General features: G+C 41.1%; 7 protein-coding genes across 11 annotated transcripts; 4 read left to right on the top strand and 3 right to left on the bottom strand.

Moving 5' to 3' along the window:
• The first annotated feature begins 49,377 nt into the window (after positions 1 to 49,377).
• Positions 49,378 to 65,432, top strand: IVNS1ABP (influenza virus NS1A binding protein). Its single transcript, XM_088524478.1, has 15 exons — positions 49,378 to 49,508; positions 55,151 to 55,394; positions 56,459 to 56,573; positions 56,908 to 57,077; positions 57,155 to 57,230; positions 57,899 to 58,072; positions 58,522 to 58,647; positions 60,046 to 60,153; positions 62,205 to 62,331; positions 62,522 to 62,746; positions 62,896 to 63,017; positions 63,202 to 63,328; positions 63,426 to 63,557; positions 63,705 to 63,878; positions 64,319 to 65,432. The coding sequence occupies exons 3-15, from the start codon at positions 56,463 to 56,465 to the stop codon at positions 64,570 to 64,572; spliced, it is 1,926 nt and encodes a 641-aa protein (XP_088380604.1). The 5' UTR covers positions 49,378 to 49,508; positions 55,151 to 55,394; positions 56,459 to 56,462; the 3' UTR covers positions 64,573 to 65,432.
• A 1,358-nt stretch (positions 65,433 to 66,790) lies between these two features.
• Positions 66,791 to 90,233, bottom strand: SWT1 (SWT1 RNA endoribonuclease homolog). Its single transcript, XM_088524511.1, has 18 exons — positions 90,164 to 90,233; positions 86,965 to 87,023; positions 84,548 to 85,289; positions 83,489 to 83,554; positions 83,309 to 83,365; positions 82,517 to 82,646; positions 82,292 to 82,393; positions 81,532 to 81,720; positions 80,845 to 80,938; positions 79,611 to 79,747; positions 78,749 to 78,897; positions 77,348 to 77,486; positions 76,162 to 76,313; positions 75,140 to 75,348; positions 74,806 to 74,934; positions 68,562 to 68,628; positions 68,186 to 68,250; positions 66,791 to 67,239 (listed from the first exon to the last, which is right to left on the bottom strand). The coding sequence occupies exons 1-18, from the start codon at positions 90,227 to 90,229 to the stop codon at positions 67,134 to 67,136; spliced, it is 2,658 nt and encodes an 885-aa protein (XP_088380637.1). The 5' UTR covers positions 90,230 to 90,233; the 3' UTR covers positions 66,791 to 67,133.
• Positions 90,234 to 91,114: 881 nt separating this feature from the next.
• Positions 91,115 to 109,821, top strand: TRMT1L (tRNA methyltransferase 1L). Of its 3 annotated transcripts, none has more exons than XM_088524470.1 (16): positions 91,115 to 91,224; positions 93,585 to 93,737; positions 94,767 to 94,829; positions 96,556 to 96,669; positions 97,892 to 97,956; positions 98,465 to 98,594; positions 100,739 to 100,862; positions 102,089 to 102,168; positions 102,951 to 103,197; positions 104,154 to 104,366; positions 105,409 to 105,599; positions 106,720 to 106,798; positions 107,157 to 107,323; positions 107,962 to 108,030; positions 108,398 to 108,524; positions 108,634 to 109,821. In XM_088524470.1, the coding sequence occupies exons 1-16, from the start codon at positions 91,119 to 91,121 to the stop codon at positions 108,944 to 108,946; spliced, it is 2,241 nt and encodes a 746-aa protein (XP_088380596.1). In that variant the 5' UTR covers positions 91,115 to 91,118; the 3' UTR covers positions 108,947 to 109,821. The 3 variants fall into 3 exon arrangements, with proteins under 3 accessions (XP_088380596.1, XP_088380595.1, XP_088380597.1); XM_088524469.1 differs by having other exon boundaries at positions 94,767 to 94,877; XM_088524471.1 differs by lacking the exons at positions 91,115 to 91,224; positions 97,892 to 97,956 and having other exon boundaries at positions 93,664 to 93,737.
• Positions 109,822 to 116,032: 6,211 nt separating this feature from the next.
• Positions 116,033 to 120,702, bottom strand: RNF2 (ring finger protein 2). Its single transcript, XM_010213372.2, has 6 exons — positions 120,614 to 120,702; positions 120,295 to 120,455; positions 119,352 to 119,567; positions 118,735 to 119,007; positions 117,458 to 117,629; positions 116,033 to 116,488 (listed from the first exon to the last, which is right to left on the bottom strand). Exons 1-6 carry the CDS (start codon positions 120,698 to 120,700, stop codon positions 116,387 to 116,389), a joined length of 1,011 nt encoding a protein of 336 aa, XP_010211674.1. The 5' UTR covers positions 120,701 to 120,702; the 3' UTR covers positions 116,033 to 116,386.
• A 26,717-nt stretch (positions 120,703 to 147,419) lies between these two features.
• NIBAN1 (niban apoptosis regulator 1) lies at positions 147,420 to 195,200 on the top strand. Its single transcript, XM_088524434.1, has 14 exons — positions 147,420 to 147,533; positions 166,809 to 166,939; positions 168,402 to 168,533; positions 169,220 to 169,334; positions 170,679 to 170,846; positions 182,945 to 183,060; positions 185,991 to 186,095; positions 186,188 to 186,350; positions 187,321 to 187,508; positions 187,756 to 187,917; positions 190,359 to 190,469; positions 191,094 to 191,201; positions 192,590 to 192,701; positions 193,320 to 195,200. The coding sequence occupies exons 1-14, from the start codon at positions 147,479 to 147,481 to the stop codon at positions 195,011 to 195,013; spliced, it is 3,360 nt and encodes a 1,119-aa protein (XP_088380560.1). The 5' UTR covers positions 147,420 to 147,478; the 3' UTR covers positions 195,014 to 195,200.
• Positions 195,201 to 197,389: 2,189 nt separating this feature from the next.
• EDEM3 (ER degradation enhancing alpha-mannosidase like protein 3) lies at positions 197,390 to 223,728 on the top strand. Of its 3 annotated transcripts, none has more exons than XM_010213387.2 (21): positions 197,390 to 197,665; positions 199,435 to 199,480; positions 202,094 to 202,194; positions 204,638 to 204,677; positions 206,143 to 206,255; positions 206,960 to 207,113; positions 208,242 to 208,376; positions 210,143 to 210,248; positions 210,794 to 210,891; positions 212,167 to 212,292; positions 212,857 to 212,940; positions 214,108 to 214,191; positions 214,746 to 214,870; positions 215,368 to 215,533; positions 217,699 to 217,853; positions 218,622 to 218,775; positions 219,831 to 220,025; positions 220,670 to 220,835; positions 221,385 to 221,570; positions 222,494 to 222,541; positions 223,006 to 223,728. In XM_010213387.2, the coding sequence occupies exons 1-21, from the start codon at positions 197,505 to 197,507 to the stop codon at positions 223,410 to 223,412; spliced, it is 2,850 nt and encodes a 949-aa protein (XP_010211689.2). In that variant the 5' UTR covers positions 197,390 to 197,504; the 3' UTR covers positions 223,413 to 223,728. The 3 variants fall into 3 exon arrangements, with proteins under 3 accessions (XP_010211689.2, XP_088380587.1, XP_088380588.1); XM_088524461.1 differs by having other exon boundaries at positions 197,391 to 197,665; positions 222,494 to 222,508; XM_088524462.1 differs by lacking the exon at positions 222,494 to 222,541 and having other exon boundaries at positions 197,391 to 197,665.
• Positions 223,729 to 229,099: 5,371 nt separating this feature from the next.
• CUNH1orf21 (chromosome unknown C1orf21 homolog) lies at positions 229,100 to 266,864 on the bottom strand. Its single transcript, XM_088524574.1, has 5 exons — positions 266,674 to 266,864; positions 253,408 to 253,502; positions 231,903 to 231,979; positions 230,978 to 231,038; positions 229,100 to 229,359 (listed from the first exon to the last, which is right to left on the bottom strand). Exons 1-5 carry the CDS (start codon positions 266,765 to 266,767, stop codon positions 229,321 to 229,323), a joined length of 366 nt encoding a protein of 121 aa, XP_088380700.1. The 5' UTR covers positions 266,768 to 266,864; the 3' UTR covers positions 229,100 to 229,320.
• Positions 266,865 to 268,018: the final 1,154 nt, after the last annotated feature.

The following is a 268,018-nucleotide window of genomic DNA, read 5'->3' as shown; positions in this document are numbered from 1 at the left end:
GAGCCTGGTGAGCTGTGAGTACATAGAAATGAACAATTCTTATCTGTAGCAAGAGAAGAAAGAAAATTCTCTGTCACCTGCTCCTTGTTCAACTTCGTACTGAAGACAAGTATGAGTGTCCTTCAGTTTCAACAGCTGACATACTCATTTATTTTATCTTTAGACAGCAATAGTCTAGACAGTCATAGGAACCCAAGTCCTCATTTAGATTAATTCTATCGGCAAGAGATCCCCATGTTCTGAGACCCTTCTCTTCTCTTCCAGCCTACCAGCAGCAGCATTCGTAAAACTCTACGTACCACCAAGGTACAGCAACAGATTTACTTATTTCCACTTACATAATGCACTTCAAATACTATTGGAAACTGTTTATAGGGCCAATCATCAAATTTTGTAAATACATGTGTGACCAAACCTTTCCTTTTTCCCCCAGTTACATTAGTTGGTCTGTTAAGGAATTTTGAATATATCTTTACACCTTGTTTGCTTGTCCCCCAGGTATGACAGCCCTACCACTAAATGATGAGCACTGACAGATACTGCAGAAAAAGGTGGTGCTCCCCATTCCTTTTGCTGTGCCCTCTCTTCCCTGGTGCTGTCCAAGGCCCCAGCCTCACCCCCTGCATCTCCCAGACCCGAGATCACTCTTCACCGACAGGAATTCCTGGTCGTGTCCCCGTCTAGCGTTGCTTTGGAAAGGAACAACATTTATAGTTCTCGTAAGTCAAGATTTTATATGCTAGCCCTGCTAGATTTAATAATTTCTTGAGACGATTGATAGAAACAACACACTATTTATAGGAAAATGCTTACAGATTTTTTTTACCAGGCTCTCATGCATAGTCTTTGTTTTACCTCCTTATTTGTTACCCTGGTGGAACTACAACCCCTTGCTCTAAATTATCCACTCATATCTATTCAGATGCAGCACTGAATTTCCAGGCAGAATTTCCAGGCACTGAATTTCCACTGACAGACTGTCTGTCAGTGCCAAAGCAATTTAAGGGCATTTATTGCCGTTTGGAATATTTTTACTTCAAAAGAAAGGATTAATGAAGATTATGAAAATGATCCTGAATTTCTGCCTTTCCACAAGCCTGTTGTCCCCACAGATGTCAACACAACTTGTTAAACTATGTATTAACTGTACTGTGGCACAGACACCTTCAGTGCAACACAGCACAGGCAATACTGTCTCCCAGACGTGCATATTCCTTCTGATTGAAACCTTTTGGTGCAGCAGCTCTCTAGCCTGTGGCGCTCGGGCCCTCTCTACCGGAAAGCTCCAGCACAGTTTGAGGTGACACAAGGTCCCCCAGCCTCACTCCAGACTCAGTGTTTGTCAACTGCAACATGTAGTGCAACTACTAGCACTAACCCTGCACCAGCTGAAGAAACATTGGCTTGCAAAGGCTTTATTCACTCCTCATCCCTCTCTCCTGAGCTGAAGATCAACCATGAATCCACTAGGTTATGATAGCTTATGATATGACTTAGAAAATTATTTGCAACTAGTTGTTATTTTTAGATCAGACGTAAATAGAGCAAGTGCAATTCTAAATTCTAAACAGATATCACTGAAGAGAGAAATTTTGGCTCTATTTTGTTCCACTTCAAAACAACTTCTTAAGTCCTAATTCTTTTTGCTGCATTTCCAAATACAGCAGACAACTTTAAAAATAATTTAATTTGCTGGTATCTATTTTGGGGTGATTTTCAATGGCAAAATAACTTTCAAAGACCACTAATATTTTGCCCATGTTTGGTAAATGTTTCTTCTTTTGTCTATCTGGTTTTGAGCAATATTTTTAGGAGGATTTGTATACAGCACATTACTGATAGGGACAGTTACAAAAGTACTCTTGCTGCCAGAGACAAAAGACAAATATCTTGGTGTAACTTAGTTGACTGTATAGCTTGCATGACACCCCAAAGTGTTCCAGCGTGGCTAGTTGCTTGCTTAACTACAGCAAAGCAAAACTCTGATTACATGCAGAGCAGAGACAGCTCAGCCACCCAGCACTTCTTGGAAGGGCTCTGCACCAGCCTGAGGGACTCAGAACTTGACACTGCCTCCATAATCGCACAATCATTAATTTGATACGGGCTCTAATTTCTGGTAAAGAAGAGACTGAGAAAGTGACTTCTGGCCTATGCTGAGCTGAATTAAAATATCTCTGTTATTATTTGTGGGGTGAAGATAGTTTTGTTTGTGCATGCATGAATATAGCTGTTAAACATCACAGACTTCTTTCCACATACTGTATCTTTATATTTTTATCTTGAAGCATTTTAACACAAGAGAAGTGGCAGAGCTTCCTACAGGGGAGACAAAAGCCACATCCTTCCCACGGACGTGTTGTTGTTGTCATTTCGGTCTGACGTCAAACATCCTGGATCCTGCACCGTGACCAGGGGCTTCTGTAATTCATATCATCATGATGGCTTTCACCTTACAGGATTCGTAGTCGGATTTACAGGATCCAAGAATGAAGTGTTGCGAGGCAAGGGGGAAGACAACCCTATCCAAAAATAACTGAGAAGTAGCAGGAGATGTCAAGGCTTTGCTGATTCTGCAAGAAGGCATGACATTTCCCTCTCCTGCTATTTAAATACTCAAAAAATACTTGTGGAGAATAATACTAAGAGCTAAAAGTAAGACTATTAGGGCAACTAGAACATGCTGACAGCCTTCACTGATCTAATACTGTCTTAAAAAGTGGTGTTGGAATAAGAATGTGCAAACCATATATTGCAAAGACAGCATCTGCAACTTTTCACTCAAGCTTCAAAATATCTCTTTGCTTCAAATCAACATGTGGCTCCTCTTATTATTTGTGAATATTTAGGCAAAGCAGCTGGTATTAGCACACACTTGGGGAACGGCTGCTTCTCAGGGAGGTGTTGGCATATTTCCATTTTGTTTTGAGGAGGTTGATGGTTTGGGACAGGATTGAAACACTCCAAAGGCAATATAAACATTTATTTTCTTTCAAATTATCCTCAGAGAAAAATAACAGTTTGTCTTCTGCACAAATTTGAAAGTTACAGCTTTGCTTCTGCCAGCATTTTCATCCATGACTTGCCCAAAGCACAGTACAGTTCCACAATCCTCCAGGTCCAGGTCACCACCTCAAAGCAACATGAAATTGCTCTGTAGACAGGCACTGTCTAAGGGAATATATACAGGTAATACAGGGGGACAATTAATGTTATAGAAACAGTCCACAGAGTCTCAAGATCCGTTTTAAGAAGTACAAAAATGCTTCATAATATTTTGTCATTGACTTAATAGGCAAAGCTTTACTGTGCTTTAACTGCGCAGTTCCCAGGTTTCTACACAGGGCTCCCCAGGAACATGGTGCAAAAGAGAAGCAGGGATGAAGTATTCTAAGCTCTCTCCCAAAATAAAGGGAAATGCATTATTAGAAGCTATACTAAATAGCCTAAGTCCATCAAACATACACATCCAAGGCAAGTTCATCCTTCACCCCAAGTAAATTATACCCCAAACCCTGAAAACTGGGACCGAAAAAAAAACACACCGTAGCCCAGTAAGAGTGTACAGATTGACCTCAAGAGAAAATGAGCTGGGAAAGCCCAGTACCCTAACTTAAACTAGCTCCTTCCTTTCTGTTAAAATCCTCTACTGTTAGCACTATGCTAACGAAAACCTTTTCAGTTATCTGAGCAAATCTCCTAATTTGCTATTAAGCCACCGAAAGGAGTGAATTAGACCATTGGGGCATTTCTTACTTTAACTGATGTTCAAGCTAATAACTCAGGCAGGGACCCATTACTTCATAGGTGGGTGGAGGATGGCTGTAGGTCATCAGAAAGCCAAACATGCTGCAAGGAGCGATGGCTCTTCTGAGACACTGAGGACCTACACCCTGCCCTCCTCCCACTGACATCACGGCAGTGGGCAACGGCTCCAAGCAGTGGCTCAAGCCATCATTACTCAGCCCTTGACGCACAAAACCTCCCAAGACAGTGACAGAACATACTGAATTTCTCCAGAGAAAATGTAGAAGAAACCAATACCTCCCAAGGTTTATGTATTTATGGACAATTTTACCATTAAAATATTACTTTGTAAAGCAATCAGGCTGTTTACACAAGCACTAAATTCCTTATCAAAACATGTCAGCAGCATAACATGGCTGAACTACACCAAAGTACTTTAATTAGAAGAGTTTGAGAGAAGCAGCCTTTCACACCGTGATGAGGCAGCTCTGAAGCCCTCAGTGCTGGCCACAGTATTTACCACGTTTGTCTCTCACACTTTCAGACAAGGTTTTGGAAAAAGGTGAGCACAGCCTTGCATCCCTAGAAAATAAAGAGTTAACAATCATTTCCAACATACTTAGTAAATATTATTCCGAGCACAGTGAAGTCTTCTGTCTGCAATTTGGAAGATCAGGCCTGATGCAAAATAGGAAGAAACAAAGGAAACCATAACCACACACAAACAACCTCAGAGTCCTCCTCCTTCCTTACACAGGGCTTTGTTTTTCCCCTCTCAGCTGTCTGGATGCTCTGGGGGGTCAGAAAATCAGCTATTCATCATCTGAGTGCGCAGGCAGCTGAATGCCAAGGAACTTGCCACTAATGTCTGCAAGAGGAAGCAGTAAGCACTATTTTCACACTGAGTTTCACAACCTGCAAGAAGTCAGCTCCTGAGAGCCTGAAAAGCTCTAGATTTGGTCCTACTGGTGTTAGCAGATAAACTCCAAGCGACTTCAGTAGGGAAAGGCTGTACTGGTAAGGCTTTATATTCTCTGCAGTCTTTAATTGTATGAGGTATGTTTTGTTGCAGCCCAAGCATCTTGTTCCTCAGCAGAAAATGGGCATGAATGTTTCAATGGACGCAGGGCCACGGCCAGAGCAGAGTGCAGAAAGCCAAGGATAACAAAGAGGATTTTAGGTAAAGAAATTGGCAGAGCCAGATTCAGCGGTACTATGATCTGAGACAGGAAAACAGGAGTCCACAAGGTGATCTGTGCAGCCACGACCGCAGCGCATGCGACCTGCCGTACACGTACTACATCCAACCAACATGAGCTGTAGTTAGTCTTTGCTCTTACTACCCTGGCATACAGCGAACGCTTGTTTCAGAAAAATGAGGGGTAGCAGGGTATTTCAAAGTCCTTTAATAAGGGGAAACAATATAAGCAGAGACTATGGTAAATTTAGGACAAACCAGCTCTCTGTTGCAAAGTATTTCAAGCTTTACTACTACCATGTGCTACTTCTGTCCTACGCGTACCATAGGTGCAAGACACTTCTAAATTCCTTTACAGCAGCAGCTAGCTGAAATAAGTGACATAAAACCCTACAAGTCCATAGGAGTCCATCTGGGAACTTGAAGCTTGCAGATGAGCTGGGGATATGAACCCAAATGTGTGTATACAACACAGCATGTCACCTATACACGTGTGCAGGGAGGTTGGACTAGATGATCTCTAGAGGTCCCTTCCAACCTTAAGCATTCTATGATGATGATGATGATACACGTTTGTGTACTTAGCCTGGCAATCCATTGGCAGTGCGTATGTGAGAGAGGCAGAGTGCTGGGGGAGAAGAAAAGATTGAGAAGTAGGTGAAGCCTTGCTCAACAGGGATGCAAATAACAGGGATGCCAGCAGTATGACCTTGAGATAGTGGCTCAACAGTGTGTTGTGGATCTGTGGGACCAGATAAAAGAATAAACAAGGAAATTCCCATAAGCACTCTGCGAAATGGGACTTATATACACCTGGGTGCAACATTGTCTGTTCATAAGGATGTATATGACTAGATCACAACCTTTCTTCACCCCAAACAATCTGTATGGAGCCTAATCTGTCTATGTCGGTCCAAGGGTTAAGAAGACATCAGCTGTATCAGTTACGCTTATACAACATGAAACATTTTAACCACCACTCCAGTTTCACTGAAATGGGTAGAAGGAGGCAGCTGACCCTTCAGAGCCTTGTGTTTGAGTTGCTCTCAGAAAATCCCAGCATCCTAAAACACTAAGCAGTTTATATACACGTAAATAAGCAATTATTGCAGGAAAACACACAGCAGGCAGCTAAGTAAAGGTTCCATTTCATCAACATGAAGAGACTCCCAAACTCTACCTAATTCTTTACGTAGGAAATGTAATGGGCCTGTTATGTCACTGCAGGGGCTGGACACACACCTCAATAAACAGCAAGTCCTCTGATGATTCAGCAATTTCTCTCAGGATGCCTAGAAACATCCCAGCCTACTATGGATCGATATTATTTAATTTTGCACCAGAACGATGGCAGACCGGGTTGGCTGATGGCAGCTGATGATCCAAACAGGTTCTTCCCTATGCAGTGCATGTTCTTGCATTGACTAAATGCAGTGAGGGAACGACTCAGGTCGTTTCAACCCCCGACCTTTTCCTTGCTAACCTGGAGTTGTTTATGTATCAAAAGGTAGAAGGCACTAAGTGCATTCAACCATACAGAGCTGAACTGCCTGCAGCAAAAATACAAAAGATTGGATATGTTTTTTTTTTTTTTGTAGCATAATCATTCTGTCACGTATAATGGATGCACAAGCATAGCTTGGGCTTTTGAAAGCCAAAAGCAAAGCTTTACTTTATTCCTGTAAATCTCTCGGGCTTCAAACTGAAGCATTCTCTCATGTCAGCAGCACAATGCTTAGCAATGAAATTCCACGGCCCACATAGGACTTTGAGGCCTTGATTAAACTTTAAAAATAGCTTGTTGCTAATAATTTTGTTATTTTGGTGGTGTGAGATACAAGAGCCTTCCTAGCTCTGCAACCCCCTGAGGCTGTGAGAATGAGGGGGCCAAACAACAGACAACCCCAAATTATTTCTGTCAGATGCATTTAAGGTTAGTGAGTTTGGGAGGTCAGAGTGGCAGAGGCTAAGGGATGGGGGGAGAGCTCCAGGCAATACCTGCATGGGGAAAAGTCTGGTTTATACATGCTCCATCCTCAGGGCATTACAGCAGGTGTGTGGCTCATTCCTCTTTAGAGAATATCCAGAAATGCTACTGGCTTTGCTGTACAGAGAAGGTCTAACACAGGTGGGAAAGGTTTCAGACTTCTCCTATCCTTTTCAGGTGCCACAGCTGCTGAATCACAAAAAAAAAAAAAAAAAAAAAACCCTAAAAATTAAAACCGTACTTGCTTAGCAAGGAATGAGCCACATTATGTAAATTTTGATGCCAGTTAGGGACGTCTGGCCTCCTCCAAGGCACTCAATACATTACTCCCATGTGATTCATCACAAAAGGAGGAGTCCAGCCACAACACTCACCCAAATTTTTGGTTTTTGAAGTAGCAAGCACTGGTTCTGACAGCACTTGTCCGAAGTTGGAAGGGTGCCCTCTGTGCCCCGATTGCCTTCCTAAAGACAAAAGCCCTCCGAGCAAACAGGAACAGCAGGGAGAAATTCCAGTAGCCCGGCCACTGCAAGCTCATCCGGAAGAGGGAGTGCAGAGCATTTGCTCACACACAGGAGCACTTTGCTGCACTGCTCTGCAGGCCCCAGCGCAGCGTGGGCGCTGCGCGGCCGGGCGTCCCCGTCTCCACAGAGCCCCCGCACCGCTCCGCGCAGGGCGTCTGCGCCTTCACGCTGTCTTGATGGCTGTTTTTTAATTCAAACATACTCTTTTTTTGCTTTTTGGCAAGCTTCTTTTACTCATGGGACTGTTAGTCACAGTTATTTTCCCAGGCTGCAGTTCCAATAAGCTTGGTTCCAAGTCCCTTTCTGTTGTCCTTGGTCCCTGATTTGATGAGTAACTCATAAGAAATGCTGCAGGATGCAAATTCAGAATTAACTGCTCAGAGGTATTCAAGAGTGAAGCTTATAAATTTACTTTCTGGGAGCAACAGCATTTTCCAAGTAGAAATTCCTCTTGTGTTTATCAGATTTTATAGCAACAGACCAAACCAGTACCTACACAACATTGTAGATGTCCTTGATGGTTAAAAACACAAGCAACCACAGGAGCAAAGCCACGGGCACACTCCAGCACATACAGTTACTAACTGCTTAGATTATGAAAAGGCAGTCAGAAAAGGTCAGGTATATTAAAAGAATTTGATTTAAATGAACAATTTTGATATTTTTTTCTTAAGGTTTGCCCTAATCTTACCTTTCTACTTGCATATCGCCTCCTTCCTCCTCAACACATTCTAAATAACCTACTGAACAGTATCCTTTCCATATCAAACTTAAACTCTGACCTTGATTTGACTTTTTTTTTAATTTTATTTTTGGTCCTTCATTATTAAAAAAAAAAAAAAAGCAGTGACATCCACATCAAAAGAAAGATGAAAAATCTGCATTCACTGAGTTTAGCTCTCAATAATAGCATTAAAAGTAATAACAGGATTCTTAAGAATGAATGATTGCCTGGTTTTATGTGCCTTTCTTACCTAATTTTTCTCACTTTCTTTTCCTGCCATCTTTTTGCAGAGTAACATGTGCTTAGTATTTTGTTGACTTTCCACGTTCATTTAAAATGAATTTCAAGGTCATTGTAGCTACAACAGCTACAATTGTTACAGTCTTTCAAGAATAAGTAACTTCCACAGCAGTGAAGTGAATAAGATTTTGTAAAGGAAAAAAACAGAGGGAAGCTCCTTGTTCGTGCTGGCTTATTGAGCAATTTCCAAAAATAAAATAAAAGAATCACTGCTGTAATATAAGTTATCAGTACAAGGTACTGCTTTATGTTGCTCAGGTTCCTCCCTCTCTCTCTCTTCAGAAGAACCAAAGTAACAGCTAGAGGTAACATTCCTGCTTATCTTAGTAAGCTATATAAGTGAGAAAGTCACCTTTGATAACTTGCAATTTATAAACATGGGTTCAGCTCTGTGACCAGGCCCTGCAAAGTTTACAGCTCAGGGCCAGGCTGGGTTCACATGAACTCTGAGCACACTGAGAGGCTAAAGGTGCCCTGGGACCGACACGCTGGCAGGAGCTGCAGCACAGGCACCGCGCCAGCTCTCGCAGCACGAGCGCAGGCTGCACAGCAGATCAATCCCAATCTGGGCATGTTTCTTGGCCGCTGCAAAGTCATTCTGAAGGACGAAGCCACACAATGATTTGCACCACAATGCTTGGCAAAGACAGTAGCTTATGCTTGATAGCTCTTAAAGATCAATAAACCACTTAATTATCTGCATTCAAACATACAGTAGAGTCATCTGCAGTAGCATTCGACTGATCAGTTTTGTCAACTGAATCAACCCCTTGCTGTGCTTGCAATGGAAGGGGATGGAAGATCAAAGCCTTGCTGCTAGCAAAGGCTGAAAAACACATCTCTGCTTATATATATTGTTTATTCAAGCCACAGCAGGGAATGCCACTTAGTGACAGTGTAGTTTGAAAAACTAGTATCAATGAAAACAGTTATGGAAAGTAGGAGATGATGATAAAACTAGAACTCAGTGCCAGTGTGCTGAAAGGCTAGTATAGAATTACCCTCACCTAACTTCAATTTCTTCAAATCTTTTCCAATTTCCCATGAGGGGAAAAAAAAAAAAAAAAAAAAAAAAAACACACTTTGTTCTTGTTTACCAAATTTCTGAACTGAAGAGTGTAAAGAACAAGCTGCACAATATCTCCTTGTTACAAAGCAGCTAGGCATTAAGCTTAGCTTAGGAGCTGAAGCTCCCTTCTACAGTTATTAGTCTCCTGAATTGTTCAAAGCATCTAACTTGGAGACTTCTCCCTCCATTAATCCTAATGGGTGTCTTGTTTCCTAGATTACAGCAATACTTTCCACAAATACTTACAAAATAGTTTTCCAAAACACCAATCAATTCTGACCTCCTTTAATTTCCCTCCTCCCGGAGACTCTGACTAGTAATTTCACTCAGGAACCTGGAAGATTGGGCAGTGATAAGTAACACACTCATTTCTAACATAGGTTTTAAGAGAAGTCTGGAAAACTACAGACTAGCAAATCTGACATGCGGATTGAGCAAATTAAGTTGATCTATAACAAATAACAGAATTAATGGATGCTTGGAAAAACATGATACATTGGAGAAGAATCAAAAGCTTTTGGTTTTAGGACTAGGATCGTTTATAGTATGTGAAGTCTGACAGAAGTCAATGGGAGGGCAGATCTCTTGTGGGCACATTGCTCTTCCACACCTCTCCTCAGCTGTGGGTGGTGGGGATTGCTAACAGACAGATTTTGTGTAGCATCTAAATGCAAGCCCCACGTAAAAAGAATTTCACAGCAACACTCTCCTGAAGTGACCAAAGCATAAATCACTATGACTAGACTGAAATAAAACCTGCTTTCTTCTTCTCCCCTTCTCCCCTGGCTTATCCTGGCAGTGTTGCAGGCATTGGCTTCAATGTTTGACTTTGGTAGCTTTGCGGTGACCATGAACCAGCACCATTCAGTGAATCACGCTTCTCCAGTTGCTTTCAAGCACTCATGTGTGTGTGCAGGGTTGTTTTCCTATTTTTTAAGAAAGGGACTAAGCTCCTTCATCAGTATTGGCACATCCATTCTGTCTCACAGCATTGCTTAAAACAAGTTCCTTGTTTTTTGTGGTGTTCAGGGCAGCCAGATGCACTTAATATGAAAAACGTTGGCCCTTGAATTTACTCTGGTTTGAGGGCTTGACTTTATTCCCCACAATTTGTATAGCAAAACAACAGGCCTTTTTTGCCCTTTATCCTAGATGTGCTTATCTAAGAGACACGTTCAAGATTAACTCTTACTGTTGCTCTTTAAAGTATCCATCAGGATGATTACAGCAGCAGAGAGCTGCTCCCAGGACTAAGACATGGCTGGAAACAGGAATGTTCAACAGTTGTATTAAAAATAACCTGGCAGTTTAGTAAAGCCCTAAGCTGATGTAGAATCGCTTTCATAAATCAAACTAGAAGACAAATTACACTTAACCAACTCCCACTTTGTAGCCTGTAGATTCAAAATTCAGAGCAAACAGTTCATGAGAATAGGTCAATTTATAACTTTTCTATGTTAACAGGTCTCATGTTAAATCACTTTTGTGTATTCTGTCTAGTCACACTTCAGTTCATTTTACATAGATGAACTGCAGTTAGTTAATGCTGGGGGAAGGTATAAACTCGCTCAACACAAGAGCATTATTGCTACATCCAGGATGTGGAGAGCACCTAGCTCCTTTTATAGCATCTGTGTGTAAACAGTTTTATTGGCTGTTGCAATCACATAGAATTAAAACACCCTGTATATTTTTGTGTGACTCCTCTATATCTCATCTTCTGCTTGGAACAAAAGGGGTGTGGGAAGAGTGGGGAAGTTACTCCTGACATTAAAAGAAAGCAAGGGACTAATTAGAGTACAAACCTACAAACCTTTAGTCATGTGAGTAATCCTTCCTCCTGCAAATCATTTTAGTGACATCACTAACACTCCTCCTGTGAGGAGGGATTACTTATATGACCAGGAGCTTGCAGGATTAGGTCCAAGCATTATTCCACAAAGTCTTCGCATGTCTCCAAGATTATCTTAATTTTGCTCTTTGTAAAGTGCTCATTCAACTGAAATTCACTCTGATAAATTTAACTTCTCCTCTGAGTTTTCTGTTATCTTTCTAATGATTTCTAATTATTTTCTTGCAGTCAGTGATGTGCACAGCGACCTGAATTAATATTGCAACATAAAGTAAATCTGTTGCTAGAATGGCTTACACCAAACTCCTGACCTAAGATTGTTCTTGTTTTATGATTAAAAGTATCACAGCTTATATACTTCCTCTCACTGACTTCAAAGCCAGTATATCTGTTTCCCCTGCATCATCTGGCCTTCAGAAGTCTTTAAGGCTGTTAGCAGAAAAATAACAAAAGGTCTCCTTTTCCCATATCATTTCCATCATCCTACGCCCTTATAGGACAGAAAAGTGCATTTCTAGTGCAACTGCACTTAACACACTTCACTAATGTATCATCATAACAAAGTTACCTTGATACTTCCTCTGAATTTTTACCCTTGATTTCATCTTGCACTATTTTATTGTGAATTATATAGCAGTATATTTAGCAGCTTCCTACTAGGATATTAGCCCAACAGTGCATCATATGACTTTTATTATGTGCAATGGAAAAATGAAATAGTTGTCTTTTAATTTACAAATTCTCTTCTTTGACACTTGTTGAAATGTTGGCCCTTAACATTGCATGTATTAAATTATTCATCTACCAGAACACTAACAGAGAGCAAACGATATCAAAGTGTTACACTGTAGCACCTTGAACCCTCTCTCCTAAGCACTAAAAGGGAGCTGGGAGCTGCTGGACACCTCCTTTTGCTCTGTCTTCTCCTCTGGCCCTAGGCATTAGACACTGTGTGTTCAGTGCCTCTGTTGAGCAGAGTCAGGTGCCCCTTCACAGGAAATGGGAGGATTGCTAGGTCTTCTCTCCTGGTGTACTCAGTTCACCACCTCCAAATTTAGGATGTTGGAGAGAAACTGAAAGTTCATGTTAATGAAAACGGGCCTATGTGCTCCCAGAGCCCATATAAAGCAGGAACTGAGAGCTTCTCTGATGGATCCTCCAGCCTATATCTTACATGGCCTCACAACAGAGAAAGCAGCAGAAGGTGGGCTTTTATGGTGTTTTGCTTTAAACACAATACAAAGAAAAGCCCCATCCAGCATCTCTTACCAAGTCACTCCTGATCTCTGTTGCTCTCCATGGCTACATAAAAGTGTTGACCAAGCTCAAATGAGACTTTCCACAACCCTGCTTTCCAGTATATCACTGGCTACAGCTCTTGCACAGGTAAGGCTTGTGATAGACAGAAACTCGGATCAAACCATCAAATGTTGATCTGGACCCCGGATTTACATTGGGAGATAGTCACTTATTCGTCACCCTTAACATATGAACCAATGACCCCATATATCAATATCTCTAACGTTTATTTTGGTTTTAGTAGTTGGTTAAATCAAAAGAGCTATTCCAGTCACAAGGCAATCTTGCAAATTATTAACATTGCAATCTGTAATGAAATAAATCATCAACCGCAAATAACAAGCTCTTACCTGGGCAAAAACAATCTCAGTAAATACCCCAGCTATAAACATGAAGATATCTATTTTAAATGGAAGTTCCTTGTATTTCCCACTAGTGGAATGATTTCTCAGAAAGATCATCAGTAGTCCATTTTCTAGCCCACATCTTTCCAAGATTCTTTAAATTGCAAACAGCCACTTTGCAGGGAGGGAGGGGATAGCAGAATAGAAGAGCAGGGCAACTATCCCAAAATCTGCAATACTTATACCACATTGGGTCAATAAAATTCATGGCAAATTGATCACAGTGTTCTTCCCTTCCTCCCTCAATAATACTGTTTGAATGCAGTTAAAGTGGTTCAGAGAAACTGGCCATAAATGCTTTACCTGGAGCTGTGCTTCAGCTGAACTATTATTTACAACCACACCGTGGTTTATCAGTGGAGTAGCCCCATGAGAGCTGCATTGCACTGTTCTAAAGGAAAGCAACTGAAAATATTTTCCTTCTGGGAACACCACTGATTTATACCAATCTAACAAACACTGCCCTGAGAAAGAGTGTTCACTGTATTACAAACACAATAAATTAAGGTTGGCTGTTTGGAATTCTAGTTTAATTTAGTTCACACAAATAAATCTGCAAATGTTTCATTTGTGTGAACTCAGACTATTTGTTCCTTCACTGAGTACATGAATGCAACAAAACCTAAAGCTCCTCACATGCTTATGTTTCTTTGTATTTCCCTTTCAGAGATAGCAAAGGGTCTGAGTTGCCCTCTGGAGAACGAGATCTGAACTCCCCCAAGGAGCAAGAATGTCCAGTGCAGGGCTTTCGAGGTCTCCTTCCTCCCATCGCCCAGCTCACTGCTGCCACACAAATACCAGGAAGTTAAGGATCCAATTCAAGTCAGTAGTACTTTTGTTACTAAGATCAGGTCTCCCTGAATTACGACAGAGTCTTTCTTCCTTTTAATATAAATACAATTTGTGTTAACTTATTTTTACAACAGTGCATTTCCCCTCCCTGAAAATTCTCTGGGTTATTTTTCTCCCTATATGGATACACTTCCTGACACTGAACGCCCTGTGTCTTTCTGCCTTAGGTGGCTTTACACCCAGCCTCTATAATATATTGTGCCTTTGACAAAAGTGTCTTTTTTTCCAACTGCAGTCTCAGTCACCTCCTTGGGAGTGCTCAAAGTACAACCAAGACTCGGTTTACATATTACCAGGTCACTCCAGAACAAGGTCAGTGAGCCATGGCAGTGTTTCACGTGAAACTGAGCCAATCTCATACGCTGCCAACAGCCGATCACATTCCAAAACATCCTCAGCATGATGGCAGCTACCTTGTCTTGCTGAGCGTGGCCCAGTCCCTCTCCGGACACCGTGAGCGGCTGTAAGCAGCTGTGTCCCATGATGGTGTCTGGATCCAGGCTGAATCCAGCTATCGGCCAAGGGCTGGCCTCAGCACAGAGCTCTTGGCCAAGAATTTGCTATGGATGCAGGTGTGTCTGCAGCTCAGTTCCCCCAGAACAGGAGCTCAAGCATCTCTCCAGCAGTCATGCACACAAAGCCTCCAGAAGGACATGTAGCTCCCTTCGGCACTTGGCAGCCTGTTTAATACCAGTGTGAACTGGTGTCTTCGACCTCAACTGCCCTTCCACTGCACGCTCTCAGCAGAGATGGAACTGAGGCACATGCCATACATGTAACACTGTCAGCGGAGAGTGATCCTGACTTCCTACCATCCTGATATTTAGGAATCAGCACGGAAAGGCAGTCAGGGTGTTGCGTGGAATAGAAGGAAACAAGACAGAGGACATGCCAGGCAGCAGTGACACCCAACACTGTGTCCCAGGCAGGGAGCGGGGAATTTCCATGACATTGGAATTTGCTCCCTTTGGCAGCCTCAGAGCCAGAACTGGGCAGTCTCCAGGGCACAGTGTGCACTTCCAGACACACCACTTTGTCCTTTGGTGGTTGTGTTTTGTGGAAAAATTAAAGGTCAGGCATACCAAAACCATTCAGGAAGAACTGATCAAAACATCTATGTATTATAGAAAGAAGTGTTGTTAAGATAAGTGAGTGATACAAGCATAAGCAGATAGATCTACACAAAGATAAGGGAAAACATGAGCAGCCTCTGCAAAGCAAATCAAAAGTTTGCTCTTTCTGCAGATAGAAGATTATCCCATAGCACTTAGAATATTTGTCTTAAATATAGACTGGGCAGAAATGTTTTATATTGCTTATTAGAAGCATTTCCCCAACACGCTAGGAGGTTTGCTTTACAAAAAGCTTATGTAAGGCAGCTCATCAGGCAGCTTGCTGTTAGCACCTGCAGAGCACATAGGGCAGCCTAATAAATGGCAAAAATCCAGAGGACTAAAAAAAAAAAGTGTCTTTTTCAACATTAATGGATTTGTTACCTAACACCACTTGTTTTGTAAACAACAGATAAACAGCACCAACAGTTGTGTGGAGTCACTATGGGAATGCACTATTTCTGGTATCACTCTCAAGGTTGCACAGATCGTTCCAGCAGCTTCACACTTAACCTGCCTCCTTGGGCTAACATTGTCTTAATGTTTTTAATCACCTGTAATATTTGTTTTAACGACCCATATCCTGAGGTCAACCTGGTCACAAAATAAACAAGTTCATAAAACTACTGGGAAATAGGATGTGTTAGTTCAAAGACAGGATTTCTATTTTACCCAGCTGCAGGTCGTGTGGCTGCCTTCCAGAGAGCAATGGTTGCGTCTTGTTTACATGAAGCTGGGCAGATAACCCACTCCTCCCACAGACATTTTTAAAGTCTGCTATCATGAGGGCTACCAGCCTGGGGAAAACTGGAGCCAGGCAGGCAAAACCTGTCATCTGGAAAGGTCATATCACTGCAGTCAGGATGGCAGCAGAGAGACCTGCCTTTTCTACGCCTGCTTGGTTTTCAGTTTCGAAAGGGAGGGAAAGCACCCTCACGAGTGGATCTGGCACATTCCAAATTCTCAAACCCTCATATTTTCTTTGAAACGTTTATAACAGACTGGGAGCACAAATTTTGGTTGCTTTGTCCCAGCAGTGTGTAGAACCACCGTGCACTTACAACCTCTGTGCAGTCTCTGACTCACTTCCATCCAGAATATGGGTTTCCTGACTTATTTTATACAAAACAGCAGATTGGGCCTGCGATAAAATACAATATATGCTTTTGCTTGCAGAGATATGGGCTGTTCACCCAAGTTTGCTAAAACAGGATTTGATCCTGCATGATGAGCAAATACGTCACTGCTTTTGAGTGCAGCATCCAAAGCTGGATCCTGCTCTCTAGTCAAGGTCTTCCAAAGGCTGGGTAAAGCAGACAGATTATTACATTTTTTTTTCTTTTTTTTTCCTCAAATAACATTTTCCATTTCACACTCTAGTGCAAAATTTACTTTTTTTGCAATCATATGGAATCACTGATCAACTCTGACTTTGCATTCTGCATTCCTTGTACTTTTCTCAATTCCTTTGCTGCACAACAGCTTCCTCGGTGGATGCTGTCAAAGTGATGGACTGCAAACTAGCAAAAAGTTGAGAGCTCTAAGTCAGAAATCCCTATCTCTCCTTTTCCCAGGGAAGGCCAGGTGACATGGGTACTTGCAACTTTAGTCAGAGGTAAAGCTCTAATATCTTGCAGACTTGACCAAAATTGTTGCCTTCTGGATAACTGTGGGCAGGAGGAGTTTGCTGTTTTATACAAGTGGATTCATCATTGCTGCATGGAACTGAGAAATAACGATGTTGCTCAGAAGGATTAACATAAAAAAACACCAAGATGCACATTCGTCGCATTTTCCCATGTCTGACATTTCCTACAACCAGCTACACAGAACGGACTAACCGTGGCCTTTTCTGAATCAAAGCACCACGTTGCTTGTCAAGGCACTGGCTTCCATCAGGGTGACATCTCGCTGCAGCTCACCAGCCCTGCATTCAGGAAGACCTTTGAACAGCTCGAACATCCTTTGATCTTTAAGTCCTGGCAAAACAGCTGCGTCATCAGGGTCAGGCAAGGTGATCTGAATCTTTAGATCTATTACCTTGCTGTTGTTTCAAAGAGTATTTGCTTTGGAAGCTCCTTAGGAGGCACTGAGCTGCCTTGCCTGACCCATTTCCTTCCTTTAGCCAGGTCTTCAGCATGAAAGGGAACACACATCAGTATTTTTTTTTCTTTTATTTCTATTTTTCCTTCTTTGTTTCTTCTCTCTTCCTTCCTCACACACACATTTCTCCAGCCTGCCGACAACAGCTACTAAGCCTAGTACATTAAACATTCAATTATTCAGCCTTACATACCATGCACCTGCGCAGAAAGCAAGCATTCTGCTTTCAGTCATGCCAAAAACTCAATGCTTTAAAAGCCTACTGGCTTTTCTGGCAAATTCTCTAGCCCCATTAAAGATGCTGTTCATTTAAAACCAGGCAAACTCACAGAAATTAGCATGGCATCCCCACTGCCCACCCCCTGAGCACCAGACTGTCACTCAGTGCCGTTTCCGCTTAGAACCTATATACCTTATTAAGGGCATTTGTGACATGTGACTGCACAGGAGACTGATCTTATCCCTACCTATAGAAAGTTGAAATGTACAGCATATGCACTTCCACATTGCCCTTTTACCATACTTTTTCAGCTAAAAGAGCGAATTGGATGCTGTCAGCTCGAAGAGACTAATGATTTGTCAGTGAGAAGACTAAAAGGAGCAGTAAGAGAGGGGGAGAAGGAAGGCTGGAAGATGGGCAGCTTTCTAGTAATCCACTGCTGAGCGCCACCAGGCCAACATCTAAGCCACAGAAAGCCACTACTGACCTAGGAGGTATAAACCTCAGATTAAGGAATCCATAGGGATCTCTCCAGCTTTCAAAGCAGAGGGAAAAAATACTCACAGGAAAGTTTCTCAGGGTTCTCCAGCTGAAAATTTTCTAACAGGAAAGCACGCCTCCAGGCATTTTGAAATATGCCAAGTTTTGTCAAATAAGATTTTAGTCAAAAAAAAAAAAGAAAGAAAGAGTTGCAGATTCTGGCTTAAGTCTTTTTGCCCTGAAGTATTAGTGTCAGTTTTTTTTTTTTTTTTTTTAATCTGGAAATGTAATGACATTGAAAGGAGAAAATAAGAGACTTCAACATTATCTTGCAAACCACAGCAAAAAAAAAAAAAAAAAAAAAAAAAAAGAGGCAGTGGGAAGGGAGGAAAGGCTGCAAAAGAACTAATAATAATAATAATAATAAAAAAACCTCAGAGGGCAATTTAGAAAATGAACACATCCAATTCACTTTCAAACAGTTGATTTATCATAAAAATTCCAATAGGAAAGTCCAAGTTTCCACCAGGAATTCTCCATCCATACCTCTGCAGAAGAGAACTGATTTTTCACTGACTTGCAATTGTAAAGCCCCAAAAGGCTATTGCCTTAGTCTCAGCTCACTTTATTAGACACATTAGTCTCCTTATTTACTCCCAATTAGTTTTCAACATATGTCAACAAATATTTCAGGTAAAAGTTCAAATTTGGTTTCTTCTAAGAGTCCAAATTCTGAGTCACTGCTGCTTACCAGTCTTCCATTACACTATCTTAAATGAACAGGAAACAAACAGAAGCACCATTAACTTTCTTCATCTTTTTCTGTTACAAGAAACCATACCACATAGCATACAGAAAATAGTCCAGGAAAGTGATCCAATTCATTTTAACTGAAAAAAGTTAGTGGCTTTGGTTCAGACAGCACTCGAAAAAACTGAAGGAGAGGTGGGAGAGCAGTTTAGAAGCACAGATCAGCTGCACTATATAACAAAATCCTTCTCCAAATCTCTCCTTTCTACATATTGGATCCTATTTTAATGATGTCATTTTGGAACAGGCTTTAAAAAAAATAAACAACAACTAAGAACAGAAGCTGTTCTAGAGCTTTGAAACAAAAATGAGGCATCAATAAAAATAAACTAACTCCAAGATGATCATAAAGGAGGAGCTTCCCTTCAACCAGGTCAGCGAGACCTCATCAATGGGATTTTAAGCGGTGAACTGCTGCCAGCAGCTCCACTGCTTCAGCAGGAACCATCACATCAGCTTGGGACATTTCACTCATTTACCATTAAACGAACAGGAGATCTGATACTAGCAACAAATTAAAGCTGTTTTCCAAAGACGTACTTTTAAGTATGAAAGCCAATCTGCTGACCAGGATATATATGTGTGTTTGGGTGTATGTGTACACACATCCAACGGCTTTGTGTATATGTGTATACTGCATATGTGCTGAATTTATACACAGACCTTGTTTATATACACAAAGCCTCTCTGTATATATACACAAATTCTCTCTATCTAAAAAAAAAAAAAGGGGGGGGGGGTGTTTCTATATAAAAAATCTTACATATACATAAATATATATATGTATATGTACATAAAGAAAGAAGCACTCTTAGTAGGTTCCTGCTTAGGTGAAACAGAACTGATGCTCCGGTGTGTACATCCAGATTCCATGAGGACACAGTCCTTGTGCACAGTCTCCAGAAGATACCTTCCCCTGCACTAAGTGGTTTCCACAAAGCAAGTTACTTGACTCACTCTGAGCAAATTTTCCATCTGGGTAAGTCCTAAGTCTCAATATGCTTGGTCTTCCTACATGGGTAGTTTTATTGAGGTTTAAAAAGATAATCAACATCTTTTAATTTTGCTAGAGCAATTTTTCCTTTTAATTTGATGAAGCCATTTTCTAAGCATGACAGTTTCCACTTCCTTCTCTGTGTTGCCTTGGAAACACAGGCAAAGATTACCTTTCTTAGCCAGGACATTAATTTTCTCTCCCTTATATATTTATCACAGCACGGTTGAGGTTGGATGGGACCTCTAAAGATCATCTAGTCCAACCTCCCTGCTCCAGCAGGGACACCTAGTTTAACCAGAGCTGCAAGACTTACGCTCCAGAGTTTGCTTTGGCACCATCACAATAATTGACATCAACAGATGCTAGTGGCTTGAATCTCTCATTTCTGTTATCCATGACTGAAATCCAGAAAAGACCAATTTATACATCCAAAGCAAATGAACAAAGACCTAACACATGAAATCCATTTGTTAATGACACAGACTATATTTCTATTTGCAACAGAGAATGAAAGAGCTGAAAAAAGTCAAAAATCACCTGCTTGATAAGCATGACAGAGCAACAACCTCAGGCTCCTTCCATAAGGCCGAGGTTTCAGAAACCACATCTGTGTTATCTGACTTCTGTGGCCTAAAGTGGATTTGCCAGCTATAGAGATGAAAAAAAAAAAAAAAAAAAAAGAGCTACAGAGGTAAAAAGTTACTGAATGAGATAAGCACCTACCTCAGGTCCCAGTAAGCCAGCACAAACAAGATCAGAATTTATACCTCAGCCCAAGGAGATCCAATGTCCTTGAAGGCAATAGAGTTAACCAAGAATTTGCACTGAAGTCAAATTTGTCCTAAAGACCGTGTCTTTAGTTTAATGGATAGTACTTAGACTTGTAATGAACACAAAATCCACTTACTAAAGTTCCACTTTAAAAATCTAAGAACTAGATCTGAAAATAAAATGAGGTATTAGAGAAACAGCTGAGCTGTAGTAATCCAGCATGCACCAGGACGCAGAGGCAAAAGGTGAATGTATTGCTACTGATTGAGGGGGAGGAGCAGAAAAACAAGCACTTACATCAAGACCTGGATGTAATTTATGCCTGATAAGGGACACATGAGAAAACTGGGAGAAACAGGCAAACACTCCTGCAAATCTAGCCCTACAGTCCCAACATAAAAACAAATAAGCAAAAAAAAAAAAGACAAAAACCAAAACCCAAAAACAAAAACAGACTTTTAAGTACAGCAATAATAATCTATCTCATTTTAAAGAGATATATAAAATGCATCTATTTTTAGGTCACCTTCTTAATTTGTAGCTGGTGTTTAAGTGTAATGGCACACAAGGCAACAAGGCTGCATTTCCAGCAAACAGGACTTTAATTGTCCAAACAAGTTTCCTGTGAATGGAATCTGGTACTTTACTCTGTGCAATAATCTTAATACAGGGTGATGTTCACACACAAGGTACAACGAGCGTGGTACAGTTACTGACACAACAGCGTCCTCCAAGCTCTGCGATGCCTCAGGAAATACAAGCAAAATGCCAATGCATTTCTATTGATTTATGGAGAGCAGTAGCAAACTGGCATTGACAACTAGAGCCAAATTTATCCTCCATCTAGCAAGGGACCAATGGGAAAAGTAAGAGAGGTAGAGCAACAGAAAGTCAATCTTAATTAACTTTTATTGACCCTGTTGTATAAACAGAACAGGTCAAAGTTAGAGTAGAGCCCTAGCCACATGCTTTTCTCTCTCAAATTTCTAAAATATGTTCTCAACTCTGTCAAATTTCACAGCTGTCTGAGGATGAACAGTACCAAGAATATTGTGCCATAATTTCATGTGCAGCGTAGTGCAGAGCCAAGCTTAGCATACTTCAAACATACAGCAACTTCCCAATTTAGATGAATAATAGTCCATGCATAGGAACAAGCATCTTTGGGGAGAGAAAAATTACAAATACATAGTCAAGTCTCAGGAGAAGATTTTTCATCAACTTCCACAATACCTTCAAATGGAAAGTCTAACTTTTACCATTTACTCCCTTATTACACTCATCAAAGCTATAGCCCATCGCCAATATTGCTATCAATAAAAGGCATTTCTTTGTCCTTCTGTAAGGCATAAGAGCTATTTACTTCAATTGAGACTAGCAAAAAAAAAATATATAGTACCTTGTTTACGAATGGTAGGATCAAAAAAGCAATGGAAGATTCAAAGACAGGTATCAGTGAAAAGGCAGATGTGGAAGTACTTGCTACTCTAGATAGTGATTTTAATAGTTATTCAAAATGAAACCATAGTGTGTAAGCCAGCAAGTGGAGCTTGGCAGTGTCATTGCCAGTACCTTACAGACCAAGAAGAATCACTCACGACCAGCTGCAGCCAGTGTGTTGATGAAACCGGGCAAGACTCCCGATGGGGTACCCTGAAAGAGTTAAACAGTGTTGCTCACTATCTCCCGCTGGGAAGGAAATGCACACAGGAACACCTAATTCACCTGTGGAATTTATTTGCTCAACCTAGTTTGAAATTTGAACTAGTATAAGGGCAAACTACTTTGAATCACCTAATGTAAATATGGAAGAGGTTTAACTGGGCAATTCTAGCAGGAGGGAGAAGCAAAGAGCCTGGGTTTTACCCTTGTGGAGAACAAAGTATTTTCCTTCCTTAGCATGCATTTCAAAGAGGATTGTCTTAAGATTTATGCCCATGGTTTTATATTCAGTACAGCAGGACATGAAATCTGTGTGTATATAAAACTTCGCATTATTACACCCTGCCAGAAAATAATACTTATATTTATTGCGATAGGTTTTCTACTCTATTTGTATGTATGCTGTAGAACTAGATGTACTCATTAGAGACCATTTAAAAGCATATCACTTTCCATTAAATTCTTTAACTGCTTTGCTTATCACAAAAGTTTCTGTTGTTTCTCATCCTTTTTAATTTCTTGAGAACTTTTTCATGATCATATTTTAATAGAGGCCAACAAAGTGTGAAGACTTCAAAGATTTTCCAAGCATTGGGTTATTTACATCCTTAAGAACACTGTGCTCCAGACAGTGAAATTAATTTTTGTGGCTTGCCCTTAATTTTTTTCCAGCTTCAAGAGATTTTGCTGGTGAGTTCAACAGAAAAAAAATATCAAGCTGCTAAAGAACAATGTACCACAAGATTTGTAGAATAATCCTTACATCTGATTTACAGTAGAGTTTCAGGGGATTAGATTGTTTGGGGTAAAAGAATTTACACAAAGAATAAAGAAAAAATGCCAAAAATAGAGATGTTCTTACCAGACAAGAAGCCTAGATAGATAACTTAATAACAGATAGCAAGGAGACATCTTAGAGGACTACAAAATCTTAAATATCCTGCAGGAGGTCAATCGGAATCAACTGTCCAACTTGTGCACTAGTTCTTGCATTGGAAGAGAACGAGAAGTTGGCAGGATTTGATCCAGAACGAATGAAATTTTTTGGTTCTTTGGTCAGTTGCTTTTCAAACTAACATAAAATTTCTACATCTACAGCTTCCTTTACGGAAAAGCTGGTCTATCACACACTGCGCAAACAAACACAAACTCCATTTGTTTTTGAGTAAAACTGCAACCAAGAAGCTCAAATGGAAGTTGCTCTATACATTATTTACCCTTTCATGAACATTTTACATTTTTAATAAGCAGAAAGCTTAATTGATATCACAAAGTAAGCAAGTGGGTAAGTGCACTGGGGATTACAAAACTGACCAAATCCATCAGCCTCAGGAATTCCTTAACTTGAAAATATATGGAGTTTGAGAGCACATGGAGGTGGAAAGGAAGCAGGGAGGAGGGGAAGGTTACACCTACCCTATTTTTACTTTTCTAGGGCATCCACTTCTGGTCAATGTTGGAGACAAAGTACCAGGCCAGATAAATCATTGGTTTGAACCAGTATATAAATTATTACAATGGCTAAAAACATAACAAAATTTTAAAAGCTTTAACCCAGCAACAAAGTAACTATATGTTATTTACATTTGTCTTGTGATTAGAGCTCTATATTATTAGCAATTATTGGTTGATGAACAATTATTGATTATGAATTTTACTGTTCAGTTTACGTTCTTTTTCAAGATGCTTTTTTAAGATGCCTTTTCATGACTCAGTTTTCCAGGGTATTTTTTTCCTTTGGGGACTCCTCCAAGTCCTGCCCTGATGAGTCATTCCCATTACTTACTCTATCTGTTTTGTGAGAATAACTGACCAGAATGATAGATTTTCACCAAGATTAAAATAAAAGGGGTCAGACAGCTTCATCTTTCATATTTTAATACGTTTAGACAAGTTACTGATAAACTGATATAAAAAAAAAAGGCAAACCAAGTTATTCCAGGTTTTGGGATATGTTCAGTATTCTGACATACAGAAGTTGTTAAGAGATTTCTTACTACCTATCTTGGATTAGATAGAGGCCATTCTCAGAAACAAATGATTGTACTGTGAAAAATCTGATAAACACACACAGTTGCTGATGTTTTATATTGCCAAGGAATCAAAAGAACCCTTTACCTTCATTATCCCCAGCAAGATCTGACATTGGTAAAAAGACTTTCATCTTTGCTAATATTTTGATTCCTTTAATCCTCCCAGCTTTTATCAGGATCCAAAATTCTTGACTTACCTTTATTTTGGGTTACTCAACTGAGTGAAGACAATCTTCTAAATAATCTGAGAAAATCTGGGGAAGGGATGAAACTTTTTAGTTCCCAGGACTATTCAGAAGCTAAGGTTTGGCTCAAGAACAACCCTAGTATCTCCCAGGGTTTTTAAATAAAGTCTCTTCCACTGTAGTCCCCTAGGGTAGCTACATATGCTATAAGCATGTTGACTTTTACTGCCTCTAGCCCTGCACAAAACAGATTCATTGCAAGTACAAGAGAAGCATTACAGACCATAGGGCTCTCTTGTTTTGAATGCATGAATTCTTGGGGCAAAAATCCACAGAGTACAAATTTGAAGAGGGATGTGGACAAAAGCTTCAGTTTTTTTTCTATCTGAAAATCAAGTACATTTTGCTGGGTTCTTGTTTTTGCAAAGGCACTCACTACATTCGTCTATATGCCAATCTGCTACAAGTCCTTTCACATAGCAATATTTAGGGAGCTGCAGGATGAAAAATTCTTCATAGACAAACAAGCTCTCTATAATGAGGAAGCTAGTAAAACCTTGCAGCAGAACACCAACAAGCTGCATAAATATTTTTATATCTTAAATGAGATAATAAACAAAAAGATTTCTTCCTTTAAAAAGGGAAGCAACAGATCAGAATGGAAGAAAAATACAATTACCAAACTCATTTTGGAAACTTCCTGAGAGACGCACGCGGAGTTACTACCAATAGTAGATGCCAGTTACCAGTATATACAGCCCAAGTGTAGCAGCATGTATCTTGCAGAACAGAACCACTAAATCAAATTCTTAGAAGGTTTATCAGATTCCTCAATTTACAAGGAGACTAAAGCAAGTGAAACAAGCTTACGCCCATTGTAAGCAAGACATTTTTAATAGAAACATCAGTGAAGTGACATCGCAGAAGGGAGACTTAATCAGCAAATCCAGTTTACGTTGTCTGATCTTCCCCAGAGACAAACACTCTTAATCCCAGGACAGGTAACCTCAAAGCAGTTTATGAGGGTAATCACTTGTTTTTGTAGGCCAGTCGGCCTCTACTAGCTGCAAGATTTGTGACCCTGCACTTATCCGTATATTTGGGTCACTTGCATTTTGTCTTTGCGATTACATGCACTTGATTTATTGAAAGGGCTGGCAAGAACAGCAAGGGGGAAAGAGACTTACCCGTAAAGATTAGTTGAAAATGTCTCCAGTAATAAAGCAATATACTAATATACTTAGGCAGTAGAAAACACATTAGCAAGAAAATGTATGATATAATGATTTTTCACTGAGGGTGTGGTTTTAGTATTTTTCCTACAAAAGATGTGCATTCATATCATAAATTTAAAATATGCCAATTTTCCTGAGCTGGAAATACAATACCTTGCCACAATAATAAATTGCATTATTGTGATCAAGCCTGTCCCTTGCTGCAGTTAGACACCTAGGAGATACACTGTTCTCAAAAGTCTGTGGAGAGGTTTATTTTACCCTTGACGACTCAGACAGTATTTCCTTTTAGACCTGACACACTTTTCTTTCTACCAGTTGGTTTGCAAGTCCCTGATTTAGCTGAGAAGGATTTAACCAGCTTGAATTAATCCTTACAGTTGTCATGAGCTAAGTGTTAATACTCTGGCACTCATCTAGTCCCCCAGGATTTTTTCCCTTCTCCCTCTCTGCTCTGTCTTTGGGAAGAAGAGGGAGGAGAAAGTTTGTAACGATGAGCTGATAGAGAACAAGGAAACACAGGGCTCTGCCTCAGCCACAAGGATAACAGCACTGGCCAAGCACATTTATATGGTAAATGACTGAGAAAGATCTTTTCTTAACACTCAATTTAAGAGACCATATATGAAGCAGAAGCGAACACATGTGTAAAATTTTGCATGCTTAGTTTGTCACTTTTTAGTGCCCACAGACTGTTTTCTTTCTTTCACGTAGTCCCAGACTTCATTTCCTTTTAATACATTTCCTCTTCAACTTTCAAAAGTACAATCTCCTTGGAGACAGCTTTAGCTCTTTTGCCTTTGAATTTATCATTCTCATTGTATTTCTGCATTATAACACCAATGCACCTCCATGCCCTCTGTGCATCAACAGCAACTCCTGGAATGTGGGTCATTAGCACATCACTAATCTCTGGAAACTAATTATAAGGCTCATGCCCAATTCACGGTGACCTTTCATACATGTGATTTCCAATTAAAGTAAACAATTGACAGACTCTCACTTTACATTTCCCACCAGCCCTTAGAGGGAAACACACCAGCAGGAAGGCAGGATTACTAGGTGCTCCAGGAAATATGTGCATTATCTAGCAGTTATTATATAGGAGATAGGGTCTTTGTCAGTTATGTACTAATAGAAACCAATATAAAAAAGGGAGAGGAGAGGGGAGGAGAGGGGAGGAAGAGAGAATCAAAAGTCTCTCTGCTTCTGGTGGAGCTCCTCCATGACAAACCTTGCCTCCTGGAAACATTTTAGCTCCTTTTGCAGAGTGCAATGTTGCTGTTACAGAGAACGGAACCTGGGGAGCATGTATAGAGAGGCAACATGACTTTACATGGGCAAAACTCCTGCTGTATTTGGAGGAAAGCTACAGAACAGAGAAATTATTTGGACTATCATGTTGCTATCAGAAGCCATTTTCTGCAGTAGTGATTTTAAACACAGTAGCATCAGAGCTGTTTGTGACAATAGTTTTTGGGGCGACATTTTTTTAAATGGGTTTTTGACTGACAGGTTTATAGTCTTCCCTGGGAGACAGCAACCAAACAACGGCAGACCTGCCAGCTTTAGCCAAGTAAATATGAAGTAACTCATCAGAATTTAGATGGTGATCTCACATCCATTACACTTACTGACCTAATCACAAGTATGAAATGAACTACAAGTGTTTGCAGGATGAAATTCAAATAAATATTTCCAGATACTCGGTGAGCAAATTCAGAAGCGATCTTGACTGCCTTTTTTCTTTCCTAGAGAAAAAGTCCGCCTCAGTCATGGATAAAATTCTAAAAGATTTACTCAGATTTCCAATTTTATCTTTGCTGCCATTTTTTAATATACTTTTCACATTAGAATTTAGGGAACATAACCAAAGTGCTTTTACAACAGGAGAAAAATACTTACGCTCTTTTCCTCCAATGTTTTCAAGAATAAATTAAGGAATTTTTGCTCAACCTTTTTAGAATCATTCATCTTCAAGCAGAGCCAGTTTATGCAAGACAGCTCTGCTAGAAGATGAAAAGGATATGCAAATACAAAAAGAGAGGAAGGTTTAGTATAATACAACAGACATCCATTTTAACAGCACCCAAAAGCATGTTGTGCACTTTCAGTTCAGACGACTTTTCTCCTGGTGCTCTATTCCAAGCAATTCCTTAGGACATGAAGATTCCCACTTGATCTTGTTTAGATCAAGACCAGTTTTGGTAGGTTTTGGACCAGGCAGTAACTGTTAAGGCTGGAAGCTACCATTTCTCAAGTCCCTTATCCTTAATCACACAAGAGAAGGTTTAATCAAATTCAGGAATTGCCTCTCCCCTTGCTGCCAGCCAGTGCTTGTGAGCAGAAACACACCCAGTACTTTCTAAAGACCTGACTCAGCAAAGCTCTTTGGTGTGACTGTTTTCCACTGCAGAGGTTATGGCAACATGATTACTCACATGCTTACAGGTACTGTGTCAGGATGAGAATTAAAGGCAGATTTGCATTTGGATTCCCTGGACACAAATTCTCCATTTGCAGACATCACCCTTCTACTCCTGCTGTCACTTCCTCCTCCCTAAAAGCAGAGAATTAAATTGAGAAATTAGATTTCAGTTTGGATTCTGCTTGACCCCCAGACTTTATTGCCCCAGTGTCCGTGAAGCACGCTAAGCCCATAAATAATAACTGGACAGTAGACCAGGGCATTGCAAAAATTACATGAATTCACACTCTGTCAAAATTATGCTTATCAATTCTGTAGAAAGCCTGAACCAAACAGCTTGATCCTTGGCAGCAATATCTTTATTTGATAAAACAGTCTTTATGTAGTGACTGATGTATGGTGATCTAACATTTAGCACTTGCTTTTCCATTACTCTCTCTGGAGGTTGAATAGATTTACTTTAATTATGTACAGTACACTTACTTGCAAATGTTTTCAGAGTTATTATGATGATTCTCATCCCCTAAAGACTGTTAATTAAAAAAAAAAACTTCTCATTAACATTGTGAGGGTTTTTTTTGGCATCATGTCACGACTACCACTGCTATTACTCAGGACATCTTGTGTAAACTTGTGTCCCAGTTAATAAGATAGTGACGTCTTGTCAAGAGGGCCAACTTAAACATTTTAGGCATTCTTCAGTCTGTTTAAGCCCTGACATGTACACCTGCTCATATTAAATACCAGTACTGTTAGGGTCTTTTATTTGAAGTAAATACGTATGTATTATATTTTAAACAAGCATGCAGATTTGGTTGGAACATGTAGTAACTGAGATTCCTGATCTTGTTTAAACTTGTAAGAATCACTATTTTCCAACACTCTGGTTTAATGATTGCATTTATGAATCTTTTCCCTTTGGTTCTCTACTTAAAATGATTCAAAACAGGGTGAGTGCACCACACTAGTGGGTGCACGTTGACCCACACACTATATCATCATCTGTGGAAAGATGCAAGAAAGGGAACCAAAGAGTACAGGCAGGGCTGCATGAAAGGAAGAAAGCTCCCAGGAGCAAGAGGACATCCCCTGTGCTGCCACCTCCACCCCACCCAGGTGCTCAGTGAAAGAAAACAGAGAGAGGTCTCACATCATGGAGCCATCTGGTTCCTGCAGGGGGACAGAGCACAGAACAGCAGTGGATGTCTCTGTGCTGGGAAGCAAGAGAGATCCACTCAGCTGCCCCTCATAGGAGCAAGAGCTGGAGAATGTGTGCGCCAGTGGACATCTCTGCTAGACCTACCAACCTGAGCTTTACATGCTGATTTAAGCAACACTAGCATAGAGCAAAACAGAAACTCTGCACTGTGCTGGCATGTAACTTACCCTCTGTCTGAAAAATCCCTGTGCCTGCACTAGCTGAAAGAGCTCGAGGACTCAACAAATCCAGTGTGATTTAGATGCTACTTTCCTAGACCTCTGTCCTTTCTTTCCCCTCAAGTGGCTTGAATTACTCACACAACTAGTCGTGATTTCTTTTCACCTGGAGAAGGTAAGATTAATCAGCTACCCCAAGATCAGAGTTACTCAGAGAATAACCAGAAAGATCTTTGGCCAAAACATTCCTAAGTAAATTAAAATGTATAGTTATTCTATATCTAGCTGCAGGCACTAACTGTAAATTGCAAATTTATTCTGGTTAAATGTAACCATGCCAGGTACCCTGTCAAGTTAAGCCTTCTATGCGTATGGTTTGCTTACAGAAATGTAGACCTCTGCTTTCAAAGGAAATAGCTCTAGGCAGCATCACATGTTATAACCTCCATATGGTGGTAGTTATAAAACCCTTTTCTTAGACGTATCCAGGAAAACTCAGAGTTGCTGTCAAGGCTGTCATAACAGTCTGCTTTATCTCCTTAGTGGATGAGCAGACTGAAATAGCCTCTTTCTCACAGAATGCTAATATAGTTCTGTTTCTATATATAAGCCATGAGTTAATGCAAATCTACTGATAAAACCAGTACCACAATAGCTTCTGTGGACTACTTAGTGATTCTTTTTCTCCTTTAGAAAATGTATTTAGGGTATTTCACATTTTAAAACTTTTTAAAATGAAAACAACTTTGCTTTATGAAAACAGTATTTTAAATGCATTCCAACATTTCCTAATTTGACAGGTATCTTAGAAAATAGATATGAATGCAACAATGCTAATTTCCTATTTTTGAGCTGGATCTTTTAGCTGCAGAAGCGACTCTAATGTTATACGCAAGTATTAATTTACCAAATTTCTGTTTCTCAAGATCTTGCCCAAATCAACTGCAAGCTTTGCTGACAATGACAATTGTTAATTCTCTCTGGCTAGAATTTAAACTAGGCACCAACTTTCCGAAGACTGCATGCCGCTGACAGCCCCTTCCTGTCCTCTGCAGCTTTGCCTGAAGCTTTAGTAAATCTTGCTTTCAGGCACATATTCTAACCGCTGTTCATAGCTGATGGTATGCCAGTGCTCCTCTGCTCACCTATTCCCATTTCTCCAAACAAATCTTTTTGCAGATGAATAAGTTTTTAGTAAGCTGAAAGAGTTTCTTATGGTAAGATTGCAGTTGTATTTCTTCAACTTAGTATACTGGCAGGTTCTAACTGCTCCTCACTGTGTGCTGCAGTTTCAAGATCTGATACAAATTCCGGCAACAACGGACCACACCTTTGCATGGAAAGTTTCTAAGGTGTGGTAACTATTACTGCGTCCTCTGCTGTAGTGATAAGCAAATAGGTAAAGTGTAGCTGGATCGGAAAGGGCTATTACACAATGTACCTGATGTGAGCTCCAATTACCTAGTAATGCAATGTGGGTTTTTTTTTTTGTTTTCTTAAGTTTCTTTTTGAGCATGTTAAATCAACATAGGCTTAAATATGAAAAGTCTTTTAACACTATTCATCAACCATTTTCCAATTCTCAGTAATTAGTAAATGTTTGTCGATGTATGCCAGAACTAGATCAGAACAAAAGCACAAGCAGCACTGCCTAAGACCAATGGGGGGTTATGGTGTCTTGTTTATTTACCTTGACAACTAGATTACGGTGTACCTTTCTTTCTGAAATTGCAGGGGGCCATTTTTGTTTTGTTTTGTTTTTTAGTTTTCCCTAAATGCTACTATCACACTTGTAGGCACTCTTGCTGACACTCACCTTTACGTCAGCTCTGTGTAGTCTGCATAGCAAAGCCTTTGACAGCGAGAGATCTGAAGCAGGTCCTGAAATGAAGGTGGGAGTGAACATTTCAGTGTTTGATCTGGTATAGCTGTTCTTGGATTCACCTTTATTACATAGGTGCTGACTGCCTAGAAAGCACTTTTAAATTTCATAATTTTAGTGCTGGTTAGTTCTGATCTTTTGCTTTTAATGTTGCTGTTACCTCCTTTCACAGAGTCAAAGCTATCTATAAAATCATTTATTAAAAGAATGTGCTGTAGAAGTACAAAATAGCTCTTCACAAAATTGGTAGATATGTTCAGACAATGATTTTTCCAGCTTTAAGAAATGGCAGGCATTTATTTGGTCTGTTCGAGAACTAGAAACATAGTGACATTGTCACTATGGAAGGGCAGTTTTAAAAGGTGTCACAGAAACTGAGGCTGAGCCAACCAGAAAAGTGCAAGATGTTCCCTTTCCTGAAAGCATTGAGTACAATAAAGATGAAGAACAGGTCTTGCAGCACAGTGTTTATTTTTTCACTGTTATTTGAGACTGCAATGTCTGTATGTTGGAAATGGTAAGAGAATCTAAGTCAGTTCCAAAATCTCATTTCATAGCTCCTGAACAGTCTTGTTTAACCCTATGTCCAAACCCTTCATTATTCAAGCAGATACGCCTACAATTTTCACCTCTTTGCTTTATCTATGAAGGTGTGTTTGAAAACATTTCTCTCTTACCATTCAAGCAGGTGTTATGACTTACACCTTGTTTTTTTAAATAAACTCCTATAGCCTCCTACAAGAGATCCATTCTTCTTCAGCACACAGTCTCTGCTGCATTTTTTTTTTTTAACAGGAGGCATCACATCAGGTACTGAACATGTTGACATTTCTTTACCTGCATAAGAGAGGCAGCAAAGAAAGTTACACCAAAACTGTCTGTCAGCCACAACCCTGATGTAAAAAGCTGGTTGACAGGCCATGGAGAAAGGAAGAATAATCTTCAAACTTCTTCAGTCCTTGGCCTTTTTGCAGAAACTTCGAGTAACAGAAGCACCTGTCCCTAAGTAATCAAACTGAAACCACATTTCCACTTGGCCAAATGAAATGGTGAAAAATTTTAACACTTGTCAAACTTGATGTGAACTGTTAATTTTATAGATAAAAGTAATAATATCTACCCATAATTCTTTAACATTGGGCAATACATTCTTAACTACTGAACGGCATCACATCAATGACTCTTGTACATTTCTGCTTATAGTACTAGTATGTACTAGTACAGATTGATGACCTCAGTAACCAAATACTCTTTTGCAAGCCAATGTGATAGAAATCTTCCATAATATGGTGTGAGAGCTTCCAGAACTTCTACAAAAACATCTTTCAAACGAAAAACATTACCTTACTTCAGGACAAAAAAATACTTAATTGGCAGCTAGTAGTGAAACAGATTTACATTACATATTTTTCTACCCAAAAGCATTCTTAAAATTTTGTCACTAGATAAAAGTCTTAACCTAAATAAACATTTAGCTTAAAATAAATGTCAAACTTCTTCGTCCAGTCATATTTCATATCCTCTGGAAAATATTTTTCTATTGAACACCTTTCTGAATTGCTTTTGCTCTGCTTCACTCTTCTTAAACAGTTTCTAAAGGGATGTCCCAGGACACAAGCTTGCTAGTAAGTATGTTGTAATGAACAAACAAAATGCTAAACTTATAAACTTATAACCAGAAAGAGACAATGCTAATCGCAGCTGTTATCTTAATGCAAACATTCCATCTAGCTTGCCTAAGAACGATGAGCTCAGTAACACGTCAGCGCAGAGATCTATGTGGGAGGCAAACACATATTCTATTTCCCTGCTCTTTATCTTGTGGTGAAGCCACTTATCCAGTCTTCTGTATAAAATACGGGATATCAAAATTGCTCTAAGTTTGCCACATACAGAGGCTGTTTTGAAACACAAACTCACCAAAACCCACTAGATTCTGGGAATGAAAAGGTAATAGTAATAAGGCAGAAAAGATTTTCTGGTAGACACACTCAAGTTTCTGAAAGTTCATCAGAATGAGACAGCTTCTGCTTTACTAAAGCTTTGACTAATGCTTCTATAACCCAAGCTATGTTCTACTATTGTGTTTGTCTTGGCATCGAACCCCTTCAGATTTTCACATGTCTATTTAGATACAAAGTTCTTTTTTTTCCCCTAAGCCTAACCATAACCCTAACCCTAAACGCTAAAACCTAACCCTAAACCTAACCCTAACCCGAACCCTAACACCCAACCCTAACCCTAAACCTAAACCCTAAAGCCTAACCCTAACCGTAACCCCAACCCCCTAACCCTAACCCTAACAGCCTAACTCTAACCCCCTAACCCTAACCCTAACCATCCAATTCTAACCCTAACCCTAAACCCTAACCCTAACCATATCCCTAAAACCTAACCCTAACCTTAAACTTAAACCCTAACCCTAAACCCGAAACCCTAACCCTAAATAACCCTAACACTAACCCCCTAACCCTAAAACAAGCCGAACCCTAACCCTAACTATAAACCCTAACTCTAACCCTAAACCCAAATCATAAACCCTAAACCCGAACCTAAAAGCATAACCCTAACCTTAATTAACCTAACCCTAACTCTAACCCTAAATCCTAACCCCTTATCCTAACCCTAACCCTAACCCAACCCTAACCCTAACCCTAACCCTACCCCTACCCCTAAACCTAACCCTATCCTAACCCTAACCCCTAACCCTAAACCTAAACCTAACCCCCTAACCCTAACCTCACTCTAACCCTAAACCCTAACCATAACCCTAACCCCTAAACCCTAACCCCTAACCCTAACATAACCCTAACTGTAAATAACCCTAACTCTAACCCTAAACCCTAACCCTAAACCCTAACCCTAAACCCTAACCCTAACCCTAAACCCTAACCCTAACCCCTAACCCTAACCTAACCCTAACGTTAACCCCTAAACCCTAAACCCTCACCCTACTTCTACAAAGTTCTTTTTTAAAATCTTCACCGTTTCTGTGTGCCTGCCTGTATGTAGAATGTGTACATGAAAATACAAGGGCAGCTTGTACTTTGGAGGGCAGCTTTCCTACAAAAAATCTGCAATTCTCAATACCTCTTCCTCTGCAGAGTGAGTGCTACATTATGTAGCCCCACACTGGAAGTAGGTAGGAAAAGCAAAACCCAGAAAACCCTAGATTATTTTCTTATATATTTGCTGTGCATAGATTGTGTCTCATGTACAACTGAGCTCCTGTATAGCGCTGAGACCACCAGCCACTGTGCATCCAGTTTTGGTCAGTATCTGAGGTCTGTTAGTATGACTTATTTACTTTCCTGGTTTATGTGCTAAAACTAAGGCCAGGGGCTGCTTTGCACTTCAAAGAGAATAATTGTTGTCCTTCTTTAAACAACCTTTTTTTAGCTAAAGACAGGTTTTGTATTGGGATGCATTAATATTTAAAACTAGCATCATCTTTTGTCAAGGACTTTACCAAATTATTAAAACAGGGATCCAGCTCAACTGGTCAAGTCTCTTAATATCTGTCCCATATGTCAGCATTGATACAAGAATATCAGCACTTGCCTTCTTCATACAAAGATAGGACTTGGCTTCCTAGCTGTGTCGGGGCATGCATCCTGCAATGTAAGGAAGGTTTTGGTGCTTGTTTGGACCCACACATTATTCTCCAGCATGATCAGTGCGAGTGTCTCACTTTCTGAAGTGTGACTGGTGTGTCTAGTGTGATATTTTAAGCCTTTACAGTTTTTTTTTTTTTTTCATTTTTATATTCATTCTCAGGAATCATTTGCACAAGCCTTTACAAGCATTATTTTTCAGGGAAGGAGGTCTGCTTATTTACTCTCAGATTTCTTATGGACTCATGGACCTTTCCCACCTTGCCAGTTACATCCAAATTCCATTCCTAATTTCAAGCTTAAGCAGAACCAACTAATTGCTGAGAGACTTCATGTACACAGAGCTACTAATTGTAATTAAAGTATAATACACTAGAAGGCTGGCAGAGATTAAATTTTGTTATCTGGTTTTGATCCTCCAACATGGACCATGATTGAAATCTTTATTTCCTATCACATGCTTTCTCCCTACTTTCCTTCGGACAGCCTTGAAAGACAGCAGTTCTAATCTACAAGTCCTATTACATTTTCATAAATGTTAAACTCTGATGGTGCTTTGCTACCACCCTGTACTTTATGTCCTCTTTTACCTTGGGCTGATTTCCCTCAATAAACATTCATGAAAATGCAACCAAAGTTAATTGACACAATTTTTCCTTTTCTATTTTGAGTGGAGTTGTTCTTGGTTTTACTTAGTTTGAAAGCACATGCTAGGAATCAGTCCTCTTTGAAAGGAACATCTGCCCTGTTTACTTATTCTGCCTGAGAAATAAAGTTCTCTCTTAATCGTAGCATTTCTGTGACAATCTCCTCCAGATGTCTACAGGCATTTGACCAGTCACATTCATACTGAAAGAGGGTGTTATTTTCTCGTGGAAAATCTTGATCAAAATGAAAGCTGTTGTCACTCTTAATAAACAGGAAATATTCCTTCCCTTTCACAGAATCATGTAACCTCTCACTGAAAAGATGCATCCAGGAAGATATGTTTTCTAACTCTTTTTGTAACCAGAAATAATCCATTAGTTTGTGAAAGTTACTTCAGAGATTGAATTTCTTCTCTAAGAGACATGGTATTAAAAGCCTCATCAAGCTTGCTAGTGCTCCCTGCTTCCTCATCAGAGTTCCTAGCAGTGATAAATCTCTAATCCAACTCCACCAAATATTTTATTTTGCTACCATCTTCACTCTCTTAAGCATAACAGCACCAATTGCTACATTCCTGAAGATTTTACACTTTTTCTGATTGAGACTACACAATAGGAACAGAGTCAGAATATATAAATGCATTTTTGTAATGTTTGTCTCTGTTGAAAACGGATTTTTTTTGAATGCTTTCCTCAAATATACCTCCACCTTACATATTATTTCCTTGCCCAGAATCCTCCAAGACTTAGCATGTCAGCATCGGTTTATACAAAGGCAACCTCCAGTATCAAAATGTAAAGCTTGCAAGGTTTGAAATTTCACACCAAAAACATTAAACATATGAATGTGTAACTTTCTTAGTATAAGTTAAAAAGCATCACTATTATACTAAGAATTCCCAAATGTTTTCGACTCCATTCTTTTTCAAGGGAAACTTGTCATGAAGAACATTTGCATGCTCTATTTTCTGTAATTTTAGCTGGATTCACTCAGAGGTAAGCCTACAAGGCCAGTGTTACTGAGCACCCCCAAGAATGGGAACTGAGCTGGCTAGGCCATGTTCAGATATGCTGTAATTAGATCAATAGAAATATGCATATAAAGATGCACACAGATAACAGTCCATATAGACATACTTGCCATCTCGATTTGGAAGTGAAATGTGTGGGCAGCATTTGTGCAGTAAAGCTGCATTATGCAGAGTTAAAAACTCCCACATTATAAAGCACGTACACAGAAGGAAGTACAAACTCCAGCTTTATCTTTGGAGGGTATATATTTGCAGGTGAGCAGATGGGAAGCAGGGATTCCCTAAATCGTGGGGCTGATGCAAAGATGAAATGGAAGTGGTGAATTACTCATTTGCGGGGAATCCATCTATGTCAGACTGGGGTGTAGAGCATCACTCTAAGAGGAGGTGACTGACAGAGATCCGCTCCCGTCAGGATCTCCATCCCACTGTCCTTGGATGAGAAACCAACAGGCTCTGATACTCTCCTGGAGCCAGCTATGTTCAAGGACTCACAGTATCTCTGTATCACATAAATGAATGTAAAATAGGAAATTACCTGCTTAGGTACCCTCTGGCTCTCTCCTATTAGAATTGATATTTAGGGGTGAGGAATCTTTCTCTACCTGGTGGAATGAGGATTACTGTTACCTGTTGAGAGATACAAAACATGTAAAATGTAACAGCCTAATTCAAAACCTCTTGAAGTTACTAGAATGATTCCCATCATTCTAATCCCAAGGGAATTTTGCTCAGCCTTAGGGGACCATATTTTCCACAAATATTGCTCTGCCTAATGGGATTTTCAAAACTACCTTAGTAGACTAGGTATCTAGTTGTCCTAAGATTTAGATACATTAATTGCTTTCCACTATATTTTCTTCTGAAAATGTGATGACTAAGTGACAGCTGCGTTATATACAAAGATCGTTGCAAATCTGACTCTTAGCAATAGGGAGCACATGGCCTGTCAGTAACCAAATTCAAGAGTACTAACTCTGTGGGCTGGTTGCAATGCTGCTTTTGGAAACTCACTCAGCCAGCATTGACAACTAATGAAATTTCACTTAATGAGTATGCCTGAGTGATGTGAATAAAGATAACTAAATAAAGATGTTCAAAATTATTTCTTGACCATGCAATTGAATTTTTTGAAAAAAAAATAGAATCATTTTTGTAACTATACTCTGCAAAAAAAATAAATACACTTTGGATTTTTAATTTTATCTCCTCAGGACTTTTTGCCTTTTTCCATGGTGGCTAAAAACTTCCTGTGAGTCATATTTATTTCCTTTTCATTCTAAAAAAAAAGTTTTCCTTTTTAAAGCTCTGTTTCCTATACTACTCCCTATTTTTCCTCACGGAAATTTTTACTAAGAAAAAAAAAGAGGAGTACACTTGGTTAGGGTAAGGGATACCACTTTATTTAACTTGGCCTCCCTATGGACCTCCATATTTGTTTATGATTTTCAAGGTTTCCAATTTCATCCAGGCAGAAAATGGTTGCCAAGCAGCCAGACTGCTCTTTAAAAGGCAGCCACAGGGCCTGATCCTGCAGTGACTCGTACACGTGGTTGTATGCACGGTTGTGCCCAAGGAAGGTAAAGAAGAGAGTTTATGTATACCTCCCAGGGGTGCACTAATATATATCCCTGCATATTTGTATATGTGTGCACAAGGGTGTACATTTATATACTTAGTGAGAAAGAAAGGCAAGAATTGTGTCTGTGTTCCTATATGCATTTCTGTCTGCAAAGGTACCATGAGACTTAAAACACAGTATCTGTCATATTAAATTAATTAATAATTGCCTAACCTGTGACGATGGTGTGATTCAGATCCACTGACTTTTGCCTTAGAGCAATCCATCACAAAAACTTTGCATTAGTTTTTTCTAGCAGCTTTACAAGCTTCTTGCCAAACTTCAAACACGAAAGAGAAAGGCTTTGAAGCAAACTGGATGGAGAGGTTTATAATATATACAGGAGCGATCAAGTAATGCCTCAGCCTTTCTTGTGCTGTCATGTCTCTGGAATTATTTTTACTAAAAATGACTCATTTGTTGAAATGTATGCAAGCGTGTGAAATGCATAAATAGGTTAAAAAAAAAAGAAGATTTGACTCATTAATCCTTTACTCATTTTTAAGAATTGAGATCGAACACAGCAGTCAGACGGATGAATTCTGCATTCTGAGCTTGTAAAACAGACCAAAAGCTTTAGAGGAAATCTGTACAAACACGTGGATTAATTTTAGATATCCAAATAATGTGACTTCAGTAAATCCAATCTAAACAGACTCAAAGCCATCATTCCTGTTTGGTATCTAGAACTGGTGTGATTTCATCCTCAAGAGCACTTTAAATACTTCAGCACTCTCTCACTAGTGTCCTTGAGAAGCGAGTTGAATGTCTGGGTGCTGTATGGCACATGGGAAGCCAGTCAAGGCAGTACAAGGTCTTTTTAAGAAATATAACAGGGAGTTTAGATTGGGGAGAGGTGTCAGAAATTCCTTGCTTCGCAAGTCTGGTGGCAAATAGGCTGCTCTGGTATCAAAGTATTTTGGCCCCCACTTTTTAACCACTCTGATGCCTAATTTCATCAGATAAAGTCTAGATTGTCTGGTTATTAAAATAACTTTAGCAGCCACTCAGCTATTGGGTTTCATCACTGCTTAAACAAGACACTTCCAGTACTTTTATCTGACTTTGAGCTGTATGTAATCATATATAATACCATTCCCATATTCTATAACCCTCTGTAAATGGCATTTTGGCAGCATATGACAATTTAAGGTTTTAGCTGAATTTCCAGTACTTCAGAAAATTTACTTCTGTTTCTCTTTGCTGTTGAAAAGCAAAAGTAATTTGAACTATATTTTTAAAAAGACAGTGGGAAGTTAAAAGGAGAAGTCACACACACATGACTCATAGTCCTGGAAACAGCTGTATTGCTTCTGGTGACTAAGAGCTGTTTTCATGCATTATGTAACTTTGGGAAAATCAATATGCACCAAATTTACCACAACAGAAAAGAATTTCACCCAAATACTAAAAAAAAAAAAAAAAAAAAAAAAAAAACCACTATGTAAGCTATCTTCTATCTTTATAAGGAGATTCTTGTCTTTGTCAATCAAAAAACTCACTGTCATTTCCACTACTGCTTGTAGTGGATTGGGTCAGTTAGGAAGACCACAAATATGGCTCAAAATTAATCACCACTAAATGCTCTGAGTGCTGAACAACATACGGACCATGTTGTTCAATAAAAAAATGCCCGAAGTCCAAGCTGTCCATAGCCTAACTGTACGCACTTTCATGAGAGAGAAAAAGGGCTCTATGGCAATCATCAGGCAGATATATCTGATACCAAAGGTGCTTGGATCATGAAAGAGTAACCTCTTCATCACTGCGTATTTCAAATGGTTATTTTTGTGCATGGCTATATTTTGTTTCTCAAGAGCCACAACAACTTAGTGTGTTGTTTTCATTCTTACAGTACTTTGTTAGAGTGCTGCAAATACTGACACCAGTACACTGTGGATAAACATTATATGATAAAACCTCTTGAAATACATACAAATATCAGAATTCTGGAATACTTTAAATTAGTCAGCAATTTAGCAGTGTTGCAGGCAGAAGAAATTCCACCGAATTCAGCAGATATTTCACTGCAGTGAAGATCTGATTCAGCAACAGGGTGCAAGTAAGCAAAGGCTGATAGACTAGGTTCACTACTTACGCAGGCCGTAGGAATTTTTAATTAAAAAAAAAAATACAGTGGACTCTCGTTCCAAAGAGCCAAGCGGATCCTAAAGTAAAACAGGGTTAGGGCTGACAAAGCCCAATTCATGGGGGAGAGAATACATTTGTAAAAGATGATGTCAGGTGAATTGAGTGTGCACGTGCAAAACAGTAGGAAAAAATATACAGTAGAAGCTAGATTTAGAGGAAAATAGTCCCAAATTGTTTAATATCTCTCCCCATTCTGTTTTTTTTTTTTTTTTTTTTTTTAATTCTGAAATCCTGGAAGGCTTGGGAGTGTTTCCTTCTTTTATTCCCTCCACAAAATTTTTCACCATGACCCTGCTCTTAGCTTTTCTTTCATCAAATACAGTTTCAAATGGATCCAGCTTTCATTTACAGATTTGAAATGTGTTTTCCTTATACATTGTGGCTGCAATTTTATAAATGGTTAGGCCACTTCCTCTTTCCTACCAAACACATCTTTTTCTGGTTGTCTTTTATAAATAAAAGAGAAATATAAGGAAGCCTGCAAAAGGGGCACAACAGCAAAGCACTGGGATTATTATCTTATATTAAGAGTCTGTAATTTATCACTTTTTTTTGCCAAATCAAATAAAACTAGTCAATGAAAATGACTGAAGAAAAGACATTCAAAAAAGAGACCACAAATGAACAAGAGAAAACACAAGAGGCAAAACTGAGTAGATGAAAACAGATTATCAGTTAGCCTATCCAGGAGAAAAGCAAGATATAATTCTCGGTTTCTTTTTAGAAATTTCTGCCCCAGTAATATGAAATGAAAATGTTTCTGTGGGCTGACATAAAATGGACATCTATCTTGCTTGCTATGGCGAACACCAGAATTCACAAAAGCTGAATACATACCATATATTTTGGTGTGGCTATATCCTTTGTTTGGTCTGTGTATAATGTCTGAACACTGCTAGTAGGAAAATACTAACAACTTTATCTCTTTTCCTAAATACTTATCTTTTGTTTTCTATTGTTAAGACATTTTTGTGATAATTAAAAATGTAAAACTATAAATAATTTGTATTGTATTTACTTGAGAAATTTTGTTCAAATCAATGCACGAGACTGATTAGATGACAAAGTCTATGATTTCAATGAATTATCAATGGTCAGTTATTTTTCCCACAGAATTCAAAGGTTAACATGCTTTAAATTACAATAGGAGTAGTAACTCGACGTTGATTAGGAGGGATAGCTAAAAAGCTGTGAAGCTGGAACAAAGTACACACAGATATCACACATCAGTAATCATCTTGGCACCATAAACATTTACATACCAGCGTGTTACAAATTCTTGGTCTTAGACATGATAATAACATAACTGACTCCTTAATGCGAGGGACAGAATATGGTATTTTATCTTAATGAAAAATGAATTAATTCTTTAACTTCTGCTAAGCACCCTGATATGTTGATATATAAGACATAAAAGTAGCAATATGTAAGGCACATACAATATGCCTTAAATATTGTACATAATATATACTTAAATATGTACATGTTATTTGTGTGTAATTTATATACATATGTGTATATATATATACACATAAAGAAATAATCTTATAATGGAATTTTTGGTCCTCAGGAGAGGAGGTGTATGTGACACTGAATGCACACTGCCTGTTCTTAATGCATTTTGCTCCTTCCCATTAGCAGGCATCATACTGGAATTTTAAATCTCTGCAGCCTTTTTGTCTCTCCTCAAGGCTGTGTTGTAATTCAAATTCTTGAAGGGACACTGCGGACACAGTGCGGAAAAAGTGTTTTTTCTCTCTCTCTCTCTCTTTTTTCCTCCAAAAATACCCCTTTAGAGTTTCTCCTTGTGCTTCTCTACCTCCTGTAAGCCTTTCAATGCTGGTACTATTTATACCTGCAAGACTATCTTCAGAATGAATGGTATTTTGATTAAGTAAATTTTTAGTGACTGCATTACAAGGCAATGGGAACCTAAGGATGCTTATTTGCATGAATTGATTCTTGATAAAATGAATGTGTGGGCAAACTAACTTTAAAATAAGAGCGCTTTGTTCCTGTTTACTTACATATAAATTTAATATTCTCATTAAGGAGAAGTTTGCAAATATGGTGTCCCTATATTTTAATAGTGATAATTTCCTTAAGTATAAACAGGTCACACTACTGGCATTAAACACGAACATCTCTCATTAAAACTTAGAGAGTTTTGCTCATGTTGGCCTTGCAGTGAGAAGCTACCAGATGAATACAAGAACTCAAAGCTGGGAACATTGACCTGCTCAGTTTTCAAAAGAAGTATGCAGAGGGGCTTCTGCTGCCTATTATCCTTTTAGCCTAACCTTTACAGAAAATCCCACTGCAATAAGGAATATAATAAAGTTCTTATAGCCTAAGCTATTCCTTACACAGCCCCTATATTCCCCATGGCGAACCCTAGGCTCTTCAAGGCTCAAATAAATGGAGCAAGTTGCTAAAGACACAGATAGCTACCACCTCTGTAGAGCAGAGAACATCCAGGCAGCAAATACACAGCTCCCCCACAGGTCTCGGGAGACAACAGTATGGGATGCCAATATGGGATATACCTTCACAGGGCATAAAGAATGTTCTACATCTGTTTGCTGTTTTCTTTTTCGGTTGAAGAGAAGTTAAACATAGAGTTTTTGTGGATAAAACATATAAGTACAATCAAAGTGACTTTAGAAATAATGTATATGCATATGTAAAAATTGTATATGTAGAGCGTAGCTTTTACATGAATTCTCTTCTCATTATGCTCTACAACCTAGCATAAGTTAAAAAGAAAAAGAAGTGAGTTTGTTTCTTGAAAAAGAAGCATCAAAATAGTAACTTTGCACTTGCTAATTCGAATCTCAGGTCATTGTTAATAACATTTTATTCAGCTCACAGTAGGACAGGATGTTTCTCTTTTACTTTCCTTAAAATGCAGGTAAATCACTACTTGATCATTCCCACACTTGAAAGCCTTCCGGTTATTTTAAAAATTAATCTGACTCCGAGATGGCAATGACAGATAGCACATTCCTCACAGTCATGGGAATGAAAACGGCCTGTCTCCGAGTCTAGTCCTCGGTGAAGATGTGATCTCCCAGTCTGTGAGGATGGCACTGTGCCTACTACCAAAGCTGCATTCCAGTGTTTCTAAATACAGACTTCACTCGAAGGCCAGATTAGGAATGTGAAAGCCCACAGAGCTGCAAGTGACACACAGAATCTAGCTGCAGCACGATAACAGGATTCACACTGATCCCTTGGCACAAGGGGCAGCCTCTGGGATTTTCATATTTTACTGCCTTTTGCCATGGTGATCCCACACTGAGATAACTTTTCCTTTGGGCAGACAGAGTCTGGTGTTTGTTTTTAATTTTTTCCCTGGAGATTTCTAAATTATGTCATTCTTAATACTGGAAGAAACATCCTCATAACTAAAGATTTTTAAAGATAGTTGGGACCATAAATGAAGTGTAGACTAAGGGAAAGAAAGAAAGAAAGAGAGAGAGAGAGAGAGAGAGAGAAAGAGAGAGAGAGAGAAAGAGAGAGAAAGAGAGAGAGAGAAAGAGAGAGAGAGAGAGAGAGAAAGGGAGGGAGAGAAAGGGAGGGAGAGAAAGGGAGGGAGAGAAAGGGAGGGAGAGGGAGTTACCAGACTACAATACAGCAAAAATAAGTATTCTGCAATAGGGACATAGGACATACAGTACAAAGCTTTTGCTTGCATTCCCAGTGAGAAGCTGGCAGAAAGCTTAGGGGCCATAAGGCAAGGAATTTAAGAGCAAACTGTTTTACAGTCTTTTACTGTAGCACTCAGAACATGCTGTCTGAGCCAAAGAAACTACTGTCCTTATGGAAATGAGAAATGCGGGCAGGTGTGTGGCACAAGTAATCTTTTTTTATAACAAACAGCTACAATATAGTTGCAGACATCACCACCCATAAGACAGAAATTAATGTAACTTGAAAGCATAGTAGACTTTTTTTTAAGAAGGTTTCCAATCCAAAATCAACAAAGACAGAATTCCCAATGCCACAGGAAAGACAGAAGTTACAGATTTTTTAAAGGCTGATTATTGATTCAACCTCTGAGCATAGTCCAAAACTATAAAATATTCAAAAAATAAAAAAGCACTAAAAGACACAGAAGGCCAAACTTTAAGCAAGTCTCCCTAACATATCCCAGTGCATTTCCTGGGGAATCAGATGTGTATTTCTGCTTTTGATTTGTTTGCTCAGAGACCAATGAGAGGAGAGCTATTATTGCTTTGTGATACAATTACATAGTTTATATACGCACATCGATTCTACCCCTGGATCAAATACTTTGGCAAGTACAACTGGCAAAGGTCAGGTAAAACTGACCTGTGACATAGACAAGGTGGTATCCTCATACACAAAACTGATTTGTCAATAATCATCTAATGAAAATTGCCTCAGAAGAGTTATAATTTTTCAAAACCTATTTGCAGATGGATCCTTCCATGACACTCCATCCTAAAAGCTGTGTTTCTGAGATCAAACCTCTGAATGATCCGTTAAGGACTAGTAGGTTGGTGAAGGCCTTTTTTTCTTTTTTTTTTTTTATGACATGAGCTATTGGCCATGTCTCAGAGTCCTTTTCATGTTGCCTATGGACTTAATCCAATGTAATTAATTAAAAAGACCTCTGTTAATTTTATGGGAGCTAGGTAAGACATAATTTATAACCTTGATATTGGAGATAGTCTCTGATTTTCCTCCAGCACAAAACTACCTGAAATTAAGAAAGGTCATCGTGGAGGAAGAACAACATATCTTGAAATTGAGAAGGAAAGTTGTTTACACAGCTTAAGAGAAACACTAAAAACTTTACAGAGAAATGACTTTTAAAAGCTGAATAGCATTCACTCAACTTGTCTATTAAAAGTGGGCTTTTTGATATTATTCTACATTATGTCTAAATTTCCTGTAATTTTTGCTCCTAAGTGAAGACTTCATTCATGATTATTATCGCTCTGCCTAACAACAGACATAGGAAAGGCAAACTGACCTCCTTGTTATCAGACTCCCTGACCACAAATGATGTGCCAGAATTTACAGCAGTCTGGCCAGAACAGATCATTAATTCCGACGCAGCTTCTACACTCCAAACACCATTAGAAAGGTCATGTCTAAGGACTAGAGAGCCAAGACATGAAAAAATATGTTCGACAGTGATCTCTGCAGCCTCAATGAACAATCAAGGTCTTTCCAAAATGTAATAAGGGAAAGTTATGGCATAAGTAAATTGGTATATATGATAATTAGGGAGGACAGAGGTGACCTTCTGCTGCAATACATATATAATATACATATATAAATATAAAAACACATATACATAAATATACATGCATGTGTATGTGGCTTTACTAAACATTATTTAATTTCACAGAAGATTCCATTAATTCATACAAGTTCCTGTTTAAAAGAAAAATTAACCTATATACTATGGACCAGTTCCTTAACTGCTGGCATCATTAGCCAAGTTATGCTAATACGCATCAGATGAGAAAACCTAAGTGTACCTAACTACATTTAAAGATATACTGTAAAATGCCTTACCTGAAAACAGATCTTGCTCTTACTTCTAGGACTAATCTTCATTTTCTCTTTCTTCTTCCTTTTTTTTTTCTTTATTTCTGGGGGGAGAGGGTATGTAAAAAAATCTTCCAGATCATTCTAAAATTAAAAAAAGATATACCCTTCATGACTAAGCTTCTAATTTATTTTATGTGTTGCCATAACATTAAGCCAACATTAAGCCAAACCTAACAAATTCAGCTTTTCCTTTAGACATTGGATGTCTAGCTTGACTTCTGGAGTCACTTAGACTGAGACTGGGACCAGAATAGCCACTTATTATGGCCATGTTATGCCTTATCATCAAAGTAGGAAAGGGCAGTCTGGGATCGCCATACATTTCCACCACTGCACACGTACAATCTGTCTGACGTAGGCGTAACAAGTCATCTGCAAGAAAAGTGAGGAAGCTTTACACCTTTTCCGAATTAACATGCCTCCATCAAAATGCCTGTTTCTGTATTCTCCTTCAAAATAGATCTCAACAATGCTGATATCTGGCCACATAGTAGCAAATCACAGATAACAGGTTTCAGAGTTTTCAAATGCCACCAGAGATATAGACAGAGAGATAATAAAGGTGACAAGCAAGTCTGCAAGTAAATGAGAATTCACTTCCTCCTAAGCACAACTATTGTCACCAACTCAGCCAACGGCCTGTGAACAGCTCCTCTTACTTAAAACTGTCTGCCCAAGCAATTGAAATGAGAAACACTTTAACAGCTCATCTTGAACTAAAAACAGAGGGTGCATGCCTAAGCTGTAAGGATCTCATCTACTGATATTGGTCCATATTTGGAGACAAAGTTTGTAACCATGTCAATCTCAAATATCTTCGCCATGTTAACCCTTCATTCTGTACAGATAGCGGTAAACTGAGCGCTGTGTTGGCTTTTTTTTTTTGAGGGGGGGTCACTAGTTTTGAAAATTTACAAGCATTTCAAGTACATATTTCACAGCATAGAGAACATGCTATGAAGAATTAGTGGGCAAAATTATAATTCCTTCCTCCTACGAATTAATTAAAATATCACATCAGAATTACCATTCATCTATTAGAAAGACTGTCTTCCACGATTCCATATTTTGAGACCCAAGGTATACAGAACATGCAGACCCTCCATGGGTATAACTTTAACTTACTAAATTTTACAAAAAAGGGAGGATTTTAGAGTAGTTGCTGTTATGATATTAGTCAGTGGGTGTGGCCAGAGAACTCAAACATCATTCTTCGTGGTGGGAGACTGTATTTGTTTGAACTTTCCTTGTGACTTAAAAATACCAGCACAGAGATGCACTGTTGTAAAATAAGGGAAGTAACTAAGGGAATGGTGCAGTTTCTATCTTCATCTGGTCATTCAAGTTGTTATGGTATTTGTGTAAAGCTGATGATGACTTCAAGATGAGCTTTTGGCAAAGTCATCAGTGAACCTAACTGAAGTTTGCATGTGTAATGTTAATTCTACTGCTGGATAATTTTATGTGCAAGAAAAAAAGCTCTCTCAAACAATTCCATGCAATCACAAAGCAAGAAATGGAGACCAAAAAAAAAAAAAAGAGATGATACCTGAGCCCTGAGTCTAGCCACTACTTACAAGGGTACAAATACAGCCTCTTGTCATTACGATCTGCATGAAAAGAACTTGAAATACCCAACTGTTAGCTTCATGCTGTAAAGAAGATGCTATACTTGCTCTTTGATATTAATAGTGGTAGCTGATAATGAAAATTAATGGTGATTCATAAAGACACAGCCTTTCCTAAGAATACCGTAACAGCAGCTTGCATAATCCTAAGATTTCCTTAATTAACATTCCCCAGAACTGTTTTATTTGATCATAATACTTGTCTCCTGTCTTCACCTCCCTCCCAGCTTTACCACAAGTACTTTTGATTAGCATCTTCTAATAAGCTTCATTCAAAAAGAAAGCAAAGAGGAGGAAGATAGGCACTGAGGTGTGGCTGGTAATTTAAAAAATGAAAGGAGCAGGGAATGGAAACAAGAGAGAGGTAAGAAGTCAAGACAGTGATGTTTGCTGCAGGCAAAAGACACGCTGAAAACAGGACAGATCATCGCATGGGTTTTTGATTATTTTACAGGTCTTGAGAAAGAGCAAGGGATCTGCAGATCTGAGAAATGCACCTACAGCTTAATGACTTTGCATATGTCTGATTAGGTATGACAATTATTTTTCAGTATTAAAGTGCTGCCTTCTTGTCACCTCATAACAATTAAAATTTGGAGTTCTGAAATAGAAAGAACAAGAATCTTGAAGAATGCTAGAGAAATGGCTAAATATTATAATTTATATCCTAAAGACTTGGCAACTGAAGCTACATCTGATATAACCTCCTACAGACTTCCCAGTTTATGACCACGGCAGCCTCAGAATCATGAAAAAGCGCAGGGAAAACAGCACAGGCCAGAGTAAAATGTCAGGGTCACTCGTAAAGCAGTGATAAAGTCAGGAAATAAGCAGGGGATCTCTGACTTTATCCAACTACATGTTTTATTTATTATTATATCACAGCAGCACTCAGGGCCCCAGCCGTGAATCAGCGGCCCATTACACTATCTCATATGCAAACACATAATAAGCACACAAGACTTCAAACATCCCCCATTTATCAGCGGCACTGCTTTAAAACTGCTCTGCCTACCAAGATATGATTTGCAGTGAGAAGTGTGGCGGGTATTTCTTACTCAGATGGGCAGATCCATTTACCAGAGGATTCCGTGATGCTGAATGCAGAGGAGGCCACTCCTGTTCACATGGCACAGGCTGCCACGGGGGATTTGCAGCATGGGAAAGAGCTTGTTTTTTGTTAAACTCGAACAAATCTTTGCACAAATACATGGTATCTTGCACTACAGACCTGAAGGAGACGTGACTGCAGAGAAAACAAAAGAAAGAAAAAAAGAAAAAAACGGAGTTAGAAAAGGAGGGGGGTGGGGGGAGAAGGGAGGAAGCTTGCAGTCGAGAACTACTAATTAGGTGCTTAAAGGCTACCCGTCATGGAAGTACTAGCTCCCCTCAGCCTTTTCAAGCCTTTTTGTACTCGTTCCTCAGACGCCCCTCCTCTCACACGAAGGCGCTGACCGTTAGTAACGGCCGTTTCTAGCCCGCGCGCGCGCGCGCGCCCCCCTCAGGCCGCCATGTTTCCGCTTTCCTCATGCGTCGGGGCACCACCGCCCCGCCGCGGCGGCCATCACAGGCCGCTGGGCCGCGCCTGCCTCCTCTTCCCCTCCTCTTCCTCCGCCCCACAGCACCTTCCTCTGAGGCGCCGGAGCGGGTGCGGCCGCACTACCTCCTCGCGGCGGAGCGATCGCGGCAGGCTCGCCCGCCCGCGGCGGAGCGATACGGGGCGGAGCGCCGTGTCCTGCCGGGTGCTGCTGCGTCGCCTCTGCTGCCGCGTTCTGCTGCTGCTGCCGCTCCCGGGCGGCGTGTGAGGGCCCCGCGCCGCGCCTCTCCCCCCGCGTGCCCCGCTCCTTGTCTCTCTCCTTTCCCTCTCCGCTCCTCTCTGTGCGCCCGCCCACCCGGGCCTGCGATCTCGCACCGGCCTCGCCTGCAGCCTGGACGCCCGCAATATGAACGGCATCGTCTGCGCTGAGAGGCACCAGGTACGGACCCCCGTCGGGGCGCCCCGCGCCCGCGGCTCTTTGCTCCGCTCTGCCGTCCTGACCCCGCGGGCGGGCAGCGCTGTGCGAGCGCCCGCAGGGAGCGGCGCCCTGGGCCAAGGTCACGCTTCGCGCGCTCGCCCTGCTCCGCGCCGCCGCCGCGGGAAGGGAGGGCGAGCGGGGGCGGCCGCCGCCGTCCTCCGCTGGGGCGAAGAGAGAGAAAACCCGGCGGTTTGGGCGCGTAACGTGCGCCGGACACCGGCAGCGGAGGGCTGGAGCAAGGGGAATCCAGTATCGCTCGCCCCTTAATTACAGGAATCCATCGAGAGAAGACTCCTCTCCTTTCCTTCCCCTGCAGGGCAGGATGCATGCGGGCGTCCTGTCCCTTCTCCTCTGCCATGTCTCTGCAAAGTCACAAATCAAACAGCATGCAGCGATACCATGCTGAGGTCGCTTCAATCTTAGGAGGTTTTTTAGTGATGGTTGTTTGTTTTGTAGCCACAAAATGAGCACAGGATATAACAGTTCAGGAGTATTTTCCAATTCGAAAAGGGGACTTAAGCTGCTCTAAATCTAGTTTTGTTTGCTGCGCTTGAGCTTTTGAGGAGTATTTAGAGGGCGGGGGGCAAAACCAAGAACTTCTCAGGTGGAAAAAAAAATCGTTTTGATGGTTATCTGATGAACTTTCAAAGGGCTGTGGGATGTGTGTTAGCAGGAAGAGGAAACCCATGTGAAGGGACAAGAGCTCATTTGAAAAATGAAAATACACACTAGGAAGCTAGTGTGTTACAGCTGTGATAGTTTCCAATGCTAGAAGGTTACCACTTGGGCTGCTTCTAGTATTTTTTTTTAATCCTGCAAATATAAATGTGTGTTTTAAGAGAACGCTGTATGCTTGCTCTTTTTGGAGGATAGTCCAAATAATACATTTTCTTGATCTAAATGTGAAAGATTTCAGAAAAAAATAGTGTAGCACTTTTCTCTCCCTTGAGACTTGGCCACTGATAGCAAAGATCCCCTCCTCCCCGTTACTTTGGGGCTGGGGAGGAGAACGTGGATAAAGTAGTTTAGCACTGGAATAGCCATTTCATTAAAAAGTCTCACCAGTCAGACCAAACCTTTAGGGGAAAATACCTGAAATATAAATGTACAAAACAAGATTCTTGCAAATTCTATTAGTCTTTGTTTTAAATCATCAATGTAATGAAGCCGAGCCTGAGCTGTGGTATGCAGTATTGTTTAGTTCATAATATTCTGCCTGAGTAAAAAATTAAGGCATGAACTAAAATCATGCATTTTTGCCGTAAATCAATGTGAATTCATGAAGGGAAATATTTGAGGATTCCTCGTTTTTTATTATGATGCAAGTAGCAGTGTACAAGTAGCCCTCAGTCTGACCTACATTTCTTGTGACGTAGCTGCCACTGCTGCTGCTCTCGAGTGTTTCTCGGGCAGCTGCGGTGTTAAATTACTTTTTTTTTTTTTTTCCCCTCATGTCAACAAATGTTCTTCAAGTGTCAATCGTCATAATCAACAAGTATCAGTCTTTAAATGGAAAGATTAAAAAAGCACTTTCTTGAATGTAATGATTCAATACTGACTTTGAGATAATACTTTAATTTGATAAAAAGCAGCTCTTGCAAAGTGGTCACTAAGGAGTTTTTTTTTTTTTTTTTTTGTGAAATACAACACATGAAAAGCACCAATGGAGTATAATAAGGATGAGAATCTCTGGTTAGGAGGAAGTGTAAGTAGATCCTATCTGCCTTGTTAGGAAATAGGGATATTGTCTTCAACCTCAACACTTGCCCTGGGACCTGTCATCTCAGTACCTCATCTGAGACTACAACTTGTACCATATTATATATAAAGCCATTCCTGGATTTGTAGTGGAGAGTCCTAGATGATGATAACTGTGAAGTTCTTGGGGAAATGCAGCAGTAATCATAATTCACCATTTTTTCAAATGTCGGAGTGCTTTCTACAGTGAAATACTGTTAAAAAGAAATGGGAAGGAGGATCTGAAATTCTGAATACAATTAACAATTTAAATGATAATAATGTTATTACTTTGCTTGTGTAACTGCACAGTTTGGTGGTATTTACATCTGTAAGTTATGTTTAAGGAGGATGAGAAGACTTAGTGTTACAGTGAGTCTTTTTAAGAGCTTCTTTGAATATATTTAAACTGAACTGGAAAAATAAATATAGAAGGGGGTAATTTTGCCTTTGGACGTCAGTTACTTGCAGCAAATCTGTGTTGCTTAGTGTGTGTCATACATGGGTTCTTTCTTGATTTGCTGACACGTATAAGAAATGAAAAATTCCAGTATGTACACATCAGTGTTTAAGAAAATTTACAGGCATTTGGGCTAAAGAGCTGCTTTTGTGCTCTAATCTAACACCTGGGCAATAATTCTACTGCTGGCATTCTTCTGCTTGGCTGCAGCAGTAGTGCAGAATGACCACGTGAGTGTTTTATGGCTTCTGTCCTATCTGAATCTCATGCTGCATTATACCTAGCACCGTGGAGTCTTGATTAAACGGGGTGCCCTGTTTAATATTAAGATAAAATGCAAACCCTGAGTTTATGTATAAATTCTATGCTTTTGTTTCATGTTAAAAAGAAGGACAGGAAATAGGCCTGCTCTCAAGTAAAAAATGTCCTAAATGAAATTTGCTGTTCAGGTTCTGCAAAGTTAATTATGTAGGTTTGAATAGCTGTGTTTTGGTGATGTTTGAAAAGTAATAATTTCAGAAGCATCAGACTTCATATTTAGCTTAGTTATCTGAAATCATGTTTAGTCAAAAAATTATGGATTGCTGTAAAACTGCTGTCAATTCTTGATGAAGTGTGCTAGAAGAAAACAGTAAAAATCAAGTAAAAATGGTTAGTGAAAGTTATTTATGTTTTAGAAGGACAGTTCTAGAAAGGAATTTGCAAACCCTGTTTATAGCTGCTAATAGAGAATATGCAGTGGTTCTTGGGTGTTCAATGAACTTTGACCAGTTACCCTAGTGGTAATATACCAAGGCAAAAAGCATGCGCAGTATTGAATATGCTTATATCATTTAGTGCCCTTTTTGAATACTGTTAGGTGCAAAAGCCAATATTAGCTATTCATACCAAGCAATGTTGAAATGTTATAGAAATAACATCGAGGTTCACATTCCTGCATATTCAGATTGGGCAATAATATTAGATTCCTGAATACAGAATACACACAGACACACACATATATATGCTGCAACATATGTAATGTATATTTTTTGAGTTCATGTACAAAGGAAGACTTAAAAGGGAAATCTGTTTCAATGCAGAATTGTTTTTGATGGCCTTTATAGGCTTTGAAGGTCATATGTCCATTGGGCAAACTGCAACACTAGAGATGAAATAAATTTCTTTTGTGATGGTAGAATGTGCAAAACATGCCCAGAGGAATAAAGTGGTTGAGGGTGATCCTGGAATGTAATTGAAATTATTTGGATAATTGTCATATAATTTGAAATCTCTCAATAGCCTCATATGGCTATTTAACATAGGAATGGCTGTTGAACAGAGAAATGTACCATGAACAGACTAAGTAGCTTGTTTCTCTGGATGATACAGCAGTAAACTTTTAATTGGTATGGACCTCAGTAAACAACAGCAAAACCTCCTCTGAGAGACTGGAAAATCAAGAGTGAGTTGGTGCTGAATAGGAAGCAAGTGATAGCCAGCTTGGCTTGAACTCTTTGCAGGATTAGATCTGGTCATATATAGATTATGTCGTGAAGCTCCTGGAATTAAGAATTTCTCTCCCTTTTCTTTTTAAATATCTTTTATACTTGGCATTTGACTAACTAAATCTTGACATATCTGAATGATACGGAATAGACCTGTAATACAAACAAGAGTTTTAACATCTGAAATTATAGTTTAGAAAATCAAAAGTGTTAAACAATTTTCTTGTTTCTTTCTGGGTAGTACTGAAGAAATACAATGCTTTTAAAATTGATTCATTGCAGCATTTGTGTTGAAATAATATCCCCCTATCTTTGAAAAATAGGTTGTTTCAAATGAATTGAATCTTTGAGGAGAGCCGAGGCATTGGACAGCTTGCTTCTGTTTTCAAGAAGTGAAACATTCTGTTTGCTTTAGAAATGGAAAAAGCTAGAGCAGTTGAACCAAGGAGGGGGGGAAGTGATGACTTCCAGATACTTACATAATATTTGGTAAATAGATCTCAGTTTCATAATTTGCCTTTAGGGTTATAAAAAGAAATGTATGGAAACTTTCTTTTTAAAAAGTATGTGGACATTAAAGTTGTAGTCTGCAGGATAGTGTTTCAGTAGTATTTGCTGCGCTAGGGATATTATTTTACAAGTCGATACCACTGCTTGCTCGAGGGTGGCTGTTTTCCTCCTTTATATGTATGCGTTCATACTAATTCTAGTAGCCAAATTTAAAATTTAACAATTCTTTCTATCTGAATCTACCTGATTTTTCTATCTACTGATTTTAATATAGTCTTAGAGATTTAAGTTCTTAATGGAGGAAAAAAAAAAAAAAAAAAAAGGTGCTACCTGGGAGACCATGTTTTCAAATGATGCCCTCTACTGCTCTTGAGAATTAATGTCTTCTGTCTGTTCAGCTGATGTATTTGGAGACTGCACCAGCTTCAATTCCTGACCAAACTATTGTTAAGTGCTGGCCAGGCATTAAGATAGTGGGACTGTCTTCATACAACATGGATGACTTCTAATTTTTGCTGAGGAGAAATGAGCTGTACCTCATCTTAGGAAACCTGATTCCCAATGTGGCATTTAATGTGCAGATACAAATATAGTTGTGGAGCTCCAAAGGAAGCACAGGGGATGAGATGGGCAGTGCTTTCCTGAGATGGGATCAGGGTTAGAAAGGCTCCAGAGTGCGTGTTCACAGCCTGCTCCCTCCCCGCTGCTCCTGCCCTTTCCTGCCCTTCTCCTCCCCTCTGGGAAAGCCCAGCAAAAGCACTCACTTGGGGAAGGATTTGGAATCAACAGATCAACCACAGCTCCAAGTACCGCTTCAATAGCGCCCCCAAAATTCTGTTTGCAGGGTATTAGAGACTTTGCTTTTTTTTTTTTTTTTTTCTGTAAAGCTGCATTAGAAATTAGTAGTTTCTAACTATTTTTTTCATTTTTTAAGTACTTAAGACAGGAGAAATGCCTGGTCATTTCAGACATCCTTAATCAGCCCATTTTAGGCACTATCAGGAAAAGAAAGATACAAGTGCAGTGAAAAGCAAAAGGTATGAGGTATATAGATTTTTTTTTTAACTTGGTAGCTTTTGTGGCGTTACTTTGAAAATATCCACTTGTGTAAATAGGTGTTAATGGTCGAGATAAGGGAAGTGCTGAAGGTTAGAGTTGATAGGAATTGTCAAAAATAGGATTTTTCTGTTTTAACTTTTTTCTCTAAATATCTGCTTAGCAACTATCTCGTCTCTCTGAGTCTCAAAAATGATTTGTTTACATGTAACAATTTGTCTCTGTCAGTATGGAAGAACCTATTTCATTTGTTTGTGACAGAAACATGTTTAAGAGACTATTAAAGTTCCATTTGAAATACGCATGGTACGCGTATTTTTTATCTTTACTTAATAATTTATCTTTTATTACAGATTATGATGCATGATTACCACAGAAGAAATTCATGTCTATAGCTCTTAAGGACTTTCACTACATCATCTTCAAGCCTGATAGTTTTGGAATCCATATAGCAGCTGCAAAGACACGTCTGCCTGCGTTTCAGCCAACATCTTCGCTGTCAGAAGATACTGACACTGACGTGCTCTGTCTTAACAAAGTGATACCATTGGATTATTTTAAGATCTTCCAGTTATAAATTTACGGTAATACATTTAGGTAAGTTAATACTACTATCAGCTGTGTATGTGATAGGGAATAGTTTTGTTCAAATTCTGGTTCAAATTCACATGGTTTTATTTTGAAATGCAAGTGAACATGTGTGCAAACTAAAACATTTGTAAGTGACCATTTTAGTATCAAATGCTTTCTGTAGCAAGTCAAAATAAGTGGATTAAAGCTAGAACTATCTTGTATAGGGCCTGCTCTTTTTTTTGTGCACACATTCTCTATTTATTTTTATTAATTCTGGGCTATCTTTAGAATTTTTCAAGTGGAAATGTAAATCATTGCTGCACATATTCGAGGTCTATCACCTAGTCTTTCTTGTAAAATTGTCAAGAAATGAGGTGGTATGTTTGTATATAGGTAAGATTTTTCAGATGAAGTTTTTGTTAACTTCATGATGACAAAGTATATGCTGAGAACACATTTCACTTGCAGTTTGTTGATACTATGCTCTTTAAATATTTTAGAGTAGCTAAAAACCGTGAGTTAACCATTATTCTGACAGTTAAATGGATGAACAGTTGTCTTATATTTTCATAGCTGCTATTCTACTTTCCTTGACATTTTAAACTCTCAATTTTTACAATACTCAACATAGCTGTTTTCTTAGATCCATGCAAAAAATGAAATTGGACACTATGACAAACTCACTGTTGAGTGAGCAAAAAAGTGATGAATCTATTAAATCTGGTCTTTTATGAAGGAGAATAAAGCATTTTATGTAATCTGTGATTCCCAGCTTGTTCCCATGAGGCTAGCATATGTTCAGCAACTAGTTTGTATTTGGGACTTTCCAATGCGATGCGGACACATTAAAAGTTATGACCTGCCTCATTCTTTTAATGCAGGTTTCTGTCAATGCAGGATTGTTGTCAACAGTCCTCATCAGGAGTAGTGCCTGTTTAGACTTTTCTTAAACAGTTATGTTTTATTTGAAAAAGTTCTTAAGAATGTTTTTTGTTTGAGAAAGATGTTATTAATAGTACTTTTATATTGGAGCAAAATGTATCTGTAAACTTTACCTCTTTTTTTCTTTTTTTTTCCCAAATGAACAGCAAAATGATTCCTAATGGATATTTGATGTTTGAAGATGAAAATTTCATTGAATCATCTGTTGCCAAATTAAACGCCTTACGTAAAAGTGGTCAGTTCTGTGATGTTAGACTCCAGGTAATTCTTTTCTTTCTAAATGTAACAGCTGAATGGCTTTTCTTCCTTATGCTATGTTTTTGTATTGATTGAGACATGAGATTTTTAGAACCCATTTTTTTTCTGGAGGATACATTAAAATATATATGTGTGTGTGTATTTATAATATGTTGCTTTGATCAGAGAAGTGAAACCATTGTATTTTTTCAGCTATCTGAAGTAAACTGAAGATAGTATTGAGCATTGATTCTAAATGCCTGCAACATTCACATAGGGTATGCCTTTATACTGCTATGATAGTGTATGTTATAAAATTCTTACTGTCCTGTGGGTTTCTGATGTGTTTTATACATAGGTATGTGGACATGAGATGCTGGCACACAGAGCTGTGCTAGCTTGCTGTAGTCCCTACCTGTTTGAAATCTTCAATAGTGATAGTGATTCTCATGGGATTTCTCATGTTAAGTTCGATGATCTCAATCCAGAAGCTGTTGAAGTTTTATTGAATTATGCCTATACTGCTCAGTAAGTATTTTTCTGAGAATCAAATACAGTAAATATGAATTAAAAATCAAAATAACTAAGTGCATTTTCCTCAATAGGTTAAAAGCTGATAAAGAATTAGTGAAAGATGTATACTCTGCAGCAAAGAAGTTGAAGATGGAGAGAGTTAAGCAGGTACAACTTTCAATCTTCCTGAGACCTGTTCTCCATTCACAGAGCAGATGGGCTATGTTTTTGATGTTTAATTGGAAAAAGTTGATTATTCTGTCAAAAGAGGTTAGCAATTGATAAGCATTCTTAGCTGTTCAGTGGCATAGTATTGATTTGAATGATGGCAGTATGTAATCTTCTCCTATGTTACCTTTCTGTTGAAAAGCTCACTGATGTTTTTTGTTTATGCACCAGTATAAACAAAATTTGTTTGCTCATAACTGGTTATGTAACCAGTCAAGTTCATGCAAGAGACTGGTGTGCTTGGTTCTTGTGGAGGGCATAATTAGACCTGTTAAGTCTGTGTCTGTTGTATATGAAAAATGAATAATCCACATGCTGTCAACCATATCCTCTTGTTACAAGTGGGATACCTTTAACGAGGTATCTTCTCTTAAATACAGAAAACTTCTTTGAATCAGTTTTGGAAAGAAAAGCATGGAGTGTATGTGTGTATGTGTATATATATAAAATGTAGTTACTGTGTGTATATTTTCTTTCAACTTATGTCTGTTCTTATGGCAGATAACTGCTGTTTGTATGACAAACTACGACAAATGCTGGATCGGTAATTTATACAGGTAAAGTTCTTGCCCACTTGTAAGTTACAGTGCAGCCGTCTTTCCTGACAGGTTTGTGGTGACTACTTGCTCTCCAAGATGGATATTCAGAGCTGCATCTCTTACCGAAACTTTGCAAGCTCTATGGGAGACTCTCGTCTGTTGAGCAAGATTGATGGCTACATTCAGGAACATCTCTTACATATTTCAGAACAGGAGGAATTTCTCAAACTTCCACGGTTAAAGGTAAGTTTTAAGTCTGTAGGCTTATTTCTGGCACATGATTCTGCTGGAGGGAAGGAAATTAAAAATTATATTTCTATATAACAACCCAAGGAATCATGACACTATTACAGCTTAGAAAAATATCATGTGTTTTGAGTTACAATAACAACATGGGCATTCTTGGTTTGCTTAATATTCTTGCTACCATAAACCTTAGCTGTGGAGGACACATATTGTCCATCCTTTCTTAGGAAGTATAAAATGTAACTGCAATTGTATATAAACATGTTGTCTAGTTGCTGCAGCATAGGCTGAAAGTCCCTAGTAGTTTTCCAGCTCTGCAATAAAGTGAGAGTATTCTGTTAATGAGTAATGCTCACTCTGTAAAATACAGTATGCTAAAATTATAAGGGGAAAATCTATGCAGTAAATTATTCAGTAATTCACTTCCTTTCATCTTATAATTCAAGCTTGAAGTAATGCTTGAAGACAATGTTGGCCTACCCAGCAATGGCAAATTATACACAAAGGTAATCAACTGGGTACAGCGCAGCATCTGGGAGAACGGAGACAGCCTGGAAGATCTGATGGAAGAGGTTAGTCTTCAAGAAAATGGGATTAAGCACCTTAAATCAATATGAAGGATGATTTCCCCCCCCCCCTTTTTTTTCCTTTTTTTTTCATGTTTTTCCCCACTTTTTTAACTATGACCCTAAAGAATTTAAATTTTACTGTAGGTACCCCTAAGCTGAGAAACTGGGGGGGTATTCAGGTGAGCTGAATGAACTGTTCAGTCTGGTCTTCTGCTTTCCTTTTTTGCTCACTGTTCGCTGTTTAGTAACTTCAAAGCGGCATGTATCTTGCTCTAGAATTGGGGAGGTGGTACTGAAACTTGCTGTAGAATCTTGATGTTTTCCTTTGCAGGCTTTGCTTGTAAATGAGAAGTAGGTAAAAGCTTCTAATGGTTGTTCCTCCCCATTGATTTATCTCCCCATAGGTTTATTAACAAAACTAGGATACCAAGGCTGAAGAACCAAGAAGAAACCTCAAGTGTATTGACACGTACAGAAGCAGCAGTCCTGCCCCAGTGCTCCTAAGAAAATCCGCTGTGGGCAGAGAACGATGATGATGATTTAATGGTGTTTACTTACTCCTTTACAGGATATACTATTTTAAAAGTTGTGTGTTGTTAAATGACTTTTTATTCATGAATACTCTTAATAGATGTAGCCTGGGCAGTTTTTAATGGAAAAAAATAGTGGGGAATCTAAATTTTTAATTGGCTGGAAAAAAAGTGGACTTCATTTAAAAAAAAAAAAAATCCATGAAACATCACTTTTTTTTTTCCCCTGTTGGTTGTAACAGGCATGATAGGTCTTCAAAATGCTTTTATATAAGCAAAAGTAATTTGATACTGTCATGTATTTTCATGTGTTGGAATAACTTTTTTAAAAAATTTAGATTTACGATAGGGAAATCCAGATGCATTTCATTGAAATGCTTGCATCTGATGTCTAGTCACCGACAACAGTTTCTCCAGACTTTAAATTTGTGTTGCCTTCCCTCATGTCCATACATACCTTTCTTTTAGAGTCCACTGTTGGCCTTTTTTTTTTTTTTTTTTTTGGATCAAGATAAATACATGTATCTTTCAAAGCTGAAAACTTATTTGCGGGGATAGCAAAAATGATTGCATGAGATGATGAATGTTTGTAATTCTGCAAATTAATGTACATTTTGCCTGTCTAATGTTTCTGTGCTGGAAAAACAGTAGAAGTCCTTGGAAAACGAAGATTTCTTTCAAGCTGAGAAAGCAAGGAGCCTTCATCCAGTGTTTGAAGATTGCCACCATGACATCTGCTTCCTTTTAGTTTTGTCATTCTGCTAGATTGAGATGACGAGAAGTATGCAGGCGCCTGCCTTTTATAATCTGCCTGTAGCTGAGTAGCACTGGAGACGGTAGCCACATGGGTATTCTGTTGTTGTTTTTGCAGGTTCAAACGCTGTACTACTCAGCTGATCACAAGCTGCTTGATGGAAATCTGCTAGATGGACAGGCTGAGGTGTATGGCAGTGATGATGACCACATTCAGTTTGTGCAGGTACCAATTGCAGACAGTCTGAGGTAACCTCAGGGAGAGCGGAGCAGTTTTACAGCTCATGTAGCTTTTGTGTCTTGCAGCAAGTAGAGAGTAGCTTTAATGGTGAAATATGTTTTTCTCAAAACCACTGGAGGCAATGATTTGGTTTTTGTCTCTGGTTGGTTCAGCAGACAGAAAGTGCTTTTGAAACAGAGCGCTTCAGACTTCAAATTAAATCTTAGGCTGTCAGAGGAAAGAGAAGGTGGTGAAGCAATCAGCTATAGCAAGAGCTTATGTAGCTCAGTAGAGTTGTATAGGAAATCATACTTAAAGCGATTGAAGAGAGTCATGGACTGTTTGGCTGGCAGTATGCCCATTTATGTAAATGGTTTATGCAGTTAAAATTTTGTCATAGAAAAACATTCCTAGGCACAAGATAAGTTCTAATCCTTTAGATTCCCGCATGCATCCCTCTTATTAAGACATTGCCAGTGTGTGAGACTTTAAAAAGCAACAGTAGATAATTGCTGGCTTAGAGGTAGCTGATGCTTCGACTGTTTACAAATTACTGCTTTTGGAGATGACTTTGGGGGTCGGGCACTCCAGCTGCTACAATACTGCTTCTCAGCTCCTGCAAAACAAAGCTTAGCACAACTGAGGCTGTCTACGAAACAAAGAAGAAACAAGGGCTAGTGGATCTAAATTACCAGTTGCTCTCTACAAACTTATGTTGTGAGCTAAAAGCAAATGTATGTTAATGTTTTAACTGATAACAGAGGAATGTGCAAGGTATGAAACCACGTTTCCTTAAGTTTTTTTCTTTTTAAAGTAAATTATTTATGTAAAATACTTTCCCATCTCCCGTCTAGGAGTATGGATTTTAGATGTGAAAAGAAGAGCCAGCTCATCTTCTGCTTGTCTTAAATACTTATAATAAACTTTTACAGATGTTGTAAGTTTGGATGCTATTCATTGTAACTCTTACAAGCTGAGAGATGGGCTTTCAAAAAAAATATTTTCAGAAAGGAGAAGAAAGGAGATCAGGAGTTCTCTTTTTTTTTTTTTTTTCTCCCCCTCTTCTTTATCCTTTCTGGTAAAAAGAATTAATTACCAATTTTGGAAACCTGCATCCAAATTTTGGAAACCTTCTCCAGTCATGAGAATTACTAAAAGCCTATAGGTAGTGGCCTGGAAAAAGTGTATTTTTTTTTTTTTTGAAATTGAGTCTATCAAAGCAATTTAAGAGTAGGAGAATATGCTGTAAATTGGGTGAAGATTTAGAAATAACAAAAACCTACCCACAGGTAGATAGTTCAGAGGTTCAGAATGATAGAACAGAGTGTCAAATTGTTGTGGCATGTCAAATGGTTATAAATAACCATATATGGAGAAGTGCTAGCTATATGGAAGTTGTATGGCAGTTTCTTAAAAAATTATGTGCACTTTATGGAATCTAGTTCTTACGATATTAAAAAAAAAACAGGATTTTTACTTCTGCTCTTTTAAATTAGCAAAATAGTGTAAGCTGCAATATAAATTAAACTGAAGAGGAAAGAAATCAGAGATCTCCTGTTGATTGGAAGTATCAAGGGACAAGAAATGGTTAATCTGAGCACAGAGAGGAACTGAGGCAAAAATAATTTGTCTTTAAGGGATGAAGAGAGTAGTTAATTCACTTGCAAGTAGCATTAGGTAAATGAGTTCCAGAGGCAGAGCTTGCAAGTTAGGCTTCTAGTTTGTAAATCATTTTTATCTAAATTGGCGCAGGCTTTTTCTTGCATCTAAAATTCTAATAATAATGCATACTTGACTTCTCCAGGAATTGAAAATTATTTCTAGTCAGAGCATAGCAGCACAGAAGCAGTGATAATAGGCTGAAATGAGTACCAAAACAGGATGTTCTTGGCCACTGTTGAGTAGGTCAGTAAGATGTTCTGTTTTATTTTAGGTGTGCTAAGAATGATGCTCTGCAGGGGTGGTAGTTACTGTTTTCTTGAAAACACCACAGAAGTGAAGGTAGAAGAAGGTGTAGTCTCTGGCTAGGTTTCTGTAGCTGCCTTTTGATTTTGCAGAAAAAGCCACCACGTGAGAATGATCACAAGCAGATAAGTAGCAGCTCCTCTGGAAGTCTTTCTCCAAATGCTACTGTTCAGAGTCCTAAACATGAATGGAAAATCATTGCTTCAGAGAAAACATCAAGTGAGTATCTGATTTTTTTTTTTTTTTGTCTAAGATATTTAATATTGTGTATTTACCACCCCATATACACTAGGGATCCCCTTTAGCATCTGTAAGAAATCTCTAGGATCTTAAGCATCTCTAAGAAGTGCCTGGGTGATATTCACTTTAAAGCATTATTATACGTTGTTACCTTTTCTCCTGACTACAGGTAATACCTACCTGTGTCTCGCTGTTCTGGATGGGGTGCTGTGTGTGATATTCCTGCACGGCCGCAGCAGCCCTCAGAGCTCGCCCTCGAGCACACCGCGCCTGCTGAAGAGCCTGAGCTTCGAGCTGCAGCCGAGCGATGTGATAGAGAAGCCCATGTCTCCTATGCAATACGCCCGGTCGGGACTGGGGACAGCTGAGCTTAATGGCAAGCTAATAGCTGCAGGTAAAAGAAAGAGTTCTTTAAAACCACTTGCTCGGTTGGTTCTCTATAAACAGCATTTTCACTATGTAGACAGAGTCAGTGTTCTTTAACTTCCAAGCAGTTGTTCTTTGGAGATTCGATATCGTCTGACCTTTTGCTTCTGGCTTTAGGCGGGTATAACAGAGAGGAGTGTTTGCGCACTGTGGAGTGCTACGATCCACAAAAGGACTCTTGGACTTTCATCGCACCCATGAGAACACCAAGAGCTCGATTCCAGATGGCAGTTCTTATGGTATGTGGTGGGTGGAGATGTGAAAATGTTCAGTTATGTAAATCCATTAAGTAGGTGGGACAAATGTGGCAAACTTAATAAGAATAGTAACAGAAGGTGCTTTATTGTAGTAAAGTTAATAAAGTGATAATGAGTTGAATTGCTTTTTAATATGTGGAACAGATGCTTATTTCTTGTATTTTAGGGTCAGCTCTATGTTGTGGGTGGGTCAAATGGTCACTCTGATGACTTGAGCTGTGGAGAAATGTATGAGCCAGAAATAGATGACTGGACTCCTGTTCCAGAACTCAGGACCAATCGCTGCAATGCAGGTAATGGATCTGCAGCTGATTGTCTATCTGTCCATCCTTGCCTCTTACTTAACTTACAAGCTTACTTTTTTTTTTTTTTTTTTATTTGTGTGAACAGGCGTATGTGCCCTGAAGGGAAAGCTATACATTGTTGGTGGTTCAGATCCTTATGGTCAAAAGGGACTTAAGAATTGTGATGTGTTTGATCCAGTAACAAAATCTTGGACAAGCTGTGCCCCTCTTAATATCCGTGAGTTTGTTGTGCAGTTTAAGGAGGTGGGGAAGAGGGACTGTTGCAAAACTGCAGGTCACTTGATGAAATTTTTAAGCTTCAGCCGATGCATGGTTAGCGTGGGCCTACAGTGGCTGGCGCCAACTCACGGCTTTTGCTTTGTAGGGAGACATCAGTCTGCAGTGTGTGAGCTTGGTGGGTATTTGTACATAATTGGAGGAGCAGAGTCGTGGAACTGCCTGAACAGCGTGGAGCGCTACAATCCGGAGAACAACACGTGGACGCTGATCGCTCCCATGAACGTGGCCAGGCGGGGAGCTGGCGTGGCGGTGCATGACGGTAGGCGTTGCGCTCCCACGCAGCCTCTTGTGCTCCATGAATTTTGACACATTAAGCTCCAGTGCGAGCAGATGTAACACTTGCCAGGGAGGAAATGATTCGGGAAGAAACTGGCCCTTCAACAAAGTTAAAAACTGTAACCAGAGAATTGAGAACTTGATTTTGAGGTATTTCTTTTCAAAAGCTTCACTGTGCAGTTTCTGCTTGTGCAGAATCTGAACCTGGCTGAAATTATTGCTGAGTAGGTGCAACAGTTGTAATAATTAAGAGAAGCAAACAGGTTCCTGCTGCAACTTCAGAACCTGAATCCAGCAAAGATTTATCATTGGAAATCTTAAATTCACTTGTTTTGGCTTAGTTTGCCACTTTGAAGATGCTGTGTATTTGGTGATTTGCTTGGTGCCTGGCAGTTAAGCAGCCCTTTTATTTCCTTTTGCTAGAGAAACTCTTTGTTGGTGGAGGCTTCGATGGCTCTCACGCAGTGAGCTGCGTGGAGATGTACGACCCTGCTAAAAACGAATGGAAAATGATGGCCAGCATGACTACACCCCGCAGCAACGCAGGCATCACCACTGTGGCCAACACCATCTACGCCGTGGGCGGCTTTGACGGCAATGAATTCCTAAACACCCTGGAAGTCTACAACCTGGAATCAAATGAATGGAGCCCCTATACAAAAATTTTAAAGTTTTAAGTGATTTAAGTTCCCTTTTCAAACTAACAGGCTTAGTGATGTAATGGTGTTTTAAGTAGAGGTACACTTGTGAATAGGGTGGAGGAGGGCCTAGATGTTGCCAACGGCAACACAGAGCTTTTGCATATTGCATATTAACATGCTGTACATACTTGTTTTGGAGAGAATATGAAGATGAAGGGTTTTTGTGTATTTTAGAACTCTGTTTTAGATTTTCCTTTTTAAAAAGATTTTGAAGATATTGCAAGAGAAAATAGACTGGGCATATCATTTCAGGAGCTTCCCCCAGTGTTTGTTTTGCCACTTTGCACATTAAATGACTTTTTTTTTTTCTCCTCTGTAGAATGTGTCTAGGGGGCAGGAAGTGTAAGGGTTTTTTTGGGGGGGTAGTTAGTTGTTTCATCAGGCCTTGTTTTTCTTCAGTAACTGGAACAATCTGTAACAACAAGCCTTATTTAAATAGATACAATGGCTATTTTTTTTATTAAAAATGCTGACATGCCTGCCAATACCTAATCTTTTATGATTGCCTTTTTATAACAGTTTTTATATACTCAGCAGAGTATTCTGTCTGTTGAAATGAAAATGGCAGATAAAGGGTTATTGAAGCAAAGAGACAATCTTGGAGTTCAGAGACTTAATTTACCACTGTACATGAGCTTCTAAGCTTTTGCCTCTGCTACAATATTGTAAGTTAATACGCAGAACTTTCAGTAGATTTGAATGGAGTTTCTGAACATAACATAGCTGTGACTTTTTAGTATTGAAAAATTATTTCGTCTCCAACTCTTTTTTCAGATGCAGGGGGTACTTTAGGTACAGCAGTTTTATTATGATGGTTGAGCTAACATTTATAAAACCAGAACTAAAGTGTGGGGGGGTGTTTTCCTCATGTTTTTAAAACTATTTCCTGTTGCAAAGAAAAGGTATTCATCTGATTAGTAATGGTGTTAGGTTTATTACAAGCTGAAACTGTGCTAGAATACAAATGACTTGATTTTGTATGTGCTCATAGTACTATGTTTTAGTTCACTTTCTCTATTCACATGGAAACAATGTTGGGTAGGATGACTTGGTGTCTAATGTGTAGTGCTGCACATCTAACTCCCAGTGCCAAAACTAGCACTTATTGCTTGCTGCTGCTGCAAACACATTAAAGGTACCTTTTGGGAAATCCTTGCACCACAGGATTGCTGTAAATGATGTTTGTGTCCTTTCTTTAGGGGGAGAATTTACACAAAAGAAAGTTTGCCACCCTAGAAACGAAATCTCACATTCAGACAGTTAGACACACAGGCCAGCATGTATTCAAGGGACCATAAACATCTAGAATCAACTATTTATTATAACAATAAGTTAGTTTTTTTAACAATCAAGACTTTACAAATACATTCAAAAGTTTAATATTAAAAATAAACATCTAGAACTGTACCAGTTCTTTCTGTACAAATACAAACATACATCAAAGAGGTAGCTTCAAAGGCCCCAGCAGCCCTGAAAATGGCTTTTAGAAAGTCTCCTCAACTTAAATCTACTTTGGAAGAACAGGTAAGGTTTCAGCTAGAGCTGTCACCTGAAGAGTTGTGACAAGGCAAGGCCTGGATTATAACCTACAGAGGCCAAAACCCCCAAAAAGTTGCCTTTACAGGAGAACCGAAGAGAAGGAGGAGGGATTTTCCAGGAGTTTTTCTAAAAAAAAATCCTACTGTACGAGGGCTACTACAATTAAGAGGATACTTTAATGAAGGAAAAAATAGTGTTTTCCTCCAAACTTAGTAAAATTGTAATTAATTAATTACAAGTCTAATATAATTTCACTGTTGTCACTGGCTTGAAGCCTTCTTTTCCCCCATAAGATACTAGATATTTTAGGCATGTTGACAAAAGCATTAAAAATAGGTCCAGGATAAATATTGTCATGACTTAAAAAAATCCATTTCCTTTTTCCATGTTGCATCTTCTCTTAAGCCTTGTATTGTTGTAGAACGTGGGGCAAGAGCCCTGTTCCACCTTTGTTCAAACGCTTCCCTTCTACACAGTAAACATCAGAGGGATCTGACGTACGAGGCAGCCACTCTCTGTTGTCTGGTCAGCGCGCTACCTCCCACAACACATTTTGTTCCTCACCTTCCCCCACTTTCGTTCATCTATTTAATCTGCCAAAAAACAACTCCCTCACACTTGTTTTTCTATACAAACATGAGCAACAGATCTAACCTCTCAAGAACAGATAACATTAACTCTTTTGGAGCTTAGAACTGATGTTTTAAGCTCACCATCGTTGTGGATACTGAGCTTCTGCAGTATCCAGCTACAGCCCCTCTGAAGACAGAAAATTCTACTAAGCTGCAGTTCTTAGCAGGAATTCTGTCTTTTAAGGATTTCTATGTGTAATTTTTTTTTTTAATTTTAACAAATATAAAACAGCACCATCACGTAAAAAAGGCAGATTTTTGGCTCCTCTGATACCTTTGCCCCTTCCCTACCGCAAGAGTTATACTTAGTTTGGACAAAGAAAGTGAAGGGGGTGAGCACCGCAGCTCCAAACCTTGCCTGAAGCATCACAGCCAGCCCCTGTTCTTTGCTTCCATGTGAACGGACGCACTGCACTGCTTAATAGTGTGTTCCAGCTGAGCCAACTGGCAACATCCAACTGAGAGCCTTTCTCTAGGGAAGAAAAGATAGATTGTCAAGAAGCAAGAAACTACCTTCTATGGCACAATGTCTAGTTAAAATTGACATGACATGTTTGAGAGGAATGTGGGAAAGAACATTAAGGGCAGTGCGCTCCTTTGGCAGGTTATCTCAAGGTAAGTGCACTAGGTCACAAAGGACAGTGCAAAAATAACATACAGCTTTTAAGTGTGCTGCTCAGGGCTCCAAACAAAACATTTCCTTAGTTTAGGCAAGGTTCAAGACTTGTAAAGCAGAGCCTGAATAATTCTTCCTATCACTTGGCCTTTACATCAAACGGTCATTTAGAAAAGAGTATCAACTGTCACATGTTCCTCACCATGGAAAACCCCAAGGCCTTAGAAACTACTGAGTGCATGACTTGTATTCAGGCCATGACAACTATAGTGCCCTCTCTGAAGCTCGTTTGCAATCTGGTAATGCTACGGAATAATTTTCCAACTCACATTAAAATAATTTGTAAGACTTTTACACATCTAGTGGAACTATTCTTCTTACCTTGGTAAGATATATCTAGTTTATATCCACAAAACAGGAACATTAAAGAAAATATTTACCTGCCTTTTGTATCCGTTTAAGATTTAACTGTAAAAATGTAAAAAAAGCCTCCTAAATCAAAACAGTAATTGGAAACTTAAGTTTGAGGTGCTTCTTTTTTTTCTGATTATACTTCATAGCTTAACTACATACGACGACTTTGGACAGTGCTGTTTTCATGGATAGGGAATTTAGTCACATAGTCAGGCCTCCAGAATCGCAGGTTGAGTTGAAAGAGTGATTCCATGTAGTGCAGAAACAGTGGCAATATTTTTTTTAAAGCAAACAAACAAACAAAAAAAACTTACAATACTTTGGTTAATGCAGTACATGCTACAGTTTTTTTCTCGAAACCCATCCAGTATGGTCATAATTGGCTTACCTATATGTTTCTTGTGAAACACAGTCATAAAGCTCCTCAGCAGTAAATTTTATACTGCTATTTATCTAAAACAAAGAAAAAATGGTTAACACACTAATTTACCAAGTAAAATATACTAATTAAAATCATACAGCTCATACAGCACAGTGTGTTATCTAACAATCTCAAGGTTTAGACTATGGAATAAGCAGGTCATGCTACATGGTATAAAACACAATACAAATTCAGCACTCTCCTGTATATATTGAAAATGCAGTTACCACTCCAACTTCATTTTTAAACAACTTTTGGATAAATGTGTTTTTTCACTATGTCTGATGTCTAATAAGTAAGATCAAATCCTGTATCTGATAAAACATTAAAGAAAAATTAATACCTCATTGCTTATGAGGAAGTTATAGAGGGTCCAAATATCTTGAAAAGTACTGTTGGGGCTCAGAATTCTGCGGGAGAAGAATAAAAAAGATACAGTTTAAAAACTCTTTTTAAGGACTCTATGAAAGAGTTAAAAAAAAGTCAGAAATGCATCATGAAAAGAAAACTAATTGCTTTTTTTTTTTGAAAAAAAGGAAATTGTCATCTTAGAAGAATTTTCCATCCAACCCTTTCCATTCCCCCCAAAAGAATTAAATGAGCTTATCCTGTCTAGGAGAGCATTCTACAAAAGTTTTTCCTAATTAAAAATTCAACTGATGTTTTTACAAGCTATTTCTCTACATAGGCAGGAAGAAAACCACCGATAACAGAACACTTTTTGTTTCACAGAGCAAAGGCTCTTGTCTTAATGTGGAGCAGAAGAAAACCGACACCCCAAGCAAAACTTTCCCACACTAGTTGGAGCTGCACTTCATTTCCTCCAGTATTTTTACATACAGCTTGAATTTTACTTTCTAACATCATGTTTTTGCTACTTCTAATAAAACCCAGACAATTACACACACAATATTGAGAACTGAAAGGAGGATTTAGCAGCTGAAGAGAGGTGACTGTGTGAAAAACCAAGTTTCATGTGCAATACTGATATTTCCTTCAGCCATAGACAGTACATGGCAGCCAGAAACAGCGCAGTCTCTCCCAAAATCTAGTCGTCGTTCGACGTGCTGCAAACAGAGATACCTACCACAAAATAAAGTGCTCGCGTTGGTCTCTCCTTACAACACTGTGAGGTTATGAGATATACAAGCCCTTTTCCATAAATCCCCCAAATGTTCCAATAAGGAAACAAGTCTCTCTCTCTCTCTCTCTCACAAAAAAAAAAAAAAAAAAATCTTTCTAGTTAAACTGATAAAATCCACCTCTATCTCAGTGCAACCTTCTGTGTATTCACTAGTGGGGAAAAAAGTGAGAATTACATAATAATAAAGACCACATAACACATAAAATATTTTAAGAAAATCTGATAAAATTCTGCCTATATTAAGTTTTGAGTATTTAAATAGAAAAAGAAAATGACTCAATTCTAGAAAAAAAAAAAAGAAATCTGGAAGCTCTATTGGCTTTCCTATGGTAAAGTATCCAAATTCTTTTCTCCCTTCCCCCACCTTGTAATTGTGATCCCTTATAAATGAAGTAATTAGGAAACGAACGAACGAACGAAAGAAAACCACATCACCAATCAAAACAGAAAAATCTTAAGTTAAAAAAGGCAACATACTTTAAATCAGTGGGAAGACGATGATAAATCTTAAAATATAACGCAATTACCAAGTTGGATGCTTTCATTCCTATGTAAAATCAAGTAAAAATGAAAGTGTAGCAGCTAACACAGATTAATCACATACTCTTTCTCCCTTCCTAAGATGATATACCCTGTTTTTTTGTTTTTCCTTTTTCAAAGTAAAAACGCAAGCTCACTCAGCCAAGGAGGAGCCATCAGGAGAAGCGACCGGCTCAGTCTCCCAGAGCTGCCTCGAGGGTGCCGGCTGCGGCCTGGCTCGGGGCGCTCCCGTCGCCCCCACGAACGCGTGCAGCCCGTTCCGCAGAGCTCCTCGCAGATGCTGCGGGGGCTGGCAGCACCAGTGCGAGCCCCACCACCAGGTACACGCAGCCACCGGCTCGCAGCTTTAGCTACCCGTCATCGCGGACGGCAGCGAGAAACTCACATAGCAAAGCCTGGGAACTGCTGATTTCCATCTTGAGGCAGTTTGTACTATTCTGCCGTCTGTTTTACACTAAAAGGAGCAAAACTTTTGTCTTTAGCAGTTATTTCCGCAAAACAGAACACAGTATAAAACACACGGAAGACAGAACATTACTCATAATTTGACCTGAGCATCACTATATGCTGCCATGCAATGTGGTGGGGCAAAACACACTCAAGAGGCTTTTCCTGCAGCGGCAGGAGATGCAGCGGGCAGGCTGAGGGACATGCTCGTCACCCCGTCAATCCACCACCATCCCCGAATCCTGACACTGATCAGGATGCTCCAGACTGCAGAGCAGTTTCACTGGAGTTTCCCAGATGAGGCACTGAACAAGGCAACTCTAATTACTCCTCACACTGTTCTTCTGTGAGGACATCAGACTGGAAAGCATCCTTACTTTTGTACAGGTGACCAAAGCACATCAGCAAGCTGCTAACACCACCGCCTTGGCCCACTCTCAGCTGCTAGATCCCAGGCAGGTGTAGAAACTGTCTGGGCTTCCAGTGCTTTGGAAATTTGAAGTAAGACGTGTAAATAAGCATGTAAGTTATTTAACATTTAATTCTGTAACCTATTTTATGCAGGGGGACAGGATAGCCATAATGATAATTTCTGAGGTCTAAGATTTGGCTAAATGTGTTACAGTGTCTTCAAGTAAAAGATGCTTGTTGTTTTCAATGAACAAACATTGTTACATGAAGTGCTCAAAAGAATCTGATGAGAGAAGAACTTACATATTAACTTCCCCCACAAATTCTTACCAGGTCAGCATTCACTACAAAAGAGTTTTTGTTTTCAACTAAATATGAACTGCAGTACAAGTTCCAATCTTGAAATACTTCTTACTTTTCCCCCCTCACAAAAGTTGTCAGCAGGGCAATGATTTCACACTGCTGTCAACTGCTTTTAACAGTTCCATTCATGTCCTGTAACCACTATTCTACCCTGAGAGAATATTTAAGAGGGTAAAGAGAATTTCCAGGGTATTGCCAGAAATACGAAAATGTTCGCAAGCACATTTATTCTTAATTCATGTTCTCCTTTTCAAAGTCTTTCTATGGAAGAAGATTCCTCAGGTACAGAAGCAGCTCTGCAAAGCAACTGCTCAGTCAGTAACACGTGAAGCAAACAGGCTCTTATGTAAAAGTATGGAGCCTGTGTTATGCACTTGCCATCTTTTAATTACTCCAAACTTCATGCTTTGAGCAGGTGGTGGCAAAGGTGCTGGGTGACCTAAGGGTTGGATTGCTGCTAAAACGCAACTTGTTCTGGGCTCAAACTATGAACCAGACTACGGTTCTGTGCAATGTACTGAACAGGCTACTCTGCAGAACAGCATCTTTTAGTAGGGAGTGGGCGATCTAGTTTCCACACCGCAACCAAACAGAGGTTAAGCCTCTCTTAGGGGAGAGGAGAGAAAGAAAAGAAGCAGGCTGTAAAATTCTTACTAGGACCAAGAAAATAAACAAGTCTTTATGGCTACTGAGATGTAAAGAGTCATGCTCCCTTGGTTATTTCCACGCTGGAGGCTAAGAGCTTTTCCAGGTCCCACCCAGGATCCGAGCCCTTCTGCCTCATTAGCCGTAGGACTTCGCCAGCACTCAACATTTATTCACCTGACAGCATCAAAAGAGAGACAGAGCCAGTGCGGACAGAGAGCAGGGTAAGACAACCAACAACGGAGGAAGACAGGAAATGGCCTGAGACACTTTTCATTGCTTGTGGATAGAGAACTGGGAAACAAGCAAAGCCTGTTCATAAAAGAATCAGAAATTTAACAAATAGACAAGAAAAAGTAACCTGGCACTGAAAGTAGGTCAGCCTGCCAACCCCTCACGAACACTAAACACTGGCCAACAACATGTAAAGTAGATGGCTACCAAGTCCCACGAGAATACACAGCAATCTCTCATAAATCCAGCCAAATCGCTGTAACTCAGAACTACATACTGAGCCATTCCTCTCTACACCTTCTCTGTAATAGCCTGTGGCATAAAACTGATGAAACTGTCATAAACCATTAACCAATTTGACAAATCCATGAGCTTAATCAGGACATATGATTTAATTGCATGCAAGACAATCCACTAAGAACACTGATTAACCTTAAACTCAAAAGATCAGAGGGGAAAAAAAGTTTAGAAATAGAAAATAAAACCTACATGAAGCTTAAAATCTTGATAACTTCATTACACTGTGCTGGAATGAGGGACTTGGGCAAGTGCTTTTATAATGATAAACACATGCTGGACTTTTGTCCACTGGGAAATTACAAGTTTTTTTTTTCCTAAAATAAGAAGTTAAGGTCATGCTTGCTTCTTTAGAAAAGTACTTTTGATGCCAGATCCTAGTGCCACTTTGGCGAGATGCCCATTTTGCAGCTTTACAGGATCAAAAAGGATCACAGCTTTTACAAGATTAATTCATTTACTTCTATGGAGTCCTAAGAACTTCACTGCTTTTTCGGCTGGATTAAAGGCAATGAGGCTTAAGCAACAACATTACCACTGCCTCCCACCATGTTAAGCATTGGTCAATTGCAACTCTATTTGACAGAGGGAGATATTAAAATACTGTGGTTTCTTATAGCTGCCATTAGAACAGGCAGCAGGGAAACGAGCACATGCAGACCCAGTAGCCTTCAGCCAAATTCATCTGAACTAGCACAATACACTGAATCCACATACAAAAAAAAAAAAAAAAGAAGAGACGCTTTGATCAGATATTTCACATTTTCAGCTATATCGGACACGATGATTCAACTACAAGAGTCTTTAAAAAAGATGAGCTTTAGAGATATTACCACTGGTGCAAGGTTATTTTTTCTCAGTAACTGCAGGGACATTTTCGTGTTAGTGCTGACCTCTTAAGAGAGGAAAATTTCCTCCTACAGTCCCTCTCTCCAAGATGCCTCTTCAGACCTTCATCTGCCTCTAATCCAGTTCTGAGCTGTGCTCATTTGACCATGCATCGTCACACTCCAAACGAGATTAGGAGTCAGAGGTTAAAAAACCTCCTCTTCCTCACCCGCAAGGCTGAGCTTGGCCGATTACGCAAATTCTGCTATCCATTATAAATAATACACAAGCACAGCATTTCTGAATTTATTAATATAATATTAATACATTTCTGAATTTAAAATGTTTGTACAGTCTGCCACTAGCTCAGTGCTCTCCCAGCAATAGCATTAGAAATTTATTAAGTCCAAATTCCATTTAAATATAGTATTAGATAAGCAGGGCTTTAGGTTACCTACCTATAGGTAGGTACAGGTATATAACATAGAAGTATTTTACACCTCGCCACATATGATCCTAAGTGCATAGAAGCATTTAATGGTACTTGCTGTAAATTGTGAGCTATGGTATAGAAACAAAATATTTTTACTAGTAAATAGGAACAAAACAACTTTTCTTAGCATACTAATAAAAAAAGCATCAGATTGAAATAACTATATGAATTCACCAATAATCAGGCTTTTTTTCTTTTCTATTTTTTTTTATTCCCTACCTAAAAGTAACTTAAGCAGGAAACACAAAGGCAGTAAATTTCTCTCCAATTAAAATTCTCTGAGGGTGCATAGGAACTCTTAAACCATAATTTACACTCAGGCAAAATTTCTGGCTTACATAAATCCCTACAGATAAATTAAAGGCTGCTAATGAAGCTTTCTTATTCTTTTAGAACTAGCCTTAGAAAGGCTAATTCTAACATTCCCATCAATTTATTAAGGGAAATATTTAAGAGCAACAAGACAAAAGAAATATATTTCAGAAGGGATCACAAAAAGCTGCAAGTACAATAAGTACAATTTTCTACTAGCTTGGGCGTACACCTCAATATGAACATATGCATGAACAAAATTGCTCTACCTTTACTTATTTGCCTCATTAGTAAAATACCTTGTTACAGTTCCAAATATACACAAATACAAGTGCAAACCATCACTGAAAGCCCTCACAAATATTATCCAATCCATAATTACTTTAAAATGTTTTAGTTGTATAAAACAGTTCATATAGATCACACCACTTCGGTATACCTTAAGGAGGCTGATAAATTTTCCAAAGCAGTTAATGCAAGCAAAGCAGTCAAATCACAATGATTTATAAATAAATAAATACAGCTCTTGGCTGGTTTTGGAAAATTACTCAGGAGTTTCCAATTCCTTTGAATATCTACGTTCAGAGTTAAAATGAAAGATTATAAATTCAGGTCCCAGAATTTCTTGCTCCATGATGCCCCCTACTGCAAATCTGCAGGACAAATTTAGGGCAAACATTTCTAAACGAAACTTTTAAAGAAAATCACTCAGAGAAAATCCTAGATAACTATTCCATTGCAGTGGTTTTTTTGTTTGTTTGTTTGTTTTAACTGAAGATTACATAACTAATCATTCAGAATAGATTACAGTTTGGCATCAAAAATATAGCTTTTAAGTGATTTTTATGACTTATGAATAGTTTAAGGACTTGCCTACGAATTCCTTCAAGGATATCATTCACAGCTGCTATCAGTTTTTGCAAGCCTAAAAAAGCTTCTTCAAATGAAGACTTCGAAGTCACAGCTATCGTGTTGGGGTCCAACTTCTGGAAAATTTCAACACTAATATTGGAAAGAAACAATGAAAAATCTTAATCACAATCTTAATTACTAATAGCTTCTTGCCAATAGCTTATTCTCCAGAATAAGGAGAAAAAAAAAAAAAACAACAAAGCAAAACAAAACACCCTAACACTTTCCAAAGTACATTTGCTGCAAAATAATATGAGGTTATGTAAAAATTGTGAATTTATTTAGCACACTGTACCTGTACAAGTTTATTGTATTCCATACACCTTCCAAGACTGACCAGATTTCCTGATATCTGTTTTCTTGAGCCATGTGAATACTTGAATGCAACTTTTTTTCTTCACAATTTTGCAGACTTGGTGTCATTGCTTCCATTTTTTCACATATAGCATTTTCTGAAAGAACCATGGTGTCTTCTGACAAATCTTGTCCACTGCCTGATTTTACCTTATGAAACAGTTTAGTAAACAATGTTTTCAGTTTTTAATCTAAGAAAAGTTGAAAACTTTAAAATGTTGTTTTTCTTTTCCCATTTAAACAATGCTCATAAAGCAAGGCAGATCTCTTGTAGCCATAACCATATTTATTACTGCCCATTTTTCTTAAGCATCTCTCAATCTTTCACCAAATCTTTCTTTTGTAAATATTAGAATTTCTGCAGATAGTAAACTGAGGCAAAGGGAAAGTTTTAGAGGAATAGTAAGCTGGTAAGAACTCTCGTTTTTCATACCATTATGTATGGAATTAGGAAATAACACAATCCAAGACACTGAAATTTCTTTCACAGCATCTCAGAGCCAAGCAGAAGCACACTTTTCAGAACACAGAACACCAGCACACTTGAAACTAAATATCGTGAAGCACATAATATACCCAAGTCTTTCCTTCATATAGAATACAGCTAGCAAGACAATAAAAGCTGAAATAATATACCTAGAAACAATGATATGAGAACAATGGAACACATAGCAGCAGAAAACTAGCATCCAACATTTTTCCTGAAAACAGCTAAACAATATTCTTCAACCACAATGTTGACACTATTTATGTGAGGAGAAAAAAAAAAAAAAAAAAAAAGACTAGCAAGTACTCTAATAAAGACTTTACTACAGGAAAAAAAATTAGCACCTATTCATTCTGAAAACACTTTCTCAACAGCACTTCTACGGGGAAAAATAGATATCTAAGGCAAGCTTTTAAATGGAACATGGAGCAACTTTAAGAACACGCTAGGAGAATACCTACTGAAGCTCCCCTTACCTCTATAAGTGTTTGGTGGAGCTTAGTGACTTCAGCGTAAGCCCGAGGAAGCACACCATTGTAATCTGACCTTGAACTGAAAGCATGCAGCAGCTTTTTGGATTCCTGGAGCAACATACCAGCTGTCGAGGAGTCAGCTGTTTGAGTTGGTACTTTAATGTTAAGAGGAAGGTGGGAAATAAAAAAAAATGTGGTGTTTGGAGTTATCAATCTTAGGAGGAAAATTTAATACTCAAATATGTAAATTAACCAAAGAATATAAGAAGTCTGGAAAATGATACAAAAACATTAGGTGAAAGAGGCTGCAGAGAAATATTAACAACACTGTGTAGGTTTAAGACTTGTACTTTTTAATCGAGTAGCCCCAACTCATCCTAGACTTGCCAAGAAGCTCAACAGACCTATCTAGCATATTGCTGCAGAACAAATATCCCCAAACAGCTATATTTGCTAAAATCTTTAACTCCGAACAAATGAAAGTTTTGCCTCTTCTTTTGGAAAGTAAACTTGCCTGGTCACATCCACCATATTAGACAGACTTTGCTTCTCCCCAATTTATTAGGCAAATGCAGGTCAATAGATGAACTCCATAACCAAATCTAATTTGATAGCAAAGGAGGGAGAAAGATTTACCTTTTAAAAATAGTTCAGAGACTTTGATGACAATTATTAACTGTTTACGAAAACATTCTTCATTTGATTTGTGCAGGTACATAAAAATATGTTAAATAAATTCTTAAATGCCTAAATATCCACACATTAGATTTTAGTGTTTTTTGAAAAAAAGAAGTAGAAAAACGCAGAAGAAAAAAAGAAGAGAGAAATACATTTCAGAACCAACTTACTTTTCTCTCTCTCTCCTCCCCTTTTTTTTTTTTAAACAGTTATTCACTGTTCAATTTCAGTTCACTCCTGACTCTACACACAAAAGCAGTATTGAGATTTTTTCACCCATCTGGGTGAGAAGTTGTGGATACATATGAAAATAGGTAATAGGTCCAATATATGGCTCCATTTGGATAATCTTAAATTAAATAAAATAAAATAAAACAGAAGAGGATGGAATATAATACTATTTAAAGACACAAAGCATGTGCCTTTTCACAGTGTCTACTTCTGTAACTCTGACTACAAAAGACAGAATGAGTTTATTGGCCAGTGTACAAACATTCTCTGAGAATCTTACCTGTACATAAGTGTTTATAGAGATATTCAACAGTTGCAAGTAAACTCCTTGGCACAACATGACCAAAAACAGCCACCCAGTGTTTTTTATAACACTGCAGCAAGTTTGCTAATGTCCATGGTGGCTTCAGATAAAGTATCTGTAAAACAGTATGTTTAAAATTTGAAGCTGATTTTTATATACACTTATACATTGATATATTATATACAATATATACATATACATTTCACACCTGTTCTTTAATGTCTGTTATCATTTGTGCTTGCTAAAATAGTATTCCAAAGGTTCCTCAGAAATAAGATTTACCTAACTTTAACAAGTCTGTCTATTAAAAAAAAAAGATTCAGCAGCAGCATGGGTTACACAGATATGTTCACTTAGAAGTATGTGCTATACTAGAGTAATTCTTACTATCCTCATGACTTTTGGGTTTCTCTTTTCTCAAGTAGTACAAATGTACTTGAGTAATCTCTCGAAGCAGATTTATTACTCAACACACAAGAACTAGAGTAACAATAAATATGCCTTTGATTAGTATTACTTAAAAAAGCAAAAGCAACCTTATTTTGCATAGCTCTGACTCTACATAAAGTAATATATAAAAACACAATTTAATATTTTCCCAAAATTTGTGAAGATGTTAACCAGAACCAAGACAATGAAAAGTGCCAAAAAGTTAACACCTAATCAAAGCTTTGTCTTGTGACAAAGGAATCATTCTACTCAAGTGAGGAGTAGTAGAGCAGGACTTGAGGGTTGCTCTTTTTTTTTGGAGCCGGTAGGGATGGAGGGGAAATTTCACTGTAATTTCACAAAAGTGATCATTTTCCAAGTTAACCTTGCATATGAAATCATACAGCAATAATCTTCACTGAGAGGCAAAGACATAAATTATAGAACACCCTCAAAATCCCTTTGGTTCAAATCAAAGTACAGGAAAAAGTAAGCTATTTCTAACCTTTTCCACAAATTTCCCTGAACAGTTTAAGAAGATAAATTCTCATTATCTTGTCACTTTACATGAAAATGATAACTGCTTCATAACAAAACATTCTTAAATACAGCTAAGTAATAGCAAAATGTTTCGAGTTCTCCAAAATTTAAGTGTTTTAAGCCTCTTAGAAAAGTACATGTCTAAATGCAATGTAATTAATACAGAGAGTTCTGAAACATTCACTCCTGCCACTCCTGGAATTTCTATTACTGCATTACTAAAACACTGCACAATCATTACTGGTCAAATCGTATAATCTTGTTATAAAAGCAAAACACTGTATTATGTTCGTGATCTAAATAACTATACTGTTTGGTTTTAGCAAAAGTATTAACACCATAAAGACACCAAAGTGACTTAAACATCTTAACATTTGAAATATCGAACAAGACAACATAAAAAACCACCTCCATCCACAGGTTTCCAAATGCAATTTTCATTTCAGTCTCCAAAATACAAGATAAAGCTTCTCCTAAGTTCTTTTCAAGGTGTAGAAGTATAGTCGGGAATTGAGCAGTAAGATGAGCATCTCCTCCTGTTTTCAGGAATTCTGTATCTGTCAAATCAGTGACAATAAAAAGCATTTATTGAAACTGCTCTGCATCCAATTTATGTTGACAGTACACTAATTACTTGTTATAAATGAAAGTAAAAGGAAAGACAGACTGCCTTTCTACATTAGGTTACAACGCAGACATTTTCAAGTACTTCTACTTACACACACTAGCACCATTTTTAATTATGAGCTGCTAACCAAAAGGATCCAATTCCCCCAGAACATTTTTTATTTGTGATCTTACTCCACATTTATTCTTTTCCTTTAAATAACTCCTACACAACCAGAGGGATTATTAGCAAGTATAATAAAATCATTTCTTACACCTATTTAATACAAACAATTGTATTTGCATATCTAGAAACATGATCAGGCAACACAAAAATCTCTGGATTTTTGGAAAAACTGGAAAAGTGGAAAAAACTCTTTTCAGTCCAAAGATGTTGACGACACATTTTAAACAGTGATATAAATACAGAAATTGATGTTGTGTTCTTCTGTAAATAAAAATATGTAATATTGAAATGTCCTGAAATTTAAGAGACACTTAATAAACATCTCAATCTTTCAGAAGATTGCTCCAAACACAATGACAGCCAAGATTCAAAGTATATGAAAAGGGAGCTAATAGTGGAGACTATTCTCTCTCCCCTACACTGACTGCTATGCATAACTGCTGACTTTTGAAACATGTGCCCATTAAACAAACTTACCACATTCGGATTGCTGTAGATCGACACAACTCTGCCGTTTGTTTACGTTCAGATTCCGTAGAGCAATAACCAAGTCTGCTTTGCAGAATGCGTTTACCTCACTCACAATGGCTTTATTGCATAAATTCTTATCATCCCTACAAGAGAATTAACTTTTGACATAAAACTGACATGGTTACATACTAAATATTTAAGTTACATATTAAGTAATACACTGAAAAAATTGCCTTCAGTAAGCTTATTTTGTGAGCTTCACGATATGCAAAGTTTTCCTTCTCAAGCAATTAGAAACAGTTCAAAAAATGGACTAGAAAATTACCCAAAGCAGCTATGATGTCTAATTGCTGTGATCTTAGGATGCAAGCAAGGTCATGTTGGCAAGTAACATTTTATTGGATGGATATTACAAAACCTAGTTTTACAAACCTATTTTTACAGTCCAACAGGCCAAATCCTCACAAATTCTGCTCTGAGTAGTAGAACTACTACAGATGCACAGTACAAAGTTGGACTCTTAATACTGTCTCCAAATTTCAGATGCTTGCGTTGATGTAGGAAGGACACTTCATTCAGATAAAGAACACTTAAGTCACCACCTGCTCTATTTTCAGAGAAATCTAAAACCATCATGGACAACCAAACTCATGCTGTGATTGTGATACCCCCTTACTGAAGTAATACTGGAAACTTTTTTTTTAATAAAAGCTGCTCACAGTCAGGGAGTATTGCCTTTTTAAAACTAGCTTCACGTGCCTTGTATCAAAACAAGAATCAACTTTCAGAAGCCAAGTCTCACAGAACAAGAGCAGAGGTAAATCTATATTCACCTTCCCTCCTCCTAAGATTAACACTCATCAATGTTTTTCTCTCCTTCAAAGAGGTGGGCAGAAATCAAATATCTAATTGGGTGTCAGTCACTAATACAACTACTTTTTCAACTTCATAACTCAAAGATATTTTTAATAAGAAATTGGAATAAAATCCCAGAGAGTATGCTTTAAAAGTTTTATAATTCAAGCCTAAATAAAATTAATTCTGTTCCAGGTGCACAGGAAGGTGAGAAAGTCTACAATTTTTATAGTTGATTACGACCTTCCTGCTCTAAGTTTTAAGAGCTCTCAAAAAGCTTATTTTGAAAGCAGCTCTTCACTTTAAGACAAGATTTGAAAATGTCATATTTATCAGGAGACCTCCTTATACCTCATGACAGACCTAGAAACACACAAGAACTCACGTGCAAAGTATGACAACAGCTTGAGGAAAGAGGTTCTGATACTGCAGACAACATTGTAAAACACGATCATCATTGTTCTCGTCACTCAGGCCATCTGCAAGTTTAGTTAAGACAGTGCTGACATGTTCAGAAGTAACCCAGCATATGAAATACTTCAGTGCAGTCATAGTACTGTCTTTAGATGTAACGCTCCTCAAACAAGGAGAGAGAGCGTAATCTGAGCACAAATCTGAGCTTTGAAGTATTAAGTACTACTCTACAGAGAAATGACGTTATTTTGCTGGAAAATTTTTGGTGAGCCATATATGAATTTTGGAGAATGTTCCGCTTTTGACCCAAAAGTCAAAAAGCAAAGATGTACAATATATCCTTAGCTTGTAGATGGAGACGACGTAATCAAATGAATCTAGACTAAGTCATTCCCTACATAACAACTTAGTAAGACACAGCTCAAACTGAGAAACAATTAATTAAACAACAGTGGACAAAGGACTAATCTGAAGGAGGCGTTTGCACACTAAAGCCACAGTTATGCACTGAAGCCTGCTGTAGGCTATTAGCCAGCTTTAAGAAGCGAACTGCAAAGTCAGTGACCAGTGTATCAAACTCAAACATAGTATTAAAGCTTGCACTAAGTGAGCTGCAAGGATGAGAATACCCAAAGCACATTGACTGTGCATATCTTACATATTTTTTGAGAAGCAAGCTGCATGGATTGCCCCCACAGCTTTGAATCTTGGTTTTTAAGACACATGTAGATGAAATGGACTGCAGGGATAGCTTTGTCCCGAACGTGCTGCAACATTTTCCCCTTCTTTAAGTTGTCTAATTCTTGTAGTACAACCCATGGAATTATCAATGCAAGTCTCCCAACACCTGGTGTGGAAAAAAAAAAAAGAGAGAGAGAGGAAAAAAAAAAGAACTGAGTGAACTAGTGCTCATAACATTTAATTAGCACAATTAGCATTCAAGTCTAGTATCATATACACCAACACCCATCCGCTTTACAGTAAACTAGCCTAAGAGAGACAGCAGCTCCCAGTTTACATACTACAACAACACAGAAAAACACAATTTGATACACACTTGAAAACTACTGGGACCTTTGTTAAGGTTATACTCGTTAGCTGAAAATATCAAAGCACCACAAATATTCAGACAGATTCCATGTATGGCTACCATCAACCAACACACATGATCCTAATCCTGCCAAAAGCAATTATCTAAAAATTTTGTAACATATCAAAAACAAGCATGAACACCACCAGGGTCTACACTCAGAATTCCAGAGAAATCGCTCCCACATCTTAAATTCTGTGAGCTTTATCAAGAGACAAAGAAAGCAGTGACTGACAGCCTATCAGTTTTTAGGTGCTTTGTGATTTCAGAAAGTCCTTAGAATCACCCATTCTACAAATTTCCTATTGCTCACCATGTATTCACATACCTGGTATAGTTTCAGATTTCAGGGACCTGACGAAGTCAAGGTGACTAATCATTATATTTGTGTCAATCACCACTAGTATGTTTAGACCAGAAACAGAAGACGCTGGAGATTAGGGGGGAAAAAAAAAAAAAGTGAAAAACAAGAATTGTGTACTGCCTGTTCAGATCACTACCTGATTGTAATGACTACTTAAACAGGTACCAAGAGTCTCAGATCAAAACATACCAGCAGAAATACTTAAATCCTGTTCTGGGAGATCTATTTCCATACTTGTAAGCTCTCCACAAGCCTGTACAACAGGCAATGCCATCCTTTTTTCAAGACGAGCAACATGCAAATCTTCTACTATCTGCATCTACAGCAGAAAAAAAAAGTACAAAATTAATTATATACAAGCAATCTCCTTAAAAGAGCATCTGAATAAGAGTCTTTTTTCCATTAATAGTGTGTTAAAACTTACTAAATGAAACTGTGACAATTATTCATTTTAGAAATAAAGCATGAAAAACATTAACTTAGTATAGCAGACAAAGTCATGAGAATCTGCTACACAACCTCCACTATAAGAAGTCAAAAAAGTGAAGGTCCAAAATATGGAAAGGTTTGTGACCTTTCTGCCTAATATCCCAAAACTTTGTTCTATTTTTTGCTACATAGACCAAAAATATCCTGCCAAATATACCTTACATAATACAGCTCTCTCTCGCTATTGGAGGAAAAAAAAAAGGAAAAAAAAAAAAAACCACAGAGGTTGGAATATGACATAGGCAGAGTATACAAACAACAATGAAGGGCACTTCCTTTGCAGAGGATAAGAAAAAGGCAAACTTTCCATTTCAGAAAGTTTCCGATTATCATTATCATTTTCGCATTTGAAAAACAATTCACACTCTTAGAAGTACAGATAACAAACCAATGATATGGAATACTAGGAAAGGGCATGAAATTGGGTAACAGGCACTCAATGCCATAAATTTTGTATATAACTTCGAAGTGCTAAGTTAGAGCATTACTAACCTCTTGATCTGATTCTGGGCTCTGATTGCCTTGGTGGGATGGAAAAACTTCAAAGATCTGTAGAAAAAAATAAAATACTGCAGCAACAATACAAACTGTCAAGGACTGATAAAACAAATGATCCCCATGTTAATAATGCGAGAATATAGCTGCTTAGTGTAAAACAAGTACTTCACCAACCTTTTGGGGAGACTTTGCGTTCTCACTATCCTGCTGGGAATCAGATGTGCTTGGGACCTCAAAAGTCTAAAAACAGAAATAGCACTAAGAATTTCCTAGAGTGCTTGTTAGAAAGCACTGAATATTTGCAAAGAAAACGAATAGGTTACATATTTCTGCTATTCATGATGAAGCAATATGACTAGTAATTTTATCTCTAGAGTATCATTAAAAAACAGCTTAGAAGGCAGGGTTTCTTTTAAAAAAAAATAGACAGTGTTTTACCCAGTAAGCTTATTTTTCCCATCTCTTAAGAGCTTTTGAAAATTGACTTTCAAACTAGTGTCCTTAAGACAATTATTTAAAGCTATTATTAAGTATCCAAAGGGCTTCTGAAAAGATCCTTTAAAGTCTGTATTCAACTTTTAGTAATTAAGTCCTTTTTCTGTGTATGCACAGAATGATCATACTTCATAACCCAAACAGAAATTTCTACAGCCGAGCAAGTTGAAAACAAATTAACAAACAAAAAAGAGCAGAAAAGCAACAACACTCAAAATAAAATCTGTACGTAAATACAGTTGCACAGCCAAATAAAAGTTAGGATTCACACACATACTAATCACATCTAACTGGGAATCATTCCTTCAGTCCTAGATTTACAATAGCAAGTTCTGCTGGCCTCACTATGCTGGTAAAAGAGCACCTGTTTTGCTGAAAGTGTTTTTTTGGGGTCAGTTTACACACTTAAAAAAAAAGTTATATGATGGCCATAATGGCGTATGCACACACACTCACAAATCTGTTGACTTATACCAAAACTGAAATACTCCACACCTCCAGCATTAATCTATGTAAGCATATGTGTAAACTTGTGATATGCAAGACCAGTATTTTTCTCAGTGGTGTACACCAAAGCAGAGAAGCATATTAATGTGGTTTAGGTTAGGATCAGAAAAGTCCTCCATTTGAGCTCTGAAAGAAGACACAAACAAAAATTTACACAAAAACAGACTGCCATAAAGAAACTAGCCTGAAGCAAGCATCTGCATAATACTAGAATAATCAGGTTCTTGTTACCCGCTTAAAACGTAAAGCTGCAGCTTCGAAGCACCCTCCTTCAGTCCCCCTATTAGTATCAGCTTTATCAGAATCAGCATTCACTTTTTTCCAGTGCCATTGTTTCGGTGTTTCAGTTGAACAGTAAGATGGTGTGTGTTTGGTAGTATGTTTGTTTTTCCTAGAAAACGCCTCATATTCTTCTTCATCCTCTTCACCACAAGTCCTAGATAACATACGTGATTTTTTAGCGGAAAACGTATCATCATTTACAGTCTCTGTAGAGGTGATAGCTGTCTTTTTTTGAGTTCTGACATCTTCACTCGATTTTTTGGAACCATTCAATGCTCTGCATGGCACATGTGAATTGCATGTAGCAGACTTAAACTTCTCCAGCATGGTTTGTTCAGCTTTTAGTTTGCAGAATTGATCTCTCTCTCTCTTTTTCTTCATCACCTTGTCTTTCTGGAGTGCAAAACTATGCAAGAGCCTTTTTCCTTCTGCTCCATCAAAACGATTACCTTTGTTATGATTTTCCCTACCAGTAGATACCACATCAGTGGTGCTAGTACTTTTCCCACATTTAACCTCTTTAGGCTTAAACTGTATAACTATTTTCTTTCGCTTCTCAATTTGGATTGAAGAACTGTCTGTGGTTTTGCTTCTGTTTGGAGATTTCCCTTGAGACCATCTATCAGCATCATGAGAAACATTAGAACTTTGGTCATTTATCTTCTCTTGCACGCCTTTCTCTATTTTGAGCCTATAAAATGTCACATAAAAAAGGAAATGTTATATACACATAGGACAATTAACCAGATAATGAAACAGAACTTGAAAAACGACCTGCACTTGATTTGGCCACTCCCAGCTATGCATTTATGAGTACTGATTTGGAACATCCTAAACTCATACACTAGATTATTTTTGTGGTAACATCTGTCCTTTAAGATAGTCAGATACGCTATTCTTAGTGTTTACAGTCTTACTAGCTGTAACACTATTTTTACTTCAATATACCAGCTTGAAAAAAAAAAAAGCTTTTTTTTCTAAACTTTACTAGCTTTTGGCTTGAGAGGTCCCTGACTACAGTCTTAATACAGTCTAAATTCCATCTTAATGCACAGGTAAGCTTTAAGAGCAATTACATGCTCTTAAATTACAATTACAATTACATGTAAAAATGTACATGTAAATTACATGTAAAAATTTACATTAAATGTAAATTACCATTTACATTTGCCACACCACTGAAATTCAAGTAAGCAAATGTTGGGTCTTGACTGAACATCACCAAACACTGAAAGACTTTCAAATGATAGAGAATAAATAGACTATGGAACTTGGAAAAGTAACTACTGGGGGGAATACAGCAACATTGAGGGGCTGGACTAGATGACCTCTAGAGGACCCTTCCAACCTTAAGCATTCTATGATTCTATGAACATTCTGCAAAACTGATAAATGATGTGAGAAGTTGTGAATAACTATTCCAAACAAAACTGGAACTATTTCCTACAAGAGAAAATAAAGTACTTAATCATATACTAAATGTAACATACTTGAAAAAAGATTCTCCCCTGCTCTATCAACATTACCAAAAATGCTGGGCAGGTAAAAGTCATTTAACAAATTTTCATGACAGGTAATAACTTAAATGCACCTCTGTCTTTGGAAACCAAACGGGTTACAGGAAGGCAGACAAGTTTGCAACAGGAAAAAACATTTTGTACTTGTTTCATACATTCCTTCCCGTACAATTATTTCATTACCTGTCACTAACACCCTGCAACTAAATATCCTGTGATTTACAACCCAATGATGCAGAGAGACTGCTCTGAGATCTTGCCCTGATAAAGAAGCACTCCAAGGATCTACTACCTCAGGACTCATGAGAACATTTTTAATTTATATCATTAAGCTTTCAAACTCTGTTTACATTTTCTACATTTAAGATGAAAAGATGCTATTTTACAACTACTTTAATCAGCAGGAAAAATCAAGGATCTAGGGATTACAGAAGTTGATTAAAGGTACTGACTTCGCTGCAGAACTATTCTCCAAGCTACACTGAAGATTTTTTTCTTTTCTTGATAACAGACTATGCACAATATGCAACACAGGACATTGTAGTGCTCAAGTTATATAAGTTTTTTTTTTTTTTTAATGATAGCAATGCTGGTTGTCACTCGTACATTATCTGAAATGCAGTAACATAGAGTCAGAAAAGTTTTAGGATTCTATTTTTTCAACCACTATAACAAATTGATCTGCCTAAACAAAAGCTATTCGTTAGTGAAATACAAACACATCATCTGTTAAAGGACTGTATTTTATTTGTCGAACAAATCAAGCAAAATTCTTACAGTCAACCACCTAGTCACTTACTACCTATTTAATGGTCATCTGTTACATTTAAGAACAAAGCAAGAGTTTACCTCTGAAATTCTGTTTCTCTTTTCATAGCAGAATTATAAGATCTTGTGTATTCAGAGTTCTGAAAGAAGAGAAAAACCCCAAGAGCTTGTATAGTAAACTGCAATAAAATAAAATCTTGGTAAGATGAAACAAGCTGTTGTCTCTCACTGGATTCACTGTTGAAGCGGCCCGGCCTGAACGACACGCCCGAGTCAGGGTTGACTTGAACAGCCTTTATAGCAGTACATAAAACTTGCTCTCAGAACTGCCGCGCTAACTTGCATGCAGGCTTACTAAACTGTATCTTTTACCAGCCATGGTGACCTTGCTTATGCTAACTTATACTGTAGGCTATTGTGCAATGTGTTAATTTTGCAAAGAACCCTCTCCTCCGGGGCCTGGAGTCTGGCCAGGTCCCAGTCCTGGATGATCGGGGAGTATGATGTACCAGATGTCACTGCTCACAAAGAAAATGCACGTCATTATGCTTCTCTGATTTGGGTCTATAAAAGCTGGACCCTCTTGCTGCAACTTTGGAGACCTCACTTACGGGTGGACACACCCTGTAAGACCTCCCAACTGCCAGGAAGGTTCTCCAAATCCTTGCTGCAACAGGGATCACGGATCTGGATGATAGTAACATATTTAGGCAATTGGTGATGTATCTTTTTCTTAATCACTATTCTCTTTCTCATATAGTAATGGTTAGGTGCATTACTTTGCTTATTTTCTCTGATGCTAAAACCAAGAGCGCAGTAAGCTTATTTTCAGTTAAATGTATGATTTCATTTCTGTATTGCTTTAATATTAAAACAAGACTGTTCTTTCCATTGGTGCCTGTGTCCTTTCTATTGTCCCCATCAACTGGCAAAATAACTATGAGTAAGTCAACCTTTGAAAACAGTAGCTGCATACCTCACTATAATTCTGTAGTTAAATTTTATTATATCTAAGAAGCACAAGAGGGAAAAATAACCATGGCATATAGACCTGGATTATAAATAGAAAAAGCTTGAATGATTAACCACATTTAAGATTCTGCATGTGTTTCATATATTCAAGGAATTAACATGTATGTACAATACACATTTTTATATATCTATAAAAAATATACCTGGCAACGGTCCCACCGAGCACCAAAGAGCAGATACTTCCATGGGAGGTTTATGCAGATGAAATGTATATTAATTCTGACCAGATTTGCTAATCAGGGGCATCAGTGTGAAATCACAGTGAAACAGGCCTGGTTAAGAATAAGGATAGTCTTAACACTGCCTAGCATATCTGCATTGAAAGCTGAGTCACATTAGAAAGCAATTAATTAAAAACAAAAGGGTTGCAGAAATCTCTAAGGTCTTAACAAAACTAAAGAACTTCTAACCACGTTGCTTCTTTTACAACAGCACAAACAGAACCTTAATGCAAGAGGCTGTTTGAGGCTGCTGAAGTTTGTCATGCAACTTGTTGAAGGAAGGGCTGCACAATTCAATAATTTAAATCAAATTACGAAGCAAATTTTACTCTTTTATTTACAACATGTAATTATATGGCAATTAGTGAACTACGCATTCAGAATCAGCACCAGCAGTACAACAGATAAGCCACAATATGGGGCAATTATAAAATGTTTAATAAACACTTGATACCAAAAAGTTCTTAACTCAGACAAGTAAATGACACATGCTGCACACTCTCCTTCACAGGCAGTGTAGGTAACAAGCACACATCCCCTCATTTGGGAGGACTTGCTCCCCTTGTTGCATGCAAATGTCCTGCTGGAGAAACAGGTGCTCAAGCCTTGCATACAGTTTTCTAACACACACTGGTGACAAAGTTCCCCATGACACCATGTAGGCACCGGCCCATTCCTACTGCAGCCGGCACCGTCAGGCTGCTGGCTGGAGCACAAGCTCATGACAGGGCCTGACAAGGGAGGGCACCAGGTCCGACTTGGAAGGAGGCTGTGATGCTCATGGGATGATCAAGCCCAATTAACTGCTACTACTGTCTAACCATAAAAACCTCTCCTTAGAAAACTATAATTTTTTGTGCTGTTTTTATACTTCTTTTCAAGCTAGCCCCTTCTTTTTCTCAGAATAAGCAACTGTTATCGCTACCTCCCTCCTTGTGTTATCAGCTCTTGGGTAATCACCATCTCAGAATGGACTGTTTCAGGTATTCTTTTCACATGCAGAGTTTACACTCACGTGCCTAACATACCACTCGCTGTTTTCCAGATCACGCTGCCAGCCAAAGGGTGGCTGTGCAGACTCTCCTTGCACAGGAGAGCTTTGCTGACCGCTGTTCCAGTTAATATTGTGATGAATGGAGTTTGGAGTTGTAACTACTAAGATGTAGTTACGAATATTTGTACATTTCTATATGAGTGAAAGGTTTGTAAAACAATAAACTCCTCAAGCTCACATAGAGACACTTACAAGCATTTTCCTGAGGCATCCCCATAAGATAATTAAAAACTCTCTCATTTTATATATACCTTACAAAAAGGAGGGAAAATCCAGCAAACCAAAACGGAGGTTTTTAAAAATTAATCATCAGCTAGCTATATAGTACACTACTGATAGGAAGTAACTTTCCAGAAGGGTATATAAACAATAAAAATAACCACTAGAATGGGAAAATGTTTTGGTAATATGCCAAACCAAAAAGATTACCACTCCGGTTGAACCTGCATTTTACATGAGATTCAGTAGAATTTTACTCACTACACATGGACCATACAGGAATATACTAAGAATCTACACCAATTTTGGTCACTGACTTACAGTGCATCGGTTAAGACAAAGTATTTCCTTGAAAACCAATTGCTAAAACACTGTGAAGTGCAATATGTGTTTAATTAAAATGTAACATGATTCAAGACAAACAGTAATCCAGGAATACAATAGTGCTTTTGCTAACATTTTTGAGCTTGTTTTTCTGGTCAAGAAAGATACTTAAAAGGAAAAAAAAAAAAAACAGCAATCATTTCTGATACCCATATCCTCCAGGAGAAAAACAAAACAAAACAAAATAAATAAGTTGGTCATCTGGCAGGATCTTTTAGCAATCTGATGATTCTAATCCTCTTGCTGTCTTTAATGAACCCACATTTCATTTCAAAATTTGATTCATCTTTCTATCATGAGGCTGATAAATAATTATCCTTTCAAATGTGGGATTTTATTCATTTTATAAAAATAATATAGCTCTTCCTACTTTATCATCCCGACCATCCAGACTATCCTCCTTTCTGCTTAATTTCTTCAGTTTCTTTTTAGACATTTCCAAACCTAGGAAAAAATAAGTGTTATCGTTATTATTTTACATTTCAAAACCATTTCCAACTGTATTTATATCTGGCCTAAAATTAACTTTTAAACAGCATTAAGAAAGCAAAACAGAACACATTCTTAGTCTTCTCTTTCACCAGGGACTTGAACACCACTGGGCGTTCACATTTTACTAACAGATGAACGTCATGGAAGAAAATACAGCATTTTATCCTCCTACTCCAGGCACGCATTTTGAGTCAGCAAATACACAGGACAAACAGCCCTTAATGAAGTGTCACCTAAATATGCAGTTTAAAGCCATTCTAACTATATGACTCGTATCTCAGGTTCATCCCCCCCGCCCCACTCCCCAGCTTGCGCAGGACAAGTTCACGCCATCGCTCCGTGAAACTACCACACGCAGCTGCGAGGCCCCCCAGACTGAGAGGGCGATACGCAAGTTCACGCAGGCTGGGGAAATGGGCTCGGCCGGCACCAGGAAGGCTCCTTAAGCCGCTCTTCAACACGGCCGAGTCGAGCAGCCCCAAGAGAGACTGCGACGCACTCAGCAAAGGGGCGAGGGCTCCGCTCGCCCCCCGCTGCCTCCCGCCCGTCTCACGCGCCCGCGCAGCGCCCGCACCTGCCCCGCCGCCGCCGGCCGGCACCTCCCCGCGCAGGGCACGCCGGGCCGGGCCCCGCGGAGCCCGAGCGCTCCGAGGCACCCTGGGAGTCGTAGGCGCTTCCCCCGCCGCCCCTGCGGGACGCACCGGGCCCCGAGGCGCCGCCATCGCCGCAGCTTTCCAGTGTCTCCGCCCGCCCTTCCCAGAGAGCCGCCTCCTCCCTGCTGGAGAGGGGAAGAGGCGCGCGGGGTTCGTCCTACTCCTCCGCGGAAGGGAAAGATGGCAGCGGAGGAGGCCGCGGAGGCCGCGCGAGCCCGGCTGCAGGGGGAGCCGGACGAGGAGGAGGAAGAGGGCGCCGCGGAGGGCGCCGAGGCGGCAGCGCTCAGTAAGGGCCGCGATCGCTGGCGCAGAGCGAGCGGGAGCCGTTGGGGCTCGGGGTTCCGTTGGGGCTCGGGGTGGGGCACGCGGGAGCCGTTGGGCCGTGCGGCAGCTCCCTGACAGGGGCAGGCGCCACCTTTCTGCCCCCGGCGGGGCTCTGCGAGGCCGCGCTCGGCCCGTTCTTCCCCGCCGGGCTGCGGGGTGCAGCCCCCTGCGCAGAACTCGCGCCGCGCTTTATTCCGTGCATTTTTAATTCCTCTGCCGCCTGAAGGAGGGTGCTGCAACGCGGGCTCTTTTGTTCGCGCGGGCGGAGGTGGTGGCACTTCTGCGGTCTCGTCCCCGCGCGATCCGCAGCGCTTTCTGCCTGTATTTTGAAGGGGAACGCTCCGGTACCTGTGCCGCAGAGCCGCCCGTGGCGCCGCTGCCGGTCCTCGCAGTTGCTTTCGTACAGCTCGAATGAGCTTAACAGTTTTGACTGAAATAAGCAGTGTGGTTTGGGCTCTCGGACCTTAGTTTATCACATTTGCACCAAATTCATGATTCCTGATAGGAATCGTTCAGCCCTGCTTCAGTAACAAATGACACTGTGCTTGGCTGGGCCTGCCGTGAGCTTTTGTTGTGAGCTTTGGTGTGAGCTTTTAGCCTGCTTTAAGCAGTGTTTTTGTGTCTGTGTATATGTATATACGTATACGTGTAAAATATGTATGACCACATATAAATTCCCACAATTTTATATATAGAAGCAATATATATATGTATGCATGTGTCTCCCCACATACACACACATCCTCCTTTTCTAACTATTCCAAATTGTGTATTTATTATTAGGGCTCTGACAGCTACTTTGGTTTCAGGTCACTGTTATGATCTCACTATGCATTTTTCTAAAAAGAAGTATGTTGCCAGTTTTCACACAGCACACCTAATCCTATTCACCCTCTTCTTACAGATTTTTTACGAAACAAACAAAAAACCCTAATGTTTTTGACATTCTTTGTTTCCTTTCCTCTTTTTATGAATAAATAAGGTAAGAACTTTTCACCAGACATCTTGAACGTATTAATTGAGAAACAGGCAAGAAATAGAAGTGTCTCAGGTGAATTTTCAGGTAAAAATAGGTCCATGAGAAATATATCACTCTTATGAATAGCATGCTGGTCTTGAGTTAGAATAATTTCCATTCTTCAAAATCCCAAACCCAGGAGAATCTAAGAACTGCTGTAAGATCCATTCAGCCCTTATCCTGTCTGTCTTCGGTTGTGGCCAAAAGTAAATAGGTGGGGAAGATCATGAAGACATACATCCCCAGAAATACCTTTATAGCTCATGGGGTTTTTTTGAGCCAAAGAAATTAAATACTATTTTTGTATTTAAAAGCTCTTAGTGGATTTCTCTTTTCCATAGAACTGTTGTTTTAGCCTCTATAGTCTACCAGCACCTCTAGCAGCCTGTGACAGGGGATTCTGTACCTTAACAGCAGGGAGTGTTGGCAGTTTTGTTCTGTTTTGAATTTCTAGCTAATACATTCATGTGATATGTCCCGTTTTTGTTTTTTTTTATTATTATTTTATTTTTAAGTGAAATAGAAATGGAACCGTTAACTTTGATGCATTCTGATGCATTCTGTGCATTAAGGACTGGGGAGTGAGGAATAATTTTGTTCATGATGCAGAATGACCATGGATTTCTGCATTGTTTCTTAAGACTGCTTAAGAAACGCTGTTTGTGGGGAGAGGGACAGACCCCTACTGAGGATATTTCTGTTGCTTCCATAAAACTGTGTTTTAAAACCTCAAGATCTTATTCCTGACTGATGATACTCAGCTCAGAGCCCACCCACTTATAGCTGAAATAATCTTATTGCCCATTCACTCAGCTTCTGAAGATGTTTTTGAAATTTTTCATTAAGCCCATAAATACTTAAGTCATTAGCAAGCGCTATCCCCCTCTTCACTTGTCTTTCCTTCCAGGTTGTTCAGGCTATTCATAACTAGTTCTGAACTTCTGTTTTTTGTTAGGCACTAGTATATTGTTAAATGTATTTGGACTTCTTGTCTGCTTTCTGTCATTGGTGCTACATTTTGCCTGTGAATAACAAGTAAATATTATTCTGCTAATGCTAACACATTTGATAATACAGATGGATGAATAGTTCTTTCTCTCTAGGATAGCACTGCTTCACAGTGGTTTTCAAGGATGAGTAATATTTGGTATGAAATTGTTCTTTGACATATTGATGAAACATTTTTTCTCCTTCAAATTGTTGTAGCCCATTTTACTTGTTAAATCACCAAATTATTGAAAACAAATGAACATACTTGTATAATGTATTTACTAATCAACATAATTCTTACATAATTTTTTAAGATGGTGTAGTTGTCTCTGAAAAAGTGGGAAGCAACAAACTGGACGTGGAAGTTACCGAGTCAGAAGCTGAAACCAAGAGAAAAGGAGCAGAGCAGGAATCCATAAGAGAATCCGATAGTAACATTTTGGATGTATCATCTGATTCTCCAAGAGGTTTGCTAATAAACCATAAGAGTCTTTCTGTCGTTGTATGTAGAAAATATTTTCTTTAGATGTTAGAAACATGTCTTTTAAATGAGATGCTATTTTCCCTTTGCTAGCATCCTAGAAATCACTTTGGAACCTCCCCAAAATACAGTGACAGTAAAGAATTTATGTTGGATGAGGTGTGATATGTATCAAATGCTAATGTTGAAAAGTACTGCTCCTGTGAACCTTCTGAGGTAGAAGAGTGTGTCTGGACAGAAAAAGTCTATTGCAATGAGTGCAAACATTGGGAGAGAAGAATTCTCTTTAACACCAGTTTTAAAATTTCTGTATCTTGAACACATAGGTCGACTGATTTCTTAGTTTCATGTAAGAAAATATGATGACTACTGTTAAAAATATTTAAAATCCTTACAGAAGCAGTATTGCTATTAATTGGGATATTCTGTGTATCAGACTCAGTAACAGATTTGCTGGATAAGATCTCTTGTTTTCTAGAAAATTCTACACTATTCTCACAGACTGGGTTGAAAATTTGGAAGGGAATTTTGAGGCTATTAAACACTTAGGCAAGAAAAAAAAAATAGAAGAGCAGGATGTGTCCTGGCTATACGTTGAATAATTGCTGCAGTTCTAGCTGCTATTTTAGTTTTGCTGAAGAGTTCATGGGATGCTGTTATACTGTTTTATTCATGTTTGCATTAAATAAGAATGCCAGGCAGTAAAATGAAGAGTAAATAGTATGCAACTTCCTCTTTCCAGTTTATTTTTTCAAGTGAAAAGTTTTCCAATCTGAAAAACTGAACGTATATCGGAATTAAAAAGGAAGTAGAAATATTGGAATCTCTTAAGGAACCAATTGGGGATTAATTTTGCAAGTCATTCCATCTACCACATTTATGTTGGAAGTTAAACAATACAAACTGGTATGAATCTTAGATTTAAAATGATTGATAGAAAAATAGCAGTAAGCTAAAATATATATATATTTTTTGAACTAAGTATGTTTAACTTCTAAATATCTCTGATTTTTAGAGAAACATATTTCAATTCAAAGACAACTTGCCGATCTAGAGAAACTAGCTGATCTGAATGAAGGTGAGTTTACCTTGGGAGTATCCCAGAACACAGCTCTTCATGTTACAGGTATTTATATTCTTTCTTGTTCATTATTTTCAAAATACTACATTTTTTTTTCTTTATTTTTTTGGTGATAACTAGGGGTTTCATAAAGAATAATTTTATCATTTTGTTCCATTATTTATCAGATGTACTTTAGGAATTCCTCGTTTGTTTGTTTGTTTTTGTTTTTGTTTGTTTTTTCTCTTTTCAAAAATGTATGGAAAAGCATTATAGCATTTCTGATGTGCAATGTGCATGAATGGGGGAATGTTGATTCTAGCTATATGTCAACAGTTTAATCTCAGTTTATTTTACTTCTATGTCATGGTAATAGGGAAGCTAATCGTTTTTGTTGTCTTTATTGGGAATAACATACATTTTTTTTCTAACCTCGATTTAAACAAAAATATCCTCTGTTCTGATTGTTTTCCTTTTTCACAGTTTATGACACGGTTATATAGTGGAGGATCATGCAAAATGTTTTCTTTACAACCGTTAATTTTTCTCTGATATGTATATATTTAGTGTTGATAAAATCACATAGTTTAACTGACCTTGCGACTGTAACTAGCTTTTATTCATGGATAAAGAAATATGTAAGAACCAGGATGCCCAGGCGCTGGGTCACACAGATGTTGTGCCTTAATCACCTGGAGTGGCCACTGCTGAGGATAAAAGTTTACCTCTATCTCTGTTTAGTGTTATAAATAGCAAGTACATCAAGAATAAAACTTACACAGAGGGTTGTATGTTCCATGCTAAATGATGAGATGAGAGAGGGAGAGATCTGAAAATATAGTACTGGTTTTATTGTATTGCGAGTTGCCTGTGTTATGTGTGTTGTTTCAGTATTCATCCCGTATGATTCAAACACGTGCAAGTCTTTCCACTCAGTTATACCCAAGAGATTGTTTGGCATCCAGCACTATAAGACCCAGCAGCAGATGTGTTCCTGCTCTCATCTATAATTCCTGTGAGCAGCTGTACAACATATGTCTCCCAGTGGTTAGATTTTATTTAGGATAATAATTAATATGCTTCAGATACCTTTGAGGCAAAAAATTCTTGACTTTTTTTTTATGGCTCAGATAGGATTTCCCGAGAGGGAAAATTATTTTTTAGCAGATAGTTTTCCACCCCAAATTAAAAAGAGCCTAGGTGTTTGTTTTATCTAAAAGTCGTTTGGTGATTGAGGAGAAGGAGAAAGAAAAAGTCTATTTTTCTAACATCTTCATGTTTCTTGTTTTTTGAAAAGTTGTAATTCTCTATATTTTTTTCCATAAAGTTCTGTTCTGCAGTACTCTTCAAAAGTTGTATTTATATCACTCTAGTAAGACATTAAAAAACAATTCTAAGGGTTTTAGAAATACCCTTTGTGTATCTTGTGGAGTGGAAAGGACAGATAATCCGATTTATTTCAACCTTGTGGACATCTGCAATAAAATATGGCCTGGGGAATTCATCTTATTTTTTCTTTTCTTTGGATGCAGCCTTGTGCAATGTGCATTAGTTGATCCTGCTTGGGCAGGGAGGAGGGAGGTTGGTGCCTCCCTACCTCAGCTGTTCTGTGATTCTGCGATTCTCAAATACGCATTTAACTCTAGTTGATGACAAATACACATAACTGCATATATTTCTCTTACCATGCCTGCTTACTGCATCTTCTGTATTTCTCATATTTTTTGTTTGCTTGTTTTTTCAGCTGAAAAGAAGCCCTGTCCGTTGTGTCCTGAGGAGAAATTCAAAGCTTGTTATAATCATAAACTTCATCGCCACCTGCAGAATTTGCACTGGAAAATTTCTGTTGAATTTGAAGGTAAAGGCACTCATATTTGAATAGTAAGTACAATATGAAATCGTGGAATGTAGGGCAATATTCTGTGTTTTTGTCTTTAAAATTCTTGTTGATATAAGTGTGTTTCCTGCATCTTGATACCAACTCTGAACTAGAACCATATTTTGGCAAAATGAATTTTGGCCTGGGATATAAAGTATAAATGTAGAGTAAGTATGTATTTTTCTGAATGCCAAAATAGTTCCATTTTTTTCTGTTCCAACATTTCTTCATTTAAAAAGAAAAAAAAAAGTTTATTGGCATATCATGAAAATGGATTATGAAATAAAAAATATTTATATGATGAAAGTTAATAAAGTTCTGATTCTATTATTCACAGTTTTTCTTTCTTTTTTTTTTTTTCCTGGAGACAGCATCCATTATTTAATATCAGTATTTAGTGGCCTTGTCTTTTATGTAACCTAACAATAGGATTGGCTTGTAAGATATATGCATATATATAAAGTCTGAGCACTTAAATAAGGAAGAGAATGAGCAGCACATTTTTTTTTTAGTAAAAAAGTGTGTATAGATTTATAGGAAATAAAATGATGAACCGGATGATGGGAAATATTAAAATTAAAAAATCATCTGTTGGAATTTTGGTTTTGCATGTATTACCATGAGGTTCTCCCCCTGCTCTGCCACTTAAAAATATGGGGAAGAAACACAGGAGTCTTCACACAAGTCAGGTATAAGTCCTTCAGTAAAGTTTTCGTAAGTTCTTACAACCTACGTTCAAAAGTCATATAGTGTACAGGACCTTGGGGCTTGCTAGAGATGTGCAGCCTGTAGGAAGGTAGTACACTTACTGAAATGTGACATGGGCTCCTGAAACCTTTTAAGACTTTTAAGCCTGTCTTATCTTTCTCCAATACCTGGATTAACAGGTATTACGTAAATGTTTGAAGTACTAGCTACGGTCCAGTACACCTCATTTTAGTGCTGAATTGCCTGCACGTGTTTTTTGAGCTGTTTGAAAATTCCTAATCTAAATTTAAATGAGAAAATTTCTCTGTGCAAAAAAGATGAATGTATCGGAACATTAGTAAAGTTTCCTGTGTTGTGGCAATAATTGAAAGCCCTTTTGAGACCTTGCTATAAAGGCAACTAAAGAAAATTGTAAATCAAAGAGTTTGTGGTTCAAGACATACGTGTGCTGTTTGATTTACTGCGATGGGACAACAGCTGGTTTGTTTTCCAGGGTACAGGATGTGCATCTGTCACTTACCTTGTCGTTTGGTAAAGCCAAATGTCGTTGGAGACCAGGTAAAAAATGCTGAATCACAGAAATATTTGTTACCCCACAACATTGGGGGAACTGGTACTTCAGTCTCAAAATATGTCTTCTCATCCAATGTGGCATACCAAAAGCTTGTTGGTCCAAATACGAGTTTTTAATGTAATCCTTTGATGGGTAGTTGCATGTAGTTGTATATCTGTATATCTTGTGGCTGTCTGCTTAGATTGTGTAAATCAGGCTCAGTTTGAAGGAACCAGCAATGCTGTGTGGAAGAGATCAAGACAGGTGAGGAAATGGATGGTTCTCGGTTCATTTCCTGCATGCTGAGTATGTGGAGCATGAGCAGACAGCTGCATCAGTAGTAGTGACAGAGGATTAGTGGCAAGATAGCTGTGCTCTGCTGTGTGAATGTTTACAGTTTCTGTGGCAGTAGATTCAGAAATTTTTTTGTATGCACATATAACTGCTTAAAATCTATGTTCAGATATAATTCTACTTTAATATAGTCTAAAACTACACTATTGTATTTTACAGACATTTTCAAAGATGGGAGCGCACTACCATTGCATTATCTGTTCAGCAACTATCACACGAAGAACTGACATGATAGGGCATATTAATCGTCATGTGAATAAAGGAGAAACTGAATCAAGATTTATCACAGGTAGGTTCTATAAAACATTGAATTTTCATTCTAATAGTGCATGGAATGACTGCGATATATGGGTGAGATAAACATGAGATGAATGTTTACAATTACTACTGAGAAATTTACCCATAGCTTTTCAGATTTTTTTCTCAAATGTGTAAGACTTGTGATTTACTCTCTGCATTGACCAATTAGCCTGAAAAATAATGTTGGTTTTTTTCACAGATAGCTTAATTTTAAAAATGTAACCTTCTGTCTTTCCAAAGGAATGGAAAGCATGGTGTCCATAAACCAAAAGCTTTATACAGAGCATTTCATGCCTCTGTATATTTGCGTTTGTCTGCCCTTAGATCAGTTTGGAGTACATCTCTATGAAGTATGTAAATACTCTACTTTTTATGCCAGCCCCATCAGTGCAGATTCATAAAACAAGATGGCTTTCTTTAGTCCTGGAGAATCATAAACATGTCATTTGTTCTTTAGTAAATTATAATCCCTTTTCCCATTCTCAAGAATAATACCTTGTTTTAAAATGTGGATAAACTAGACTGGAAGGCCAAAAATAAAACATATTTTACTTTGCAAGTTGCTTAAGCTTATTCATTTAAAATGTGCAAGTTTGCTGCTCTGCTTGTCTCCTTTACTCTCTCCATTCTCTGTCTATCAACAGAATGCACATTACTGATCAGCCGGTATGCAAGAGTTGAGGTTTTTTGCTAGAAAATAATTTTTTTTGTCTCTGCCTCTATGAAAAATGGTTTATGTTCTAGGTACAATATAGTAAAGATGGCACTGGAAGCCGTAGTAGCTTAATGGATCAGTTGCATGTCTAGGAAGCCATAGTAGTAAATGTTTTCATACCTTTTAAGTTGAATATTGGAGATAGAAAGTACAGTATGTGATATAAAGTATTTTAATCTGTGTAACTTCCCCTCTAAGCTCTTAGTACAAGCTGGCTCATTTGTCACTTCTTATATAAAGCAGTTGCTTGGGGTTATATATCTTCCTAGAGAGGAAGGGAAATTCGCAGATCATTTATGTAATATTTAGGATCCACTTGAGCAAAACGTAGCCTGTAACCATGGAGCAAATCCTTTGATGGGTAGTTGCATGTAGTTGTATATCTGTATATCTTGTGGCTGTCTGCTTAGATTGTGTAAATCAGGCTCAGTTTGAAGGAACCAGCAATGCTGTGTGGAAGAGATCAAGACAGGTGAGGAAATGGATGGTTCTCGGTTAGAACTGTGCGCTGAGCTAGAGATGCCCTGTCTGCATATTTGAAAGCACTGCAGGGTAAGCAGGCTGTGCAGGGAAGGGTGGCTAGTTGAGGGCTAACAGAAATTTCCTGGCCATCTTGTGGAAATTGTTAGACTGGGTGCAAATTGCCTGGGGAATGACAGCATCTGTTCACAGCTGCCAAATCAAGGAAGGATGATTTGCTACAGAGTAGTTTATACAAAGCCTAAGTGCTTAAATTGTCACTGTGCTTGTGCTGTATACCCACATTTCCTGAAGCTGTTTGTTTTTTGAGGCATTTTTTTGCAGTTTATGTTCAGATAATGAACATAACCTGTGCTAATAGGTTTTTCATTATTTAGCAAAGCATTGTGTTTAGACATGCAAAACAAATGTTTGTCTGTATTTAGATTCTATCATATGTTGTACATAACTGAGGAGCAGACCATTTCTTCAGTACCCTTCGTCTAGAAGAACAGTAGTTCATGTCGAGGACAGAAGACCAGGTTCCTTTTCCTCGGCTAGAAATGGCTTCTCAAATGCTGGCGTGACCTGAGCCTCCCTGGGAATTTTTGTTTTATCAAAAGGTGTCTGGGTTAAGCCTCTGGTTCAGGAGCTTCTTTTTTAAAATTGAATGGATAAGAGAGTCAACTAAGAAACAAATTTGATGCTTTATGGAAGAAAATAATGGTAAAACTTGATCCCATGCCGCACCTGTATGAAAAGAAGATAATTTGTTGTCTCTTTTTCACTTAATTGGTTAATTGGTTCATGTCTGCTGGTTGGATTACTGCATAACACCTGTGAAACCAGAGCTCTTGCTATATGGGAGCACATCTTCAGTTTCAATTATTTAATGTGCTGATGTTTATTTAAATTCTCCTTAGTTTCTTCTTTCTTCCCCTGCAATTACTTTCTTTTAGCCCCTGCTCCCAAGTCTTCTCATGAAGTGCTGAAAGAGTCGGATGCAGATGTGCAAGTGCATCCCAACTACTCCACACCTCAGAAAACCGATTCGTATTTCAATCCTAAAATGAAACTCAACAGGTGAGAGAACAGGGACTGGGAGGATGCACCAGAGGGATGGTGAGTTTGTAGTGAGAAACACTTGTGCTTTGAAAAATAGCCCCAGAAACCTCTTTTTCTTAGAGTCAGAAGATCAGTAGTCAAGTAAAAAAACCAAGATCACTGTTATAAGAGAGTTCCATTTGAATGTGCTCTTGTTTTTCTGCTTAGATAATTTCTTTTGGAAAAGTTTCCCATCAGACAACTGTCTTCCTTAGGAATAATGTTTAAAACCAAGAACATTATGTGGGGAAATATTGTCGTCTGAAGCAATTAAGTAGTTTTATCTAACGAATAGTACACAAATAAGAACAAGATCTGAAAAGAGGAGCACATTTGAACACTTAACGTTGTGCGCAGTTCAGATGTTTTTCTGTGAACCTCCACAAAGTGTTATAGCTGGGCACTGCATCCTCTCCTTCAGATGAACTGCAGCATTCATATACATGGTTGTCATCTCCTAAAACATTTTTATACAGGCCTTTTTCTCATGATGGGTCAGATTCTCTCAAGTTGCTTCTCATACTTACATGGAAATAGATGAAGGAAGAAACACTATCTCTTTTAGGAGAGTCATAAATTGTGTGTAAACCGCAAGTGCAAACATTGCCCCGAAGTATGGGCTGAGGTGCTTACCCTTCATGTCGTCAGGGCCTTTGCTGTCAGTACGTGAGCTCCCAGATTTATAGTTAGCTCAGGCAGGCCCACGAAAGCCAAGACCTGCCTGAGAAACACCCTTGCAGCCATTGCTATGGCTCTGCCTGTGAGAGCAAGGCCTGCTCCTTGAAACAGCAGAGTTCAGTTGCTCTCTCCCTTAGGAGATCCTTTTCTGCACAGAACCATAAATAGGATAATACCACATTGTGCTGGGAAAGGAAGAAAAGCACTCTTTATTTTAGAGTGCTAATCACTTTTTCCAGTATTTGATTAACTAGTTAGTTGATTCAGGATCTTACGTTTTCAAATATTCTACTCTGACTGTGATGGTGTTTGAAACAGCATCATATCAAAAGTAAACCTAACTGTTGGAATTCAAGGGTGGTTGGGGGTTTTGATTTACAATTATTATATTTAATGGATTTTAGCTAAACATTGTAATAATATCTTCAAGAGAAATAAAATATCTTCAAGAGAAACAAGAAAGGGGTGGAAAAAAAAGAGAAAAAAAATATGCTCTTTTATTTATAATCCTATCTTTTATTTTCTAGGCAATTGATATTCTGTGCACTGGCTGTTCTGTGTGAGGAAAGGAAACCAATTGAATGTTTGGATGCATTTGGTGCCACTGGTAAATTGAAATTCTTTATTCTGTAGCTAGTATTCAATAGTATGAGATTGCAAAAATCAGTACCAACTAGCAGACACAGCATATTCAAAAAAAAATAAGGTGAGGTACCACATGATTTTCTTTCTTAGATAGGCAGTCAAAAAAAAAACAGCCTTTAAGAGCTTGGAATTTGGCCACTTACTTGAAAAGACCATAAATAAAAACTACAAAAATCAAAGTTTAATGGTCACCTTAGATACTCTTCACATTATTGCATGTGAAAAGCCATGGGTCTGGATCTTTCTAAACTTGCAGCAAGTTCCCAGATCGCTTGTGACTTCATGGATGTGAAATGTGGCTGTATGAGTTATAAAACGCTGATGAATCCAAGCTTTCTTTCACAGGAGCATCTCTAATCAGTTACATGAAGTTCATGTTCAGAATTTTTGTAAAGTACTTCTGTGTGTGCCCATTAACTGTCTGGAGAGAAAAAAAAAAGTCTGAAGAGATGGGAACTGTTGGCTTTTTTAGCACCATCTAAACCTGAGATCATAGTTGAGATACTGAGAGTAGTCTCTCTTCAGTAGAGGCTGCCTGAAAAATCTTCACAGTATTTATTTTTATGTTTGAGGTTTTACTATAGTCTGTCACAGGAGTTTGTCCACTACACTGCAGTGTTAAAGCAAGTCAAGAGTTATTTTTGTTTGCTTGTTTGTTTTTTTTCCCTCAACAAAGTGAGCAGACCAGAAACCAAGCCATATTCTATCATGGGATTACTATTCTGACTGTCATCTTCCTTGTAGGTATAATGGGATTACAATGGGCAAAGCATCTCAGAAGTTCTGTGAAAGTTACTATTAATGATTGTAATGAAAATTCTGTGATGATGATTCGGGAAAATTGCCATTTAAACAAGATGAAAGTGATACCGAAAACTAAGGAGGACGACACTGATGAGGCTATAGAAGATGGAGAAGAAAATATTGGCACCATTGAGGTGACAAAAATGGATGCTAATGTTATAATGCATTTAAGATCATTCGATTTTATGTAAGTGTTGAGCATTTCTGTTGAAATTGTTTTTGTTTGTTTGTTTATTTTGTTTGTTTTTTTGATGATGATTATGACTACCTCCCCTAATGACTAGGGAAGAGAGAATGAAAGAAGTAGCCAAAATTTACCTGCTTGTCCTAAATGTAATAGTATTGTGCCAGAAGAGGTCTGAAAAGGGAACATGGATGTTTTAGAAATAATCACTGGGAAGATATTTAGGCTTTCTGACATCCCAAAAGGAGTATAAATGCACGTGGAAAATGATAAGCCAAACTATTTTTTGTGCAATTCATTGAAGTTGTTTTTTTAAAAAAAAAAAAAAAGGAAAAGAAAAAAAAAAGAAAAAAAGACTGTCAACTTTCTAATTATTTTTTCCTACAACTTTTAATTAGATTAAAATTCATACCTGTGCATGCATATGGTTGGGACTTCATGTTTATTCGATGATTTATTTTAAGCCATTTTGAAGCATATTCATTTACAGGTAAGGTAGCCTGCTACTTTAAAATTGGGTTTATAGATGTATATTTTCAAATCTTATACACACCTAGAAAGAAGTGACTGGATTTCTTTTATTGGCTAATGTCATGATTTGGGCAAATTAAGCAGCAGGGATGCAGACTGAAAATCACGCTGATCAGTACATCAACTGGAATTGGCATAAATTTGAAAATAGTTTTGTTCTTGCACATTTCTCTCTCCTTTGAGGATAAAGATAACTATCAGGGCAATGTTCTTTTAACAATGAATTGCATCAACATGCATTTTCCAATACGATGCTGCCTTGACACTTTTCAGCTTGGCACTGGGCATTTTATCCTTCAGTAATTTAAATCCTTTTTGTTTGTTTGTTTGTTTTAAATATTGGCATAGATAATGTTTTTTAAATAGTGGGGTCCTCAGATTAAAAACTCGGTTGCATCTCTAGATACAGTGTGGGACTTATTTTTTAGACACTTGGACCCCTTTGGAACTTCTGTGAATTACCTGGATGCTGCCTTTAGAAATGTAAGAAATCTCGGGATTGTGTCGTTGACCTCCACAGACATCAGTTCTCTGTATGCAAAGGCCCAGCACGTTGCCCTGCGTCATTATGGATGCAATATTGTCAGAACAGAGTACTACAAGGAGCTGGCAGCCAGAATAGTAATTGCTGCTGTGGCAAGGTACTGTCGTAATGAATCAACTCAAATTCTGGTGGAAAATTACTAATGCAAAACTTAAACTGCTGCTGTAGCCTGCTGCTGTGCATGTTCAGTTTCCAGAATTCCTTAATTCTAAAAGCCAGACTTTTCCACACAATCTTCATGTGTCTTATTTTATGTTGCTTTAGGACAGTGTTAACTTTAAACTAAGCTAGGTAAAAATGCTTACTAAGATGTGTTGCGTTTTGTATTGGGATCAAATTTTGGGAGTAATATGCAAATTAATTTTGGGGAGTCATATACAAAGAAATATCCAGACTTGTATGTCTGAAAATATTTTATTCCTGTGTCACTTTATCGTCATTATGGTGCTGATGAACTTTGTAAAAGTTCCCCCCTGCTTGAGGGACTTGTAACTGGGCATTCATTTAGATTTGTTGTAACGGAAACTGCTCTTCACTTTAAATACTTAAGCTTGAGGTTTAAATGTAACTGGGCTAAGTAATTTTACAGAAGGAGTTTTATAGTTTTTTAAAAAATTTAAGAGTTCAACACAGTGCCTCCAATATCAAATTGTAAAATGAGTCAGTTGCATACAGATATCTTCAGTCAGTAACTGAAGACTGAAAAAGATACAGGTGAGAGGTTGAGACTGCTGGTTGGGAGAGAGCAGGGGAGAAAATTGAGTGTGCAGAGGTCCTGAGCTTACCAGTGTGAAAATACTGACCTGAAACGTTTAGATTTTTCTGGGCCATCTCCTTGCATATCTTAGGTTGTTTCTTGCAAAATATTGCCAAATATGGCTGTGCTATCTCTCTTAACATAACTTTCCTGTGAAATATATCATGACCTGCAATGTTACTGAATTTCTTCTTAGCTGTTTTAAGCGAAGTTTTAGTTGCCTTCTGGGTTGTGTGTTTCTGGAACCGCTCCTATATTCTCATAGTCCTCAACAGCTGAAGATTTACCATCATCTCAAGAATCTTTCAGTAGGTTGAAGTGTCCATGGAAATGTTAGTCTGCTGAATTCAGTAGAAATGTCTTTTCTTTCTCTCTTTCATAGAGCTGCAGCTCGTTGTAACAAAGGTATTGAAGTTTTACTGGCAGTAGCTCTAGAACATTTTGTTCTAGTAGTAGTCAGAGTTTTGAGGGGACCATCTCCTGCAGACGATTCAGCAAAGAAAATCAAGTATCTCATCCATTGCCAGTGGTGTGAAGAGAGAGTTTTTCAGGGAGGGAGTAACATGGTAGAAGGTAAATTGATTTTTCCCTTGTACTTTCTAGAGAGTCTGATTTATATACATGTGTTCTTAGACTTTTTTAGACTGTGTTTCCATTTAATGCAATAGGAAGTGGTGCAGATATCTGTAATATAAGAAACTCTGTTTTAAGATAAAGGATTAGATTAGCTGTCCAAGTGGATTCCACCATAAATGGATGATCTGTTCAGGAGCTATTTCTGTATGCCCATTAGTAGTGGCTGTTGAAGCTGCCTAGATGCGTGATGCGCCCTTGGAGCCATCCTTTGCATAAAGGGCATCGAGAGCATCCTCCACTCAGTGGCAGCTTCCTAGACCTAGGTGTCAGATGGTTATTCTAGAGACCTTTCTCGTAGGTGTTTGTTGTGGAATATAGTTCTGTTTTGTGAACTCATGAAAGTGCTGCAGCACATGTTTTCTTAAATCAAATTTATAACTCATGCCGTGCTTGTGAGAACTGTTGAGCTCCCTTTTCCACTTGGTACTAATAATTTCAGGTTTTTGTAGTACTCACTTTTATACACCTGTGCTCTTCCATAATCTTCCTGACTTCTCTGTGCAAGTTAAACCTAATACATTCACTCCATTGGTAAAAGCTACTTAAAACAGTCCAGAAGAGTAAACAAGAACCATGAGAACTTAATTAGTAAATGAATTATTTACTTCCTGCCTTGCATGCTTGCAAGTGAACTGACTTGGGGCTTAGGAGATCTGCATCTGGGCTGTATTTTGTGTCTGTAACTGGGTGATGCTTTCTATATTTTCCTTTTTTTATTAGCATCTGTTATATACTGGAGGTGTACATGCATAGTTATAGGAAGACTGCGAATCTCCCTGTTACTTTAAATCTGACAAGATACATAAAAAGTGATGTGGCTAGCTGTGCTTTTTGTTTAATGTCAATTTAACAATGATAGGAGACTTTAATCACTAAATTGTCATAAGCACTGCTTGACAGAATGAAGATGGGAGACACATTTTTGATGCCGCTTGCCCTTCTAAATACCTCAATTTAAAGTGAGCTACTATTTCACATCTATATTATCTTTTTTTTAATGAAGTAAGCATTACAAACTGTGTTTCAGAATAACTTCAATCCTGTTTTTCTGTTGCAGAAAACCCTTACCAGCAGCTGCCTTGTGACTGTCACGGCAGTATGCCTGGGAAGACGGCGGTAGTCCTCGGACCTCTCTGGTACGTGCACAGCACAACAGAGAACCACTGAGTGAGGCAGAGCAGAAGGGATAATAATAATTCAGATGATAAAATGTAAATATTCAGATAATAAAAATGTAAATCTGCTGAATATTTTAACTCTGCAAAGTGTAGCAACTGGGAGGAAATCCAGAAACTTTTAAGGAATACCTTCCTAAATTCATACCGCTGTCAGAAACAGAGCAATCATTTATCTTCATGTTACAGACACATCCAGCCTGATTAAACAGTTGTGTGCAGTGTAATCTGATTGCCAGTCCTCTTGTGTGAGAGATTATAAAGTAACTTTTAATTAAGAAGTACTGAGTTTTCACCATTCTTTTATATTGCATATAAGGTCAGGAGCTCTCTTTAACACTGGATTTCTCAGAAGGATGCTGCTTGAGTCTGTTCAGTATGGTTTAGAGGAAACTCAGCCCCTTCTGAAGACGTTAATTTGTGAAGCGGAGTGTACAACTTCAAAGCAGTTTTCTATCCACGTTTCTGCTGATGAAAACAAACAAGGTAGGACAATGGCAAGCTGTTCACAAAAAAAAAAAAAAAGAATAGCTTTGTAGTGATTTAGGAAGGTACTTGTCCCTACTAACTTAGTGCCAACAACAGCAGTGTGTACTTACAAAAGGCAAGAAAATCTTTGTTGCTTTGTATGCAGAATGTGTCAGACAGCCCTGGATGCTGTAAATACATTAGGGCCTGTGAGAGGCAGGCAGAGTGCTAGATTTAAATGTCTTTAATGAGCTCTTAAACTAAATAAAAAGAATGCAGACACGTGACTGCCATGAAAATCCTGCAGTCACCAAACTGGCTGGAAATAAAAATGTTTGTTAGTTCTGCGGTGCACCCTGGTCTTCACCTGAGAGCCCCTGCTGTTAGGAAGAGAGGACTACAGCTGTCAGGCTGTGTTTTTCCTAAGAAACTGTAAATCAGTGTTCCAAAAGGAATGGCTTTAGTAAAACGAAATAGAGCCTAAACTTACCTTCATCTAGGTAAAAAAATGAAGTAATATTTTGAGTATTTCCTGTAGATTAAAATTAGTGAGTAAGTGGAACTTACCGATGCCTCTCAGTACACTACTTTAGAGCTTTGTTTGTCACTTTACTGTGCTACAATAAACTTAATCGTGACTTCTGATTGCATTGTAGAAGAGTGTGGAGTATATATCAAAACACCAGATACGCAACTTGGTACAGCAGAATCCTACCTGGTACAGAGTAAGTAGGTTGCTTTTGGTGCAACTTCGGCACATTCATGTTTAACTATTGCATAGTTCACTTTTTTTTTTATATCCTTCCATGCACATATACACATATTTAATAACACTTGTACTCGAGAGTTATTTTCCCATTGAGTATTGTTTTCACTGCATCTTCATGGTGCCTGTGAAAGGCAACAAACCAGTACTTCATGAAGCGTACTTGGCTTCAGTTGTACTGTGAGTGGTTGGTTAATTACTTTCAGGCTAGATTTTAAGTCTGCAAAATTTACCTTATGAAAGCAGATTGAAAGGTGTAGTTGCTGCATGCCTTGTTGTTGTGTATTCTAAGCTTACTGGTTTCATTGCTATTCTTTGTGGTCCAGGAAAAAGAAAAAGTAATGAAGCTATTCGAAATGCAACAAAACGACCAAAATTTGAGAACAGTGCTGAGCACCCTGCGTTTTACTACAATATCCATAGACACAGTATTAAAGGAATGAACATGCCAAAGTAAGGTGTTTATTATAATCCCTCTCTTAACACTACTGTGATGATTCCTCTGTAACTTGCCTTGAATCAGGCTTAGCAGCAGTAACACTTTTTTAAATGGCTTTTGCAGGTTAAATAAGTTCTTAAGCTATCTGTCTGAGGCTGGATACAGAGTAAGTAGAACCCATTTTGATCCGATGGGAGTTCGCACTAACGCGCCCTTGGCACAATTTAAGACTATCCTCGTGAAGTACAGCAGTCCCACGTACACTGGGGGACAGGCAGAAGGCACGGTTCATCTCACTGAAGATCTCCAGGTAGGAGACCATGTTCAAGCTGCTGTAGATGACAAAGCAGGAGATGGTGAGATTCTGGAGGATGATAAATCTGGAGTTACTGCCAGGATCACAGAAGACTGCTCTACTCCTTGTGCAGCTGAGTAATGAAAGACACTGTCTTGAAATCAGGATTTTGAAGACTTAAAACTATACCTGTTGAAGTAAGCCAGTACTTCTTACAGAACTGAGTTTGGAAAATCTGATTTGCCTGCTATTTTATTTGTGAAGATGTTTTAGAATTGCATAGCAGAGCTTGCCACTGATCATAGTGCATGTGGTTGAAGTACCTTTACTGTGGGGAAGTCTCAGTGCAGTTATTGCTTTTATGCTTACACCCATTTTTACACTGTGGCAGTGTGACTACCCTCACATCTTTGAAAAGCTGTATTCAGATTGCTAGCACCTAATCCAGAATCGTGAGCAGGGCCAAAATGCTTAAGTATTTCCAAACAAAAGCTTGATATAAAAATGGACCTTAATGCCTAAACTTTGACTGATTAGAACTTGACTGGTTAGAGAGTTCATGTTAAGGTGATAAAATGTCACAAGAAAAAACGTGGCCTGAAGGTAAGCAAGCTAGAAAGTGCTGGTCGGGTGCACTCACAGTCCAGATAGTGCATTTAATTTGGTAATCCATTCTGGTTTTATAGTTCTGCCTCGGTGCAAAGGCCTAACACAAGTGCGAAGCGAAAGTTGCAAAACTGTTCCTTAAACTTCAGTTCTTCACCAAGCTGTAGTGCAGTATGTTTAGGCAGGCTAGGTAGCTGTTAGTTCAGAGATGAAACCTGGTTGTTGCTGGCAAAAAGGCACAGTGATGAGACACCTCAAGCTTAAGTTCTAGGTGAAATTTTGCAATTAGTTTGACAGTAATATATATATATTTTTAAAAAACAATCTCTTCTGTGAATGAGCAAAGATACTGTGTGTTGGTAGTCACTTTTGGTTTCCTTAAATACATGGCAGTATTCCAGCCAAATAAGCTAGACTTTGTCCTTTTTTCTCCCTCTCAAACCTTTGTTTGGACATCTATATATTTCATTTGAAGTGGAAACTATTACAAATGGAACTAAAGGAACAGGTGTGGGTTTTCACAGGTTTGGTATTCACAGATTGGTGAATTGACATTCACCTGTCACAGGACTGTTACTTTTCTTAGAAGAATTTGAGGTGTTCTTATCATCTCTGAAGCTTTACAACAAGAATATCACTACTTTTCTCTTAACTCAAAACTGAGTCCCAAACAGAAGTAGTGTGGCAACTTGCAGTGGTCTGACTTAAAGTGATAGAAAATAGCGAAACTTTCATAATACAATCCCATTTGTGCAAAACTTCTTCATAAATTCCTATCAGGCCAAAATTAAGCTACTGCATTTTATACCATCTTAAATTCATGACTGCTTTTGTAATGAGTTATTTTCATTTGTCCTCAGGGGAGAGAAAAAAAAAAAAAAAAAGACCGCTAAAGAAGTAATAGCTCCATTAGTGATACAGTAACAAACTAAACTAAATTCCTGTCAAAAATGTACAGAAAACATGACCCTCATGGGGGGCGAGGGGGAATATTCCCCCATTGTTCTGAATTAAGTAAATATTCTTTAAGTGGAGAGGGCAATTAGAAGAATTTACTTCTAGCTAAGAAAGCTGTTCCCTTGAGCAACATTAACATAAATAGGATAGTCATAAAACCAGTTAACTGGAGCAAAAGGGATAGCTATAATTACGATAAAGTAAGTTGAAAATCAAGCTTAACTGAACTCATTTTGGGGAGGTATTTGTGATTGTGTTAACAGTTCCTCCGAAATAACAGAAGCAAGTGTGCATCTTCTCCAAGTCAAAGCAAGAACTATTGCTCAGTATCCTTAAGTGTACATAAGGAGCTGCAGAGAAAGGCTCCAGGCTTGTCCCTCAGGTTAGGCTTTTCTGCATTCCCTGATTTTTTTCTTTGTCGAATGTGCAGAAGAGGCTCTAAACTGGGACAAGGTTTGTCCCTTGTCCTCACTGACAAGAAAGAGAGGAGTTGGGGCCAAGACAGCTTGGAATCCTCTTTCTGTGGAGTAGTGGGAGCCCTGCCCACCACGTCAGTCCTGCAGCAGTCAGCTAACAGAACACCAGCGTTCACTGAAGGCTCTCACGGGGCAGCTTCTCCTTTGTATTTTTTGATTCTGTCAGAAAATAGTTGTCCTGTTGTATGGTGCCGAGAAAGCTTTTAGGGAACTTTACCTCTGCTAGAGTACATCTCAAGCACGTCACCTTTAGCACAGCACTGCACAACTTCCTAGTCACCACAGCATGACTCAAAGCTGCCCTGATACACTTGGAAATTGAGTTGCCCTGAAATCCATATTGCCATTGCAGGAGTACCTAAATCATGGTGGCAATATAGGTGTTGATTTCTGCATTTCTGCTTATTCTTGAACCTTGAATGCAAGTAGAAAATCTCTTTTTTTGATAATTGCTCTAAAGGTTCTTCAATCATGCTGAAAAAATATTTTTTAATTAGAATTTTAGGAATAGATGTAAAATGTAAACTGATAGGTTTTTTTAAAACCATTAGGCACCCAAATTCTGAGTGGTTCTCTGAAAGATCCAAACAAATAAAAATTCTGTTGTCTTTACATTTCTGAAGGTCTTCAAAAAGCTTCCTTGTAGGATCTACTAATCAAAGCCAGCTTCTAGCTCCAGTGGAAAACAGTTGATATCAGAACGTAATTGGGGAAAAATATAGAGATCAATTTTTAGCTGATTTAAAAAAAAAAGAAAAATCTTATTCAAAATTAATTCCAGAGTGCTAAACAAAGTTAAGTATTTCATCTGTTTCAGTTCAACAAGCTGTAGTGGTTTTGAAAGCCTGGTGCAAATGCGTGGAGAGTGGAGGAGAGCTATGTGGAGCAGAACGGGAAGGTCCACTCAGCTGGATACTAAAATACCTGCTGCCATTTAGTTCTATACATTAAAACCTTTTTGTGTGTGTTTGGCATATAGTCTAGCGTATATTCAACGGTGTCATCCTTACGGAATTTCTTCTTTACCCTCTTGCCAGGTGTTTGAGAAATTCCACTGAATATGCCATGATAGAACAGAAAGTTAAAAGTTCTGCATCTCTGAGCTAAAACTGCCTCTTAAATGAAGATTTATGTAGAGAAGGATGTACAGAAATACAGTAGAGTTTTTTTGGTTTTTGTTTTTTTTTCCCTCTTAGGAGATCAGAATGGATTACTTACCAGACCCTTAAGGTACTGATTTCAGAGATACATTATCAGCTGATCAGCATTCTGGAAAATGAGCAGCTGAGGATGATGGTAAATAAAGTTTCAGCAATTATTTAGTTACTGGTGTAGCTAATGAATGGTTATGAAGGGCACTTCTGATGCTTACACCCACCTGCCCCCTGAAAGCTATGGCAGAGGTGCCCCTTTCTGAGGTGCTATGTTGGGTGCTGGCACAGGAGGGAAGCAGGATGCGAGGAGAATTTTGGTTTAAGAGTGGACTGCACTGCCCCAAAGTGAGAACCACTCATAGCGGAGTAATAATCCCAAGTTAAGTCAGAGAAAGCAGTGGTTAGGAGAGCAAAAGGAAGTTTGCATAGAACTAAAATACAGCTGCTTGTAATAAGCCTGTGAATATTCAATATCACGGTTCACGTTGTATCATTTGTGACTAGTGCTGTATTACTGCTCCTCGCTCTTTTGAAATAAGAAACTTTATTTTGAAAATGGTTACCTTTGGGTCAAATCAGTCTGTCTAGCCTGCTACTGCCACTGATTCTATGTTTTTTTTTTTTTTTTCTTCATGACTGAAAAACTCCTTGAGAACTGAAGTGTGATGCTTGTGTTAACTCTTAAGGATAATGCAAGCTTCACAGTGTGCTCACAGGCTTATATCTGCTTGGACCTCTGAGTCCCAAGCAACTTAAATTATTCCTTTAAGGCACTGGTTTTAAATCCTCCTAGTAGATAAGTTATTCCAACCTACCTTAAAAACCAAACTTACAAGATTGTGATTCCCTAAAGCAGAAACAACACTGTTCCCAAGGGGAAGGGATTTACATCAGCTACAGGAATAAATATTTAAGCAAGATTAAGCCACAAGAAATAATGCAAAACCTCAGCTGAAGAAGCCTTTCCACAAGCATGACAAATCTTCATCTCCACCTAAGCAGGACTAAGCAGGGGATTCCACAGCCAAAACTGGGCTTGCTTTAAGTTTTTATCCCCAAATCCGTGCTCACAAGCGCTGGAAGAGCACACGGTTGTGGAGGGGAGGCCTCGTAAATGCATTCTGAAACACCATCTCCCAGGAGGGGTTTTGCTTTTTCCTCCGTGACAAACTCGAGGGTGACATGACTGTGGGAGCGAGCGTAACGGCAGCTCGTGGTGGGGTTGCAGGAGTGGAGAAAGGCAGCAGCAGCAGCGCAGGAGCAGGGCCGGCAGGAGAAGAGCTGCATGTGAACAGCCCGGTTCTGCAGTCACTCGAGCCAGGTTAGTGCTTCACCGCTGTCAGAGCAGGGGTGAGCCCTTCTCTTCTCTGTGTTCCCCAGGCCAGGGTTCAGGTGACTCCAGGCTTTCTAACACGGTCTCGGAGCAGACAGGGATTCATTTTGACTGAAATTGTGGGCAACTTTTACAGGAATTAAAGCAGTTGGAAAAACAGTCTGAATACAGTCACGAGGCCTGAACACAGCCAGAAAAGGACCTTTCCCTTCTTTCCACAGCTAGAGGGAGGTTACACAGTATGTAACAAGAAACCACTCTTCTAGCGGGCATAAGCATCCTACCTTTAATCCTTTTAGTCTATGACAAATGTGGCATTTTAGTTTTATTATTTAATTACTGTTACAATTGGAGAAGGAAGTAAAAATGAACAGAACATTTCAGAAATGAACAGGATCCGAGTCTGACGAATTTGCTATAGTTACACCTCACATTTTTGAGCCTTCTGTTTGTTGAAGTTGCTCAATAACGCAACTAAACACATTGGAAGTTGCTGTTTTTAACCTACATGGAGTGCTGTGAAAAATCCTTCACTGCCTTTCTCAGATTCCAGGATCAAACGCAGAGCAGCAGCTCCCGTGCCCGGGCACGGCCGTCCCTGGAAGAGCCGTTACCTCCTGCTCGCCCCATGCGCAGGCCCAAAGGGCTGTCGGGGCCGCTCGCCTCCCCTCTAGGGAGGCACAGACAAGGGAGGTGGCCCCCAACACTCAACCTGTACAGAAACCTCTGAATGGTTTCCTTGATGAATTGGAGAGAACACACAACTAGGGTTTCCAATAGTTTGTTGGTAACATTTTTATTTTTATTGTCCATGAAAAGCTGTGTGGCTTCAGTTGGATACAGCTATTAGACTTACCCGTACCTAACACACACAGCATACTTTAAAAATAACATGGTTTAAAATGGATGAAATAGTAATTTTGAAAACAAAATAGTTTATAGCACTAAAGAGTCACAGTGCAATCAATGGTTTAATCCAACAACTACATTTATATATAATATTTAAAGAACATAAATATTCATTAAATTCACTACCACATGAAAATAAGAGCTTCACATTCTCCCACACTTTTTAAAGAACAGAGGACAAAGTGACAGACAGTTCCTAGACAGACTGCTCCGCTTCACAAATACCTCTCTTGCTTAAGGGATTGGACATTACCTTAGCTATCACCATGGGAATGTATGCTGCAACTAATCTAGACGTTTCCCCATAAATTTTAAAGCATTTATAATCACAACACCCCTTCCCACCCACTCCCAGATTATATTTAGTGAACATGCACTAATAGTCTATACAATGCAACATTTCACCAGAAAGTAATGAATAAACTAATGAAAAACTGCTCCCCCTCCCCTTTGTGTTGTTGTCTTTCAGTTTCATGGCACAATTCCAAAAGCCAAGTGTTAAGAAGGTTTTCAAAGAAGCCTGTCTCATTTTTATATAGGGATAAAAATTGATGGGGGAACATCAGTCAAAATGGACAGGTATTTACAAGTGCTGGACTTGATGGACAGCGGTCATGGAAGGGAAGGCTCCTTCCCAAGAAAATTCCCAAGAGTCTGAATATTCGCATAGCACCTGTCGAAACCTTGGTCTAACTGCAGGGAAAACAGTGAAGGAGCAATACTCTGCGGTTGAAAGGTTATTACTTCTCACCTATTACATCAAACTTTTTTTGCTCCTAGCTTCAGCTGCAAAGAGCCGCAGGTCATCAGTCATCAGCAGAGGGAATCTCCCGGTGCCTGTTTCCCTTAAGACAGAATGCTAATAGGTGGAGCAACCCCCATTCCGTGAAAGCAAGGTCCAGGGCGAGGGAAGAGGAGTTTAACATGCACACAAACAACAGCTACGGGACTGCACACAGTGGCCTACTGCCAAGTTTAAAAACTTCAACCAAATTTAAGACACTAAATGGTAAACGTTGTCAAGTACTAAAATTTTCTTTCAAAGTGCTAAACCACATTTGTTAAAGCTATGGCAAAAACAAAACAAAACAGAAAACTTAGAGCAGCTTGTGGTTGAAGTGCTCCCTACTCAACCTGAAGCCCAGTTAAGCTCTCAGTTAGGGTGGCACAAATTCTGTAAGTCAAAAGTATTTGCACATTTTAATACATCACTGTGTTGGAATTGACAGCATTTGCTTTAAAAAGTTTCCAAAACAGTGCTTCACAGAAAGTTCTGATACATTCACAATAAAAGTCTCTGCTATGACAGGGAACATAGGAGAACTGTAAACTATCAGAAGACTTTACTCAGTGCTTATGAGGACAGGATAACTCTGCAAGGGGGGGCCAAATCAGGAATTGCAGCGTACACTAAGATTGGGATATTTTACAGGGGGGCAGGTCCTTTTGGGGATGGGGAGTGCTTTAACTGAATTATTTCTTAAAAAAAAAAAATAGCAAACAAACCATGAACCACCTTACACAGAAGTATTAAGCCCAGTAAGCAGCATGGTTTAAAGTGTCTGTTTTCTCACTATAGCCATATTTGTTCACAACAGAATGACTGAATAATAAATCCCTTTTTTTTTTTCCTCGAGGGAGTCAGATTACCTCTATCTGCAAGACTATCAGAAATCAATTCTCTACCATCTTTTATATGGATAACCATTAGCAAATTACAACATTTAACACATTCCTTGGCATATGTTACTATTGAATAGACTTCATCAGCCATTCAATGCTCAGTACTTCACAGAGGCTACTATAATTGTGTCAAATGTATTAGAAATCCAGATTTACCTGGACTAAATTAAGACATTCCAAACTGGAACACTTGTTCAGTTATCATGCATTGGGAACAAAAGAGCATGGCAAGCAATGGAATGTACTGGAGAAGGTCATTGAGTCTCCTAGGGAAAAACAAAACTAAAACAAAGTCTAAATTAAATACAACCAGAATACTGTCTAATCATATTAACAGGTAAACTGAGAGAACCCGAAGACATCACACGTACTGTCCATGAAAATAATGGTGGTGCCTTCTCTGAATATTAAAGAAACCATAATTATAAAAAGAGTTAGTCCCCAGTCAGTGTTCCTGCACAGCTTATTTATGCTCCTTGGTTGGTGCATAGTACAGTTCCATGGGTTTATTCACTTTCCAGTACTTCTCACTGACCAGTTCCAAGGAAAATGAGCCATTTAGTACCTAGAAAAGAACACCAAAACAGAAGTGAAGAATCTTAACACCTTGCACACACAGTAGCAACGGGTACATGAGTTGGAGCAATGCATAGACTGAATAATAAAAAAAAGTCACTAATGGTAGCTAGGAAGTGCTGTTAGCTAATGACTTGTCAAAAAACAGTAACACAAGCTACTCTGAACTCCTACCAAACTCGCTAAAATGTAAAGTAAATTGGGTGAAAATCAGGTTTTTTTTCTTCCGCCTGAAGAATAAAGTGAGAGGGAGACATCTGTTTACCACAGAAGCATCTGCTTTTCCTTAAGGGCAATCAGTAGCCATGCTTGAAACTGCAAAGATTGTTGCTATGAAGGACCTAAGCATCTAGTTGCAGCGGAGTGTCCATTGCTACTTCCCCACCCAGCTCTGAGCTCAATCTCATTGAGAGAGTGTCACATCACTTTATCTGTTCTAAATATATATTGTATATACACTAAATAGATAATATATCCTGCCCTAAATATATATGCACAGCAGCTGTTTCATACTGGGATATTAGATATATACAGGAAAAATGGAGAAACACTTATGATTTGCACTTGCTTATTCTCAGAAGTGCTGTCTCCATTTGGGCATGAAGCAAGATTTTTAAGTGAAATAATGTTTCTCCACTTGTAATTGAAAAAGAAAAAAAAAAAAAAAAAAAAAAAAGGTTGGTCTTCACCTGGCATAGGTCAGCTAGTAGCTGCTGCCATCACTAGATTTTACTCCAAATAATATTTGTGCCTCCCTCCTTTTCTACTAAGGGATCTTTTGCTAGATACATTTCCAACAAAGCAATTGATATTTCTAAACATGCAGTAAGCTGGCATTGTGAACACCGTCACTGGGTCAGCTCAAGAAGAGTGCAGCTGACCTGGTTTGAATCCCAGTGGTGTCACACACACAGTGGTACTGCAGCTGGGCGCTGCCCGCGGCAGAGGCGCTGCTCACCGTGAACTGCCCGGCGGCGGTGGCGATGTAGATGGTGTACTGCTTCTCGCTGGCCGTGTCCAGGTTCATCTGGTTCGATTCTCCTTTGCTTCGAAGCTCCTCCAAGGCCAGCCTCACAGCGAGGTACTTGGACAAGTGATCCACAGTGGCATTGCCTGAGGTCTTTATGTATCTGCAACAACAAGCACAAAGGTAACCAAAGACAGCTGAGTTGCGGGTGAAGGAAAGGAATTTGGAACACGCTGCCTCCCAGATACTAACCATCAACTGTGAAAAGGCCTGTAAAGAAAGTTCACAGGAGCAGCACTAGGTGTTTTAACTCAAAATGTGCAACAAGTTATCAAATTATGCTGTTCCAAAGAGTCTTTCCATCTTCCCGACACTTCTGCCACAGGCCCTTGTGCTATTTGTAGAGAAAAGATAGCACTGTCCTGTCACCTGCTTGGAATGAGAAAACTAATAACAGGTTGTCAAGAGTTTTTGAGAAGTACTCGCAGCTGCTCAAATCTTCTGAGCAGAGATACAATCTGACGTTCCTGGACGGAAAGTCACAGTGGGGAGAGCTACACATGCCACACGATCCCCGTGCCTGCTCCTTGCTGTAGTTAATCTCTTCTTTCCCCAATTCATTACACAAGAATTAAGGAGTCTGACACACAAATGCATGCTGGAGGCCTCTCCCAGAGGCTTTGTCTTTGGCCTTGAAAACAAGCCAGAATTCCCTCACAATTCCCAGCCAAGAAAAGCTGGTTGAGGCTTAAAATATATTTATAGGCACTACAGAGAGATGTCTCCTCAGGAAAGAAAGTCAGAAAGAGATCTGAGGAAACTCCTCATGACTGCTCCTTGCTGCAATCCATTACTTGCAGTCTGTGCTTGAATTCGATCATGAAAAGAAACGCCAGGTAAAGCTTCAGCCTGCAAACCACGCTGACACAGAGCTGCTCCAAAAGGTGCTCAGGAAAATATGCAAGCTTTATTTATGCCCACAGGATCTTACAGCAAGTAGAAGGGTCTTATAACATATCATCTTCCTCGTAGCTACCCAGAACCATGATGCGGGAAAACCTTAGAAACATCTCGATCTGTGATCAAAGGCTTAAAACAAACGGTTATTGTTACATTATTTTTTATAGCACTGGAGCAATACCATCCACCTGAACTGAAACTGATCGTAACAAATTGATTTCAAAAGCCCTCAGAAGTGACAGATAGAAAAGAGGAGTGACAGCAGAAAATTACAGCATAATCCATGCAGAGAAACAAAAGTCATTTACCGCGTCTGTGCACTATCGTCGTTCTCCATGAGGGTAGGATGAGGCCTGAAGACCAGTTCTATTTCACTAGCACCATCCATTACAGGATCTATTGCCACAGTTGTGTTGTTATTGTCCAGTTCTAGCCCAGAATCATCTGATGTTTTGGTCCTCTTATTGCTCGGCCCTGCCTCCTGATTGCTGTGCGTCGAGGCATTGCTGCAGTGCGAACTGTCACCGTTATCCTCTGCGCCGCTGCCGTTCTCAATCTGTTGTTTCTTGCCCCTCTGCAACCTGATCAGATATAGGTAGAAACAAGTGTCAACTCAAGTTCTGGCATTATGTGCTTTTATTTGCATGAAATAATATTTAGGAACAGGATTCATTGCATCTATTACCAAAGACATGTTACCTATGTTTTGGTAATGCTAAAACTGAAATCTGCTGTCTACATGTGGCTGCAACAGAGCTGCCAGAACGCAATATGCAGGTTTCTATTGTTAGACACGGATAAAAAATTACTTTAGCACCGTTTGGAGGAGCAAAGAGAAGCCCCTGAATATTCTGGAGATGTGGCACACTTCCAACGTGGTACGTCTGAGAAGGTTACAAGAAGGTACACGAGATAGGTTGCATACCTGTTCATAGCCTGAATCTTTAGTCCTTCCTCGATGCTGTGACTTAAAGCTTGCTGGTTATTGTGTTTGCTGATTCTTGCCAGCACTCGCTCCTGATGAGCTTCGTATTCATCACGGCTTGGGTAAATCTTACTGATGAGAGCATCAAAGTTGGGATCTGGTCTCAGGGATCTCTTTGAAACCAGCTTTTTACGACATGTGGGACATTCTTTGTTGCTAGGTATGAGCAAGAAGAGAGAAAACACATAACTCTAGCAATTACCAAAGTCAGCCCTAACACTACAGCCCTCGGACAGAGCAATCACCATGACTTGATACCTGGAGTACATCTAGAATGGGGCTTCCAGCTCTTGGCTGATCAGGCAGATCAAGATATTTCTTCAGTGGGGAGGAGGTCTCAGGACCTTAAACCTCATTAGGGGCTTTATGGTTGGTCATATCCCTCTAATGACAAGACTACTGACAGTGTGTGTGACCTCTGAGCACAGGTAATCATGCACAGGTGCCATCATGAGAAAGACACTTACATCGCTGATCTAATTTCTGCCAGTTATTTCATAGTTTTACTGCCTTCAGGAAAATATATTCTTGTAATTGAAGAACACAAGAAAAATGATTTGAGCTTTAGTTAAGCCATGAAGCAGGACTGCTGCTGAAAGGTCCCACCTCGTTTACTATGCCCAAGTGAACTGTGCTCTGTTCTTGACAAAAACGTTCTTGTAACAGGGAAAGAAAAAATGAGGGAAATCAAAAATGTTACTGACAAAAAATGAGCCTCTTTTACCTGGAAGGACCAAGATGTGACTAGGGGTCCTACGCACGCACAAACTTGCAGTGCGCTGGCGCCTAGCGCTTACACAGCAACACCCAGGGCTCGAGGGCTTCCTTGATCGCTTCTACATCCCACGGGAAACCCCTTCCCTCTGTCAGGACGTTCACGTACCCGCTCCTGAGGGCTGTAATGATGCAGTCGGCGCAGAAGCGGTGCAAACATTCTTTTGTTGTCATTGTGTTTTTCAACATGTCCAAGCAAATGGGGCACATCAGCTCACTGTGCAGGCTCCTGGGTGACACCACTATTTCCAAGCCATCGGTTATTGCTTCCTAGTGCAAAAATCAAAAGGTCTTTCATGAAACTCTAATTTTCTTTCCAAGACTGCACTTTTTGCTACTCTTTTTAAAAGAAACATGGTACTGAGACAAAACAAGACACATGCACAGCCACCTCGAGCACACACATAGATTTTTCAGAATTTTTTTACCTGCGGTGTTCTTTGCAATTCATATAAACTAAGCTCCCAAGTTTTGCTTAAAGGTTGCGTCCCATTTGTCTGCACGGCTTGAGACATGGCTGGGGACAAAAAGAGACACAAGTTACAACCTACCTCTTAATAAAATGGACAACCAAAATGGCCACACACACTCACACAGAACCTTTAACTAAACACATTTCCTAGAAGCACTTTTTTCCCCCTCTTTTTTTTTTTTCCCCTGAAAGTACAGCACTAGGGTTTTCCAATCACAAGTTCAGAGAATCCTAAAAGATAACATAAAAGAGAGCCCAGTTTTCCTAAGCAGTTCCCCACCGGGCTCCATCCCCTCTCTGGGTACTCTCCATGAGTAACGCTCTGCGCCCGCTCCAGGGACGGCGATAGGACAGGGACCTCCCTCAAATCAATCATTATGGCCATATGGAAGGAGATGCAATCAATGCCTTGCATTTAATAGCATATAATTAGGCAACTATGCTGACATCTAGAAATGCAATTTGCTGAAATCTCCAAATTCAAAGATATTTTGGAAATGAAACATGGATGCCACAACAATCAGTGTTACATGGAAGCTTTACTATCAGTTTGCATCCCCTTAGGCTCTTTTTTTTAAATACATGTCTTAAAGGAAAACATCCTTATGCTCTTTTTTTTCAGCTAAAAAGCAGATTTAGTTCTAATAGCATCTTACTTAAATTTTCAGACTTTTTCCACTTTGCAAATGAAGAAGACAGGATTCTTTCTTCAAAGCTCACACATACTGGCATTGGGAATAAAGTTAAGACAGATGCACGCTGTGAGTCTTTTTCATCAATAGATTTTGAGGAAACTCCTAACACACCATTTACCATTACTGCTTTTGTTTTTGAAAACCTTTATCACTTTTCTGTACTCTCTCTACATAAAAGGCAGCCAGTCCTATGACAGTATGGAACTTTTTTAGACCCTGTTTTTAAAAGCAAGAGCGCACATAACCTCATGGAAAGTCTGAACTGGAGGGCGTACATAGGGGGAAAGCCACGTCTGTGCAGGCGGATCAAACCTCTTCCTGTCAGAGCCACTGCCAAGCACCACTCGTACGAGTAACGCTGCAGCCAGAGGGGCACCAGCGGCAGTCACTGGAACATACACGTTGCAAGGACCCCTGCAATCCACACCAATGGACAAGACTGGATATTCTTTATAGATTAATACAATAACATTTTCTCATCCGTTGACTCTGTTCCCTAAGCAACTTCCACAGAACAGACACATCAACAAAACCTCCCCATTTTATAACAGGGAAGAGAAGGGACACAAGCTAATGGCAACTGAAGTGTCGTTTGTCTGGTCACTTCATACCTTTTACAGAGAATAACTGGAAAAGGAGACCAGGAGACAGCTAATGATTTTCATGCTCTAAAAATCATGAATTTTTGGCTACCCAGGATGTTTCTCAAGAGCTCTTTGCTTTGCCAAAGCATAATTTGGAAGACAGGCGGGGGGGAGAGAGGGAGAGAGACAGGGAGAGAAGGTAAAACAAACTTCGCTATTCTTAAAATTTCAGAAATAGTTTTGACTTTTTTTTTTTTTTACTGATTTTATATAACTCCCTGACTAGAGCTGGGAGATGAGCCCCACATCCCTTCATTGGAAAGAGTGGCTCTTGGAGCCTGATACCTCGGAAAACAGGGACAGGGCTTATGCAATCTTGCTCTTTGTGCTCATCCTTCTGTAAAGTGTCACCCCAAACAAACTTGAGGATGAGTGGCTGGGTTTTAAAGGCAGAGCAACAAAATGGTCTTGTTCCTGGAGCTCTGGAAAACAGGCAGACAGTTATAGAGGGGAAGAGGGGGAAAAAAAAAAAAAAAAGGGCGATGTGAAAAATGCCATCAGAGAAGCCACACTGACCTCCTGCCAGCTCGCAGAGCTGGGAACTCGTGCAGGGAAGTCCCAACCACCTGTGAGAAAACACTCCAGGGCAGCAGCATTCTCACTTGTCACAAGCCAAACAGACACTGCAAATCCTTACACTCAAATACACCTTTTTTGCTCAAACGAGCCCTGAGTCACAGCATGTTGGGCATTCACATGTGTCATGCTCGAAACCAGGAAGTAAAAACAAAATCCAAGTGGGAACGAGCGCCTTTCAGCGCGCTCGGAGCTGCAGTGCGCCCAGCTGGGGCTGCAAGGGAGCCAAAGAAAGAGCCGAGCGGCAGCGGCCGGCCCTGCTTCCCAACCTCCCCGCTCTCCTGCCTTTCCAGAGGTCTGCAACTCAGCTTCCCCAGCGTATCATCGCTTCTTAGCCCGCTTTATCAAAACGACAAGATCTGTCGGTGGTCAAAATTTAAGAGGGTGCTTGGAACTAACCTTGAAGCTGGTCCTGGGGGTTTTCCACCAGATGACATTGGGAGATCCTTTGCAACATGAAGTTTTTCTTTCATGAGATGCTTTGTAGCACCTATTTGTGCCTGGACAGAGGCCAGAGTGCAAGTGCAGGAGCCCTGGTGCCAGCAGCCCCAGAGACCAAAATGAGCAGGGGCAGAACAGCCCCGCACACCTGGAGAAATAACCCCCGCACACGGCTCGGGTGCAGCCAGCGCTGCTCTGCCTGCTGTTTAACTCAGGACACCACCATGATTTACGATACTTCCATTCAAAATACTCGTTTGAGGGGGAAAAAAATAAATGCACCACGCACAAATATCAAGCACATAAACATAAACAATCTCTTGCTCCAAAGATAAAAGGATAAATATTTGACTTAAAATAGTAAGACATTTAGCCTTCTATTTGATATACCAATTGCAACAGTATCTTAACCCTTCTGATTTCTGAAGGACTCTATTAAAATCAGGCATCACGGTGGAGTTACTCTGGAAACTTAATAGGATTAGGGGCTTACGTTTTTACTCACTCTGATTCTGTAACTGCTGTTAGCGACAAACTGTCTGTTTGGACAAAATATTCAATTCAATTCAGTCCGACAGTTCAATTAATTCCCATTAAAATATTATGAATTTTATGTTTATTTTCTACTCATTTCTGGCTAGGAGCTTTATTTGAAGAAACAAAAAAGTATTTCTAGAAAGACACAGCTTTTCAAGGAATTAATCTTCACTGCAGTTCATTGGCAACCCAGATGCTTTTATGTTCAGTTGATGGATTTTTGAAAATACTCTTAAAAACAAAAATCAATTTTAAAGAATTTATGTATAAAGATGTTCCTTTTTTATTTCCTGAAGCTTTTTCCTTTCTTAGTGTCTCCAAATCCCTTAGAGACAAAGTTCTGGCCTGGAGGTAATTTTGCTCCCACCTCTGAAAGCAGATGCTCAGTGATTCTGAACAAGCATGGCACCAAATGTGCCCATGTCCCACTTCTCTTTTTGATACGGATTGTCACCAGCCTTCCAGTTGTCTCCCCCAGGAATATATATTGCACTCGCTCTAACTATAGCTCAGGAGGATGCTTTCATTTCTTTGTTACCATTCTTTGTCCTCTCAGTATCAAGTTTCAATGTCACAATGTCCCTTAATGGGGAGGTTCTTGCTTTTTAGTACTTGCAAATTGAATTCACTATTGTGCTAGCTGGGTGGATGGGCATCTTTCCTGCACACAGGTAGTGCCCCTCCACGCTGGCCACAGAGCCACGCTCCCGAGGTGCCGTTGGCGACACATCCGCAGGATGGGCCCTCTGCGCAGCGCCGGGGCCGTCTCGGACGGCCAAGGAGCCGCACACGCTGCGGCGTCCGTCTTGCGGTCGGTCACTAAAACGGAGCCGACGCTTGAGGAACTGGAGCTGCGAACTCAAACCCACGGCCAAACGCTGCACAACAGCTGCAAGAGATGCCAGAAGCACAACAAGAAAGTGCCAAGACAAAATACGTACGCGCATCCACACTGTCAATTTATAAGAGTCCAACAGAAAAATTTATAGCAACTGTGTATGTGATAAGTTTGTAATATCTTACTATATGTGTGCAGTGATTCAGCCAGCAGCTTAGGACAAACAGTCAACCATTTAGTAACAATTATACTGTGATTTTTTCACTTGTAACAAATACTGTTTAAAATTTAGTAATTCGATGTTACCCACAAACTACTATTAGATTCATAACCCTTTTGACAGCACTTTCTTTCTTTTAAATTTCTCCTCAATGTGTTCTCAGAAATATAATTCTTCTGATAGTGGCTAAAGCTACTTCTGGCCTGAATTTGCAAAGGCCGAACTGATACTATCTGCTTAATACTAGAGTTTCTTCTACACACATGCAGTTATATAACATGTTTAATTAAAAAAAAAAAAAAAAAAAGCACTTTCTTTGGATATTTTCTTAGAGCTTGAGAATAAATCAATAGCAAAATCCAGAACTAGGCTTTCTTGCTTACAATTAAAACTTAACATATAAGCTCCAAAATACCATTAAAATATTGTCAAAGAATAATTTTTGTCTCCTGCACATGCATTTTAATTGAGCAACAGCAAGTATAACTGCCTTTACTTTTGCCATCTACTAAAAGCAGCCTTAAGATCTTAAAAGTATCTGCCAGAATTTAAAATTTGCAACTGTTATAAATAGAGCTGTAAGCTAGTTTGGGACCAGCATTCGATCTGTAAATTCAAGGGGATCAGAGGATCAAAAGGCACCTCCAGATCACAGAAAGAATTGCAGAGTAGTTTCAGCTGCTATCGCAGAGTGTCTAACAGGTACAGTACAATTTCAGAAGATAGACATTATCAGTTAATAATCAACAGTAATGTAAGTGGGCTCCTTTCTAAATGCCTATAATACTTTAAATGAGTGGTTGTCACTTTTTCTAAATACTTTTGTACACATTAATTAGGGCTCTATCAGCTGTGAAGCACAATCAAAACAAATTAACAGGGTATTCAAGATGCTAAATTAATACAAACTATGGAGCCGAAACTTCAAATAGCAATTACGTGCCCCAAAAGTCACAGATAACAAATTACAACAGCTTACACAGTGCTTTCCACCCCTAGATACCACATCAGCCTGCAGCCAACCCCATCCCTGCACTCTGCTCGCGCGGCAGAGACTCGAGATCAGAAAAGCGAGGGAAAAGGAGACAACTCAAATTTCCCCCAAAAAGCCAGTAAAACTGAACAGTCCTGAGGCGCCCGAGCAACTTGCAGCACTGCCGGGAAATAACATCACAGAGAAGAAGTTCTACCGCTATGATTGTCCCTCTCAATCATACTCGTTCTGAAATTTTAGTTTTCTTGAAAACTAGCCCAAACCTCTCTCTTCCCCATAACCTACCCTGAAAGCTTAAAGAGCATTTTTCTTCAACATAAAAAAATCCCTCCTGGCAAACCCACCCCCACCACCTGCCACCATCACTGTGAAACCTGCAGCAGGTAGGTTCACCTCCATGTGACATCTGATGGAGGGGGGAAGAAAATACTGGTATTTCTGAAAATCACCAGCTCCCTCGATGCGTGGCCTTTCAGTTTCCTCGGGGTATTTATCCTGCTGAGGCCGTTGAGCCCGGTGCCCTCGGGGCGGTTAACGGCTCCTCACGGTTTCCTGGCAGGGGAACGAATCGAGCCGCCGACGGCAGCGGCACTTCCAGCGCAGCTGCCGAACTGCTCGCCCCGGCCCTGGGGAACACTGGTGCTTCACCGCCGCGAGCCCAATGCGTGCTCAGCGCGTCCATGCCTACGGAAACCGCCGTGACCCCAGAGAAACGGCGAGGAACACTAATAAAAGTGACCAAAACCAGAGCCACAAATACTCTGCCATTGTTAAGGCCGCTGGGATTCTTTTAGACAATGTGATTTTAAGTCAATGCTTTGCTGCAGATTCATAGAGGTGTAAGCACTACACGTGTACGTACATTGCTCCGACGTGGCCGACGCTCAAGTTCCTGCCTGTTCTATGGAGTTGTACTTTGAGAGAAGGACATCGCGGCCACTGCCACTTTCGCTTTTTCCAGATGGGAATGTGGAGAAATGCAGTCCTGAACAACACTGGCAGAAATCACTTGTGTGGCTACAATTACAACACAGAAAAGATCTCAGCTGTTCTGGACCCAAGAGCTCAGAACACTTTTGGTGGCGACAGTGCCACCCGCTACCTCAATCTCCCCTTCAGGACTTTGTGGCTGGGGGGTACTGCTATGCCCACATGGAGAAAAACATTCCTGACGGAGTCAAGCGCAGCCAAAGTTTCCTGCTGCCTTCCTGAAAATTACCTTGCTGTTAAGGGCTGTCAACATCAAAAGCTGCAGTCTATTAAACTGCAAACACAGTGATAACTTCAAAATGAAGTTAATAAGCAGGAGCTGCAGAACTGACCCAACGCTCCCGTGTCTGATTTGTGGGGACGCTCCCACGGGCTCCAGCTCACGCTGCCTCCCGCGGAGCTGCCGCCCGTCCCGGCCTTCGGACGCTCTCCGGGCGCACAGCAGCACGGCCCTGCCGCCCCACAGCTCTCCTCCCTCACACGGCAGCGGCTTGCTACGCCATCACGGAGATACGTTTGCCATAAAAATTCCTCAGCCACTTATCAGTTGCCATAGAAAGGCTGGTCACACGCAGCACTGATACAATTTTCTTGATAAGAATAAAAGATGGAGGAAGTAACCTCTACATGGTTATTAATAAACAGAAAAGTAAGCTCGCCATACAGCATCTGGGAGACAAAAGTGAGACTGAAGTAATCTTACATATGACTAAGTTTATGTACAGTAAGTATGTAGAAACAAAATGTTTAATTTGGCAAGCTAACAGGTTTGGTCTAAACTGGTTGATGGCTAACAGCAATTTGTGTTTTAACAACTCTCTTAAATAAAACTACATTTTATAAATAGTACTCGACTAGTAAAAATGTAAACCCTGTAACCACCCAAAATAATTTAATTTTATCCCAGTGAGGTAAATCCTAAAGAACAGATTAGGTTTTTAATTACATAGACTACTGCTGCTAACTCCCAGCTGCTCAACATGAGAGTGCCATGGTTTAGAAGCAGGGGGAGGCAGGCGGGGATAATTCCTAAAATATTTCTCCCCTGAAACAAGTCTAAGCAGCCCCATCGTCCTGAACTCTGCTCATTCCTCAGAAAATTAAGAATTTAAGGTCAGTTTGAGAGGCGAGTGATCTTCACCCACAATCAAAGCCAAGTCTGGAGAAGGGATGTTGCTGAGCCTAATCTCCTTCCTCTCTATTTGCATCATTATCAAACTGCTGTTCACTGAGTCAAAAATAGATAAAGCAGGAAAGAAGATTTAAATTACAGTTTAAAAAAAAAAAGTGGAAAGAATCCTTTTACTCCAATACCTCTTTCATGCATGTTCTATGTATTGGTGCTTCATTAAAACTAGGTCCAGCAGAGCTGCAGATTTAGCTCCCATTTAGTGGTGCCCCTTTCTCCATTGTATTTTTTTTTCTCAGGCAAAAGAAATAAAAATGCTTAAAGGAAGCTGAAATTATTCAGCCATCCCGACATCTTTTCTACATCTAATATTGATCAGACTCATGCTCTGATGACACAAGATGCCCAAGCAAGCATTTCTGCTCAGCCTGTTAGGGTGCTTCATTCTTAAAACACACAGTGCTGTTGATAAGGGCAGAACCACGCAATTTATTGCACTGCACTTTGAGACATGCTGGGGAGTGCTTTTCTTGGCAACTGCAGATGTTTTAGAGCTATGATGTCAAAGCTTCAGATTTTATCCATGCAAGAGTAAAAAAAAATCCTCAAATGCAAAGATCGCATGCCACTATTATCATGAAGCCAAATGAAGAGAATACTGAACCACTCACTAAACATTTATGTAACAAAATTCTCCAGCCAAAGAGCTCTGAAGAGACTTTCAATTTATTTTAAATAGCATTATCACTTGGTAGGGTATCTTTTAATGTTAAGACACTGCTTATTGATATATGCTTCTTTCAAAATCAGACCCTATTAGCTTAGAAGTTGAACACCATCTCTGAGCTTGACGTGATGCATACAAACGTCAAATTATCTCATTACACAAGTTTTTTAGTGAGGAATGTGAATGTGAGTACTTGTGCAGGGAACTCCCATGACAAATCGAGCCCTTGTCACAGAATGAGTGACATATTTGAATAAAGAATTTCCCCCAAGCAAAAAAACCTTTCAGCTGCACACCACTCACATTTATTTTTTTCCCCCAAATGCCAGGGATTTCCTCTAATCCCAAAAGCCTGCACGCAATGCCCGGCTAGCCAGAATTACAGCCTCTTCCCACGAGCACCACATCGGGCTCGCTCATCCTGGCAGTCGCCTTTCCACCCTCATTACTCTGCGGATTTCTGCAGAATTAGGCATCTGCTCCAGTTATTTTCTCCAGAAAACAGTCAGGAAAAGTCAGTGAGCGACCTCAGCAGAAACCCTGAGAAGAGAAGCGCTGTCGGACGCACAGCACGGTCAAGGCCAATGGTTCCAAAGAGGCAGCTAAGGACCGGGGGGTGTTTGCCCCGGTGCCAGATTCGGCGGGGCCGCGGCGCGGCCAGCACCTGTCGTGCCCCACGCGTGGGCGCAGCGGCGACACGGCCCCCGCGGCCCGGCGCCATTGCCGCCCCGCGGCGCTGCGCGGGTGCGCAGGGGAACAAAAGGCCGCAGGGAGCCGCGGCTTCTCCTGGGCGCTGCGCTCCGGCGGGGACGCTGGACGGGGACGATAATGGCTCCCGGCGCCTTCCTCCCCGCTACCGGCGGCCGTTACGGGCTCCGCCAGGGCGCCCCGCCGCCGGCCGCCTCGCTGCGCCCCGCGGGGGCTCGGCAGGGCTAGGGCAGCGCCGCGCCCGTCCCGCGGGTCTCCCGTCCCCGCCGCCAGCGACGGCAGCCGCCGCAGGGGCCGGGGCCGCCCTGGAGGCGGCGGCGGCTGCAGCGCTATCAGCGGAGCGCCCCGCACGCCGCCTGCCCCGCGGCGGAGCCGAGCTCCCGGCCCCCTGCACCGGGCGCGGATCCCGCCGAGGCCAGCCCGGGATAAGCGGCGCCGCTCGGGGCGCGCTCAGCGCCGCGGGGCAGCGCGCCGGGGACGCCCCTCCGCCCTGGCAGCTCCGCGCCCGCCCGGCCCCACTAGGGGGAGAGACCCGGCTGCTGCCGCCGCCCCGCACTCACCGCTCCCGGCTCAGGCCGCCGCTGCCACCTCCCTTCGCCCGCTCCGGCCGCCGGGGAAGCCGCAGCTGCACAATATGGCGAGCGGCGGCTCCGCAATGGAGCTCGGGAAATAGAGGGGAATTACATATTCATGGCCGGGGCTGGGCAGGGGGAGCGCGGATGGCGCTGCGGGACCTGAGCCGCCTCCTCCGCCTCCCTCCGCCTGCCGCGGGGCTGCTCGCTCCGCCCGCCATCCCCCTCTTCCCCGCTTCCCGCTCCGGGCCTCGCCTCGGTGGGTAGCGGGTTTTGCGGCTCCCGCGGTCCCCGCGCGTGCAGCGCGGCCCTGGGCACGCGGTTGACCTGGCGCCTCCCCGGGGCTGCCGCGTGTCGCGTGAGGCGGCAAGGGGCGACGCGGCCGCCCCGGCCGCGAGGAGCCGGAGAACGGCGGTGCGGAACATGAAATAGAGGCGGGGGAGGCAGCTCTTGTAGCCCTAAAGGGAACCTCGGGACTTGCAAAACAGCCAATGTCATTTAGTCCTCGTGAGTGCTTGTGAGGTGGCAGCAATAACACTTCTGTTTTCAGGTGCAGTCAACCAGCTCAGCTTAACTTCAGTTAAATCCTACCTCGGGGTAGGATTTAAAGGTTCTCTCTTGTTGCTGGCTTGTTGGCCTGTTTGTTTTTGAAAAGGTGTTAATACTGCCCAAGACCCGCAACCCGTGCTAATAATCGTATCTTAGACTCAAAGCCTGCAGTCTGGAGAGAAGTTGAAGGCAGCCATCTTAAAAGTCGAGTAACAAGAGTGGTTGTTGCTCTTTCAGATTTGCCAAGTTAAAACTTGAGCCCTTTTTGCTCAGTGGGACTTGTGGGAGTTACACTGGTGCCCTGCTAGACGGCTCCTGTCCAGCAGTGTTTTCCCAAAGTGGCCTGTGCGTGACCCAGGGCAGAACACAAGTGCTGCGGGCACATGGCAGAGATGTTAGAGTAGTTTCTGTTGTAATTCGTCCATTTGCCTTTTAAATTATATATTTTTTTGCCTTCAAATTTAAACAATTTCAAAAACAAGTGAATTTTGTTGGATTTTTAAAGGTTAAAATGGGAAGAGTGTGCAGAAGAGATGAATAGCAGCTGAGAAGTTCCTCTACATTGAAACTAGTCAGAACTAATGATTGACATTTCCCTGATGTTTCAGCTGTTTGGCAGGGACAAGGGAGGGAAGACTTCTCCTGTCAAACTGTTACTACTCTAGTAAGTATCCTTTGGTGAAGTGTTTTATTCTCTGGCATCTGCAATACTCTGGTGTGTGAAGTTGTTCTTATGATAATGTACAACTGTCAGTAAAGTTGATTTCTATCCAGAAGAAAGATGAATAGCAAAAAAAAAAAAACAAAAAAAAAAAAACAAAATGAATATTAGATCACCAAATGTGTGTTTCAAACCTCTGAGTCTGGAAGCATTTTCACTCTTTGCAGCATTCTCTGGAGGTGGAAAACAAGGTGCAGCATAAGAGCTGAAATAGTTTTCATTAGCTTGTGGCTTCCCCAATCCATGGTGTAATGGAAACATTTCTTCTTCCCCTTGCAGCCACAAAATAACAGTAAATTACTTCACTCAACTGAGACATGCTGTTTCCACGTCCTCCTTCTAGGTAAAATATTTATTAACCGCTAAAGCAATTGAAGGCCACTCATTCATTGCCTTTTAGAAACAAGCTTAAAGACGTAAGAAAAGGCAATTCAAGTACTCCCATTTGACAAGTTTGGAAGTAGAGAACTGTGAATAGGAAAAGGTGGGAGGAGTTAGGAAATGTTCTGTCCGTGTGTTGCTATGCTGTGGTGCTTTATACTAAAGGAAGACAAATGCATTAAGTGACAACGAGGGAAAAAAAAATGGCAGTGTATTGGAAATGTGAGGTAACTGGTGGTGTCCCGGGCACGCTGTGACTTGTCTGCCCTTGCACTGTTAAAATATCGTGTCCTTCTCCCATGCTGGCTGCTCCTGGCAAGCATAGGAAGAGATTTCCAAGGCATTTACTCAGGTTACAGACTGTATACTGAGCAACCTTGGATCAAATGTGACAAAAGGAGGCAGGAAGAAGTGGGCCTGCTTTGTTCTTCTGATCCAACACTGGCTCAGGATTGATGATTTTGCCTCAATTTAAAATTAAAAAAAGAAAGAAAAGAAAAAAGAGGAGAGAAGAGAAAAGAGAAAGGAGAAGAGAGAAGATAAAAGAGAAAAGAAAAAAAGAAAAGTAAAGATATATGCTTGAAAATAGCAAACCTCCAAATTACAGAAATGGCAATATAAACAGAAAAGTTAGTATTTGAAATTCAGATTCTTAAACATTTAAAAGAGCATAACCCCAAACTCACTTAGACTGGACAAAGTATATTTGTATATTTACAAAATCTAAATCTATAGCCTTAGGTGTGTGCTAGAAAATACACGATGGTTCAGAATATTCATACTCAGAGCAGAGAATGTGTTTCCTTAGTTTTTGAAATGTCTGTTGAGCATATTAACACATTTGGCTGAAATAACTATTACAAGTATTGTTTGGAAAGACGTATGTTTAATTTGGACTTCTCGTCTCAGTGGGGTACCACTTAATCGCTGATACTAATTCTATATGATATTTAAGACAGAATAGTGGTAGGTGTAAGAATGCAGGGAGAGAAACAAAAAAGTAGTTAATCAGTTAATGAAATAGCATATTAAAATATTTTCATTTGGTGAGAACTTAATCTAGACATTTCCTTTATTCTTTAATTATGGTAATAGAGGAGAATTAATTCAGTTTATCCAAAACATATTGTTTAGTCTCAACTAACACAGAGATAATAATTGTTTTTTCCTTGAATGTGCTGCCAAACAAAATCGTAACTACATAGTTAGAAGTTGCATGTTTGCCCAAAGCAGTGATTTTCCGATAGTGTTTATATCAGTTCAAGTATCTTTAACACAGGTGTGAATTCACTCTTGCTAGGCTTCTGAAGTGAAGCTACCTGTCTTGGTGTTCCTGTCTTATCCTCTATGCTGTACTTTTGGAGCATGCTGAATCCTTTGGTATGAATTCTCTAATGATTTCATCTCTGACAGCAGAATATTCTTTTCGTCCAGCTTATTTCAAGGGATGAAAGTAACATCTGCTAAATACGTCTGGCTTCCTTGTGGGATGCTGTGTATTACGACCTGTTCCATGTAAATTCAGGCTATGGAAGGTAAATTTTCAATGGATACCCATCCATCCCCAGAAATGTGGGGTCAGGAGATGAGAACAAATGAACGGCAGCTTATTATAAGTAACCAGGAAAGTAACTAAAGTGTTGTTTCTCTTCGATACTACGTCAACTGAGTCTTCTAATGGAAATATGCTTAGAACAAAGCACAGTCTCCGCTCTTTGCAACTAAGCACTGTTAAGAATTAAATCATGTCAATACTCTCTGTCCTGGGAGAATTCTTTGCTTTCCCACTGAGCACTTTTTGTTCCCTTTTGAAGGAGATCCAAGTATGCGTGTGTCTGGCAACCTATCAGACTTTCTTCTGTTCTCTTGTAGCCAGGTGCAATAAAGACTTCTATTTTTTGTTTCTCAAGGAGGAAAGACCCACCATCCCTTAACGTGCTTCTTGCTGGAGTCACGGCTGGATTCCAGGCCCTCTGCTACACAAGATTGTGCTGGTGAAGTTGCCCAGGTGCGAACAAGGAGCAAAATCTGAAGACAAAATTCCAAACGTGAGTGCGAGATGTGCCTGTCTGTTGCCATCTATGGGTACTTTTTGTGCTACACGAATGTGGGAACCCGGAAAGCACCAGCAGCGTGAGTCATGTGCTAGGCGAGGGCTAGGCAGAGTAGCAGCGAATCTCCCCCACCATAAAAAAGACACTTGTAGTGAGAATACAGGACTAGGAATTTCTCCACTCCCACAGTTGGGCAGAATGACTCAGGCCCACTTTATCTTTCAGGGTGCCAAATTACTAAGTCTAAACTCCAGTGTGGGTTGGCAGCAGACAAAAAGTTCATTTGTAGGTATTTTCACAAAGAAGTTCATTTAGGATTTTTAGAACAAGTCACCAGTGATATATCTACGCAGTTATACAGTATGCCAGAACCTCTTTTGGCAACTTGGCTCTCCAACCAGGTTTGTGCATTGTGCTGTTGGTAACTTTTTTTTTTTCAGGATTTAACCAAGAGTCCTGTGGTTTTTTTTTTTTTTTTTTTTTTTTTTTTTTTCCCAGCTCTTTTCTGAGCTGTGCAGAGGTTTCTGCAGTAAAGCAGTTGTTCCAAAATAATTACAAATGAATTGTGGTAATTATGGTTTAAAACTTTAACATTTTTCTTAGATCTGCAAAGGATGACATTTTGAAATGCTTTAGAGAAACTCAAGCTATTCCTGCAGTTACTTTTCACTACAAAAAGGGCTGTAAAGAGGACAAAATCTAGCCCAAGGGTCAAATTGTCTCTGTTTCTTCCATAACTTCTTTTTTTCTTAAGCAGTGTTTTTTTTTGTTTGTTTTACCTTTTTCATTATAACAAGTAGAATGGGAGTAAAGAGTTTTTTTTTTTTTTTTTTTTAGTTTTTATTTCACCATCTCACTTCTTCCAGAACTGAAGAATAGTTGAGAGAATTTTGCACAAGTTTTTTTAGAGCCATAGTGGCCCAGAGAAGTGTAGAATGCTTCAGCTCCAGTGCCTGCTGGAGGTAATTTGAACAGAGATAGAGACATAGTAAAAACATTTTCCAAACTTTATAACTTATGCTTAGGCAAATGTGTCTGAAGCATCCTGTCCCCAGCAGTAAGGAAGCATGTTTTATTAATACCTGTGGCATGTGGTTGCCCATAGGGAAGTTGTGTTTTCAAAGAGGTTTTTTAAATATTCTGTGTACATGAAGAAGTCAAAACCTCTTGAAGCATAAGAGGTCGTAGTGTTTGGAGGATGTTCCACAGAGATCAACCCATAATAAAGCTGTCTCTTGTGCAGATGAGCTTTTCAAGAGTGACAAAAAACTTTGGTGTGCCCTGGAAAACAGATCCGACAGCCACGTTAGGCAGTATTTTAGATGTATGGGTCTGGGCCTTGAGATGGCATGAGTGTAAGATTAGAAACAGGACAAGTTTTCTTGATAGAATTGACATCTGCATACAAGACCTCCTTAAGATCTGAAACATAAGAAGCAAGCTCCTGAGGGTGGGTGGAAACACTGAACTTGCCACTGAATGTGTGCATGTTGAAGGCACAGCTTGTAGCTGGTTCATACAGCTGTTGCTTTCTGACCAGGTGTATCTCGTTGCTTGGACCATGTTTTAGATAATGATGTCATGCCCTCTAGTGGAATTTTTCACATATGGAAAATAGTAGAACATATCTTCTGTGTTTTCTAACATCAGCAAAATTTCAAGGGCACAAATAGGTTTAACTAGTCACATTCATAACTGCAGCTACATGAAACACAGGAAATCAAATTTAGAAAGTTCAGGGTTTTTTTCTGCAATTATTACTACAATTATACAAGTCAACGTGCTGTCCAATACCCCAGTCAAGAACACTTTTTCTAAAGTTATTGAAGATTTGTACTTACACTGAAAAGGTATTCAACTGTTAAATAAGGGTAAGGATTTCCTGGTCTATTTACCTTATTTTTACAAGGGCATTTTAAGTGTGATGAATGAATGCGTGTTTTTTAATAGTCGCTCAGCAATAGAAACAGAGAGCATAATATAAAGAAGAGGAGCAGAAAAAAAATAAAAAATTGAGGCTATAGATTTAGTCAGAATAATAGCAGATAAATGACTACTAGTTCCCTTGTTTCTCAGGTACCTCCAGAGTTGCTGTTAAGTTGCTGTTAAAGGCAGGCCTATTACCATAGTCAGGGTGGGCCTTGAATTTGCAGCACCGACCTGAGCAGTAGTTACTTTGGGGTGGCAGTGCGTGCTGCACACATGTGTGTTTCAGTTGAACATAGTAAATGGGATTTTGCAGTTAGAAAGTTATTGTGTAAGGAGGCAAGAGGGCCCAGTCCAATTTCCATTTGTACTACCTAGCAAGTCACTTAAGACCTGTGAATCGGCACCACACCCAAAGCAAATAAAACAACTGTCAGATAATGTTCTAAACATCCTTTAAATTAGGGATCTGCAATGCCCTTTGATAGCTTCTGAGAGCAGTCATTATGCCAGCATACTGCTCTAAAGAAGAAATTATTTCCATTTTAGAGTTCTACCTCCACTCTCCATTCTTGACTTTCATGTTATGGGATAGAAGTGAAATCTTGACTGCAACTGTTGTTATTTGTTTTTTAAAGTTTGAAGTTCTGCTATTTGGAGTATTTTCGCTTTCCAAATGACTAGCAGGAATACAGTTAAGAGGAAAAATAGGCTATCTGTATTTTACAGTTTGATTATCCTCTATGGCCTTGCAGACATCTGTTTCAGATTTGCCGTATGAAGAGAAAGGAGACATAGCATAGCGTTACGAGCACAGCAGATTTGTATGTCCGTGCATACACTGGATGCAGAGGACTTAAGCTTTGTAGATTCAGTTTAACAAGGTATAATGCTAGTGAGAAAAGCCTGTTTGTTATAATGATTTCCATTTATTTAAGAAATCCATTTCTCGATATAGTCTGAACACAAGACTTGATATTAATGCCTTTATACTGTAAATCAAGAAAGGCAGCTCAGCACTTACCCTGCCATTGTTTTCCCCCTTGATAAAATCAGTCAGAATATAGATGTAAAAGTTAACTGCTCGGAAATGAAATCTCTTCAAACTGGGTCCATGCTGAAAATTGTCAAAATTTATGATTATGTTTAAAACAAGCAGTGGAAAGGCTAAAACGTACTGAAGGGAAAGCTATTAAATGGGAGGAAAAAGCAGAGAGAGCCAGTGTTTCCAGACATAGAGACCCCTGATGGGTATTAATGTACAGTGATTTTAAACTTCTGACAGGAGACAATTCCCCACAATATTTATATCTTGTAGTTAAAAAAAAAAAAAAAAAAAAAAGTCCTAAGGCCTGCTAAGCCAGTAAAAAAAAAAAAAAAAGCTTTGTTTCCACCACCCTTTGCATGGTCAGTTGAATGGAGAGACTGATAGGTGCTTCAGATTATGAATTTATTTTTCTATCTTGAATCTTGCAACATATCTGAGAGCAACTATGGCCAAACCAGAGTATTTACATTAACCAACTCGTGTGGTCTGTGGAGACAGCAAGTTTACAGAGCCATCGAAAGTGGTTTCCGAGAGAGCTGACAGATGACTACAATGATTATCATTGTTACAGTCTCAGTGGGAGTCTGGTTTAGTCTAATTAACATAACAGTGGGAGCCCAGTGGCAAAAATAATCAGAAACACTAACAATGCCTTCTGTTGTGTAGCCAGTGTGACTGGCTGGAAAAGAAACACTGCGATGCATGTAGAACAGAAGGCAGAAGGGTGACTAAGAGAAAAATCAAGCTTTTTTTTTTTTTGGTAGTCATAATACTTAGCTGAGATTTCTTCACACAGTTTACTGTAGTTTAGGTGTTCTAAAGTGTGCTTACATCCCTCCCTCAATTGACTAAGCTGGCAAGCTAACTTGCTGCTCTGAATTATACCTAAGTTAGAGATCTAGTGTGTAGTGAACTAAAGCTAAGTTCTAGATTTCTGCCCAAGTCCAAGCTCGTAAAATAGGCTTTAATACAGTTCAAAGTTGAGGTAAGAGAAATTGAAACAGAGATTTCATCAGAAAGACAGAAATCCATTTGTAACATCTAAAAAACATTTCTTAAAAACATCATTAGTTTTGATGTTTTTAAAGCAAATTCTGTCTGTTTCAGTCCAGTATAGATGCTATTTAGAAGGAGTCCCAAGCACTACTACTAATAATACAAGTGGCAGTGGGAGGAAACTGCCCAAAGATATGAAAACATTTGCTATCATAAAAGGGTAGGCACTACTGGAAGCTTTGTTAAGATCTTTTGTATTCTTTACAGAACTGTACACCATGTTTCAGGAACAGATATGCCGAAGTAAATCATACAGAGGGTGGTTTCAATTCATAAAACTCGGTGGGTTCCTTTCCTCACCACTTTCAGCAGTTTATTTTGCGGAAGCCTGAGGAGATGTAGCTCTATCCACAATGCAATTCTAAAAATAGCTTTCACAAACTTCCAGAAGGAACAGTTGGAGCCATAGTGTGTTCTTTACCTTGCTAGGAGAGAGCATCCTGTAACTATATCATAACATTGTAGGTTAGTCAGCAAACAGAAATTAAAATTATCCATTTAGGAGTTTTTATCCTGTTGCTCAGCACTAGCACAGGAAATTTATAAAAGAAAATGAGAGAAACTGATAGCAAAAAAATGGAGTATAAAGAAGTATGGAGTTCTTAGACTTCAACTGTACAATAGTTCGTTCCCCAAAGCAGCTAAAACCAAGTTTTTGATGAACTTGTGAAAGAATTTACAGTAGTATTGTATGGCCACTGATCAAAGAATGATCACACAGGCCAGAAATAACAGTTTTCTAAGATGCTTAGAGAAAATGAATGCTGAGTGTCTACTTACTTTTTTTTTTTTTTTTCCCTACTGAAAACAGGCATCTACTTCTGATCCTAAACCTCTGGTGAAAAAGCAGTTGAAATATATAGATCAAATACAGTAATCATTGTAGCAGATCATCCTTTTCAGATTCTTGCAGTTTTGGTGCACAGCTAGAAAATTATGATAGAGAAGTCTTACATCACTCAATGGGGATGCGGAAGCAGTGTGAAACACTTGACGAAGTGCAAAATAAGGCAACAGGAGGAAGGAAATGGAAGAGAAAGTGGCTTGGCGGTCAGCCTGTGGGAGGAGGACGCAGAAATGTGGCTACTAAGTGCTAGCCCTGTATTGCTTCCTTCCAGAGAAGCTCCTTGACCTCTCAAGGCTTGCCCCTCTCTCGTGGGCTTTCTTGTGAGTCTGTGGATTTTGCATCTCTCAGTGAAGAGGGGGCTCATTCTTCATGGATAGCCAGAGAAGATGACCCATACATGAAGCATTTTTTCATCTCTGAAGCATTTGAGATGCTTATAATCTCAGCTGGGTGACCCGAGATCCTGCTGTCAAGAGGCAGGGTGTCTGAATAACTTAAGTATCTCAAGTGTCTGAAAAGTGGAAGATAAGATTTGCTGGGTCAGAAGGTGCTTTGTGCAGAAAGGCCTGGCCAAAAGAAGGAGCACCCGATGCTGCATCTAAAAGGGCCTACGTAAGTAAACTCGCAGGAGAGGGCGCCAGACAGCAAGGAGTAATTTTCCTTCTGCTGCATCTTAAAGAAGTAAGAAGGGAACAGCTGAACTTGTCAGTTGTGCCTCATGGGGTATTTTGTACAGATGAGGGCAGCTGAGCACCCGTGCTTTGGGTAGTCACAGTATTCAACGTTCATGATAGCGCTCAGGGCATTTGAACATCAAGCAGAAATCCAATTCCTCTCGTTCATGTCTTTGATCAGTTAGACATGTAATATTAATCAGTCCCCTATAGCCGGATGTGCCAGAGCAAACTCAATAGGAACTGTGTGGCTTCCTTTATTTTTGTTGTGTTTTGCTAGTACTTCACAGCTGTGTGTTACCAGTTTCTGCAGTGAAACAGTTCTTTATAAAGCTAGAAAATTCCCTGACAAAGACTTAGATTGATGTGGTTAGAGATGGCTTTTTGTGCTCCCAGAATATCGAAATAGGCCAGCCATGGAACTAGGTTACAAGTGGGTGTGTTTATTTTTGGGGAAGCGCCAGTACAACGTGCCTGCATTCCGCAGACAGCAGAAACATTGAGGGAACGGGACCCTGGAGCCCTGCCAGGCAGAGTCTAATGACTTCTTTTGCATATACATGAACACGGACCCAATGGCAGCTCCTTATCCCTGACCTGTCCTCAAGTACAGCTCGCTTGCTCGAAGCATCTTCACGCTTGCTGGACTTTCACAGTCCCGCACTTATATGTATGTACTGCAGTTTGATGCAAAACTTTTGCTTGGCTGTCTGTAAATCCACAGGCTCAAACTTCTCTTGTGTTTCACTGCTATGAAGCCCTGCTGGCAAGAAGATTTTTGTGCACTCGTAGTGAAAACCATCAACACTTGGCTGTCTGTGCCTTTCCTGCTCTCCTGCCTCACTATGAGGCTCATGCAATGCTCCTCCTCACCGTTCCTTACAGACATACCTAGAAGCAGCAGATACAGCTGTCACCTGGGCAGCTAATTCCAGGGATAGCTGCCAGCTATGGCAGTCAGAGCAAGGGCTGCTAAGGATGTGCTTCAGTCTCTGCTTCCTGGTTTTCACAGAGTTTTAATTTTGCTGAATGCGAGACTTGGGAATGGCTCAGGATATCACTGGGTGACCATGAAGCTTTTTTTGTCGTTTATTGTTTCTGTTCATGGACGAACAAAGCAAAGAGCCCCTGAAGCTGAGAGCCGGCAGCAAAGTGGCTGGCAGCGATAAAGAGAAGGAAGGAGGAACAAGTGAGAGTTTGACCTCACAACCTTTGTTTAGATTGCTGGTTCTTTTTTGTATTTCCTCCTGTTATTCTTTCAAGCCTTTAGGGAAAGAGGAGGGAATTGTAGCCAAACCATTATTCATGCTTATTTCATAATCTAAATATTTTTATTCTCTCCCCCTTCTCCTCTCCCCCCTCCTCTCCCCCCCCTTTTTTTTTGGCAATTGTCGAAATAGCTGTAGTAATACACACGAAAAATGAATTCTACAATGTAAATTTTGGAAGGTTTATTTAGGGCAATGCACCAACAGGTAATTGTTCTGGCAAGACTAAAAAAGTTTTGGAGGCTGCTTTCAGTCCACAGCAGTGATGTATGTGCACAAAATGAGGGTACAGTGTAGGCCTCCAGGCTGTGGCTAGGGCCCTTACAGCTGGATTATAGTACATAGGTAGAGTCTTCTGAAAGAATTCCTTCATCTTAAATTAGGGGAATTGAAGAACCACATTGTGGTCGTAGAACCACAACGCTCTCAATTTTAATCTCCACCTCTTTTCTGTATTCTTTGGCTTTCCACAGTATTTAAAGACTTCTCAGTTATGTCTGGTACTTTGCAGGCTGTGCAAAGGTGAAAGAGAAGGGTTTATTGCTACTTTTATATATATATATATATATATATAAAAGACTTGGACAAAAGCTAGCCTTGACATAGTTCAGTTACCAAATACTCAACTTTTCTATGATCCATAATAATACTCCTAATCATCATGTTTCAGCAGAATTTGGAATACCGGCAGAAGGTTTTATTTTCTCTTATTTCAGGCAAGCGAGGATTCCGATACCTAAGGAAATACTAACTTTATTAAGTATCAGAATAGAAAGGAAAATAGGATTAAGTATCAGAATAGAAAAGAAAAACATCAGTTGCATTAGCTTTATGTACAGTGTTGCCATTAACTGTAGTCAAAACCCATCTGGTAAAGCTGAACTACATAGGTAACCAAGGAGAACAGAGGTTTTTACTAAATGTCAGCAAAAGAAACCGTTTTTTTATTTTCCTGCGGAGGGCTGCTTTACTCTAGTAAATAAGCCAAAATGTTCAATACAGTACAGCAACTAGCGGCATTGCAATGATGCAAGTGCAAGCAATTTTTATGAGCATATTATACTCTCCTATAAAAGCAGAATAAATATTGACATTTAAATAGCTTTAAAAAAACCCACTAGAAATTTGATAGAGTTTTTCCATTTTAAGTGGATGATTATTATATAAAATGTGCAATTTAGAGCAAGGAGATATTAGATACTGCTAGTAGAGCAAACCATAATGCTTTATTACAAAACATTATACAAATACGATCATGGTTTGTATTATTATATATGAAGTACCATTAACCATCATAAAAGATGCAACACACACTGTTATCATGGCCAGGCAATTGCAATGTCTATATGGCTTACACAACAGTAATGTCATAGAAGTTTAATTGTCTAATTTTGCCTGTTTTTTAAAATTATTTTTATTTTTTTAAGCAGTAATTAACCTAGAGGAATATAAAATAAAGCAAAGCTAATGCTGGCGTGCAACCTGTATTATTACAGCCAAGCATGTATCAGTTTCATATGATGCAACAGCTGTGGTAAAGATAAGACAAATGAGAACCCAAGCTGGACAACAAGCTAAAACAGCAGACCCCTTGTTACCCACAGCATTCGCGAGCAGGAGAGCAGCCCAGCAGGTGTAAGAGATCAGGGCAGAGGTACGGATCTACCAGCTCTCCCAAAGGACACTGCAGAACTGCGTGCCCAGGTGTCACTCCCCACTGTAGTTATAAAACTGAGAGTGCTAAGTTTTTCATAATAGACAAGGCAATCACTTGTGAGAGAGGGAAAATAATTCCATGCTATCCAGATCTCCTTTGTGTGTCAACTATGCTTTTGAACTCTTATAGCTACTCAGTGTGCAGTAGGGTTTGGGAAATCCCTTTCAATCAGTACATGTGCCTTCTTGGTTAGGCTCCTGAAGAGAAGTTTCTCCATGGAAAGTGGAGACCCGAAACAGGAAGACTGCATTTAAACCCTGTGCTTCATATTCATCTTAATGAATATATTCTGGGGAAAAAGCAACCCAAACCATCTGTGTCCAGAAGAAGCAAATCCAGATGTGGTGAGGATTTTTCCTCTCCTTTCTTAATCATGTCTGCAGGATCATTTGGCCTCTGCAGCAGACAACTGCCGCACTTTTGAAGGATTGTTAATAATACATAAACATCAGCTCACTTGGGAGGAAAGTTTCAGCCATATCTTTGCTAATCAAACAGAGGCAGAATTTCAGGGGCAATATAACCCCACCCTAACTCCTTCGAGTATAGAGCCATCCTGCAGTCTAATTTCATTAGGAAGAAAAATGACAGGTCTCCTTTATAGATTTTACTGTCTTGCCTCACCAAACTCTGTTTATAGGCAGTGGGGGTGCCTGTTGGGGGTGTCAGGTTCGGTGGTGTGTCTTCTGTTCAGACCTGGAGTTGTTGGTTTTGCTCTTTAGCTGCTTTAGAACTGATAAAGGAATAACTTGGTAAAGGCAGGACAGTGAGCAATGGAGGTACAAAATTTCAGTGTGTTTTACGGTTCCCAAACATATCAAACGGGTTCAAAAAGACATGGCTAATAGCAGTGAAAGAAAAGCTACTCTCTTCTTCATCGCAAGGCAGTCGTGCTGGTCCCTCAGACTGTCTCCACCGTACATAAGTTTTCCTCCTATTACCTGAGCTGAAAACCACTTCAACCTGCCTGTGGAAATTGCACCCTATAAACACATTTCCACCCCTCAAGGTGGTTTTTCCTTTTGCCTTCCCAAGCAGATCTAGCCGCCGTTTCGAAGCTGCGTAAGGAGTGCACTGAACCTACCACTGACTGAATTTATCCTCAATTTTCTGCTGAGATCCCCACATTTAGCTGCTCCTTCTGGTCAGTTGTTCTGAAGCAGGGGGAACACTGTGCAGTGGAAAGTGCAGTCAGCTGAGGCTTTGTTGACTGGTTTCTACACAGCATCTCTGCTTCAAGGTGAAGGAACAAATACTTGCGTCGTGTTTGACAATGAGGAAGCCTGCATTACCAATTCATTTGCAAAGACCTGTATGGTAGCTGTTTCGACAAGAATGTCCTCACTAATTAAAATATTACTTTTAAATGTAAATGAGCAGGAATCTTCATTAAAACCTTTAGGAGACTAACTTAACAGAATTCATAATCTAGTGAGTAAGAAGAGAAGGAAGTGGTGTTAGAATGTACCAGATATGATTTAATAGTACATTTAGTAAACAAGAGAAGTTCAATGTGTATAATTTAATTTGCATAGATGTAAAAACAATAATTATTTGGCATTTGTGCAGGCAAATGGCCAACATAACAGCTCTGGGTCCCTCTCAACTCTTGGATACTTTAATATGTAGGGAAGACAATCGAGAATTAGGTCTTAAGGATTCTGAATTTCACTTCCCTGCTCAGAGACTTTATTCCTTTCCCAGATACCTTCAGTTCAGATACCTTCACTTCTGTGTCACATCCTAGGAAATCCAGAGTTTCCTCCCTACTGGTTGCCATCTGTATTTAGTTTGCAGTGTACTTTCCTGTTCTTCTGGATACAGCATTGCCTCTCCAGACTTCCAAAAAGCAGATTCCAGCTTCAAAGACTCACAAGACCGGCATCAAAAGAGCAAGATGAAAACAGGGCTCTCATTACATTTCTGACATGGCAGGAGACAGGGCTAACAGCACTCATGCAATAAGAATAGAAAGGGGCAAAAGAACTGTAGGACCGTTTGCCACAGGGCTTGAGGAAAGTTGTTTTAAACTTAAGGTAGAGTGTAGTATCTTGTTCTAGAGAGATCAGTGATCTCCAAGGCTTTTTCTACCTGTGTGATCACGGTGTGCAGACTAGTCATCCTTCTCTGTGAACTGACTGTACTTGAGAGAATCTGTTTATTTGTAATAAGCTAAGAAAACAACCCTGATACAACAGTTGGTAAGATGCAGTGTGTACTTACAGCTTCGTTATTTTGTTATAAAAAGTGTAAGCTGCTCAGAACATATTTACCGCTCTTGGTTTTCACTTTAATGAACCAGGAATCTACATCACACTGTAGGGTACATAAGGATAGAAAAGGAAATGATGAACATACCTCCCGTGGGCGTATATTGTTTCAGAGGGCCAGCCCTGTCCTTTACAGAGAAGTTAGCAATGTGCAATTCTCCTCATTTTTGAGAAGCAATTCTATTTATTTAAGCAACATTCTGTTCTTGCTTGCCTAGAGCAGTAACACCCTGTAGTGTGATGGTTAAGAAGACTGACTTTAGTGAACATGTCAGTATATATTAGGACTACGGTTATTTGGCAAATCCAACAAGCTTGTATGAAAATGCAGTGCCACTAGCAGATTCTTTTATTGTTGCAAGAGACTGGCATTCGTCGTCAAACCCCAGCTGCTTAAATCCTACTATTCAAGAATTTCAAGTGTCAAGAAGAGAGAAAAGGTTCTAGCCCTCATTTACAGGAGAGCATTTTTGACCACACCTCACTCTTAGAAAAGTTGGAGTTTCTTATTTTTCGGATTTTACATTAGAAGGTGTATGTTTTTTGCAGGAGAACACGTGAGGCTGGAAATGCCAGGAGATTTTTAACAGCGCTAACATCTAGGTGAACCTCACAGTAAGCTGCGTGCATTTAATGAATATGATCAGAGAACTACTGGACTCTTCCATGTCAACCTTAGTGCGCTTTTATGAGGAGGTTCCTCTGCTGAAAAGTTTAAGAAATCCTTTGGATCAGATTAAAATGTGTGGACTAAATGGACATTTACAAACAATTTGCAACCAAGTAGGGTAAAATGATGAATATTATCTACAGTTTCGTATTTCCTGAGTTTTCAATCATCGCTGTTTGCATGCTGAATGGGAAGAAAGCATAATTGAGAAAGACAATAAGGAGTGGAGAAGGAAAGTGGACAAACCTATTCAATCATTTGCCTCACTATTTTTCATTGGGAACCTAAGGCATTTCTCTTAGGTGCTTCTGCTCACATTGGACTGTGTTTATGAGGCAACCAAGAAGGCTGTGGGAGAGTATAAACAGGATAAACCCTTCATTTTCCTCTGAAGCGGATGGTGCCGGCAAAGGCTGTTTTGCAGCATGCCAGAGCAACAGGTTCCTTACATATCTTAAGTTACACTTAGATGGTGTTGCTGCATGGGGGAGGTAGCCAATAACGTGACAAAGATTTTATCAGTCCTACTGATGGCGCGTCTGCACTTTGTCAGCCCTGTGGTCCCACTGAGGACTGTGTATTTGACTAACAACCACTTTAGTTGCTGGTGTGACCATTTGTGTGAGAACAGACCTCGTAGTTGTGTTGATGTCTTTGGCACTTTGTGGTTATGTTACAGTTTCCTCTACAGAGAGATAACAGTGAAGTACAGTCCTTTTCACTCCTGAATTCACTTTCAGTGTGCAATTAAAGAACCCCATCATGTTGCCCTTCAGGATACAATACAAAACAAGTTTTTAGAGAAGGACCATTCTGAGAAAGACATAAAGCTTCTTCCCCTCAGATCAAGATTTCTTAGAGAAAAAGTGTGAAGGTGTTTGTTTTGTCTGTGGTGCTGTTGTTTTGTTATTTTGATAGTGTTTAATTATCTTGTCTTTGAGAACTGCAGTGCATTATGTGTGGCTACATTAAATTAAAAGGAACCATAGCCAAGTTCTTATGCTAGAGGAGGATGGTTTTGCTTTTAAACAGTATAGAAGCAGGATCATTTGGCTCTATTCCTGACTTTTCTCCCATGTCCTGCACCTACGGAGAAGTGACTCCATGTGCTAGTGCATGCTGGCCGTCAACCAGCTGGAGAGCAGCTCTGCAGGACAGGACCTGGGGGTCCAGATGGGCTGCAAGTTGGACATGAACCAGCAATGTGCCCTTGCGGGGAGGCAGATAGTGGTGTCCTGGGCTGCATTAGGCTGCCAGCGCATGGAGGGAGCTGATCCTCCCCATCCCTCAGCGCTAGTGAAGCCACACTGGAGTGCTGAGTCCAGGGACTGCTCAGGACCAGGCAGGCACAGAGCTACTGGAGCAATGAGGGTTCCAGTGAGGGGTCACAGCGATGATTAAGGGACTGGAGCGTCCTATGAGGAAAGGCTGAGAGAGCTGGGCATGTTCAGCCTGCAGAAGAGCCAGCCCAGAGGCATCTTGCCAATGTGTACAAATAGGGGGTAGGAGGGTGTAAAGAAGTCAGAGATAGACTGCTGCACAGTGCCCAGTGACAGGACTGGAGGCAAAGGCCCCAAACTGAAACATAGGAGATTGCACCTAAATGTAAGAAAAAGCTGTTTTTATTGTGAGCGAGTTGCTCAGAGAGGATGAGGAGTTCCTACCCTTGGAGACACTCAGAAGCTGTCTGGACATGGTCAGGGGCCGTGTGTGACCTTGTTGAGCAGCGGGGTTGGACTACATGGTCTCCAGAGGTGCTTTCCACCTGCAACCTTTCTGTGACGTCTTATTAAAGATGCTTGAGTATTAACTTTGCTACTAAGCCACAGCACATCCCTGTCTTCAAAGGAAAATGCTGGTGTTTAATTAGCTGCCATTTGTGAAATGCTTGGGGAATCTTTGGATAAAAGGAACTACTGCAGTATGAAATGTTATAATTAAAACTGTTCTGTTCTCATTGTGTTTGCACTGTAATTAGACAGTGAGGCTTCCCCTTCTGTGCACCCAGACATCTTCCCAAGCACAGAACTGCTGGGATCTTCCTTATTTTCATCATCTAAACAACGAGACAGAAGAGCAATCCCTTTTATGGCTCATGAATTTTCCGTAGTTCCTTTCTCCAGTTTCACGGACTTGCACATGGCAGTGAACGTGGGAAGCTCCCTACAAGAAGCCGCCTAAGAGGCGCGCGGCGCTAGCGGGAGACCAGGGCCTTCGCTCACCCCGAAGGGGGAGCGGGTTCGGGCGCGTTTCCTCAGCGCTGCCCAGCTCGAGCGGTGCGAGCGCGGACCCAGCGAGCAGCCCCTGCCGCTCCCAGGGAAATGTGGGGACCGCGGCGCGGGCACTGCTGGCGGTTTAACGGCAGGCGGGCGCTCACGGCAGTTTAACGGCAGGCGGGAGCTGCTGACGGTTTAACGGCAGGCGGGAGAGGCGGCGCCGCTGCCGGGCGGGCGCGGGGCGGGGCACGAGCGGCCCCGGCCCCAGCCCCAACCCCAGCCCGGCCGCGCCGCCCCCGGCAGCGCCTCAGCGAGCGGCCGGCGGGCAGCGGCTCCGAGCCCTGCTCCCCGCCATGGGCGGCTCGGCCTCCTGCGCGCTGGACGACGCCAAGTGCGCCTACATCCGAGGTAGGCGCGGCGGGAGCGGGCGGCAGCGCGCTGCGGAGCGCCGGGGCTCGTCCCGGCACAGAGCAGGAGAAAACTTTTATTTATGCTTTATTCACTTCTCCCTGTTTAAAATAAAAGCTCATGGGGAGGCTGATGCACCGTTGGAATTTGGGATGTTGGGGAGCTTGCTCCTCACGAGATTCCCCACGCCTGTGAAAGAGGAAACGCCGCAGATGGTTGTTCGGGCCGTTAGTGCAGCTGGGTGGGAGGCAGGAGCCGGGTAAATACCCGCAGCACGTGCGGGGGGCACCGCGCACCCGCTCCTCCAGCGGCTGGTGGGACCCGAGCAGGGAGTCTTGTCCTGCACGAGTGCTGGGAAGCTCCTCATCCACACTTGTGAATCAGTGTACCGCTTTGCGTAAGCAAATAATGAAGTGAAATCATCACAAAAAAAGGGGAAATTAAAACATAGTCATATTTATCACCTGGCTCAAGTTTACTGCTCTTGCTGTGGATGAGGATTCCCCACTCTCAGCTCTTGCTTTGACAAATAATGAGGATGTGCTTCGTGTCACAGCTGCTTGTAAGTTGTTACTGCCTACAGGGGGGAAAGGAGTCGGGAGGAGCATCCTCAAGTCGCAGGGCATCCCAGCGGGCGGCATGTGCCGAGCCTGCGGTGCCTGCGACGTCAGGGACTGTGAGATTCAAACCTTGCTCTCGCCTGCTCTCTTGGTATCTCTTGCTCTGGCATGTTCCAAGGAACAGAGGCTGTCCAGATCACTGACTCTGTAGGCTGAAAACACAGCACAGGCTGGCTTTATTTTGCAGAAAGCTCATTTTGTGTGTGTGTGTGTCTGGGTTTTTTTTTTCCATCTAAAGATATATGATAGCATTTAGGAGGTATCTGCTTTTTGTGTCAGGACAGTTGTATAAATGGGTTGTGAGGCATCAGGCTCAGGGATATTATCTCGCACGTCCTATTTGGAAAATGCAGCCAGTTACCTTATCCAAACTCAGCATGATCTCTTAAAGCTGAGATACTCGGTCGTATTGGCCCAAATATCTGTACACTTAATACAGGAAAGCTTGAGTATTGCTTCAAGTGAGTGTTCGGTCCCAACTCTCTCTAGCACCCCCTTCCCAGCACCATTTCAGTGATTTTTGTTAGCAAATTTAGTAGTTGCGGTTCCTTTGTGCTGGCTTGTGCCCTTTCTCTGTGTCTGCAGAACAGAAGCTTGCAGAGACTGAGCCCAGCTCTCTGGAGCAGGTCCCTGTCACACCAGCCTCCATCTTCAAACTGGTCCTGGTGCCGGGGCAATGCAGCAGCCTCAGGGGCTGCTCCCAGCAAGGTTTAGCCAAAATGTATGGGATGGAGCCAAATGCAAATTCTCGACATGTTGCATGACTGCTGTGTAGTTGTTGTCCTGTTGCTAACTTGCTGTTGTCGTGATGGTGGTTTAGTTTGTCTAAAGCAGTGTCCTGGCACTGCAAAACCTTGTAGTTTACTCGAGTATCACTTAAGCTGCAGCATGATATAGCAGATGGAAATGAGAGGTTGTGGTCTAAAGGCACAGATGCTGTTTCTCCAGTAACATATGTACAGATTTACAGCTTTTATAATTCCCAAAGATCTGTTTCTTCCCATTGCGCATTTGAGGGAAGAGAGCAAAACAGCTACCTAAGTTGTGTGCATGTGTATAAAAACACCCATTAATGTGTCTAGGTAAATGGCAGAGAACCAAGGCACCGGCACGAGCCCCAGCTGCAGGCAACGCCTGGGAGGCACCGGACTGGAGGCTCCTCCTGCCCGTGGGGAATAACCTCCAGCCTCGTCAGACCCGCTGGAGGAACGCGGTTCAGAGATGATTTAGAAAGCATTTGCCTAGGAGTCTCACAATTATGGAATGTAGGAACTGTGATTTCTGCATAAACCTCCTTCACCCTCTGGGCTCCTATGGAGAAAATGGTATGGAAAGAGCCAAATCATTAGGATGTTCATGTGTTTGTGGGAGAAGCATCACCTGAAAGCCATACCTGAAAGCAGGTGGGAAGTCAGCTGGTGTAACTCCTGAAATGAGAATGCAATTCTCTCATGTTTTTGGTAGCCAATAATGTTTGACAGGAGAATATACAGTGCCAACGTGCAATATTTCAGGTAGTCTTTGCTCATTTATTAGCACCATTTATTGAAGCTGCAATGGCAGGGGACACTGCTGGGACACTTAGCAGGATGCAAGGTCCCACGTACTGCCTAAGCTGATTACAGGCTTCTTTGCTCATGCCCAAGTTTTGCAAAACTTGATTTTCTAATTCAGAAAATCGCTATGTAAGAGACTATATTTAGCATGCAGTTACACTTTTCCAAGCCATCAAAAGATCTTTTGTCATTTTCAATTAGAAATCAATAGAAATTGGCCATTAACGTGGGATGAAATTGGAATAAAATGCAGAGGTTTGATTTATTTATTTATTTTTTCTTACTCCTCACTGGAAGAAATGAATGTTATGGTAAAATAATGGAAAAATGCAAGTGAGCAAGGATATGTAGGAGGACAGATTGGGTTTTGTGGGAGAGGACTAGATTGGGTTTGACGAGAGGAGCAGGAGAATCTCCTGTACCAGGTTGGCAAGGAGGGGCAAGGGAGGAAGGACAGCACACTGACCAGTGTAAAATCTTAGTAGTTCCAATGATATTTTCTGTTCTGTGTTGAATAAGCCTATTTTTCTAAGCATGCCAATGGTCAATTTTTTTTTTCTTTCATTTATTTAAGATATTTAAGGTATTTTAAATCTACAAAAATAATTCACAGTAATATATGTGATTGTAAAGCCAATTGAAATTAAAGGAAATTTTTGTATTTATGTGTCAATCCCTCAAGGGGATTGAGCTCTTAAAAAGGAATGGAAGAACTATGGAGGTAAAAATTCTTTTTTGAAGGGTTTTGATGGGACTAAATGTGAAATATTAAGGATGGAAATGGTCGTGGCTTAAAAAGGGACAGTAATAATTAGGAGGCTGGGAGTTGGTCATGTGAAAAACGTTTATTAAAAGAATTTACTCTCGCAGTGTGATGAGGCATGGACTAAGCTTGGGATGGGAGGTGCTGGTTATGTGATTTCTGTCTGATGATATTTAATGGGTGTTGCACCCAACAAGGAGTGGTGTTAGGGTGGTATGGTGGAGTTACAGGACTCAGGTGCAACCATGAAATTGGGGGGAAAAGATGAAAGTGCCAGGAAAGAACCAGCTTAGCAATATGTCCTGTGAGACCCTGCCAGAGAAAACAGCTAGAAACCTTTTGTTCAGGCCTCTGATATCAAATAAGAAAGGCTCCAGGACGCAGATCTCACAGCCAGGGTAGGATGGCCTTCAAGGGCTTTGTGGTTCTCCGTTTCCGTATCATCACGACTAGCTGTAGGCCAGATTCTGCTCTGTCATGTGTGGTCCTTTTGGAACTTTTTTCCCTCCCTTCAATTTGGAGAGATTTCAAGCACTTAACGCCTGTAATTTCAATAGTTACATCTTCAAAGGGAGTCCAGCATGCAAAAGCTGAGCTTTTCTGAAGGTTGTTTTTTATTAAAGGCGTTAGCTTGCCTCACCACATCCAATCCGGTGTAGAAATAAAGCTGTCTAGAGGACAAGGCTTCCCAGGCAATTGCTTTTATTTTTTGAATATTTATTTCAAAGCCCTTTTCCTTCCTTCCTTTCCGTCTCGTTCCCGAGTGATGTGCTCGGTGGGGCAGATGTGGCACTGAGCACTTGGGCAGGGTGTCGGGAAGGCATGGGTGGTGCTGGGGTTCACTGTGCCCAGTTCGGTGCATGGGCATAAACCATGGAGGTTTCTTCATTAAGGTCTTTTTTCCTTCTTTTTTTTTTTGCTAGCAGATCTTCTCACAGCTCTTCTTTCTGTTCACGAGTGAAAGCTCTTACAATTTTGCCTCTAGCAATTTGTTTTGGCCCCTGGATTTTATGTGCAGCTTGTGAAGATGTAACTTTTTGCCCAAGGGTGAGATCCGTCGGATTGGATGCCTTCCTGCAAGGTGCAGCCTCCTTATGAAAAATAAACAGACTCCTCCTGTTTTGTCAGGTTTTAGAGACTAAACAGGAGCCTGCTTTGCTCTTTTCTTAAAAGACAAGATAAGGAAATTGGTGGTGAGCTTTACAGGAAAGCATGTGAGCAAATACCATCCCCCTTCTGCTCAGCTGTCAGGAGGGAAGCCAGCAAGCCTGCTGATACCGTTTGCAGATCAGATTCTGCCCAAAAGGGTGGCCAACGTGCACACTTAGTCATGAGCAGGGATGCTAGAGAAGGGAAGAATAACTTGGAATTAATTGTGGAAAAATTGGCCTTTTTTTGGAGAGACACGGCCTGTCTGCTTGATTTTCTGCTTTAAGCTGTCGTGGAGTCCTTCTGTTTTTCATTTGGGCTTCAACTGCAAGTATAGCAGAATTTTGCAAGAAACCTGGCAGTGGCTACTGCCCTTTCTTTCCATCTGTTACAAGTTACGTGCGTTACTGCGTTTTGCAAGTCCTCTCTGTTTTGTTTTGGGCAGGTAAGCTGAGTTGCAACAGAGCATAGTGTGGAAGTGTGATACCTCCCTGGCCTTAGCAACATCAAACACTTACATGATGCCTCTCATCTTCAGATTCTGCAATTGATTTTAAGAAGCAAAATACTTTGTTTCCCTTTCTGTGATTAGCAGGATCTAAGAAAGAGGTTGAGCAACATTTTAGGTGAAAAACATAGATTGACTCCAGAATTTATGATCCCAAGTTACCACTTAGTAAGTGGTAAGGGGTCCATTCTGAATAGACATAAATAGCTGCTTATGCAGAATGGAAAAATAAAGTGAACTGGGTGGGGAATTAAAATTTCAGTATGGATATTTGTTTTCGTTTTTTTCTTAGTTGGGTCTTCTTGCTAAACTCTTGAAGAAGTTAATACGGGAACTTTTGGTGAACAACCCTTTTTACTCGAATTGCTCTGAGACGTTTTCGTCCTCAGAGGGCTGGTCACTGCTGCAGCCAGTGGCAGAGATTCATCCCCTGGTTTTAATAAAAGGTGCTTGGCTGTTGCAAACAGGAAACCAGCTTCTCTTTGATTCTTACATTCTTTAACTCAGTGTACTTTGCCTTAGGTTTGCACTGGATGCAACACAAAAGGTACCTGCCTGGCAGGGATGGGATTGGTGGGCAAAGCTATTTGCCATCCACATTACATGGATTTCTATGGAATATTTGGGAACTTCAACTTAGAGATATTATGGCAGGCAATTTTCCATTGCTCATGTCCCATTTGTTAACTGCTCTCAAAAGCACTGCCAGCAATTTTTGAAGTTTGCCCTCGTGTTGTCTTGCAACAGGCATTGAACAGACAGGATTTCCCTGATCAGGACTGGAGGTGCCTTTTTGTTCTTCAGATTGTCCGTAGTCCCATCATGTTCATCTTCTGTAAATGGGTTGAATTTTCCATAAAGCTATTTATAATGTTGAATTAAGCACTGAGTATCAATGAAAAGAGCTTCTTCTCAGCAGAGAGAGTGAGAAATGTAGTCACATTTGGCCAAAAAACTGCATAATTGAGGCGTGCTGTCAGGGTGGCACCTACAGCTATTTGGTATTTGACATTTCCAAAAATCATGAAGATTTGAGGTTTTTAATTAGAGCAGCCTGGCCACAAAGGATCAGTAAGGCAGTCTTTGCATTTGATAGAAATTTTATCAATATTAATGGAAGAAAAAGAAAGTTCTGAGATTGTCTCAGGGATGATTAAAGCAGCTTTGTAGTTGATGCCTTTAGGCAGTGGCAGCTGAAAAGCTAGTGCCTAGATCAGGAAGGATGATATTCATAAGCAGTGTGGTCATGGCTGCTTTCAAAGTACAGCAGCGTTTCTTTTTACGGGTTTTTCCTTTGCATACAATAAACATTCTGTTCTCTTTAGCACTTACAAACAATAAAAAGTGGATTCGAGTTCTTGGGCCTGCGTTTTTGTTGCTTTTGCTGTTGAAGGACAGCGATGAAACATGAGGCAGACTCTTACATAAAAGCAAGATGAAAGCTTACTGAAATTGCTTAAACTGCTCAGAAGAAAGGGATTGTCTGTTTGGGTTTTCTGGAATTTTTATCCTGTTCTTTTTGATTAATTTCCCCTTTAAAAAAAAAAAAAAAAAGCTGATGCCCATTCCACACTAATGCTTAACTTGATACATTTAACCTAAAATTTGGGTGAATGAGTTTGTGTGTGTATTTAATGATGTGTGTTTTTGAAATCATAAACATCTAATCTTCATGCTTCTGTGAAAAGTCTTCAGTTAATACATGAGACATCAAGGCTTGTTTCTCTACTTCCAACAGTGGTGAAGCTGCAAGCCAGCATGTGAGGCCACCACCAGAGTTAATAATCAGTTATTCCATCTCTCTCTCTCTCTCTCTTTTTTTTTTTCTTAGCTAGCAATATGAGGACATAGAGAACCTGACTCTATGTTCTTCTGATCCAATGATCAAAAAGTCAAGCATAGTTTTAAAGGATACGTAACTCTTGGTGGCTTTCTTTGTGCATGATATGTTGAATGACTTGGTGAAAATGCTGTTCAACAGCAGACTAGTCAAGCATCTTTCAAGTAGTTTTCTACTGAACATGTTGAGAGTCAGCTGTAAACAGGGGAGGTGACAGGTACCCATCAGAGCTCAACCCTCGTCCTTGGCAGATCTTTGCCACAGACGTTGGTGGGTGCAGGGCCAAGCGCTGGGATCTCTGCAGGTTTGGCCAGCGTCGCAGTGAGTGGATGGCACATTCACCATGTAAGCAGGTGACGTGCACGATGCTAAAGCAGGTCCAGAGAAACGGGACTGTGCAAAGTCAGAATGAGTGAAAATGACTACATGGCAGTTCTCAGAGCACTGTCAGACCTTTTAAAGCATTTCAGCTCATCCAGGCTAGACAGAGTTAACGTCTCGAACAAGTGTCAGAGACCAGCCATACCTTTAAGCAGCAAGTGGTCATTAAATACTTTCGCAGCCAACCTTAGCAAAAAATAGCCAGAATTCCTTTATATTGTAAAAACATCTGGGATTTCCCAGGGAGGTTTACGTTCCCCAGATCAAGGTAGCAGCAGGTTTTGCAGAGCTCAAAATCCTCCTTGGTCTGCACAGGCTGTTCCTAAGGATGCCTTGTCCAGGATCTCAGGTGGCTCGTTTGCCCGAGTCATTCCTTCCTGGAACAGCTACTGCATTCCAGGTCTGCCTGCTCGAGATCCCAGCACGAACATTTGGCTTCGTGTGCAATATCTGCAAACTCGACGCCTGCCTGACACCTTTCCATTCGTTTTTTCAGTGATGTGTAGGAATAATTTCTTCAAGGGTGCAGAAAGCAGCAGCACCAGCCCGGAGTGCCTAGCCAGCTCTCTTGTGCCCTTTTAGCGGTGCTCTTTCAGAAGCACTCACATCTGTTATCTTACCGAAAACCTTAAAGTTTTGCGTGATCTCCTTCCTCTGTAGGAAACCACAGCTGCTATCTGTGCTGTGATTCTGCAGGGTTTTTTAAGGGTGTTAATGATGAAGTCCTGATTTTTGAAGCAGCAGAGGTGGGTATGAAGTGACTTAAATGGCTTGTCTCAAGTCGGACCCACTTTCATTGCAGCTTGTAGTCCGTATCATAGTGGCCGCTCGAGAGGAAAAGAGAAGCCTTTTATCATTCCTGGGCAGGGGTTAACAGCAGGGTCTGAGAAGAAGAAGGAAAAAAAAGGTTTTTTTACTTTTAGGAGTCCTATATGATGAAATCACCTTGTCTGTGCTTTAGCCTGCCAGACACTTTCCCCTTCTTTCCACTGCAAATGAGGCTTTGCTGCCTCATTGCAGCCCCTTCAGCTGCTCCAAGTTTCTGCGCTGACCGTCAGCTGCAAGTTGCACTTTCTGAGAAGACTTCAGCTAGAATAGCTGAGCATTCATGAGGAAAACGAGACTGAAGGGAATATGTTTTTCCTCTCTTCTGACATCTTGTCGAGCAGCTCAGGCTTCTCCGGGGAGGGCAAGGAGAGGGAAACCCACAGCTCCCGCGTCTCCTCACGCTTCTTGAGGCGACGCTGCAGAGGCCGTGCAGCTTCCTCTGTGGCAGGTTGTCACGTCGGCTGAAATGGCCCGTGGCTCCTACCCTCACTGACGGCACTGGGGGAACCCGGCTGCTGAGGCAGCTTGTTTGGTATTTTTTTCCACTGGTGCCGCCCAGGAGGAGGCCCCAGCTTTGGTTCCTTCCGCAATTCCCTGCTGTGCTGAGCCTGGGGAACCGTGCCTGTAATATGGGTGGTCTGCTTGGCAAGCCTCTTTTTTGGGGAGAATTGGCAGTTTTCAGTCTCTGCCTTGACTTTGAGTTGAGCTCCGGCCGAGTTCAGCTGTGGCTGTGAGCGCGTGGCACTCCTGTAAATCAGAAGAACTTGGAGACCTCTGCAACGCATGAGGCAGGTGCCATACGGGGTGGATTATAAAACAATATTTTTAGATGAAACCAGCTTTAACCATGGCTGTTTCTACATTGTTACTCTTCTGCTCTTAGCCCAGGAAATAGCAGTAAATATAGGAAGGGGTGAGCTTGGAAGAGATTTGGGAGTGTTGATGGCAGGAGGTATCCAGATGGGAGGTTGCATTGATGTGTCTGTAAGGCTCAACCAAAAATGTGCCAGATTATCAACGGAGCTAAGTTGACTGTCACTGTTTTTATGGTGCTTTAGGAGGGGAATAGATGCAGTCAAGAGTTTTACAGTGTGGAGAGCATTACTTCTGCTTGCAAACGTGATTTATTCCCAAAGCTCCTTTCATCTGCTGCACTGAGAGAGGTAGCATTATAGCAGAAAAATGAATTATTTAATGATACACTTTAAAAATGTTTCCAAACGCACATAGCAAAGGGACTGACTGAATTAAGGATTCAGACGCACCAGGAGTTCTGGCAGTTCCTGGCTGGGAGTTCTTGATTTTCATGTGCTTTTAAAATGGACTCCCATTTGTTTCTTTCTTTCCTTTGTGCTTGCCAAGCTTGGTAATTTGCAGTGGGCTCTCCAGGTATGGCCAGAGAGCAGAGATCAGCCGGCGTTTCCTCTACCCTGCTTTTTGGCTGCAGCAGCAGGTAAGAAGCTCAGCTAGACCTTGGCGTGCTGAATGCCAGAGGCTGGAGAACTTCTGCTGTGTGGTTGGAGTGGGAGGTTTGAGGGAATGAGACTGAACAAGGCAGAAGCGTGAGGTGAGAAATCCATAAGTGACAGCAGGGACTGGCCAGTCTCCTACGCCTGGGACACGTTCAGCAGAGCAGCAAGACCACACTGCTGCTGTGCTTTGCTTGTGGAGAAGAAAAGACTATGCCAAGTGCCCCCAAAGTGACATTTAAAGGGTTGTTCCAAAAGCTCAGGCATTACATGAAATACAAACTGAAGGTAGCAGATACCAGCAAACGTGATACAGGCACGTCCTCCTCCCATGCAGTTTGGAATGAGAAGGTGGTGGTGTCCAGAGGACGGGAGGATGCATTATTAGAGAACAACTGCACTTCTGAAAAAGTCCATATGTGAAAGTGATGCAGCTGCTGGATTGCTTGTGGGGAGTTCTGTTTTGTACAACCCATAAAGGAACCTCATGTCTGGTCTTTTGTGGACAGGAGCTTTCAGGCTTTGCTCTGCATTAAAACATGCAAAAATGAGTGCTGGGTAGGCACAGGAGATGTCCTCACTCTATGCAACTCTAACCGTCTTGGAAGATTTGTTTGGTGGCAGCCAAGCTGGTCAAGTGTCCTTTGGTTCAGGAAAGATAAACAGTCCAAAAGTCAGTGAAGCAAATCTGTGTGTTCCACACAGGCAGATTTAACCCAGTCATTAAGTGGATTAATTCAAGTGCAAATTCTGTGATGCCATGCCATGTATCCATCTAAATATTAAACGTAATAAATCAGTGTCAAAAACTGAGAATTTCCATCCAAAATAAGATGCAAAGCCAGGTTAGCCTCCTTGTCCATTTACCCAGCTCTTGGTGTAAATCAAGGAGCCCAGGAGTCTGTCTGTTACGATTTACAGAGAGCTGCTGAAAAGCCACAGCACAGCCATAGCTTCTCATGGGCATGAACTTCGCTTGAATTTGACCTGTATGCGAGAGGTATCTGTATCCCATTCCAAAGCCTTGATTCAGCCACCCCAATGCACTTAATAGGAGAGACTAATTTCCTGTTGGTTCGAAAACAGAATTACAGAGGCAAATACAGCATTTGCTCTATTAAGTAGAAAATGCTGTTAATGAGCAGCGCTGCTAGCTTGTTGATCCAAACCAGAATGCAGGAATGTATAAAGATATTGGTGTCAATATTGACTGACATTTCATTTGAGCGCCTCTCCCTTGGGATCCCAAAATCAAGGCATCTATAAAGCTTTTACCCTACTTAGCTGCGTAATGCTTTCTGGAAATGGAGGTCAGTAAGATCAAGATCCCCATAATTGCAACCACTAGAAAAATGTTGGATTGCAATAAATTTCTTCTGCTGAAAGGGTATTTATTTTTAAAAAAAGTAGTATTGTATGAAGGACAATAAAGTAGGTAGTAAAGTAGGTGCTGTAAGAAGCAGCACTAAGATTTGTTGGGGGAAGAAGCTTGGGCCAAAGTGAATGAAAAAGGAAGACAATAATCTGAATTTAGTAGTGACTTCCCTTATGCATGGAAAAACATGAAGTCAGTCAACACATCTCGTACCAGAAACGGGGATGTCTAAAATTAATCCCACGCCGAGATGCAAGGCAGTTGCTAACATAAGGGAACAAAACCCAATGTGTTGGTAAGACTATCAAATACCACGTGGCAGCTTTGAGCAAGAGCTTGTGGTTTTGTTAGTGATTCATCTCAGCGCACGGTTCTTCCTTAGCGTGCCTTAAATACTTAGGCAGCCGGAAGCACAGTGAGCTGCAAACTTGCCGCGCTCTCCCTGTGCTGCTTGGCATTAGCAGGTGGCAGTTTCATGCCTGTGAGCCGAAGTCCAAGTTGTTCACGAGGCTGCGTGCCCAGCCAGATCTCACCGGGCGCTGGCGCTGAGCTTTGGTGTGGAAACCTGCTCAATGTTTTATTGCTCTTGTCTGCAAAAGAGGTGCTTGGGCTTGAGTCCTTGGTCCAGCCTGTCCGATAGCTCATGTGTCAGCTCGTGACTTTGAGAGGCTCAACCAAAAAAAAAAAAAAAAACAGTAAATGCTAGGTTTGAAGGTGCCCTGCAAAGTGCTGGAGTAGGTTTCTGTGATTGCTGCTGCTAGCAGAGGAGGCTGCAGCCATGCCAAGAGCTACGTGCACGTCGTCCTGGGAGGACGTCAGGGCCTCGTCTGCGAGGGGGCCCATCTCTGTGCATAGTTTAAGCTTCTTTTGGATGACAGGAGTAGAGACATCTGTAAAAAGTAATACGGCCCCTTTCCTTCCAGAATAAGGCTATGAGTTTTCCAGCTGTTGGCTAAGACAGGTTTTCCTGTTGAAATAGCTTTTGTCTGATGTAAGCCTAAAACAAAATGGTTATGGTAACCGAAAGTATCTCTTGTGAACTCTATCCTATTGGCTTTTTTTTTTTATTTTTAAATCCCAATATTTCTGTTCATTGTTGCTCTCACAGAATCAGAAAAAAAGTGCTATTCGGTTTCAAACACCCTATGAATCTTCCAGTAAAGTGCATGCTGATTCAGTGCTGTATTGTTTTCTTTGTCATATTGTGTGACTCATTTTCTCTTATCTTTACAGTTGATTCTCATGATTAGAGAACATGCTCTTGCTTTCCTTCAGAAGTCCTGTCGTCTTGAATAATGCAGAAAGGAGCCAATAGTATAGATTTCATGTGGCTCCTGGTTACAGCCACAGTAATATGGGCTGTACCATATATTTGTCAGGCATATATTTGACATATATTTCATGTCTTATGTGTTTCTGAATGTACTTCAACTGTATATTTTCTTGCAAGTTGCAGCATTTTATGAATTAGAGGAACCCAGAAATTAATGGGATGGGAGAGACATTAAGGATCTGTTTGGCCAAGTCAGGGCTGGATTCTAAGTTCCTTCCTGTTGCTCTGTCCTAGGCATTCTTAAATAAGATAAGATCGGACACTTTGACACTCATAGAAATCTCTTTTGAAATACCTCAAACAGGTATTTTTAACAAGTCCAAATTAATTTTATAGTATAGAGATCTTCATTTGGAATTTAAACTTCAGGCTTGTTTTCAGCTCTTTATGTGCTCTTTCAGCTCCTATGTGCTTATGTGCTTTCAGCTTATGTGCTGTTTCAGCTCCTGTGTGCTCTTTACGAAGGACAGGCTGGGAAGGCGAGGTGGTGGAGCTGCTCTTTGTGAGAGAGGAACTGGAATGCATGGAGCTCAACCTCGGGGTGGATGATGAGCGAGTTAAGAGCTTGTGGGTAAGCGTTAAAGGGCAGGCTAAAGTGGGAGACACTGTGGTGGGTGTCTGCTACAGGCCACCTGACCAGGATGAGGCCTTCTATAGTCAGCTGGGTGTTACCTCATGGTCACAGGCCCTGGCTCTCATGGGGGGCTTCAACTACGCTGACATCAATTGGAAGGACAACACAGCCAGGCACAAACAGTCCTGGGGGTTCTTGCAGTGCGTTGACAATAACTTTTTGACACAGGTTGTGGAGGAGCTAATGAGGAGAGGTAGGCTACTGGAACAGGTTGCCAGGAGAAGCTGTGGAGTCTCCTTCTGTGGAGATCTTCCAAATCCGCTTGGACGCAGTCCTGTGCCATGACCCTGCGTCACCCTAGGTGACCCTGCGTGTGCAGGAGAGTTGGCCTAGAGGAGCTGTAGAGGTCCCTTCCATTGTTAAGCATTCTGTGATTCAGAGCTGCTGGAGACCCGCTACTCCTTGAAGTTGGGGGTTTCTAGCAGCTCTGAAAATATATGAGGAGTTGCCTCATCCTGGAGGCAGGAAAAGTCACTTTCTGAAAAATCTTTGAATCTCCAACCGTGGTGTTGGAAATTAAAAAGAATCCATGAATCACATTTGCATTTTTTGCAAGAAGTTTTCCAGAATTCCTGGCCGATTCTTATTTATTTTTACTGTTCTGCTTTTTTAGTTACCCAAGAATCTCGTTTTTCTTTATGAAGAAGCTAGTGGCTTTATGCGAAACCGATGGTGAAACTGTTGGTGAAGTAATTGTTCAGCAGCACTTGAAAACATAAATAACAAAGAAGTAATGCCCTTGTGTACCAAGACGTTGTGCTGCTGTCGAGCAGCAGGAAGAGGTTATTGCACCCTGCATTGGAGACAGGAAGAAGACTTCAGAAATAATGTTAAAGTGTAGAAAAGTCTCCCAAGGGGTGAGATGGAATGGAACATCCTTGGGCATTCTTTCAAAGTTGTGTTGGGTACAGTTAGGTGGAGTAGTATTTTATAGGGATTCAGTTCTCATCGTGGCATATGGTGCAGTTAGACCAGCGCATCTCCTCAGCCCAAATGGAGATAGAAAATGCACATATGCATTAAGCCACCTTTGAAAGAATGCAAGTTCGGCTTGAAATCTGGTGGTATAGAGTAAATGCAGGCAGCCTCTGGAGAAACTGAAGTTTGGAGATGATTCAAATAGAGTGTTACTGTGTGGATATTGCACATTTGCATGGAGTCATGGAAAACTTGAGCAGAGAGCAACCCTGAAGAGGCTGAAGAAGAGACTTGGTGAAATAATAGCAATCACAGAAGATAAAAGATAATCTCAGCTGAAGAATTTGGGGAAAGACACAAAACAAAAATACCTTGTATACTTTTTGAAAAGCACAATTTATTTTTACCCAGAATGAGCTCTGCCTTTTTTTTGAAAGGTAGCATTAATACAAATATTCATCGACCCCTCTTGCAACAGGGGAAGCCACCAGCATCTTTCTCCTCCACTGTGGACCGGTAAATGAAGCTGCCGGTGGCACGGAGTGTATGATATACTATGCTTAGAATGTAATTCAACAGAGAAGAGGTAAATATTTTAAAATAACATTGTTAATGATTACAATTGTAATCAGAAAATTAAAATTTAGTCTGATGTACATAAATCTGCCAGGCTTGTCCTACTACACAAAAATTATATTATGCTATAAAAAATACTGTTTTTTTTTTTTTTTTTTTTTTTTTTTTTTTGCTATTGTTAGCTTTTGCATGTTGCACTCTCAGGGCTGGGTTTTTCTCAGTCCTCTAAATAAAATATTTTACCAGTATGGAGGTGGATGTCCTGCTGGAGCCGTAGAGGGGGCTGAGCACCTCAATGGGCCGGTTTCTGGCGCATGCGGCCCTGCTGTGTGAGGCTGTTGCTGGAGACAGGTGGGTTCCCCTCAGGCCTGGGTGTTTCCTTCAAGACCTGGCACACTATCCCAAGACTGTTTGAATGCAAAAGATAAATAGAGAGGAAATGAGACAATGAAAAGGATGCAGCTTTGAAATACTGAGGTGGTAGAGCTGTCTGGAAGACCCAAACACATCTTTCTTAAAAGATGCAACAGTTGACTGTCTTCTGCTCTCCAAGCCTTTTTAGAAGGTGAGAAAACCACCCCAAACTCTAGCCTATGGTCTGCTCAGCACTGCTGTCCTGGACGCGCGGGAAAGCAGAGCACGTCCCGGCCGAAGAGGAACGCGCAGCAGCTGGCGCTCGGCAGGCAGCTCCGCGGTGATTCCCGTGAGCTCGTGTCCTCCGCGCAGAAGTGAGGGCTGGGTGGAAGCAACTGTGTGGAGAAAAGGGAAAGACCTCGAGACTCGGTCTTGGGGGACCTGTATTTCACACTGTTACTGCATGCTGTGTAAGCATCGCAGCCTGGTGCTTTCCTGCAATTATGTGAATTACGGCTAAAAATAGGAGTTTGAAGAAGAAAACAAATGGCATTCAACTGTGTGTTGGGACAAAAAGTAATGAGCTTTTCTACACCAGCATTTGCACAGGAATGACCTATAAGCCTCGCTTTATATTTGTCCTTCCTTATCTTCACATCAAATTCTTTCTGATCACAATTTTTTGGTTTTCTTTTTTTTTTTTTTTTTTCTTCCTTCCCTTAGCCTACCACCATAAAAAGTAAACCGGGACTCTTCTTTCTACCTTTTACAGTCTCGATTGCAGGCACTGGTTTGGTTTGCTTTGTAGTGCAGCTATCACTATGGTTTCGAGCTAAATGGACTTCCTCGCATGCTCTAGCAGAGGCCCAATTACAAAAATATCTATCTACCAGGAAAGAAACATGTCAAAAGATTGTGAGAGCAGGTTGCCTGGGGTGTCACAACCAAAGGCTTTTGCAAGTTCGAAGCCTGGAAAAGGAAAGGAGGGGCAGTGCTGGGTGGGCTGCCTCCACTCTTGCTCCTCTGAGTGCTGTGCACCAGCTGAGAAACTCAGCTTAAAATCCTGTGCATTTGCTTAGGCTGGGGGCTCCAAAGGGCAAGGAAGACCTCTAAGACGGGCTTAAATATTTTCCTGAGCTGAAATATTGTGATATTTACTCATTTTCAATGTATAAGGAAGCCAAAAGAGTAAAATATTCCTGAAAGCTAATGGCCTTCTGCTACAGTGCTTATGAAGTGATGCATTAATGGGAAAACTAGTGCTCTGAGATGTCTATTTACATTTAGGTCAACTTACACAGACCTGATGGTGAAGAATTAAAAAACGCTGAAAAACATTAGCCTTCCCCACATTATTTTAATATGGAGCCTGGTTTAGCTTCTCATGGCTCACAGGAGCTATCTTGGTTTTATTTGCTTGGCTAATTTGCTTGACTAGTTAGTTTTGCTGATGCTTTGAAATAAGCCTATAAATAAAGAATTATTGGGCCTTTTCCTCCTTCACCCTGAGGAAGTATTTTTAGGCAGAGTCTTGTTGCTTCTACCAGCAAAGCATAAACTTAAACTTTCCTGCTCAGCTCATCTGCTGTGGCATTAATAGAACCCTTAGCTTGTGCTGGACTCATTTCTCCCTATCAGCCACAAGCATCAGCCTCACAGGTTGCAATTCAGACATTTCAAGGTTAAAATTCTTCTGCCAGAGTTTTTCCTGAGCCCCCTGGCCGTGGGCATTTTGATGGTGGGTAAGCTGGCCTCACAGGGGTGAGAAAGGTTTGGGGAATTGCATCTTTCCCAATGGAGATGTGCCCTGCAAATCACTTGCTTACAGTGAAAGGAACATTATAGGTATAGAAACGTATTCAAATTGTGGTGGTGATCATGTGCAACTCGGCATAAAATTTAGCTAAAGTAAACTGTAGAATGTTCAAATAAATTGTAGAAAGGGAGACCTGTAAGACTGGAAGAGAAGCAGTTATTTTTGGCTTTGCTTCTTCTGTGGCTTGAGTTGGCATGAACCTGCAAACTTGCTTGCAGAACTTGCCCTAGGAGAGCGGCTTAACTTTTGGTGGAGCACAAATTCCCCATCCATTGCCATAACCGACTAAATAGCTAAGAAATCTGCTTATTTTTTTGCAATAGGCAGTATGTGTGACCTGTGCACCCTGCTGATCACCCAAGTGGTTCTGTGTTTTGGTGCTCAAAACCTTCTGCAGGAACAGGATGGTTGCAGGAGAAAAGTCTTGGGTTTCCCAAGTGCAAACAAAACTGTGACCACATAATTTCACCAAAGCCAGAAATTTTTGTCTGTCATCTCTTTTTATGTAGTAAGTTTTGACTGATAGCTAAATTCCTTAAAAGTTGGGTGCGACCTGCCCATCTCAATAAAAGCAGCAGAAACCGAAGTAAAGCCAGGTGTTCGAGGACGTTTTCTGCCTTGGTATTGGCCTCTGCTGTGATGTGGTTCTGTGAATTACTAATTACTTGCATTGGTGAACAAAGCTTGCTAGATAGTTGCAAGTACACCCAAGACTGTGGCTAAACCAAATGACCCAAACTAGAAAGTGGGCAAAATAATGTGGAAAAAAACTTTTCCATGCTCTTTACTTGCCCTTGTGCTCTGTCAAGATGCCTGAGCTCAAACCTACAGCTAAGGAAGAGGAGGGATTTGAACTAAAAACAAGTATCTTCCCAAAGTTCCTTATCTCTTTCATGGACTCTAAGAAGGTCCATATTATAAAAGCAAAAGAGCACATTCGAAGGGGGAGCATGAAGAATCTAGGATAAAACTTAGGAAAAAATCTGTGTTTTTGCTTTTCCCAGGGGGGTTACTGGCAGATGTTCCAAGTTTCCAACTGGAATGACCTAGAATCATAGAATCATAGAATGCTTAAGGTTGGAAGAGACCTCTAGAGATCATTTAGTCCAACCCCAATTTGTTTCTGTTCTTAAAAGATGTATCATAACTTGTGTTAAACTTGTTTGGGATCTAACGCAAGTGATGTTCTGCAAACCAGGAGGCGTATCATAGAGCGTTAATGAAGTTTATTCTGTGACAAGAGCTGAGCTCCAGGCAAATGGAGAGCATCTTTCCCTGCGGACCCTTGTCCGTTAATTTGACAGAAATGCTTGAACCTCCCCTTGCTGTCTCTTTGTTCCTGTTTGCAAGCGCAGTTTCGTGCAGGCTGCTCTTAAAGATGATCTAATTTCACGTTCTGCCATGTAAACATGGAACTAGCTCTTAGGTTTCTGAGCGCGTTCGTAAGGGCCGGAGCTGCGCTCTTGCCAACCCAACCGAGCGGGAAAGTTGGCTTTGCTCTGTACGAACAGCGTGGACTAAGAAAGCCACACTAAATTTGGAAAAGAATTAGGGGAACTCATTTTCCGAGGTATTTTATCTGTCATTACCCTGCGTTATCGTTCCGTGGGAAGCGTTTGCAGCGCTCGTCGCCGTTTCCGTCATGCTTATTTTCGGCTTGGCGCGGTCTGACTTTCTGCAAACAAAAAGAATTAATGTAGGGAATGGTGAATCGTCTCTGCTTCTCTTTGCGTCCTCTTCCCCTTAGTCTCAGGAGCATGGGATCAGCTCCCACTTACTTCACGTTGGATCCAGAGTCTCAGAGCCCTCTGTTAGAGACTGAGGCCGCTGGGAGCTGGAGAAGGAAAGACCGGGGTGGGAAAGGGGCTGAAATTGGCCCTTGCCTGTGCTGGAAGCTCCTTTCCTGCTGCTGGCCAGGACTCTCCACTTTTAGGATTAAAAAACCATGATATAGGAGTTTTTGGGAAGCTTTGTCCTTATTTGGAGGCTAAACTAATTCAAAGCAAGCTAGATTTTAAAAGAATGTGAGAGAGGCAGGGATTTTCCAGCCTGGCAGCACTGCTATCCTGCTATTAGATGCAAGCACACCCTGTAATCAGGAGGTCTCCAGTCATCTGATCCCTTAAAATCCAGAGGGTTGATGTCTGGACAGTCACCCGGGTCTTGTGCCTCACAAGTCTGTTTGCAAACTTTCCATGGGTAGATTATACACATCTGGAAAGGGACCCAGGCCCCTGGGAATGGACGTTTCTTGCGCATTGCTGCCAGCCTGGGCAACAGGCTCTGTGCAGCGGCCAGTGGAGCTGCCGAAACAGCTCCCAGCTCGGCATGGCCCCTTTGCAGTCCAGCCCTTCTGGGGCCCAGTGTGTTTATACACTGCTGCTTTAGCTCTTAGATTAGCTTCCCTGTGTGCAAAGCAACGTCTCGTCTCTTTCCTAGGAATAATGAGTGAGATCTTTCTTTAAGCTTCCCAGAAATGAGACTGTAGGTTGGTGCTGCACTACCGATGGGATCTTCATCATAGCAGGATCGGTAGAAGTATTTCATGCAGAGTGGTTGAGTATCTGTTTACATGAAAACAAATGAGAGCCTGCAGTGCCAAAGTCTACAGAATGTCCTTTGTGGGAGCTTTGAGTCATAGTTGAAATCAGATTGTGTGCTAAAACTGGCTAATAGGCCTAAACATAGGTGTAAACATTATCCAGTATCATTTGTGTATATGTTTGTTTGAATATGTTATCTCCTCCAGAGTGCCCACTGCTCCCCAGTGGTGGGGCACAGGAAGCAGGAGATACGGTCTCTGTTTCAACAAAGGGATTTGGGACATGTTTGGCTCTTTTTTTGTCATTGCCAGAAAGAAACCGTTCATCCCAAACCCAGTGTTACCCGCATCTCCTCCATGCCAACATTCACAGCTGCAGTTGGCTGAATGAAACAGTGATGACTTAGTCCGAGATCAAAAGTAAAATACCCTGCTGGGGCCTAGGTGCTCATGCCACCTCATCGCCCCGTGCACGGGCAGCCGAGGGTTTCCTGATGGCTTTTTCAGGGAGCAGCGATGGTGCTGGGGGTAGTACATGAGGTCAGCAATGGCAATCCTGCGCTTCCTTTTCTGCACGGATATGTGGTAATTGAGCCTCCTTTTTCCACCCCAGGGAGAACGGAGGCGGTGATAAAGAACTTCAGCCCACACTACAGACGCCAGTACGCAGTGTCTTTCTGCAAGCACGTGCAGAATGAGCTGGAGCAGCACCGGGACTCCCAGTCCCAATTCCTGAAAACCAAGGTAAGAGCACGCGCTGCCCAGGCTGCTGCTGCCCTGCACTCCACTCTCCCGGCCCAGCAGCACTGGGGCCGCATGAAATAGTCAATGCTTTGTGAACTGAAATGACATTTTTAGTACAGTGTGTGAGAAACATGATCTGGAAGAATATCTGCTACCAAAAGGGCTTTGTTTTCTTGTTTTATTTTGTTTTGTTTTTTTTTTTCCCACGAGTGATGCATGACTTGCTGTAAAGTTAACAGGAGCGACTGTTACTCAAAGCTTCTGAAAGTCAAGTCCAGCATTTTAAAAAAGTTATTTGAACATTTGCGTGTATAAAAACACAGTGCAGAGTTATTCAGAAATGATTACCCATTTATGAGCTATTTGAACAGCCTTACACTGGGTGCTTGATACCCGGTAAATGTGTACATAGAACATTTTGCATGTATGCTTTTTTCTAGACAATCCACACGTACACGCTAGGTTCGTACATGCAGATGCCAGATTTAGTCTCATTAGGTTTCAGGCTGAAAAGCTGTATTTCGGTGCAGCTTTGAGGTTTACTTTAGAAAAAAAAATTGCCGCTTTTACAGTCTCCATCTTTCGAGAGGGCAGTCTAGGTCAAGAAGAACCTTTGCACAGATTTCAGGCACAAAGTGTGCCTTTCAGCGAGGTTAGCTTTGACACTTGAACAGAAACTGTTTCTTCCTGATCACCACAAGATTTTATAAGAATCTTGGGCCAGAGCTCATACGTTCAAGGCAGAAATTTATGTGGGAACTTCAGCTAACCCTTTCATCCCCTAAGAATCCCATAAGGTATTTGATAACAATATGAAATGAACCATGGAAATCTGTTCTTTGTTAGAGGAAAAGAGACAAAAAGAGAAACAAAACTCTATTTATTAAAGGAGAATCTGGAGACACAGCCTTTAATGTAAAAAGAGGTACTAACTTTTCAATTGGATTGGTATGAAATCACAGATACTGTTCTTGAAAGGGAGAGGTAAAACAAGGATGTGGCATATAGAAAGTGGGATAATGGTCATTCAGAAAAACACATGCATGTCAGCTATAAGAGAACAGATGCTTAAGTGTTACAAAGAAACATAAAATAATTTTTATAATAAAATTCATTGCTCCATCAATGAAATGCTTTTTAGCATGTAGTGGAAAATTGGGAATAATGAGCCGTGCATCCACTTACTTGCAATCAGCTTGTCACCTGAACAGTAAAGAAGATTGGCTCAGTCACAGGAATGGAGAGGTGGTTGGGAAGGGCCAAGGTTCCCAAGTGCCTAATCACCTGCAGCTGCAAGAATTTGACTGCATATGGAGTATCTGATTCAATGCAATATTTATTACTCCAAAGACAGGTGAAGACTCAAGAGCCTCCTAGCAATGTTAACGGAAACATAGAAAGAAAAGCTGCTCAGTGGCCATTACTCTAAAGTAATTTCAAATCTAGTAAATTGTCTTTGCAGCCCCCAGTGGAAGCTGGGACGGTCTTGTACGAAACAGAGGTGCTGCATTTTGCCGAGGACCTGAAGAAGTGGAAGGACAGATACGTTGTTATCCAGAGTGACTATACTGTAGATTGCTTCGAGACCAAAGAGGTAAATGCTTCTTCCTCTTATATTCCTTTATGTTTCCCGATGAACCAATATCAATTTGCTATGTGACCACTGCTGCTGTTTGTTTTTTTAGGAGTTGCCTGCAAATGCTGTCCCCAGACACACAGTTGCAGCCTTGCCCGACAGGGTGGAGGCTGTGGCTGGGTGTCTGCGGGGGGAGCAAAGTGCTTTTCCTTGGCCAGATACATTTGCAAGAATTAATGCATCATTTTAACAGCACTTTGAACTTGCCTTTACATATTGCAGAACACTTGTTATACATTTGTATGTCACTGTAATATGTCGGGGTGCTTCTGGAGCTCAATTTAGAGTAGCAGGTTTTCTGTTGCTTTGAGCTTTTTGTTTGGCAGCGGCTGCGGTGCTAGTAGTGAAACTCGTCTTGGTCTTCAAATCAAACAAATGTGGCTTAGAAGAAAATCCCATTACTCTCCCTGCTCCTTTTTTCCCCAGCTCCTCACCATGGCTGACAAACATGAGAGATTATTTTTTAATATGCTTTTGACATGTAAAAAGGTTTCAAATTTGAAATGGTCAGAGAATGCATCTGAAATTCAGTCAACTTTTCCCTATGAGGAGACACATGCATTAGCTTTGTAAATGAATTGTCTCTTTTATGCTTTTGCTCTCCTTCAGTCTTTATTTTGACCCCCTCTATCTTGATTTTCCAGGCCTACCAGAAAGGAGCCAGCCCTAAGTATCATATTCTTCCTGCAGGAGGCAAAGTACTAACTTCAGAAGAAGATTACAATTTGCTGTCTGATAAACATTTTCCAGATCCTGTTGGTAAGCACTGGTAAAAGTTGAATTGCCAAACCTCAAGCTGTTTTCTTTACACGGCCCTCTTTTTGGCTGCCTTTGAGGTCAGATTTTTAAACAGGGTATTAGAAGATGCCTGCAGCATGTTTTCTGACTCAAGCTGCATTTCCAGAATGAACACAGATACTATAAGCTAACATTCAGAAAAATACTGGATCCTGTGTTCCCAGTATCCAAGCACAGACACTTTGGAGGCTCTGCAAAGCAAACCCAGAAGCCTCTCAAGACTGCTGTGCTGTTTTCCACGCTTTGAAAATATTCCTGGATCATTTGTTTCCATTTTTGGAAGTCAGTTGGCTGTGTTGATTGACAGTTAACAATATATCCCACAGAGAGGGCAGGAAATGTTACTGATTTTGTTTTTTCTTTAACTGGAACTGCTGCGATTCCTCCTATCCACACCCCCACTCCATGAAAACAGAAAATTCTGTGTCTAAGGAACTGGACGTGCACATGATCCAGTATAAAATCAGAAAAATTCAGAACTGCCATTTTGCCCCCTTTTTATAGTACTGAAGCATTTGCTCCACAAGACTTCTTCTGGGAAGATGCTTCTTGTGGCTGGAATCTTGGTGCAAAGTATGAAACAAAATAATTTTTATGTCTTGATCTGTAAATGGTCTTGTACAGTACGTAGGGATCAAATTCAGACTCAAAGGTAAACTGGACTTGAAGGTAACCTGCTCTTTATTTGCTTTACTTGAAATGTCAACTCAAAAGGTAACACTGCAGTTGTTCTGTTTGAAAACATTAAAGTTCAGGAAATAACTGCTGTTCCTGTGAGGTTTAATGCAACGTTTCTACACGTTCTGCGGAGGAAACCCGAGCTGCCCACTTAATTATTTTCCACGAAAACCTTGCTCACCAGCAAGTCTGACAAAAGCACAGGTTCTTTGTTCCCCTACAGATCCAATGCAACATAAGCTTTGATTCTTGACAGCTGTAAACTTTGTTCAGACAATAGTTTCTTGGACAATTTTTCCAAAAGTGTGCATTTTATACCTAGCTTGAATACAAAATGAGAGCATACCAAGTTGTGTAATACACTGAGGTGGTTGGTGCCTGCTGATCTTGCAGGTCCAAGGGGTACCAGTCTGCATCCTTACTCAGGGGTCAATTATTTGGATCAAGGTAGAGACGGCTGAGTTTCAAACCTGATTTTCTCAAGTGTCATACCTTTCTGCTAGCAAAAAATTACTGTTTTAACTGTTCTTTCTCTGCTAGCACTAGGAGAGGACCAGAGCTATTGTGCATCTTGAAAATCCTGAGACATCAGTAGGTTTTAAATTGGGTTATCTATATTTTGCACAGGTTGCAATGAGAAGGAGGGTGCCCAGGCCTTTGTGCAGCTGCCGAAGGAGTTTCCCGTGTACCTGTGGCAGCCGTACTTCAGGCACAGCTACTACTGCTTCCCGGAGCCCGAAGCGCAGCAGCAGTTCAGCGCGGTGCTCAGCGACTGCGTGAGACACTCCAACCACGGTAAGCACCAGGGTGGGTTCCTGCACTCTACCGTTTGCCCTGGTGCAGCTTTGAAGGCCAATTACAATAACTGTAGAAAAATGAGAAAAAAAAACAAAGTTTTTTTTTGTTGTTTTTGTTTTTTGAAATATGCTTGTTTTTCAGTGCCTAGAGGAAGGCCTACGTTAGCATACCCCTTCTTGCGTTGCGCCTGGACCCGCAAGGTTGGCAAATGCATCATAGTTGTAGTAGACCACATTGTACAGTGTGGAGGGAATGTCGTCTCTCAGGGCATTTGGTAATGTTAAACATAAATCACCAGCAGTCAAACACTTTGTTATTTTTTTAGTTTTTTCTTTAGATAGCATCTCAAACTCTCAGCTATGGTTAAGCCTCGTAGTTGGGATATGAGTTGTGTATAAGTCACAATATTGATGAATTTTAAATCCTACTTCCTGAGCTCATAAGACTAAAAATCTTTAAACAAACAAACTTGTGACTTGCTAGGATAAAAAAAAAAAAAAAAAAAAAGGTTCCTGTGGACTCTGAAGAGCATTTGTGAGTTGGGTCCTTCAGACAAAGAAATGCCTTCCTGTTTTTTAGATGAAAGAGTTGGTGTGATTTTTCTTTTTCCATCACACTGATCTGACTTCCCGTTTGGTGTCCAAGCTTTGCTGTGCCTTTCCAGGCTTTTCCAAGCCTTCCGTGATTTTTTTTTGAGTTCCACCTGCTCCTCCTGCCCTTGCTGGGAGACAAGGCGGCTCAGGAACTTCTCTAGCAATTTCAGCTGCTAGGGACTCAAGCCTGTGTTTGTGGATAAATGTAGTGAGTCAAAAGTTGTTTTTACTTGCAGCTGCAGTGTCTCCCAGTGTTTTCTTAGCTGTCACTCGTGTCTCTTTGTCACCCCATTATCCCCAGACTGCTGTGCCGTAGCATCTTCTCCACATCCTTGTCAGCTGTCTTTCTTTTTCCCATGTCTCCACTGCCAGAGATAATCCTGGCCTCCTCTAAGGCTCGGTTCTCTCTATGGAAACAAATATTTCTCTGTTTCTGGGCAGTCTCCTGAGGCGTGCAGTTATCTGCACAGTGCTCGGCGGTGGCTGGTCGCTAGCATGTCCTTTGCAGGCCACCGCGGGGGTCTCCAGCCTGCTCTTCCCTCACCTGAAACTCCCTAGTGCCCCTTTCAGCTGGTTTGGGAGCTCTCTCCCAGATTAGCAAGCTGGAGCGTGCCTTTCTCTCTCAGCTTGGTATGTGCAAGCCTAAATAAGCGACGCAGGTGCAAAAACTCTACAGGAAGCAGAAACCCCCTTGCAGGGACGACGAAGGCAATTTCACGACTGGATTCACTTAGGCTGAAGGCTGTGGCCTTGGAGGAACACACGTTGACTTGACGCTTTCACATAGGTTGAGTCTATAAAGACTGAGTAAATATTCCAGGTATAGCTGCCAGATGAGCCTAAATTCCCACAGCATTCTTAAAGGAAAAGTTTGCCCTTGTGGCTTGTAGCCATGTTTAGTCCATCCTTGTAATATCCATTTTTCTGCAGAGAACTGCAGAATTTGGTAAGGAGATGGGGATCCCATCAAGTTTTCCTGGCACTGTAAGTCTTCCATGACTTGACCTTTTCATTAGGCTTGAATTTTTCATTTCCCCCTGCTCAAGCAAGTGTAACAGGCCTGACAGAACTTTTGGCAGGTTTTGTTTTGTTTTGTTTTTTTAAAGGAAAGTTCAACACATCACTCTGGGGAACAATTCTGAGTTGGCAAAAGATGGGACCAGATGACCTCATAGGTCTTTTCCATCTTCTAACGCCTCCAAGTCTGTGTTTTATTATATTTCATGTCTCAGCTGTTGCTAATTTATGCATCTGTTCCAGGATGTCTCCCACTCCATTTCTCCTGTAGTGAAGTTTTTATCTGATAGATGATTCTTAATGACAATAGATAACCTTTATCAAGGCTCATTCTTTTTGCTCAGCAGACTAATTGGTAGATAAAGACAATCTGAAATAACAGCTATTGCTGCACCAGTAAAAAGGAATAAGCTTTAATAGCTAAGGAAATGCAAACTGTTCATTTTCTTGGATTCGTGGAATTATATCATCTCCTAGAAACTTAGATGCTAGGGGTGGAAAACTGGTCACTGACCAGCACCTCAAAAACCTTAATTCTGCTCTTGAAAAGCTTTTTTGGGTTTTTATTTAAAGGACTTAATATTGATTTATATTCTTACTCTCATAACTATAATATGTTACTCTATACTCGTTTTTGTATGGAAGCAATTACCTTATAAAAACCAGGCATGTGAACAGCTTCAGAAAGTTGTAGATGTGTACAACAATATTATGGGTAACAAAGCTCTTGCTTGATGTGAAAATTAGCTGTGTTCTTAAAAAAAAAAAAAAAAGAGAGAGGAAAGGTGAAGCTTAACTGCGTGTGGAGATAACTGCGTGAAAACCTAGTGCTGCAGAGGAGAATCGAGCGGGAGGAGCAGCCCTGGCTGAGGCACCACTCTCTCTAGAAAGTGCTGTAGTAACTTTTGCCAGGGCAGATTTTGGCAAGCTCAGGCAAAAAACAGATGTTATGTCTGATTGGGAGTTGCCTTCAAGTCACTTCTGTAAGCTGTCACTAGTTCAGAAAAGGAATGCTTTGTGCTGATTTTTAGGAAAAAAATCCAAAGGAGTCTTGGATTAAAGCATTTGCTTTCTCCCAGGAAGAAGCATTAAACCTTCCCTGCGCCTAACTGCTGCTTGCTGAACAGGAAACTTCAGTGAATCAGCATGTGGTCTTAACCTGGTATTTATTCCTGGTATTTAGGTATTTCCTCCCTCGAGAGTCCTTCTTTGTAAATAACTGGTCCAGCCTGTGTTTCGGGGTTTTCTGGTCAGAAATTCTGGTCAGAGGAGTAATTACAATAGCATTTGGATTTAGTGGTTGCTTCTTGCAGGTATGAGTCAGATGGATGGGTTGTGGATTTCTTCTGCCTCTCCTCTGCAAAGCAGTTTGTAGTCCCTGATGAATTTTCAGTTCCAGGGGAATTTCATCCTTCATTATCAATGGAATAGGGAGACCTTCTGCACGCTTTTAGGGAATAGTTCAGACAAAATACATCTGAAAGCTTTAAGATGTGCTTAAGCTAATCAGAAAGTGACTGGTTGTTGTATTAAAAGTTATTCTAGTAGAACTGGATTAGATTCTGTGAATTAGACTGACAGTTACTTAACCCAAGTGCAGAAATCATGACAGCTCCATGATTCATCTGGGCAGCTCATGTTTTGATCTCTGTAGCCATTCTGCACAGTTGGCTTTCTTGATGCCTTGGGATTTTGATGGAAGGCAAAAAAACTTTGGGGGTTTTAAGTGTTTCCTTAATGCTACCTTAAGTTGTGCCTTAATTGAGTTTTTCCTAGGTTTGTAGGGAAGAACTCCTAAACATTCACTGTTGCTTCAAAAATAACTGTTCTTTTCAAGCCTGTACAGAGCTAAAGTCTTCATCTGTGTATGATTTTATGTAGTATTTGCAGATTTTAAAACTTCTCATTTTTTTAAAGAAGCTGTTGACTTAGTCAACAGTAGTAGTGTCGGTAGGGTAGTGTGGAAGGAAGTACCTCAGTTATTTTTAGCTGAAGTAGCAGACTCTATTAAACTAAACACATTTAAAGTACATGGCCATGATAGTGACAGCATGTGTTAAAAACATTTCATTTATTGAGTTAATTTCAATGTCGCTCTGTTAAATAATATTCCAGTTTTGCAAGACTGTTCTTTCTTTAAGAGAAGAACATATTTGGACAATTTATGGCTTTAGCCGAAATTTCTATTAAAAATGAAATACCAGGAAGCTGTGTGAGTGCCCAGATATTATCCGAGAAGTCAGTGTTCTCAGTTGAGATAACGGATTATTTTGCTACTATGTAGATCTGGACACGTCTGAGTAGTAATGGCATTGACATTTGTTACTAGTAGTGTTTTAGTATAAAGTAAGGACAAATTGTGGTGTTGAGTGGTGAAGAGCCTCATGAAGGAATGAAAACTGAGAGAAAAGGAACAAATGAAGCTCAGCTGGGGCCACCTTCACCATTTTTTTCCTACCATCATGATCCTTGTCATCATCACAACATCAGCTTCTAAAAGTCATGGATGATCTGGCCTGTCTTTTGAGTGAAGCAGCATTTGTTAATAGCAGGCAGGAGATTTTTTTTCCGATACTGTGTCAAGTGATGGTCCTAGCTGCCCATGTGGCATTCATGGCATGACTGGAAATTCTTTACAGCTCCTAAAATTTGTGCTTTATTGCAGAGCATTACTGAAGGGCTTCATTACCATCATGTGGCCTCCAAAAAAATATCCTTCTCCATGTGACTGTCTCTGTAACTATACAGAGTACAGAGAGGGGCTATGTGAATGCAGGTGAAGTCTCTTGAAATACTTACTCTCCCTGCAATTTCACTTGACTCATCCCAATGAAAAGGGAAAAAAAGAACTTACCTGGGAAGTATCCTACAAACTATGTGCTGCAAAATATATTCATAGCATAGCAGTTCTGGGACTGTCACATTGTTGGCTTTTTATTGGGAACATATTGGACGTTATTCATACAGAGGACAAACTTGGTGTTTTGAGAGCTTTGGAAGCTTCTTGGGCCAGGATCCTATCTTACTTTTCTTTTAAGCCTGTGCACTGGGCTTATAAGAGGACTAAAACTGTAATCATCCTGCCTTCAAAGGATCCCTGGAGAGATCTAAATGCAAATTCTTGACAGATTTTGTGCATCTCTGCTTCGTGGTCCCTTCGTGGTCCCACTGCTATTCCTTCTGTGCAGTGTTTCACTGCAAAGAGTATGTTTTTGAAGATACCTTATTTAGGACAGTTTAGTCAGCAAGGTTAGCATGGATTTCTGGATCCACATGCATGTAGAAGAGCACCAGGTCATAAAAAGAGTTCAGGTATCTGTGTGATGGGATGAGACCAAGTGTCTTCTTGGTGGATGGAGGAATCATCATATCCATGTATGTCTCCCTCCTTTTTTTAGGGAAGGAGGAACCTTGTAATGCCCATAAGCTACCTTGGGAGTGGTGAGAGACTCGCTCAGGGGATTGACTTCTTTCTGGCACATAGCTGTGTCTCTGCACTGTTCTGTGCTCCTGGTGAGGACGGTCTCGCTGACTTGGCCACCTAAGCGGGAAGCATCTGTTCCGGGCTTCCTTGTGGCTCTAGGTTTACCTCAGCACCGCAGAACACAAGAAATGGGCATAATGATAAAAAATGCAATACCACAGACAATGTGCATATGTCTGCTCCATTTGATTCTTTCCTGGAGCAACATTTTCAGACTTGGCTGCTTAAATTTAGATACCAAAATAGGGAGGTTTCCACGGCACTGCGACTCCGTGTCTCCCATGGGTGCTGTAGGTATTCAGTACCATTAAAACCATCCATATGAATGACATTTAAATAATGAAAATCAGGTAAATAGATTTGAAATTAGATCCCAAGCTTGGATTTTTTTTTATTCTGATATTATTTGCCTCAGTCTGCAAATGTCTCTATAAAAAAGCTCTTTTTTAGAAAGGGAATCTAAAGATTTAAAGCAATGCTGAGGACCTGGAGAAGCCAGTCTCCAGGAGTTGGGTATTAGCAGTCACTGAAGTGGGTCCGAGTTACAGCTGCAGTGCATTTCTTTCTCCTTTTTTTGTACCCACTATTCCCAGGATGATAATCATGAAGGAAATGCCTGAAGTATTAACAATGCAGACATATTTAGCATTCTCATTTTTTAAATCCTTTATATGTGTATGCCTGAGAAAACAGTCTGAAATTTCTTCCAAACATTATTTTATTTTGTTGTCATTTTACTAGGTCTTCTCATTTCCTATGTGAAGTTACCAGCTACTGTGTTTCCCCCACTATTTTGCTATTAAAAATAGAGACGTTGCTGTTCCTTTTGGTGCGGGCATATAGAAAAGTCTCTGTGATAAGCAGGAAAATACTACTAGTTAATTCTAGGAGAGTCACAGTCTCACTTCACCATTTTATATTCTTTCATTTGGTTTAATTTCACATCCTCATCTTGATAATCATCTTCACAATACAGGAAGCCAAGGGCTGCCCTCTTAAATTTCACCATAAAAAAGAGATAGATTAGCTGAGAGAAGTGCAAAATGTGCTTTTATCATTATGTAGGCAATTCTGACAAATTTGGCTGTGAGAGGAGAAGGACTAAGGTGTCTTCAGATTTCTTTTTCTCTGAGTTTTATAGTTGCCACTATCTGTGTCCACATTTCCTTTTTGCAGATATAATCTTAACAGGCAGGTGTTTCTCTCATAATTATTTTTAGTCTTCCTAAGTTACATGTGCATAATGTATGTAAGGCTTAACACCTTTTGGGGTAGAACTCAAGATAATTATTTGAATTGTTGCTTTGATAAGGCTTGGGAAGATGACATTAAACACTTCAGCTGAGGGAAAAGTTATATATGTATACATATATATTTATATCTTTTACCGGGCCTATATGATGATACAAAGTCTAGCAAGGACCCACCTTTGCATTTTTTGTATAAATGAAGGCTTGAAGTGAGACTTTCCCCCCCTTTACTGGCATGTTTTTGTTATGCTACATCAGTTCATTCATTCAACTTGGCTTTTGTCACTAAGTGTCCCTTGGTTATACTTGTAGTTTGGATTTTCAGTCTGTAGGAGGCATATTCATTCTGAAATGTCAAGATGATTAATGCCAGTAAAATCCTCATTGTGATTATATTCTTCCTACCTCGTCACCTCTGCACCCTGGCCTGATCTTCATTTTCACATCAGTGTGGTGTGATGCTGGAGAACTACCGAATGCTACCCACCACCTGCCCCTATTTTAGTAGATGTGAAGATCCTTGTTTGTACATGTGTAAGACTGTTTTCAGACTATAACTTCCAAGGTTGGGGTAGAAAAAAATCTCATCTCAAACTGGAGTATGATAGATGGTTCATAAGGCATGTTGAAGTCCTTGGAAATGAAAGATGCTGTGAATGCTTTTGTATATGTATGTCCTTGTATTTTAGACTCTGAGACATGAAACTGCTGTTTCCAGCAGAGGGAAGTAACTTGTAATCTGTCTCTTATTGCTGTAGACAGCTTTAATGCTGGCATTAAATGCTGCAAAACAAATAGTTAAATGGATGTTGGCTTGTTGTTCTCTGAAGGAACTTGCACTGCAAAACTTTATTTGCTATAAATACAGTGTATTACTGCAGTGCTGCATCCTGTTTGGAAGTGACCTCATCTAGTTTCTGTTAGTGGTTAGCAGTTTTATACCACATGATCTATGAATAATATGATAGTACAGTGCTCTTAGGAAACCATTGGAGCTGTGATATTGATGCTTCTCGGACCCAAAGCATTCTATTTTGCTTCATGATGATACAGGGCAATAATATGACAGGACTCACTTTATAAAACTAAGCCCTGTGCCCTCTTATTAAGATGACTATTTCTAGAGGTGCTGTAGCTGTGATATAAGCCCTTTGAAAGCTCTTTCCGTGGGGTCCAGTTCCCAAGCTGTTCTCATCTCCCCAGGTTGTGGATTGATTTGCTCTGATTTTCTTACCTGCTCTTCTCTTTAGTCTGGAAGCCCTTCTTTACTTTTTGGAGCTAGAAGTTACCAAGAAGCTGACATTTAGGAGCTGAGAAGTGTTGCCTTTCTAGCGGGCTGGCTGTGCAATGCCCATAAAGTGTGTTGAGAGCCAGCGTAGCTACTTTTCCCCACATGGTAATGTGGTGCCTGGTAGGTCTGGCCTACACTTTGGGTGCCCGAGGGCTGGCTGCGGTGCCCTCTGCTACCGAGTCTCTCAGCGTCCCTGCTGGCTCCTCCACGTGCTGCTTTACTCGTGCTTCTCCCTGGAGAAAATTGCTCATCGGTACGTGGCAACCATAGGAGAAAAAGACAATACTTCTTTGCAGGCCCTACTTACAGCCTAGGCAACTATTACCAGAAATACCCCCCAAAAGTTGCTATTCTGGGAAACCTGTGCTAAAAAGATCACTCTGAGGAAGGGAAATTTCATTCTTCATTGTGCTCATTTATTCTGTTATTATTTCATCTTGTCTTTGGCAGGTAGCACTATGGTTGTTTAGAAACACCCATACGAGAGATGGAAATGTCCTGCATCCGCGTTCAGCAGGGCTGCAGCAGGTGGTTGAGATACCACACTCTTAAAAAGAGAAGAATAACCTGTTCTTTCTGCAGCCTCCTTCTGCTTTACATGTGTGCGTGACTTTTTATGAACCAGCTCTTGTTTTCAGAGAGTGAAGTACTGCATGTTTAATGGAAACCAGAGGGAACCCAGCAATCCAAATACATTTAAAAGACACAAATGCCCAGAGAGAATAGAATGAGTTGGAAGAGACACCTGGGAAAATTTCATTTGCATTTCCCAGAATGAAACTGTTCAGCTAAACGTGGTGCCCAGTGGAAACAGTAACTGTTGGAAGCAGCATCTTTTGGAGACCATTACAACCAAAGACAAAGAACTGAAAATCCCAAATATTCTTCAGTTTCACCCACATCCTGCTGTCTGTTTATAGTATCACAAGAGCCTAGGCCATTATCTCCACAAATAGAGATTTTTGAGCATGGTAGGCAAGAAGCAGGCAAACTGCCTTCCCACCTATGCACCTTTATTCACTTACAAGCACTGCTGCATTTGTGAGCCAGGCCGCCTGGTTATCAGTTGCAGTTACTTGCAGGAGGAGTTCAGGGACAATGTGTGTATTGGCCATAGCAGGCTTCTCCCAATGCAGAATTTTGAACCAAATCATATGCAACTGTCTAGCTCAGAAACTGGAAATAGGTGAAGTCTGGGTGGATTACTTCCGAATTTTGTTGGTTGGTTCAGTGTGTTAGTCAGCATCAGCATTTCTTTAATCAAAAGCTGTGCTCTGTGAGCTCATGCTCGTGGATTTTGCTTTAAGCCTGGTTCATCTGCCTCTTCTCAAGCTCAGCTTTCTGTGAAACGTCCGCCAAAAAACTGCAGGTTATTCTCAGCGGTTTAGCTAGTGTTAGTAAAGCACTTTGTCCGCCGTTGAAATATCCTTTTAATATTGCTAACAATAACAGTTAAAGATTTACTGCAGGAGAAGTCCTTAAGGGAGCAGAAAGTTTACCGCGCTGCAATGGAGGGGCTCTCTTTGTTATAAAGAATGGCGCATTCAGCTTTGCCACGTCGTAAAACACCCCGACTGCAGTTCTTTTGCTGCCCCAACAGCGCGACGCCTCAGTGCTGCAGCCGAGTCCAAAAATCAGTGAGTCCCAGTTTGCAGAGGCCGTGGAGACGCCGCCAGGAACCGCAAGCAGAGGCACCTCGTAAATTGGAGCAGGTGGAAACCTCTGGACACCTGTTTATGGCATCTGGCAGGTCCTGCTGGGAGCAGAGGAAATGCTCTTCCGCTGTCCAAGTTTCACCGATCATCCCAAACATGGACATTTGCAGGCAGCTGCGTGAGAGCTCCAGCAGGCCGGGGACAAGGAGCAGACTGTGTTGTGTTTATATGAGTTTGGTTGTTGCCTTTGTGGTTGGTAAGTGAGAAATAGTCTGTCGTGTTTTAAACAGCTATGCACATCGTTGCAGGTTAGGCCGCACCTGCAGTATTGGGTGCAGTTCTGGGCTCCCCGGTACAAGAGGGACGTGGAGCTTCTAGGGAGGGTCCAATGGAGAGCAACAAAGATGATTAAGGGACTGGAGCCTATACTGTATGAGGAGAGACCAAGCGAGCTGGGCCTGTTTAGCCTAGAGAAGACTGCGAGGAGATCTGATCAATATGTACAAGTACCTGAGGGGAGAATGGAGGGAGGATGGGGCCAAGCTGTTCTCAGTGGTGGCCAGTGACAGGACAAGGGGTAATGGGTGCAAGTTGAAACACAGGAAACCTCCATGTGAGGAAGTACTTCTTTCCTGTGAGGGTGACAGCCCTGGAACAGGCTGCCCAGAGAGGCTGTGGAGTATCCTTCTCTGGAGATCTTCAAAATCCACCTTGATGCTACCCTGTGCCCCATGCTCCTGGTGTCCCTGCTGGAGCAGGGGGGCTGGACTAGATGATCTCTAGAGGTTCCTTCCAACCTCAACCACTCTGTGAGTCTGTAGCTTGCTGGCTGGATACCAAGATACACTGTGGCTAACAGCTAGCTGGGCTGGCTGGAATGTGTAGCGCTAGAGACACCTTCCTTCAGCTGAGGGCAAGACGAGCAGCTTCCAGCAGGTCAGAGCATTGACCGACATTGAGATCCGGAGCAGGCGGTCTGTGGGGCGCTGTAAAGACGGATCATCTGAGCTGGAGTGCCCAAATATGCTACTCTGCAGACATGCTGGAAAGCCACAGTTCCAGCTAAAGGTGGGGAGATCTGTGGCTCTCCTCCTTTCTGGCAGTGAGGCCAATTTCTAGAAGTAGGAGCTTGGAGGTGTTTTGCCTGTCACGAGAGCAGTCTATGCACTGCTAGCCTGGACGCACCGGAGCAGCAACCCCCCTTGGCAGTGTCCGCAGAGGAACTGAAGCCACTCATGTGCCGCAGGGAAGCGTCTCCCTGCGTGCTCCTTTCCGTGGGATCAAGCAGAGCCAGTGCTGCCTGTGCAGGACATGCAAATTCTGGCACGTGCATGAAGAGCAGTGGTGTTTGCAGATGCCTTTCAGACAGGAGCATTAGTGAATGGCTTGTAGAGAGAACGGATTGTGAGTGAACGCGCTTATCTGCGTTTCTTATTAAAATCCGGGTATGGGAAGACAGTGTCTCTGTGTGGGAATTCTTACTCTGAAGCTCAGGGAGAGTAGACGTGGTTTTGTTTTGCTCTCCCCAGAGAAGGTTATATTCCCTAGCAGCGCGGGGAGCTGCTGCGGGGCCGCTCCGTGTGCCGAACCCTCTGCCAGGCATGTAGGCGCAGAGCCTCCTGCGTCGGAGCACTGCTAGCAGCTGCTGCCTCCGTCCTCCTGCCAGCCCTCAGGAGACGTTCAGGGTCACACTGCATCCAATTTGCGCCGGTCACTTAAAAACCTTCCAGAAAGAGTGGGGTTTACAGACAGTGTGCGTGTTGCAGAGACATGTTGGAGGAGCAGACCTCGTGTGTGCCGTGTGTCCCTCCAGACACTGGTATGTCCCATTTACTGAAGACCGTGTTTGTCCTTGCTGAGGTCCTGGAGGATGTGAACAACCTTCTGCCATCTGCAGTTCCCTCCTCTGAAGTCAGGTGCCTCCTTGGAGACTTCTGAACCGTTCAAGGCACAGTCAGTGCCCGATGGCCAGTGCAGACCTTTCCCTCTCTGGAAAATAAGTTTCCATAAACTAAGCAATTTGCAGTAGGCCTTGAAGAACAGAGCTTCCTTTTTACCTTAGGCTCTTTTGATAAGAAGGTGGCAATAATCGTGGTTTTCTGCTTGCATGGGGGAGAACATGAGATCTGGGCAGACTGAAAGGAATTGCGCTTGTTTTCTCCACCTCATCCTTCCACTTCTGCATGGGGTCGGGGTTGCTCCAAGGAGAGGGAAAACACTCCCCGATCTTGGGATTAAAACTGGCTGTTCCTCGCGGGGAGAACTGGCACAGCATCGCGGCAGCGGCGGCCAAGAGCGGCCCCGCGGGCTGCGCCTCCCGTCTCTGTCATCCGGCTGCACAAGGAGGGAGCCCAGCTGTGAGCGAGGAAAACATGTGAGTCACCTCGGAGCGGAGCGAGCGCTGGGCCCCGCTGCCCTGCAGCCAGCCAGGCCTGGCCCTGGCACGGGCAGCGCCACCTGGCCCTCTCGTGGTCAAAATAATGTTGAGTTGGGGCTTTTCTGCATGCAAAAGCTTTTGGACATCAGGCTTCGGCCGTTTCCCAGGTCGAGTTGCAGGCTATTGCATTAAAGCTGGCGTTGGACACTGGTTTTCTTCTGAGCAGCCTAAGTATGTGGACATTTTGATGATATTTTAATGTCCGTGGACCTCCAAATATCCGCAAAATGGGGACAGCATCTATGGGTGGCATCGTGAGGCTCTGCTTGGATGCACATACACTAGAAAATTGGATGGAGGAATGCTGCTTAATTTTTCAAAGGTTGTTTGCTCGTGAATTGCCCATGTTGCTTTTTTGTTTTGCTTAGATTTTCTCAAGCAGACCACCTATGAAGTGGAGGCATTTTTAGAAGCCATTCAGTTCTTCCGTCAGGAGAAAGGCCACTATGGGACATGGGAAATGATCACTGGCAATGAAAAACAGGTAAACAAAAATCTATTTTTTTTTTTGGCTTTGACTACAGAGCTGATGAGGACAGAAAAAGGCCTCTTGGGGGAAGAAATGGTGTTTTTTAAGAAAGTGCAATACGTACAATTACCAAAGATATTTCTGTCTGATAAACTTTCAGGATATAAACGTTATTTTTTTTTTTAGTTAACCATGCTGTGAATTTTTACTACAAAGTGAAAGAAAGGGTGCTGCCTCGCAAAGGTGTCGGGCAGCTCGTGCAGGCTTGTAGGGATGGCCCCGTTTCCGCAGGAAGTTCACACATCTGCCTTAATTACAGTAGATGCCACAGAATCCGGTGCTGAATAGATAGGTGCTGGACCTAAAGCTAAAGCACATTTGCTGCTGTTTATGGTTTCGCTAAATCAGTGAAACCAAAAGTAATAAGCATCAAACTTGCACACTGTCTGCATGCAGCAAATACACATTTTGGTGAGTTGGGTTGCATTCTGGTTTTCTACATTTCTGCAATTGCTATTCTATAGGTAAGAGCTTTTTTTTTTTTTTTTTTTTTTTTCCTTTGATTGCTACTGTCTTTGTTACTAAATACAACAGTTTGCAATTACTTTTGGTCTAATGCCTCCAAATGCCATTGTAGCAGATGAGGGTCTACGAAGGCCACAGCAGCAGCTAAATGTAAATTTTGGAGAACGTCTTCATTTTGTTTTTCCCCTTGCTTTGTGAACCAAGCTTTTAGTCCGAGTGCATAAACTCGTTGTTCTGGTTCTCATTCCAGACTCCTGAAATTGTTACTGCGCAAAACTATCACACTTGGGAACCAGAAGTTTGTCTATTCAATATTTAAAAAATGGGAGGCTAAACTTAGTCTTCAATATTTAAGAAGTGGGAGGCTAAACATATAAACTTTGAGCACCTCAATGAATCGGCTTGGAGTATGGATATTAGCCAAAGTAACTGTTGATCTCTAGGGTATTACTCCAAATGCATTTTAGTGCAACCGAGTTATTACTTAGGCCCTGATTTATGCATTTTTTCCAAAGCATGGAGTGCTCAGCAGCAAATATTTACTTCAGTACCAGCTGCTGGGTGTTTTCGTGATGAAATCTGGCTTTCCTTTGGGAAATTGGAAAAAGCCTGACAGGGAGTTCAGGAGTCAGCATTTTGGTTTAGCAAACCAGATTATTCTTCTAGGAGAAGCCTACCTTGACAAGCCTGAAAAAAATGTGGGAATTGGAGGAGAATCTCTAGACACAATCCTCCCCTGGGCCTTCATGTCAGAGATCAAGGTTTCATGTCAACCTCTAATAAATACTTTATTATAAGAAGTTCCATCATTGCTTTGAAGGGATTAACTAGGACATAATTCCTTGACATATCTGCAAGGGTTTTTTCTTCTCACTCCTCCCTCAAGTCATGGAACTAAATACTGCTAGTTTCACTTGTATTTTATTTCTGCCATTGCTGGCCAACTGCTTACTCATAACCCATGTGCCTCAAGAGGGCTATAATCAGAAGACATCCAGACAGTTAATGCTATTATCTTTTTGGTAATAATTCATTCCGTAAGCCTAGTGTGTTCTCATGCGTGCTTCAACCAAGCATAATAATTGTTTTAGGCAAATATCCAAGCTGAGTGAATGGCTTGGAACAACCAGTCTCCAAGTTTGTTGCTGTAAAAGTTCTGTGCAGTGCCAATAAATAGTCACTAACACGCTTTTATGATGGCACAGAGTCTCACCAGGATTTGCTGAAGTAGTCATTAGCTCACGCTGTGCTGCCTAAGCCAAAGATATAGGCTAAAACAAATAGTAACTGAAGATACACTCATCTGAAGACCTACTAAAAAGTATTTGGCTGGAGTCATAGGTGGTATTTCTAATGGTAGGTAAGTGGTGAAGGAGAGGGCTACAAACAGAAGGAAGGAAGACACTTCATGGGGGGGTGGTTTGAAATTTTTGACACCACTGTTATGAGTATGTCCATACCCTGAGTGAGTGAGTTAGTGTGTGTACTTAAGTTTTACACTGACGTAACTGCAGTGATCAGCACTGCATTATTGTAGAATAATATATGGGTAAATAAGGATATCTAGATAAGGCATTAAAAAGCAAGCCCTTCAAGCACACCTTTCAGCAGAGAAATTTAAATTCAATCGAGCACATGTTAAAAAACTTTGCTTGACAGCTCAGAGACCTCAGCATCTGTTCAAGCAGTTGCCACTTTTATGTTTTGTTTTGTGGCACCCCAGCTATAGGGTGGGTTTTGTGGGATTTTTATTACGGGTTATTCATGGTATTTTTTTTTTAAAGTGACTCATTAGTTTCAGAGCTACGTTAGGCCTTTGGTTTTTGGCAGTCCTGGGGCCGTGAGCCTTCAATGAGAACTGTCGTAGGCCCCTTGTTGAAGCGAGGAGAAGAGCTGGGTTCAAATACACATTTGCCTAGAAAAACCTTGTTCAAGGCCCCAGTAAAAGGAAGAAGGGCTTTCTCTGCTTTATAGAAACCATGGAGTAAACTACTTATCCTTCCCCTAGATCAAATGAGAAGCATACAGAACCTCAAGATGTACTTTGTGAGTGTTTTTCTGCAGGGTTACTGTGTCCTTCTGGGACTTACAGGATGTCCACTGCAGTTCAAAACTTTCCAGAAGCTGTGGACAGCTTTATACGTGCTGTGTCCTTAGATATCCAGAGTTTGAGGACAGCTGAAAAGTTGTATGTGGGTTACCTGCAGTTTCTCCTGGACCAGCAGTTCTTCTAAAGGCTGAACAAACTCAGTTCCCTAAGCTTCCCACAGATATAGCTAGTATTTTAAATACAGTCCTTCTGGGATACCTAGGCATTTGTATATTTGGGAGTACCTGTCTTTGCACTTTTTTTGCAAGCACACCATTTTCAGAGGAAGGACAGTGAGTGAATGTGCTATTCTAATGTTTTGACTACGTAGATTTTAAGCAACCTTGTGATGGAGGAACTTCTACCTAACCTTCAGACGATGATCCTGCCCAAAATGAAAGGAAAGAGGAATGATAGGAAGCGGGCCTGGTTTGGTGTAAGTACTTATGTTTGCAGCCCTGCTATTTCTTATAGCAATTGTCTATGTGCTGAACCTGATCAGTGCTTATTAATTTAATTTGGTTTTAGATTGTGGAAGAAACATACGGCTTAGTCCAGCAGCAAGTTTCTGAAGGACTAAGTACCTTGAAAGAAGAATGTAGAGATTTTGCAAAAACTCTTGAAGCAACCATTCGCTCAGATATGGATCAGATTCTGAACTCAAAGAACTTCTTGGCTGGAAAAATTAAAGGTTAGTGAGGGAGCATCTGTGTTTTGGAGCAATTCCTAAACGTTTGCTGTCATGCTGCTCAAATTGCCAGTTGTCATTGCCTTACTTTGCCTCATATGTTTTGAAAATCCAAATGGAAGTACTGATTTTTAGAAAACACCAAAGGCCCTGAGGTTCTGCTGCCTTTGGTGGGAATTGTTACCTCTGGTAACTCTATCTGTGGAAATGCAAAGTTGTCTCAAGTTGGAGCTAACACAGACAGATGTTGAGTATTCTGCTTTCATTGTCACTTGGATAGCCCTTTATAATGAAGATACAGGTTTTATAAGCAAGATGAGGAGCATAGGGGTTTTGATCTGATGTCTAGTAATGCTCCACAAAAACAGGTTATGATTAAGTGACAGGTTCTCAGGCTACTAAAGAATACTTAAACTAGGCTTAGGTGGTTTAAAGTGAATATGAAATGAAAAATTATAATTTTACTAAGAATATAAAAGTGATTGTAAAAAATAGGCAAAACATTAGTTGATGCTGCCTAAGCTAGCAAACAAAAGCTGTCAATGAACACCTAAGAATTCAAGAGCTCTTTTGCTAAATCTGTGGAGGTTGTGTCAATATTCCCACGTAATAGAGTAAGATGCTTTCACTGAACTGCAAAGTACGAAGTTCAAGTAACTCCTTATACAGCGTATTAAAAGCTGCAATGTCCATGTTCCATACAAACCTCTCAGTATTTATCAATATTTGCAGCTGCTCTTTCTTCTTCTGTCCCAGGGCAGCTAACATGCTAGAGTGTGGTTAGTTGGGGCACGGGAGAAGGTGTTTCATTACCACTCTTAAAGCCCTCAACTCGCCTTCCCTCTTTGAAGAGGGATGACAATAGTGAAAAATACTGGGTCGGCGGCTCCATTCTAGAGTGGATCGGTATGACATTTTTCACTATATCTATTAGTGGCCTAAGATGCATCCCTTGTGTTGTCTGACACTCCAGCCACTGTTTCTGAGCCTGCCCAGAAGTGCTGCACAGAAAATATTCAGCCATTTCTCACCTCCATTTTGGAGGAGCTCATGGGCCCAGTGAGTTCGGGATTCACCGAAGTCCGCTCGCTCTTTGATAAAGAAGTTAATGAAATCATCCAGAACTTCCAGAAAACAAATGATACCACAAAGTTGAAGGAGGTAAGACATGATTCTGAACTCTTTTGCATTGCCCTTGGACTTTCTGCCTAGAACCTAGCTGACAGCAATAATTGCTTTCCTGTATTGTAATGCATTAGTGCTTGGTTTTATCATCTAAAGTCATGTGGTATTTGTGCATGTGGAGTGTAGATCTCAGAATTTGTTTAGGGCTACTGTTACCCTGTATATTAAAAATTCAACCCTGGTTGCTTACTCTCTAAACCTGTTCTTCCCTGTTGAAATGCAGAATGTGGACCAGCTTATGAAGCTACCATTCAACTCTGTGAAAATGGAGCCTTGTTATCTGAAAGTGAACCTCCTCCAGGAACTGCTTCAGGATCTCAAGAGTCGCTTCAAGGTCTATCACATTGATTTTGTGGTTCAGAGGACGCAGAACTTCATGCAAGAGGTACTGTAAGATCCAGTTTTTCCTTCTGGAAAAATCCTACCTGGAACAGGTTAGGTTTGTCCTTTTAACTCACTTCAAAGTAATCTTGATAAAAAGCTATGCAAGAGGCTGGAATGTATCTCAAAGTACAGATAGCAAAGCCCAATAAAATCACAGTTAGAAACCCAGTTACACTCAACCTTATAAATATAAATATGAATCTTTTCTGCCTGACTGTATTCTCAAAAGCTAATTTTTTGGGAAAATCTTGAATTGATTTTTACAAAAAAAAAGTTACATTTCCTCCTTTGGTAATTTGGTCTCTCATTAATATAAAATAGGCAGTTAGTACTAGTAGAAATAGCCAATTGCTTGACTGCTGATGACATCTCAGGATATACCTGCATTTAGCCGCTTTAGCCAAATTCAGTTTTCATCTGAATGGTTGAAGTCACTACATCATTGGGATGAAAAGGAACCATGTCACCTCGTTTTTCCCTCCAGTGTATATTTGCATAGACTTTTATTTTGTTTTGCTTTTATATTTTCTGGATGCCTGGCCAGAATCTATTAGGAGCTATATGCAGGGCATATGAGGCCTTGTTGCTCTATTTTGCATTCTGTGGTGCTGTTCAGTAGCTGAGAAACTAACCAGTTCATCATGTTATCTCACAAATTGGGACTGGTCCAGTTCTGTGGAGTAGGAATTACAACCACAGAAATCAAGTCTCTAGCACAGTTCTCAGTTAAGGCGTTTCTACAAGCAGCTCTTCTAATACCAAGAATGATTTAGAAATAAAAATCTGTTTTCATGACTGGTCTTTCAGGAGACCATTCTGAAGTGCTGCTCAAATAAAAAATGTCTTTAAGTGAAGACCATGAGTCAAAACCAAGAAGGATGAAGAAAATACATTCCTTACAAGCCAAGTCTTTTTCTGAAGGGAACATGAGTCAGATGGCTTAAATGAGAGTACATATTATTCTGCCAAAGCTGTTATTGCTTCTCTCTTTAAAGGGCTGATATTGTATCTTATAAGAATAGTAAGTGGTTCCACTTTATGCCAGTGGACATAACACCTGTTCTGTTAACATGCAAGGTCAGGAGAGCCTAAGGTCATATTGTCTTTGTTTAAAAGCAAGCTGTGGCTTTACCCTAGCTCCCTTGGTAAGAATTAGGGGGTTGGAATAGGATTCCTTCCTTAAATGGATAGGTAAGGACTTGAAAGGTTGGCATCCCCTAGCGGCTAATGTTTTGCAGTTGGGGAGATAAGTGCTCTGCTGACATGAACAAGACAGCTCCGGTGACTTTGCTAGAGCTATGACAATTTCTGTTTAGTCCAAATAAAAAATCAGATAAAAAGTGAGTCCTTCATCTTAAATTGCCTTGGATGTAATGCTAAAATTGATCCTGTGCTTTTTCCTTTGTGACCAAGATCTTGCAGTGCATAATTCTTGACTGTATGGTCTTCTGATGCATGCACAGATTGAACATAGGTCCCTCTTCTGCGTTTCCATGTACAAACAGTCTCTACAATCTAATATCGTGCTAGCTGCAAAGTTAAAACAATCGCTCTTCCCAAAATTTGTCATGGCATATAAATATGTATATATATATATAAAACCAAGGAGGAAATGAAAGTGTGTCTTACTCATAGGCAGGTACATATTCACTTACAAACCACAAAAAGATCTGTGAATGGCATGTGGCTATCTGTGCAGATTGACTCGGATCCTCCTGAGCAGTGCAAAGGAAGGCACAGCAGGATCGACACCTTCCACTGGCCGTCCCTCTACTTTTTCGATATGAATATGCTAAAATCTGAATGACAAATCTGAATAGCTAAAAGATGAAAACTCACATTACATAAATGTAATTACCACTTGCAGAACTGTTTTTCTGAAGTATGTTTTCAGAGCATGGATTTAGTTTTCAATTATAGTAATGAATCAGTGGATAGCCTGAAAGTAGGGCAAATACCAACCTACTAGCTCAATGAGAAATTATTTCATTCTCTGAGTTGAACCTGCAAAAAACTCTTGCTAGTATATTATTTCACTCAGAAAACTAGGTTGAATTGCACCAACAAATCCACTGTTTTCGGACAAAATAAGTTGAATGTCTATTGGATAAATTGGATTTAAAAAAAGAGGTGATGTCATTTCACTTTCTTGTTTTCCTCCATGAGTGTAACATATTCTCCTTTTTACTTTCCAAATCTAAAATAAATTGTTGAAATCTAAAATAAACAAGGCTTTTATTCTCCTTCCACAATCATTTTAAGTACTTGAAAAAAATGTATTGGTTTTAGGCAGATTATTTTCTCTTCTATTCAGCTTCTCAAAAAATCAAATTAACAGTTGCATTTGTCATGTTTTTCTATGTATGTAGATTTTTTTTCTCTTACTGGAAAACTATGTTTCATTAGCCTTGATCTTTAACAATTTTTTATTATTATTTTTAGCTGATGGAAAATGCAGTTTATACTTTTGAGCAGTTGTTCTCCCCAAGTCGCCAAGCCGACTCAGCGAAAATTGCAACAACCATCGAAAAAGTCAAGCTGAGAGTACTGAAGGTAAATATTAATACAGTATTTGTTCAGAAAAACTTGCCTTTTAGAAAACCAAAAATATCTTTTATGTGAATTTATTTCAGTATTTCAGAGAAGAAATGTCTTGCCATCCAGTGGAAGATACTGATTTGGTGACACTTAGCAGATGCATAGACGACCATGTGAAGTGAAAAAGTAGTGGAGAAAAAAAGGATCTTTTATTTAAAGCAAATGACTTGAAGTACCAATCAGAGTGATTTTAGAGATACTAACTGATTGTCTTAATTTGGAGGATAAAATCTAGTTCTGGGCAGACAGCTGTAAAAGTGTATACATCGGCAGTCTTACTAACTGCAATTAAATCAGATGGAGATGATCTGGACAAATCATTTTATAGTAGTTTTAGAATTAGCCTGTGCCTAGTATTTCAGTTAGCCTCAGAAGAGGCATCACACAGAACGTAATCTCTCAGCATTTTTGCAAAAGCTGGAATAATCTGCAGGAGAATTTGAACCCTGAGTGCTCCTGTGATGTGCTGCTCTATGGGATTTGCCTGTCACCACTTACAGGTCAGCAAGAACCAGGTCCTCCTGTTAATGATTAACAGCACCAAACACATTTTGGTTTGTTTCTGTCTGTTTTTGGCAGCAATATGATTATGACAGCAGCACTGTTCGGAAGAAGATATTTCAAGAAGCATTGATACAGATCACTTTGCCCACGATGCAGAAGACGCTGGCTTCAACATGCAAACCAGTAGGTCACTTTATTGATCTGTGGTTAGAGAATAAAAGGCAGGAAGGACTTAACAGCTTGGCAATAAATCCTAAACTATCCAAAGCTATTTTCCCCTCAAGGAATCATATAGATTGGCCGCCAGCTCTGCCAGGCAATGCTTAGATTTGCCATTTTGTGCATTGGTGTGGCAGGATGAGGGATTGAGAGTCCAGTGGAGATTCAGGAAACAGGGAAATTGTATTTGTGACTTTTCTTCTCAAAGATCGTTGTAGGCCCATGCTCCTTCTTGATTTTCTTTCTTCCTTAGAGATCTGGAGTCCCCTCAAAACTGGACTTTTCTACAGATCTGACAGTCTCCAGGTTATGAGTTTGTCCTGGGAGCTGGCCACTCTGCTGAAATCCCAGCAGGTTGCAATTTGGTGGCTCAGGGAGGGAGCTCTCCTCCTGAGTGGAGCCCAGAGGATCCACTGTAAACATACACAGCTGCCCAAAGGACTCCCTTGAGGGCCATCTTGGGCAACAGGCACCAGCTATCAGTGTTTCGGGGAGACATAATCAGTGTGGCTGATAAACAGTTGACTCAAAATAAATAGGCTTTCACTTGGATATGCCATAGGCTTCACATGGTATCCTCTCGCTGTACCTGCTGAAAGGTTGCTGCCCTAAACCATTCTGGCACCTCTGCCCTTTTGTTGGCTGATGTTCAGCGGTTCCCTCAGGGCATGAGCTGTGTCACCCATGCTGTGCTGCTCGAGCAGATTGTCTCTTGCCTGTTTCAGGTTTTAAACAACATTTTACAAAATGAGTCTTTTTTCAAGTTTCAGCTGGGAGTGTTTGAGGATAGATGCCCCTTCGAGCCTTGGTCTCCTACTAGAAAACAAAGATATTTGTGTGAAAGCTCCTCATTTAGAAGTATGCAGAGGTTACTCCACTTATTTTTATAGACCACCAAGCAGCTTCCTAGGGATAATGACTCAGTTATTGTCTAGACATAGACTATTATGTATATATCAGTAAGCTAAAACTGTTATACACCCATTAAAAAAACAAAACTCTAGTTATCTCCCATGCTCACCATGAATTTGCCTCCCAGGACAAGCAATGACTGAGGCACTTTCTCACCATCTATTGACGTTAGAATTATTTATTATGGAGCAGATGGCCATGGTCTGCTATAAATGCAGTGCTTATAAAGGTAACTGTAGTGCAAAAATACTGTTGACAAGTGCATAATAAATTGTGAGCATATATAGTTAATTTAGTTAGTTCAAGCAGTTCACCTCAAGGGACAGCAGGGAGCATTACAAGACCTGCTAGATGGCATCTCCAAGATTCAGTGTTGAAATAGGACACTCAATATCCCTTACCTACATTTATTTCTGTTCCTTTCTTGTGTGCCTGCACAGGAGCTGCAGAAATATGAGCAGTTCATTTTTGCTGATTACACTAGTGTGATCCAAGTAGAGAACGTCTATGAAGAGATTTTGTATCAGATGCTGCTCGAAGAAACCTTGAAAGGTAAGACAGCTTCCGAGGTGGCAGTAACAGCAGTCAGACCAGTGGCCTGTGAGCTCTTGCCTCAGGCTTTCGAGAGCCCTAACGTGGCTGCTTCACATGCATGCCCCAGCTTAGCCAAAGCATTTGCAGTTAAGAGGCTTCTATGTTTTGGTTCAGCTCATTAAAGCAGCATGGCAACCCTATAAATGTGAATCCCTATGGAACCTTTACAAAGCTTGGGATAGCTTTCTAACAAAAAATTTCTAACAAAATAATTATGCCACCTTTATTTCTTTTTGAATCCATGGGCCAAGAAGTTAAGTTATGCTCAGAACTTGGTATTTGCAAAGACTTGGTGACATCTAATGGCAGTGAAAATGAATTTCCCAAAATAAAATGTACTGCTGGATGCACATCAGTAAATCACTGATGTCAATACAGCATGCTCTGCAGACCTCACTGGTTTTACATCAGAAAATAAAATAATTCTTGGTATATACTGTGATATATAAGATTATTACTAATATTATCGATAACATTAGAATGCATAACATCAGGCATACAGGAAAATAGTGCATCTTCTTTAAACGCCCCTCTGTCAGCCTTCTCAAAAAACTTTCTCCTTTCTGTTTTGCTCAGTAATAAAAGAAGCTGCCATTCTGAAGAAACACAACCTCTTTGAAGATAACTTGAATTTACCATGTGAAAGTGTGTCCAGTTTAACTGATTTGAAGACTCCTTCAGGATCAGCTCAAACCACTCCTGCTAAGAAGCCTTCCACCACCAGAGCAGAAATACCAGATACTGAAACTCAAAGTGAGGAAACACTTGTTGTGACTGAAAAAAATTCCTGGGAGAAGGATCGTGGTGATGGCAAGTCACTAGAAAAAGAGGCAGTAGTTACCCTCAAAGTGGCTGATAATCAGGCAAGCACAAGAGAAAAAGTGATCATTACAGACATCCGCGAAAAGCAGGATTCCCCTCCATATACTCCTAAGAAGCTGGAGGCTGCAGAGGAAAAAATAACTTCCCAGAATGAAGATAAGGAGAAAGCTGAGTTTGTGGAGACACCTGAGAAAGAGCTTAAGACACAAGAAGGAGCTGTGGAGGGAAAAATAACTTCTGAGACAGAAACCACAGTGCAAATAAGTTTTGGAGCCAACACTGAAACAGAATGTAAGGTACACGAAGAAACGATGGAGCAAGCTGTAACATCTGGGAGTAAAAAGGCAACAGAAACCAAGTTTGTAGTCAATGCAGAAAAAGAAAGCAAAGTATGGGAAGAAGTTGCAGAGGTAAAATTAATTTCTCCACAAGATAATGTAGTAGAAGCAGAAATTTTAGGGACTGTTGATAAGAAAACCCAGGTAGAAGAAGAGACTATGGGAGAATTTTGTCAGGGTGAAAAGGCAGTAGGGCTTGGAGAGGATTGTAAAAAAGAAAGGAAGAACCAAGGAGAAGTCGCTGAAGACAGGGTTACTTCACAGAGTGAAAACGCAGTGAAAGAAGGGTTTGGAGATATGACTAAGAAAGCAAGCCAGTCAGAAGAAAAGGGTGTTAAACCTCCTGATGATGTGAATGAAATAAGGAGTTTGCTGATGGTAGCAGTTGAATTAACAGCAGGTACTTCATGTGAGAACATGAAAGAGATTTGTGAGTGTGAGACTTCAAAGCTGGAGCAGGAGCACGATAACCGGTGTAGTGAGGTGAGCAAAGTTACTGCAGCAGAAAGCCAAGTGAGCCACCTGATGAATGAAGATGCGGAGTGCACAGAGCTCAAGGGGGACCGGTTTTCTCCATCCAGTCCAGGGACGGATAGTACAAATTTAGTGATTGTGTCGGGGAGAGCCTGCAATATGGCACAAGCAGAATGGTTGGTGGACATCTCCAGTACATCCCAAGAGGTAAAGACAGAGACGGAGAACAACCAAAGTGTTTTGTACACAGGCGTTGGAAGCTGTGAAAGCAATAGATTGCAACCAGAGGAGCACACTGAAAATGTGACTGAAGACAAGAGATTAGATGTGGAGGAAGGAGGAGCAAGGAACAGTCATACTGCCCCAGTGGAAGTAGGGACTGAGAGCTTTTATCTTAATCCAGCTGAATATTCAGACATAACACAAGACCCAAGAACAGAAGCGATGGATGTGCCGGTTCCTTCCGCACCGGAGCTGGGCAATGTTAGCACTGTCCAGGTCACAGGAGATGCTTGGTCTGGTGAGAGTGAAGGGAATCCAGCAGATGAGTCATCTTCACACGATGAAATTAATAGCACAGACGGAAGAGAGATTTTCACAGAAGAAAGCAGGGAAGACAAAAATTCTGAAGAGTGAGAAGTGTTTTTCAGTCTGGCCTTCTAGAATTTATTCACATCAATAGCCGGAATACTTGTTTAAGCCACGAATACTTGTTCAATCATGAATACTTAACTTTAAGTCAGGGCTGGAGGAGAGGATGGGCTCTCTTGCAGTTTTGTGATCCCTTCCCAAGTGGCGGATAATTGGCTGCTTTTTCCTGACAGCTCTCCTTAAAATCAGGTTACTATTTGGGAACCTCATCTTTTATTTGAAATTTGCTAGCTTTTGTGGTTATAGAAAAAAATTTGTAAATGTGACAATCGAATGCTTCAAAATCAACTTGCCCCCCTGCCCAGCTACAAACTTTTTTTTTTCTTTTTTTCTTTTTTTTTTTTTTTAAACAACTTCACCGTTCTTAGGTTCATTGCCAGGGACTAGATTATGGTATTTAAGTGCATGAATTTGACAGCAACATTATGATTCTTAGGTGGTTGATATGTAAGTTGTTACTCAAGGATGCTTTTAGTATTTGCATGCTGTATATGGGAAATAAATGATATTTCTAGTAGTTAAACAGGAACCAAATAGATAATTTGGTAGATTGCTTGAAGGCCACATTGTATGCAAACTCTGGAATCTGGTTACTTAATTATTTTAAAGTATTGACAGATATGAAAAACAATGAAGGGTTCTGATTTTTTCTTATTGCGATATTTAAAATGGGAAAAACATGGGAGCAGGTTTCTCAGTCCCACTCTGCACTTCTGGGTTATTTAGCCTTCCAGAGCACTTTACAGCTGTTTTATTTTATTTTACTTTATGGAAGGGAAAGATGAGAATGTTTACAATAACTATAATCATTTGTAGTAACCAGGTCGCATCTTTCCATCATACTTCCCATCATGAATATATTCACTTACTGCTATGTAATACAGAATAGGAGTCCTGCCTTGCACATTCTTACTGACTTCAGCTTTATAACTCCAGTTCTGTAGACCTTGGTGATGGCTTTTAGGTGGCATAAGGTACACTGTAAATTGCAGTAATTCTGAAATACCATAATCATTGTATATAATCTCTAAAACAGATATTCATTAAAGCAGAAAGCACCTAAGTAAAGCTTATTCACTTAGGTTTCGGAGGGCAGAATCATATTTCAGAAGCAGATTCTTTTCATTTCCAGTATATTATTGTCTGCAACATCAAACTGTGATCTACGCACAAAGTTATGTCTGCATTACCTGCATACCCAGTATAATGACTTTGTGCACAGAAAAGTTTGGAGGTGAAAAATAGTGTTTTAATGAACTGGGCGTGCAAACTAGCCATGCACTTCGAAGGTCAGTTTAAGGCAACTTAAAAACCTGGCCTAGAGTTTCAGACCCTTTCTGAATAAATATAGTAGAGTCCAGGGCAGCTTAGATTAATTACAAATACACAAAGTAAGGACTGCAGAATTGCACCCGTAAAGAGATGCAAAGAAATAATAACACCCCAAGAGCTGTGCCAAGTAAGAGCCCTGATATTTGTTGGCATTTAACTGCGTAAAGTCTTGTTATTTAATGCTATCAAACACTCTATAATACTAACAGAGCCGTGACACTAGAGAAACAGGCAAAAGTAGCTTGGACTAGGGCCTTCCTTGTGTTAAAAGCAGAAAGTTAATTCTTTTTGCCAAAAAAGGCCGCTTTTTTCTGCGGAAGCCGTTGAGCATGCGTGTGGGTAAGCTGTGTCTTATACATAAGGGGACAGCTGAGCCATCCTCATGGGAGGGATCTGGGATACAGGCTCAGGGGTTTTCCTACACAGGCTCCAGGAGGGCTCAGCCCTTGGTGCACCCTGCCCTAACTCTGTAACAACTGCATGTAACAGCAATAAACCAGCTCTTTCCTTCCACTGCCAGCCTCCGGAGGGTTTCTTGTTTTGTTTTTGTTTCCTCCTTTATTTTTAAATAGTTGGGTACAAAGTGCCCGTCTGCTGACGTCGTATGCCACTTTCCTTTGCCCCGTTAAACTGAGACGCGCTGGGAGCTATGGGGGCTCGTCCTTCCCCCAGCGGGCGGGAACTACACCCCCCAGCGCGCCCCGGCGCCGGAGGGCGCGGCCGCCCCGCGCCGAGCCTGCTGGGAGTTGTAGTCCGTGGCTGCCGCGCCTGCGCGCAGCGCTGCCGCCGCAGCGAGCGGTGCCGGGGGGGAGGGAGTGCTCCTCCTTCTCCCGTTTTGTCCACGTCGCACTCGCGCGAGGCGCGGCGTCGGGACACGTGATGCGCGCGCACGCCCGGCATTGGCGAGGGGGGAGGGTTCCGCCCGCTCCCATTGGTCTGGCGGGGCGGCGCGTGCGCGGTGCCGAGGCGTGGCCGGGCGGGCGGAAGCGGCGGCGCGAGGTGGTTTCCGTGGCTACGCAAGGAGGCGGCGGCCAGGCCGGGCCGGGTCGGGCGCGGCGCTTCGGGGCCGCCTGCGCGGCGAAGGGTGGGCGGAGAGCGGCATGGGCCGGCGCCGGGCCTAGCGGGAGGGCAGGCGGCCGCCGCCATGAGCGGAGCTGCTGGCGGCGAGCGGGGCTGCGCGCGGCCGGCGCCCCGCTGCAGGCGGCCCTGGCGGCTCCTGGCCCTCGGACTGCTCTCGGCCTCCTCTGTGCTGGCGGCCACCCCGGGCGCCGGAGCTATGAGCAAGGAGGAGAAGCGGCGGCTCGGGTGAGCGCGGCGGCGGGCAGGGCCTGGGCGGGCAGCGGGGTTCGTGCGCCCTGCGCGGGGGCGGCCGTGACCCCCTCAGGCCGCCGCGGTGACCGAAACGCGCAGCGGGCGCGTTAAAGAAAGGTGAATGGGGACGTGTGTCCTTCTAGCGCTTAAGGTAAATACCCCCCCGCTCCATTCCCTGCGCTTGTAGGGAGCCCCCTGTTCTACCGAGGCTTTAGTAGGGCGTTAGCACCGCAGCTCCTGTGAGGGAAACTGCCTCTTGCTGCCTAGGGCAGGCTGTTTCGAGGCAGGCACATAACCAAGCATGTCGTAGTTTTGGTCCAGGACTAGGGTGGTTCTGTCATCATCATCATGCAGGATGGAGATGGAAGAAGTCTGGTGGAGAAACACTGGAGACTTGCTCAGTTAACAGTTGTTAGATATAAGTCCTGGTTTAACTCTTAATAACACAGTTACTGTTTTTTCGGTGTTTTTTTTTTTTTTTTATTCCACCTTGGGATCACTGCACACTTGGAATATATTTTGTACGTTTTCCTTAAGTGCTGCAGCAGGAGATTAAATTTTATTCACTGATTGGTTTTAAATGGTTGTGCCTTCTGCTCAGCATGTCCTCTGATACCCCAGCAATACATTACAAGTGGTGTCTTCCCACTGGCTGCATGTTGAGGGCTCAGAGCTGGGTCATTCATGAATAACAGCTGATAATTTGTGTGCATTTGTATAATGATAAGGTGAGATCAGCCCCAGATATCTCCCAGAACAAGCTTTATACGCATAGGTATGTATATAAAGAAAAACAGAAGTTTTTATATACGTGTATATGCTAAATTACTGAGTGTAATGTTCTAAATTCAGTTGTGCAACTGGACCAGGCGCGCTTGTGCAAAGCCCTGGGATTTTGTCTGCTACAGCAGGTCCCAGAACTGCAGACTAGATATAGTCAGGAAAGTGCCTGAGAAAAGCCTGACCAGATGGGATGCAGTGCTCTTCAGATCACTTCCTTAATAGATTTCCTAAATTAAATTACTTTTTAAATTTCCGAGTCACTGAGCTGCATCAGATATTTGGAACGTACTTGGTTTTGCGTCTTTTTATGTTGAGTCTGATCTGCAGACGTTGTGAGTTTTGTTTATGTCCCTTTGCGAAGGAGAGCTTTTCTGACATTTTGGTATGATGGGAGGCAGAACCCCTTGGCACTCCACAACCTTTCCAGATAACTAGGGCTATTTTACATATTAGCATTTCACACCTTGACTGCTTTTCAAACAATTAAATGTATTTTATAATATACAAAGGTCATCTTTGGATTTATTTGCCAGGATTTCAGATGCAAGGAAGAAATATACATTGTAACTCTGTCAGTTGGTTTTAGTGCTGGTGATTACAAGAAGAATGTAAGTATGTTTGCTGTTTTTGCTGAGCAAGGAACTTATCCCATCCCCAGTTTTTCCAGCTTTGATGTGTTGGTGACATCTACAGCTATTCAAGAGGAAGCACAGGAAGCTGAAGGAGACTCCCCGCATGTGAAGCAATTTCATGTTAGTTGGAGAGAGAGTCTTTTTTTTCCTGCAGTGAATGAAAATAACTGAATTAGGGCAAAACAATTTCTCCCATCTCATTTACTTGATCAGAGTGCATTAGTAGTGGACCTGTTACTGAATTTTCAAAGCTATAGATTTCAGTGCACTCGCTGCTTATGGTATTAAAATGGCATGTGAAAGGAATATTAGGAAGCAGACTTAATTTATTTTATTTTTATGTTTTAGAAACCAAGTGTTGGAAATGTTTGATCATGCATATAGCAATTATATGGTAAGTAAAATACTGTTTGTTTAACTTTTTTCAGAATTGTTTGTTGACATGGAAGGGAAAGTGACCTACAGAACATGCTGAAAGAATAGCAGGAGGGTGTGAGGGGAAAAACAAAGCTAAAATAAATAAGAACATCTGTATATTGCTTCAAGAAGAGCAATGGGAGCTCAGAATTGCCAGTGTAACTCTTGTTAATCTGTGCCTGATCCTTCTTCAGACAGGTTTGTATTGCATCAGAACATGAGCAGTTTTCATTTTCAGTAAATGTTTTTGCTTTGAAATTCCAGGCTCTCATTGAAAAAACAAGTTCAAATAAGTAGCAGACATCTCTGTATTAAGATAAATTAGATAGTTTGGTAGTTTTTTAACAAGCCAAATATACCTGACACGAACAAAAAGGGGGCCTTGATGTCATGTCTGTAGCACCTACCCTCTTCTAAGTATGTGACTGTCATATGCCAGGCACCCTTGCCTTGCTATGATGTCTTTTCATGTGGCTTTTTGTTTGCTGTGAAACAGTTTGTAGTTTCTTTCAGGCATGGTTATGTTCTAGAATCTAATTAACCTTGAAATACATTAGCTTACTTTAGATGTATTGCAGAATGAGGAATTGTTTTACCTAACATAGACTTTCCTCAAGTGACAGTTACTTTCAAGTACACTATCAGCAATATGTTTTCTGAGAAGAAACTAGATGTGAAAAATATAAAATATTTATTCTTAACAAGTTTGTGTTAGCAGGTTTTCTTGTATGTTCTTTGCAGCTGTTACACTAGAAACCTCTTTTTTCTCTTTTTTTTTCTCCAAGTTGCACCAGCTCCCACATGACCAACTGCTGTCTTTTGAAAATATCTTGCCACATGTCCCAGTTTCTGCTTTATGATTTAACTGTTGGGGCTTAAAAGCTAGTGGAGCATGTGAGATGTTTATTTATAGTGTGTGAGAGTTAGAATGAATATATGGACAGTTGAGATTATTTTTAAAATTGGTGCCTTTTTTTTTTTTTTTTTTAAACTTTTGATGTCTTGTCTTGGCATAGGCTTCTTGGTGATGATTTGAAGCTAATCGTTTGGGACCTGGTTCCTTACAAGTGCTTAGTTTTATGTTTCCCACAGCTATCTGAAGTAAATACCTGTACCTAGTTGGGTAAAAAGTTTAATGCAGGCAGAAGGGATTTGTTCACAGAAACTTGTTAGGTATCTTGCGATATTTTTCAGAAGAAAATTCTAGGTGAAGGGGAAGAATGACTTCAGGTATCCTGGAAACTTAGAAGCCAAAAGGATATTTGCTTGCCACGTATGCTGGAGCACTAATCAAACAGAAATGTGACTTGTTTGCTTAAAGCCAAAGAAAAGATTAGGGTATGAGATTTACCTCAGCAACAAGAAAATTAAGTGTCTTTTATGGTTGCTTTTGAAACAGACAGCTGATTTTCTATTTCTGTTAATACCTATTTTAGACATGAGTAGCTAGAAGACTGAAAATTCGTGTTTGCATGCAAGGGGGAAACTCCCTGGTCTCTATTTTCAGACCTTAGCAGGAATTTTAAGCAGAAAGATGCTTTTTATTTGTTTGGTTTTTTTTGTTTGTTTTTCCCCTTCTGTTATTCCTCAACCACGTATCTGATAAACAAGAGTTTCTTCTTTATTGTCAGAAACAATATTTGAAAGTGCCTTTCACATTAGTCTGGAAAATATTTCTTGATATCCAACACTAATAGCAATGAGTCCTCCTTTTCTTCAAATATGATGCTACTGTGGTCTTTACAGTCCTGACCTTAGGAAATATGGTGATGCATTCTATCAGAATGTCTAGAAACTCCAGAATATCTATTGAGCTAGGTGTAATATTTTTCCAGAAATACCTTGATTGTAACATTTGTGCTGCATTTTGTATTTAATGTCTTTGTATTTCCCTTGAGGTTAGTTGAACTGGAAACGTTTATGAGTTTAGGAAATCACTTGACCTCATAACCTTCAGTGCTCTAGATAGAGACTAAGTGAAGTTTTTTTTTTTTTTTCCCAAAATGTTCTATTTTCTTTATGATATTAAGACTAAACAAAAAGAGTAAGAAATTAGAAAGCGGACATAAAAAACAGTCTCTCTCCTCCAGAATTTTTTACCATTCTTTTTTCCCTCTATAATTGAGTCATCTTAACTTTGAAGTTGCTTTTTCCTTGTATTTCTTTGATCTGTTTCTTCTAAATACTTCTTGCAGATATTCAGAAGAAACACTCTTCTGAGTCCAAACTCTAGTGAAATGATCTAGATTCTTGCCTTTGCAATTTTTAAGAACAAAGAATTGTGCAAAGACCATAGTACTTGGCGGGGTAGTGATAAGGAAACAATCCATCCTTTTCAAAAGGAATTGCTGTAAGAGATGTTTATTTATAGAGGAGCATTCCTTCTGCTTTTCTGTGATACATTTTTTTTTTTTTTTTTACTTGCTGGCTCTTTATTTAAAAAGTAGCAATGTCCTTCTCCTGAAAACTTTGTCCAGTGCTTTTTTTTTTTAGTGTTCGATATTTCCTTTTAATGAACTATGAAGATTTATTGAAATATCCTTAACAGTTACAGCTTTATTCACCTGCTTGTTCATTTGTTTTCCGACAGGAACATGCCTATCCAGCTGATGAACTCATGCCTTTAACTTGTCGTGGACGAGTACGGGGTCAGGAACCGAGTCGAGGGGACGTAGACGATGCCTTGGGAAAGTCAGTACTCGACACCGTTACTGTCTTGTATAAACACTGAGGAATCTTAGCACAATTTGCAGTCCACGGAATACTGCTGTTCATTGAAATTCTATGGATTCTATTATTTCAGACCTGGAAATGCTTGCTGAGATGGCTTATTAATACAAAATAATGTGTGTATAGATATACATTATATATATAAAATATTATATATCTATGAGTAGGCAAGGTCTGGATTTAAGGTCCTCTTTTTCTCCATAGTAAATTATGTGATCAAAGACAAAGTTGAATTACTATAAATGTGTTCATAATTGAGCTTGGTTTTTACTATGAAATGGTGCCCATAAGTGCACAGTTTGTTTACAGAGCAAATACAAAGAGCTGCTGATTTTTTTTTTAATATATATATTGGTATTGCTGCTTAGTGCCTTTTGAGCAGAAGAGCGATAATCAAAACCCAAGTACTTATTTTAAACTCTCTTTCTAATTCACTTTGTTGTATCATGTATGTTATGTCCTTTGCATAGAAAAGTTCCTCAGTCTAGAGATTCCTATATAATCTTGTCATCCATGTAAATTGCATGGTTTGACTGTAGAGATAATAGCTTCCTACTGAGAGATGTGATGGATGAAAAGAAAACTCAAAAAATAGTATTTTTAATCCTGGTCCTGTATGCCTTTCAACAACCTTTGTTTACATAACAACATAGCATCATTTGAGTGAAAATATCGCTCTGACCCATTAGATGCCTTGAGCAATGTATTTGCTGTGTATGTGCTTTTAAAATAGTAAGTCATTTATCAAATGCCTTATATAATAATTTTTCTTGTTACTTGACTCATCAGTTATGTTCTTTGCAATCACAGTGTAGTTAAAATCACAGGATGAGATGGCTCAGTCATTTCTGGTTCAGTCTAGGCTAGGGAGCGTATATGTACACCAGCCTTCTCTATAACTATGCAATAAATTTTCTATAGGTGTGCAATACATAATCTTCCCCAAATTGTGTGAGATTAAAAAAAAAAAAAATAGTCCCTCTCATATAATGGCACAGAATGTCATATCTTAAAACTTAAGATGAAAGTGGCAGTATGTGACCTCTTGAGTAGAATTTTAATTATTCTCATGCACAAGCAACTATCTTCTGCAGTGTCTCAAGTATGGAGCACTTAATATTAAGTTCTTGGCATTTGCTAACCATTCAGTGGTTCCAGTAGTAACTGTTTTCAAAAAGAAATCAATTTTAATAGAATTACCTAAGGATTCTGTAAATTCTTTTCTAAGTGTTTTGCTTTTCCTAACATAAGAGTAGTTATATCAGGTCAGACAAAGGGTCCACACAACTTTGTACACTGTCTACAGTAATTAGCACTGTAAGCGGCCTGGAGAAGAATACATGAACAGAACAAGCCTTATTGTGATTCTTCTGTGGCAGATATATGGATCTAAGTGCATCTGAGCACAAGGAGATATCTCTTGAAAAGCCATTTGTGGATTTTAATGCCAATTTTTGTTTAATCACTCTTCAAATCCAGATAAGCTTTTGGCTTTTCTGAAGCCAAAACTACCTGTGGCAGTGAGTTCTTTGGCTTGATGTTCTCTTTTCTGGAAGTAGTTCTTTATTTTAAGCCTGCCACTTGCCAGTGCTGGGTGGCTCTGGGTGATATTTACTGTGAGAAAAAATGAATAGCAGTTTCCCATTCATTTTCTTCATGTCATGCTCAACTTGAAAATCTTCATCAGATGACACTTCAGCTGTCACTTTTGCAGGCTGCAGTGCTCTCATGTTTGCTTGCTCCTCATAGAGAAGTTCCTACACAATGTCAGCCGTTTGTACTGCTCATTTTTGTGCCTTTTTCTTTTGCATTATAACCAAGAGAGAAGTTCTTAACAAAATAGCAGCATTTTCTTTATCCTTTCACCAATAATTCCAGCACTGAGATTGTTTTTTCTCTCCTAATGTACACCAAGGAGGCATTTACCTAAGCTATGTTGTAGCTGTTGATGAGCTTTCATCCTAGCAAAGAATCACTGTGTTTTAGAGTGTTTCGTTGGTGCTTGCAACAAATCACAGCTTTGTGGGTTTTTTGTTTTGTTTTTTTAAGTAGATAGTTGGAATGATTTTCCATAGTGAATGATTCTTTGATCCTTCAAAATAGACCCTTTTTTTTTTTTTTTTTTTTTTTTTTTTTAAACTACATTTAGACAACATTTTTCAGTAAGAAAGAAAAGGAGTTTGAAAAAAGACTTTGAACCATTCTATTGGGTCGTAACTCATTAAGATCAACTCCTGTTTTGATCACTAGCAAGGGGAAGTTTTGATATTAAACATGTACTGTATAAAACTAACTTTTTAGTGGCTGGAGATGTGTGAGAATTAATTTCATTTCCTCCATGGTATTTTAATTTCTAAACATACTAGCTTATAATAATAAATTTGTTCTAATTTTTATTTCATAGGTTTTCCCTGACCTTGATTGATACCTTGGACACTCTTGTGGTGGGTTTAATCTATTGATAAATTTAGCTAAAGCAAAGATTGTTTTCTGCTGTTTCAACTTCTTTTTTGGTGTTTAGTTTGTTAAGCACTCTATTATATATGATAGACAATTTACTCTTGCTTCACCTTTGATTTCTAGCCATCTGTTAAAAGTGGCTATTGCTTGTAAGAGCTTCCAAGTGCTGCGATGGTGGTGTTTGGAATTCATTGCAAAGAGAAAGCTAGAACAGTTCCTTGGTAGTTCATTGACATTTTCTTCTCTTGTTTTTCTTGGGCTCCACAACAAAATGAAAAGGTATGTGTGTTTGCCTCCTGTTACGATTTATAGCAACATGCTGACCAGGCACTTTGTAAAGCAGTGTTGTCTTTGTACAATTCCTTCCTGAAAGAGGAAGGTTGCAAGACTTACAGGCACACACCTCTTAATATCTGCAGAACTGTTTGTTTTTAAAGTGTACATACAAATGTTTTTGTGGATATATTTGTATGAACTTAAATATATGTTATAAAAAAACTCTGGAATTGTTTGCCAAGAAACGTTGGCAAATTTCTCGTGTTTTGTCTCTTATAAAGAAGTCCTATGGTTAATAAAGTAGGCTTTTTTTTTTTTTTAAACTAAGAGTGATTTTTGGCCATTCCCTATTCCTAGGACTTTCAAAACTTTTTAGATTTTCCTGACAGTGTTGCTTTGGGGCATGAATCATATGATGCTCTTTCTCTGAGGACTGTTCTCTTATTATAATGTTGCCATGAGATGACCCCTGACTCGTCTGAAACAGACCTGCAGACGTTAAACTTGGAGCCTGCAACTCCCAAGACTTGGTCAAATGCTCTAATGGATTATTGTGATTTATTTTTCTCTTGTCTTAGAGTAAGATTAACGTTTGTAATTTGAAAGTGTTTACAACAATGAATTGAATGGGTCACAAAGATTTGTGATGTAAAGGTTCTGTAACCAAAAGAACGCCAGTGAGGAAGGAAACGTGAAGGAAGCGACCAAGCTGTGCTTCAGGCAAAGGGAGGAAACTGGTGGGAACAGGAAGACTGCTCAGACAATTCATCTAATTTAGGATGAGGCTTCTGAGCCTGTGGATAGGAAGCTTTTGTGAAATAAGAGTGGCATCAGAGCAGGCCAGTCTGCGGGCACTCCGCTAGCGTAGATGAGGCCTGCGGCCCCCTGAATCCACTTGTGCTGCAGTCAGGGAGTAGAAGGGACAAACAAATCCCTGAGCTGTGCTTTCCTGCGGCCGTTATTCCCTGTCTGCTCTGTCACATGAATCTCACAACAAAAACAGTAATACTGCAGTTTGTTCACAGTGCATCAGAGTGTGCCCCTGCAAGGGGACAAATACCAGTCTGAAACATCTTGAATGCTTCTCTTTTAATCCATTGCTCTGCTATATAATACTTGAGTGTGAGTATTAACTGTGTTGGACCTGAACTCCTACCCATATTTGTTTTCCAGGTGTTAAATAAAACCAAAGAGTTTGAAGAGGCTGTAAAAAAAGTAATAAAAGATGTTAATTTAGATAATGACATAGTCGTATCAGTCTTTGAAACCAACATAAGAGTCCTTGGGTGAGTAATTTCTATGATATCTGAACTCTAGAAGATGTGCTTTCTGGCTAATGTCCTTAAGGCATATGCTTCTGTGCTATTTCACCTTGTTTAAAACAGGTGTTCCTTTGGCAGCATAATTCAACAGCTGCTGTAAGGAAGGCTTTAAAATATAAGGCAGAAATTGGCTGCCATTGATCCCTGCGGGCGCAGCTTTTGTTTTTTCACTTTTTGATTGAAAAGCGGGGGGGAAAAAAGGCAAGGGTGCCATAGTAGTGGTGGCTTATTCTCCTAATAGAAATAGTTATACTTTCAACACTTGATTTAATAGATTAAACATTCCTTTAGGATCCTAGGTTATTGCAGGCTGAAAGGTATCTTTGGAGGTCTGTAGTCTAATTATCTGCTAAAAGCAGGATCAGAATAGGCTAATTTTAAGATATTTTGAACAGTTTTGGAGGTGTTAGTTATTCTCAACTAATTGCGTAGATAAAGCAGTGGTTCCTGTTTAGGACAGAATCCTAAACAATAAAAATTACTTCCAAAATGCTGAAAGCACACTCATAATAGCTGGAACTCACCATTTCTGAAAATTAGACCTATGCAACTGTGGCACGGTTATTTATAGAGTATTTTTATATACAGAATTTTAGAAATTGCGCTGCTGTTAAGGCGATTGTACTTACCGAGATGCGAATAACTTTGTTGTGTTTTCTTTCTCTTAGAGGTCTCTTAGGTGGGCATTCAGTGGCAATTATGCTGAAAGAGAAAGGTGAATTTATGCAGTGGTACAGCGGTGAGCTCCTGCACATGGCCAAGGAACTAGGCTACAAGCTTTTGCCTGCTTTTAACACCACTAGCGGTCTCCCTTATCCAAGAGTAAGTTCTGTGGTCTCTGCAATTCAAAAATGCTTCTATAAGCAAAACTTCTACTTTGTTTTAATCTTGGTCTTTAAAATCACTTGTATATATTCATTAAGCATATAGAAAATCAAAGTCTTGATAGGAATCTATTTTGTGACACATGAACATGAATTTTGAAGTACCGTTTTGGGCTCTCTGAATCTCTGACTTTTCCAGCTCAGGCAACTCTAATGTACATTGTTTTGGGTAGACAGAAACAGCGGGTATCTTGTCTAATATCTCTGTGTAGATGTCCTGCTTCTCTCTGCTCTGTACTACCAAGTAGCTCACAAGAATAGTCCCGTTATGGTACCTATCTCTCGCTAAGTCAACGAAAGATCATCTTGTAAGCATGTGCTTGTTAATTTAGCACAAAATACCTTAATCTTCATGGTCTCAATTCAACTATTTAAACAGGCAAAAATAACTGTAGAACTGTAATTTGGAAATATTCACTGAATGTAAAACATGTAATTATAGTCAAACAAAGCGTGGTATGTTTCACTCCTGGAATGACGGAAAAATATTCCCTGTGTGTATGGTCCATTGACTTCTTGTGAGATTTAGCTTTTTGGGCAATTTCCCCACACATTAATTTTAGGCACAGTAAATCAGCATTTTTCTAGTAAAAAATGTTTAATTCAAATTGTTCTAGATTGCACCTGGTCCAGACGCATGTTCAGTTAGCAGGTATAGTCTAGAGCCAGGACTATGAAGATATTTATAAGGTTCAATTTCAATGAGTCAGGTTCCAAGATACTCTGCCTTCCTGGTAAATAAATTACCAAAACTTTATTTTTCAGTGAGATGGTCTTTTTTTTTTTTTTTTTTTTTAAGCTGTTTAATGAACCACGCAACTGGCTTTTGGGCCAGCCCTAGTTTGGGGAGACTTTCTTCTGGATGATTTTATAACCATGATTGAGCTGATTTTATAACCATGATTGAGCTGACAGTATGGGGGTAAAGGTAATTTGAAAAGAGAGAGCCGTCGTCCTTTTTTCTTGGTTTTAGGAAAAGTGTGGATTATCTGGTTGCTGTACAGATCAGTCATGGGAATGTGACCCGGAACTAGTAAAAGTGGTGATAATGTCTTCATTTCTCTAGGTAAACTTGAAATTTGGTGTGAGGCATCCAGAAGCACGAACAGGAACAGAAACAGATACCTGCACAGCTTGTGCGGGTACCTTGATCCTTGAGTTTGCAGCTTTAAGCCGATTCACAGGAACATCTATATTTGAGGTTTGCTTTCCATGATATTTTATTTGTTGGGATTAGGTTTGCATTAGTTTTCTGTTTAACATTTCTCTAATTTTGGAAAATTAATTTGGAGTTCATCAAATGGATGCATATAAGCTCTTCTGCCCAAATACACAAACTTTTTGTGCGTATTGTGATGACGTTTTTTTCTTTTTGTTGTTGTTTAAGTGCTGCTAAACTTAAAACTTCCAGGAAGTAATTTTTTAAAATAAGTATTCATAGTAATACAGAAGTAACTAAGGTCAATGTTCTGAAAACTCCAGTTGAAAGATAGTATCTGCAAAATATTTAGATGGAGGAGTGCCAGTCATTTGTTAGACTAGCAAGAAGAGAGATATTTTTGTTCTTTAAAATGCAGCTTAAAAAGAGGAAAAAAAATCGCTCAAATATAAGCTTTATAGTTTTATTGCTTAGTCAGAAATGAGTTGATGTCATAGATTTTCTTTGCCAGCTTTACCTACAAAGCTGGAGTCTTGCTCACAAGCTGATTTTTTCCTCCCCCCACATCACTGCTAGTAATAAACTTTCGAAACTGTGTCCTAGTACTGTCTGCATAGATTAATGTGTTCACTGAGCTTGTGCAGCCTTGCTTTTTGCATCCCTGTTGCTCCGTTTTTCTGCTAAGATTATTAGTTATTTAGACTTTCCCTGAGTTGCAGGGCTGTCAGGAATCCTAAGTGGTGAAAAATGTATGGTAGTCCCTCTAGGTAGTAGGTAAGTTTTGAATATTGCATTAAAATTCTACACAGAAGCTATGGAGTAAACTTATTCTTAACTATATTTCTTCTGTTTACTTCGCATTGTATCAGGAAAGACTAAAATAATTAAACAGTTATAATTACTTGCTTTTTGTAGAGAAAGAAAAATAGAAAGCTGTCAATGTCATGGCTTGGTACTGCCCATTACGAAGGGCATTTTCAAAAGTGCCTTAATTAGTAGTCCACTTGAATTTGTGCAGTATGTACGCAAGTGTGTTGTCACCAGAAAGTTGAATAAAAATGTTTGCAGACACAGTTTCTTTGGTAAATGATTAAAAACAATGAAACCAAAAAAACCCCACCACTTTCTTAGCGTAGAATTTTTTTGCAAGCGGTACAAGCAGTCAGTATTGACGCAGTGTTTCCTATCATTCCATGGTCCCAGTGGAAGCACAGCTAGGTCAGTACTGAGTGTTGGCAGAACTCGCTCCCTGAAGCCCAGAGCATGTGGCGGGCAATCTAGAGCCATGTTTGTCAGCTGTTACCCGTGACTTCCTTTTCCCTTTATGTAAAGAACAGATATTGTTGATGTGCTAATGGACAAGCATTGCTGCTCCACCTTGAAATGTCTGAAAAGTCTGGTGATTCTAAGGCTGTTATATTTCTTGAAATATTTTTATTTTTGAATTGCTCTTTAATTAGGTTACAATACCCTTTCTGTATACACAGCTTTACAGATTAGGAAGCCTGAGCAGAGGGACTTTTATGACTTTCATAAGATCATACAGTGTATTGGCAAAGAGTTGTGTAAAAGAGCACCATGCCTTCTAATTAGCAAGAGAATGACTAAACAAATGTGGACTGAAAGTTCTACAGTTCAAGCGTATGTAACATAATACTGAGTTTTGTAATTCTTGCTTACATATGGAATATCTTACTTCATAGCATCTTAATTTCAGTACACGAAAGAATAATCTTCTGTGTCAGTCTCTTCTTAATTGCTTTGTTTCTCTAGTTTCATTTAAAGAGTTTGTTGTTTGTCTGTTGCAGGAATATGCACGGAAAGCACTTGATTTTATTTGGGAAAAGAGACAACGCAGTAGCAATTTAGTGGGCGTTACTATTAATATTCACACTGGAGACTGGGTCCGCAAAGGTGTGTGGTGTTCTGACTCCAGGATGTGTGACCACAAGTGGTCTGGGGGAATAAAAAGTTCTTGTGGTAGTGGTGTGTTTAACATTTTCCCCTCCACATTTATCTAGTTTATTTTAAAATGTTAATGAGATGGGCAAGTGTACATGCATACTTGAGATCTGGAAGAATCTTGCCACAAGAAGACCTGGCTTTTCTTTGAAGGAGTATTTCAGCTGATAAATTAGGTTTTTTTCCATTGCAGAGAACATGTGCTCTAATTCACTTACAAGTGAGGAGAATGCCTTGGGATAAATTTTCAGGGACTCTTCTATAAATACCCAGTGAAAAATAAGACTTCAGTTGTACATGCCAGTTAGTAAAAACATGGTGTCATGTAAGAGGAATGAATCCTAAATGCATGTTTGTTTGTATTATTATGTGCATTAATATTGCATAGCCACTTGTGCCATAATTCTAGTGATAGGAGTCTTTTTTGTTTCATTTTAGATTCAAAATATATATATAAATAACTAAAGTGAAACCACGTTTTCGTCTTCTGTTTCTAGATAGTGGAGTTGGAGCAGGAATAGATTCATATTATGAATATTTATTAAAAGCCTATGTCTTGCTGGGAGATGACAGTTTCCTGGAAAGATTTAATACAGTAAGTCCTTGCTCAGATTTGTTCCTCATTTAAGACTAATTTAAGACTTATTTTGCTGTCAGTCAGCTGATAGACTGGGAAGCCCATTATGAACCCTCTGGCAGAATTTCTGCACCTTCTGATTCAGTACAGATTTTTGCTGATCTTGAATGAACTGTCACCTGATGAAGTATTTTAACCTCATCCAGCAAAGGTTGGAATCTTCTTGTGAATGTTTTACCATGCTGCCAGTACAGGAGGTGCTGTATTTGAAGATGGCTTTGAAGAGTGCGACACTGGAAATGTTTCTGTAAAACAATGTGAGGGCTTATGATTACAGAAGGTGGTATAACTTCTTAATGTCCTGGAGTAACAGAGATGATGTGAAAATTGAAATCTGGATCCTGCATTGCACTCCAGGTCCATAATTTTAGGACTAGTAAGGCCCATTTATATTTAAATATACTTTCAAACTGAAAAGCATATGTAGTAGATTACTAGATTCATAAGGTCACAAAGAAAATCTCTTGGCACCATTATTATTTCATAAAATGTTAGAAAATAGCAGTATCCAATAAAAACATTTCATTTTATATCATAAGCCGTTTAAAACTGGAATATACCAATAGTTATAAGCCTGTTATAACACCTTAACTAAAATGTTTATTTCATATTCCTGACCCCCTACAGGCAACACCACAGTTGTATTTAGCCTCAGTTATGTCTGTTAAGTGCTTGCCATTGATTCAGCTCATGTGCTTATGACTTACATTCTGGGCTTCAGTTTCGGACAGCTATATTGGGGTGAAGAGGATTGGAAGTTGGAAAACTGATAAGCAAGCAAATGGATTTTAAAGTTCTTGAGTGATCTAGTCCAGCTGCTTATGTTTAAACCTCCTTTTCCCTCAGGAGGTGTATTTGTTTTTGAATCCTCTTGTTTGGAGGAAGCAGCTTCATCTTTGGTTACTGTGTTCTTTAAGATTCGGTCAAAGCAAGAGAGCCTTGTGATAAGTTACCCATTTATTGTGTGGCTGCTGGCTTGTGGTTTTACTTTCATGGTAGGAAAGGTGGAGTGTATTGTGTTTAATACTGAGAGGCCTTGCAATAGTTAATTTGCAATTCACCTTTTGATTTGCAAAACTAGCAGGTGTACCAAATGCAATTGTAGTTTAGAGTTTAATGCTTGTTCTTATTTTGAAATAGAATGATATAAGCCTGTGATTTAAACTTTTTTTCTTTTTTTCTCTTTGAAACTTATTGATAACATAAGCTCATGTTTTTTTGGATGTTTGTCAGCACTACGATGCCATAATGAGATACATTAGCCAGCCGCCTCTTCTACTTGATGTTCATATTCACAAACCTATGCTAAATGCTAGGACCTGGATGGATTCTTTGCTAGCTTTCTTCCCAGGGTTGCAGGTGAGTCTTAACATCCATATACAGATAAAATTTAATTACAAGTAAACAACAACAAAAAATTGTCAGTAATATAAATGACAAGTCAGTCTTAGCATTTCTGAAAGTGAAATTACTGAAAAGGGGATTATATGCTTAATCCTGTCACTTCTGTTCTCCTGTTTTAAGTACCTTCTCCTTATGGTATGTCCTTATGTTTGGCTGCTTTCATTCATGGTTATGAAAACACTGCAATCAAGTCTCCTTTCTAATAGATTAAGACATTGTTTTTTGTGTCAGTAACATCTTTCATACAAACTAAATTGAATTCTCCCCCCATTCCACAGTTCTCTATAAACGGGATATTTTTTTCCTACTTAGGCTGCAGTCTTAATGAGCTTACTGATTTTGTAAAAAAGCTCTAAGGAATATGTGTGGCTTACACTGGAAGGAAGGGATTACATTTACAGTGTGGGTCTGCTGGAAATGTAGGAATTGCCATAGGACTTTACATGAACACAGTAAATCTGCCTAACTTTGCATATTGCTCCTCTGGGTGGTGAATTTAATTTTATTCTTTTATTTTAGGTGTTGAAGGGTGATATTCGACCTGCTATAGAAACTCATGAGATGCTGTATCAGGTTATAAAAAAGCATAACTTTCTTCCTGAGGTATGTTATATTTTTTATGTGATTAAAAACAAAGGTTCATTTCAGCAGTTTGCCTCAGCAGTCTACAGTTCTGCATGTATGACAACTGTGTTTTGGACAGAGAATACTTTTCCTTCAGTTATGCTGTAATTAGCATGAGAGTGGGAGCTGTTGCTATAATAATTACTTAGATTTTACTTCAGCTGTTCCAAATTGACCTTGAATCATTTCACAAATTGATAAAAGCACTTTTATCTGTAGCTGCCTAGTAACAGAGCTGTGATCTTGTAGCGTTAATTTTATTGTCTTTATTAACCCAAGAAATACAAGAAAGGAAACTAAATGCTGATTTTTTTTTTCTGAAATTTTGCCTTGCATCCTTAAGAGTAGGTAGGAGGAGTGATCGGTAGGTATTGCAAGCTCGGGCTTTGTTTGGGCAAGTTAGTTGTGCACAGGAAAACCTGCTCAAGTGTTTCATTATCCTGTGATAATCTAGAATAAATGAGAACTTCCGACTGCAATCATAACTTGGCTTTTCCTTTGGGTAAGATAATATGTTTTAGAGAATATTTTAAGTAACACTACGTTCACTTAATGTAGAAAGTGAGTCCAAAAAATCATTTGGGTGACTAGAGATAATTTTTTGGAGTACTTTACCATTTGTCGCTGTATTTATTTTTTATTATTTTTTCCCAGTGCTTTGTACTTTCAAAGAAGAATTTGAAAGATGAAGTAGTTATGTCTAAGCCAATGTGCATCCCCTTTAGTAAAGACTTGGCTTAAATTCTAATATGAGCTGGTACTGAATGAAAGTTGTTACGCAGATTAGCATTTGTCAGTGCTTTTTTTGTGGGAGCAAAATATTAAGAGTGAACATATAACCTAGGAAATTCTTGCATGATTTGATCTCTCGTCTCTGCTATTTTCTATGTTGGAAATGGCTGATATGAGCTTCGTTTCAGCTGAACACAATAATGTGTGTGTTCAGTGGCAAATGGTAGCTGTCTCTTCAGAAATGATGTTTGTAGCTTCTGTGGCAGTGTTCAGTAGACATACACTTCCCTGGACCTGCCAGCCTCAGCTGTGGAGTACTCTAGCTGTTGTAAAATAATTAATTTGGGAATCAAAATCAGCTTGTGCAGATTTTGTTCTGACACTTATTTTTGACTGTTCCTTTTCCATCCTCAGGCATTCACGACAGATTTTAGAGTGCACTGGGCTCAGCATCCTTTAAGGCCTGAATTTGCAGAAAGTACTTATTTCTTGTATAAAGTAAGATCACTTTCTTATCTCTGTTTTTTGGTCATCTTTTCCTATTCTAGAATTTAACTGGTATTGTATTTCAATGTAGAATGAGTTGCATATCTGAGGGTTTTTTTTTTTTTAATCTGCTTGAGCTGGTTCTGTATAAAATAAGGTGGAGGTACCGAATTGTTCTGGGAGTTTTATGTGCCTAGAATTAAAAGGAAATCATTAGGTGACAGTGGTCCATATTTTTTAAAGGCAATAGGTGTTACTGCTCCTGCTCTCAGCAGAGACAAGTGCCTAAGCCACTTTTACCTTGTGGAGTAGAGCACAGTAGTGCCCATGTGTCTTGGGCTTCTTTTAAGAATTTCCATGTGTTTATCTGCATACGTGTAAAAGGGTAGGTAGTACAGTTACATCTCATCTTTTACACTTATGTGAAACATTGATAACTAGATCTTACTGCTATCTGAGAAGACAGGAAACCAGAGTATATAAAATAATTAGGTGGAAAAAACAGAACCTGCAGGTCTTAAGTTCACCTTTGTTGGGGTTATGTTTGTTTGTTTCTTTTTAAATAGGCTACTGGGGATCCTTACTATCTAGAAGTAGGAAAAACACTTATTGAAAACTTAAACAAGTATGCGAGGGTACCCTGTGGGTTTGCTGCAATGAAGGACGTCCGTACTGGAAGTCATGAAGACAGGTAAAAGATTTTTGTGTTGATAATTGCTTTCTAAAATCTTTATAAAAAACAAAACAAAAAAAGCTGTTTGTTTGTATAATGGAATTCCCTGACTTCTGAGCAGCCTTCTCCGTTCTGCTGGATGGCCAAGTCTGAACTTAGTCTGTAACTATTGAAATGATTTCCTAGATTCCATTAAACATATTTGCAGTGTCTTACAACTTTTCACATTAAGCTCTTCTTTTAGTAGTCTCAGAACACTAGATGAATTACTTTACAAACTGCTAGGGTTCGAATTTTTCTTTGAAGGAGGTTTATTTGAGGTTGCTGAAATGACGTTTTGAATTATCTTAAATCATTTCCCTCCGTCTTTCCATTTGGAAAAAAACACTAATGGAATTAAGTTCAGCAATACCATGGACATTTCGGAGGTGGAGCAAATATGCATGTATATACTGGTATTTTAGAAAATATGGTTGCCTTTTTAAAGGGTGTGTTTTTTTCCCCCCCTTCCGTAGAATGGATTCTTTCTTTCTCGCTGAGATGTTCAAGTATCTTTATCTGCTCTTTGCTGATAAGGAGGACATGATTTTTGACATAGAAGACTACATCTTCACTACAGAAGCTCATCTATTACCACTTTGGCTTTCCACTACGAACCAAACAATATCTAAAAAAAATACAGTAAGTATCAGCTCAAAACTTATATCCATGTTTAATGCTGCTTTAAAGCATTTTCTCTTTTATTATAAGAAACAGGCAGGAAAAAAAAAAGGAAAATTTGTTTGAAATTTATCAGTTTCAACTTTTTTTTTAATGTGAACTATTTTATCAGTTGATAAATTTATTATTAAATATCAAAATAGTGCATAATATTTGCATTTGACTTATGATTATTTAATCATAATATTTGCAGTCAAATGAATATGAAGAATTTTTCCATGATGGAATTTTGCAGCACTGAATCTTGTGAAAAGTGCTATGGAATATGAATAGTATTTAAAAAGGGACACATTCCCTGTCTCTATTCATGTAGATCTGAAAATAACAGTGCATTTTATCTTCATGATTATTTTCTCTTAATTTGTTTCTCAAACTTATATAAATGACGTGGCAACATTTTTGTTTGCTACATTACTACAGTTACCCTCTGTGATTTTTACAACAGTATTTTGAGGCTAATGTGAAGTTAATATTGTAGGATGCTTCTTTTAACCTTCTTAAATACCTTGTGGTAGTACAAGTGTGTCATGGAATGCTGTAAACACTCATCTCCTTGGTTTTAGATGGTATAGTTTATCTTTCAGGTATATAACTGCTGACAAGCAAGTTAAGTGAATGGGAGAGTGAATAGAAAGGTGTCCGCAGCATCAGGACCATAAATTCCTTATTTTGCCTTATTTTTACCTTTTTTTTATATGTCTTCTGAAATAATTTCTCAATCAGAAGAGAACTCCTGTTTTATTTAAAGCTATGTACATCCTGGGGAAATCTTAAAGCTTGGTAGTGTGTGATGTTTCATGGAATCGAACATTAAAAAGAAAGAACTGGAAATAACTTGCTCTTAACATCTGACACTGGTAATACTTTTAACACGTCTTGGAGCTGACTATAAGTGTTCCCAGATGGTGCAGATCTGGCACACTCTTTATCTCCAAAATGTTCTTTCCCTGAGCATTTAACATCTCTGCTTAAATTTTAGAAAGAGAAACTATGAAGAAAAGGCAGAATGAATTTAAGAGGGATTGCATTTTCAGTATAACGTTCGTGTTGCTTTTTATTCGATGCGTCCAGCATTTTCCACACTATGCAGGAAGTTACCAGAAGTGTCAAAGAGAGCCTATAACTTTATTCCCAGCATGAGAATGTTATACCTGTAGCTGAGACAGACAGGATTCCCTCTGTAGTGGGAATGAAGTGCTTACCTAATATATATAGTTTTCTTGAAATACCAAGTGTTCAGAAAAGTTCTGAAAAAAGAATGCAATAGTTTAGTGAACATAGTTTTGTTCAGTTGTTTGGTAAGTGGAAACTGCTAATGTGACTAATTCCAAAGTAAGAAAAATCACATTTAAAGTGGTGTCAACAAAGTGTGTGGAATAGCTAAGAGTCTCTTAAGATCACTGCATTATTTTTAATGACATTTTACTGATGGAAAAACTAAATGGCCAGTTATCCGAAGAGTCACTCAGAGCTGAGAACAGACTGTGACAAATTTCCCATTGTGCACATACATATTCCACGTGATTTCACATGTTACAAAACACTGGTTTGTGCAAATGCTAGTTCCTAAGATGACACCTTTTCTGAGAATAGATGTTGTTAGTTATATAAAGGTTCGACATTGTTGTGCAGATTTGTGAGACTATAATGCTCCCCAGGGGAGAATCTTTTGTTGCTATATTAAAAAATATATATGTACAAAGGGCTACTGGTTTTCTACCTGCAGTTCTTCATAAATACATACTTATTTTTAGGAAGTGTTAGATTATCATATGAAAAAACTTGATCTTCTAGAATGATAAGTAGAAAATGTTCTCGTTCAAGGAAAGGGGTGACATTCTTAGTAGTATGGAGGAATTATGAATGAAGGCCTGGCAGTAATCAATGACAGTAGGCTCAAATGAGAATGTGTTTTTTATCCCTAAAAAGGGATTGTAGTACACTGGTTACTGTTTAGCATTACAAGGTGAGGCCTGTGTGCTCGTCATGCTTGGAAACTGTATGGTTGTGACAGTCTTCATCTGCTGCATGTCCTGTGTACACTGATGACTTAAGGGCCTATTTGATTTTCTTATTATAAAAATATATCTGCATTTTTAATAAGTGATCTTTTTCTTCTATTTTAGACTACAGAATTCACAGAGCTGGATGACAGCAACTTTGACTGGACCTGCCCAAACACCCAGATCCTTTTCCCGAATGACCCCATGTTTGCCCAGAGTATTCGTGAACCTTTGAAAAATGTGGTGGATAAAAGTTGTCCTCGGGGTATTTCCAGAGCGTAAGATGAATATTTGCTGTCTTTGGATAGTGTAGGAGTGAATGGAATTGTCTGCTATGCAAGGGAGGCGAAACATGTTAGTTTATGGGGGTATAGATTTACTCTGTTTGAGTTTGCAGTCCTTTTGGAATGGATAGCCTAACTATGGGAAAAGTCATTTATGTTCTGTCTAGTATTATCAGCAAAACTCAATTTCCATAAGGAATTGGAGAGTCTTCCAAAGCAAAGGGATCTTGAGTCATGTGCCATAAGAGTAAATTGTAGCCCAGTTGTTATGAGAAAAGTGTTGTAGTCTTGATTTCTGCAATCTCTTGAACAGTTCTGCAACTTCTTTTCTGTACTAAGTAAATAATGTCAGATAATCTTAGGTATTTTGAAAAGTTCAGGACAGTCTGTCCAAGTAGAGTTAGCTTATCCTTCTGACTGGCCTTTTGATATTTATACTTCATGAATAAAACTGAGCTGCAGTTCTACTGGAAAGACTGTTTTTAATCATTCTTGCAATAATGCAGACTACTTAAAAATGAGAAATAGCTTTTAGTGGTTTCATTTTTAGCAACACTGTGTGTGCTCTTTTGTACAAAACGATTGAGAATGTCAGCAACTCTTTCAAAAGATAATTTGGCTGAGAAGTTGCATTTTAGTGAAGTTTATACTCAGCAGCTTTATTCCAAAGAATTCCCATCTTGTGATGGAAGGAATAACTTATGAAAGTGTGTGTAAGGTCTCAGGAATAATCTGTTTTTGATCTCTAATATTTTTTGGCAGAGAAGAGAGTTTGGGAAGTGGACCAAAACCACCACTGAGAGCCAGAGATTTCATGGCCAGTAATCCTGAGCATTTGGAAATATTGAAGAAGATGGGAGTCAGTTTGATCCATCTCAAAGATGGAAGAGTGCAATTAGTGCAACATGCAGTGCAAGTAAGTAACCTTTATTAAAATCTTTAGTAAAACCGAACCCATTAGGATTTTAGTAAAACCGAACCCATTAATTTAGATGGATGTTATTCACAACACAAAATTCTACTTGTCTGCTGATGCCATTAGCCATTAGTACATACACATTTGCACTTGATTCCTAGGTAGAAATTTTCTCAACTTTAAAAAAATATTTTTAATTTTGAAGAGTTTTTTTAACCTTGAATTTATAGGATACATTTGTGTTGGAGAGTGTTATTTTTGCATTAGTGCCCTGATGACTGTTTGGTCAGGTAAAAAAAGAGCACTGTCGTAGCTAGATGTGTTCTGTGCATATCTGCAAATTGATATTTAGTTACTGAGTTAGGCTGTGGACATAATTTGTTTCTGGATAGAAAAGTGATACTTAGAGATTAGAAGTTAGTTCACATCCTAATGTGCTCCCCAAAATATAAAACCCTAATATTTCTTCATATTCTCTATATAGAGAATTCTGTAAGCCATCAGTTTTGAAAGATTTAAGGTTGGTTAAATCAATTCTCTTTTTTAAATGTAGGGGATGGAAACCAGGGGTTTACCTTAGTGAAACACAATTCCTTTTATAAAAGAATTTCAAAACAATGTAATTAACTGCATCTTTTTGAAAATAATAATTTTCAGTTTGAGATTTTTCTACTTGTTTAGGAAAGATTGCTCTGTCTAGCTAATTTCACCCACAATTTGTGTGGAAAAAACACTTAAATACTCCCTTTCAGGGGTCATCTTTTTTATCTGAGGTGATGAAATAATGACAGTGGGCCTCCATTCTGTATTTTAATATCTTTGTGGCGTTTAATGTTTGCTCACAGTAGTGTTCTGTTAGAAAACTGATAAAACAGAGCATTATTCTGAATCACTAAAGTATCATTGTATGCAGTGTAAACAGTGGTTAAAGCAATCACTTCTGGTTTGTTTTCGTGTTTTCCTTTCAAGTTTATCAAACACTTTAGCTGCGTGGGGTTTTTTTTGTTGTTGTTGTTTTGTTATTTTTTTCTCTCTCTCCCCTTAAAACTACATAGGCAGCAAGTTCACTTGATGCTGAAGATGGTTTACGGTTCATGCAAGAAATGATTGAACTATCCAGTCAGCAGCAGAAAGAGCAGCAGCTCCCTCCTCGCGCTGTTCAAATAGTTTCCCATCCGTTCTTCGGCAGGGTGGTCTTGACTGCTGGGCCAGCCCAGTTTGGAATGGACTTGTCCAAACACAAAGCCGGGGTATGTAAGATGTCTGTGTCATCTGTTGCAGTCTTTCTGTTGCTTTTTCTTTCATGAACCTGAATTTGGTAGTATCGATGCTATTTCAGGTTGGTCAGCTAGAGGTTAGTTTAATTGCAGCAGTTAAAACGATGGGATGCAACAGTGATGGAAGATAGTGGCTTATCAGTTTGCAGCCTGTGTTCTGCTCCACACTTATCAGTCATGATTTAAGATTTAATATAGTCTCTGTATATGTATGTGCTATGAATATAATACATACTGAAACAAATATATGTAACGTGCAGTATACATCTTAAGAGAGTAAGTTCACTTAAGGCAAGATCTGCTACACGGGTCATGGATTTGCAGAAGCCCTCTTGAAGTTAGGCTCTTAGGCAAACTTTCATCCAAGGAGAAGGTATCATTTAGGCAAGTGTTCCTACTGGAGACAGTAGGTAGAGTCAAAATATAAGGATGGAAGAATGAAGTTTTCATGTAGTCATTCTTTCTTGTCATAGAACTAAAGCTCAGGCTGTAGCATGCAGGCTCTCCAAAGTGACAAAATACAGTAACTAGATTAGATTCTCTGGAGAAAAGGTCTTGGACACTTTTGCAGGCTTGAGCCTTGCTCTAATTCAATATTTTTTTTTTCCCCCAAACAGACAAGAGGATTTGTTGCAACCATTAAGCCATATAATGGATGCTCGGAGATCACTAATCCTGAAGCAGTGAAAGAGAAAATTGCTCTGATGCAGAGAGGCCAGTGCATGTTTGCAGAAAAGGCACGAAACATTCAAAAAGCAGGAGCAATAGGAGGCATTGTTATTGGTAATAAAATTAAGTTATTTATTTGGGTGAACATGACCTATATTTTTTAGATTTGAAGATGCTGGAAAGTTGTCCAGCTGCTACATCTTCTGAGGGGTCAGTACTCCAATACAGAAATTATGATCTCAGCAGAGAAAAAATGCTTTGTTTATGTCCGGTTCTATGCAAAACCAAAAACAATCCCTGCCCCCTCCTCCGCCCGCCCCCCCCCCCCAAAAAAAAAAAAAAAAAAAAAACCCACAGCTAAAACAAATTTAAAACAAATTGAGATGAGTGATTGTTACTGCCTTTGCAGATTAGAAGTTACCCTTGCAAGGATCACTGAGTGCCGCAATAGTATTTCCTGCTAACTATTGAGGAAGTTTTAATATACAAAGTAAATGGAAGGTATTAAAGTGCGCTTTTTTTTTTTTTTTTTTTTTTTTTTTTTAACAGCCAATTTACTATTCTGTACCTGGAATCCTCATAAGTGATTGTTGGTTGGGAGTTGTGGTCTTTCTATCTTTTTATCTAATAAAAGAGTTTTCTGGTTCTTTTCTGTGTGGCTAGATGACAACGAGGGAAGCAGTAGTGACACTGCTCCTCTCTTCCAAATGGCCGGTGATGGAAAGAATACAGATGATATCACAATTCCTATGCTCTTCCTCTTCAACAAGGAAGGAAATATTATACTGGATGCAATCCGGGAATATGAGACTGTGGAGGTGCTCCTTTCTGATAAAGCAAAAGATAGAGGTAAGTATGAGGTGTTGGAGTATGATGTGTGTTTGTTTTTTTTGTTTGTTTTTTTTAATATATGCATTTTTAGCTTCTATCTATGTGATTTGGCACAGTATGGAGTGTATGGTAGTGATTTCTGTTGATACCTAGAGGTATAGGTGGGTTATTTGGCAAGTTTAGCTTTCTGTTTGACATTAGTATTACCCTTTCATGTAAAAGCTGTTATCTGAGATGTCCTTCCCCTGCCACCCCCATATTTTATTATAAAAGTCCAGAAGTGCTGTTTGTAAGTTAAATGTCACTTTGGCTAACAAGACAATACAGCCCTTTGGATTCCTTTTGAATCCTTTTTGTCATAATCTGCTTTGAAGTCTTGTCGGAATAATTTAAGTGTTTTCAGTGTCCCACATTGTAAATGTCTCTCTCTTAATCAAGCTCCCAAGTGACATTCTCAGTACCCGAAAGGAAAGAGCTGAGTATTTTGCCTAGGTAAGGGAGAGTGGTTATCTCAAGAAATAAGGCTGCTGACCTCAGAAGTTTGATGGGTTTTCTTGTATAATGCAAGACAACTACAAGTTAATATGCGTCAAATTAAAATGCTTATGTATGACAGAGATTTCTATTTTTTTTCTTTATGTAAGCCCTCCTCTGGACCACATTTAAATATTTGTAGTATTGCTTTGTTCAGGCAGAGCATGTAGAGAACAAGTCTCTAGGACGCTGGTGAAAACATTTATTTTCTTATACGTGTGCAAAGGTGATGACCTGAAAGCTGAAGTGCAGTTTGGTCATAGCTGCCTAGAGATTCTTCCTGTCTATTATAACTATGGTTGAGCTGTTGTAAGAAAATACTGAGTGCAAAAGATAGTTCTGCATGTGAGAATTTGTAATGTGGTTGTGCTTCTTCCCCCTCCTCGTGCTTTCGTTTGGAATCCCAGCAACGATCTTTAAAGGTAAAACGATTCCAAACTACATTATTGATAGCAGTAAGTATCTTGTATTAAAATATGAAGCTATACTCCCTAGAACTCGTCTTATATCCTAGTTACAAACGTGATTCTAAAGAAATCTGAGTAGTTAAATTGGAGCTCACGCAAAGTTACTACCTAAATCCGTATTTGAAAAACGAATGTTAGTTGTTTTGAATTCAGATGTGAGGAGGGAGGCACTTGGGCTTTGGCGCTCTCTAATTCATAATTCAACAAACTAACATAACTCTGTGTATCAACCACTTGCTTGGGTGTGGAATTCTACTTATGCATCTGGGAGATCTTTAAAATTCAGCATGCACACATAGTGGATGTTAAAAGAGCATTTGCTTCACTCGTGAAGAGTTAGTTTCACCCAGAAAGTCTGCACTTGAAGATAGTGATCTTGCATTTGAAATGCCTATGCAAATGCTGCTTTTTTTGCTTTTTTCAAAACACTTTTTTTCTTCCTCCTCTTAAAGACTTGGAAGTGGACAATATGGACCAGAAATTGTCTGAAAATGATTCCCAGAAGCAGAGTTCAGAAGAGACTACGTCAGCATCTCAAGGTGTTGGCTTGGCCAGTGAGGAGCCTGAGGGAGGCGACAGCTCTGACGTTGTTCAGCCGGATCCGTTGTCTCCTGCACCCGCAGACAGTGACAGTGTTTCCACCTCAAATCAGGATTCCTACGTCCCTGACACTGAGGCTAGTAGTATTCCCGAGCCAGAATGCGCACAAGCAGATAACCAGCCTCAGGAACAGAAAACTGACACAGAGTCAGACTCCAAAGCTAACTGGGATAATAAAGTCCCACCTATGGAATCCATATTAGCAGACTGGAATGAAGATATAGAAGCATTTGAAATGATGGAAAAGGATGAACTATGACTTGTAATAATAATTTATTTGTTAGTAAACATCTGGAGAACTCTTTTGGTAGAAGAGAGGCCCTGATATCAACAAACTAGGAAACATATTCAGTATTGTGATGAGCAGCCAGGCTTCGCCTGGAAAATACCATAGAAATCCAGCACGTGCTCTTTGTTTTAATTTTTCCTGTTTAAAAATGGGAATGTGCAATTGAAGCATTCGTATGGCTCCATTGCATGGTGCTGTAACCCACCAGGAGGCTCCATCCATGAGCGAGCCCGACTTCTGCGTTCCTGGCTCCGAGAGCCTGTTTTCCTGTGGCCTCTGGAAGGCAGAATTTGGACACGGTGGGATCCCCGTACCACTTACTGGTGATCGGGGAGAGCACGCGGAGGCAGAAGGTCGGTCACTGTTTTTGTTGCAGTGAAGGTGCCACTTCACTGATCTCGAATCGAAGCCTTCATGAATAGCGACAAGGGAAATCATATGTTTCCCGTTGTCGTGTCTTTCAGACACAGCTAGAAGCAATTTGATTTTGTTCCGACATATCATCTATGTGTATCTAGCGAGACACAGCAGTGCTGCTCATCACTCCTGCCTGCTGCCCTGGGCAATGATTAAGGTGACTTGGGAATTTTTCCCCCTCTGCTCCAATTTGAAATCGAGACCCTCTACCAACCAAAGGCAGCTGCACTTTGTTAGCAAACCCCTGGAGGGAGACTGAGAAAATGGGGCTAATTGGGGATCCACCAGGTAGAGGCTCACAGATAATGGCAGGGAATTGTCCTTGAAGCGAAGGCAAAGGGACGAGACAGCCGTTCAGTGCAGCTATTTCCTTTGGCCTCCCAGGTTGAACAACCAATTTACCCTAAGATATTGAATTTAGAACTGATAACGTTCTCTGAAAAGGGGACTAAGCAGAATTAGATCAGATTTAACAAAATCTTCTTTTCCTACAAGCTCTAACAGTCAGCTTGGCTTTGTCACTTTTACGTGTAACTTCTTTATATGCGATACTTAAGGCAAGAGGCCAGTGCCAGTAGGGAAAGGCAGCAGTTCTGGCTGTTAAGTCCATAGTCGGAAGGCCAGTCTGGTACTTCACTGGGCTTTGGGGGTTCTCTACAGGTAAGTGTGAGTCCTAATTTGTTACTCCTTTTCCGAAAAATGTGTTTTAAATTAAAATGGTGGATGTTTCAACAGCTGCGAAACATTTTGACTGTGTCCGAAGAAACTGCCAAAAACTAATGGACTTCATTTATATAAACTGCTTTTAGTGAATTACAAGTCAAAGGATTATTTTATATTAAAGAATGAATTAACACTGCCTATATGCTGCACCAGGCTAAAAAAGATGAAGGTTAATATAAATCTTTACAATAAGGAAGAAAAAAAAGTCCCAGTCAGAAGTGCACCTTGGTTTTAGCTGGTGAAGTAATGTGTGCTGAATATGCAACGGTTAATTCCTACAGCCATAGTGTATCTGTTTGTGTATATTGGTGTGCAGTGCGGATGCGGGAGCGCCAGGCAGATGTTGTCTACGTGGAGGCTTCCCGACGCGCGGTCGCGAGAGCGCTGGCTGCACAGGCACCTCGGGGAGCACGACCCTCCGTCAGGGTATTAGACCTCAGCGGAATGGGAACTTCAAGTTGTTAGGGTGGGAGGGTGGGTCTGAGGAGGAAACGAAGCCGTAGCCGGATAGTGAGTAAGTGTCCTTTTAAAAGGAACTAGCTTTTGCATGTGGTTAAGATTCCTTTGCACAAAGAGCTGTATGGAGGGTTGTGCTGAATGAGTTTAAAGCAGCTGAGCTTTTTCAGTTGAAAGGGTTTTTTATTTATATATAAATATATATAAATATATTTTATATATATTCTATATATATATTGTTTTATGTGGGGTTACTTGCATAAGGAATTTGATGGCGGGAGCCTCCGAAGTGTCCTTGGAGCCTCCGGCCTTGGTCCCTGCTCTTCCTGGGACGCTCCTCGCGCTGCGGCCGCCTCGTGGGGCCCCGGGGCAGCTCTCCTCCCCTTGGGCCCTTTGGTGCGGGCTGCATCCCCTGAGGGGAAACCAGCTCCTTTGGGTGTAGAGATCCTCCAGTCCGTATGTTAAGGCTGTCAATATTAGAGCTAAAGCTTTTTTTAAAAAATTATTATTTTAATCTTGGGAAAATTTACATTTAGAGATAAAACTCCTCAAAAAGATGAGCTTTCCCTGCCACTGGAAACTCCTTTTTATTTCCCAACTTCTTTGCATCTGCACCTCTCGATAGGCAGGAGACGTTTCCTCTCAATGGTTTTTCTCAGCGGTCCCCAGGTTTGGGTGCCCTACCTCAGCTAAACGCCATCCCTGTTGTTGTTGAAGAGTGTTTTGTTTTGCCTTCTGAAACTATCATGAGAGCCATAGCCGTGCTCGACAAGTGGGGTTTACATTTGTTTACAGAACCAAATCAGGAGAAGTTGAGCTTTGGGGAAGGAAGAGTAAATTAGGGGGACAGATTTATTCAGGGTTTTTTGTTTGTTTCGTTTCATGATTCCTTGTGAGGAAATAGATTTTAGTTAACCTTGTCCTATCGTTCTGAACAGGAAACTTCTGTCACTGTCATCATAAAAAGGCAAAAAGAATGTATTAATCTTAATGGTTGGGGGAGTGTTTTTTTTTTTTTTCCCCCCCCCAAATTCCTGCCAGGTCTGCTCCATGGTTATCCCTCCTGCCTCGCCTCTGCGTTTGCACGTGTCGCGTGGGCACTGCACGTGGGAGCAGCCCTTGCCCTGTGCCATCGACTTCCCGCTCTCCACCTGCTTCCTCACGTGATGGTAGAGGAATCTTCCCCATTTGTTTACATTTGTCATTTCTTAACGAAGCTCCCACGGGGCAGTGGGCGCGAGAGGCATCAGGCAGAACATAGAGGGAAAAATAACATTCTGTGAATGAAATATTGTATGTTCAGATTTTATAAGATTTTTTTTTTTTTTTAAGCCAGCCCAATTTACAGCCGTATATTTTCTTATGAAAGATGTTCTAATACCAGGTGCTGTAACACTATCGGTGGGTTTTACTGTCTGGTGATAAGTGTATACAATATTTCTTAAGGGCAACTACGTACTGTGATGTAAAAGTCTGGGCTAAAATGTATATAATCTGTGTACATAATTGTGTACTTGATTATAATTGATTGTAAAGATTTAATAAAATGTAAATATTCTGGTCACACTGTTCTGAACTGGCAGTAACTTCTGCCTTGGGAGAAGGGGGGAGCTGCCAGCTGGGCACCACGTCCCCTGCTCCGTCACCTCCCTGGGGTGGGAGCGGTTCGGCCCGGTGCCTTTATTCCACAGGGGGATGTGTGTGTGTTGTTTCACCTCCCCTGTAGCCTGTGTTTTGTTTTATTTTTTCCCCTTTGGGGGCAGGGATAAGAAAATGCCTCTTGCTCAACAGAGGTGTGGGAGCGCCAGCGTCGAGCCCTCCGTGCTGTTTTTTTGTGTGTATTTTCAGCAGAAAGTGCTGGCAGCCTCGCGGAGGCCTGTCTGACGTCACCGCACAGTTAAGGGGTGTCAGGAATTAATGACTTGGAGCATTTTGGGCAAGGGCAGGTGCTGGGTGCCCTGCACAGCCCCGGCAGCCCCTTCTGCTGTGGGAGAGGTGCTGGGAGGCCCCTAAGCAGAGGGGCTGAGGGAAGCGCCTGCTTCCCTGGCAGGACTTTTATCAGCAAGGGCAAAAAAGGCACCGAAGGGGCAGTTCCTGCCCCGTCCTGGGGTCCGGAGCGGGTGCAGAATGGCTGCCACCACATGGGGGGGCCTCAGCTGGGCCGGCCTGGAGGCCCAGAGCTGCTGCCACTTCCAGAGCGGCACCTGCTCCCTCTCCTCGTGCTCTCCAGGGAGCTGTTTCGCCAGGGTGTCTCCCTGGGCTGCTCGGCGCCCGCTGCCAGGGGCTTCCCGCCCTCAGCAGGGCCCTGAGCGCCGGGCAGCCCCGCACCAGCCGGGCCCCGCTCGCAGAACTGACGCGGCTGCTATTTCGGGCGGCTGCTCCCCCCGGCCCGGTGAACAAGCGCGGCGCCGTGTGACTCATTTTGGAGTTATTAATAGACACATAAAATCAGGATGCCAAAAAAGCCTGAGAATGCCCCGCTCTGGTCCCACACCGTGCCCGCTTGGGAGCTGCTGCTCTTACCAGCTGTTTGAGGCAGAAAGGGCAAATTTCCTCTTTGGCAGGGCTGCACACCTAAGCTGAAAAGAAAAAAACAAAATGGTTTTAAAGCAAAGACACAAGCAAATGTCTCTGCATTTTCCCCTTGCCAAGCTCAGGTGTGTCAGGCTCCCCTTTATTTTGCTGAACCCCCAGAATGTGGGTTTTTTTGTGCTTGGCCTCACTTTCTCCTCCCCAAACAACCTGCTTCCCCAAAGCACTTGGCCTCCACAGTCCCAGCCTCCATGTCTCCCCTTCCTATGACATTCCTACATTTGAACTGAAAAAAAGTGAATATCTTACTGAAAAGAGAGATTTTTCTCAGCAGGATCATGAATCCAGGAGAGAGACTCGTAGTATTAAGAACTTTAAATTAATGAGCAGCAAGGCCATGGTCCTTCGTGCGTTTTAAAATGGTTCATGGGGGAATTTGCTCCATCACCTTCCCAGGCATGGAGGGTTTGTATGTGGAAACTTATAAATCTTTATCATCTTATAGATCTTTATCGACTTATAGTTCTTTATCATTTAGAAAGCCAAGTCTATGCTAAAAGGCGAATCCTATCACCCCCTCCACTGTCTTGAGTTTGCAAAGCACCTTTGAGGGAAGAGTTTTGGGGGATCAATCCCCAGACTGTTCATTACTTAAACTGCTCAAATAACTCAAGCCACCTGCTTGAGCAAAATTTATGGGGAAAAAGACAGTCACGAGCAAGAGGCCACCCTGATCATGTCAAAGACTTGGTGACAGATCAGGTGCTTCCTCAGTGCTGAGAAACTGTAACAGCCCAAGAGGACAACGTGCCAGGCAAAAGGATGAAAATTTCAAGGAATTCATACCGTAGCAAAGCAGGAAGAAGGTAACGAGCTCCTTTAAAGGAAATAAACTCCATAGCACATGTGAGATGCCCCTAGCTGTCTTGGAGCTGCTTCAAGTTACCCAACCCAGGGAGCCAAAAACATGGGGGCTGCTGTTGCCTCCCCTCTCCTCAGCCCCCTACAGCACCGCGTTGGATGAATGACAAAAGACTAGAATACATAAAAACAGTAAAATGTTTATTTTCTTAGAAAAAAAGAGATTCAAAATGATTGTGATCACACTCCCGTTCGTGCTCAGCAAAGCCAATACTGCAAGCTTAGTCCTCGATTAAGATGCCTAGTAAATGAAAACTCTTTTCCTCTTGAAAGACAGATCCCTGCAGCCTGCATCACTTCCAGCATTGCAGTGGTAACGTGCCTTTAACGGACACCGGCTGCTCGGCTTCTTCCCAGCGGAGAAACAAGGCTGGCCATGGCAAAACATCCCATCTCCAAAGCTTGAAATCACCAGCATTAAGAAGCACTCCGGCCCGTACGGATCACAGGCAGCCTTATAAGCTCGAGCGTTCGCTTACGGACGTCTGATGTGACATGACCTTGTTCACTAGAAAACCGGCCCGGAGCCTGAAAAAAATCAACGCGATCTTTCAGATTAACCTTAAAGATTTGCTGCGTATCTAGACATGGAAAAAAGTGGAAAGTTGCGACGAGTTTTAACTAGCAGCAACGGAAACGGTCCCACACGAGTCCTTGGCGGGATTCCTCGTCTGGCCATTAAGAAACACTGGAACTGAATGGAGCATATAATGTGGAGATGATCTTCTGGCGGGATGGAGCGCGCTCGCTCTAACGGCGTCCCAAGGGGCTCGGCGGGGCTGTACTCTATTTACACAGTAGTAGTCCTGCTTCGCCCGCAGCGCTGGCACTATGTGACATCTTCCTCTTCTGAACAATAGTCACGACCCTGAGGGAGGGAGAGGAGAGACATGTTTGTGAATGAATCACTGGAAATACAAATGACAACAAGCAGCGACGGTTCTGAAAGAGCAGCCAAAGACTGCAGAAGTACTTCACAATGACCCCAAATCCAGCAATCCAGCAGGCTGCTGTACGCCAAGGCCCAGGCGGTGCTCTCCAAAGCATTAACCAAAGTCACAGGCTCAGGGCGCTGCTGGAGGTGACGTTACCTGTCCCCAGCCCGCTGGCAAAAGGGGGCCCTGGTGGCTGTTACCCCCTGCCGTGTCTGCACGAGGGGCCACCAGCGCCTGCACGAACCCCAGGGACACCCTCCTTCCCGCCGGAGCGGCAGGGCCAGCGCACGGGCCGGGCCCCAGCTGGACACGGTCGCAGCTCCCGCTCTCACCGCGACACCAGCTGACGTAGGTGCGTTTTGCAGCCACACTCGGGAAACCGCCGTGGCTGGGGAGGGAGCAGCTTCTGATACAACCCGCCATGAAGCCCACCGAGGTGGGCTGCCTGGGTTGTGGTTTTTGTGTTTTTTAATCACAAAACCACAGATGTTTCTCTTCTAGGGGTAGATATAAACCTAGAAATGCGTTGTTTACTATTTAGTTGCACCTCAGCCTTGGCATTTTTGTCCCACAGTGAGACAGCTGCCTACAGGTTGGACCATAGCCTACAATAATAGCATATACATGAAGAGGATCATTTCTGATCTGTACTTAGGGCTCTAGAGAGAGCAAACCTTTCTCAAACTCTCCTGGCCAAGCTGAGTTACCCAGGGAATCCCATGGGATACGAGGAGCCAACATCATGCTTAAAAGTTGATTCACACTTCACTTTACCGTAATCTCTTCCTTTTTATAATTTTTACCCTCATAAATAAAAAAAAAACCCGCAAGTCTAGCTATGAAAACAGCTCTCTGACTAGCTTAACCCCCCACACTGCCTGAGCGAAGTATTTTGTTATTCCTCTCTTATTTTATACTATTCTAAAAAAAAAAAAATCACATTTGATAAAAGCAAAACAAATCTGTTGTTTGGGACAAATAAGAGATTTATCCAGAGTAATACGCCAGCATGGTGGGCAAAAATGGTAGAAATTCACAGTTGTCCAAGTAAAAATTCCCCTCCTTCTCTGCAACCCCAAATTACTATGTGGGAGTATGAATTACTTTTTTCCAGCTGGGGAATCAAATGTTTAGCATCAGATATTAAATAAGGCTCCAAGATTTGAAAGCTAAGGAAACACTGATGAGTGAACATCAGCTCAGGGTATAAGGAGGAGCAAAGCCTTCCTGCCCAGCTTCTCCTCTGGCTTGCAAGGTGATCCAAACAGCCCATTGAGCCTCTGAATGTCTCTGTTTCCCATCTATGTCATGACATAAAAATTCACCATCATTTCCCAGGGAATCACACTCAATTGGAAGATTTGGGGAAAACACTAGGATCCATAAATGAAAACTGTTATCAAGAAACTGAGCTGTCCACCCCTTTCCTTGAAAAATCTGCAGCCCAGATTTTGAGCCGGGGTCACCACCACATCTAGGCACGGTTGGGTCTTCAGCACCCGGTGGGTGGCAGTGAGAGCCCAGGCCCGCGCTGGCCTGCCTGGCTCCTACCTTTTCAATTTTTTCATCGAGCATCCTGAAGAATTCCTGCTGGCTTTCCGAGATGTGCATGCTGCAAAGCAAAGGAAGAGCATTAGGGCCTGCAGGGCCTTCTCCATTTTAAGACACTGGCGCTGAGGTCCAGGAGAGAGTAAAGACCAAATCACAGCCTGGCTCCGAAAGATCTCCTGGCCCAGATACGGCTGGTGGGGGCACAAGACACGGGGCATCCAACCCACCCCCCTCCAAGACAGCGGGGCCCTCCCACCAAGGGGGCTTCACAACCCTGAAATATGGAATGGCCGGGCTCAAAGGGTGTCTGGAAGCAGCTGCAACAATTTGGATAACCCCTGCAGATAACCCAGGCAATGTGCAGAAGGGCAGAATCTATAAGGAAACTGAAGGAAAAAACAAACAAACAAAAAAAAAAACAACAACAACAACAAACCAGCATTGCATTGCCTTAAGGATGAGAAGTTAAGGAAAGGTAGTGGCAGCAACTTTTTAATGTTTAAGAGGAAGGAACCAAGCACTTGGCATCTGTCAGGATGCCTGAAGTTCTACTGCTGGTCCATATGTACAGAGCTTTTTGTAACAATCTATGTTCTCCTCGATAGAGCAGCAAACTTCCCAATCCACTGCTCCTAGTAACAATTTAAAACTCTCTCCACTGTGCTTGAACATAATATTTGCAACATGGCCTAAGTTTTTGTTTTAAAATAACAGTCATTCAACAAGAGTAAAAAGTCCTTATTATTTTTTTATTTTTACTCTTCGAGCAAAGCTGGCCCTTCCCAGGCACTTGCCCCCACCAAATCCTTCCCCACTAGGGTTAGCTGTGTTATAGTTCTGAGATTATAACCCTCAAAAAAAAAAAAAAAAAATTCTGCACATTAAAAAATGCATTAAAAAAAAGGAAAAAAGAAATCAAACTTACTTTGCTCGGGGTTGATGTACTAATCCTGGGATCTCTTTGTTAGACTTAAGTCTTACATTTGAACTGGCACTTTTTTCCTGGAACATAAAAACCCCACAACACCATTAGCACCATTAGCATTGATGGTTCAGCTCCTCTCAGGCACGTCCGCCTGTTCGCCACGAGACACCCGCCATGAGACACTCGCCAGGAGACACTCGCCATGAGAGATCCGCTATGAAACACCCGCCAGGAGACACCCGCCATCAGCTCCGGGAGATGGACGTGATATGGGAGCCACCAAACCCATCGGTGGAGCCTCCTTGGCCGCACCAGCACAGCGCCCTCTCCAATGGCACCCATCTCCCATCATAGAGAAACCGGTGCCTGGCTGGAAACCCCCGGGGCGAGGAGCAAGGCTCCCCTCCCAAGCCTCAGCAAGCCCCTCTCTGCATGTTACATTAATGCAGGTACCGCTGCAGAGGCGGCCATCAGCTCAAACCTTGCTCTGAAGAAGCAGCTCCTGCTGAGGGACAGCTAGGAGGCCACAGGAAAAAACACTTTTTTTTTGCAATGTCTCCTTCCAGCAGTTCCATAAAGACGCTTGGAAGATCAGTGGGATGGGAAGTTCCCATCCTTGCTCCGGAGGGCCGGAATGAATTTCCTGACAGCTTCGCACGGTGGCCCCACACAGTCCTCTGGTCGCCTATTACGCCCAGTAACAGAGACACATCCAGCACCAGCTGCTTGGGGATAGACACCAATATGCAAGGTCGGTTTGCTTTTAATCCCGCTCTGCTTGAAAGGCAGGCGAGTAAGTTACACCACTCACTGGGGATTTAACAACAAGCCCCTTGGGAGGCTGTAACTGGATATCTACAATGGCTCGAGCAGGGGACAGCAGACGCTTTAGTCCCTCTCATTTTGCAATTAGTCACCATCCAGGTGAAGCTGTCAGTAAATCAAAGCGATGCTGCTGGATAGATTTGTTAATTCTTGCTAATTCCCGCCCCAAAAGGTCGTGCCACCCCAGGCGGCAGCGCAGGAGCAGATGGCAGCGGCTCTGCTGCCAGATGCTGCGGTTCCGCACGAGCCACCGCTGCCCTCCACGCATCCCCCTGCACCGCCTCTCACTGGGCCACCCAAACCCCATTTTAAGTATTTTCATCTTTTAAGAACTGCTGGTAACAGTACAGATGATTGTTGATTTTTGAGAGAGATGCTTGCAAACAGTGAGACTATGCATTATTATTAGTAGTATTACTTAATTTGGAAAAAAAATGCTGTAAGTATCCAACTTGTGACTCTACCCTGGAGCCCCCAACGTCTGGAGGTGACATGGTCTCTCAAACCAAATGTTTCTCTTTTTAAGATGCCTTTGTCTTGCTATGGAGTCATTCGTAAAATATACCCAAGCTCACAGAAACATTTCAGGTCTCACCAGGTCATGACCACCTTTTACTTTTCCCAGAACTACTTAACTCATGGTTAAGAGAGTTTTGGGAAGAGCTGGCTCCCGAGCTGGGCCAAGCACCGTGAGGAGCACGTCCGACGGCCCGCGGACGCATCACTCACTGCTCACGTGCCACGCGGGACCAAGGCCTAGGTGCTAATGGTGGGTGAGGAGACGCCTGACAAAGATGCTCTCATCATGGACATGGAAAGGGCCATTATTAAAAGCCATGAGGGATACAAATACCCATGGCCACTTTCTACTGCTAGTCCCACAACGAGCCACACTGGACTCGTGGGAAGCCACCCAACAGCAGCTCATGTGTCCCACCTTCCTCAACATCCTAAGCCAAGGGTGAAACACCCCCCAAAACACAAATCTTTTTTATCAAGAAAATGAAAGGGAAGCAAGTGCTAGCAGACAGGGCTGTTGCTGCCGCGCTCACGGATTACGCACTGCTGCTGGCTGATTTGCACTCAGCTCGAGGGCAGGTTTCGTAATAAATCGTGGTGTTCAATGCTTCATTTTAGGGAACACTCTTCCCATCTCAGGCCGAGTTTCCCTTAACGGGGAAAAATGGATCTGCCCCCAAAGTCTTACCCTATGAGGTACGTCCCAGTGCCTTAAAGAAGAGCCTTAATAAATAGCACAGCTGACCAACGTCAGTGCATAGGGCTGTGGGCTTCATGCCCATGTAAGAGGCTGTGGGCAGCTGTGGCGCCCGAGGCCTTCAGGGCAAACCCTGGCCGCTGAGGCACGCGGTGAGGCGCGCACAGGCGCGCAGCCGTGCGCTCCCCTTGGGAAAACGCTGCTGCTCCGGCCACCATCACACTGTGCGTCTGCACGGCCGCGGGAAGCACAACCTCCCTTTGCGAGGGGATCCTGTGCTTTCACCAACATACCACCCTTCCTTCAAATTGCTCTTAAAGGGTAGGCCTCATCCTGGAAAAAGGCAGGTTTCCATCCCTCAGCCTGCCCAGGTACTATGGGAGGCCTCCCTGCTGCAAAATGAACACGAGTGACCGGGAGACACCTCACCCAAAGGCAGCTCCCTGCTCCGGCCGTGCAGCCCCCGTCAGCAACATGGACATGCCAGAAGCAGAAACACAAGGACTAAAGGGATGCTGCAAAAGAGGACTGACTTGGCCAGGCCACCTGGAGCACCAGTAAAACCCAGCGTTGTCACCGTCTGTCCCTGACAGACTTGTCATTCTGGAGGTGTTTCCGGGGGCCAGCAGCTCAGGAAGCTTCCCACAGCAGTGAAGCGAGGCGCTAACATGCAGGTGCATGAGTGCATGCTTGGCTGAAAGCAGGGAGAACCCGGATGGCAACAAAGGTGTCATCCTTTTCAAATGCTTTCAAGCAGTGTGATTGTGAGACCCTCATCACAGTGTCCTCACCATGCTTACAGGATATCAACAAACATGAAAAACCCAGAAATTTGAATTTGATAAAATACTGTTCACTCGGCCGAGCTACTGGCATGCAAGCTCTGATAGGGAACATCACGAAAGAGCAGGAAGAAGCTGTGGAAATGGAAAAAGAGGAGCCAGTCTGGAAGCTGCTTTGGTTTGGCTTGGTTTATACTGCTTTAAACATCTGGGTTTTCTGGCTCCTTGGGCTCTTGAAAGAGCAGCCAGGATGAGAAAATGAACATTGTGACCAAGATAAAGCTAAAAACTGGTATCCGCAGGATTGGACACAGTACATGAAATTTCACTCCCATGCAAGGCAAGGGAGATGTCTAAAGGTGAAGTTGGATCCCTTTAGGGCATGGAGCATTACGGCTTAAATTAAAAAATATCCAGCAATGCTCAGAAGAAAATGCTGTGAGAAGCACGAACTACTCTCTAACTCTGGGTTATATAATACATCTTTAATGGCTTTTGTGCATCAGAGTGGTTGGAAGTTTTATCTAGTGAATGGAAAAATGTAGACAAAATGTTTGCCCATCCAAATGATGGAGAAAAATTAAAAACCTTCATTATGGAAAACTTACAAGATTAGTGTGACCCTCAAGGAAACTTCTAAGGTTAGGCTTGGCCCTGGTTTAGGCTGCAGTTAGCAAGGAAAAGCACAAGGCTTGTTCTTCTGCAGGCATCTCCGTCTCCCGGATCCTACAATCCCCTCGGGTAACAAGACCTGGCTCAGAATTAACTTCCTGCTTATTTAGCCTGCCTTGGTAATACATCTCACTCAACAAGCTTTTACAGAAATATATTTACAATAAATGACAAATTACTCAATGCCCTCCAATTTTTCATGCATGTCTCCTGAAGGCAGCTCTCCTCTAAGAGTGATAGTGTGGAACGAGCTTGCAAGAGGTCTGTGAAACATTTATATCCAGGCATAAGTGGCATAGATGCTCTTAAAAGTAACTTGGTGCATTATGCAGCCCATCGGGGCACGTAGCCATTAGTTTTTGCTTTAAAAAAAAAAAAAAAAAAAGTTTTGCAAAGCAGTGTTGCATTACATGTAAGTTGGTCTCATTGGGACGATGGTGACCACCAAGCAGTCGATGCGAGGAGGTGTTAAGAACACCCCGCAGCTCCCTCCTCCTGCCAGACAACGGCGTGTCGATGGTGCCTCGTCCCCTCGGGTCTGCAGCTGGGCTCATAATCGCAAGGGGGGAGGTTGGAGCCCCCGAGGTTTAACGTACACCTCTTACTACCGCCACGTAGCTCCATAATGTGCATCATGATCCTTTCAAAGATGAGGGAAATCGAAGTGTCCTACTAACCCAACCTCACTGAGGACTTTGCAGCATCGGGATACATGCAAGATGTTCCGCCACTTGCTCCAAACCTGAGATTTATGCAGGACAGTGGCATTTCTCATCAGTGCAGGAAGGGTTGGTGACTCCCTGCCTGTATGCGAGCGTGGAAAGCAGCGGCATCAATGCAGAGGTCTCCACGTGCGCCCGCTAACACCCCAGCATTCCCACCACCCCAGCCGTTCCTCCCGCCACGCGCGCCCGGCTCCCGCGGGCCCCGCGCGCAGATGCTGCCCGCCCGGGGCTCGCGCTGCACGCGCCGCTGCCCAGCCGCGTTTTCCACTCGCCGAGCTCCGCAGCTGGCGCGGGGAAGAGCAAACACATCCATGCACGTCCCGAACAGCAACAAACCTGCAGCAAGCTCACATTCTCCCAGCACTGCCCATGGGTAAGATTTTAAAATATCCTGTAGACGGCCATTATATAAACATCATCCTGGAAACATATTTTCAGTGCCTGCATTTTGCTTTTGTTGTCATTAATTCTCCAGTTTGCACAAAGCATAAGATTTAAGATCCAAGAGACGGAAATTGTAGTTCTTGGTACGTGGCAAATTTCACTGACTGTTGCTAAAACGTTGCTCTTAAAGGTCATAACAGTTTGATTATTATTAAGGATGACATATGTACTATGACACATGAAAAATATTACGGCTGCAGGAGATATCTTAACTGATTCATGTATTCTTAAGAATCTTTTTTATTCTTTTGTTTAGATGTTGTCTTTGAATATATAGCAGCAAGCTTGGAAAAAAATTCTTACTTCACGAAAAAAGCAGTAGCCTGATTATTTATGAAGGGCCCAGTCCATCCATAAGCATGGATTTTTGTCTAGACAATCGAAACGAATTCATTTGTCATTAATGCTGAGAATAGATAGGATATATACCATAATGAAAGGCAATCGCAAGGGCTTTTAAGACTTCAAGCCATGTAAAAATCCAACCTCCATTCCTCATGTGTTTATCTCCCATAGGTTCCTTCCAAAACTTGCATCTCCTCAGCAGAAATGTGAACCAGCAAAGTAAACACCTTCTATCAGCGATGAATAAAATTAGCCTTGGCTGCTAGAGATGCTGTTCATCAGGGGAAGATTTCCAGACCAATTACTGAGCGAACTACCTTAAAATCCATCAAGACACAGAATTGGAGGCACTGACAACCAACATATATTTAAGAAACACTAAATTACCATGTGCCTGATCCATCATCCCAAAGGACAACAAAATGAAGCACCAGTATTGCCAGAGCCTCCATAATCTCGTGTTCCCTGACGCCACCTTGTATATTGTCCACTCTGATTCCAGCATGTCTATCATCTCACCTTCCATATGGCCTCTTCCCAAAGCCATCCCCTGCCAGGTGGGAGAGGGCATGGGGAGGACTGGAAATCAACCTTGCCCTTCTACACCAGAAGGGTCCTCCTCCCCCTGCTTGTCTGAAGGGCATCAGGGCGAGATGGGCTGCGCTGGGCATCACCCCTGCTCCCTCAGCAGGGAGCAACACTGGCCACGTGAGGAGGTCTCTGAATGCCCCGCAAGGGCCGACTGGCTGGACATGGGGAGGTTAGTGGGAACCTCTAGTAGGACAAGTAAAAGGAAAGGAAAACTAGGGACATCCTCCAAGGTCCCTTGATCAAAATAAGAAATGGCCCTGAGAGACTCTGTGAGGTCAGACTCCTGAAAGCTTCAGATGGCAGCAGCAATCACCAAAGGAAGATATTTCAAAGTATCACCTAATCACACCATCTGAAGACATGTATCTAAAGCACAGGTTTCTGCCCAACCTGTTCTCCAAAGCTTCAACTCTACATTTCCTCCGGAGCCTGTCTTCATTTTTTCACTTCCCTAAAAGTTCAAACATTCTTTCTACTGCCCAGCTGAAAGTTTTGCCTGAAAGAAGCCTTTATATATTGGATGACTTATGTTTCCTTCTGCCTTTTTAGGCTAAACAAATCAAGTCCTTCTATCTTTCATTACAGCTTGCTTTTGCTAAACCTTCTTGTCACTCCCCTCTGGGCCCTTTCCAGTCTGCCTACATCTTCTTAAAGATCATGCTTCCAGTTTTGGTCACAAGATTTAAAACCTTCCTGAGGTCAGAAAGTATCACGTGCATTACTGCATTTGACAGCAGTAGCAGCTCCCATTTTAATGTGGTGTCTCCAACCAGTAAGGTTAACCTGAAGAATTCAAATCGAGACAGCATTTCTCTGTGAGTGACAGCTCTGTTGGAGACTTGCAAGCAAACTGAGGCTACCAGAACATTTTCACTTTTCAGGTTTTCCTAAAAGCAGAAGATGTTTTGTGTTCTGAAAGGCAGGTTGAGTCACAAATACTCAGCTGAGAGCACCCAGCTCTTTCTAACAGAAATTCTGTTTTGCATTTTCAAATCTTCTTGACTTAGGCAAGTCTTTGCAGAAAGCATCCATTTTGTTACTATAAATCATGGTTTGCAGTGGAAATATTAAGTAAGTTTTATTACTAGATGTACAAAGGACATCAATGCACTGTACATTCATGCCTCAAAAAATGAGGCAAATAAATGCTGAAGGAGAAGGAAGCTGCCCTCAAGCTTGCTCATGGTTACATAAAATTTGTGGTACAGTATTCGAGATCCCTCTCGAGCCGAAGAAGTGTTAGGTGATACCCATCTTTCTGCCTCAACACTTGAATTGCTCTATGAAACAATTACTTAACGCTATGAGAATAGCCACAAGGTCCTTTAGCTTGCAGTCCAACAGCTCTTCCCAAAATTGGAAAGAACAACATGCAAACCCAAAATATACACTCTTGAATCGCTTTAGAGTAGAAAGATAGGAAAAACACCTCCAAAATTCACTAGGCTTTAACTAACATGGGGATGTTGACAAAATGAAGGACTTGCCTGTGATTACCAGCAGCCTCAAACTGCCAAACACGAAAGCTTTCACCCTGCGTCAGAAGCATGTTGGTCAGAACATACTTCCAATGAGGGGAGAAAAAGAGTTTAGAAAGAAAATAATGTCCCATTTTTTCATGGTATCATTGCAGTGTAATGTTCAAGTACTTCCTTGCACTTATTTCACTGTTTAATCTTAATGTGATAATGAGAACTTGACTTCATGCTGTACACCACGTCAATGATCCTAAGAGCAAAATTAGATTTTATTAAAGCCACCAAAGCCCATGCTCTGTCATCCCTCTGCCTTTTTACAACAAGATTAGCCAGAACTTTCCTTGACTGTTGCTGACGAACCTTAATAAATAAAATCTCTTTTGCAATCGCACCTGCTACGCTGTGATTAGTAGTTCTGCCTCGCTCATGTGAAAGGAAGATTGTCAGAGACAGGGTGATCAAGGTGCTTCCAAAAATCCTGTAGAGCAAAATGTATTTGGGCAGAGACCAGCAGAATGCCAGAGCTGCATATAGACTGAATCCGTATGATAAACCGAGCAGAAGAACAGGAGGGTCACTCACCATCAGGGCACATTTTGCCCTGTTTAAACCTCATTTAGGTAATGAACGGGCAAGCACAATCAAGCTTTTCCTTGTTTTGCCATTTCTTCAAAATGAAGCATGGCCACCAACATCATCTTGAACTCCAAGCTATAAACAGCAGGTAAACAGCAAGCTGTAAACAGCAAGCTATGAACAGTGCTTTGCTGTGAATGTCCTAGGATCACCAAGGCCTTCCTGGTGCTATGTACACACAATGCCTCGGGATTGCCATGGTTGGCTCCTTTGGGCCAAATTCCTGAAGCTTAAATCACTTGCAATTAATCATAGCCTATTTGTGGCAAGTGGATGGCAGGGCAAGCGCTCGAGTCACCTACAGAAGTGCAGAGCAGCTGCCCAGGGCCCCGCAGAAACTATGGCCAACATCAGTTAGAAAGGAATTTCTGTAGGTTATAGAACTACACATTTTCAATTTGGCAACTTTTCTCCTTGCATGATCATAAATGATAAGCATGGATGTAGCTGCAAAGAAGGAACGAGAGGAGAACCAATAAAAATCGGGACAAAGTTCTACCTCCCAAACACTTAATACAAGGGACTTAATACAGTGAATTATCAAAACAAAGCCCTTTCTTGCTAAAAGATAAAAAGATCTCTTATTTTGTTTAAACTTGTTTAATATCTAGAATTATTTAATATCTAACATTCTGAATGGCATCCTATCCGGCACAAACCCCAGAACTCCCTGAATAATTTTGAGGCAAGAAAAACAGCACAATAACAAATAACACGATCGTATTCAACATGCTGTACCCTGCCTCTTGTTATATTTGGTCTAAGCTGTCAGCTTGCTGTAGAAGCCGGCCAAGAAATCTTCAAACCCTGCCAGAGCTCGAAGTACCGGCCAGAAATATTTGTCATATCGCAGCTCAGTTTCCAAAAAGTGAGATGCTGGACTTCCTGCGCCAGGAAAAAGTAAGGCGCAAAGGACAATAAAAAAAGGACTTACTTAATATTGGTGGGACACTTCAGATGAAAAGAATCCGAGTGCTCTCACGGCTGCAGCGTAACAAATAACCTTGCCCTCAATGCCTGCGTCCCCGTGCGTCACAGGCAGCTGGAAGACCCAGCCATGCGACTGCTGGGTACTGGGAGCTAGGAGGAGGCAAAGATTTCCAGCACTTGGCCACCATGGCAGCATCCAGCCATACAGAGCAAGGCAGTTTTACCTTGGATTAAATTTATTGATTTTTTTCAGGGAAAAATATGTAAATTGGGCAAAAATGTAAGTTAAGAGTATCTGAAATGTCTATTAAAAAAGCTCATATTTATGCAAAAACTGAAGTCCGGTAATGCTGGTTACAATGAGCTGAGACCCACCACATGATCCGCCTTGATGTTTTTCAAGGCTTCTGGCACCATTTCCCTTGACATTTGATAAACCAGTTTGGAAAAACAAGCCTGTTCTGTGAGGCCCCGGAGATGGAAGTGCCCTGGGCTAAGCGCAGCGCTGGTGCAAAGCCACGTTTGGGCAGTCCATCGTGGCACCTGCTCAAAGCAGACACACGCGGCGAGGAGCGTTTGGCGGTAGCTGTCCCAGAGCTGGATTTCCATGGGTGACACGTGTGATGAAAAATGACAAATTCCAGACTGCAACTGCTTTCCTAAACCGCAGAGAGCACCCAGCCAGGAAGGACTCCAGTGTTTTGCAAAATTCAAAGTCACCCTGACAACTTGGGGAGACACGTACTGGGAAACGCGGGAGACCGTGCCAGGGCTAGGAATCACACCAAGGCAGGAATAATCACCTGGATATACACAAAGCACAAATGCCAGATTAAGCAGCAATTCTGCAGAAAAGGGTGGGTTAGTGAGCTGGACGGGAGCCATTGCTATCATGCTGCTGCAAAGAGGGCAAGCAGCATCCTGGCCTACACGAAAGGTGCAAGAGGCGACGTGAGCTTCTTCTATAGCTACGGTCCTGGAGAATCCCCCCACATGGCTGGAAAACACGGCCACTGGGAAAATACCGCATCAATTAGGAGTTGCTCAACCCCAAGGATGACTGAAGCGAGACACGACAACCCACAAATCAAAGCTGGTCAAAGCATCCAGCCAGTGTCTATCCCATGGCTTTGTTCCTGGCAACTCCTTGCTTCACCTTACGTAAGGAGCTCGAAGCAAGAGCAAAATAATTATACAGTATCTCCCAGCCCAGCTTTAAGTTCCCCTAAACGCAATTAATCACAGAGAAGTGCTGGCAGCTCCCAATTTGCCAGTGAGAGGCACCCAAGTAATAAGGAAACTCGCAGGGTGCTCTGGAAGACGGGCTATTAAACTCACGTACTGCACTGCTTTAATCAGGAAGAGTTAATTAAGCCACTGCCTCAATACAAGTTTTTATGGTGTTGCACTAGCCATACATCACTTTTATAGGACTCTGGCTGTGGCCACGATGCCTGTGCGTTATCCGTCTTCCCAAATTAATCTGTCGACGTCTGCAAACCCAGAGCAGACCCCGTATATTCTGCCTGACGGGCGGCGGGGCCGTGTCCAGGGAGACGCAGCCTCGAGGGCGCGCGATGCTGACGGACCGCTCTGCGGCAGGGCCAAACACCGAACCCCCCATCACTGCCCACGGGGCAACCCAGCGCGATACAAATGACCTTGTTTTTATTTTAGTGCTCACGGAGGCATGATATAAAAATTAGCACCCAGCTCTGTAGCGTCATAATCACAAAAGGCAGTTTGCAGAGGAAAAAAAAAGGAATTTTCCAAATCTGTGTCCCAAAAAGGGTATTCTGCCATTAAATGGCGAGAAGTTGTTAATTTTGCAGCTCAGAGGAGCTACAGAAAAGTCCCCTGGGGAAAATTAGGTGCATGGAAGAGGTGGAAGGCACTTGCTATATCATCTAATGTAGGCTCTTGTGGTTCCACACATGCAAGCCAAAAGGAGCCTTACACGCACGCACACACACACACACACACACTTGATCATGTGTAAATAAATACAAACATATACAGAGATAAAAAGAGGAGCAGAAAAGGCACCTTGGAAACTCACTGATTTTTTAAAAAAATGCAAATTGGAAAAAAAATCTGTTTTATTTAAGTGAGAGACCAAGAAAAGCCAGAAGAACTGCTGGCGAGCAGCACATTGGTCTTCTATGTGTTCTTTCCATTTAACAGTCAGGTTAATTCAGATAAATTCATAAATCTCCTTATTTACATGTAAAGATGGGAAGATATATTTAGGAGTTTTTAAGCACAGCAAAATGTGTTCATGAGCATTTGAAAATGAAAGCTGGCCAAGCTTTAGTTACAGGAGCGTGTTGCAACGCTACCAAACTTTTATAATTAATCCTTGCCTTAGATCATCTCGGAAAGCATCAGGAGTCTAATTAACACTGGCTGGCAGATCGGGAGGCCACAACCTGCATCCTTCGCATCCCGTGACCAGGGCCTGGCACGGTGCCGGCTCACGGCACTGAGCTGGAAAACATTGCTCCAAATTCGCAGTAGCTTCTCTGAGACCCAAGCTAACAAATGGGCAAAACCAGGTGACGAGGAAAAAAACAAACAAATAACCCCAATCCTCACCACTTTATAGCAGGGATGACCACTAACAGAAGACAATGTGTATCCCAATATCCCAAACTTCTGCTTCTGCCTCTGGTTTGATAGCCTGAGCTGTGGATAAACATGACCTAAACAACCATTGCCGATCACCGGCAGTGCACGTACTGCAGCATAAAAGCGCTGGTCTCAGTGAAATCCTTCAGAAAATGACTTAGTGCAGAAGCTTTTAGGGCTCCTTGTGCTATGCTTGCACACAGAGCCGCTGACTCTGATTCCTGGCTACCGCCTGCAGGCACTACTGTAATACAAACTACCTTTTATATTTAAATATATACGTACATACCCACACAAATACAATATTATTGCATGATTAAAAAGCCCTGGTTTTGTGTTCCCATGCATAGGCTATCAGGCAGCTTGTTTCTTTATGTAAAGCAGCCCAGCTTTGATGCTATCCCGCAGAAAGATTACACAGGAGATAAAATCACGAGTCCCACACTGAGCACACATCAAGTGGCTCAAAGGAGATCTAGAAGGAGGAACATTCCAAGAGCTGTGTTTGAACAAGAAACACACAATTTAAACCCAAAAGAGATTTTCTTCTCCAGGAAAACCAGCAAGAAATGGCTCAGAAAGTAGCGTATTAGCTTATTTTGGCACTACTTGGCTGTCTGTGCAAATCAACTCTTAGTATTAAAAAGTATTCGTGGGGGAATGAGGCTTATTTTATGACACATCTACATGCAGCTCCAGCCTGCATCCTCCTCCACGCACGCCACAGCCTGAACTCACAGCGCCAGAGCGCTTGCTTTTGCAAGCATAAATTTCTTAGCAAAGGTTTTTTCTCCCCAAGTTTTTTTTTCTTTTTAATAAGAACACCTCAAGTCCCTCAAGTTTATAATTTTATATCCATTTCCCCTTTGCCCAGTCTTCTCCTCCTCCACCATATGGTGCCGTCCCTCCCCTTCAGCGGAAATGCAGAAATTCCTCCCAACACCCACATTTACGTTTTTCATCCGTCTGGGCACCGGCAGCAGCAGCCTAAAGAGCAGAAGGGAAAAAAAAAAAAAAAAAAAAGAGAGAGGCAGCTGATCTCAGTTTCCCACAAAAGCTAAGAGAAAGAACTAAAGCTGAAAAACCTAATTAGAGTGGAAAAACTCAGGCTGAGCCCCTTCCAGCCCCAGGTCTCAGCACAGGTCACACGGGTGAGGAGAGATGTTCTCCTTGGTTATGGCTCAATGGGGGAAATTCAGCTCCTGGCGGGTGTCTGGAATAGCACATTTGGGGCAGAAGAGCTGGAGCCGGGCAGTGACACCAGTGGGAAGGCAAGTGCCAAGTGGCTTCATGGTCTCCTGCAGCATCCAAGGAGAAGGGGCAGGAAGCCACATGCATTTTCCCATTTACAAGAAAAACAAAAGCTCAGTGACCCCATGTCATTTACGTATAAGTCAAAATCATAGAATCATAGAATGCTTAAGGTTAGAAGGGACCTCTAGGGGGTCATCTAGTCCAACCACCCTGCACACGCAGGGTCACCTAGAGCACGTGGCACAGGACTGCGTCCAAGCGGGTTTGGAAGATCTCCAGAGAAGGAGACTCCACAACCTCTCCTGACAACCTGTTCCAGTGCTCTGTCACCCTCACTGTCAAGAAATTTTTTCCTTAAGTTCCTGAACTTTTGATGCTTTGCTTTCCGGCCGTTTCCTCTAGTTCTGTCAGTGGCCACCACTGAAAAGAGGCCAGCACCATCCTCCTCACTGCCTCCCTTGAGGTACTGATAGGCACTGCTCAGGTCCCCTCTCAGCCTTCTCTTCTCCAGGCTGAACAGGCCCAGCTCCCTCAGCCTCTCCTCACAGGGCAGATGTTCCAGGCCCTGATCATCCTTGTGGCCCTGCGCTGGACTCTCTCCAGCAGCTCCACATCCCTCTTGTACTGTGGAGCCCAGAACTGGACACAGTACTCCAGATGCGGCCTCACCAGGGCTGAGTAGAGGGGCAGGATCCCCTCCCTCGACCTGCTGGAGACGCTCTTCTTAACGCACCCCAGGATCCCATTGGCCTTCTTGGCCACAAGGGCACACTGCTGCCTCATGGTCAACTTGTCGTCCACCATGACACCCAGGTCCCTCTCTGCAGAGCTGCTCTCCAGAAGGTCGGTCCCCAGCCTGTACTGGTGTCTGGGGTTATTCCTCCCCAGGTGCAGGACCTTGCACTTGGCCTTGTTGAATTTCATGAGTTTTTTCACCGCCCAGTTGTCCAGTCTGTCCAGGTCCCTCTGGATGGCAGCACAGCCCTCTGGGGTATCAGCTACTCCTCCCAGTTTGGTATCATCAGCAAACTTGCTGAGGGAGCACTCTGTGCCTTCATCCAGGTCATTGATGAATAAATTGAACAGGACTGGACCAAGGACTGACCCCTGGGGGACACCGCTAGCTACAGGCCTCCAACTAGACTCTGCACCTCTGATCACCACTCTCTGGGCCCTGCCATCCAGCCAGTTCCTAATCCATCTCACTGTCCACTCATCTATCTCACACTTCCGCAAGTTGCCCAGGAGGATGTTGCGAGGGACAGTGTCAAAAGCCTTGGTGAAGTCGAGATAGATGACATCCACCACCCTCCTCTCATCTATCCAGCTGGTCATTCCATCATGGAAGGCTATCAGGTTAGTCAAGCAAGATTTCCCCTTGGTGAATCCATGCTGACTACTCTTGAGCACCTTCTTGTCCTCCATGGACAATGGCCAGTATGAGCCGTTCCATCACTTTTCCGGGGACGGAGGTGAGCCTCACTGGCCTGTAGTTGCCTGGGTCCTCCTTCTTGCCTTTTTTGAAGACAGGTGTGACATTGGCCTTCTTCCAGTCCTCCGGCGCCTCCCCTGTTCGCCAGGATCTTTCAAAGATGATGGAGAGCGGCTTAGCTGTGACGTCCGCCAGCTCCCTCAGCACTCTGGGGTGCATCCCATCAGGGCTCATGGATTTTTGGGTATCAAGTTTCCTTAGATGCTCTCTGACCCATTCTTCCTCTACTCAGGGCAAGTCTTCCTCTGTCCAGGTTTCTTCTCTTGTCCCTAGGGCCTGGGACTCTAAAGGGCTGCCCTTGGTAAACACCAAAGCAAAGAAGGCATTGAGCAACTCTGCTTTTTCTGTGTTATTCGTAACCAGGGTACCCACCCCGTTCACCAGCAGACCCACGTTTTCCCTGATCTTCCTTTTGCTGTTAATATATTTGAATAAGTTTTTCTTGTTATTTTGTTATTTTCCTGTTATTTTTAACATCCCTTGCCAGATTACATTCCAGATGTGCCTAAAATATTGAAGCCGAAGCAGGGAAGAATATTCCTGCTCTGTAAGAATAGGTATTTGCTTAAAAGATATGCTGGAAAACATGGTTCTTCTCCCACCGACTGCAGGAGTGAGCATTAATATTAAAATGGCAAAGATATCAGCTCATTCTCCTTTGGCACAAAATGCAAGACAACTAGTAAAATAATTAGAACATTCCTGCTATAATTTTTATTCCTGCAGGTCCCCTCACTTCTCTACTTTTTCAGCAATTTTTCTTTATGTCTTACTAAAGAATCATAAAGAGCTTGAAAAGGTATTTTGGGTGGTGAAGAAAGTCCTGTATTTATATGATATGCATTGAAAAAGCCTGGGATTGTTTATTTAAAAAAATGTGCATGTTTTAAAAATAATGGTGCAAAATAGGGTGGGAACTCCTGTTTGTCTCATCCCTTCACAGCAGAGCAATGGGACATGCAATGGGAAAGCCACGAAAATCAAATCTAAAACTGCACATTTGGAAAAATATGTTAGAAAAATATCTTTATATTAATGTTGAGCAAAATGTCGCCTTGAGCTATCCTGAAGGCAATCCTTGCGTTTGTGAAGTTTCTTTTCCCCTTCTTCTGCCCACCTTGCACATTTTGCCCCTCTTTTCTTGACACCTGTGCATCCTTGCCCCACCGACGCCTTCCCAAGACGGTGCTCTGTCTCTTTCTTGCTTTGACTAGCAGCTCCTGCAGACTCCCCCTTGATGCCTCAGTCCACATTCCCAGGAGCAGCTCCACTGGCCAGAGAAGATGCTACAGCTCTTGTCTGTCACTCAAGAAGATGCATTAAAATTACATCCGAGAGAGACATTTAACACAGTTTTGAGGTCTACTTTGTGCTACAGAGCTGTCAAGTGTCATCTGCTTTGCTGTGCTTCAAATAAAAGCAGCTGTCATCAATCTCAGAAGAGAGGCTAAGCAACCTCTTTCCTGAAGAAAATGAACAAATTCATCCTCTCATAATGGTCATTCCTTGCTTTTGAGTTTCATCTTGGACCTTGGATCATGCCAGCAAAATACAGTGTGAACAACCTGAACTCCCATCTACTAGGAAACACTAGATGTATTTTTCTTTAAACAGGCCAAGGCATTAATGAGATAATGTTGATTAAAGATAAATAAGATAAAAGGAAGAGGAGAAAAAGCTCTGACGAAGAAGTAAGGATCTGTCACAGGACCCCATGAACTGTATGGAGTTAAAGCCTGAAAACTGGCTGCTGAAGGTCTTTTACTTAGATTAGACAACAGTTAATTTGACTGACTTTAAGGTCAATCCTTTTTTAACTCAGTTTTCAAAACACTGGTTCTGTAAGTTCACAAACACTTTTACAACTTAAAAAGCCCCTAGACACGCCATCAACAAGTTACGACAAAACTCTCTGTAAGAATTTGCCCAAAACTAGCAGCAGCAGTCCCACCCTCACAAGCTCCCATCTCTGCTTTAATAAATCAAGATAAATAAATTCAGTATCGGTTTTGCGTCTGGAAGTGCACACTCCATCTGTCACTAATCTGAAACTCCCTTCTCCAGGTGCAGCAGATTAAGTGCTCACGGTTGAACATCCACCTGTGGGACAGTGGTAGTACCAAGCTGATAAATACCTCCAGTGTGAAACCTGGAGACTCAAAGCAGCTGAGACACAAGCCTGGCCAAATCCAAGTGATACTGCATGAACTGCAGCTTGGATGGAGGCGACGGTATCTGGGCTGGCTCCACATCGTGCCAGGATGGGAGACACGAAGGGTCCGAGGTCCACGTGAACGTGTCTACCTTATGCCTCGGCTCCTCCAGGCATTTATGAAGAAATCTTATTTCTATCTCGTGATCACGGAAGGCGTACCTAAAACCCCAAGCTCCCAGAGTCCTATGTTTTTAAATAACAAACTTTATATATAAACTATCTATTTTGGCCAGCTGACTCATTTTCAAGTGCTGGTGACACTGGAGTTGGATTCGCTCAGCGCTTGCAGGGAGCAGACAGGGGTCTGCACCTCCTCCTGAAGGTCAGCACCGAGGAGCTGCAGGCGCCAAACAAACAAGCGACCGCCCAAATGCCGGCTTATCCGCACCGAGCTGAACTGGGACCTGAACCAGCATCACACAAGCATCGCTCGCAGGGAAGGGCTCCTCCACGAGCCGTCTTCACCAGCTCTGACACTGAGGAGTTATCTCCTGGCTCTCAAGCAGCGCTTCCATCTGCCAGCGCCGAGGTGACGTCCAGCGCCAGCTTCCAGTGCTGACGTTAGGGATGCGGGCAGGCCGGAGTCGCGTGACGCTCAGAGCCGAGGGGCTCCGCGCCCGCCTCACGTCCCGGGGCGGCTTCTTTTCACCCAGCGCCGGCTGCGGGGGGAAAACAGGCTGCATCTTTCTAAGAAAGCTCTGAATGGAGCTGGGCAATTTATATTGTCTGAGGCTTAAAAAGAAATTGAAAAGGAGGAGGAAAACAAGCGGGGGAAATAGGATGTTAGCATTCCCCGCAGCACCGCGACGGCCACCCCGTCAATGAAGCTAATCCCTCTCCTCCACAAACAGCTCTTTGTCCTTTTTCCTCCTCCAAAGCAGCAGCTTTCCCAGCAAGAAAAAAATAAACAAAAAATAAACAACAATAAAACAATCCTCCGCAGGAACCCACACACTAAAACAGTATTTAAAAAGAGAGAAACATGGGAAGGAAAAAAAAGGCAAGACTGGTATAAAGAATGGTCGGCTCCTCCAAGTAATGGGAACGTCTCTCCGGCTGCAGAAGGATTGGTCACAGGTACCGTGGCGTGGGCGCGCAGGCTGCTGGAGTTCAGACAAATTAAAAAGAGAGGAAAGTCGTCTTCCTCTCAAGGAAGTCTCAACATGAGCAGTCCAAAAGGTGGAAAATCTGCAGTAGGTGATAACCACCAGAAATTTTCCCAACCTGCTTAAAAACATCCATTGACAGCTTTTGTTTATTTTCTAGATTCTCAAAGTTACGTGCTATCTCCAAAGTTGAATGCAAGAGAAAAAATAACACTTCTCCCATCAAAAAGGATTCTTAAAGGCCCTGGGAAGAAAAAAGATCAATACGTAATGCAATCAGCTACTGATCTCAGTAGTAAGCACAATGACCCAGAAGTGAATCAAAACTGAAGTCCCTCATGAGAAACCATTCTTTCCAGAATATCACGGCAAATTTCAAATAAAATAGTGGTGCACATGGTGCACTATTGCATGGCACTTGAAATAGCAGACTCCTATAATGACAGCCCATCCTTGTACTTCTACCACAGCCTCAAATACATCTCTGGGAGAAAAATATTTAAAATCCTGGTTTATGGAAAATGAAACACAGAGATTACTTCTCTTTTAATACTTCTCCTGTTAATACTGACAGAGGCAGCACCACATTTTTTTAGAATCACATGCTTTGAAAAAATCCAGCGAGTGACCTGTTGGACAGAGACCTTAAACCGCAGACACATTTGCAGGATTTTGCAGTCGGAAGGGAAAAGGCCCCAATAAATTCAGAGGCAGCAAGCAGCAGCTGCCTTCTTTCTGTTACACAGCACCTAGATTGGTCAAGCTGGCAACAGAATGAAGCATATGCTCCCCTAAGTCAATCTGAAATTCAGAGAGATGTCAATATTTGCACTACACGCTACAAAATATGACTCATCCATCAATAACACACATTTTGCATGCCTGTTTAAATACTTATACTACACACAGGATGCTTCATCTCTTACACAGTTATGAAAGTTGTTTTGTTCATCACCTCTGCTAGGCTTTTAATTTTACACACTTCTCTCCCCTACGGCTGTCCACTTCTCTTAACATAACACTGCAGCAAGGGAACGGGTTGGGAATATAGAGCGACGGAGGCTGCGGGGCCGTAACGCTATGGAGGGTGGAACGGGAAACTGAGCCTGCTGGGCAAAGTCGCCAGGAAATAACAGCTGACAAAAATTGCATTTGCAGGTAACTGGACTGGAAATTTGTATTTATTGGGGAAAATAAAAACAAAGCACAAAATATTGTTTTTATTAAGTCAGAGCGAGAGCAGGAACCAGATAGGGAGGCAATTTTCTTCCTGTGCCACCATGAATTCATCCCAACCTCTAACATGCAATTTCCCTCCAGAGCTTCTGGAGGAAAGCGAGGATTATGCTCAGTTGTTCCCTGGGCTTGAATAATGAAGCCAAAAAAATCCCAATAAGCACCTTATGCGGCAATATAGACCAGATAAGAATTTCTATTAGCAAAGCTCCCAAAACATCCGAGAACAGCACTGCAATAAATATTTAGCTAACCAGCTAACAAGAAAAATGTTTCTTTAGTTACCGGATTATCTTTTTCAGAGGAACCTGTGCTATTAGAGACTGCTTCAAGGAAACCCAATACAGCTCACAGAGCCTAGAAATGCAATGCTAAGCTATGTAAACGTAACATGCACTTTTATTTCACCTTTTCCAGTAATAACATTTTCACAGTGGAAAGCTGTGAACACTCTGAAAAATATGGAAATGAGGACAATTAAATTAGCCCTATTATGGATGCTAAATAGCCTGTTGTGATTGCACTTGGCATCCTTAGCACAATGCTGCAGAGCTGAACAATGAGTCCTTTCTAAACAAAAATTATGGGGCTTTAGAAATGGTAAAACATGTTACTTATTCCAGTCATACCTGTTTGCAGACGGTATTTTCAAGCCTAAACCCTTTCTGAAAAGTTATTAATACATCCTGAAATTCATCTTTTTAGCATTTTCATACCCAAAGCAGGTAGATGGCACATCGGGGCCAGCCACAGCCAGCTGGTGCTTCTAGGTGAGGCCAACCTCTCTCCAGGAGCTGCTTAGTAGCAGCGAAAAGTTGGGAAGACTCTTCCCAAAACCCTTGAACATCCTTCCTTGACAAATCAAACCAAAACACTCTCCTTCTGCAAAAAAATCGGGGAAAGGTATGAAAGCCCAGTGAGATGTATCCTAGCTGGTGCTTCACTTTAAGAGAGATAAGTATTAGACACTCCCGTGAAGGGACTGAAAAAGTAGGTGATGCCTAAAACAATTCACACATAAGTATTAGGGGTTACACTAACCCACAGTCAGCCCCTGGGGAAATGATCGAATATTATTAATGACAGTAACATCGTATGTCTCGTCCAGCCACACGTCTGAAGATGACAGGAATTTGGAGTTGGGAAGCAGGAGGGAAAAGGGCTGGGTGGCTCTTGCACTACCTTGTCTGGCTGCTAGGATTCCTGCTGCCTAGAAATGCCCCACGGGCTTATCCGAGCACTTGCCAACTTTGTGCATGTTGAGAAAACCAAAGCCTGAGCGACAGGGGCTTAACCCACCTCCCCGGCAGTGAGCTGCATGTGTGCTGGGAGAAGGACTCATCAAGGGGCGAAACCCCTTGAAAAAACAGGAATCACCAGGATGTGACAGCTCCCAGGATTAAAGCGCTGCATTCGTTTACCAAAGATGTAATCTCCTTAGGGTAAGAGGAGGAAAATCAAAATTAAGCCTTTTTGACGTATGTGATGCTTGCTGTTTTAAAGAATACATCGGCTCTCCGATTAAAGGCTTTTGCGTATTATCTTTTTATTTCCCCATCCATATCACAGACTGGTGAGCAATATTAAGCCTCCAACTCCGTATTACGTTATACCTCCCCCACCAACAATAAAGTAATAAGCGCTGTTCTATGGGAATGTGTCTTACTAAATGTCTCTACTATATATTATCACTTAAATGCTGCAGGAAAGCAGCTCCCAGTCATGGTATAAGTGTCTCTATCTGGGTTTAAATATAACTTTAGGGATCCAGTTGCTTCAGCAAATCCAAGTTTTTCCCAGCTCCTCCTTGTTGTCATTCAAGGGGTTTTTTACCCTCTGTAAATTCTTCCATTTAAATATAGCTGAAGGGTAGTTTCAAATACTATAGTTTCTACTCATTTTTATTCAAACCACGTGGCAATTTTCCTGTTGGCAAAGTATGGGCATCTCTGAATCTAGCGAAAATCCTTGCAGCCACTCTGCTTCAAAAGAGTTTTAAAAAAAGAAAAAAAAACCCACAACAATAACCACCCTTGTGTTTACATGGACAATAACACTGATACCCTGCAGATGCTGCTGGAAAAGGTGATTCTCAGCAATGTTTCTTGGGCACTCAAAAAGGAAAGAAAGAAAGAGCATCCCACTGCAAGCTAAAGCTGTGCCGCCCGCGGGACCGTTGGCAGTGCAAGATTGCAGGTGGCAAATGTCTATCTGCAGAATAGGGGAGAAATGGAGTGTGCTGCTCGGCCACCCGCAGGACAACGAGGCTGGGACTGCACGGGGCAAAGGGCAGTGCTATTCACTGCAGAAATGCTCCCATAGCTCACACGGGGAGCAGGTATGTCTGCGGGGGGAAAATATACCCAAGTTACACTGCTTCATGCACCTCCAGTGATGGAAAAATATCCAGACTGGTGAATTTTTGCAGAGATTCCCAATCACAGCAAAAGGCAAGTCCTTCCCCGGTGCTAACAGCGATAGCTCCCCTGAGCTTCACTCATGATCTTCCCACCTTGGGCTTACGAAAATGGGGGGATAATATTGGTGGGGAAAAAGGGCAAGTGAGGAAAGCTGCAGGGATCAACTAGAATTTCACCCCCACCCGTTAAGCTCTAGAAAACTCTCCAGAAAGGCTAAAGCAGGTTGTTTACTCCACAGCAGCTCACTCCTCTTTTACCAAGAGCTCCTCCGCCACACACACAGGCTCCAAAATGCATTTCATATTTACAGCTGCCAAGGAGGTGGGCAGAAATAGGGATTTGTGGGAGCAGTCCCGCGGGAAGAGCCCTTAAAGCAGGGAAGGGAAAGCCGGCACGTTGCTGGCGAGCGCCGTGCCGGCTCGCGAGGGTCCGCACGCCGCCGCCGCCTTCACCGCAAGCGCCGACCCCAGTTAGTTTTCCCCCGAGATAAGCGAGAAGTTCGATCCTTACCAAGTTTTCTTGGTTCCTGGCTGCTATTTTCTGATCATCTTCGCCCCCATTTTTCATGTATTTGACCTCTTCCACTGGTTTGATCCTATACTCATCTGAGGGCCGAGGGGGAAACAAAGGGAAAAAAAAGAAAAAAAAAAAGGTTTGAACCGGTGTAGTCCAGCAGCTGGGGAAAAAAAAATAAAGAAAAGAAAAAAGGCAAACCAAACCCAAAAGTAGCTGACTAGAAAAGGCCCTAAGTGAGGACAGTAGTTAAAAGTTACATGTATTTGGCTTCAAATGCTTGAATACGACTGAGAGCAAGAAAGCTTTTCTGCCTGTGGGTTGAGGAAGCACCTCTGGTTCCAGCCTTCACGAACTGCTCACGGGCTACATCTTCCAGCCCCAGCACCAAGAACAACCACTATATGGGAGGTCACCGTTACACTCTACCAGCTCTCCAGTTTTCTGGGTTACAAGTCCCAGTACAACCAAGACCTTTGCATCTGGCAAAATCCCCATTTTCTGTTTTTTAGCAGGCAAACACGTGGTAGCTTCTACACAGAGGAGTTTGCTTAGACATGTTCCTCACCTAGAGCAAACCTCCTCTGAAGAGCAATACAGAAGGCAGAATTGAAGTTAAAATCTGGAGGGAATAATAAAAAAACACCAACAAAACCCATTGCATTTTCCATTCTGCTCTTCCTGCACTGCTTTAATGGGGCCAAAGCAAGGGGTACCTAAGGCAAATCCAGGTCAGCACGTCTACAGAAGGTGGTTTCCCATCTTCCCACCACCTGCGCACTACGATTCTCTACAGCAGCAGCCCCTCTCAAAGCTCCAGTAATGTTTGTTTTTAAATAAATTTATCCTAGTTTCTATGTCAAAATCAAACCACAAATGGATTTTCCTAAGCTTCTTGTACTGTAAGAAAAAAAAAATACTTACTAGTTTGTTTTCAGGAAAGTGTTAACCAAAGAGTGCACAAGGTAAATAAGATTAACTGTAAAAGTACAACTCTATTTTTAAGGTGTGACGTGGTTTTGCATTTGTTCCCATTTCCATACATCTTTTAGACTCTAAGTAAAACTGGAAACTTATCAAATAGCAGCATCTCAGGTACAATGGAGGCTGAAAATAGACGGCGAAGGAAGAATTTAAAATCGCATTAGATTGGCAAGTGTGAACAAGCACACACTGAATTTATTTAGAAAAATGGAATTCTAGGAAATCAGAAGGTGACGATTCATAAAATCAAAATGGCTAAACACAACGAAAACTGGGAACAAGAAGCATTTGACTGACTCTAGTACCCAACTTGCATTTTTCTCCCTCCTTCGACCATCTCCGTTACCACGAGCATCAAATCCCACATGCAGAAAAGCAGAACACTCCCTCAGTGGCATTTATGGATTTCAATGGGAAAACAGACTAGGTGACTCCAAGGCCACGTGCACAACCTGCAGCCAGTCCTCATCAGCCAAAAGCAAAGGGCATTGAGCGACCCTGTTCTGCAGAAGAGGAAGAGGGTCTCAAGGCCCTGATGGTTGTTGGTAACAACTACTGTCAAGTTGTGACATCAGCTTGGAGGCAAGTGGACCAGGACATTGATACGAATGACCCTTCTTTTTTTTTTTTTTTGTAATAATTGGTTGGAATGAAATTTATATATGAAAGTTGGACATAGTCCAATAGGATAGGAAGGAAAGGAATGTCAAGATGGACATGCTGTAAGCGCAATCAAGTGAACGTTTGAGCAACAGACAGCCCTTCAAAGGGGATGTACGGTTATAAGTGACTTTAAATGAATATGAAAATTAGATTAAAGACAGGTTTAAGGAATGGTTCTTTGATGCTTTCACTAAAGGTAACTCATTTTGCATCTGTCAATTCTCTAGTTTTGCTAAAATGGCTGCACAGATTTTGCTTGCTATGGTAAGAGTGTCAAGAAAGAAAAAAAAAGGATGTTAAATTCCTGTTTTGATTTCTAATAAATTCATCATTTTGGGATACTTTTGGTCTAGCTGATCAGAAACTGCCCCAGAGAACGCACAAAGCATTACGTAGGTCCTACCTAATCTCCAACAACTCTGATCGTCAGCAAGACCTTTACAGTTACAAGAAGTTCAGCATAAAGAAAACTATAAGTTGCAGGAAAAGAAAAGAAAGCCAAAAGTGAAAACTGGACCACCAAAAAAGAAAAAAGAAAAAAGGATGCACAGACTTATCATTATGCATAATTCCTACCGCCCAATAAAAGAGAAAGCAGCACAGCAGCACATCTAGCACAGACGACTTTGGAGGAAGAAGCGAGGAAGATTTTTTTTAAATGGGACAGGCTGCTGAAACTCTCAATAGGAAAATCTTATGAATGAAGATCTCCATCTGGAAACGGCTCACTCAGCTCCAACGTGTCACCCTGTTTCCACGGAAACGTGACAAAGAACAAGCACACTCATTAATACCGATGGCGGTGATAAATGGGCAGATCAACCTCGAATATTGGAACAATTACCGGGCAGCGAAGGGGATGAAAACTGGCTGCTCCTATGAAAAGGATTTCTTCGAGACTTGCAGACATCTGTGCAAGTGCCATTGCCACAGCTCCATCGGTAATGACATTATACTTTGGCTCAGTTGAGGGAAAAAAAACAGACAAAAAAAACACAGATCTGTCCTCCCACTCCTTTTTTTTTTTTTCTTGCTAACTCCATCAATTAGATCTGGGCTTGCTCAGAGTTTTGCATAAATCTTTTGTTAAATATCAAGCCTTAAAAAAGAAGAGGGCTATCTGTTATTTATACTAACGTGCTGTCCCATTTCAGACATCTAAAGCCTGACAGATTTGGCTCTGCTGTTGTCGAGAGGGATGATGGGTGAGCCTCTGCTCGCTATTTTTAGCGAGACATATCACGTATCAGACATGAGCTATATGATACTTCACTCGGTCTACCAGGAACAAGGTTTCTGACCGCACCTTTGTTCTCCCGTGCTCCAAATTTGTTTTGCACTATCTCTTGCCTCTGTAACGAAGGATGTGCCGAGATTTCTCCTCCGTTCGTTAAAATGCCAACGTCTGTCTGCACAAGCAGAGCTTTAATTGGCACGATGTGTTTCTCTGTGCTGTACTGACTTCTACCTGGCATAGAAGCAGCTCCCACTGCTGCACGCAAGGCACCAGGCACTGCAGATCAAAGCTTCGTGGACTCTCCTCCGTCAAAGATTTGAAAGCCAGCACTATATTTAGGAAAAGGACCAACTTCCTTCTCCTAAAAATATCTGCTAAAAACCATGAAAGATTTCATGCAACTTAGCTGAAATCAATTTAGTAGCAGGTGAATCATTTTGACGCTAAAATCAAAACACATCAATCGTCATCTACAACGACACTGCAAGTGCACCTAGAGGACGAGCTGTTGTGGGCTTAGATTTCCCAAGATCCAGCCTTGACATTAGCACAAAGCATGAACACCAAGGAGGGTGAAGTATCACAATGAGCTTGCTTGGGTGATTGCACAGTTACCTTAACTGGAGGCCTTTGGATACTACCCGCCTCGAGCGCTGCGTGTAGAAGCCATGTGGCTTTGGGGCATAGGGTGGATGGATGAGATGAGCTCTTCGGACCCTTTTCAGCTCTACCCATCCATTCGTGCACTTGGCAGCAATTGCATGGATATTGGCAGACATTACGCCAAATATCAAAAAAGACCCACAATTAGAAAAGAAGTGTGAAGCTTGTAAACGAATATTTCTCAAAGAAAAGTTTGGATAAGATGCATCATTTATCTCTTCAGCCTCAACTTCAAGCCCCTGGGGAAAGTGATATCAATGTGGTTGTTTTGATTCTGACTTAACTACAGCAAGGGTTGAGACTGAAATGCCACCAAGAAGCAAGCAGCAGTTGGTGAGCAGCCTGTCTTCTTCATCCATGATCACACCTTGCATTGCTCATGTCTCGGGCAATTCTACAGTCCAGTGATCATGTTGTTTTTTCTAATATGAAATACTGAAAGAGAAAAAATAGCCTAGGAAATAAGCAGATCTATTTCTCCCAAAGGAATATCTGAAGAGATTTGTTCAGATTTTCCAAACGAAGTTACACATACCTTAATCTAATCTGAAATACTGCAGAAGTCACTGCTGAAGCCAAGTTAGTGGACAGAATCCGATATTAAACAGAGCACAGGTACGCAAAACAAATTTTGCCAACAAGGTATAAATCATCCAACAGAAACTGCTTAATATGTCTAAATATACTAAAGCAAAGGGTTCCAGTAGGTCTGGAAAGATCACCCTCTAGGATTGTCTCCTGCCTAGCTACTTCCAACATGAGACTGCAAGGTTTGGCTTTTGGGGGAGAAGAGGCAGGCTTGAAATTTTCAGTTCTAAATGCAGGCAAGCACCTACATTTCAGCCTCAAATTAAACCAAGTCATCTAGATGTGATGCATCTTTTGCAGGTCCTCTACTTCCCCCCACAACCTGGTTGCTGCCAGCCAGGAACTTCTGCTACTGGAGGAACCGCAGCATGGCTTCGAGCAGCACCTAAGGCTGGGCAAGACAGGAATAGCTCTTTCCTGAGCCATCAAGTAGCTCCCATTATATCCCCATGTCACGTCCATGCGTTATGGAACATTTACTCCCTCAAGGCTGATGTCTGCTCAAAACAGAGCTAGGAAATTTCAGCAAATTTCCTCTATTTTATCAGGCTATTTCCTTCCAGGCCCAAATCACACCAGCTTGTAACAACAAAGTGCCTCCAGCACTGGCGGGTTTGACCGCTGCACGGTTCCATTATCTTTAATGGGCTTCAGCTCAACTTCTGCTAATACCAGAGCAAAGAAAACTCCCGTTGCCTTATTAACCCATCCTTCATCACTGCGAGCAGCGCTGGAACTCGCTCTGATCCATTCGCTCTCTCCATCCCTCTCCCCCAAAGGGCAGAGGCCCACTTCTGCCTGTAGAAAGAGAACATGCTGTTCTGATGCCTGGGCGCTGCTGCTGAGCAAGCTCCTCAGTTCATACATCTGAGGTCTTCTGATTTGCTTTTTCCTTCCAATCAAATAAAATAACAGATGGTCGTCAAGCCATAATTGAGCTCCCTTGTTTCTGGAGGGCTCGTTCTCAGCTCTACGACTCCGCTCCAAGAGATGCACTGCTGGGTGCAGATCTCATGTGGCTGAAGCGAGGGAATCATGAGCCCTTCCATGGTTCCTCCTCGGACAAAAACCTCCTAAGGACATACTGTATTTGGACTACCATAACATGCAAGTGCTGTAAATATAGACCCAAACCTACAGAGCAGTGTACACCCGGTGAACAGTATGGTGTGCAAGTAACCCTGTCAGATTTATTTTGTATGGTCTTTCCATAAAGATTTCTTTTTCCATATGCTACCTTGTGTTAGCTCTACATAGGAAACAAAAGGCACCATGTTTTGCACATTCACTTCCTCGTGTTCAGGTGCACCTTCTACCCATGTGGAAAGGACTCTTCCCTGCTCACGTGTCAACTAGTGCTTCCCCAACTCCCTCTCAAACTTCCTCAGGGTTAAATCTCTTTGAACATGCCCCTTTTTAAAAAATAGGCTTTTTTACTTTGGAGGAGTGCTGGGAGGATTTATAGCCGTATAAATGGATATCCGTACAAATGGTGGATGGGTGGGAGATAGCAGGTACCTAAAACCCGTTACTTGGGAAACAATCTCTGGGGACACATGGCCTCATGGACATGTGCGAGCTGCAGCGGGAGGAGCGGAAAGCTGAAGATCTCCCGAAATCCATGAAGAAAGGAAGTGCCTTCTGCTCTGCTTTACGACAGCGCCCTGATAGAAAGGTCAGAGGTGCTCCCAAGCCCAAGAAACTCAGCAAACACCCCAGAAATCACTTGTTCTAACTCCTCTTTTTTTTTTTTTTTTTCCTCCAGAAGAAAAAAGAAAACGCATCAACAAAGAAAGCGATCAAGCTGAACACAACGCAGGAGATGGGCGGCCTGGCTCGGCTCTCCGGCACCTCCAGTGGGCCCCAGGAAACTCTGGCAACTCCTCCTCCCTTCACCACCATTTCCTTTCCCCTTTCCCTTTCCTCTTCCCCTGGGCACCCAGAGCAAAATGCTGAGGGACCAGCTCGGCCAACTGCAGCACCTCTGGCACGCTCCGCACTTGCACTGAGCAAAAAAAGGAAAAAGGCAACAAGAACCTCAGAGGTTGTTTGCTTAGTTTGGAAAGGGTCTTAAAAGGCACAAACTCAATATTCAACAACGCTACACCGCTATCCATGAAACAAGTCACACCTCCTGCATGTTGCAGTCTTTAATTACACCATCTCTGGAGCACTTAAATACCCCCTTGTGTTTTGGGTCTGAGGGAACACTATACATAAGGCAGCACTGAAAAAACAGCCGCGTGATGGTCTAATTAAAGACTCTTGTGCGACAGCGAAGCCAAGAAGCTGTGCTGAAGCTGCGCGCTCATAACCACCTTCCAGCAACGCAGATTTTTTGCATGGTTGGACTGCACAACTCACTCCCCATCTTTTGGTTTGCATTTAAATAACATGGTGCTTTAAGCCAGATGCACAGTTGTTCAAAAAAAGCCGTTGCTCAGGTAGGGTTGATGACAGCAACCCTGCTCTGCAGGAAGGACATGCTGCAAATGCAATTACCTAGCCCACTAAAAAGATCATATTGAAAAATGAGAGCGAGAGGAAAGAAGTAGCAATAAAATATTAAAGGAGCACACTGCATGAAGAGGAATGCCTGGTGCCCTGGAAATGCTGATACTCATATAAAATTACCAACCAGGTTTTTGGGTACAGTCTGCAACTTACTGTTGCAGCATCCCATATTGCAACAACCTTGTTCATACTTTTGACCACCACAAATGTAGCTGGGGCTTTGTGGGATCGAGCAAAGAGCGTGACCCCGCCCTGAAGAAAAATCTTTGCACCACTCAAACTGCAGAAGCAAAGATTAAAGCATCGGCTTTATTTCCAATGCCTCTTTCTTGGTTACAGAGCAGAGAGAGAGAGAAAAAAAGAGAAATGGCCAAGGAGCAAACCCTGGAATATAACATAACCAGCAAAGGCCTCTTCCTAATAACCTAGTGAGATGCACTTATCAGATGGACAAAGAGCAGGGAAACCTTCAAATCCAGTAACATCTTCCATGAGACTCTGCCACCTTTCATGAGAAGATTTACAAGTACTTTATGAACATAAAATTCCTGTGTGATGGGAATTAATTTTCTTTTTTTTTTTTTGTGAGTAAGCAAAATTCAGTAACCAGCTTGGATGTCACACTGGTTTGGACATTAAGAAACAGACTTGGCCAGCTCGCGTACTCCAGGAATTTACTGGATCTCCGTAGTTCCCATAAACCTTTCCATACTTAACTTTCTGATTTTATAACTATCCTGGTGAGCAGTTAGCCAGTGACACCATTAAACACTTAGCAAAACAGGCAGCAGTTACAATAAAATCTTATCAAGAATTTGCTGAGGGTTTGCCCTGGCATAGAGTTCTCTGGTGTTAATATATTAGTCTATCAAGTTTTTCCCTGCTTATGTACCTCACAAAGCATATTTGTAAATCAACAGCTATTTAATTACTTGCACTACAAAAGGGACAGAATGATTATCTTGGACCAGGAACACGCTGAAGATTCATGATGAGCACAGCATCTCCTCATTGCTAGCATTTCTGTAATGCTGTGGCAGGGATGCAAAGCAAACTTAATTTATAAAACACAGTGCCCATTTCCAGATGCAAAAGATCTAACGGTTAATTCCATTAGGTGACTTGCAAGATATCTGAAGAGCTACAAAGATTATTCCTACGGCAAAGACTAGTACATTTAGGCAAAGACCCCTATGTTTAAGGGTGATTTGTTATCTCTGGAAGATGCCAGCTTCCCAGAGTAGCACACACTTTTCAAAGGAGTTCTAATATTAGTCAAAAAAACCCAAAATATGAGTCCTTGGAGCGCTTATTCCAGTTAAACACTTTTTGTATCAAAAGAAAGATCTCAAGATACATCAAATTCCCACAGGAAGAATCCAACACATAACAAGATAAACTACAGGGGGTCACACGCATATCATTTTTTATAAAAAAACTCTAGCACAAATGAAGAGTTGTCCATGAACCCAAATACCCCTCTTTCCCCTTTTAAGCAGCCTAGGATCACTGCTGAAACTACAAATGCAAAAACCCTGAAAAACCAAGGCATTTTCCTTGGCGCAGGGTCAAAAGAGAGTGCAGGCGGTCTCGGGCCCGGGGCGAGCTGCTCTGGTTTATTTGAGCAGATCAGGACGGCTCAGAGCTTTGGAGAAGTGCGTGGTGGAAAACTTGCGTCCATCGGTCTCTTTTTTCCCGGCAAGCGTATCGGGAATGTTTTTAGAAAAAACAAAGTTATGCAGCAATTAACTTCTGAGGGCTTCTTTGGTTACACATAGTAGCATACACAAATATCAGCAACTTGGGTTCGGTTTTCCTTGTATTTACACAATATCAGGAAGTAATTTAGTCTAACATTAGCTTTATGTCTCTGAAATGAATACATACTTGTGTACCTTCAGAAGGCCTGACGCTTACCTGGTGAATCAGAAAGAGATTCCCCACCTTGTTGAGGTTTTCACGGCCAAACTCACATCTTTGCCTTTCCCCCCCTTTCCCGGGGTTGGGGGGAGGAGGGGGGTGCTTTGTGACCCAGTAATACAACTTTTGGCAAATAAAAATAAAAAAACTGTGGTCCCTAGAAGTACAGTGGCATTTTTACTACCATTCTTCCTACCTCAAAATTATCTGCATGCATTTCCAGGCCCTTCCAAAGGCAAGTTAAACGATTGCCCTGCATTTGGATGCAACCTTCACACCTTCCAGGTGGACAACCAACATGGTTTAACCTGTAGAGAGGATTTTCTAGGCTGGGGACCACACTATCAGTTATATAAACCTCAGTAGCTTTGTCTTCTGATACCATAACCTCAAGAAGCTGTGATAAGCAGCAGAAACTTGTTTTGTGTAAACCTGGTAAATTCTTCTTTGATTAGAGGTACCAAAGGAATGACACTGATGCTTACATGGCAAAGACATGCTGTCTTTTGGAGAAGATAACCTGGTATAGGCTCTAACACTTAAAAATAACAAATTAGGTTCCTTGCATCTGCTCAACCTGCCACCTGGTGCAGGCACGCAATGCAAGAGCTCCCAGCAGTTTTTTCCTCCCCCCCCCCTTTTTTTTTTTTTTCAATTGTATTTTGACTTCAAACAAACAAAAACAAAAAGCTATTGCAACGCTGAGAGCAGGGAAGAGGAGGCAACTGCTGCAGGAGGTATACCACAAAACAGGAAAAATTACAGAGCTGGAGTCAACAGGGAACTTGCTGTCTTTGCAACCATGGATCACTAATGGGCGGCTAACCAAAATCTGATTTACTTAAGTCTTGCTGCTTCCTCGTGGGAACCAAACAGTAGATTATTGACTTAAGGGTGTCCTCCCAGTTACACCATAAGTTACACCATAAACCTCGATAACAGAGTTTTATTGTGTTTCCCACATGAACGTAATGCTGAAGCTTGTTTGAGGTTTTATTCTTTTCTCCAACTTCCTCAAACAGCTGCATTTAGTCCCAAACCACCCGTAGGGAGGCAAGAAAACAGGAGCCTACATGAAGTTCAGCACAGCAGGACCTCGCTGGTTGGGACAGCTGGCAGCAAGGTGTTATTCACATTCGGAAAATACCTAGAATTTAGTTTTACTGGGATTATACCTGACATTTTCCCAGTTTTAGAGCTTTGCAGGGTCAGAAAGCTCTCTTCAGAATTGCATGCACCAGAACCAGATGGAGAAAGACAGGCTGAGGAAGCGAAACTATCATCGAGGAGCATCCCGACAGTCTGCACCTGAGGTTTGGAGCAAGATGATACTTCTAGGCCTATCAGTCAAAGAAAGCCTTTGAAACAAAGTTATCTCTACAAAGGTTTAGACCCAGTATTTTTTGTGGAGAAGAGGGGTATTTAGGAAAAGTCAAAGGCTCAAATTCTCCCTCCTGATCTCTTCATCTATATTGTAGGCAGGTTTTTAAAAATTCAATTATTCTGCCATTTCCAGCACTGTTCCCTATGCACATGATGATGCGCTTCTTCAGGCGGAAGGTGCATCTTTCACAGCTCCCATGGCCCAACCTGACCCAAAGACGAGATTCTCATTTCCATCGCGAAGGGGCCTCAGCCATGAGCTGCAGCCCTCTCCTGCCCAGGAGCCTCCTGCCCTCGGGGAAACGATACGCGAGAGGAAGACCGCGACATGAAATGCACTGCTCCTCTTATTCCTATACACTGGAACGGCGCAGGAAAATTGATCTCATGCAGCGCCTGCAGCAGCTAAAACCTCCCAAAACTTATGCGGCAATCTGATACTGCACTAATTGATCAGGTTTTCCATCTCATTACAATATCTAAATGACAGAGATTTGCTTTTCTTGATTTCTCCCAATGTCCTGAGATACGTTCATTTATAAATTACTGTACTTGGTGTTCAGCTTTGCTTAGACCCACTCAGTAACTGGAGCTGCTGCTAATAATAGAAACGCTATCAGCACTGCAGCACTGATGTTACTGATTTGCCACAAGATGCTAACCTGGCACGTCCGCTCTTGCTTTTGCAAAGCGCCCAACAGCCCCATCTAAATATCTGGATTAGGCTCTCAGATTAATAGATAGATTCTAAAAATTCCCTTTTCCACAATAAATCACATTATCAGTTGTTTTCTCATGCACAAAAATTACGTCAATAACCTTCTCCCCAAATGAGCATTTTATGATTTTTAAAAACTGTTGCTTTTGATGAAAAAACAAAATCAATGTACAAAAAATGTTACACTATTAAAACATATCCTGAAATCAAGATGACTCTGGGCTCTATCAGAGCATATTGTTCTTCACCGGCATTTACGTTATTAGAGTTCTTATATATTGCCCTGGAAATCAGCTTTGAAGTGAAACCATGAATAAAGGAAGATTTATTGCTGCTATCCTTATTAGAGGGATTTTAAAGTCATTAGAGACCAACATGGCATAATAATCATATTATATTCAATCTTCTGTAGAACATCTCCTTTGATAGGCCTGCTAACTCAATTATTTAAGTAAATATTACAGCAGAATGCAAAGTTGCTACTAGAGTTTGGGACAAAACACAGATTTAAATATGAGGTGTGTTTTTTCTTTTGTACTCAGCAAACCATAACTTGTCCTTACAGAATTAATGGGTTTCATCTTTGGTTTCCTACTTTTAAACGCCAGGGATTCGAATTCACAGTGAACATCTGCTCTCTTGGCTACTTCTTGCATGAGGTATTCCGGTCGCTTCCCTGCAATAAGTCAAGGAATATTCAGCAGTTCAGGGCAACTGGAACCGGACAGGGGAAATCCATGAACTGCTGCAGTACTTTCAACCTTGGCTGACCCTGTGGATCCTCCCATATCTCCGGGAAGTTGTTCTACCAAGATTTGTCATCCTCACTGAGGTCTTGGGTTCAAATCTAGCACGACTATGCCCTTTCCTGGTGCGGGGCTGAATATCACAGCCCCCAGTAGGGCGCCAATCTCCTCCTTGATGCACGGAAGGAGTAACACAACAGACATGTTACAAGGAGTTATGTTCAGGATGAACAACACAGAAGTTCAACAGAAAATAAAGTAGGAAAAATACTCTGAAATTCTGGATCTAAGTGATACCGGAAGAATGGATTCTGGGCACACACTAGTTGCCTTTCAACAAACCACTTCAGCCACAGAACCTAATGGTACCCAAAGTCTTTACTAGAGAAAGATCAGCTGTTGAACCAGGTTTAACAGCAGCAAATGGCACACCTAAGTTAACATACATGCCCGAAAACATGTGGCTGCAGGCAGTATTTTGGATATTGCTTCTGATGTTCAGAAAGGCTGCCAGCACTCCCAGAAAAGCTAAACAAGGCACCTTCACTGATAGCACTGCAGCTCTAAAGGCAGCATCTCTCTAAAATCCCTCAGTCATCATGATCCTCTGCCTCCAGAAGCTACTTCACATTTCTTGATATTAAAGTTAAGATCTTTGGCCAGAATCATGAAGTTATATATATATATATGTATATCACCTTGTTAAATGCCAGCTAATGTACTAATGTATAAGCTCAAATTCCTTGCATAAACTAACAGAGCTTTTTGTTCATGACAGCATTTACAGTCCGCTTTAAATAAAAATAACACACTGAATCACCGTTCCTAAAACAACATCTCTCCGGCTGGTAAAGGACCACGCATGGGAGAAAAAGCCAGTGCTCAGCCTGAGGTTTGTGGAACAACTCTATGCTCTTTAGAGCACTCCTAGTGCTCTTACTTTGGGATCCATGGCTGGGAACAACCATGCCCACAGATGGGTTGGAAAAGCAAAACAGCTCCTCTTAATCCAGAGCAATGATTTCTTTTTGTCCTGCTAGATGTGCCATTCCTTGTTCTGCACAAACAATCCCTATAAAAAAAACACCAGAGAAGAAATGCTTGGCACCCTAAGCAGCGATGCACCTATTTTAGGAATACTGAATCCAAGCAGGCTGCAAAACGGCACTAACTGACTTCATTGCAGTAATGAGTTTTTAGATAAATGCCTCAGCAGACCTAGAAATCTCAAAGATTTCCAGAATCTGGAAGAAGAATAATGAGACCGACTGCATGTTTTACACACTATCTTACTCTTGTGCACCTTTTAGTGCACAAGCTCCTGCCTAGAGGCCACCCTTCCCATGCAACAAAACCAATGTTTTTATGCCAGAGTATCCCACCATCATCAACTCTCCCACAAAAAATTACTTCTAGGTTCACTCTACTGGCCTTCCGTTCACTACAGCATCCTAAAACAAACATTTTATTGTTTTATAGGACAATGGAATTAAGGAATATCTTTTCTTACCAAAAAGAATTTATTTTCTTTTTAAAAAGTTATTTTGGCTGCTACTGACAAATATAGATATAAATATGAGGAGCTTAGTATTATTGCTTGCTTTTGAACTATTTTAAGATATGAGGAGTTAAAGCCAGTGCAAGATAATTTTTCCACTCCACATTTCACTCCGACCTCTATTTCAGCTGTCCTGGTGCTATCTCTTAGCAGAGGGCCAACTGCACTATCGCAGTGATTTAATTTCTGGTTCATCCCCCTTTATCTTTTGTGAAAGGTTAAGACTCCCCCAAATACCTCGTAGGACATTCACGCCGTCCAAGACAGATTAAGATCCTGCATCACTTACCCCCAAACACATCTCCGTTCTGGTAGTTTTTGCCTTTCTGAGTTTCCTCTTCGTTTTGAACAGTAGAAACATGCTTGGCTGACGCGCAGCCCATCGCTTCATTCAGACAGCGCCAGCCGGACCCAACCGCAAACCATGTCTAGAGCCACACGCTCATCGTCCTTCAGATAATCCACCTTCCCGCTGGGCTGCCGAGACGCTTTCACCTACAGACAGCAAGAAAGAGGGAGAGAAATATATTTAACTGTGTGTGTTGACCAAAGGAAACCTCTAAACACAGCACATTGGCAAGGCATGGGATGAGCACACGCTGTTGCCATCATTTTACATTTTTAGGAATAATTCGGTAAGCATCAATCCAGTGTGATGCAGGCAGAGCCAGGACTGCCTTGGGACTGGAGCACAGCAGCTGAACTCCAAGTCTGTCCTTTCGTCTGGAGGAAGCAGCACACGCACATCCACTTGCCACCCATCCACCCGCACTCCTGGAGAAAGCATCTTTGGTAAAAAAAAAAAAAAAAAAAAACAACAAAAAAACCCCCCACACCTAAGAAACCAGCAATATATATCCACCTCTCTTGCGCCATTTAATGGTTTTCCCATCAGGCTAAAAAGCTTAGTAAGAGTTTTAGTGATTAAGAGGTGCCAATGGCAAGTGTTCAGACAAAACAAAACAGAACAGAATCAATGAAAGATCTTATGCTGATAGATGGGAAAGAGTATAATGAGCAGCATTTTTCTTTTCCTATTTGTTCATCACTCGGTTGGATCCAAAAGCCTTTCACCACTCCAGAAGGCAATTACCCACCTTCTGAGATGAACTAAAGCTCCCTAAATCACGCAATGTCACAGAACAGGTGAGGTTTTCCCTTCCAGCCATACCCCTACATGCATTCTGATTAACATTCAGTACCTTTCCCCATAAAATTTTGCCTTTTTCCATCATATATATGGCCACTTAGGCCTAAATTTCTATTTTTTCCACCCCTTTCTCAGCTCTAGCTACTCTCCCATAAACTGGTGAATTTTGACAATCTCAATAGGTCTTAGTGCTGTTAGTGGCAAGGAGAGCACAGACCCTCCTCTTAAGCTGTCTTCCTCCTGCAGAAGCGCTACACTTCTGAGCCCCCCAAAAACTTCTGGTTCCCTCTCGGGTTATGCAAGCTGTCAGTGCACTAAGCAGGCCATTCAAATTACACTGCCAGGCACGGCAGCTAGCAGGATATGCTCATTTTATTTAAACTGTATTAGTTGATCTTATGGCTTTGCAGAACGCTGAGAATCACGGCTGACGTTTTACCTCCAAACATGTCCAAATAGCGTGGCAGCTTGAATTAAGATAAAA

Source organism: Tinamus guttatus, unplaced genomic scaffold, assembly GCF_059628265.1.
Source record: "Tinamus guttatus ecotype Peru unplaced genomic scaffold, ASM5962826v1 Tinamus_guttatus_pri_ptg000211l, whole genome shotgun sequence".
Classification (NCBI taxonomy): Eukaryota; Metazoa; Chordata; class Aves; order Tinamiformes; family Tinamidae; genus Tinamus; species Tinamus guttatus.
This window is presented reverse-complemented; position numbering and strand designations above follow the sequence as displayed.

Excerpts from the sequence above, each read along its gene's own strand:
- IVNS1ABP (XM_088524478.1), top strand. The coding sequence starts at position 56,463 with ATGATTCCTAATGGATATTTGATGTTTGAAGATGAAAATTTCATTGAA. Across the intron at positions 62,747-62,895 it reads TGGCAAGCTAATAGCTGCAG|GCGGGTATAACAGAGAGGAG; the intron begins GTAAAAGAAAGA and ends TTCTGGCTTTAG. Across the intron at positions 63,558-63,704 it reads CTGTGCCCCTCTTAATATCC|GGAGACATCAGTCTGCAGTG; the intron begins GTGAGTTTGTTG and ends TTTGCTTTGTAG.
- SWT1 (XM_088524511.1), bottom strand. The coding sequence starts at position 90,229 with ATGTCTAAAAAGAAACTGAAGAAATTAAGCAGAAAGGAGGATAGTCTG. Across the intron at positions 80,939-81,531 it reads GCTTGCTTCTCAAAAAATAT|ATGGCCTGAGTGACGAGAAC; the intron begins GTAAGATATGCA and ends CTAAACTTGCAG. Across the intron at positions 78,898-79,610 it reads TCTACAGCAATCCGAATGTG|ATACAGAATTCCTGAAAACA; the intron begins GTAAGTTTGTTT and ends CTGATTTGACAG.
- TRMT1L (XM_088524469.1), top strand. The coding sequence starts at position 91,119 with ATGGCAGCGGAGGAGGCCGCGGAGGCCGCGCGAGCCCGGCTGCAGGGG. Across the intron at positions 103,198-104,153 it reads TTAAGATCATTCGATTTTAT|ACACTTGGACCCCTTTGGAA; the intron begins GTAAGTGTTGAG and ends CTTATTTTTTAG. Across the intron at positions 108,031-108,397 it reads AGAATCCTACCTGGTACAGA|GAAAAAGAAAAAGTAATGAA; the intron begins GTAAGTAGGTTG and ends TTTGTGGTCCAG.
- RNF2 (XM_010213372.2), bottom strand. The coding sequence starts at position 120,700 with ATGTCTCAAGCCGTGCAGACAAATGGGACGCAACCTTTAAGCAAAACT. Across the intron at positions 120,456-120,613 it reads AATTGCAAAGAACACCGCAG|GAAGCAATAACCGATGGCTT; the intron begins GTAAAAAAATTC and ends TTTTTGCACTAG. Across the intron at positions 116,489-117,457 it reads CCGCCGCCGGGCAGTTCACG|GTACTAAATGGCTCATTTTC; the intron begins GTGAGCAGCGCC and ends GTTCTTTTCTAG.
- NIBAN1 (XM_088524434.1), top strand. The coding sequence starts at position 147,479 with ATGGGCGGCTCGGCCTCCTGCGCGCTGGACGACGCCAAGTGCGCCTAC. Across the intron at positions 169,335-170,678 it reads ACATTTTCCAGATCCTGTTG|GTTGCAATGAGAAGGAGGGT; the intron begins GTAAGCACTGGT and ends TATTTTGCACAG. Across the intron at positions 186,351-187,320 it reads CTTGGCTGGAAAAATTAAAG|CCACTGTTTCTGAGCCTGCC; the intron begins GTTAGTGAGGGA and ends CTGACACTCCAG.
- EDEM3 (XM_010213387.2), top strand. The coding sequence starts at position 197,505 with ATGAGCGGAGCTGCTGGCGGCGAGCGGGGCTGCGCGCGGCCGGCGCCC. Across the intron at positions 202,195-204,637 it reads GTAGACGATGCCTTGGGAAA|GTTTTCCCTGACCTTGATTG; the intron begins GTCAGTACTCGA and ends TTTATTTCATAG. Across the intron at positions 220,836-221,384 it reads AATAGGAGGCATTGTTATTG|ATGACAACGAGGGAAGCAGT; the intron begins GTAATAAAATTA and ends CTGTGTGGCTAG.
- CUNH1orf21 (XM_088524574.1), bottom strand. The coding sequence starts at position 266,767 with ATGGGCTGCGCGTCAGCCAAGCATGTTTCTACTGTTCAAAACGAAGAG. Across the intron at positions 253,503-266,673 it reads GAACGGAGATGTGTTTGGGG|ATGAGTATAGGATCAAACCA; the intron begins GTAAGTGATGCA and ends CTCGGCCCTCAG. Across the intron at positions 231,980-253,407 it reads CCAGGAACCAAGAAAACTTG|GAAAAAAGTGCCAGTTCAAA; the intron begins GTAAGGATCGAA and ends TTTATGTTCCAG.